The following is a 221,744-nucleotide window of genomic DNA, read 5'->3' as shown; positions in this document are numbered from 1 at the left end:
CAATAGTCTACCCATGATGGGGTCACTATCCCTGGAGGTGCTCAGAGCCATGGAGATGTGGCACGGAGGGACGTGTTTAGTGGGCATGATGGGGTGGGCTGGGATCTCAGGGGTCTTTTCTTACCTCATTGAGTCTATGACTCCTCATATATCTTGCTAGTATGATTTGCTGGCTAAAGTAATAAAAGTAAGTAATAAAAGGAAGATACTTTGGAGGCAAAGCACCTGAGGAGGTGATCTGGGAGGCACTGGAAGGGCAGAGGACATGCAGTCCCAGCAGCCCTGTTGCTGGACTGAAACCCATCCTCATGCAGCAGGTGCAAACACCTCTAGAGATGGTCCTCACATAAATAGGCAAACTTTGAAGATCTATGACGTTAACGCAGGGGCAGTTTGTTCTGACCCAAAGTCCTCTTACTTCTAGGAAAGAAGGTGCTCCCAAGTATTCCAGTTGTTCTCCTTTCTGGCTAAGAACATTTGCAATGAAGAGCCAAAGCTCAAGCTATGAGCGTGGTCAGACATTGTGCAAAAGATGGCACCAAGTAATGAGATTGGGTAAGGGCCAACTCCAACCTGAGCTACACCAGTACACAAGGAGCAGGAGCACACATCATGCAAGATTCCCTGAGGCACAAGAACTCCCTACAAAAACACAACATGATTGTACGTCAGAGCCAGTCTTGTTTTCTCCAAATACTGAGTGGAGCTGGAACTCATAGCTTCTTCCCAGAACTCACATTCTCTGCTACATCCCAACACGGACACTGCCAAAACAAAGCCTTCACAGATAGGGCTGAGACACGAGACATCCCAACTTAAAATAACATGGGAAGAGAAGAGAAGGTGACTGACCTGAAGTGGCCTTTGGTTTAACTTAATCCTACAGTGAGGGCTGCCTGACAGTGACCATGTTTGGACCTTAAACATCCCATTCCTGCCAGTAATCGCTCTTCGCACGCTTATTTCCCCTACGCTATTACCAACTGGCTGGCAATACTGCAACACAGGCAGCAGCTTGTCCATCAGCTGCACTCTGTTCTTACTCAAAATCCTCCTCTTCAAAGCAAAACAGCTTTAAACACAAGCAGGAGCAGAACTGACTCTACTGAACCTACCCAATACCTTTTCTCTGGCCCTACAAAGCAGGTGGCACCAGTCTGCGCACGATGAAGAGCACAAAGCACATTTTGCAAGAGTTGGGCAGACAGATGGGCTGCTGCACAGTTGCAGCACAGTTTGGTCACTGGTACAAAGCAGCTATTCAGCTTACAAATTGCTCTTCAGCAATTTTATGCCTGGCCCTACGCACTGCTCAAGATGAGCAGAACTGTTTTTCTGTCCTTGTGCAGGATCCTGCTGAGCTGTTTCATGGAAACAGCTGCTTACGCATTAAAAAAAAAAACAACTCTGGACAGTGTCATGCCACGACATTCGCCCAATATAGAAGATCGAAGTCTCCTGTCAGGTCAACATTCCCATCACCACCTGCTATTTGCCCATCTCACTGCTTCTGTTGCATTTATCTTCCTTCTCATACACCCATCAAATCAATATTCACATTTACACTCAGGTTTCTGCCTCCCCTCCTCCGAGACTTCTAACATTTGTGCAAGGACAAGTTTAGTCAGTCCACTTCCCTGTTTTTTCAAGCCCTGTCTCAGTCAAACAATATTATTCAGTTGCTTTACAGCATTTCCAAGGAAGGTGTTGCCAGCTTCTGTGCCATCTGCATCACTGAGGACAGAAAGTTTGTTTGTTTTCCTTCTAGAGCATGAATCATCCCCAGCTTTGCTTTCTTATATCTGTGTGTTTCTCTTAGCTCAAAATCAAGAGCTGGAGGACAGCTTTACTCAGCTCCCTTTTGGTTTAGGGGAAAGGTATCTCTGGAACCAATCTGCTACCTGGAAGGCAGAGGTATGGGTAGGGGGTTCAGACAATCACAAAGTGCTCGCAGCAGTGACAGCAGCACAAGACTAAGGGTGTATGGACAGGGGTGTGAGGTGGAGATGGACAGTGCAGCAGGACAGGGCAGCCCCAAAATCAAGTAAACTCAAAGACAGCTATTAGACAATACATCTGCACAGGGGATTGCATGTCAAGCATACGCAGAAGAAATTCCTATTTGCTTTCACCCAAACCTCACTGCAAAAAATAGTCAGTACCCAGACCTCCAGCTTCCAGCCTTCCCTGAGCTTATTTCAGAGGAAGAAGCAGGACAAATGTACTGCAATCATTGCCTCATCTTTAATCCCTACCCATCATCCTTAGTAATCAACTTCTGTTGAGCAAGCAAGCCCAGGATCTGCACAAAAAAGCCACCCACCACCACTGCCAACAAAAACACACCTCTTCAAATCCACTCCAGAATAAAAACGTTGAAAATACCCTTTTTTTTTGGTCAGTTGCTGGACAGCTCCCCAAGGGCAGCCCATGCAGATGACCCAGGCCTCTCCACCACTCAATGTTCCTCCTGTTCTTTTGGAGAACAGCACACCCCTGTCCCAAGGGGCTGCCAAAATCTACAGCTTTCACTGCACCCCAAAGAAGGGATCTGAGGTGCTAGGGGAATTGAGATAAACAGCACTGATGGTCTCCCCCCACTTGCTAACCAGACAGGATGGACCCCACAACAGCTCAGCTGAAATGCAGCCTGTAGAAGAAGCAGAGGTGTGCCCCTTTTGGTCCAAGTCAATTTAATTGCCACCTGCAACGTTGTGTTCTTGTTTGACCATGAGGAAAACGTGGAGGCTGAGACTACAGATGAACCTTCTGAGCTGAAAAGGAGGCTGGGGGGCAGGAGAGGAGAGGACAGAGTTATTTGATGCACCCAGCTTCTCCTACTCCAGGAATGCATGAAAGCAAGATAGCTGAATCAGAAATACACTTGGGGTAGTCATGAGGTTTAACTTCACATTTTTCTTGAGTTTCTTGGAAAACGTTTTGGAGCTTTTATAACCCTGACCAATTGCTTCGGCAGCCATGCAGCCCTAAAAAGGGTATTTGTTATCTGGAGCAGACTTGGAAAGAGAGCTTAGAGTTAACGAGTTCAAGCTCATTTACTTATGCAACTGGGGACAGTTTCTTTGCCATTAAAGGAAGAAGACAGAATTAACATTACTGCCATTTCCAGCTCAGATGGCTGAAACAAGAGCAAGCAAAAGAGCATCCGACTGGTGCAGCCCTGGTGGGACTGAATGCCACCAGCAGAAGCCAGCATGTAAGAACACATACTGAGCTCTGCTAGGTCCTAAGCCTTGTATACTCAACATCAATCAGGCAAAAACTGACCAAAAAACCCACTGTATCTTACAATTAAACCTTGCCTTCTACTTTAGGGCTGCTGCATGGTAATAAAAGCCTCTTCATTCTAACAGGCAATATTTAGTAAATGCTTAGCAGTGCTGGACACAAGATATTGCTTAATGGCAGGATACAGTTACAGGGCATGATAAGCAAGGTCCACTCCCTACAGGAACAAAGCTACAATATAGAAGACAGATGACCCATCAGAAGTGAAGTACATTCCCTCCACCCCCAGAACATACTCTCCCTGCGAGGCCATTTCATTCTGCTATTTGCATGGAGGCACGGCAGAGAAAAGGCTTGTTCTCCACATCCTTACCAGGGAGGAGGCAGAAATTACCAAGAGCATCACCACATGAAAAACACAAATGGCTGGAGAAATGTCCTTATCTGGTTCTAACTACCTGGACATGCAAGCGTATAGAAGTCTCACTCCCTTAACAGCCACACTGCAGATTTTTGTTGCCAGATCACTCCTTATCAGATACTCTGTGGTTCATTGGAACTATTTGTACTAAACCTCAATCGCATCAGTTCTCACGTCAAGTGAGAGTTCTAATGTCAGCACTGGTATTTCTGTGTGGCATGACTTGCCTGCTTTAGTATTCCAGCACACAGATTTACCTGCAGGGAGCACTGGTACAGATTGCTGCACTCATGCCACTCTTTTTGTGGAGCTTTTCCAACTCCCCCTTTATAATCCTGCTTTTTTCCAGAATGATTCGTATTTGTCTTCTGCTGCAAAAAAATCCACAAAACTCAGTGCCCTTACATAGATTCCATAGTCCCAGCAGTTTTTCTACTTTCTTCTGGAAAGCACAAGCTGACTCAAGCCCTTTCCCATGCATGCAAGATTAGAGTACACCATGTACATCTTTTCCAGCAGAAGAGTTGAAAACCTATTCACAAATCCTAGGACAAAGACTGACAGACAAACACTTTGGGGTGGAGTGCTGATGCCCAGTGCCAAATTCAAGAAGAAAATTAAATAAATTTCAATAAAACAAGGTCATATCTAGTAGAAACAAGTGGCAACACCTTCACACTGCTCTGTTTGCCATGTCAGCCTCACCCTTCCCTGAAAACCTAGAAACAGTTGTGGTGGGACCAGAGGACAATGTGAACATGAAGGCTGGCCAAGACAGGTAAGAAGAATGCTTTGATCCTGAGGTCTCCCTTGGTTGAGTTGCATGAAAAAACTGTTCATGGAGCAGCCATTCCCTTGGCATTGCTTTCCATGTCTCTTTCATATCCCTTATGTATCATCTCCATAGCTCTCAACCCATCACTGCTGATGAATTGAATTCTCCTAAGCCTCTCCTTTGGCTCTTTTCAAGACAGGAACACTACAGCTTCCAAAACCAATTCATCCCACTTTGTTTACTCCATACCCTGAGGAGCCTCCCCAGCCTTCTGCGAAACACCTCCTATACAGTTTCAACACTAGTACTTCATCTGAAATGGCTTGCAGAGGTCTCCAGTGATGTTATTTCACAGAAAATCCACATCAAGCAGTTGCCATGCTCCAGAGAGGTGAGCAGAGAGAAAATTTCACAGCCCATCCTGCCTTTCTCCAGAAATCCGATTAGTGTTTTCTCAGCTATTTCCTTCAGCTCTCATCTCCTAGCCCTCCCACAAAACATCTTTACACTTCATGTCTAAAGAAGCAGCAGCTATTAACAATATTCTCCATCCAAAACGCCTGTATTTTCAGTCTTTCATCTAAATGACCCCCTCAGTTTTCCTAAAGCACCACAGAGCTAAGATTTAACACACGCAGCAGTTAAGAAAAATGTCACCATGAAAGCTATCTGGAATCTTAGCTACAATAAGTGCCCGCACAGCATCTACTCAAGTACTTCTGCTGTCAGTAAAATGCATACCTTAGCTTCAACTCCTGTAGGTGAAGCACGTTTGGATGAAAGTTGAGGTTGTTTTGGCAACTCTACATAATACTAAACACTTCCTTGTCTCTACTGATGTTCACACTCACTTGAGAGCAGATAAGAAATTGCCTGCTGATGTAGTTTACCATACCCCCGGCGAGCACTGAGCAAATGGAGCAGCTTGAATTGCAGCTCATCCATAACCTATCTTAAGACCACAGCAGTTAACTGTCACTTCAGGTACCTATCAGAGGTGAATTCATCTTGCAAGATACTCATCTCGCTTGTGACCACTACGTGCTGTTCTGCATAATGCATACCATCTTCACTTTGAGCTGTTTTCTAATCTCAGGTAATCTTTAGATCCCATCATACCAAAGACCTGGATCCAAACAACTGATAGCTTTAACAACACAGTCATCATAAGCAAGTACTGACATTGTGACGCTGGGTAGTTTTCCAGGGTCAGAAAGGAGAATGACCACAGAAGTCCACAAAAACAAACCCTTACTGCTACCCTCAAAGGCAATGATTCCAAAGCCAACCAAATAAAAGCAGTTACAGTTCACTCAAGTAAACATAGCCACTCACAACACGCCCAAACTTGAGCTACATTAGAGCCAGCAGGATAATTTCCTTCCAGGACAAAGCAAGACTTGGATCAGTAGTCACAGACAAGTTGCACCAGATAGGAAAGCTCCTGCATTTTGAAGGACACCCCGTTTTAGTTCAACAAGGCAAAGCCTGTCAGAATGAGAACAGTGTACAGTACAGAACTGTACTAATTAGAAAGGACTAATTGCCTTCAACTAGGTTCAGCTTTCAGAAACCCTGGAAAGAAGAAAAGCTGCACACATGCACAACTCAGCCAAATCCAGCTGCTCTACTTGCAGACTAGAGTCTCCCAAAATGCCACAATCACTATGGAGCCTGTCAGGGCAGTGCTCCCAAAACAGGCAATTGCATAAACACCCCAGGTTATGGGTGCTTTACTCAGAAGATGGCACAAAAGGCAATTTTTTCACATTTCACATTGCACTAACGTGCAACCTGTCTCCTGGCACAGCCTAAAATAGATTTGGAGAATGATGGAGAACCGAAGGTTATCCCACATGTAATTTTGTGTTATAGAAAATGAAAGTCATTGACAGTCAGTGCATCACTACACATTTTCCTGGGACATCTTGTTTAGTCCTCTTTATATTCAATCAAGATAACATGGGATAGAATGGATATTTGAGTTAATGAAGGCAGCAGGATGATATATAAAGTCTCAGGAAGTGGTTCTGCAGGGAGACAGGCAACCCACCTTGCCTTCATACCAACTTTACCCCAGCACCAACCACCAACCTGCATGCTCAACACACAGGGCAATGCGAGGGACCAAGCTTTCACATTAGATGTAATAGAAAAACATTCTTTACTCTGCAAGTGTCTTTACAAATATATATTTATATATTTAAGCCCGTTTCAGGCTATAAAAGCCCATAAAAAACAACCAGTACCTTTTCAACAAGAGAAACTGTGATCCAGAAGTCTGAGGTGAAAGACTCCCAACACAAGGGCTGCTTTGGCACTTCTCTGAAGGCCTCTATTTAGCACATAAAACCATCTTAAAAATGACATCAGCCTTTTATCTGCAAAGGAGGGGCACCATTTTTAACCCCTATCCCCTCCCCTTTACTACTCTCTGAATGAGGTAAACTGGAATCACTTTTACATCATCACTTACTGCTTTAAAAAGGGAATATTGCATCCTGAAGACCAGCTTTTCCAAAAAACATTCATGAATGGGTTTAAAAAAAAAAAAAAAGATGCCGCTTGTGGATCCAACCACAATGTGCTGTTGTCTCAAAATAGAAGTAGTTGATACTAAAAAGCTATTCCAGATACATACAAAGTACAAACACTAGAGCTGGTCAGAAAGATTCAGTTTCAACATTTTTTAGAAGCAGGGAATTTTTTCTGTAGTGTTTTTTTTTTTTTTTTTTTTTGCATTAATTCCCCCACCCTCATTTTTCTACCAGTTCCATATACCCTTCCAAAAAATCACGTGTCTGTTGTAAGAGTGCAAAGTTCATCCAAACCTTGTGTTCAAGTTCACTATCACTACACTTTAAAAATCCTGCTGGCAAATAAAAAGGTCTCAATTTAACTTAGCAAAAGTGATATCTAGAAAATATTCAACATCAAGAGGTCTTACAAAAAAACTTCAGACTACTAAAGCATTCTAAGGCACGGTGTTTTGGAAGAAGTGCTTTCTCCCTTTAGTGTTGCTTTATACACATCACGTGTGTGAGTCCGAGTGATGCATGGAGCTGCAAATGTATGCCATGCCTTCTTCCCAATTGGTGAACTGAATCTTTTCCTGCAGTTTCAGACATAGGCTCCCAATGCTGCGTGAAATTCAGTTAGACATTGCACCAGCTGCTGAAACTTGGGTCTTTCTTCAGGATCTAGGGCCCAACAGCAGGCCATCACAGCAAATCTGAAAGACAAAGACAAGTGGAAGAGATGAGAACCTACTCCTAGCAAACAATCCCAGGCCTGAAAACAAAAAATGATTTTTGGCACTAGAAAGTGAAACAGAATTCTGCCTCTTCTGATCCACTGCACTGACTCACTCCTGCAGAAGACTGACACCCTGAATGATCAATAAATGTACTATGACCGGAGGTGTTGGTTTGATTTAGGATAGAAGTCAGAGGCAATTCAGGAGGAAGCAATACATAATTCATTGGAAATTGCTAAAGCATTGTAAAAATATAGCTGAAAGCATTTCTGTGATAGGTTTACAGGAAGGGGATTTGGAAGAAAATGAGAGGCAAGAGGTGATGCCTGTGTTCTTGCCTTCTTCCATTCCATTAAGATCACGATTATACATTGCAAGTGCTGCTGTTTGAGCTCCACTACACAGAGCATTTCTATCTTCAGTCTTGCCAAGAGAACTGAAACTTCCTCTGCCTATAAAACCAGTGGCTTCTTACTGCAGCCCAAAAAAAGCTAAGCAGAAAGTCTCTAGTCTCTTTACCTCCCTCCTCTCATCTTGCTGATTAACACCATCTCATCAGTGTGTCAGAATAAGGAAGAGAGCTGGGTGGGGATTAAGTGAAACTCAACAACAAAAAATTTTAGTTTGCATTCCTCAAGACAGGTCATTGTAAAGCTACACAAATACACAAGAATCAGCATAGAGGCAGATACACAGACAAGGAGGAGGAAAACCTGATTGCTTCATTGATATGGTTGGCTTAAAATGCTGGTTCCAACAGAGCCATTTTACCCTGTCTCCAAAGATGTGCACTTACAGTTCATCAGGACAGTTGATTGGCTGAGCTATTCTATAGCCATCCTTTAAATATGCAGCCATCTCAAAGGGGTCGATATCGACATAGGGAGTCTGTCCCAAAGTCATCAGTTCCCACAGTGTTACTCCAAAGGCCCACTGAAAAGAAAGCACGCAGAACACTTAACAAACCTAAGGAACATTATCAGTATATTTTGAGCATAGGGTCAGAAGTACAACTCCTGAGAAAACAAAGATTTTATTTAAGTAAGCCGGGCACCTGGATCAGCATTCAACACAGCATTCAGCCTCTCCTACTAAGAGGAGCTTATGAGATAACTAAATACGACAAAAATAATTGAACAATCAAACACAAGCATAGTACAAGTAAAATGGTTTACAACTTGGTATCAAGAGACCAAAGAAAAACAGAATATTCTGATACTGCACACTGAAGATTCATAGCTGATGTTACAAGTGCCAAGAGCATAATGATTTATTTTAAAAGAGGCAGAACTGCCTTGTCTTCCAGCCTTAAAATCTTCTTCGCTTTAGTGAAAAGAAGGCTTTGGTCAGGGGATTTCTAAATTGAGGGATGATGCCAGTGGACACTGATGAGAAGCACTGAGCTAGAGAATGGCAAGTGCACAGATCTGGCCTGGCTCTGAACTATTAGCAGTGGAGGAAGGCATGGGAGAAGATGCCTTTATTTGCAGTTAAGAAAACTGACAAGGAACAAGTAACGCTGCACCTACAATAAAAAGCAATTCAAGCAAAACTATTTTGAGAATATAGCTACTTCTAAATCTATAAAGGAAGCACATGTGAATGACAAAAAAAAAAAATAGTCTCACGCTCACTACAGAGAGGAAATTAAAGTTCAGCAGGAATTATATTTTGATTTTATGTGCTTTGGCTGACTATACAACTGCTGGCAGAGGAAGAATGCATTAGAAAAGTTTCAAGACAGGAAAACTATTTTAAAGAAGCGCATCCAAAAAAGCAAGCCCAGAACACACACTAACTGCATCTTGACAGACAACACCTAAAATTGTTTGCAACAGATTTCATCACCAATAAAGTTGCATGAAGTTGATATTTAGAACTGATCCAAGTGAGAGGACAAAAGCATGTTGCTGTTTTTGAATTTACCTGGATACCTCTCAGAGTATCTAGGGCACATATTTTCTACATTCAGAAAAAAAAAGTCTAACTTCACATGCTGTAAAATTCACTAGCCATGTATGTAAAGTATAGAACCACATATTAGAAGCCAATTTGTATTACACAGAGATAAAGGTAAATGGGAGTTTTGTGTTAAAATACTGCAGAACACAAGCTGAACTGCACTAATTTTTCTGAAACAGTTATGAGACTGAGATGCCTTCTTCCTAGCAAAATTGTACTGGCAGTGCTATACAAACTTATTTCCAAGCCCATTCTTCACGAACAGCAAATGCTTTCACATTCCAGATTTTAAGAAGTGAGTAAGAAGAAATCAATGTTTTTACTGATCTCATTTAGTATTATAAAAACATGCACTTATGGGCAGTTTCCATTTCCTGATTTATTTGGTGTAACAAAACTCCATATGAGTACAAGAAGTACACAAGTATTTCTGGAGCACAGCCAACTCCTTTTTCTTTAGTGTGTGGTTGTTGTTTTTTTTTTTTGTTTGTTTGTAAGGCTTGAGGACAGAAAGAATGGCAAAGAGGAAGAACACAACTAGAGCTTTTCAGAAGTTTCCTAACCTAGCCACTTTTAAGTAGATGACAATGTTTGGATGTAGCCTCTCTAAGGAGAGCATCCTTATCAAAGGAAACATCCCCTTAGAGGTGGGAAGTGGTTCAGATAATTACTACTCAAATCAAAGGCTGATAATCTTCAGTGACAGCAGAACTGTCTGTTCTGATGTGCAGAATGCTGAGCAAGTACAGTACAAGGCCCCCATGGATACAGTGGCAAAGTTCAGGCACTAAGGAAGAAAAGAGAAGGTGGATGCAAGACAAAGCTGCCTGAGAAATACCGTGAGAATGCCTGGGTATGCAGGGATAGAGTCTGGAAAACCAAAGCTCATAAAGTGCATCAGCGTGAGGCCACTGATTCAGATGGTCTCAATGTTGCTGAAAGGCCACAGGAGCTGGGAAAGATTGCTGATCACTGGACAAAAGGCATCTTCTTCAGGAGGTAAGGCACAGGGAACTACAGGACCATTGCACATGAAGCTTAAAGATGACTGGGAACAGTCAGTATGGATTTACCAAGGGTAAACTGCTAGGTTAAGCTGACTGCTACTCAGCTAAGAACAGTGAACAGAGGGAGTAAATGCATGTTCACCTTAACTTCAGCAAGGCCTCCAAAACCATCTTCCATAGCATCTTAAAGATAAATTAAGGAGATGTTCTCTTTAATGCGACTGGACTTCTGGACACATTTTGCTGTGATTAGCAGTACCAGGCCAACTAGCAGCTGGTTAGATGCATCACTGCTCGGGAATCAATTCTGTTTCGTCTCCATTAACAAGCTGTACCCTCAGGATGTTTGTAGATGATATCAAATTGGGCAGAGTCGCTGGGAGGCTGGAGGTCAAACCTTCTGCAAAGGAACCTCAAGGAACTGGAGAAATTGACTGAATCACAAAGTTCAAGAAAAACAAATGCAAAATCTGACTTCTGAGATGGAAAAACACATGCACCAGGACAGGCTGAGGCTGACTACAAGGAAAGTAGCTTTGTAGAAGAGGCCCAGGTGGTCCTAGTAAATAAGTCGAATGTATCAGCAGTGTGTTCCTGAAGCAAAAAGACAACTACATTCTAGGTTTTGTTAGCATGAGAGTAGTCAATGGGTCAAGGGAAATTATTTTCCCCATCTTTTCCCTGCCTGCCAAGTACTTTGTTCAACTTGGTGCTTGCCAGTACAAGAGAAAACACTGACAATTTCATTTGTTGATCATAATTTCAAAGCCAATCTCCCAGAGTGGAAAGCTTTCAAGAAACAGTTCCCTTCAATCTTTTGTGAATAGTAGCAGACATGAACCAATACAGGTTTCTTATTGGATTTAATTCTCTCTTCTGCTAATACTTCCAAATAGGACAGGGTGCAACAGACAATTTTGCCATGCAAAAAGCATCTGCTTGGCCTTTAACTGATCTATCCTGCACAACAAATGGAGGAAACAGGAGCAGAGCTGCTGTTCTGGATACATCACTGCTATCTTTTCTCATCCTCCAACTGCTGAAAAAAGTTTTACAGGGAAAAATTGTCAAACTAAATGTACACATGTAATTTACATGATTTTTTTTTTTCCCCAAGAAAAAAAAAAGAACAAAACCAACTAACCAAACTTACCACATCACTAGCACTGGAAAATTCATTGTTAACCAGGCTTTCAAGAGCCATCCATCGAACAGGTCTGTTCTCATTATCTCCCAGGCAATGGTAGTCCATAGGAAATAAATCTCGAGATAGCGCATTGTCCGTGATCTTCACCTGAAGTGCATCATCAATGCTAATTTAAAAGAACAGAAGTATTTAAGCAAACTTGGCACTACAGTTTCACAGAAAATACTTATGCTCTACCTTAATTTCACTGAGGAATACTGCTCACACTCTTAACGTTTCAGAGTTAGCACTGTTCTGGACTCAGGCACAATTACTTTGTGGTTATCAAATACTACTTAAGGAAGTGTTTATTCTGTGCCAGCATGTAAGCACTAGAAGTCTTAGATTAAATAAAATCAAACATTTACAAATGCGGAAAAGTACAGCTAAAGCAAACAAACAACCCCCTTAATTATTATTGCTCCCTTGGAGATCCACAATAGAATTAAATCATTTTAGCTATGATACCTCTGTAGCAACGATGAACTAAAGGCTCAGGCTAGACAAGGTCTAGCAGTATCTTGTTAAAGCAACCACAATCATTTGTGGACTAAAGTCTTGCCCCTAATCAAGTGATTATTTGCTTTAATAAAATATTTATTCCCACAAACACTGCCTTAGCAAAAGATACGACTGTTGTCAGAAGCTAACACTGACTAAGCAAGACTTGTTTGTAATTAACAAGAGATATCTTAATTAGCAAAGAGGAGCCTTTAGCAGGTTTTGAATGGAATAAAGTTGACTACTACCTTTCTGCCCCTCAGGGATGTTAAGAGCATGAATTAAGCTTTAAAAAAAAAAAAAAAAGAAAGTCAAAGCTCAGTGTTCTCAAATTGACTTCTCACTTGACTTCAGAATGCAGGCAAGACATTAATTCTGGCATCTTGTGACAAAAATATGAATGTTGCAGTTATTTTTTATTTTTAAACTAACGCTTGCTGTCCTTCCATTTTGGTCTAATATTTTTTTCATAAGAAAAAATTAAAAATAACGCTCATTGTGTGTGTTTGCTGCTTCAGTGTCCCATGTACCTTCCTATTTATCCCATATTTATGTATTTTCAGGTCTGTTCATTGGCCTCAAAATTTACAGACTAGGAAATTTCCGTATGTAATCACTCCTAAGAGGTGCAGATGAAGTTCAGAGAAATTCCTAGAAGATCTGCCAATAAACAACTACAAAGGATACCTTTCCAGTGACTACTGAGCTCTGACTTGTGTAATCTGTACGGCCATTCTAATTGGGCCCAAGACACTTGAGAAGGAAAGTATTTCACCCCTTCACAAACCTGCCAAGAACACTGCAGTCTTGGCTCCCTTCCCAATATTAGCACAGACACACAGATCTGATACACTTCATACCAACTCCTCCCAGCTTTTCCCCACATGGAGGTACTCTCAGGAATAAACCTTGGAAAGAGAGGAGTGGCAGATGACCAAAGCCCTTCGTGGAATCCTGGCTACTGGCAACCTCTTTTTTTTTTTTTCCCTATGTAAAAAGCTAAAGCTAGTCCAAATGTCCTTCTACTGAACAACAGGACAGCAGCTCAGCTCCTGCCTGCGTTTGCCATGGAGAAAGAGTGCCAGATGTACTATGAGTTGAGTTATGTTGACATCACTCAGGATCCCACATATGGCAACTAAAACAAAGCTGAACTTTGCCCTACGAGGGCAGGGAGTAAAGCTGTCAGAATGCTCAACCTTGCACAGGAAGGACACAAGTAAAATAATTTGCTGTACTGAAATAGAGGCTGTCACAAGGCAGCTTCGGTGGAGCACTGCTTACAATGTTTGCCTTCTGTGGTATCACTTCTTTAATACGTTCACCGGAGAGAAAAAGCAATAAGAACAGATGAAAAGAACCTTTAAGAAACTCTATCAAACTGAGCATCCTCACATACCACAGGAGCCACAAAGGATTTTACTAAATGGGCTCAGTGGCATCAGTTCAAAAGCACAAGGGATGGCTACAGGGTAAGGTGCTTCTGGTTCCTTTGTCCAACAACATCTGGTGCAAAATCTGTCCATTAGAAAACTGCCAAAGAAGCTCCAGGTTACTATTAAGGCTTAAAGGAAGTCATTTAGGCTAGGTGAGCATTTGCAAAAAACAAGGGAAACCAAAATCTAATACAAATCTTCCAGAAAAGGATGTTCTGCACTCTTAAAAACCAAGCATTCTGTTCTACCCTACACCAAGAAGAAAATTACACTGACAGAACTACTTGCACAAAACATAGGGGGGAAAAAAAAAAAGTGTTATGTTTTGAAGCAGAGATCAAGTTGGTTAAAGGAAATCCATCTTAGACCTAGTTATTGACATAACACTGTTTGCACAATGACTCTGTCTTGTTTGGTACTTACACACAGTTTCTAGCAGCCAGGTCTTTGTGAATGACCTCCCGTCTGGCCAAATAACTCATTCCACAGGCAATCTGGATAGCCATATGTACAAGATCCTGCTGGGAAATTGCCTGCAGGAGCACAGAACAACAATCAATACAGAACAGGCTAATTTTTAATTTGTAGTCTAATGGCCCTTCCTCTCTCTTAACCTTTAGAAGCCAATGATTTTCTAGCAGCTGATTATACACTACCATCTGCTGAACAGACACTACCATCTTCTGAAAACTTATGAAAGTTCTTTATTCTAACTTTTTAGCCTTTTTTCTTTTCCCCTAGTTGACACGTCGGGGCAAGCATTTCCAATTTGCAATTTTCTCACTGCTACATAGCTTTTCCTTGATTAGCAATGAATGCAGGCAAAAAATGGTCACTTGTACCTGCTCACCACACTTTCCCTTCCTTTTGTTTGGAAACCAGTGTTACAGTTACATAAAACTCTTTCATTACATCTGTATCTTGGTTTCTCTCTTTCATTTCTACAGTATTTCTGAAGCTGCAGTGTGTAGGTAGATACAGCAGTTGCAAGACTGGGGATAAAATAAAGCAAATACTAAGCTAAATTAAGAAGCCAGTACATTATTATTAACAGCTTTTTAATGAGAACTAGAAGAATACATTATTTCAGAGAACTCAAAAGTTTGTTTTTGTTACTTCCTTAGATGCTCATCTTCAAATAAGTACAGCACCAAACATTCCAGATTTTGGTACAGTAGGAAGCACTGTGATACCACTGAGAGGCAACTCCTATTTGACATAATGCAGATTACAAATGCCATTTCTGAATTCTTGGAAAGGGATGTTGCTGTGCTGAATAGAGATTTATAACCCAGATTAAGTAGCAAAGCAGATAAGTCAATGTTGGGAGATCCTAGCAGCTTATCACAATTTATTGACCTCGTAAATTAACAGAGGTAGGTAACTCTGAGTGTTTCAAATTTGGCACATACAGGGACAAACGCTGACTGCAGCAAACCAGAATTCATTTTGAATTTAATTTGAAGACAAGAGGCAAACCAAGCTGAAGAGAAGGAAAGGTAAGGCAATCCCAGCAAGAGGGACAGTCTTAAAATACAGACAAATTCATGGCTGAACATTTCTCAGATTTCCTTCCAACTTTCTCTTATTTGTTAACACCAACTCCACTTTGGCTGTAAGGACATTTTTAAAACTTTATGCTTATTTAAGAATTTTTTTCACTTCTTGTGAAACACATGCAGTAAATTCTGTGGAAAACACAGTAAAGAGTTATAAATGCTGAAGAGCGCCAACAGCAGGAAAACAAACCAATCCTCACGAACCACTTCCATTATCAAGGTAAACAAGTAGTCATTTTACTGTAAAGCAAATCTACAGCAGCACGTCATACATTTAACAGAACTGCTTTATGCTTATTATGAAACAATGAACTACCACGCATTAAGAGATCATCTATTCTGCAAAAAACATTTCACTTAATCTGATATTTTTTATGTACACAACTTTCCCCTGTGTATTGCAACTTGAACCCACTATCATATATCGTTTCCTCTACTTTTTTTGATGTGTTGATATACCAGCTGCTACCCTGACCGAGACTTTAACTCAGCTGTACAGCCTCTCGGTAACTATGATAAAGGCAGCCAAGAATGTTTTCCTTGTATGAATCAAAATTACTACATGCTAAGGACCTGTTTGTTAGTTCTTTCATTGTCACAGGACAGGATGAATACTGCAGCTACTCCTTTTAAGATACGTATACAGATAACAAACCAGGACTTCTGAGTAAAAGCTGAATGGGCAGGAAGTGACAGATTTCAGAGCTTACCTGAGGATTGTTGGCCTCTACCAGCTTGCACTGTCGCAAGAATAGTTTGAGGTTCCCCCAGTTCATGTATGGCAGCAGCACCATTGGTTTCTCTCCTTCTTCTATACAGACATGAGTGATAGGCAGCAGATTCCTGGAAGACAGGGACAGAAATCTCTTGTTTTACGAAGCTGTAACTTGACCTAAATCTTCTCAACACCTAAACATACTAACTTAAAGTAATTCAACATCAAGTAAAAGCATTAGCTTTGTGTTACAGATTGCAGAGCACAAAGACTCCAAGTAACTGAAGACAGTGGGGAGGATTTAAAAGGAAAAAAAGCAGAAGACATTATTGTGGGGGCAGTGGCAGGAGGTTTAAGGGTACCATTAATGCAGAAATAATTTAGGAGTTCTATCAGGGTGTTTCTCTCCTCCTTCCAGATTGCGTAACCTCCCCCTGCATTGTTTATAAACACCCTTCTGTAGTGTCAACATAAAAAAACACAGGCACTTGAAACAAACTTTATATGCTTTAAAATTTCCATGAAATATTTTTAAGAAACTATATTTTCTAGTGAAAAGATAGTAAGAAGTTCCCAGTGAGGTCTGTTGTTGTTTGGAACTTGGAAAATTCACATTTCCATAAGTCTGATAGTCAGGCATTACATCCATGAACTCTACACATTTAACTCCATCTTAACTAAGAGATGCTAACAGCTTTTCTTCTGCATGATGTTTACCAAGGTGGGACATTTGAGGAGTTTTACTTGTAAAAGGATAACAGTCAAAACAGGAGTTATTTCCCCTTGTTTTCATTTTAAAATATGTTTCCTCAAAACACTGCTACTCCTTTTGATACAATTCTGTCTTTTAGGCAAGGTCTTAACTATAAGAATTCTTAGAAAGGCAGCTTCTTAATCCAGTGTGGCATTAACAGTTCTCTTTTTTACTACTTTCACTTCCTTCACATGACCAGTGAAAAGGACAAACCACCACTAGCCATGGGACCTGATGGTGAGCGTGGGTTTCTTCTTTCCTGCATCCTTGCCGGCAATGAAGATCTTCAAGAACAACTTCAGCCTACTGTGTCATGTATAAAATGCAAGTAATACAAGACAGACTAGTAAATTAGCAAAATCAACCTCTGCATATACTTACTCTCCTCATTATCACAGAAACATCACATTTAACAACCAGCCCATGCAAAAAGAGCAGTGTAAGCCATTTTGTTTCTGCAGTAACTGAAAATGAAAGGAATATCTAAGCACATGTCACTGTTCAGTCTGGCACACCAAAACCAAGATACAAGTATTGTCAGCTCACACAGATGCTTCTGAACACAGCCTGGCTTACCTGTGATGAAGCCCTCTGAGTTTGCAACTTTCAGTCAGCATCATTGTCACCTGCACCTCTGAGGCTTGATCTAATGGGAAAAAAAAAAAAAAATAAGAACCACAGATGTAATTTTGAAAACAAACCAATCCATTATCTGAAATTCAGTCCAGATTTATAAGTCAGCTAAGGTCATTTGTGCACAAACAGATTTTGTTTACTTTTTTTTAGTGCAGTTTAAAAACCCACACAAGCAAGCCAAGTTCTAGGGCATATTTCTGCTTAAACAAATGGGGTGAAGCTGAAAAGGAAAAAAACACTCCAGGTGCTGACAGAATGTACTCTTGCTGCTTCCTGACAGCTTTTGGGCATGCATGAACTGCATGCATTGGCAGGATAGATGAAATCCTGCACTCAGGGCCTACACTGCTGAAAGGGGGAACTCACCAGGTGCTTCACAAAAGCACACAAGACACTGATTTGCTACTGAATCACAAGATGGGCTTCTGCAGTTTACTTTCACATCAATGGGAACCATTTATTTCTAGAGTCACTCCCTCAATGCTCTCTACTTGAAACACTTGACTCTTGGTAACCCTAGAAACGTTTGCAATTCTCTTCTTGACCTTTCAAAAGAAAGAAAAAAAAAAATCACTGCTGCCAATTGGAACCCAAATATTTCTGATAACTCCAACAACCAGAACATCAACTAGACAGCAGCGCTGGCTGCATTCCCCTTCCCCACTAACATTCTGGGGTCTATTTCTCTTTTTTGCTGGCAAGGAGCAACAGGGAAGCATAAAATAATGCAATTGAGGGCTCTCACAAACCCATCCCCTATATCTGGGTGCACTCTTCTGTCCTTCCTTCATGTTTCAACTAGCATTCGTGTGCCTAGGCAGCAAGTTAGCACAGGAAAGCCAAAGCTCTCAACCAGTGAAAGCCAATCAGCTCTCTTTGCCACATTAGGATGAATTTACATATCTCAGATGAGTCAAACCAACATTCTACTGCCCTGAGAAAGAGAGTAGAGAGGAAGAGAGGACTTATCTACTCTTTATGGTCTTGCCTTCTTCCTCATACCAGCTATAATGCCTCATTGGACCCTTTCCTAATTGAACTGTAACCCTGCAAAGAACAATGTGACTCTTGTCTGAATGACAATGAGTGGTGCAAGCAGGCAGTGTAAATGAGCATGAGGTAGGGTAAGAAAGCACAAGGTCCAAAGAGTGTGTGGCCTCCCTGTCAAGAGGATGGCAACCTACTGGATGGGCTCTAACTGTAATTAAAAAAAAAAAACAAAAAAACTTTCTAGATCTGCTGGAAATGCAGGCAGCTTTGGGGACAACACAGCCCTTTTGATGAACTTAAGAAGGGTTCATCAGAAGAGAAATCACGTAACATGTGAGTTGCAAAATATCAACAGGATTGAGATACTTTGCCTAAGTCAGGGAGAGAAAAGGTATCTTGAAAAGAACTACTATAGAGGCTCTTCCACTGTGCTAGCGTAGGAGAAAATAAAAAGAAGGCATGCCTTCCTAGAAGCATCCAGATGCTCAAAATGGAGGAGATTGGGAAACTGACATTACAAGTTTAGATACACGTCCTGGGCAGAAGCACTGAACTCTAGCAATGCTTTGAAACCTCTAAGAAGCATCAGCCTCAAAGGACCAAGACCACAAAATTCTGAAACATAAGGCTATAAGTGTCATTACATCAACGACAATTACAGCCTTGAGGTATTATGAGATGTACAAAAATAGTGATTTCCTTCCATTCGATCATAAATATGTACGAGGGGTAGGGAATTAATAGGTTCTTGTGATAAAGGGAGCCTCACACGAGCATTCCTTCAATATCTCTCGCCTGAAACCCATCAACTGCATGACAAAGAGAAGGTCCTACCACTGTGCAGCAACAGAACTCAACTGAAATCGGTGTTTTATATGTGACAAATTTCACATGAAGGAGACAGACTGCTGAGGTTTGTAAACAATTGAGAAAAAGCAAGATGCTACATGAAAATGAATTTATATAGCATCGAATGGCTGAACCTGAACCATAATCCAGGCATTATAAAGGGCAGGAACTAAAAAATAAAGGCATAAAAGCACATTACAAGAACCTGAAGGAACTGCCAGCAGACTGCTTGTATAAAGCTTCCATTTTAAATGCATGAACCACTCACTCAAAAAGAACATAGCTTCTTCATCCAAGCGTATAGTGAAGGGCTGAAAGAGATTAACAGGTGCGAGTTTAGGTTGATGAACATGCTCATATGCTCTTTGGCTCTGTGCTTGCTTAACTGGTTTGCTTTTAATTGCAAGATCCACCATGTAATAATTTGAAGAGCTAAATTGGAGATTACTTAAAACTGGCTTGGAAAAAATCTATAGAACAAGTTAATCTGGTTTGGACAACACACCTCTTCATGGTAATGCTGTTACAGGCAACACTGTCCTGCTGATGCCTTTCCCTTTCCATCACCAGGGTGTTTTTCAGCAGGTCATTGCTAGGCTTCACTGGTATTTTTCAGCTCAGAGGAACTACGCTAGAGCTGCTGAGCACCCAAAGGATGACTGACTCCAGTTCAAGTACATATGGAAACCTAAATCTTATCTCATGGAACAGTCCCAGAATCAGCATTGTGTTTTCTTATCAATACTATTTCCTTGTTTTCTGTATGGAAAAAAAACTTCCACAACACCAACCAAACCAACACACAAAGAACAAACAATAGCAGTAGAACACTAGTCCTTCTCTAACTTAGATCTGTGCCAATATAGAAGAACCACACAATTTTATTATTGTGGCTTCATTAGATATAATTCAAAACAGAACATAAATCATCACTTTGAACATGTGGTTCCAGTCAAAAGGGTCGAAAATAGAAAAAAAAGAAAAATCAAAGTAATGCTATTCCAACAGTTCCTATAGAAATGAAAATCAGTTTTACAGCCATTTTCTTGGGTTACATGACACAAAGTGCATTTAAACTCATTTATTAGATTATATGACTTCTGAACATCCAGCAGACAGGTCTTCATAAATTATGAAGGTGAACATGCTAAAAAAACATTTAGCTGTAGAGGAACTGATTGTCTGGGGAGTTTGACCATCCCACACTGAAAAGGCACACAAACAATTCAGACAACCCACAGCACTTCTGGCTCTGACATGGGAAACACGCAGTGCCAGGGCAGCACCAATGACAGCCCTGACCAAGCAATTCCAGCTAGATGAGGTGCAAAGAGGACTTGCTAAGGCAAATTCCACAGATCTCCTTTTCCTGCCTAGGCCAGATTCTACTGAAAGCATCCCTCAACTATATAAGCATTACATGTAAGTAGGTACGTTTTAGTATTTTACCGTTTGTGGAGCCACACAGAACAAGACCTGTGGAATGATCTCACTAAAAGCACAAGAATGCCCTCAGGCTTTTGTAGCTTTTTTCTTTCCATATGGGATCTGCAAGGTTACTTGATCTAAACATAGCCACACATAGAACCAAACAGGAGAAGAGCTGGAGAAAAGAAAGGGAAACTTCCCACAGGTCCAGAAACCTCCTAAATTAGAGCAGTAATTCAAAGCTGCAACAAGAGGCCACAGTCTCCCACGTACTAAATTCACCATCAGCAAACAGCACCGGGTTTAAGCTGAACACTCCTGTGTAAAACAACAAGGCTTGTTGCACAACTTCTTCAAAGCCTTAAAAAAGCTAACCTACCCTTCAAGATGTTGCTGCTACTTGGGATTAGGAATACCTCAGTACTCAGCAATTCATGCAGCTGCAGCCTGATGAACATAAACTGAACTTTAGTCAGGTCGCTGCTGCTCAACCCTGACAAATCATCCATTTTCCTCCAAGCTGTTCCACACCAATAGCTGAGTAATTGAAGAGCAGAACTATGAGATAACATGAATTAGGGCAAAGATTTAAGAGCCAGAGGCGATTCAGAACTTCAATTAGGACCAAGAGAGCTCAATTTTTGGAAGGTGCTTAACAGCAAGACTGCAAACTTCAAGACAGATGTAGGAAGATGCTTTTACCCTCACTGTTACAAGGCAATGACTCTGACAGTCTACCTTGGGGCACAGAGCAAGAACAGACTTGGATTTCTGGAAGCTTTGATAGGGCTGCAAGTTTATCTCATTGTATTATGTTATTTGTAGATAGCCAGGCACAATGGGGCTCTTAGCACAACCAGTGCTATCTATGAGGCTGATCTCTGGCAAGTGTTAGTTAGATCTGCTGAGGCCCTTCCTGGTTCAAGGCCAGAGAGCAGCTATTGGATTTTTACCTGTTTACAGAAGTTCATCTACGAAACTGTGTTTTAAATCCTCATTTACCAGCACTCTTCAGTCACGTGAATCATCACGATGCTCACAAAACACCTGACGTGTTCAAGAGTTCTGAGATGACACTAAATTGCACTGACTTGCTCATTACGAGACCAGGAGCTCTATCAATTGCTGAGCATCGTAGCCTACATTCACTGGGTGGTAGTACATCAGGAAAGAGTCGTTCCACACCTCAAATTACCTACCAGAGATGAAAAAGCAGCAATTACTTGAATACTGCAGTGGTTATCTGATCAGCTGGATGACTTAAAGAACAACATTATAGGTCAGATCTTCCAGAATCACAAATTAGCAAACGCTGTATTATGACTTCAGGCTTTAAATCGTAGCTTGGTCATTAGAATAGATTACTTTCAAGAGCAAGAAAGTAATGCAGAATTGTAAAGGCAACACAGCCAAAGGTTTCAAAATTCAAACAAGTTATTCCAGAGCATTTCTACAGCCTGCTATGGGCAGTTTTTGTCAGCACTGCTACAACAAGTAGCTGCACAAATCATTGCAGTCAGGAAATCTAGGCTTCTGATGAACAGATCTCTTGACAGCAATATCAAAACAGATGTTTTAAGCTACATAAAAGAGCAGAGAAGCATGATTTAGGAATGATGTTTTTTTCCTATGTAACAAGAGAGGAACCGAGAGTTGCAGCAACAAACAGCAAGAAATCAACAGCTCTTTGCTCAGCGATCTACTCAACTTCAAATAAGTGTGAAAGTAAAAATAAACGTGAAACAGAACAGGAGAAGGAAGATAACTGATTTAATGTTTCAGTGTCAATCAACTGCTAAGGGCAGCAGGTAACAAAACTAAAATACGAGTAGTAGTTTAACTCAATGTAAAGGAGAGCATACACTGGAATATGAGCTGTTTGGTTTTTTTTTTTCCTGTATTAATATAAAACAGCAGATATTTAAATTATGAAATTGAACTTCAGTCATCACCTACTACTAAACTTCTCTTTTTTAAGTGTAGATTGTACACAGATAAGGTCTCTCAGCATACTTTCTAATGAACTGGGTCTGAATGACACAGTGCATTTCTACATAAACTTACAGGAATTCACTATTTTTCTTTAAATTCAACATCCTTCCTTTGTGAATAAAAATAAGAAAACCCAGAGTAGAAGCAGAACTTTTCTTAACTTTTTGTTGTAACATTTTCTTCTAAAGAAATAGGATCCTGCACTCTAGTCTGGGAGGTTAAATACCTTCTAATACCATATAAGAGGTATTTGTGTGTGTTTAACATGTCTAAGTCATGACCTTGCAAATGTTAATGATAAATGGCTCATAAATGTAAAGTCAGTGCAGTTTAAAAATGGCACCTTGGGAACCACTGCGTGTGCTCAAGGTTATGGTATACAGTATGCATAACAGAAATAAGAAAATCCTTCAATTTATTAATGCAAAGCTTGTTAAACATACATCTCATCCAACTATACCTTTCATTTTCCCACTCTGTGCAATCTAAAAAAGTTCTCAGGAACTTTTTCAGTCTCCTAATTGTAATAAAGAAGCCCCAAAGACCACCAACTTGAACTCAGGTGACAAGTAGGCCAGAACAGACATCAAGTAAATAAGAGCAGAAAAGGATCTATAAGCTACGGACAGTTCAGTCAGAATGACTTCAACATACAGCTTAACATCTAGTGGGTTTCCTCGTGCCTACAACACAGCACAAGCATGCACTGACGTTCTGTTTTAACTCATACTACAGAAGTCTTGTGCAGTGCAAATGCTCTGAAGCCAGTTGTGGTCCTGAGATGTGCCAGGTGAATTCACTAAGCTCCTCCAAAGCTTCCACCATGATCTATGCTCAGCATGTGGGGTGTTCTTTGAGCAGCCACTCTGAGCTAGATTGACAAGATATAAAAATAAAAGCCAACCAACGGTGTAATGTTGTAATTAGTCAATGTTGCTGAAAAAGAGTCCTTTAGCGACCTACGAGGACGTGAATAAAACTAAAAGCTTTGTCAAAGTTAGTAAAAAGAGGAGTCCTAAGAGTTAATCTTCACCTACACTGTGTCTTTGTTTCCAGGGCTTTTTTCATGGGTGGATTGTTTTCAAAAATTCCTTTCTCGTACAGAAGAAAAATGTTAAGTGGTTAGAAAATGAAATAGAAGTAGCCAGGTTATCTCAAACAGCAAGATTGGTTGTTTTTATTAAAAATGTACCTTGGCCAGAATATGAGTCAGGTTCTGTATAGCTCAAATTCACCTCACGTATTCCTGGAATAATACAATTCCATTTGTTCTCCAAAGATTTTTCTTCTTTGCAGGAAAAGCATCATTAAACAATGTATTCCTTAAGTCAAAATACGTAACAGTGTTCCTTCTTTTTCTGAGGTACAAAGCTCTAAAAATTCCCAAAAAAGTCTATTTCACACCGCTGTAAAGGCAGGAGAGATCTGACAATTACAGGCAAGAAACGTAATTCCAGCTCTGACAAACAGCCCACCCAAGGCACTTCCTAAAGTTTAGAGTGGCTGGAAAACATCCATCAGAAAAGAAACTGAAGCATTACTATTACATAAAACACAGGGCAAGAAACAGCGTGAAGTCAGGTGGCAGTTATGTCTCTCACATTCCTCACAAAGAACCTCTTCAAGTTGATCCATGGGTTCTGACACCCCAAAAATAGTACATGTCATTGTTCTTACTGATAATGACGTACATCCTCCTTAATCTTCATGAAAGTGAATTATAGGAAAAAAAAAAAGGAAGCAAATTATCCAAAAATAAGTCTGAATGTGAAAAAAGCTGAAGCTTTCATAATGACGACCAGGAAATTAACACAGTGAAACTTTGAGCTGTAACTAGAAAAGTGCATGACCTAAATGAAGGATCTAGAGAAGGTATAAAAAAAGACGTCTTTTTCCCTGGGCGCGCAGCCTTCATACCCCTAAAGTTGTTAAAGCTTCCAGAAAGCTGCTAATTTTGCCAACCGATACCTCTTTTTTTTGTTGTTCCTTTTAAGCTTTTTTCTTTTTGGCACAGAGCACTCTACATAAGGAAAGATTCATGCATCCAGACATGCTCTCAAATGATAGATGATATACCATCAGAAAAAAAAAAAAGACGAATTATTGTATTTCATGAACATGCAGGTAGAAGGTCTGTCACTATCTAGGGCATGTTACAACTCTTCTTTGGAACATACTACAGTTAGATGAGAGAAAAAGTTTTCTGAGGGATCTGGAGTGAACTTCTAGCACTGGAGGATTAACTTGACCTTCACACTGTATCCTTACAGGAGATACAACAGAAAAAAAGGTTTCCAAATTGCAGTGCTACCACCTCACAAGCCATGTGCACAATAAGAAGTCACTGAATTGGTCAAAAAGCACTTTGGTGACTTCATTAATTGCTCAGCTAAAAGTTCCAAGACACTGAAGAGTTCAGTCTCAGTGACAAATTCTGTGATGTCTCTCAAAAGGAAGCAGAAGCAATAGTCCTAACATCAATTTAATGATTTCCTTAGTACAGTAAAGGTCTTCTAAAAGCCAACATAAGCTGCCCATGACTCAAAGAGGCCTTCCAAGCACCAGCACACTGTCTGCAGGACATTTTAGGACATATCCAAAAGATAATCACTTATCCACTATAGTTTCTCACTTTGCACTGTGCAATGTTGCTACGTTTAATATAGCTTCTATTAGAAACATCCATTCACAAAGCAACTTGTGTGGCAGCACACTGGTCTCCACTCTGGGGCTGACAGGAAACATCCAGTGACATAGTTAACAACGACATCAACTACGAATGCAACTAGCCAAAGCTTGAATAAAGTAAAGGTTTTCCTGTGAATTAGACAGTCTAGTTGTTTCTAACACTTCTGCACAGACATTAGATGCATCAGTAAGGCAAGTTTTAAGCCTTTTCTTGCTGACAGCATCAAATAGTTCAGTATAACAATGAGAAGACAAAGCTCCATTAGTCTCAGAAGGAAGTTGTTTCTCATGGTGAATATTGTAAGAATATTGTAGACAGCAGTCTAGCCCCATTAATAAAATCTTTTCTACTTTATTACTGGAAGCTTCTTCTCAGAGAAAATAAATGAGAGAAGTTCTAGTTTGGAAAGAAACGTATTGATTCTATTTGACCTATCCAGATACTATTCTTCCAAAGGGTTTCTTCTATTAACAATTCCAGATTTAAAGCTGCAGTAACCCTAGCTGCCCCAATTACACTAACAACGAGGTATCAGTGCAACGTCTTAAGCTCTGATCCTGATGAGAAAGAAGTCTTTCCTCTCAGGAAGGCTATTGGATTATTTACTCTTTCTTCCCCACAACACCTGTTGAAAGAGTTTCAGTTCCCATGTTTCAGAAAGTCTGAATGCCTTCACTTTTTTTTTTTTTTTTTTTTTGTAACTGAGAGTATCATTGTACCAACATCAGAGCACATTGCGGAAGAAAAAAATTAAGACACGGCATATGCTTTTCTGGGGTAACTTAGCTACAAAGACTTTTTTCCCTTGTTTCTTTTCCATGACCCTCAGGCTCCTTTTTTTTGCCTCCAGCAACAGAGATACTTCAGTCAGTGTTACAGTTCTTACATCCATTTTCTCTTCTGCAGTTCTACCCTACTCTGTATTTGTGCCAAAACAGAACAGTGTGTGTGGCCACAGGACAAAGTAGATCAAGGAAAATTCAGGTTAAGAGCATTTTCACACTCTCTTTTTTTCCAAGCTGATCAAATTCTTAACTTAATACATGACCCAGCTGCACATACAGCCATCACAGCCAAGGAACAAAGAGGAAACTGCTTAACATTGGCTCTACAAATACACTGCTGTAAGCAGAAGAGGGGATGTTTATTAGTTATTCTCCTAGCAACGTTCTGCTGCCCAGGCCCGTATTATTTCACAGACAAATATCAACAGAATCTATTATCTATGCAGACAATGAGTTTATACTTTTTAAAGCTAAGAAATTCTCTAGTAACAATAATTATGCAAATACCATTGCTCTGTTAACACTATTGTGCTGTATGGAGCTGCAGCTAGCAAACCTTTCAGTGCAAAGCAAAACATTAGGAGAAAGGACATGGACTGTATCAAAGACAGACTGTATCTAAGCAATATCAAGGGAGAAATGTTTCTTTAAGAGCAGACTGGAAGGCTCATGCTGGTAAAGAAACCAGAAAAGCAGTGCTGGGAAGCAGATCAACTAAGACATGTTTTTGCAGATGTTGTCTTACTTCCACACATACAGATGTCAAAGTGTCCAAGTTCACAATTTTAGTTGTGACAGGAGTAATAGTGTCTGTTGACTCAGCGTCAGCGAAGAGAACCAAACAACACAGCAAACAGGATCACATGTTAAGATAACAGTGGTAGATAAAGCAGCAACTTTGAGAGCTTTGTGGAACACAGAGGAGCACCAGGCTCACGTAACATGGGATAAAGCTTTCACCAGCTACTTGAAATAAAGAAAATGAAACCCCAAACTGTCTGGGTAGGGAAGGAAAGAGAAGAGCCAAAATTAGGAAAACTTGCCAAGATACTGGAATGAAGCAGAACTGTCTTCAATTGAGGATGCTTGTTTACTTCTTGCTACTAAAAATCCCTACAAGATAGGAGCATTTTACGAAGTGGACATTATTTTTTGCTATGTCAGAAACAAAGCCGAAGACAACTTCAGTATTCAGAGTTCCAGATACCACCATCCTGCCAAGCAGAAAGTTCCAAGATCCTCCCAAAGGGTGATAGATCCACTTTTACAGAAACCCTCTTTGGATTCAACAGGGAAGAAAAATGCTACAGAATGGAAGTGTACTACCACAGAAACACTCAAAAAAGAAAAAAAAAAAAAGAAGCATCTTGTTATTATGAGAGTAGCTGGCACCCTGAAAAAAAAAAAAAGTCCCAATATATTTTGGAGCAGCAGGTACAGTACCTGGCACTGGCCTATCTTCACTGGCAAAGCACACCACCCTGGCTAGGCCTACATCAAGAATTACATGCAGTTAAAGAATGCAACAACATCCATCTCAGACTGCCATGAGACATGTTCAAAGTAGGGATGCTTTTTAGCTACTTTTCTTCCAAAACAGGTTGATCTTAAATTCCTCCCCTTTAAGCAAGTGTTAATATTCTTCCAAGTAGCTTCCAAGCTGAACTCATATGTACATAAATGATATATACTTATGTGTACATACACATATATACACCACTGGTTGAGAAATAGCAAAAGGTATTATCATAACTTAAAGTAAGTGACAGAAACTGGTGAGCTGTGCCTTTTCAGTATTTCAGAGGTGGGGGAAGGCTGTATGTGTTCCATGCCAAGGGGAAAAAAGAAAGATTTTTTTTTTTTACAAGAAAAATGAATAAGCTGAAGTATCTGATGCTGCAGTAACTGCAGGCACTTGTGAACAAGTACCTTCTTCTTTCATACAACATTACTGTTTGCTGGCTGACAGCAGCACCCAAATTGTTTGCAATTTTTAAGTTTTATTATGTTTTTCGAGGCTTTTGCTTAACTGTCTTTAAAGACAGATTTGATGCACCCAGCATGCAACACAAGCCAAACAACTTGACAAGTTGTTTGGACAAAATGAAGTCCTTCGGGTAAACATACCTTTAACAGTTTTCACAAACACTTGTTTTTCTTTACTAGGATCTTTTTCCTCTATTAGTATTCCGTGGAAAATGCGCCCAAATGTGCCTAAGAAAAGAACATAAAATCAGTAAGCAATGTATGTTTAAAACACACTGACAATGCTGACAGAATTAAACATCCATTAAAAACCCACTACCTTAAAATGTATCTGCCACAGCAGAGTTAGGAGTAATGGAAGGTAAAGCTTAAGCCCTGAATGCCCTGGTGAATCAACAAGAGTACCGACAACAAATAACCACCTCTCCATCAGCAAGAGTTGGATTCAGAGCTATACACAACAAAGACTGAAAGCTTTAGTCAACTTCAGGGAAAAATATAAAAAAGAAAAGCAAAAATGAAACAATGACAGCAACAGAATCTGGTTAACTAATTTAAAGTATTGGCATTGATAGCTTGTTTATTTGTGGCAGTTCACAGCCTGTGCTAAAACTTCTAGCTCCATCTTTTCTGCATACAGTCAAGTCAGGAATTCCCCAGGCAAAACATTCCTCAGTTATACTTTTTTTTTTTTTTTTTTTTTAAACGTACACAGAAAAGTAGAGCATTCAACAAAACAGTACCTACATAGTACAGTTTGTGAATACAGTATTACATTATAAAAATGTGGTAGTCTTTCTTCAAGGATTTATTTTGGTTTTTACTTTTTTCTGGCTTTTTTTCCCCCCTCCAGTCTTCAAAATTTTTCCACTCGTGTATTTCAACAAAATTATTTCAAGAAAAAGAACTATACTGAACAGCTGTACATATCCCAGCATAAAGTTCAACTCTTATCTGATTCCTCAGTACTTAGTAGGCTGTGTGCAATATATATATATATATATATATATATATTTTTATCATCTACCATGAGACTGCATATAACTTTGTGAGACAGCTATGATCCCATTTGCAGGCAACAGATGGCTCTGAACATTACAGCTACAGGCAAGAGACAGTATAAAGCAGCACAGCCTTCACCACCTTTATCAATGACCTGGATAATGGCACTGAGTGCACTCTCACCAAGTTTGCTGATGACACCAAGCTGAGTGGTGCAGTTGATACAACCAAAGGACGGGATGCCATCCAAAGGGATCTGGACAGGCTTGAAAATTTGGCCCACAAGAACTTAATGAGGTTGAACAAGGCCAAGCACAAGGTGCTGCAATTAGTTTGGAGCAACCCTATTATATATAGCACCTATTTTTTAAGAAGGGTAGAAAGGATGACTCAGGGAACTGCAGACCCATTAGTCTCACCTCAGTGTCAGAGAAGGTCATGAAGCAGACTCTCCTGGAAGATATGCTAAGACATGGAAGAAGAGATGAAATGGAACAACCAGCATGGCTTCACCAAGGATAGGTCCCACCTGACCAACCTCGTCGCTTTTCATGATTGCATAGCTGTATCTGTGGACATGTGAAGATCCACTGACATCATCTATCTGGGCTTCTATAAGGCCTTTGACACAGTCCCCATAACATCCTTCTTCTGAACTGGAAAGATATGGATTGATGGGTGGACTGTTTGATGTACAAGAGACCGGTTACAAGATCACACCCAGAGAGTGGTGGTCAATGTTTGGATGGAGATGAGGGACAAGTGGTGTCCCTCAGGGGTCAACACTAGGAGTGGTGCTCTTTAACATCTTCATCAATGACATCAGCAGTGGGATCAAGTGCACTCTCAGCAGTATGTGGATGGTGCCAAGCAGAGTGATGTGGTCAGTCTGCCTGAAGGATGAGATGCCATTCAGAGAGACCTGGACAGGCTGAGCAGCTGGCCCAGGTGAACCTCATTAGTTTCAGCAAATCCAAGCGCAAGATCTGCATCTGCATTGTAGCAATTTCTGCTATTAGTACAGGTTGGGAGATGTAAGGATGGAGCACAGTCCTTCTGAAAAGCACTTGAAGTTAAAAGAGGGGAGGTTTAGATTGGACATAAGGAAGGACTTATTTTTTTATAATAAGGGTGATGAGGCACTGGAACAGGTTGCCTAGGGAGGTAGTGGATGTCCCATCATTTAAGACATTCAAGGTCAGGCTGAACGGGGCTCTGAGCAACCTGATATAGCTGTAGGTGTCCCTGTTCACTGAAGGGAAGTTGAGCTAGATGACCTCTAAAGGAAGGATGCAGACCATCGGAGCAGGTCCAAAGAAAAGCCAGGAGGATGATCAGAGGGCTGGATGCACCACTCCTATGAAGAAAGGTTGAGAAAGCTGGGGGCATTCAGCTTGGAGAAGAGAAGGCTCTGGGAAGATCTCATTGCAGCCACATCCCTGAATAAGTTCAAGGCCAGGTCGGTGGGGTCCTGGGCAACATAAGCTGGTGGGCAGCACCCCTGCCCATGGCAGGGGTTGGAACTGGGTGGGTTGTTGGGCTCCTTCCAACCAAATCCATTCTACAATTCTATGATCCAAAACACATCCTCCACATATAAGCACATTTTTGCACAACCACTGGACTTGAGAACAAAGCTATCAGCTTAAAGATTAAAGCCATACATCAAATCAGAACATTTGGCAACCTCACTTTGTTTTCCAGATAGGGATGTAAAGCACTTTGCAGTTCTGCCTCTAAAAGATGACTATCTTAAATGTGTAGCTTTGGAAAATTTGGTTTCTTATCAAGCTATGGAGATGCAGACCTAAAGTTGCAGTACTAACCATTAGTGACAAAAATCTAAACATTTACGTCTATTTTCTAAATTCAATATCAAGTAAAAACAATTATTGTTGCAAATGAACACTTCTGAAATGAAAATTAAGCTACAAAAGAAACTGTAGTCTAATTTTTTCATAGCAGAATTGTTAATTTTGCATTTGAGAAGATTTCCATATTAGCTATTAAATGGAGACTGACTGAGTTTAGATGACAGAGATGCTTTTCCCCCTTAAGTTCTCCTGCAATAACTTTGCAGTTGAGTTACTTAACCACTTACAGTCTCAGCTGATTACCTCACTCCCTAGCCATCTCACCCTTTCATTTATTTTTCTTTTTAAAGACCAGAGTATTAACACAGACAATTATTTACTCTCCATAATTAGTCGCTCCCACGCTCTAATGCATTTTAGAAGCCGCTTCCCCACACCCCCCGCACCCCAAATGCAAACATCATCCATCATTCTTTACCTCCACAAAAGTCATAAAGATCAGCAACATCACCAGTGATTAATTTCAGAAAAATCATGCAAAAAAGAATAACATACACATATATATAAACACCACATTGTAACCAACAAGCATCCCGAGGGCTGTAAATACCTTCTTGGAGCACGTCTTTTAGAGTTATCCTCTCCCTGGAGATGGCTATATCCTTCACTTTAGCTTTTGCTTCCATTAGAGTGACACTTTTAAGATCATTCTTCTCTATCCGTAACGTAGGATAACCTGAGGAGCCAGCAGAGCCAAACAAACCAATATAAATACCCTTATTATGAGACCACAAGCACATTGCTTCACCTCAGCACCACCTACAGGTACAAAGACATGCAAGCAGTGTGTACTTAGGAAGATTATGTATAGTATTAAATAACAAAGAAATGCACGAGAGAAGCCAAACGTAGCAATCACACAAACCTATGTGATGTTGTACAACTGAGACTCATTATTAACACCGAGTAAATAAAGCTCCTTCTTGCATACTGAAGCAGATTAACGTAACACTGCACTTCCCTCTCAACAGGGAAATAAAGACTGAGGTTAGAAACTGCTGAAGACTTGCTGGAGTCAGGAAAACGCCTTACCGGTACTGCATCAGGAGCACAACCAGAATCAGCAGTGCCCTCTTCTGGGCATGAGACACATCTAGCTAGATACACCAACATACTCAAAAAGGCCTGAGTGTTTTTGTAGCAAGACCTTGAATTACTAGAGAAAGTTTGAGAGTCACTTTTATGATAAATTTTAAGTGTCACTGAAAACAAAGTTAATACAACTGTGATAAGTGTTCTTCCTGTTTATTTTCTGCATCCAATTTTTTTTCTTCTTACGTTCAGTTTCACTGTTCCCCATGTTACTGGTGGTACCCAACCCTCGTCCCCCAAAAAGGCATTCTGAAACAATACATATTGAACACAGCAAGTCAGTGAGTGCCACTGAGGTACAGCTGCTTCCACGCTCATCTCAGTGAAGAGCTCAATTATCACTCTTTAACAGGTTTCCAGGGATCACACTAATTAGATGACATTGCTTAGAGAGCCAACCTAAAATCCTGAGGTTGACAGCACATCAACACCAGGCTGTGCTTCGGGATGAGAAGTGGAACACAAAAAGGCTAGTGGGTAAAAAGAGCGGCAAGTGGGACAGTAATTAGGAAAACCAGCTTAGAAATTATTTGCATGCTATGGTCTCTTCCAAACTCTGTGGAAAATAAGTTTTTAATAGATGCGTTTGTCTTAATGCTTCTACCATATAAAGTTCCCAGGCAGCTTTTTCCAAAACAGATGAACTCGGATGACAAAAATCTCTTCTGTTTAGGGAGATATTAATTCAATTTGGAAGAAAGCCAAGACTTTACCAAAGCTGCAGGAGTTCAACTCTTGTTAAACATTTACTCCCACACCTGGGGAGGAAACTGGGAAAAACACTAGCACTGAATTGTAGTTAAAATACTCATACAGTACTCCGTCATTGATTGGGATGGTTAGTATCAATACTAAGTGCAGCCAGAAAGAAACAAGAGACTTTTGGCTCTTACTGCTTGCTAAAAAAAAAAAAAAAAAAAAAAAAAGCCATTAATCATTATTTAGCTGGCTCTAAAGAATAAATATTGCACTGTATAAAGGACAGATGCTGATATTTCTACTTATTAGATTGCTGAAAGAAAGTCTCTTCAGGTTATTTATACAAAAAAACTTTCGTGCATTACAGATTGAAGAATCACTGGCAGCAGATAACAAAAGGAGACACTTTCTTGAAAAGCTTGGTAATTCCTACTCTATTCAGAAAATTTAGAAAAACAACTAATTGAGATTAACAAAGAGTGCTCATTCCCCTGCCAGGCTCCCCCTATTTTTCCCCTCACTTTATAACATATACCCTTACCTCACTTCAGATCTTTCAAAGCAGATTTTAGCAGTACTTTGAACCAATTCTGTCTGGGCTAAGTCCTGCTTTCTTTCAGTGTCCAGTCACGTAGATCCATACCCCACCTGAAGCACCAGAACTGGTGTTCATTTCGCTAGGCTGCACACCAATTCAGAGATCCCAGCCAACCAAAAAACAAACCACAACAGAAGAAAATCAGCATTTGGCTGGTTCTGCTCCCTGATCTGGTTAGCAGTCTAGCTGCCTAAGTGCTAGCACAAGGGAAAAGGCAAATCACAGTCAGTCCAGCCTTAAATGAGACTGAATTGCCAGAGAATCACACGTCTTATCTTCAAACCCTGAATGCAGGAAAGGTCCCTTCAATAGCATTATGCTGTACGAGATATCCTTCCACTAAGGCTGATGAACAGTAATTGCAGAAGTAAACACTCTCTGTAGATAACAAATACCTTCAGGAATCACAGAACTAACACAGAATGTAGCTAGTATCAGTTCCCACTTGTTATTTCACTGTCTCCCATCTCCTCCTTTAAAAAAAAAAAAAAAAATCAAGAAAAGCTACTTAAAAGAAAGCATGAACATGTCACCCTTGTTACACCATCACACTCATGAGATGACTCCAGCATCCCAGACCATATGTAGATTTCAATCTTGACTACGAATGACAAAGGTGGATAAAACCATACATCACGCGAACTCTGAAGAGAAACTGACAGCCAGGAGATTATTCCTGCTTCTCTGTCTTCCTTAATACAGAATCAGTGTGACCCATACTAACACTCCAGCTGCATCCAAGGCAGTCTGTGGCAAAGGTCTGTAATTAGATTAACACTTACTGGTTACTGGCGTTGCGTTGTTGGGTGTGTCAGCCCTCAAGTACTGTGTCGTCTGCGTGGAAGGCTGGGATAAACCTTGTGAGCTACTGCTGTCACTAATGCTGTTTTATAAAAACAAAATTGGATGTGAGCATGATTGTGTGCTACTGCATTAAATTCAAAATTAACGTATCAAAGTTGAAGATAGAAGATTTTACAGATTGAACTTTGAAAATACTGCATCTGTGAAGTCTCGCACGCACTGAACTGTATTTTGAGTAACTAAAAAAAAACCTTAGCACTTTTGTCCTTCAACAGCAAATGACTTTTTCCTTATTTTCATGTAGGCTGACTATTCTTTGGTTTGCTTTCCCCACCTCTGAAAAATGGAGATACATGAACTGACAAAGCATTTATTGCAAAAGACATTCTCCCGTGCCAGAAACAACAAAACCATTACATTCCAGAAAGGCTCATATGCCTTTAATTCTTGATGCCAACATCTCACTGAGAAGCAATGCTAGCTTACAAGAGTTTGCAAGGAGTACCCTGAGCCAGAAAGGCACAGATCATTCGCACGGCAGCAGATAGGCACTAGTGATCCCTAACAGGCTGCAAGAAAAAGTTAAGCACAATGGTGCTTCCTATCTCCTGTCTTAGAACAAACACCAAGACATTGTTCTGCAGTTCACCCTGCACCAATTTATCTGCCTCAGATCTCCTCTGCAGATCAAAACATCAAGCCTGCTTTGTCATTTTTCACTGATTGTCCTTCTTTCCTCTTCCCACAAGCCCTACAATGGATTTCCTTGGCAATGGAAAGCCCATACCCACACGCAGTGTTCAATTTAAAAATGTAGTAAGATGTTTCCTGGCTTATCCACAGGACAAAATATGTCAAAAGAAGTTACTGCAGCTGTAGTGGCCTCTCTTGCACAATCATTAACATTTGCATTTGGGACTGCTACTGAGCACTGAGCTAGCTATTCCTGCAGGATTTTCTGGACATATTTGCTGATGCCCTCAAGGATGTTATGTTTGCGAAGCAGGACTTCCTTTTTCTTTCTTCTAGGATAAAATGGGTAAGAAGTGGCTCTTCTTTTTTAAACCATAACCACAGATATACCTACTAATGTATTTTTTCCCCATTTCCTAACAGAAAGTAATACTCAATAGAAAATATCAGGCTTACTGTGATCAACAGAGACTTGTAGCTCACGTAGATTTTTTTTTCCCTTTATGCTACTCCAACACCTGCTGTCTTCCAGCTACAGAGTTCCAGCTTTTTTTTTTCTGCACAAAGTCAGAAACCAAAGCTCACAGTCTAGCTATTCCACCTTAACTTCCTTCAGAGTTTTTGAAAGAATTTTATCTGGTGCTAGCAAAAAAATGCGTGATAAGAAGTTGCCATTTGAACTGTCTTCACAGCTCCTCGTTGTGATTCACTCTCCAGTAAGTCCCCCAGGAAGCAGTGTTCTGACACAGCCATAGTCGACGCTGATACAGCTTTTTCTCCTATGACTTTACCTTCATCGAAAACTACTTTTGTAACCTGATCACCTACCAGCCAGACAGATTTCTCTGGCTGGCTTCTTGCTGCTGGCAAGTCTGAAAAAAGAACTGTTTGGTGCCTGTGGCAAGTTTGAGAAACATCTTTTTTTTGGTCGGCTTTATTGTATTTTTAGGTTCAACTTGTATTTGTTGTCTTTGTCTTCTCACTCGCATGCAATCTCAGATTTTTAAGGACTAATCCTTGCTTTTAACTACACCCATTATCCTGCTGTTAAGCCATGCCAACTTTCTCTGGCACTTTTTTAAGTGCCTTTGATAGAAGGTATGTAAGCATTTGCTCTGAACTTTCAACACAATGTTCTCAAATAGTCCAATGCAGCCCATAAACTCAGCTGCCCATTTTTAACTTTTATTTAACAATCTCATTTTTATTTAGCTCTGCTTTTTGAAATTAAGGGCAATAACAGCAGGATTTTTTTTATCTGTTGCTCCTGTGAGGTTATTAACTCTCACAATGAATCATCTTTGATTCAGATCTCCTCTGCAGAAACATTTTGAGCTTCTTATTCAAAACCAAAAGTTGTTTCTTCTCCCATGCATTCCTGGGCCCGTTGCTCCATCAGACAGTGATCAAATATATTACTGGTGTGTAACACTGAGGTTAAATTAAAACACTGAAGCAGTTTCTCAGCTAAGCATTTGTGGGCTCATATTCACACTGCAAAAATTAAGTCTAATACTGTGGAAGAAAAGGCAATTTGATCACACTGCTAGACTGAGGCACAGCCTCTCAAAACTTCTTAGAAGAACATTTAAATATACAAAATGTAATGCTTTTTTTTTTTTTTATGAAGCAAACAAAGCTGTGTGTCTTTCAATATTCTCTATTACTTAAAAATCTTCAGTAGACAATTTAGGAACAAGTAAATTGAGGAAAGCTGACAGGTCATTTGGTTAGATGATCTGGGACTGAGAAAAACTCTTCAGGTATGAATTCTATTTAGTAGAGCTAATCCTCCAAAATCCAAGTGATCTGGGAACACAGAAGAAGCAAAGGCTGAATGAAAAGCATCTGTCCAAGGCAGAGTACAGCTACCCTGAGAGGCTGCATACAAGAACCAAAACCATTCAAAAACCCTTTTGAAGATGGAAACCACCTACACACCCCACTGCTTTTCCAAAGTATTCAGTTTCAAAACTCCCAGGTTCCTGTACAGTTGCATCTGATGCAGCTTGTTCAAGTAGCCTCCAAGAGAGCTTTAGTATAATTCTTGGTGTTTATTCCCCACTCAGAAAAATCCCACTCAAAACATTAAAAAGGAGATGTGTATGTCAATTGCATTGTCCCTGAATTTGCATTACAAGGTTTTCTCTCCTATGTGCCCATTTGGTTTAATTGAATCGAAAAATACACCTGGGAAAGAGATTTTCAGCTTTGTAACCGAACACTTGTAATTCCCAGACTTTACACCATGATCAAAGTGAACCACAACCCTCCACACCATCACTGCAACTGGCAACTGCTGCCTTACTGCAGTACAGCACTCAGCACAACTACATACTAGTTGCTACTGCAGCTTAGCAGAAACTGCATGTTACTACAGCAAGCTTATATCTGAGGCCAGAAATCCCAGAAGCCTGCATAAATACATCCCCATAGAAGCCCCTGAATACATACCTGTCGTCCAATTCTATCCTTTTCATACTGTGGAGGTGCAAGACAGCTAGTATTATTGCCACCAGGAATATAACAGCACAGCACACGCCTACGCTGATGTAAAACACACGGGTTGAAGTGGTGGGAGCTGCATTTACAGGATCAACTGAAATACAAAGGTGAAAAGCTTCTGAATTGGTCTCAAAAAAAAAAAAAAAAAGCAACCACAGATATTCTGTTAGTTCCCAAAAAGCTGACACAGCAGGATGACAGAACTGCTCCGAGACTCATCCCAAGCATCCCCACTACCAGCAGGTGAAGGGGCTGGCACAGAGACAAACAAGGGTGTCCCCTCAACTTTGGGGCACTATGGTTCCCTCCCTGCTGAGCAGGGACACAAGCCCAAGGGATGGAAGCAGGAGAAGGCATATTTTATCAGTAGGGCTCCTGAGTAATTCTAGTTACTTCCAATTTACAATCAGGTATTGTAGATAACAACGGCCCTGGAAAAGACCATGAGTAGAGAAAGAAAAACTGAGCAATTATCCACTGCTTTCCAAAGCATTTTGGCAGAAGTGTTTGTGTTTCTGGTGCCACAGAATGAGCACAGTCAGTTGATTCCATGCAGAAGGGGCATGAGAGTAAAGGAAACTAATTAACAGAAATGAATGAATAGAAGTCAAAACTGCAAACCACACAGGTCCTGAAGTCGAGAGACTGATTAGAGTTAAGTGCAGAAAACAGATCCCCAAAGACGTGATTTAGAAAAAAGCTGCTGTAGGTGTAGTTTTCTTCCTCTTCACTAGAGCATATTCCCAGATAAACCCATCACCAAAAATCCCACTAAAATACTGGGTTTAGTAGAAACAACTTGGGGGGTTGTTTTCATTGGGAAAGCTGTGAAAACAAAGAATATCCCCAGTTTTTATTTTGTTTACACTTGGAGTAAGTGATACATTCAAGATTACTTACAGATAGCCTTGCTGCTATTTTTGTCAGATGTTGGAGATTTTACCTCTGGTTCAAGCTCTAAACAGATGAGAGAAAGTCATTAAGCTTAATAAACATGTATTACTGCAATCCTTCAAAGGAAATTAATTGCCTCATTTCATGAAAAACAAATCTGTTTTTCCAAACAGACAAGCTGACTTAATGACTACAGTTATCTCCAGATTTCCATTTTTAAAATGCCTAACCACTGTATAGTAGTAATTAACAAAAAAAAAGACACTGCTTCAAGACACATGGGTCAGGTATTTCACCACTAACATGTGTCCACTGAGGCTATGTTCGAACCCACTGGATCTACTTACCCTTCTGCTTGTCCAAGAAAGTGCAAAGCAGCAGAGAGTAGAAAAGACAGGAACAGAGTGACTGTATGTATGTACACTAAACAAAAACCCTACAGAATCAGATCCTACAGGATAACAATTACTTTATTAACTGAATGTTCAGTGAATATTACTCAGATTTTAACCCGACTTATCTATGAAGATGTTAAGAGGTGCAGCCCTGGGCACCTTGCCTTCTCAGCTGATGCTGCAATCATGAGTGTTTTAAAACTGAAGAATGACAAAGGAAATGTCTATTTAAATATCTATTGAAAAAAAAGAACAAAAGCTACATGGACATGCTTGGCTATTTGGGAAGGGGATAAGTCTTCATTAAGCTTATTACTGGCCACTCTAAAAATGGAAAGTGCAAATCAAGGGAAAGCAGACTGCAGAGATCACTTCAGATGAACTCACTGAGGTTCCACATAGACCTGAGGTAAAGTAATGGACTTCTGTGAGCGCAAAGACCCAGACCCACATCCTTAATCCTGCTCCCAGCTGCAAACAGCCACCTCCTCCCCAGTACTGCCCCTGCTGACTCCTCAGGGAGCTACTTCAGTCTGATCAACTTCACAAAACAGGAAAGCCAGAAAAAGAAAGATCTGAGAATTTTGCTCCTTTTTTTGAACCTTCCAAGCACTTATTAGGAATGCCTTGAGCAAAACCACTAGCAAGTTCCCACATAGTGCTACCTTATACACTAAATTAAATTAGAAATCCCCAGATGCTCTACACCACTCAACACACAACTTTCAAAAAAAAAAAAGCTACTGACATGATTATGAACCCACAGAAACGTGATCTTTTTAAGAATTACTTCTGAGTAACTTAGGAAATGGCTCTATTTCACACACCCTGATAACAATGTAGTGCTTATGGAAATCCCCTCAGCTCATTCAGCAGCTCAGAAAGGTAGGAATGTATAAGCAGACAAGACTTCCTCCACATAGAACACCTGAAAAAAGCAACTAAGAAATCACAAAGTGAAGAATCCCTATCCTTAAAATATGATCAGAAAGGCCTCCACATACACTAGAGATACATTCTGAATTAAGAATAATTTTCTCACAACATGAATGCCAAGGAGCATGAGTATCAGTGTGATGTGCTAAAAAAGCCACACCTTCACACACATTTTCCATAAGTGCATCCTTGGATATTTGGTGGACTCAATGCAACACAATACTTGAGGAATTCGTTCCTTCATCACCTTATGCTTCTTCCAACAGTCCACATTTTTTGTCTGGATGCCAAATTACTACTATTCCCTCTGTAATCCACTCTTGTGGATTGCTACTTATGTCCTTAGTCCTTCCCATTCCCTTTATCTAAAAACTGCTAAGTATTTGAAACAGTGCCTTACTTTTGTAGCACATTTTCCTTCGTTTGAAATTTAAAACTGTGATGTTTTTGGATGAGTTTATCGTCAAGTTGAGCTGCATTAATATTGTGACCTCAGAGTCGAGTCTGCCAGTGCAGGAGAGTTCAACACGAAACACTGCAAACAGACAACAGACAGACAGTACAATCACATTTGAGCACATCTCAGACATCATGTGACAATCACAGAAGCCTAAAGGATGTATTTTTCAATAAATTTAATTACGTGTCATATTACAGTTCAGTTTTCACTGTGACCACTAGCTATCCACTAACTCCAGAGCTGAAGCCCCCTCACAACAGAAAACTCATCACCCAAAACCAGAAAATTCCACTTTCCTCATTGTTTTTTCAGGCACTATGAAAGTTAGCTTCTTCCCCACAATAGTTAAGTTTGAATACTTCAGTCTGTGCAAATCTGACTGCAATCAGAGCTTGAACTAATCTGACCGTATTTATTTTCTAGCTTACATACCAGAATTATTGATGCCAGCAGAGCAGACACAACAAGTCTGATTCCCTGGTCTCTGCCTCCACAAAGAAGTGGTACAAAGCCAACATCAAAATAAATACTTTATTCCCACAGAGCACAAGGCAGTGAGGAACTGTCACTGAGTCAGCAAGGAACCGTGATCACCTGCACACCTCCTGAAACATTTTCTACTAAAACCTCTACAGAAGACCTACTACATACTCAAACAGTTTTCTCAGTTTTAAACTTACCATAAAAACTTCCACATATTAATGTCACATCTTGACATTAGGTATCTGTAGGCTAGCAAAATTCAAAGGCATGGACTTTAAGTCCATGCAACTGCTAATTACTATTGTTGAAAGGGAATAGGAAGCTTGTGTGTGTCTATAAACACACACGATGTCATGTTTCCTATCAAAGCAGATCTCTATCATCCACTAAACAAAGGGAAAGACATTACTCTCACACCAGCAGTCACAGTGCATTATGCTCTTTCAGCAATGTTGTAACTGTTGCAGAAGACTTGTAAGCATATAATGTTTAACAGAAAAGGGTTAGAAAGCTAATGCTATCAGTACTAGCTCTACAGGAGGTGTGGGGTTAAGGGTTTACCTGAGAGGGTGCGAGGAACTTCTCCTTGTAAGGAAATGTTGGCCTGGGGCATAGCCATAGCCATGGGATTATCTACCTGAAATCCCAGTTTATACTCAACCTGTAACAACAGTTGGGAGATTGGAGACATGTAAGAAATCTTCAAAGCAGTAAGAAGAAATGCTATATACCGTTTGATACTTTTTCCTCAAAATAAGAATAAATAAAATCCCATATCTTATTTTTGGAGAGGGGGAAGGAAGAGAAATTCAACAACCCCAAGTACCAGGGCATTCTGGGGACACCCAGCTGGGAAGCAGCCTGGAATTAAAGGGCCTAAGAGTCCTGGCAGACACCAAGATGCACACTGTTGATTGATGTTCTAGCAAGGTTGATGGTATTCTTGGCTGCGTTAGGCAAAGTATTACCAGTAGGTCAAAAAAAAGGTGATCTTTCCACACTGCCCAGCACTGGTGAGACTGCACCTGGAGTACCACGGCTTGTTCTGAGCCTCCCAGTACAAGATAGACCTGGGCATACTGGAAAAAGCCCAATGCAGGGCCACTAAGGTGCTGAAGGGCCTGGAGTACCTCTCCTGTGAGCAGAGAGTGAGGAGCTGAGGTTCCTCAGCCTAGAGAAGAAGAGGCTCAGGGGGATCTCATCTATGTCCATAAATACCTGCAGATAGGGTACAATGAGAACAGAGCTAGGCTCCCCTCAGCAGTGCCCAGTGACAGCACAAAAGGCACAGAGCACAAACTGGAACACCAGGAAACACTTCTGTGCTACATGGTGATACAGCACTGGCACAGGTTGCCCAGAGTGGTTGGGAGGGGTCTCCTCCTCAGTGTTCAAAAGCTTCTGAACATGGTCCTGGGCATCCTGTTCTGGGTGGCCCTGACTGAGCAGAGGTGGAACCAAAGGACTTCCAGAGTCCCTCCAACATCAACTAGAATGCGATTCTGTGAAAAAAAATCCTATTCCAAATTCACAGGCAGTGAGGAGGAGGCTCAGGGCAGGGACAGCAATGCATGTAGCTCCCAGCTGAAGTTGTAATGTCGAGGAAACTCCCTCAAAGGTCCTGTTTAAACAGCAAGTGACTGAACTGCCCGTGAAAATGGAACGTGGTATGAAGCAGAAGGGCTTATTATATGCAATAGCTTTTGTGGGTCAAAATTCATATCCCGTGAGAAGCTACAGCTCAGCAAGAAGAACACTGGCAGATGGAATCATTAGAAATTGCACTGGTGAAGTTATTAAACATTACTGTTTTTATTTCAGTCATTCCTGTTTAAGAACAGAAGAATAATCATTGCTCAGGTTTAAAAAAAAAAAAAGTCTGGCAGAGACTAAACAGATCATTTCACCTACAAAAATAAATTAAGTAACTGGAAAGCCTTCACAACGTAAAAGCAAATGCAATCTTTATGACAGCTCTTGCTGTATGCTCCAACTACAGTAATTAACTGAAATAAAAAGCCCCTTCCATTTAATTGAGGCTCAATAACAACATACTAGGTGCTAATTTTATAGATTCTCCTCATCTCCAGGTATATGTTTCTAGGAAACTCTAAAATACAATTGTTCTACATTTGATTTCCAAAGGCTGAAGCCTTGGATTATGGCTGCTGCTTCTGTGTGTTCAGTTCAGCACCAGAAGAGGTTACACAGGCAATAGCTTTATTTATTCTTGCAAAAGAAACAGAGTGCTTCAGAAGAAGCTTTTAACCTTTCTGAAACAAGAAAGGGACAGTTCCAATTTATAACAATTTATTTTCTGCAATCAAATAAACAAGAAAGTAGCTAGAACAATACATAATATCTTTTGCACCTAACATGTATTATTTCCCATAAAAAAAAAACAAACAATTATAACAGCAGGAGATCACTAAGCAACACAGATCATGCACTAAGTACTGCAAGGCAGAAGCTTTGCCTGCTTACCTTAGATTTAGCATGCCAACTGAAGTGAAGATTGTTGGTTTCACTGGGAATTAAGAGATTGAAGGACAATGCATAATGATTGACAACATCATTCCTCACGTAAGATAACTCTGCATCTAGTCCTGTAATAAGAACAGGAGGAGAACAAGTAAGACAGAGGAGAGAACCAGCAGTAACATGCCAGAACAGAACAACTCTCAGCACCACCAGCTCTACTTCTTATTTGAATCTTAAAACAAATACTTCCTCAAGTCCATAAATTCAATTGCAGGTTTGGAAATCAGTGCTCATACATCAGCATTAACAAGAGTGCTCCAAGCTCCTGGGAAAGTAACAGTTTTACACCCTAATAAACAGGTTGGAATGTGATGGAAGAAAACAAGACTCTTCATGGAGTTCATTACTTCCAAAAGAGGCACTACAGACTCTTACAAACAAACCTGTCTATCACTGGGAATCACGCATCCAACTTTCTCTTATTTACAGCCATGTACCCTCAAAGTAAACTGCTATGGATTACCAGCTCTATAATTGCAGTCAGTTCCTCCTGGTATAACTCATTTCTTGATAGCTCTTCAAACAACTCAGGCCAAGACACATGCACTATAGAATCAACTTCAAGGTAATTAGGTCAGAACACAAAGCACATAATGAGAGAAACTGCATTTGTACACAAATTAATACTAATATTTAGTATTTACAATTTGCTTTCTGAACTTTTCAGTACACCTACAAAACTGAAAGACCCACAGAACTATTTACTGAAGAGTAACGAGGTATTTTCTTTAAGATGCACACTCTGATATTACCATTACTTAAGCTGTCATTACTGTTTGCTGCACAAGGATGCAGTGAATACAAGCCAGGACTCAAAAGCTTGCCCTGGGTATTACCAGAGATTTGTAGTAAAACAGTCACTACATATTAGCCCCACTCCCTGCCACTGTAAAATTACTTTAGGCTCTATATACTCAGGATGAAACTATACTGTATTTGTAATCAATGCCATTTTGTCTCATTTCATACACTGCTTTCACTAAACACTAACCAGCACAGGTTACGTGATACAGCAGGAGTGCTGGGCAAACCAGACACAGGTGCAGGCTTCAGCCATCAGCCACACAGCAGGAAGAGTTCAGCTGAAATATCAGTGGTGCAATTGAGAACATCAATAATGGAGCTGTTTTTACTATGGCTGGGTAGTCAAGAAAACTGGAAAAGCCTTCATAGATATGCTGCATTTGAAAAGTAAGCCAGCCTGAGAGAGTTTGGCTTTGTGCAATGACTAGATGCGTGTCAGTGCAAAGTGCTGAGTGCTCTCTTATTCCAACACTTGGTTTAATCCACCTCGCTTTCACAAGGCATAGAGCTGCGGCCAAGATATTCTTCTTCCTTTTATTCCCTGCTGGCTCATTAATGTCCTGAAACATAAGCAACCCAAGAGTGTACAATCACAAATATGGGGGGGGGAGGGGGGAGGGTTGAGAACTCTAAAGACTGGATGTACAAAATGCATCAACAAAGCAGGGCAAGCCCAGGGACACGTGCACTGAAATAAGATCCTGAACAGGAAAAGATGCATGTGGTGCCCTAAGTGCTGACTAGTCAGACTGAGCTGATATGAAAAATATATCTAAATCAAGGTTACACTTCTCCAATTTGCCCAGTTTTCCACTGAAGAATGAATGGGAAGAAATCAGAGCAGGGGAAACATACACACACACACACTGAACCAACATCTCAAAAGACAGCTTCCAAAACAACTTGCCCAGGTAATTATGTGGGCAATTACTACTATATGCTAATTATTACCGTGCACTAAATCTGCATCAGATGTGGACACATGGAAGGGTGTATGCAGAAGAGCTTGCAGGTACCAGACACTTGCCATTGGATCTGGACAAGATGGGGAAACGTACAGGCATCAACAAAACTAAGCCTGTAAGAAGCTCAGTGTGCACACGTTACTGGAATAACTTACAGGACAGAAGGATGGGCAGGTGAAACAGTGCAAGTGGAACAATGAAATTGCTCTGGAAATAAAACCACGTTCTCCTGCTTGATGAAGGGCCTCATCAACGCCAACAATCAGAGGTTCAAACTTCCAACGCTGTGAGATTTTCAAGGGGACAGACCTGGATTCAATACAACTTTTATAGAGGAAACCATTCAGAGAAGACGAGCAGTGCGCAGCAATAAAATCGCCATTAGGACAAAAGGCTGAAGGTATTCATGCTTGGCAGCTTCATGTGCAGCAGTATCTGAAGGCGTACGGAAACAAATTACCCTAGAGAAGATCAATCAAATCATTAAGCTTTAACAGAAGCAGCATGCTACAATATTGAGTAATTTGATTTACGCAGACCACCAGTATTTTAATGCCTGTACTTCCATAAAAAGCTAGATACTAACAAGGGATGTTAATTACGTGATTTTGAACAGCATTATGTAAGGGCAGCATGAAAACGTCAGGTTTTATTGCTTCAAAAAATTATGCTTCAATTAAAATACTGGCACATAAAAATAATTTAAGAGATTTTCCAGCACAGCTCTTAACTCTTAAAAAAAGAAAACCAACACAAATCTACTCGGCTCAGCACCCTGCCTTCATCAGGAGCTAAATGAAGATGCCTAGGAAAGAATTTAAGACCAAAGCAAACTCGTTGTGGCATTTTACTGTAGATCCTCCTAGCTTCTGGAGTTTGCAGATCATGAACTTCCCCAGCTAAGATAACAGACAGCATCTTTCAACAGCTCTCACAGGACTTTGTCTACGAACACAGACAAATGCACTCCCAAACCCTGAAACCCATAGGTAGAAATTTTGGAAACGTCAGTGCTTCTGTGGTGCTTTTTCCCCTCACTGTACCAGCAACTGAAACATCGCCTGGTAGCACACTTCTCTCGTCACCCAACCAGCACCTCTCTTGGAACAAGTTGCCCAAGGAGGCTGTGGATGCCCCAACCCTGGAGGCATTCAAGGCCAGGCTGGATGTGGCTCTGGGCAGCCTGGGCTGCTGGTTGGCGACCCTGCACACAGCAGGGGGTTGGAACTGGATGATCACTATGGCCCTTTTCAACCCAGGCCATTCTGTGATTCTCTTCCTATAGATTCCAATTAGAAGGACGATGATCAGCCTCAGAGAGTCAAACAGGTTCGTGTGTATTGAGTACAGGCTGGGAACTGCTCCCCATCAGGAGTTTTGTTCCTGTTAGCTACATACCCTTTTCCACAGAAAGGAACTGCACTGGCCTCACTACTTACATTTCCAGACTGATTAACTCTGTCCAGAGCCAACACTAAATTGATTCAGAGTCTGCAGGAAACACTCCAGGCTCCATTACCGTGACAGTTAAAGTCTAATTACAGAATGAAGGCAGTTCTGAACTATTTTACTTTTTCTTCAGACACTCATATTCACTTCTGCTTTGCAAAGTTACTTATTCAAACCTTCAGCAAGCCAAGTGGAGGGAGTAAAGCTGGCAGAATAATGCAGAATAAATAAATAAATGAATAAAAGGAATGTGGAGGAATACTTTAGTCTATTTAACCCCTTGAATTAGTGAAGATACTCAGGAGAATCCCAAATGGAAGGCAAGACTGCTCATGTCTTGTGCTTCTTAACTTAGTGCTTATGTCAAAACGCTACTGAGACCTTACCCAGATAGCACAGGGTTTGGTTTTGACCCTCTAAGAGCACGCTTTAGGCAGAGACAACTTCAACTGACAGCATCAAATTCAGCAAGTCAGAATCAATACAGAGCCTAAGCCTGTTCGTACTAAAAAAAAAAAAAAAAAAAAAAAAAAAGTTGCATCTCTTTCAAATACAACAGCAGTCTAAGACAGAAGCAGCCTAGGGAGCAGGCTGCTGGGGAACAGCAGGAAGATCAGTTTTGCAAGCATCTCAGAGTTCGTGAATGTATAATACTCCCTGCAATCACACTGACTGATAACATTTAGAAAAAATAAGTGTTATTCTGCAAGGTGTCTGGTTCTTCATAAGACGTTAAACACTTTCTCCACCTGGCAATCTAAGTAGGATAAATATACCAGGAACTCCTGGAACAAATTCAAATGGGTATGTAATACTTTATGTTGTATACAGAGTGATAAATGGAGAAAACAGGCAGCTGCAGAAGGAGTAAACAGATGCATTACAAAGAAATGAAGAAACTGGGAAGTTCTTCACTAATGATTTTCCAGTCCAAGTAGTAAAACAAAGGAGATGAATTTTAAAGAAATAGCAAAAATTGTTATGTTACAAACGGCAGAGCAAGTGTTTCTATTGGTTTAAGCAGAATATTGGCAATCAATGAGCAATTGTAAAACATCAGCTACAGTGTGCTTCGCCAAGCATCCTTAAATAAGCCCATCTGCAGAGTGCACAACACCAACGGATCCAGTTTCTCATTACTCAGACTTGCTGAACTCACACCAGCTCCTATGAGCTGCAAAGCCAATGCTTTGCTTTCAAGGCAAAACAGATTCCCTTTTAGCCAGGCAACCCATACATCTCATTAATAACTTCCTCATCTTCCACAAGCTTGAAAGAACAAATTAAAATTGAGAATGAGCTAAAAGAGGCTTGCCAACAAGGTGTCCTTGCAGACAAGTTGTGCAGAGCCTTGCAAAATCCTCTCCACTCGTACTTACTTCATAAAGTCCCACCACATCAGGCTTCAGCTACAAAAGCTGATGGACAACTTGAACTTATGAACTTTGGACTCACTGAGCAGGCTTAATAGGCTAATTAATATTAGGCCCGGGTGGCATAAAGTTGGAGTTAATTACACATGTGATGCACGATGTGAAGAGGGGTTGCACATGTGTTAGGTGGATTGGGATGCCGGTAACCTCCGGGTGCTTCAACCAGTGAGGAAAGGGAAGGGACAACACAGTCAGGAGATAGGGATAAACTGAGAGACCCTACAGGGAAATGCCCCCGTAGGTTCCTTTTATTCGAATAAAGCAAGCTGAAGACTCTCCTCTGTCTCTTTTTGGAATCCAGCAAGCCTATTTGAGAAAAAATTTTCCCAACAAGCACAAACAAAAAGGTGAATTTAAGCAGCGCCACAGAGAAAGTGTCATTCTTTGCACTGCTTAACATAACAAAACATCTGAAGAAGCTCAGAAAGGAAGGGGAGAGGCCGATTTTCCTTCCCAAATGGAAAAGATGCTGGGCAGCCCTTGTGTTCTGACAAAATTGGATCATGTCAGTCTAGCAGCCTAACAAAACACTTCTTTTCAAGTGCCCTTGTGCAAAAGCAGTCTAGCTTCAAGTCCTCCCCCCCCCTCTTTTTTTTAAAGCACAACATACAAAAGAAGTTTGCCTCGTTCAGCATGGGAAAAAGCAGAGTTTATTCTTACAAAGCAAAGCTGTCCCACAACACGCACTAGTAGAAGCATGCTTTTCTCAAAGACGACCACAGCTTTTAGGATAAAACCCCAAACAACAGACTTCAAATCGTCACAGTGCAATTCTGAGAGATCCTGCCATAAACATCAGGGCTTTCAAGTAAGCGTGCAATGCAAAAGTTAGGTGAGACTGCAATGAGATCAGCAATATGATATTGCAATAAGTAGTATTTCATTAAAAGCAATCTGGGTAAGAGCAGCTGACATCATCGGCCCTCCCACCTGTCTGCCTCTGGTAGATTGCTGTCTGTGTACACAAGTGACTGAAATGAATGCCAGCTGTCCTACACGCTAGTCTGTAATTTTTAAAGAGTATATAAACAGCTGAGAAATCTCTGCAGTGTGTGATGTCAAACCTCCACAGCCATCACGAAGCGAGCCGCCCCTGCTACTGACTCACAGCCACTGAAATAAATTAATTGAAAAGGGATACATGCTTAAACAGCTTACTAGTTTTGTATAAACACTGCGTTTCTTCTGAGCTTTACGGGTTTCAGAGGACGACGTCGCTGTTCTTGAGCATCTCACTGGGTTACACCTCCGGTCAGAGCAGAGGCTGACGCTGTGGGACTCACATGCACACAGCCATCAGGCTTTGACATCCCTTCATCACCATCCACTACCCTGGGCTGTGCAACAAATCCCTTAAAAACAAAGGCTTTTCCCAACAGTGAACAATTTCTCTAACTGAGGAAAGAATGTGTGCTTTCATCCTCGCTCCCCATTTCCTCCTTATGAAAAATGTATCAGAAATCTGAAATATCAACATTATGACCAAAGGGACTTCCTTCCTTTGCAAGGGGTTCAACAAGTAGGTGCTCAAAGACTTGGTGATACTTCAAGACATCAGCATAAGCACAAGAAAACACAGCTGAAGAATTGAAATCAGCTTTTGGATACAGAAGCCTCTTTAGAAGGGAAAGAATATGTTTTCCCAGAGCAGCTATTCCTAATTTGAATGTATTTAATTAGATCCATTCAGCAATCAGCATAAACAAGACTGAAAACACAACTGGGAGATTTAAAAAAAGAGAAAATCAAATACAAACTCCACATGAGTAATTTCATTTAGAAAACACAAAATTACTTTAAATTTAACACTGAGGATCTGAAAATACAGTCGTTTCTCACATCCTATTTGTACACATCCAATATACCCAACAAAAAACCAGGCTTTCCTTTACTAAAGCAAGCAATAGATGAAGATATCCTATTGCATTTGTATTTCTCCACAGTGTTACAGCCTGCCAGATATGGATGTCCATTGGGAATTCAGGCCAAAATATTTATTTTTAAGCATCTTGCAAGTTGTGAGTCTCTGGAAAAAACGAACAAAAAATGAACAACAGAAAGGAAAAAAAAAAAGAGTAAAATCTTACGTGATGTGGAAATGAGGTAGAAGTGGCCTTTCATATTCCTCACCCAGATGCTAAAGAAAATCAAGAGACCCTGAGCAGTAGCAAGCTTGGAAGACAAATCACCAGGCAGAATCCATCAGTACTCATTAATACACTTTCTACCTCTACTTAAAAACTTTCCTTCCCCTTCTCCTAAGACACAGCACTTGGGGGTTGCTCCTCTCCCCCTGGAGCTGTACACCTCCCTGCCAATAGCATGATTAATTCACCCCACTCTGGCAGCCACAGAGCACACAGACTCTGCTTATTCACACTGAGGGCTGCTACACCTATGCAGAGTTCACTTTTTGCCAGCAGGAGATGGAACACAATATGCAAGGCTTTCAATCTGAGGAAATACTCAACATAACTTCAAGGCAATGACTGCATTCTTGCAAACCAACCAAGATTCCATAGCAGGCAATCTTAGTGGGAAGCAGCTAGCAAACAGAAAGAGAAGCTCCCAGCTGAGAGCTCTCATTAAATCCTCACAACTCCTCACTGACTATCACCCATGGTGCACCTTACTTATGCCAGTTTCACCCCACTGATGCAATTCACTTTAATGATGCTGAATTTGCAAGTTCAACATTGCTGGCATATGAGGTTTTTCTCACTGCAAGGCATCTGTGGAAGTCACAGGGCAGGCACCTGGCAGGAAGCAAATATCACCTCCTTGAGGAGGCTGAGGTGAGAACAAGCAGGATTACATGATCTGCAAAGGTCCCTTCCAACTCCAACCATTCTATGATTCACAACAAAGTTGGCAATTTTTAACTCTGTCCACTCCAAAAGGCATTAATTGCCAGTGCCGTAATGAGCAGGCAAGGGCAAATGGAATGGCTGGGCATAGAGATGTGCAGACACAGGGCTGGAGGTGACAGAAGGGGAACTCTGATCTGTTCACTTCAGTTTGCATTAAGCTTTTAAACAATACACTGCTTCATTTTCAGCACATGGTAGAGTCTGGTATATTTATCTAATAAAATAACTTGTGAGCAATGCTAAATGTCCCAGATATCATTTTGTGACATCAAGCTGCTCGTGTTTAAATTGCTCTTTTTGAATTAGAAGTAAAAACTCAGACTAGAGCACAACAAGGAAAGCCTCATCCACACAAACTGCTATTGCACACCCTGAAACGACCAATTCAAATAAAACGTTCCCTAGTATTGCACATCTCTTTGGACTGAATTGCTGTAATGCTCCCAGCCAAAGCATAATTACCTGGCCAAGGTATGCCAGAAGTCATTGGGACTCACTCAGAGCGTATACCTGCAATATTTCAGCATCCTCTACCCACAGAAGTTGTGCCACTTGCAACTTCTATTTTCAGTTACAGCAATCAACCCGTGCACTGACCCAGTTACCTCTGCGGGAAAAGCAGGGCAGCGTAGCAGTGTGAGCCACCTGCTGAGCAGCGGCCCTGCCAGCAGCCACAGGCACGATAACTTCAGGAACAATTACCCATTAATGCTGCTTTCATTCTATCAGGAGTTACTCTACCAAGCCATCAATTAACTTCATAAAGGCCAAATCAGATTCCAGAGGACTTTTTTTTGCTTATCAGTCTGCTCAGCCTCACCATCCCTCCTGCTGGCATTATGTGTGCTGCGTGGCTGCAGCTTTCCAAGCCAGTTAACAGCAGCTCCAGCACTTGCATTGCTGCCCTGATCTTTCCCAAGCAGCGCAGTGAAATCAATATACTGGTTAATTTAATTACAGCTATTCAACACCCAGTTAAGAGGCAGTGAAATTCTAAAGCATCACATTAGTTTCATGCTGTTGCTTCTGCTCCCAGATCGCCAAAGCAGTCAGTGCAAATATGTGAGTTATCCGCTTGAAAGAAGGACAAAGGCAGAGATGGAAGAGAAATAATGCGTTTGAAGCCTCTACCATTGCACCCTTTGTACTGCCACAAGGCGTTTGCAGAGAGTGTCAGCATTCATTCTTACATGGGATCTGCTGGTACTGCAGCCATTCAAGAAAGCATGGAGGAAAAAAAAAAAAAAAAAAAAACACAATTCATGAGGCACATCTGATTAAAAGCACTTCAGCCTCTGCAGCTGGGACCTGAAGAACAACTTCAGCAGTGCATGCTAAGTCACTAAAGGAACAGTCTCTAACTAAAGGCACTCCACTGCAGGAATGGTGGCAATCCCCATGATGTTTCACTAGGATGTTCAGGTAGGAACCAGTCATCAAGAAATCCTCTCCTGCTAGAACTCTGAATATATGAAATTCAACCACTAATTCAGTTTCTCCAGTATCAAAACAACTCCAAGCAGCAGAAAGGGGAAGAAAATAAATAAAATAGCAAATCCCACTCCCCACTTTTCTAAATATCCGATCTTTTACAGCACCCACATGCCAGTGGCACAGCATAGCCACCTCTGCAGCTCTCAGTCACAGCACAGTGCCATCCAGGGACTTTTCCCATCTGTGAAAATGATCCTTACCTCCTCTATTCCCCCCCCTTCCCAGCTGGTGTTTAACAGCAGCTTCAGTCCTTGCCTTGCTCCCACCACTGTGAGCCCTTTTAGCTGGCTTTTCTCATGCATGCAGGGAGCTCTCTGCCTTCAATTCCTCCTCCTTGTTCCCGATTTTGCCAACAAACCAGAGGGAGAACACGCGCTCAAGGAGGCCAAACAATCCCTGATGATAAATAAGATGCTGCCAAACAGAACGTGTGCATAAAGCCACATCAGTGAGAAACACAGCTCTGGGATTTTGTTCTCCTGCGAGGCCAGCCTTCAGTCTCAGAGGTCAGACTGCTTCCAAGTGCCTGACGTGAAAGTTAGAGGAACCACACTCATTTATCACTAGGCAGACCTTGGCCTTGCAGGAGCCAAAATGGCTGCTTCCTCTCAGGGCTGCGCACAGGTAGCAGCGCGAGGAAGCCAAGCCCCAGCTGCCAGTAGCATCCCTCCACACGGGGCAGCCATCAGAAGCAAATGCCTCCTCTGTAGGGAAGGATCTGGGCCGAGCCCCCAGCATTTTTACATTCCATCACGCAAGTTGGTGTGATACAATCGACCTCGGAAATCCACTCTCCACCTCAGCACTGCTGCACAGATCAACTGCAAGAACTCCAGGATTTCCTGGTCCTCCTTCATCACAGCAGCCCCGTGGAAAAGAAAGGATTTCAAAGCAATCCTCACCCAGGCCAGAGGCTGCCTCTACAGGCTACTGGAAGCTCCTGGAAGCAGATTCGTCTGCTGGTTTGTAAACATTACAAATAGGGGTTTATATGACTGCGCACATCTCTGAAGCTCTCCATACACGATTTGAATTGTGTAAATTACAAGCGAGGTAACAAAACGGAAAAAGGCAGAGGAACTCCAAAATGCAGCTTGTTCTCATAAGCCTCAAAACAATATTGACATGAACTGTGGTACTCAGTAAATCAGATGGACAAGGAACCAGGCACACTGAAAGGCTCCAAACCGAAAACAGATTGCTCAGCTTCGCAATGCAAGCAACCTGTCACAACCTGCTGCAGCCTGCAAGAGACCAGATGGAGCTGCCTGCATCCTCATAAAGCCTTGCCTGCCTCAACCCCTCTCTACAGCACTAAAAAACCATCCCAGAAGTCACAGACTGTCATTAGATTGAGAGGCTTCACATCCAGTATATCGTAGCACATTGACTTCCAGGTCCCTTTCATGACAACTAACCAGGCAAAGGACAGAGCCAAGAGGTTCTCCAGTCACTACAAGTGCAGTGCAAACGCCACAAAGCACTTTGGCAATGAATTCTGCAAAACAGTAACACTAAGTAAGCTGTCTGCATCAAAAAAATGAAGCTACCTGAGAAAGTTCAGCAAAGGGAAGATGCTGAAGGGCCTCCAGCAACTCTCCTGTGAGGACGAGAGAACTGGTGCTGCTCAGCCTGGAGAGAGGCTTAGCGGGAGCACACCCATGGCCATCAGTCCTTGCAACGAGGACAGAGCCAGGCCCTGCCCAGCAGTGCCCAACACAGAACAAGGCAGTAGGCACAAACCCAAATGCAGGAGGTTCCCTCCGGGCTTCAGGAAGCAATTCTGGATCGTGCAGGTGGCACAGCACTGGCACAGGTCACCCAGAAGCTGTGGAGTCTTCTCCTTGGAGATGGTCAGAAGCTTCTGGACATGATGTTGGGCACCAGCTCTGTCTGAGCAATGGGCAGGATCAGGAAATATCTAGAGGTCTCTTTCAATCTCAGTCACTGAGTTCGTGAAAAACAAAGCTAAATGGCTGGAACACAGCAGCATGACTAAGAAATGAGCAAACAACCCTCTGCTACAACAAGCTCTTGCATCAGTTTTGCACTTCATTTAGCTAGACAACTCACTTCAGCAAGCTGCACGCTGGTTTCAAATGAACTTTTAGAGCATAAGAGAAGGCCAACACTAATTTAACTCTGTTATTAAGCAAGAGCAAATATAAAAATCAAACAGAACACTACACTCAGTATGAGTAACCAGAAGAAATTAGGCCAAAGAACACTAAACACTTTGAAAGCTCAATGCAAGTGTTGTAGGACTTGGGACTCCGAGATTCTCCTACATTCTCAAGTTAGCTTTACGTGATGACATGGTATTTTCCCCCACAGGACTTCAATCTCATTCATGCTAAGGAGCTGTGTGATGAGGAATACCACCCACAAGAACAATGCTGAAAAGAGTGCAGTCAATAAAACAAAAATAATGATGACAATTTACAGGGACAGAAAGGAGTGTCCTCACAGCTGAAGCACCCCCAAGGTCCTCTGCAAGCCTGAGCTGCAGAACTGCCAGGCCTCACAGCCAAAACTCAAGCTCAAGAGAGCTGCACCCATGAAATGCTAAATAATGCTGTCTGTGTACTTTAAAAGATCAGATCGATTTCATAACAAAGCTGGATTGTTATTATTAATGGATATTTTTGAGCCCATTCTCTACATTTTAGTTCGCTACTTGCAAAACGGAGGATCCAAGTGCCTTTAGATCACAGGATCCTGCAAACTGCAGATGGTGGAACGTTGCAATAGATGAACACACTTGGTTTTCACAGGAAAATCTGAATGAAAGCCACTAAATAAAACACAGACCCTCTACTTGAATAACTCATCACTGACTTAACGCCATCTGTCCTGAGTGTTTAACATCACAGATAGAGGCTGGAGAAAAGTGATCATCACAGTGTTATCATGCACATGGAGCTGTACGTCAGCTGGATGGAGATCTGTGACAAGTGGTGTCCTTCAGGGGTTGGAACTGGGAGCTGTGCTCTATAACATCTTCATCAGTACATCAACAGGCTGACGGTTTGGATGGCTGAGAACATTTTCCATGGGAATGGCAAGAGATGCTTGTGACAGAGAGACCATCTGTCTGCCATACAGCCAGCATTGCTTTTGGGTCCTGTGAATGCTGCAGCTCTTCAAAATAAAAATGTATCTCACACAAAAAGGCAAGCTAGTTTTCTCCAGTTTTCCTCTGTGTAAAGTTTTAAAGATTTCAAAACAGCTAATCCTAAGGCAGACATATGGCTGGAATCACGCAGATTACCAGTGGAAATCATAAGCATAAACACAGAGGGAAGTAGCAGGCAGTTTTCACTACAAACCATACTATCTGCCCTGCCTCTACTCCACAGAAAAGAGCAGCCACAAATAACGTGAAGCCAATATTTCTTCACTTCGCATGCAGAGGAGCTACAACCTAAACACAAAAAACACAAACCATGTTTCAGTGGGACACAGAACTCTACTTCTGAGCAGAGCAGAAGCACTGCAGTGCTTTCCTGAACTGCTACAACCAGGCTGTCAGTGGGGCCACACACGGGTACATCCCAGCAGACCTTACACCAGGCCCCAAGGATGCTCCATATCACTGGCTATGGTCGATTCAGCACACACACGGCTGCATGCTTACATTTGTTCCAAATCAACTTGGGAACTAAGGATGCACGGGAGCAATCTTAAGAAACTGGAAAACACACGATATCTGTACCAAGTGTCACTCGGGTTTATTAACACTTCAGAGAGTTTTCCCTTTAACCACAGCAATACAGTAGCAGAGACTGAGTCTGTTTACAAACAAAAGGTAAAACAGTGCAGTTTGTATGTTTATATTGCAGCTCCATTGAAGCTAACAGTTCACTTACACAAGCAGTGCAATTTTCCTGTCTACTGTGAACGATTGTCCTGCTGTCCAGTACTTTCCTAAAAGAAGCTGCAGAAACCAGAAACTTCTCTTCAGAAGTCCACAAATTGATGCAACTTTTTAACAACAAACTTGCTTTTATGTAAGCACCTTTCAGAAGCTACAAAGTTGAACCTTTAAAAAGAACAATTGTGCAAAGAGTTGAATCAAATGTCCCTTCAGACTATTCTGAGAGAGGCACCTACCAGCTGTGTCTAGATGCCTCGTTAGACTACACCTTATCCACAACAGCCAGCTGGTAGAATGGAATACACCTAAGATGAAATCTTTCTATGCCAACAACGCGAGATAAACTGAACTTCAAGGAGTTATAAGCTTCTTTCAGATGATTAGAAATCTGTCGTTTCCATACTAGTTTGCAATGTACCTAAGACACTGGGGTCACAGAAGAGATCCTTATGCGTCAGATACTTTAAACAACATTAAACAGGTACAGACAACCTGAGGAGCGAGTGGCTTCAGCCACATAAGCAATGCATGCCCACAAGGAAGATTATGGGCTGCAATTTAGCTTAAAAAAACAACAGGAAGTCTTCCTCACATTATACTTAATAATGAATAATTACATTGGTGGACCAGCGGAAGCCTGAGCAAGCCCAACTAACACACATTTCAGACTCTAGAAATGGATAGCTCAGATCTTAGAGTTTCAAGATTAATTACTTGTTTGGAGACTCAGCTAAACAGCACGGCTGACTTCTTTATCCTCTGCCTGCAACAGAGCATCTGGTAGCAAGCACTTGTGATGTAAAAACGATGACAGCAGAAACAAAATGTTTACAACACTATTCACTCCAACTCCCCAGCTCCATCGGTGACGTGCAAATTGGAGATGTTTTGCCTATTTGATGCAATGGAGCCTTACGCTGATAGGAGATTTTGCCTTTGAGCTTACAGAGCCATAGGCCACCTCCTGAAAAGCTGATTGCTGGGGATTTGTTTAGGGTTTAGGATGTTTCGGGTTTACGGATGGAGTCTCAAAACAAGAGTCTCCACGAGCCAAAGCCCGCAGAAAACAAACCCTTGTTTAAATCTCTCCAAGCACAGAACTGCTCCGAAAGCCTTCTGCAATGGGCCAGATGGGGGACCTCACCAACTGACTCCGAGAACCGGGGCAACAGTGGAAATTAAGATTCCTTACACACACGCACCCGATTATCGCCAGGTCTCCTCCGCGCGCTCAGAACGCCGCTCACCTCGCTCATTAAACCCCAGCCTCAGCTCATCCCTCCCACGGCCCTCCATCCCAGCAGCCGTGGCTGAGGGCACACAGCGAAGGGCCCCGGGCCTTTTCATCCCTTAAACCCCCACGACTGGGGCACGAGGCGACACCGACGCTCCTTTCGGGTCCTCGGCTCGCTCCTCCACCTCAGCCCCCGCTCTCACAGCTCCCCACCGCCCATCCATCCATCCACCCCACCGCCCATCCATCCCACCGCCCTCAGCCCCATCCTGACCCCAAACTCACACCTCCCCCCCGGTCCGCCCCCCGCCGGGCCTAGCGCTCACCGATCAGCCGCCGCACCTCCTCCTCGCTCAGGTACAAACTCAGACTGGGCCCGGGGCCGGCTGGAGGCCAGTCCGGAGGCCCGGAGCCGAACGCGGAGCCGGCCCGAGCGGCGGCGGGCGGCAGCAGCAGCAGCAGGAGCGGCGGCAGGAGGCGGAGGAGATGGCGGCGCGGGCCCCGCCGGCACGGCTCCGCACTCGCCTCCCTCGGAGCCGAGAGGGGCCGGCCTCCCTTCCGCCGCCGCCCCCCGCCGCGCTCCGGGCCCCGGCGCCCCGGCACCATCTCCGCGGGGAGGGAGGCGGCCCCGCCGACCCCTCCTCACACGCCGCGGCCGCCACCCCCCGCCCCGCCGCTCATGGCTGCGCCTCCCGCCCCGCGCACGCGCGCCACGCCCCCCCGCGGCCGTTGGGAGCCCCGCCGCCGCCTCAGGGCCGCCCCGGTCCCGCCCCTCAGACCTCAGCGCTCGGCGGCGTCGAGACGAGCGCTAACGCAAAGTTAAAGCGTCGTCCCGTGCCCGTGAACAGCGAGGCGTCCGCCCCCGCGCTGTCGGAGAAAGCTCATAGAATCACTGAGTTAGAAAAGAGCCCGCAGATCCCCAAGTCCAACCCCACCGTGCCCACTGCCCACGTCCCTCGGTGCCACATCCCCACAGCTCTGAATACCTCCAGAAATGGTGATTCCCCACCTCCCTGTGCAGCTGTGCAGTGCCTCACTGCTCTTCCTGAGATTAAATTCTTCCTAATATCCAACCTGTTTCCTGTGGTCACCCCCGAGCAGCTGGCTGGGCTTTGGTCGGAGGGTCTCACCCCATAGCTATGAGACCGGGAAGGCAGAGGAAGTTTTGGAAAGCTGAAAATGAAATTGAAAATGACATGCAAGTCCTCAGCTGGGTGACTGGACAACACTAGTGATTGCCAGAGACCCTCCGTGCCACAGCTTCCCACAGGCAACGTCCTCAGCCTCTAAACCCAGAATAGCCCCTCTAAACCCAGTGTTTATTTGCAGTTCAGATGTGGTGCAGATTTCAGGTTCCAGGAATTTCTTAACGCACCTCACTTAGGGACTCGGACAGACAGGCGACTCGTGGGTCTGCAGTGACCACCCGCAAGACTCAGCTGTGTCTTTCAACTTAGGATTCCCAAGTGGCGTTGTGAGAATCGTCACAAAAGCAGAGCACTAAATGAGTGTGCACTGGGCTCTTTTTGAGGCTGTTTCAGCAGCAATCCTTATTTACTCTCTCAAAATAAGACGTCTGTTGGCAGCAGCCATAACGACCCACGGTTCATGGCTCAGCAGGCTGTTACATCCCTACTGCTCATAGTGCAGTGCTATCTCCTGCAGCTGTGTTTCCCCAGCCGTGGGTTTCAGCAGTGAACACCTGGAGATGTACCCAACCACCAAGCAAAATGCTGACAGCCTTCCCTGTGGAGGTAAGCAGGTAGCTTACATGAGACTCTGCTGCTATAAAACAGCCCCTGGTGGTGACCAGACCCACGAGTGACCTACATGTGTCCCCATCTACCTGTTGAGGTAGAAAGCACGGTCTTCAAAAAGTCCTCTGAAGACCTCAAAGGGAAAAATATTCTACCTCAGCCTACAGCTGAAATCATGCGGGGTGGTCTTAGTGAGGGGCAGACACCTCTGTGCCCTCTTTCTCCCTGGAGCTCTGCAGATTGTACCCTACTACCCAAACTTTATATCTGATAGGATAACTGCTGGCCTTCCTCGAGAATGTGGGGCAATGTCCACGCAACCATCCGTCTGCAAACAGCATGACTTTAACCTGAGCCTCAGCCATCCCTGCCTCAAAGGCAGGGATGTCACATACAGAAGAAATGTAATATCCAGCAGCAGGACCCCTGCTAGATTATTTTACTGCATTTCTTTTCAGTGAGTGTGCAGCTCATTGCCTGCAAATCACTGGCTGATTTTAACGAAAGGTCACCAAAACCACATAAACCAAATGCAAATAAACACATTCTTAGGATACATCTGCCAGCTTGCATACAAGCACTATTAGGGCTCAAGTTGCTGCTGGCATGACTTTTCTGCTATGCCCTTGAAGCTGATTGCTTACTGAGCCCTGACTGTATAATTAAAATGCTGTCTGCTACACTTAGAAGAACACTTAGGGTTATTAGAAGTCAAATGAAGGTTTCATGGATGTCAAGCAACGTCTCATTTGAAAAAGGTGAAAAATGTAACTCACGAGCCAGCCCAAATGTTAAAGATCTTCTGTTGATTTGTTTTGGCTGCACAGACTATTTTTGGCAGGATCAAGTTCACGGTCTTTCAAAACCATTCTGGGTAAGATTATATATTGCAAGAGGATACAGCCTCTCCATGTAAAGCTGCTAGCAATAGCTGTGAATTCGCAGCACTCTTATGGAAAAGTTTTGCTTGGCCAGGCTGCGGGAGGCAGCACTGCTTGTGCTCGGAGCGTGATGCTATCAGCACTCACTCCATTGTGTTCCGAGGCGTGGAGGAGCTGGTATTCATTTTTGGAATTAAAACAAATCCGGGAAAAAAAATAGCTGTCAAGTTATGGCACTGATGAAAGCTTGACAGATTTGGACATGGAAAGCGTATAAAATATAGCGGTGTATACATGGGTGCTGGAAGAAGGGGAGGACTTCAGCAGTGATTGCATCAAATCATAATGGTAAGAAACCATGCAGCAGTCCCTGTGGAACAGAACCGATCCCTCCATGTTGATACAGACATCTTTGCCTCTTCCATCATTTCTCATAGAATCACAGAATGGCCTGGGTTGAAAAGGGCCACAGTGATCATCTGGTTTCAACCCCCTGCTATGTGCAGGGTCGCCAACCACCAGACCAGGCTGCCCAGAGCCACATTCAGCCTGGCCTTGAATGCCTCCATGGCATCCATTTTTGTCTTTAAATGGTTTCTCCTCTTCACAAGAACCAGGTAACTGTGATGGTGTCCAACAAAGCTGCACTTTGGTTGCTCAGCCCAAGGAGCAGAGCAGTGACCCCACACGTGACCCAATCCAGATTTGCCTTTAAAATCTAACATTTTATTAAAAGAAGATGACCCTTGTTGGGTCCAAGTTTGGGACAGGCTTGGAAGGAAGCATACAGCATAGCAAAACAGCTGCACTACGGAGGTTGTGGTCTTCATCTCAGTCCTGAACAAAGCCACAGTTCTGCACTGAAACACCTTGGCGCTTTGGTTTTGTCCATGGGCAGCCATTAGAAATGGGCAGACAGGATTTCAGAGTTGGAAGAGCTGGGGGAAGATGTCAGAGCTGAGCCTGTGTAGGCATGAGACAACCTCAGCTAATTGGTATTTATTTTCCCAAACAACTTCAAAAGGGCTCTGCAATGGCAGCAGGAACCCCTTCCCGTGGCTGAGGACGCTTGTGGCCTTGTGGGTAGGGGTAATAGGTGTTCCTTTGCCTGCTGCCTTTCCCTGAGAGGTGTGCTGCTATCTTCCACAGAGCCAAGTGTCCCAGGGTTTCCAGTTCTCCTTTTCTTCCTGCCTTAATCACTTTTTTTTTTTTTTTTTCCCACCGTTCAGGCTGTTGCATTTATAGAGAGAGGGAAATGTAGCTCACATGGCTGCTGAGTGAAACATCACGTACAAGTTCCTGGAAATGTAGCATTTAATAGGAAAAGAAAAAAAAAAAGAACACATCCTGGAAATACCAAGCTAAGAGCTGCTATGGTGCTGAACAAGCAGAGGCTGGAGGAGAGCAGAGCATCTGAATATGATTTCAGATTGCGGTTGGTATGAGACGTGCCTTCCTTTGTTTGCCTTTTAAGGGGAGCATTGTGTGCTGTGAAATCTCTAAATACAAAATAAACTGTTCATGTTTGGTGGCCGGCCATCCCACCTCTTCCATCACTGGGATGCTTGTGAGGTGCTGGCACGCGTGTCATCAGATTGCCAACAGATAGCAGCTGTACTGGAGGGCTCCAGGGATGTGTTGTTGCACTCTGTTCCATGTGCAGCTCTTCACGCTCAGCTGAGAGTTGGCATCAGGAGCAAATGCAATGATGATGACACAAAAATGACAAGTGATAACATCTTGATGATAAAATAGAGGAGGCATTCATGTGATGGGGAGTCTCACCATATCGCCCTGCTGCTGTTGTCTTACTGTTGTTCCCAAAGTTCAACCATGCTCACGTCGTTTACAGACTGAGCAGAGCAGCCTTGGATTTCTACCCCTTGTTTGGTCTTTTGGATGCTCACCAGCACCAATAAACCTTCAGAATGTGTCTTCAGGGGCTGTCCTGTGTCTCTGTGGAAAAGATGGACCTTGCACAGGACTCCAAATGCACATAGGGTGATCATCGGAGAGCTCATTCCCCCCTGTGCCTTCCCCTTTTCCAGTGGGAAGTCAGCTGAGCAGCAGTTATAAAATCCTGCAGTCACATCTTTCAGGTCACTTCAGTAAGTCTTTCCCTCTGTTCTGGCAGCTTGAACTGTTTTATGGCTTAGCAGGATTTGTCAGAGCCCACACACGAGATAGGAATGGAGGCAATTAGTCGTAGGAGTTATTGTAGCCCATCCCTCTTTCATAAAAGGCAGCAATTGGAGCATTTACCAAGGAAGTGGGAAACACTGCTTTGACTTCCTTTCTGAAATAGCATTCAGAGCCCCATTTTTACAAGGACAAAGTTAACCAGGAGCACTGGCTGACTCAGCCACTTTCACTGACTCCCAGTCCTGGATCCATCACAGCAGGGCATGCAAGAGAGATGACTCTCAGACTCCTCTCAGTGCTCATTTGACTGGAGAAACCAAACCTCCCCAAGCGCGGTGAGTGCTGGATAACACCATTATGGGCAGCAGGAACCTTTCTGTAGTTTCTGGTGGCCTTTGGAGCAGACCAGAAGGTGCCATGGGATGAAGGGGAGCAGTGGTACCCATTCCCTTGGCTGGACTTGGTACTGTAATGTGGCCAAACGTTATCTGCCTCTTTTCCCAGCACTGGGCAATAAGCTGCACCATAAGATCAGCTGGATGTCTTTTACTGAAAGCACTGATTTTACCTTTAAAAACAAATTCCTGTCAATGAGAAGCTTTCTAGGTAAAACTAGACCTGGATTGGTTTTAATTGTGCTTACACTGCATGTCCCGTAAGCCAACTATTTTAATAGCTTCGTTCTGAGTCCTTCTCTTAGGGCTTGGAACATGCTCAACACCAATAAACCAAAAGACTTAGCGGGATGTTTCCCCTCGTTAAAATGCTTTGTGCTTTTGACAATCCCATACTTTGAATGGTGTGTTTTCAGAAATCCTCATCTTGAAAATGAGGGAAGGGTCAGGAAAATGCTGGGGACAGACAGCCTTCCTCCTCCCATACCACTGTTCTGGGTGTTTTTGGAGTCCCTGCTGGACCATTCGCTCTGCAGTGACTCACACCACGGGCAGTGATGGATACCATCGTTTGAATGGCCCAACAGTAACTTAATGCTTTGAAGAAATGAAAATGACTATAGCAAGCTCTGGGGATTTGCTGTTCCATTTACATGTGCTCTCTTTCTGTGCTCCCAGCTCTGCCTGCTGTCCCAGATGTCCCGGAGCAGCATCCTTCACTCCTCCCTATGTTGCATTTTCCTTACATGGAACCAAGAAGCACAGAAGCGGGTGATGGCAGCGTCCCACCGTGCTGTCCTTGCCCACAGGGATCCCACCTGCAGAGCTGCACAAGCTGGTGGCAGTGCGTATCATCTCCAGCTCAGTCCTCCTCTGGTTAAAGCTTCTTTACTGCCTCAGAGCTCCCCTGGTTCCCAGGCCAGGCGTTACCCAGGCCGGCTGACCCAGCAGCGAGTCACCTAATGGCAGTGGAAGAGCAGGGCGTTCCTGTGCCGGATGCCAGCACCCTCCCTGCTCCTGACCTGAGGGGCTTCAGCAGCTTCTTATCTTGGCATTTCCCATCTCTTGAGCTCAGTCCTCGTTCCGGTCACACCCATGGGCTCTGTGTCCCGTGGGTTGTGCCCCAGTGTGTCCCTCCGTGGGTCGGGGTGGCAGCGGGCACCGTGCAGCAGGTGTGCTGTCACCCTTCTCTCCAGCACCCCTGAATCCCGACTTGGGCTCGGTGTTGCAAATACCAAACATTGCAAAGAACCTACAGGCAGTTGTGCTCAACAAACGTACAGCCATGCCTTTTGCTTTCGGTAATACGGGCATCTCACAGCTCGCCTTACGCACAACGAAACCAGACAGCGTCTCCCACTCCGTATTGCATCAGGCAAAACCCCATCGTGGAAACCCTCGCTGCCGCGGTGAGACATCGCTGAGACATCATCGCTCCTCGACATCCCCGCTCCGCAGCGCAGCGATGTCACGGAGCCGGCCGCTAGGTGGCGCTGCCCGCCCGGCGTGGGACGGAGCGGCGCTGGGGACGCGGCGGGGACACGCGTGGGTGCGCCGGGGGTGTCCGGCATACAAACGGCCTCCCGGGGCTGAGAACCGCAGAGCAGAGTCTGGCTGCGTCCTCCTTGCACCTCCCTGCAGGGATTGATGGATGGCTGGGATCCCCCCGAGCCTCCTCCAGCACCCGGCTCACTGCTGAAGGAGGACTTTGCCCAGCGCTGAGCCCCGAGCCTCGCGCCCCGGGTGGGTTGGTGCTGGGAGCTCTGCCCCTGCCCTCATAGAACCCCTAAGGAGGCTGCTCCTGTGGTCACCTGGCTGCAGGAGAGAAGCATAAAATCACAGAATCACTGAGATTGGAGAAGAGCCCGCAGATCCCCAGGTCCAACTCCAGCCCACCCCACCGTGCCCACTGCCCACGTCCCTCAGTGCCACATCCCCACAACTCTGAGCAGCTCCAGGCACGGTGACCCCCAGCTCCCTGTGCAGCTGTGCAGTGCCTCACTGCTCTTTCTGAGCACAATTTTTTCCCAATACCCAACCTGATCCTCTCCTGGTGCAAGTTCACACCATTACCTCTCATCCCATGCATTTGCTGCGGGACTCCCTGGGGACATCCCATGAAGGACTGACCCCTCCACCGCTTCTCTCTTCTCCCCAGGTCCCCCCCCTACCCCTCCTGGCTGCTCCCCCAGCCCAGTGTGCACTCTGGAGCAGCACACAGCACCGCGGGGCCCAGCTGCTGCCAGGAGCCATGGTTTAAATAACACACGATAAATATTAGAGTAGCCTGAGCTACAGAGAACTCCTCAGACACCAGTTTCTAAGGATGACCTCATGCATTTCTTGGCCTCGCTAGGTCTTCTCATCACTCTTCTGCATTTTTTCGCCCCGCTATTTTTCTTCCCTCCCAATAAAATGTTTTGGTTTTCTTCTTCTTTTTTTTTTTTTTTTTTTTCCCTTTGCTTGCTTCTCTGAAATATGCAGCCATGGCAACCGGCTGCAAGAGCGAATTCCCCGCGTCCTCCCTCCTGTCCCTGGGGTCTGAATTCCTGCTGAACCCCCCCCCCCCCCCAGAGCAGTCACACATGGGCTGAGCCCTGCCTGGCCCTGCCATGCATGCACAAACACCCAAGCAGACCCAGCAGGCACCCCCTAGCCTCCTCCCGGACCAAACAGCACCGTTTGGTGCTGGCATTTTTGGGAGCAGCATCGGGATGGAATGCAGCCCTTGGCGTAGGGACAGGAGTTGACATTCCCAGCTCGGGCTGAAGAATGTGGACACGGTGTTCGCTCCAAGCTCCAGCCCTGGAGTTCATTCACCCACGTGAGGGGAACACCAGGACCTCGGTGGCCGGGAGCTTCCCTTCCCAATGCAGCAAACACGGGCACTGCGATTCCCCCCCCACCCCTCCAGCACACCTAACAGAGGGCTGCAGCTGCTATTGACACAATTTATAGTGTCACACACTGCTGGGATTACCGCCTGGCATCCCGTTTGTTTGGAGCAGGGTCTCACCAACCAGAATAGTTTTGCATTCCTGCTGTTCTCTCCGGTTCGTGGGGCTGAAATCAGACACGGAACTGTTACTCACCATTTACGAAGACTGGGTTGCACACGTAAAATAGCAAAGCTTCATCAATGGCGGTGATATGACACGGGTAAGGCGGAAAGATCCCCACTGATTCACCACCCCATTACATCAGTGCTACGATGTCGGGGAAACGCTGCTCATCCCACAGCTTGGAAAGGCTGCTGGAGCCCCGAGACTGCAGGGAAAGCTGGGGAGTTTCGAAAGGATGTGCGGAATTCTCTGTTTGAATCACAGAATCATTACGTTTTGAAAGACCTCTAAGATCCCCAGCTCCAACCCCAGCCCACCCCAGCATGTCCCACAGTGCCACACCTCCACGGCTCTGGAACACCTCTAGGGACGGTGACCCCCCTGGCACAACTTAAGGCCATCAGCTCTCATCCCATCGCTGTTAACCTGGGAGCAGAGGCCGACCCCCACCTCACCACCGCCTCCTCTCAGTGAGTTGCAGAGCAGAGAAGTTTCCCCTGAGCCTCTTCTTCTCCAGACCGACCCATCCCAGTTCCCTCAGCTGCTCCCATCACACTGTGTGCCGCAGACCCCTCACAGCTCCGCTGCCCTCTGTGCACACACCAGAGCACCGATGTCTTTCAATATCTTGAGACGCAATTTGATAAACTTCCCCCTGGGAAACTGTGGTTCAGGAGGAGGTGAGGAGGATGGCAGTGGGCACCACCACAAGGCTGTGTGCCAGGGGAAATGGTGACACTGTCCCTCCGCATTGCTCCACAGCCCAGCCTCGCTCCTGGCAAACCTCTGGGTGTTGCGCAAGGAGTGGGCAGCTGTGCAGGACCTGGAGCAGGCAGCAGGGCTGCTTGCCTTGACACGTTGCAGCGAGCCAGCACTTTCTAGTCAAACTCTTACAGCACAGCGTTACCCAGGCTCAAAACATTGAAAGACACCATTGCTCCCTGCAGCTCCCTGCAAGGAGAGCGCAGTGAGTCCCCAGCGCTCAGTGCACGCAGCAGTCCTTCAGGCACCAGAGCCTGCTCAGAGAAATCAAGGAGATGGCCGTGGGGTTCTTTGAGAACCTCAAATTATTGCTGTCCCAAAATCGTGCCTGCAAGGAAAAGAGGAGCCCGGAGAGCAGCCCAGCCCTCCTGCTGATGAAGGAACCAAGCACATTTCAGGGAAGGGTCATGCTGGATGAGGATGCCTGGGGATGTAAAAGTGGCTGCAGTCCATGCTCCGGTCCTCCCCTAAAAATGCAGACGGGCGTCTCAGCCATGGGGCCGTCACCTGAAATAGCACCAGGACAGCAGCTCGGTGCCACTCTATTTGGGGATGGTGTGACTGCTGAGCCCGGCCACGGTCTCCTGCCCTGCTCTGAGCTGTGTGTGCTGGGAGAAACCCTCCCGGAGGAGGGAGCTGGGCCAGTTTTCCAGATTATTTCATTTTCTTAGAATTTCCTCCATCGGTTCCGTTTTTATTATTATTATTATTATTATCCTTATTCCACTTTCTTTCTTTTTTTTTTTTTTTTTTTTGGACAGCTGGAAAAACAACATTTGGGTCACCACGGCAACGTGCTCCAAAACTTCTGGTGGCGTTGGGATGCGCCAGGAGCTGCCGGGCTCTGTGTGGGGCTCTGCAATGCTCCCCACTGCCTGAACCCCACGGCCCCCTCGCACACACCATAGCATCCCAAGGGCAGCTCTGCATTGCTTCACACTGGACCCGATGCAAAACAAACAAACAAACAAAAATCATTGGGCTTTCAGGGTGTCAAAATGTGGGTGGGAATATTTTCCAGCGCGCGTCATTTTCTGCCGAGGCCAAACGCTGCGTTCTGCCATTCGCTCTCGGCGTTTGAGTGCCTGAAAGCTGCTTTCTCACTGCAGTGCCACAGCTCCATTATGTTGCATCCCTCCCTGTTGCTGCCCAGCAGCCGTGGCCCCGCTCTGAGGACAGGCCCTGCACCCTGCCCACCCATTTTGGTGTAAAGTTGATGGAGAGCCAACAGAGCTCCTCCAAGCTGGGGAAACCCAGCTTGCTTGTGCCAAAAAAAATCCCCCACAACCACAGCCCTTCAGCCACTGACATCCTTCGGTGTGCCTCAGAAGGGTGGGGAGAGCGGGTCCTGCACCCCCAAGCTCTGCCATGAGGCTGTGGGTGCCCCATCCTGGAGGTGCTCGAGGCCAGGTTGGATGGGGCTCTGAGCAGCCTGAGGTGGTGGAGGTGTCCACGGACATCTGGGTGTCCTTAGGGTCCCTTCCAACCCAAACCGTTCTGTCGCGCCGTAATTCCAGCTGGCGCTTGCCTATGGGCTCACCTGACCCGGCTCTTCGCTCGATAACGTGAGTGTGCCAAAATCCAGCTGGGTTTTGGGGTTTTGGAGCCCCTGCTGCACAGCTGGAAGTGCTGGGGGTGATGTGGGACTCCAGGCTGGCTTGCCAAGAAATGGACTGCACCTTCACCACAGAATTGGAAAATTCAAGGGCAGCAGTCTCCCCCACCATGGAGAGTTTCAAGGAGACTTCATCCACTCATGGCTGTGCTGTTTCAGGCATCAGCAGCTGAAACTTCCCACCCCTTCGCTCTGCCTGAATCCAATTGTTTTCCCTAAATTTGATGAAAATATCTCTGTAAATTCCTGAAGCATGAGAACAGTGAAAAATACGTACTTTCTCTTGGATTAGCAAACAAAAATCCTTACACATTTGTGGTTTTGGGGAGTTTCAGCTCTGAAGTGGAAAGGAAAGTGACATTGTATAGGGGCAAGGCAACAGTGCATGGGGACAAAGCACTCCCCAGAGCAAAGCCCATGGGAAGTGCAGCCCCACTACGGGGCAGAAGGGCCTCACTGACTCCCAGCCTGAGCTCTGCAGCCCCTGAAGGATGGGTGATGGAGCAGAGTCTTCCATGGCATCATACACCTGGCTTTGGGTTGCTTTGCGTTGTTTTCTATCCTGGAAGATGCAACCAGGCAGAAAAACTGGAATTTCCCAATTTCTCTCCAATTTCTCCCAAGGTTTCTAGATAGGGCACATGGGTCTGCTGAGCTCCCCAAACCTCTCAACCCTTCCTGCTGCAGCAAAACCCGTGAGCAAGCATACAGCCCTGCAGTGAGCTGTGTCACTTCTCTGCCTTTCAATTTCCACATGAGTATTTCCAAAGGCATGTTGGAAAACGGAGAGCTTCAAAAAGCAACCCGACCTCTACAACCCAACATTCACCTAAAAGAGCATCCATTGACCTCAAAACCTTTCTCTCACCTCTCCCCATCACTCTGTGCTGAGCGTGAGGCCTGCAGGTGGGAGAGGTGCCCCAAGGCCATCGCATCCCACTGACTCCATCCCAACATCTGCCCTCAGATCTGAGCACAAGGCCTGGGATGGTTGGAATAGAGAAGTGCACTTGGCCATGCCTGGAAGGTTGGGAGCTCTCTAGAGATGGAAAGCCCATGGACTGCCCAGGTTCACTGAGCCCTGGAGCAGAGCAGGGAGCTCTTCATTAGTTTGTCATGGAGATGGTGGGAAGGAAAGGGAAGGGAGAGAGAGGGAAGGAGGGAAAAAAAAAAAAACCTTGACTCAGAAACCGCAGGGAATTTTTTGCCTTTTTAGAATACTGGGAAGAGAGAAAATAGCCACAGTTATTCAAAGCATCCCAGATAATAACAGCCTGTTTACTGTTTGCATGCAAAGATGGCAGGCAGGCAGCGCGGCGCGGGGAACAGGAATGAGGAATTCGCCCAGCGTGTTCCAGCTGAGGAGGAGGAGGAGGAGGAGGAGGAGGAGGGCTGGGGCTGAGGAAGGAGCAGCCTGCAGTGGGGAGAGCCGGCACAGCGGGCAGAGCCTCATTCCTGCACCCAGAGCAAGCTGGGGCGTGAGGCTGCATGCTCTGCCCAACTGGTTTGCTGTGCCCCACACTTCGCCCCTGCACGGGTCCTCCTCTATCAGACGAAGACTGGGGGAAATCCCCCTTTCTGCCAAATCCTGATGGAAGGTGGGGACTTGGGGGATTTTTAAAGTGGTGTTTTCCATCTCAAGGAGATTGTGATAGGCTCCCCTTTCCCTTTCCAGACATAGCAACGTGGCTGTGGAAACGGAGAGAACGGAGGCAGGAGGATGAAGAGGCCCAGCCCCAGGGATGCTCTGAGGACCAAGATCCATTCTCAGTTGGGATGCGGGGATGATGGATACAAAGATACAGGGATGCAGAGACCCAGGGATTGAAGCTGCAGGAGTGCAGGGATGAAAGACTGAGGACATGGAGACCCAGGGATACAAAGACACAGAGATACAGGGATACTGGGACACAAGGATCAGGAGCACGAGGATGGGAGCAGCTCTGACTCCCTCTCAGTATTTTAGTTGAGAAAGCAAATGGATCCTTGGTGACCTTGTGGCAGGGACAGGGACGTGCCCTCACCTGAGCAGGACCTGGTGTGGGACGAAGGACAGCGGGTGCAAGTGATGCTGTTGATGGCACAACACTGAGGAGACAGCGTGGGTGCAGACCAGACCACGAAGACAGAAACATCAGTTTTTGGAGCCCATCTGCACACCGCCTCCTCCCCTCTCGGCGGGATTTGGGAAGCATTTCTTACTGGTGGATGCTGCTGCAGCAGTGTGGGCACCTGGGCAGGATTTTGGTGGGTCTCAGCTCCTCCTGCCTTCCCGGGCACACACACTGAGCTGCATCAGGCTACTCCTCGAGTTCAGAAACAACCCTAGGAAACAAACAGCTCACCCGTGCTGGTGCATCCTCAGGAGAAGCCAGGGCCTCCTGCCCCATCTTGCTCCATTTACAGGTGGGCTTCGGGATTTTCCTTCCCTTTCCTCATTTGTTTTGTTTTGGTTTTTCTTTGCAGCTCTTGAAAAGCCGCCTGCAAGCAGTCAGACCTGCATCCGGATTTGGGTAAATAAAGCAGCGGGTGTGAGCACTGCGGAATGCCAGGAATGCTGCAGCCCTTCCCAGGCAGCCTCTGCAGCTGTGGGGAACAGGAGAGGGGAGGCAGCACAGGTACAGCCCTGGGAGGCTGCAGGAGTCCCATTGAAGGCTGCAGTGCAGAGCGCTGGCCCACAAGCAAAGCAGGATTGCAGCTCAAGCCTTCCCATTGCTTTGGACCTCTGCAATCCACCCCCACAGCAATAGAGACCTGTCCCACAGCCATGGGAACCCCTACATGCTCAGCCTCGGGCACGTGTGCTAAAAGAGCACCAAAGGTCGAGCTCTGTGGGTTTTTTTTATTGATTTTTTTATTAAAATATTGTTATACCAAGTGGAATGCTACAGCAATCTCAGTATAGGGCGGCATAACGAAACAGCCAGGTTTATGTTTAAATACTTCAGATAACTTAAAATGCACAAACAAGAACTCGTCGTCTTTGGCAGGAAAATAAAAAAGTTCACAGCACAAAAAAAAAAATACTTAAAAAGAAATAACAATATTAATATAAAATATATTAACTTGTGGGGTTTTTTTTCCTCTTTTTTTTTTGTTTGTTTTGTTTTCTACTTTGTAAACAATGCATGAGAACAGAACGCATTTTTTACGTGTCTGAGAGAGAAAATAAAAAATGCAGTTGTCCAGCAAATGCACACATTTGAAGGAGAAAGAAAAAAAAAATAGAGAGATGTATGAAGGGCAGGGCTGGGAAGTGTCTGAGTTCTGAGGACTGAGCAGTTGGTGTTGGCTACGGGCAGAAGCCAGCTGCCAGTAGAGGGGCACAGGGCAGCACGTCCCACCCGGCCACGGGACACGCTTGCTCCACTCTGAGCATCTCACCTCCTGCAGGTTTATCCTCAGACTTTCTTTCTTTCTATTATTCATTTTTCCTTTTTTGTTTCATTATTCTCCATTCTCTCCCTTTGTGAGGAAGCACGGGATGTGCTCAGGGCTCTCCCAGCAGCTCCTGAGATGGGGATGGAGATGGAAAGGAGCTGATGAGGGAGAGACGGGAAGAAAGCCCAGGAGAGGAGGGGAAGGAGGCTGAAGTGATAAATACGTTTGCTCCTGTCCTACAAAACAGGGGTGTATTTACAGGGAGTCGCATCTTCTGGGTGACCAGGGGCCAGGCACTCCAGTGTCCCTGGGGCCGTGCGTAGGGCACACGGTGGGGACGGTGGCAGAGATGGGACGTGGAGGACCGTGCTGTCACCGCTCCTCTTTGGCCAGTTCCATCGTCATGACGGTGGGTCTCCCTGGCCTGGAAGCTGGAAAGTTGAAGCCAAGAGGCCAGTAGAGACTTAAATCAAGATCTCCACCATGTCAGACAGGTCTGGGGCTCTGGGGATGGTTGAGCTCTCTGCAGAGAAATGAAGTGAGAATGTGAGATCTGGAGAAGGGAGTACGATTGTCCTCCTGGAGCTGGACTGCTTCAGTGCCCAGATTTACAGTTGCAACACAAACCCCAGCCCAGTTCCCTGTGCCCCCCACAATCCTTGGAGCATCCATGGGGACCGCAGGACTCACCTGTTGAGCTGGCTGGGCACTCCGCACCCTCACCCCGGCTCTGTGCCATCCCATCTGTCTGTGTGCTGCCATCCTTGCTGCCATGCTTGGCATGAGAGGGCAGGGGCACAGCGGCGGGCACCGATGCTGCCTCATCTGCAGCAGTTTTGCCTGCTGGAGGAGACAGCGTTAGGAATTTGTCAGCATGGAAGAAATCCCACCCAAAACACTCCCAAATTCCCCAGTTACTGAGAGACACCTCCAAAGTGGCAAGGAGAAATTTTAGGCTGCTCCCTGCTGGAGACAAAGAGGGCTGGGATCCCCATTTACCTGTGCTGCCACGGGATGAGCCCTCTGCAGCAGAGGCAGCGAAGACAGATGGTACAGACTTGGCCGGCCTCAGGGAGCCTTGCAGGGCTTTGCTGGGGTCCCTCCGTGAGCGCTGCTGCAGGACTTTGATGACGGCATCTTTCTCCAGGATTTGGGCATGAAGGGCTTTTAACCTGGAGAGATGAAAAGGGAGAAGTTGAGATGGGAAGGAGGAACCTTGCGATGGAGCCAAAACCTTGGGTAAAAACTTCACAGGGGTCACTTGGCCCATTGAGGATGCACACAGCTGGCAATACCCAACAAGTAGCTCACTGGGAAGGTGGAGTACCTGTTCTCCATCTCCTGGTGCTTGTGGTTGGCCAGCAAGAGGTCCTCATTGAAGCTGCTGTTGGGTGAGTGCCGTGGCGAGTGGCTGATGAGGGTGGTGTCCCGCTGGGCGGCGGCAGTGGCAGCAGCATCCATGGCGAACTGCCTCATGGTGCACTCTTCCAGGTACTTCTGCTCCCACTTGGTCATGTCAGCCTCCAGGGCCAAGATCTTCTCCTCCTTCTCCCTCAGCTGCTCGGACAGCCTGTGGGCGCTCAGCTCGGGCGTCCCTCCACCTGCGGTTCCCGCTTGCCTCTGCAACAGCCAAGAAATGACCCAGAGAGAAGGTGAGGAGATGCTGGGACGCAGATCGCCTGCACCTCACAGTCCCCGGGACGTCCTTACCTGCTGAGCCCGCAGCATCTTCAGCTCCTGCTCCAGGCGGGTGCGCAGCCGCAGCTCGAGCTGCTCCCGCTTCTCGCAGGCGGCCTGGAGCTGACCCAGGGCTGCCTGCAGCCGCTCCACCTTCTCCACGTACGCCCGCTTCTTCCGCAGCTCGGCCTCCGCCTTGGCTGCCCGTGCCTGGGCACTGCCCAGCGCCTGTTCCAGCAGCTCTGCCCGCCGGCGCTGGTCCTCGTTGGCGCTGCGCAGCAATGAGGCTTCCCGCTCCAGCTTCTCCTTCTCCTGCTGGTGCTCATAGCCTGCAAAAGAAAACCCGGCTAAGTCTTGGAGACGCAATGCTGGAGGATGAAAAGGCCCACAGAAGCCACCCAAAAGAGGCTGTGCCCATGGGTATCCACTCGGCTGTGTGGTGTCAGCAGCCCTCACCCAGCACACGAGGTGCGCTGGGGCCAGGTGGCAACCCTGAAGTACATATTTCAGAACGTGGACATGCCCTGATGGACCGAGACACCAGCATGGACACTTGCTGCATCAGAAAGCCTCCTTTTGGCAAATTCCAGCCAAAAATTTGGCCTGCGATGAGAAAATCTGCCCTAGGTTACACCTAGTTGTTGCAAGGAAGGTGGCACAATTCCTCTCCCACAACACCAACACCAGCTCTCTGATGAAATAATATTTAGGAGAAATAGAAATATGGACTTTGCTGCATTTTTCCCCCCAGATAAGAAATTCCAGCTTGCATAGAAGAGAAGCATGGGAAGGGCTGGGCAAGCATGGGGAGGGAGTGCGGACTTTGTGCTGGAAGAGCCGGCGCATGGCAGCAGGAATGTGGAGAATGCAGGTCACCCCGCCGGCCGGCCGGGATTAATGGCTCGCATCCAGCGCCTGGAGCAGCACAGCTCTCCCTGGGGAAGGGCAAAAAGCTCCCACCCCCCCACCCCACCTCTTCCTCCAGCATAAAGGCTTCTGCACTGAGTCCCTGCTGTGGCAAGTCAGGCAAAGCCGAGCGCCTGGGGACTTACTCTGCGCCAGGAGCTTCGCCACCGTGCCCTGGTTGCTCTCTTGGTTCTCCTGGGTCTTGCTGGCCAGCTGCTTGTTGGCTGATTCCAAGCGTTCTGTGTAAAAAAAAAAAAACAAATTAAGAAAAATAGATTTAAAAGACTGTTTTGGTCAGATGAAGCAGAATCCCAACCACCTACCCCCTCCCACTTGTGAAAACACTTAGACTAATAAAACTGCTAAGAAGAAGCATATTGGGGAAAGGCTGATGGACAGAGAGGGCCTGCAGAAATAAGGGCGAGGAAAGGTCTGGAATTGGGAACAGGGGCACAGGAGCCACTGGGCCAGCCCAATGGACCTGTGGACCGCAGCCGCTCTTCACCTTTCAGGTCTCGGTTGAAGTCCTGCAGCCGGCGCATCTCCCCATCTCTCTTGGTCCTCATGGCTTTCTCCAGTGCTTCCCGCTTGGAGGATGCCTTCATGAGGTTTTCGTAATCCTCCGAGATGCGCTGGATCTCCGTTTCCAGCTGGGGAGGAGGAAGTGACGGGCGGGGGTGAGATATTTGTGGAATGAGGAAAAGAAAGGCAGATGCTGGCGAAACACTGTCCAGGCTCAGGACCCATCCTGCACTGCCAACAGGGCTCAGCAAACCCACAGAGGACGGGCAGGAGCCGCAGGGTGAGAAACCCCCACTATAACACAGGTCTGGGGGCAAAACCCCTTTTTGTTTTGCTTTCAGCCTTGCGGGTGCAGAGAGAGTTCTCTTGCCTTAGCATGGATTTGGCTGAGTGCGGTCCCCTCGGGGCTGGCCCAGCTTCTCCCTGTGCCTCCCAGTGTCCGTCTGTCCGGCAGGGAACAGCCCTGCCCTTGTGCAAAGCTGCACAAAGGGCTTTCTGTGGTGGCCGGGCACGCTCCTGGGGCGGGTGGAGACAGCCTGAGTTCTACTGGAAGCTCAGAATGGGCTCTTTTTCCCCTCGCTTCCACACTTGGCCAAGGAGCTGCGCTGCCACTGAAGCACAGCTGCTTGCTGTGGGGGGCAGCCAGTGGAGAGAGGGGGCAGAGATTAAACCACAAAAGGGGGTGAATTTTTACAGCAGCTGCTTGATCCTGCCCCAGGCGGCAAGGAAGCAAATGCACGAGCTCTCTCAAAAACAAGGGACAAAGCCACGCTGTGCAGATGAGGCCATTCCTGGGTGTACCTGCTCTCAGCCCAAATCTGCTGCCTGTGACATGGCAGGGCAGGAGGTCCCTGAGCCATTCCCTCCTCCCCAAAGGATGGACGCTGGTGAGTGAGGCACTGTGTGGGAGCAGAAGCGAGCCGAGCATCTGCGCTCATTGCCCACATCCCAAATAAACAGTGGGGCTGGGGTCCTGCATCTCCAGCATGCTGACAGGGAGCAGAGGCCAGCTCACCTTCTGGATTCGGCTGGCTTTCTCCGTGCAGCTCTCCAGCTCCCTTCGTAGCCTCTCATTGTCCAGCAGCAGCCTCTCATTCTCCCTCAGCACCGCATCCACCTGGGCCAGCCGGCTTCCAGCTGAGGCCGCCTGTGCACTCACCAGGGCCTCCACACCAGCAGGGCTGAGTGAGCCCAGCGTGCTCGGTGGGGGCAGGAATGCTGCGGGGACGGGCGCTGGCATCAGCCTGCTGTGGGGGAAAGAGAGAGATGCTCAGCCACTTGGTGGGGATGAACACATCGACCACCTCAAGCTCCCATGTTCTCATCCTCCAACCGACCCGTGTGGATACGCAGAGCTCCTGCAGCACCCAGGGGTGCTCTTTGGACAAAAGAGGTGCTGGGTGCCCCCTGGTCATTCTCAAAAGGATAAGACAGGCTCTGCGAGCACCCAACCTGCCCCGCACAGCTGGGAAGCGTTGGCTTTGGGCACTCACCCGTGAGTACACAAAATACGAAGGAAACCCTATCTGATGGTGCTGTCTGCAGCTTGAGCACCTCCCCATCCAGGATTTAAGCACCTGAGAACAACAGGACTTGACTGCTAGGTCAAGGGGGCTCGGTCCCACCTTGCTGCTGGGTGATGCAGTCAGGAAAAACCTCAGTGAAGGATGAGTGTAGGAAGTCTGCAGCACTAGCTTCTCGTTTTTTCTGGGCAAAGAGTGTGTTCCTGGCAGGGCTCCTGGCTCGAAGCCTTGCCACCACACTGTTAATACATCCTCATTCTATCACCCAGAGTTCCTCGACATCCCATGGCTGCCTCAGCCATCCTGAGCCATGCAGCCGCCCTGCTGGAGCCCGCATTCCTATGGGGTGATCCAGGAGCGAGGAAGAACAAATGCATCTTCCTCACAGCTCCCCTTCCCCTCTTTGTTCCCTGGAAGGAGAGCGTTTCCTGCCAGAGATGCTATCACTCCCTGCCTTGGTAAGTCAGCTTGGAGCTCCTGCCCATAGCGATTCCATGCCAGAACACCACACTCCCAGCCTTCCCTGAGCACCAGGAGATGTCCAGATCTCCACACCCACAGATCTCAAAGCAAAGCCAGGCTTTGCTGGAGGTGTCAATCGGCTGGAAGGAAGGAGCACTGCTCAACGCTCCCATCCACACTGCTGGAAGACACGGGGCTGGGGGCACCATCAGCCGGGGACCGCCAGGCAGCTTTTTCCACTTCGAGCAGCACATTTTCTTTCCACGCTGGCCCATGCCTATTCCGAATTTAGCCATTTCCTGACCTGCCTCCAGCTCCTGAATTAACCCCGGATCCCTCCCAGAGCAGTGGAGATTTGGCTGTCGGTTGGAAATTCTGAACCAGCTGGGGCAAACCGGGACCAACCCGCACCCAAGAAGCGGCGAGGGCTGCGGGTTACCTGACTTCGGGGTGCTGGAAGCCGGCCCCGTCCCGGGAGCAGGGCCGAGACAGGTAAGCGACGGCCGTCTCCTGGCCGGGGAGGATGTAGGGATACTCCGGTGGAGGCCCGCGCGGCTCCGTCCCCTCGGGGCGCTGCCCTCGCAGGGTGTATTGCCGGGAGAGCTGCGGGTAGCTGTGGGACGAGCTGATGGGGCCGTGCGCTTTGGCCCCGTTCCTTTCCAGCGACATCTGCATCAGCCGCTCGCTCAGCGACCGCACGTGGCCGTGCTTCAGGTCCTTGAGGGCGTCGTCGGGGCGCCGGGTGCCGCCGTGCTGCTGCCCGCCCCGCTGCCCCGCGTAGTACTGAGAGTGCGCCTTGGCCTCCTCGTAGCTGGGCAGCTCCTCGCCCTTGTGCTGGGGCTGGGCCGGCCGGTAACCGCCGTGCTCGGAATACAGGTGGTCGGCGTGGTGCTCCTGGCCCTGCGGCTCCTGCCGGGCAGACTGCGGCACCATCTGGCTCTCCTCCTGGGTCAGGCTCTCCAGCGACGAGCGGGGGCTGCCGGCCGTGCCGCCGCGCAGTGCCTGTTGCTGGATGGCCAGCAGCGTGCGGTTCTCCGTCAGGTTCCCGTAGCGCAGCTGCTCCTGGATCAGGCGGTGCAGGACCGTCCCGCTCGAATCCTCCGCCGTCCTCATCTCCGCCGCGTTCCGTCCGTCCGTCCGGGGGCTCTACGAGCGGTGCGGGCACCTGCGGGGGGACAGGGGAACTCAGCGGGAGGGGGGCTGGAGAAGCGCGGCTCTCCCCGCGGCTGTGCGGCTCCGGTGGGACGGGGCCGGGGGGGAGGGCGGCACTTACCGGGGCATGGCGGAGCGGCGCGGCCGTGCTGCCGCCCGGAGAACGAGGCCGCTGCCGACTGCGGGCCCCGCCGGTAGCGGGGGCCGGGCTCGGGCGCTGCTATGCCCGGAATGCGGGGCCGGACCCGCCCCGCCCCGCCGCCGCCTCCTCCCCGTCCTCTCTCCGCCGCCAGGGGGAGCAGCGCCCGCCCCGCCGCCATTTCGGGCCGGGACGGTCGGTGTCAGCGCCGGGCTGGGGGCTGGCGAGGGGTTGGGGCCGCAGCTGCCGTCCGGGGGGGGCCGCGAGGCTCTGCCCGCCAGCTGCCCGTCCGCATAAATCTTCGTGCCTGATCCCGGCCCCGAGAGACGCGCCATTGTCTCTCGGCCCTACAAAAAGCCGCGGCCCCATCTGCTCTGCCCTCTGCCAGCGCTGCTCCCCTTCCCCAGCGCAGCGCACCCCCCCCATTCCGCCCCCACCTCTCGTGCGGGCTGCACGTGTGCTTTGCGCGGTCCTTTCGTGGGGTGCGGCGGGTCGGAGCCCCGGGCAGCAGCAGAGCCGCCTCCCCGTCGTGCAGCCGCTGCGGAGGAGCCGCGGAACCCCCAGCGCCCAGCGCCAGGCACGTCCGACCGCGGGGCCCCGAGACGGCAGATGGCCCGAGGGGCGGCGGAGGGGCAGGTGCAGGGAAAATTGCTAATTAGATACGGGACATTAAGCTCTCATTCTTGAGAGAGGGAATTTGGCACCTTCCAAAGGCCGAACAAAGCCCGGAGCGGGCCGTCGGGCTCTTCCTTTTGCCATCCTTGAGGGGCTTTGTCTGGGGGAAGGAAGGGGGACAGGATGCGGGGAATGCTGTCTGCTCGGCCAAACCCCGCTGCAGGCCTGCAGCATACTTCAGAGAGGCACAGACGCACGCTGCAGAGCTGAAAACCGGCCAGCTTCCCCTGCCAGCCCCCAGTGATGGAGGCACGGGGCTTACGTTCAGCACCCGGCCGCTCATTGACTGATAACGGGGCTGAGAAACAAGAGCCCTGGGCACAGTGCAGGTGTGGGTGAGATTCCGAACCCCAGCGGGGGTCTCTCAGTGGGATGGGGGCACCCAGCTGCCCCCCCGGCTCATCCAGCAGCCTTATCTATGCCTGCGTCATCCCGCTTCCCTTCCTATCTCAACACTGCTCTATTTTTGGCAGCAGGAAACCCCTCCTGGGCTGATAACAGCGCTTTGGAAAGTGATCTGAAGAGGAAAAGCCCTCTGCTCCTCTTTTTCTTTCTAACGCAGCAGATATGGGAAGCTTCCACCTTTCCATGTTCCCTAACCAGCTGCTGGCTACTTCACACAGACCTTTCCCATCCACAGACCCACGCAGATCCTCTGCCTCTCATCAGAGGATGAAGCACGTGGAAAGGTCGAAGCAGCCCCCAGAGCCCAGAGTTGGCAGTTTTGCAGGGAAGAGATGCAGGGCTGATGTTGGAGACGGAGATGCATGGTGGTGTGCCACGTCCTTGGTCGAAAGCAAGATGCTTGGGATGCTTGTGATTGCCAATTGCCGTCCCAGAGCTTCAGATCCTCTTAGCTGTGAGATTAGATATCAGATGTGTTGGTATCTCTACTTTTCGTAATGGGCCAGCAGAAGCGGTGGTATTTTTAGAGGAAGGATGAACAAACAGGCTTATGGACCAGAAGACACACAAGTGGTTTCCCCGTGGGGAGAAGCAGCTCCCTGCAGCCCCAACCCCAAAACGCAGGGGTAAGTGCAGGTGTTGGAGCTCTGGGCTCCTCGGTGACACACAGCTCGGCGATGCCAAACCCTGCTGCTGACCTCATCGTCCAGCCTTATCGGTGAGGCGTTGAAGCAAGCTGAATGAGCCAAGAAAATACTTGTGGGATGAGATCACCTTGGCTTTCTTCTTCGTGGCTCCCAACTGCCACTCCCGAGCCCCGAAGCTGGGGAGGATGCATGTGATGGAGAGGTTTGTGGCCAGCGAGATGGTTGTGGAGGGATGCTGACAGCACATGGGCAGCCTGGTGCCCTGTCCACCGAGCCCTGGGATGCCAAAAGCTTCCTCCTGTTCCTCTCACAAATCCCTGCTTCAAAGCAAGAATTAAAAACAGGGCTCAAGTCGCCACGCAAGCACCTGCTCCCCATTCCCGCACTGTTTACTCATGCCAGGATCCATGTGGGCTCAAACCACTGGGGCTGTCAACCCCACAGCTCTGTGAACAGCCCAACAGTGAGACCTCAAGAATGTCCCTGGGGACATGTCCAGCCCATGTCACCTTGGCTGGCACCCTGTGTCCGGGGACACGCTGGGTGATGCCATGTCCTGCTGGGGTGCAGGACGGGCGCTGCAGCCTTGGCTGTGACACCCAGCACTGCTGCCCCGTTATCCATTCTTTCTTCTCAGCCATCATCTTCCCAAAATCTTTCTACCCCTCCATCTGTTAGGGCTCGACTGGAGCAACGCAGGACCAGGGCCGGTGATGGTGGCAATGGGTTGTTGGGGTGGTCCCCATGAGCAGCCATCCCCCAAGACACAGCTCCTACCACACTGAAGCACAAATAGGCATCTTCTGTCCCAACATCAAAGACAAAGTGTGAAGTGCAGATTTCTGACTACATTATGTGGCTGTCAGAAACGCGCTGGTGTCTCTGCATTTTAACCCCACCCCTCATGTATCCCCCCCCATTCTTGAAATGAGTAATTTCCACTCCTGGATGTTAACTTGTCCTTTTCTGCTCCTGCCAGCAATAATTTGGCCACATTCTCACCTTTGTGGCATTTTCGCTCTTTCCTGAGAAATGCAGATCTCTGGGTGTGATTTCCTGCCCGCAGGAGGGCTGGCAGGGGGGGGTTCCAGGACAGAGGAGGGCTGTGGGGTCACACAAAAGCAACTCATGTCACATTTGCAGCCCTGTGGGCTATGGGATGCCTCCTGTGGGAAGGCTGGCTTCACAGCCTTTTCATGGAGGGCTGGAGGTGGGAGAGGACTGAAAAGGCTGAGCCTTTTTTCTGGGGGGGGGGAGGGAGAATTGTTTTATTCTGGGGAACCAGAACACCCCAAATGTTCTTTGGTTACAGTTCTCTGAAAGCTGAAAATGATCCTTTTGCCTAGGAGAAAATTGTGAGAAGCCAACACAACTCCTAAATAAAAGCCACTTCCAGTATCAGAGCATCCCTGGGATGGTGTGGTCCCTCCGTTACCTCTCAACCACAGGGTGGTCTGTGCAACCACAGGCAGTTCTGTGCAAGAACCCCAATCTGCAGCCACCACCTGCAAAAGGAGTGGGGGTTGCACGGGGAGGGGCAGCAGGATGCTGGCCACCCTCTTTCTTATTGCTCTTCTGTGATGGAAATCACTGCACACATCCAGACTGCTAAGGAAGCTTTGCATCTTCCCTGCCACGAGGATAACCTGCCATGGCAAAATCCTCTTGGTGTTATGCTCCCGGATGTTTAGGTGAGAACTAATCAGTATGGAAGATCAGGGCTGGCCAAGGGGCAGTTAGCAGGGAAAGAAAAGGGATGTTGACTCTCATGCCTAATGGCAACACTTGAAGGAGACTCAAACAGCCATCTCCAATGCGTGCACTGGCTTGGTGAAATAAGAAACATGGGGGAGAGCATTGGGCAGGGCTTGTTCTTCACTGCAGGATCCCAAATACAGCAAGAACTCTTCACCTTGACAGGGAGGGTGACACCAGGCTTGTCAAAAGCAGTGGATTGCCAGCAGGCTCGTTACTGAGATGCACCTCCAGGCAAACCTTGCATGGGCACAAAGAGCGTGAAATGTCCCTCGATGCCCTTGTCACAAATTTTTGACCTCCTGTGGCGTGTGCTGATGGTTGTGAGAGCAACCATCTGGGCAGGTGTGCAGAGGGGAAGGTGAAGAGCATCTGCCTCCACACAGTTTCCTCTGGTCCAGCAAATGTCTGGAGGAAACACCCAAGGCAAAGCAGGGAGGGGAACAGGAGCTACTATAAGCCTGGGACTAACAGGGAGAGATGCAACAGTGAGAAACCCGCAGGAGAAACACAGTGATACTTGAGTCTGGAGGCAGTGCACTGGGATATGAGTAGGTGTTGAAGGTAGGCTCTAAAAATGCTTTTTCTTTCCGTATATTCCATAATGGCACTGAAACGGAAGCCCTGTGACTGGCTGCTGGGAGAAGGGCGGGCAGAAGAGGATCCAAGAAGAGAAGTGGGGAAATAAGAAGAAAAACAGTGCGAGAAATACTGAGCTCAACTCCAGTTGACCTCAAGCAGACCAGGCCCCAGAAGAAACTCAGCACCTTGAGTTTTGAGCGGTCCTATAACCAGCTCCAGGCAAGAGCAGTGCCGACACCGAGTTCCAATGCTGGCAGAACAACCTTCCAGCAGAGCCGTATGTTTTAGCTGCTCGATGATACAATAGAAAACGCCTCCCAAGCCCTGGCCCACTGGTGCATTTCCTTAGCTAGCTGGAATTTCCGTTTCGTTCTTCCTCTCTCAGGCTCTTACCGAAAAATGGTGTCACCATGCGCGTCCCTTGGGCGGGCTCTGGAAGGAGGCCAGCCTCGAGGTCCCTTTGTTGAGCTCCCCGCGGGTGCTGGGTTCAGCTTGCCCATTTATTAATCACCCAAGGCGACTGTGCTGGTCAAGGGAAGATTTACAAGGCGGCCAGGAAGTTCTTATTTTTACAGGAGTGCCTCAAACACACGCACGCAGTAGGAAAAGCAAACATTCCAGGCATACCGAAGGATCCGCGGGATAAAAATTCCCCAAGCAGCCCAGATTAAGACACTTTAGGCACATGGAAACACTAAAACCCGGACTCAGGGACTTAATGGTGTGATTTAGCAGGCAGCCCCTAAGCTCTGCGTGGAACAACCAGAATTGCATGGGAGAAGCCCATGCAGAAGGGCAGGGAAGGGGGCAGCTGCAGTGAAGGTCTGGGCTGACCCCACCCCATGCCCAGCTCCATGTGGACACCAGAGCCTTGCAGCAGGAGTTTACCCGAGTTTGCCTTTGGAAACTTTCAGCTTCTCTCCTTCACAATCCAAGCAAGGGTTACTGAACCAGTGCAACATCTGGTCCCAGCCAATGGAACAGAGGTGGATGCTGCTCTGGCTCTGCCTGCCCGGATCACAAGCTGGAGTGCAGCAGTTGTTGCTCCAGGTCGACACATATTACCTCCTCCAAAGTCCTGGTGGGGTGATCTCATCTTAAGGACATTCCTCAAGCACTGTCCAAGTTGGATGACAGCAGAATTTGGTCTCACCAGTGGCTTCCAGGACAATCTGTCTCCTAGGTTGCTTGCCCAGACTCACTGTCAACTGGTTCCCAAGTGCTGCCACATGATGAAGTGAACAACAGCAACATTTTTGCCTGCATGGGTTTGGGTTTGCAAAGAAACATAAGAGAAGCAAAAGGTAAGGAGCTCTTGAAGTTGCTAAGTTTGCTTACAGAAAAAAAAGTCAGCGTGAATTATGTGCTTCCCCTTTCTCTTTTGTACTTCCCTGTCAAAAGATTTGTGCAGCATATTCACAATGATGCCCTTAGTCCTGATGACATATTGGGCAATAGCCTGCACTTCCTGATGGACTCTGCATCTCTCTGAGTGAAGAAGAGGAAGAAGCACTGAAGAACAGTAAGGTGAAAAGGGTCAGAAATCTTCATGAGCTGGAAATATCCTGGAAGCTTCTGGAAGAGCTGTGGAGGGTGCTGAGAAGGAAATAAGTCATCTGCTGAAAGGGAGGGTTAAAGACAAGCACGTGCTTAAGAACATCCTAGAGAAAAATGCTTGTTTACCCAGTGAACAAGGCACCCTCCATGCACAAAGCAGATATGAATTGCCCTCTGTGCTTATCCCAAATCACAACCCACCCATAGGCACAAGCTGGGCCACCTGTCCCAACAGCTGGCCACAGCTCCCCTCCTGCAGCCACAGCAAGGATGCTCTCCAAGATCTGGGTGAATTATCAAGAGCTTGCATCTCAGTGTATTGTCTGAACACTTATATTCTTTGTCTCCTGTCTTTCCTGCCTCTGTTCATCACCAGCCAAGGAGTTCAGGAGACCTTTTGGTTCTGATGCACTGTTTGAATACAAAGCCATCCTCACAGAATGGGTTTTGTTCCAGTAACTGCGATTGGCTTCAATGTGTCTGCACCCCTCTCCTTGCTTGGTTTTAACTGTGCTTCTTGATGGTTTTCCCAGCAGAGTTCTCTCCTAACAGTGAGTGTAAGCTTGGTAATTCACATCCACACAGTGCAGCACACGCTTCAATTCACTGCAGGCTCTGCGCAGTGCAGGACTGAGTTCTGTGTCTACAGGCATGAAAAATTACCATAAAATCTGCACTTTCCACAAATGGCTCCCAGTGTAGATTTGATCACCCCTGCAGATCTTACTGAGATCAACTGTGATTTTTGATTCTGTAAATTCTTGCTGCCAGCTGAGACCAGGCCACCACAGCAGGGCTGGGGCGGAGCCTTTCCCGTGCTACACCACGAGCCAGCTGCCTTTAGCAAATCTAACGTGGCATTGCAGAGATGTGAGTCATCATCACCAGCCTTGTTTTCACAGATATTCTCAGCGCAGATCCGCGCCGCAGTATTTTTGTTTGTCCCTGACCGTCACAATATGACACATCCAGCTCACCCCATGATAACAAGACTTGGCTTATTAGGAACGGTAAACAAAATCACTCCTTGCAGCCCGACAGCCACGATTCACACTGCTCAGAAGGTGGTGGTGGGTTGACAGAAGCCCCACAGAGCCTCTTCCTCAGGATCATCACACTGCCTGGCCATCTTGGTGCCGCTGCTCCCAAGGGCCTGCATCCTTGCTGGGGATGTGGGGAGTGCAGGTGGTGGTGGTGGGGGATATTAAGGATGATGAGACTTCCTAAAGAAAGAGCTGACTGGGATGCTCTGGGCACTTTTTGCCTTGCCTTGCCTCGCCCTGCCCTTAGACACCCTTCCCTGAAGGCAAATTGGAATGGATGGGCAGAGAAGGTCCTAAGGCCACTCCACCACTGGCTGCATTCAGAACAGGCATCGACGACTTTCCAATGCATGGCCCAGGGGCTGCTGCCTGGGGTCTGGCTCTCTGGCCTTGGCCAGGAGCATGGCACTTGCAGCACAAGCCTTGCCCTTCAGAGGAGCTGCTTTGCCAAGACTGGATTTGGGCCAGACACCTTACTGGCACACAGCTAGGCAAGACAACATACCACCGCCACACAAGCCCTTGTGCACAGTCTTTCTTGGTCCGTGAGGCTGTGGAGACAGTGCTGTCCCTTCTGAGCTGAGTGATAAAGGACACAGAGCCCACGGGGAAAGAGGAATGTCTGGGAGATGTTAGTGGGCAGCCTGAAAGACTGGTCTGAATTCACTTGCCCTGCTTACCCGAGCTAGGAGTTGAGTCAATGTCCCACAACTCTATATCCTGAGGAACAGAAATAGGTGCTTTAAAAGCATTTATTATTCAGGAATGGCTTCTTTGTACTCTGCCCAGTTTGACACTTGGGTACAAGACACAAGACTGTTCCTGCCTGCCAAATTGTCTCTTTCAGGGGCGGACACAGGGCCAAACTATGAGGTCCTCAAAGGAAAGCCACCTCTGCCCCAACAACATGCTGCCACACACGGTGTCCATATGCACATGAGACTGATTACCCAGCCAGACATGCTGGAGATGGGGACACTTGGTGAAATATGCCCAGCTTGCTACAATGAACTATAAATGAACGCTCTGCTAAACAGAAATGGGCTTAGATTTATTCCTGTCCCAAGCAGGAAACTAGAAGGGATAATACAGAATTAAGCTGTGAAGTTAACCTTCAGCTATGTAAATTATAGGGAATGAAAAATGCAGTCAATGTGAAACAGTATTATAAATGCACCTTAACTACAGGCACTGTATTGTACAGTGTAATCTTGCAAGCTGGGGCAGTGGAAAACAGCAAGTAAGTTTCAGCCTCTGAGCTATCTGGGGTGAAAAATATTTTTCCAACCACTTCTGCTGTCGCACACTATTCCACTTGATAGGGAATGTACAAAATGGGCTGACCAGCTAAACACACACTAGTCATAAGGTAGCTATGTTGACAAATTGAATCATATTTTGTGGGATTATACCCAAGGCAAAGAATTTGGAAGATTAGCAACTGAGCAATGTGAAAGCGCTGCCAAGCTCGTGTTGCTGAGACTCGTACTGCTGGTTTGGGAGCACTGTGCTCCAAGCCCACGTGCCAAGCCCCTCCTCTTTGTGATTTGGAACCAATATTTGCACAAAGTGAAGTGAAAGCACGGGCACCGGCAGCTAGATAGCTGGGGTTTTATCGAGGTTGTTTTTGTAGGGCACAAGGTCCAGAGCCAAAGGACAGCGACGACGTAGATTGTGGCTGTTGAGCTCAGTGGAGCCCTGTTGGCTTTAGACCAGGGGTGTGGTAGGGGGTATGAGGTGCTATGCCACCTGGACATCCCCAACACATGTGAAATAAAGAGATTTTAATGACAGACTATGTGTATTATTCTTTATATACCTAAAATTACTCATCATTCTTTAGCATCCAGATCAGTGAATTACATCGTTTCCACACTGACACATATTCAAAGGCAGGGACTTTGGGTAACACACTATCAGTGACCCTAGATTAGACCTAGACCCTAGAATCACTGCATTCACTACCAGTATCAGAGATGGGACACGAGTAACCCCTGTGTATTTAAATGCCCAGTAACAGGATTCTGGATGTACGTGCACCAAATGCCATCATTTTGAGTCACTACACATCAGCGTTCTGAGGAAGAAGCTCAGAGACATAGTAAAGATCTAAGTCATGAAGTTAACCATCAGATTAAATTACAGGGATTGAGAAATGCAACTGTTGTAAAACTGACCTGTAAAGACACTGGATGCGTTACGATACATAACCTTCTGCAGGTATGACTATTATTATGTTTTCCTTGTATTAAACTTTGCAAGAGGGCACCTTGCTTCAATCAAACACACAGAATAACAGCCTGCCTGGTCCTGGTGAGGGCAGGGACTGCACTCTATGGCTCAGGACAGTCTCAGCTATACATGGCACGAATCTGTGCAGGTTTATTTGGAGGCTGGATGAGTCTCACAGTCACACTAACCCCATTGTTACAGACAGACACTTTTCCAGCATCTCAAAGCCTTTAATGCCAACATTTCATGAAGGATTAAAATTATTATCCTTGTACTATTCTGGTGAGAATAAGGAAGCTGTGATATCAGGAGGGACAGAGAAACTTGCTTAAAATAGCAAACAGAATTCCACAGATTTCCCATGTTTTTTTGCAATGGGAAGAGGAAATGGCAGCAGGGATAACCGTGCCTGCTGGAGGAATCTTCCAGCCCTAAGGTGGACCCAGCTCCCTGCTGATGCTCCCCTGTGACAGGACCTCACACCTACATGGTGGGGTCCCAAAGCAGAAGAGAAACCTTGATGCCATCCTTGCTCCCCATCCAGTACCTGCAAGGGGTGCAGGACAGCCGTGTGAGCCTTATGTCTGCTGGGGGCAGGGAAGGGCCCACTCCATCCTTCCCCCTTCTCTCAATTCCTACTTCACAGTACACTGTCTCGTGGCCTCTGAGCCCTTGCCTTCTACCTGCAAATCTGACAGCACACAGAAGCAGCAGGAGTATTACAGATGAGTCCTGGCTCTGCAGGACTAAGCTGACAAAAACCTCAAGGTATGCAAACAAACTCCCTGCGCCCCCTCCAGCTCTCTACTGCAGAATTTGGCTAAACTGTGAGCACTGGGAGGAAAGGAAAGCAATCACAGCAGCACTTCTCAGCTGCAGGCTCTGCGCAGTGCTGTCGTGCCCTCTGCTGGGCTGGTCTGCCTGTCAGACCACCCTTCCCATGCACGCCTGCACACTGCCTGTGCCCTCACCGCCCTGCTCGCACACCTGCCTGCATCCTCACAGCTTGGCTGCCGCATCCAGCCTGGTCTGAGGTCCCTGCCATCTCCACTGGCCAAACCTCTGAAACAGAAAAGGAGCAGCAATTAAGAAATGAGGAAGGTCGCTTAATTAAATCACAACACCCTAAAGGCACAGAAAGTCAGTGGGACCTCCTGTGACAAATGCATCCCATGAAAATGCCAGCTCTGCTCTGGGCTCTTGAATTGAGCCAGTTTGCTCTGCAGCTTCCTTGCTCGCCTTACAGAAATACTGACCCCTGGACAACCACTAGGTGTTTTGGGAAAAGATGTTTGATAATAAACAGGCAGCTGTGCACCAGCCCTTGGGGTGAAACTCTCTGTAACTAGCTGATGTCTGCAAAGACCAAGCACAGCTTCCCTGAACTAGAGGAACAAGAGGGCTGTTTCTGCATATATAATCTGGCAAAACCTGGAAGTAAACCCAACGGCCCCATGAGTGGGCTGAATATTAGGTAAGACTTGCATTAACCTGAAACTGGGTTGCTCTGAGGCACTGAGCAATGTTTCAACAAACTGAAGCCCTGCTGCACTCCCACCGCAGGCTGAGCACACAAGGAACAGACCCCAGAGCAGCCACTGCCTCCACACAGGTAACAGCCACCACGCTGTGTGTGGGGTTGGATCTAACAGCAAAAACCCACGTCAGGAGCTCTTTGGCCAGCTGCAGAGCTAGCCACAAAGCACCAACGTGAGGTGGGTGATGTGGGTTTCCTGGCACACAGATAACCCAGCAGGACAGGCTGCCTGCACACAGCCCTGCAGTGCGGCCGAGCACAGCCCAACGCACCCACACGGAGCAGCACCGGGCCCGGGGTGCCTCAGCAGGGCAGGCCTCGGTGAGCTGAGGGCTCGCTTGTTCCAAACACAGCTTTGGGATGGTGTGAGGGTCCCGGCGGGCCCAGCATCACCCCCAGACCGCTGCTTCCCGCCCACAGCGCTGTGAAGTGCACCAGAGGCCGCGCTTCCCGCCCAAACTGAGGTAACCGCGCGGGGCGATGCCCCGTCCGGACAACCCAGCGACGAAAAGACATAAAGAGCAGCACTAGAAGAAGCAGATAGGCGCTAACCGGGTGGGAGGCACGCCAGAAGAAAAGAAGGCACTGAGCCACGCACGAAGCACCACTCTTCCCAGTTCCCTCCCTCACGACGCCCAAAAGCAGCACTGCGCGTGCGCACCGCCAATGGCGGCCTGTCCATCCTGCGCATGCGCGCAGCCAATGGACGCCTATCCACCCTGCGCATGCGCACCGCCAATGGCGGCATATCCACCTTGCGCACGCGTACAGCTCCTCCCAGCCGGGAGCGCGCACGGAGGCACCTCCTCCCGTGTTTCTGCGCCTGCGCGCCGGCGGCGCTTCGTCTCGGTAGTCGCGCGAGATGTACGCACTTCCGCCGGCGGCGGCCGGGGCCTATGTACCAATGGCTGCTGGCGGCCGTCGGCAGCCTCTTCGCCGCCGCGCGCCGCTCCGCGCCACTCCCGGCCCCGCGCAAGCGGCCCTTCCGCAGGTCAGCGCTCCGCCGCGTGTCCCTCCGCGCTGCGTCCGGCCCTCGGGTGTGACGGGTGCCGGTCTGCCCGAGGGTTCCGCTCCTCGGCCCCCAGATAACCTCCCTCAGCCCGCTGGGCGCGCTCTGTGCTGTGCGGCCCGGCGTCCCGTAGGCATTCTTGGCCACCAGGACGCACACGGGTCCTTCTCCAAAGAGCCCCTTTCCAGCACGTCTGCACTGATGTGTGCAGCTGTTCCTTCCCCAGGCGCGGGGCTGTGTGCGTGACAGAGCAAGACGTAATGGACGTGAACTGGGATGTGGGGAGTTTCATGCAAAAATGAGGAATAAAGGCTCCTGTGAGGGTGTCAGAGCCGTGGAGTGGGCTGCACACGGAGGCGGTGCGGTTTCCTGTGCAGATACTCAAACCCTGGGTACTTTTCTGCCATAGGGAACTTGCTTTACAGGGGATTGGACTGGATGATCTCCAGAAAGGCCTCCCAACCTCCCAGCTCCGTGATTCTGTGTGCAAAGTGAAAGCAAGGGCGGTGCTTTCGCAGGCAGGAGCTGATGGCGTGCAGCAGAGCCATCCCTGCCACATCCCTCTTCCCAAAGGGAGACCAACACGGGCTGCCTGCCACGCTTTGGGCGCTCAGCTTTGCTAGGAGATCACTGCAAATGAGGGAAGCAAGTAGGGTGGAACTGCTATGTACCAAGGGCAGAGGTGTTTTCAGCAGCTGTGCTGTTGGAAATAAGGTCTGAAATGCTGCTTGTCTCTAAAATGACAAAGGTATTCTCAGCTCCCTGTGTGAGGCAAGAAAATCACAGGATGGCCTGGATTGAAAAGGACCACAATGCTCATCTCATTCCAACCCCCTGCTATGTGCAGGGTCACCAACCAGCAGATCAGGCTGCCCAGAGCCACATCCAGCCTGGCCTTGAATGCCTGCAGGGATGGGGCATCCACAACCTCAGTTCTCCATAAGTGCTGTTTTTCAAAATGTACATGAATGGGACAGGCAGGTGAATGGTTTGGCTGAGATTTTGGATGCAGAGATGTCCTGAGGAAGCACCATTCCAATCAAAGTGTGGAGCACGCGGTGAAGTTACACAGAAGTTGCCTTTTTTGTTATGTCTGCCACTTGACAGACATAGGGTTTTATGGCTGCCACTTGACAGTAGGGTTTTCCCACAGCAAAAAAAGATGAAAAATTATGGATATCATTGGTGAAAGTAATGGAGAAAGTGGGTAAAAATGAGCTGCTCTTAAATGCTGCATTGCAGCATCATGTGAATTTCAGAGGAAAAGTCAAACTTTTTACAGCTTTACATGGTCAACAGTCACAAAGTGCCCGCAGCAGTGATGCAGGAGAGGCCCACACGTGGGTTTGTGCATGCAGAAATAAGAGGGTTCTGTGACACCTTGCTTTCACCCCCCCCCCCTCACTGGGGGTGAATAGAATGTTAGGCTGTTGCCACGGCGTCGCAGGGGGAGTTGAGCCCATCTTGGTGTGGAGGACAGACGCACGTCTGCCTCCTGCAGCGCTTTTTTCCACCTTGTTTGCGACCACTGCTCAACACTTGTGCTTTTACTTCACCGAGAGCCTTAGAGCAGCCCCTGCTCCAGGGGCGCAGCTTGAACTCTTCGCCAGTTGTGCGTTCTGCTACAAACGCATAGCTGAGCTTTTTTTTCCACTCGCTCTTACCTGGAGTGAGAAAACTTGGAGAACATCAGAGGTTTTTCAGTCTTTTTCTGAGTCATTGAGAGAAAACTAATCCTGCTATGTCCTCAAAACAACCGAAAGAGCCCAAGCGTCCGACTAAGTGTAAACGGAAAAAACGACATTGTAACAGGTACCGGGTGCAGTGCTGAAGCTGGGGGAGGAGACACTTCTCATTAAAAACTGCTGGTGGTAACGTAGCTGGGTGTTAAACCTGTGTTTATCTCTGTGTGCAGCCTTGGGGAGGGCTTGTGGTGCTGTGTCTCTGCACAAGGTCCGAGCTGGGAGCCTTCTGCTGTAGGCCTGGGAGTGAAAGTTAGCTGTTGGATGGATGGAAAGACACACGTGGTGTTGTTTTCTTCTTAATTTAGCCTGCTGAAATATTAAATATGCTGAGGAGGAACGTGGTTTTTTAGGGATAATTTGCGTTTATCACCAATTCCTTGGTATTTTGTGCCTGAAGTTAGTAGTGTAGTAGTGACAAGCATCCTCCGTTTTATATGAAACGTAGAGTTGTTTTTTGTGTTTCTGATGCGAAAGGATGACAGTCCAGAGGGGATGAGATGAGCAGGGCTTGGATGTGTAACAGTCGGAATTGTTTTGATCAAAGAAGGACCAAAGAGTCCTCGCCATGTAGGGCTGGGGGGGGGGGGGGAAGAGAAAGGGCAGAAACACCACTTTGTGTTTTTGGAAGCAAATAGGAAAAAAATAATGTATATAAATGAGCTGTGTATTCCCACCATTAATAAATAGATTTCTAGGCTTTATCTTTGTGACAACTGATGCAGTACTTCAGATACTGCTTAGTAAGGAGGGGTGCAGCTGAGAGTGATTGCAATGAGTGGTTGGCAAGCACTGATTTAGCAGTGAGTTATTTATGTGGGTGTAATGCAAATGCATTGCTTTCCCATCTTATATTTCCTGTCCTACTTAGGGTTTTTTTTTTCTCTGCAGCTCATTGTAGTGAACTCAGATGGCTTAGTAATCATCGGTGTATTTCTTTCCTCGAGGAAAGAGGCAAACCTGTATATTAATTAAGAATTTTTGGTTGCTTGTAACAGACAGAAAGTATATATTGAATGTTGGAGAAAGGAGCCTAACGTGTTTTTAGTGGGTGAATTAAGTTTGCGTGTGCTCTGCTGGGCAGGAGACAGCAATGGGAGATGCTGCCACATGTTTCTGTCTGGTCTGATCCTAGAGGTGCTTGGAGGGGAGACCTCTGGGATAGGAGGATTAATTTGGGAAGTCTGGGTCCTGTGAAGGGAAATGAGTCTCTTAGAAGCTCATCTGCAGTTCCCAAATGCTGATCTGCACGTGTTTTCCACAGTGTTCAGCCGCCTCTGGAAGAAGATCCTGACCAGGCTCAACCGAAAAGGAAAAGATCAGGTACTGCACATTACAGAAGTAATTAATACACCTGATTTTTTATTTTTTATTTTTAGGTCTTATGTTCTTTAGTAAACTGGCTTCTGTTCTTCAGCATAAAGACTGAAGTTTTGAACCATTCTCTAAATTGTGCTCATACGTGTAGTCAATGGCCTGAGGCAGAACTGTGTCATATGTACTGGCTGTGGCAGGAAGGTGTACTTTTACTGCCAGCAGGAGATGTCCCACATCTCCCTGGCCACGAGCCCATCCACATCAGCAGAGTGAGCACTGTGCATCAAAGTTGTGTTCTCCCTCCTGTTTTCATGGTCTGTATTCGTAGTATTTCACATCTGCCAGCTGAAAATAGCTGTGTTTCTTCTGAGAAACCTCCTGAGATCTATAGTACAAAGGAAAGCACCTTTAAAGTGATAGCAGGCAGAGAAAAAAATGGGATTTAGGAGTGATGCAGCTATGCATGGTATTCACTGCACAGATCATGGTTTGTGATCAAAGTTTCCCTTATTCAGTCAGATGAAGAGGGAGAAATTGATGCTTTTTATGCTGTAGGATATTTCCTAGCACAAATTTTATGGGGAAACATGGAGCTTGGTAGTTACTGCTTGGCCACCCGTGCTTCCCTTAATTTAATGCTGATCTGTTATAGTGTGCTGTTTTGGTATCACTTAATCCCCGTTTCCCTTTTCAGTCATGTTCTTATATGACCTGTCATTTTTTTTTCTTTTTTTGTAGGCTCTGAGCCTCCAGGAGAAGCAAGCACTTCTGCTGAGGTGAACTTGCCACCCAGGGCAGCATATGAACACTGGACAATTTCAGATGACAATGTAACTTCAACCACAACCTTGGGAGAAGAGGTTAGCACAGATTTTGAAAGTAGGCAATGGTAATTGGTGAATTTGTGAGAGAGAAGAGGAAGGAGCTTCTCTGCATAACAAAGCCTGTACAGCAGTAGGTTCTTCTTTGCTATTTGTAGCAGGCAGCTCTGTTGGCTGGGTTTGCCTTATTCAGGTTTGCACACTGTGCTCTAGCTCTTGTAACTAAGGAGCTCAGCGTTTGCTGTCTTCCAGATACTTTATAGCCCTTCATATCTGTAGTCTTACTATGTTTACAAGTTGTTTCTAAAGCTGGTAGTTAAGGGATGAATATGCACCACCGTGCAAGAAAAACTGCATAATTGCTGTGGATAAAGGTCTGTTTGCTATGTTATCCACCAGACCACGAGAGGATGCCTTTGAGACTTCAATTTTGTGAAAATAACCAGTGAACTGTTGCTCATCTCTGTAGTTTGGTTCAAAGCTGCAGTGTTATTTTTCTTATTGCCCCACTGGTATAAGAGAAGAATAAGAAACTGTCATGATCTATTTGTTCTTGAGAGAGTTACTCTCTTTCACAGGATTTATTTTTCAGGGACCAAACTCATGTTTTGGTGTATTTAGGAGCTGAATAAGAAGAACTCAGGGTTAAACTCATGTAGTTTTAATCACTGCATAGATGAGCTCCTGTATTGAGAAAACTTAAAAAGTGTACTTGTCAGAGATCCTGCAAATATTTGCATTTGCTGCAATCTAAACCAGCATATCATGATCCCTGAGTCATAATAGAGCTGCTTACATTTCAGGAACATTGTGTTTGTTTGTATTTGCATTCAAGTTATACTCACAGTGATACTTTTGTTTTTATTCTAGCCTCCATCTGCTCCATATGACCCTTCACGTGAAATACCATCGAGCCCTGTGCTGGAAAGGCTGCAGATTGGTAAGGCTGACACCAGGTCACCAACTCATTTCTTTTTCACCCATCCTTGTGCACCACACGACCCGACTTCAGATTTACACACAGATTATTGCAGCACAGCACTTAACATCTAGTAATATTGCATATGAGCTGTTTCTTTTCATTGGTGAAGCTCTTTACTGTGAACTCAAAACTTGGGTTTCCTCTTGTAGTTACTGATGTAACTTGTGTTCTTGTTACAGATAATATGCCTTTTGAAAGCGATGCTTACTTCGATAGGGTTACACTCGCCCTTTCTCCTATGACAGTTCCACATCTGAGGTAAAAATCCTTTAATTTCTTTCTGTAAAGACTTACCACATTTCACTTTCATTCTTGAACTTCTTGAGTATTGTCAAACACCTGGATCATTGCCCACATAGTAATAGTTATCCAAATTATTTTGGGACTTGATCCAGTTGCTGTACTGCAGTGAAATATCCAGCTGCCTTCCCCCCCCCCCCCCCCCCCCCCCCCCAAGCAATCTTTTTTTCCCCCCCCCTTTGAATCCAGATACTTCATAGACATGGGAGATTGGTTAGAAGAAGAGGCTTTGTTAGGTAGAAGCTTCTGTTTTGACTCAGGGCCTGGGCTGGCTTGGAAACGGCCCTGAGAGTACCTGCATCACTTGTGCAGATCAAACAGCAGTGTGTATTCGAGGCAGTTGTTCTGCTTTTAGTTTTACCTGTGCATACTTTCTCATTAATTGGTTGAAGACAGCAGGTCTTCATCTGAAAGTAATCAACATCTCATGTCAAAACAGTTGTCAGTGCAGGCTGAATTGTAGGTGCTTATTTGAATGTTTTCTTGATGCCGTTTCTTTTGCCTTTGTTAGTTTTAGCAACTACGACATTCAACCTACTGGAGATGACACTTCAACACCTATTGAGGATGAAGAGCCAAAACCTTCTACTTCAGGATTAGGCAAAACAGGGAAGCCTTGGCGCACCGTTGAGGAGGTATGTGGCTGAGAAAGGCTTTTTGAAATTAAACCATTCAATAATTACAGCTACAAAAAACACTGAGTTCCTTCCCTGTCCTTCCAAAGTCTGAAACAGCTATTGGAGAACACGTAATAAACCTAGATTTCATGGGAAAAAGTCTCAGGCTGAAGTAGTGGAGAAGCAGGCTGTGGCAAGCAGTGAAGTATGATTAAGATATCCTGGGGACTCATAGCAAACAGTCATCATGTGTACTGACAGGAATACATATTAGCCTGAATTATTATGCAAGAGGTGCAGACCGCAGCTGCAGATAAGAGGCCCACATTTGAGGAAATGGTTGTAAAAGGAATTTTGAGAATTACAGTGGGCACAAATCCTTCCCACAGGGCTAACACAAAACAAACGTGTGGGAATTGCTGGTAAAATGAGCTGCAGTATTTAGAGAGCAACCTGTGCAGGCTGCACTAAATACAGATGACAAGTATTTGCTTCATATGCAGTGATTCTAATCTGTTTGTTTGTTTGTTTGTCCCTCCGTTCTGCTAGGATGTTCAGAGAGAAGAAAAAGAGAAATACAAGCAACTCTTGAAACTACTGAAGGACAAATATGCTAAATACTGCCATACTCCAAACCCGACAAACTCCAAGTAATTAATTATATATAGTATAAAAAATACAGTAATTATAGGAAGAAATTAACATAAACTTTGTTGTACATGGGGAAGTGGAGGGAAAAATGCAGTTTTTGCACTCTCAGGGCTGCTGGTACTGTCCCAGGGCAGGTCTTTGCATAAACTTAAGTTTTAAAAGCTCAAGAGATGCTCCCCCTCCCCACATTCACTTCCTCCAGGTGTAGCATGAATGTTTTGTGAAGGTGTGTTCTGCAGATGAAAGTTTGTTACTTTGTAGGGATACATTTCTCTCCCAGTAGATTAAAAGGAAGAAATCTCAGTCTTGTGTACAGAACTCCTGTTCTGAAAGCAACCTACAAGAGGGAACTTGTGTGTAAATCTGATTCACGAGTAGCAGTGATGTGGGTTTGATATCTCTGTTGCTGTGTAAGAGATTGCATAAAGTTAACCACACCAGGAAAAACACAAAAATAATAGAAGCTGTTACCTCAGTGGGATAGCTACACGTCAAAGCTTTGTACAGAGGGCCTAATTAGAAAATACTGATGCCAAAATGGTGAAATAGCAACATGCCTTTCTGCACAGTAAGATAGGAGGAAATGCCATGTGAATGCTGTGAAACATGGATTGATTTAGCAAAGCTAAAATCCCAGTCTCTGCTTTGTCTCACAGCTAGAAGACACGGAAACACAGGGCTTCAGATCAGAATAGCACATCACATTTAAACATTCCAGTGTGTGAGAACAATACAGAAAGTGACATTTTGTGTAATTTTAGGTGCACCAGCATTAGCATTTTAGGTTGGATCAATATGCTGCTTTTGGTAGCTGATCTTCCAATCACTGGTTATTGTGGTTCAGCTCATATCTCAGAGCAGTCCTGAAGGATGAACTACAATATCCCAGAAGTGTGTGTGGACAATGTATTCACAGTGACAGCATTATCTTCAATAAATAGGCTGAAAAGGGTTGGTCAGGGATTGTGACAAAGAATGCTGCCTTGTCCTATAAAACACAGATTGCATACAGATAACAAATACTGTATCTATAGAAATTCTGATTTAATTTTTTTTTTCTTTTTTTCCTGCTGCACCAAAGTGTTGAGATTTACTACAAAGAATCACTGTCTGCTGTAACTTTCCTGGAAGAACAAAGATGCGGAGGGGATGCCTCCAAGCTTTTGGCACCAAAATCTAGTGAGTGACCCCTGTTTTATAGCTAGGCTTATAAAATAGAGCATTTAAGTCTTGAAGGTATATTTTGTGCTATGCTAAATCTGGTATAGCTTACATTGGCTCTTAGAACAAAATGAGCTGTCTCTGGAAAGGAGAATAGGAATAAAACCAGATGGAGTTATTAGTTGAGATGGCTTTGTAAGTGAAAAGCTTTGTTGAAAGTTGTCCCTCCACACTGGTACTGTACCAGAGGTGTTCTTAGCTGCAGAAATAACTGCATACTGTGCAGGTGAAGTCTAACATCTGGTCCTTTGTGCTGGTGGAGGAGGCACATTGGTGTGTGTGTGCCCTTTAGGTTACCTCACTCAGTTGTGATAATGCATTACTGTTTAATCCTTTTTTTTAACATGACTATATCCATGATATCAGAGCTTCAACACTAAGCCAGCTGTTACAATCTGAAATATTAATCCAGTGGAAAGGCAATAAGGAGTGAAGTAGCAAAAGGAACAAGCATGAAACGGGATGGTGTTATAAAAGAAAAAAGTGCTTACCTGTCTCTGAAGATCTAGGCTCACAAGGGAGCAATCTCCAACCAGAGCTCCTTCCCTACTGCCAGCCAGCCCTTAAATGGGGTCTAAGAGAGGTGCAGCCAGGCTCCCCTCCAATTGCCTTCACCTGTGCTCCTAGGGCTGACTGGGTCCTTTCCCCAGGTGCTCAATCTGTGGTTCAGGCTGGGACTCAACAGTTCCCATACATCAGCAAATTGCTACTTTCCTGGATTAGCACAGCACCTCTCTTTATAACAAGTTAGCTTCTTTGGTAGATCATCTTTTCTGGTAAGCTGAAGAATGTGACTACTGAAAGTGACTTTAGATCCTGGGCTTCAGAGCTTGAACGCTTTCACATAATATCCAAGAGGCCTGTTTGCCAGAGTTACAACTTCATAACCTTGTAGTCATTACTAGTAAGGTTGTTGGGATTTTTTTTTTGTCTTTTCCTTCATATTCTGAGAGTCATGTTTGCCTGATCCTCATTAAATGCTGACTTCTTGTATGCTTTTTTTGTGCAGATGGCAGCAGCCCACGCCACTCTCCAGAACGCGAGGAGGCCAGGTAGAATTTTGGTTCCTCTTTGGTTTTGTTCTGTGTATTCCAGCAGTGTGCAGAAAGAGAATTGTACTCATCTCAACGTTCTGGCACGAGAGCAGCTAGCTTGTGGCTCTGGAATTGCTTGCAATCCAGTTGTGTCTCTCATTTCTTCTTTGTGAACCAGCTGAGCAGCAGCAGTATGAGTGCAGATGGCTGTGTGTTGTTGAAGGAAGCTCGGGTTTGCAGTAAGCAAAGCCAGTTAGAGAGACTTTTGTATGGCAGTCTGATCTGTGATAGTGCATTCCTTAACCAGAAGGTGGATGTGTAAGAGTTACATGGGACAGTATTGCTACAGCCTGCTTCTCTCTGTTTCCAGTTGCAGTTACTGTACACCAGCAGAAAAGGAAGGCAAGAAAGGACAAGAGAGACAACCCAGCTCAGGGGTAAGCTTGTTATTCGGATGTATGTGGATATATGGGTGTATGGATGCATATTGAAAATACACTTCCAGTTTTATACATGAGCAAGACTTTGTGTTATCCCTTAGCAAATTTGCTTGCTAGCTTGACTTCTTTTTGTCTAACAGAGACAGCATGGAGATGAAGTCCAAGAGGGTGCCTCCCCTGGATTGCATCCGGCACCTGTTCTGTCTGGAAGACCATCTGTCCCTGATGAGAAAGAAGAGAAATTCCCAAAATCCCAAGAACGCTTTCCTCCACTCACAGAGGTACCATAGTTGTCAGTCTCTTGTTCAAATTAGAAAGCTGTGAAACATCCACATAACTCCTTTTTTTTTTTGGCAGATGATTCTTGAGCCTATTTTGCAGTGTTAGGAGCTTGCATTCACCACTCGTAGAATGTCTGCAGAGCACTGGTCAGCAGTAAAGCTGATTTTAAAGGGTTTAATACAGTCCACACAGTCCTTTGGTTGTGCTCATGTAAGGGTTTGTGGGAGTTGTGTGAGCAGGACCAAAACTGGTCCACGTTTAAGAGCTGCTTTTCCAGGGCAGTATTTGGCTGCTCTGATTCCTTGGAGTTGAAGTCCTGCTGATGTAACTGAGCACCTTCTTTTTGGCCTGGTGACAATTGATTTGGGAAGAGCAAGCAAATTGAGGGTTTACAAACTCTGGACAGTGATGCTCCATACAGGACAAAAAAGTTGTTTTTCTCACTTCACTGGCCCAGATTGAACCAAGAAGGAAGTGTGCTTTATATCCCTTAAGCAGGCTTAGATGGAAATATCCATACAAGAACAGTTACACACACAACTGAGACTCCTGAATGCATGACTCCAGTGTAGATACCTCAGTTCCCTTTGGAGGTCTCCACTTTTAAGTTCTTTTAGGTCCCTGACTTACACGCCTTGGTGGTGCTAGTCTTATCACTCGAGCCTTCACTTAGCAGACCTTGTTACAGCTTGAAAGCTGCCCACAGGTTGGTGTGCTCACAGGTCCTTTCCCATACAATTGCTTGCTTCAGGCCATGGAGAGAGAGATCAAGGCTGCGTTGGGCGAGGGTAAACCGGACGAGATCATGAGCAGTGCCTTCAAACTCAGACTCACCCGTGAGGACATCCAGACACTGGACAACTTTCAGTGGCTAAATGATGAGGTAAAACTTGCTGCAGCACAGCGATGTTTCTGTTCTGTATGTCTTTTAAAATGTCCTCACTGTGTACAGATGTCTGATTTCAGTTATTTGAGGACCCTCACTGCAGAACTTATAAACACCTGTGGAGTCTTACTTTAGGTATATATAGGTCTAGAGTTTCTAGAAATTCCTGTATTTCTTGGATCACACAATTTCTAGAAGTTAGTCTTCTGGAAGTATTGCTTCTCTGTTTGTTTTTACTTTTTTAATTTGGTGAGCAATGTCATATTTTATATCTTATATTTGCTTTTTACCATACAGGTCATTAATTTCTACATGAATCTTCTGATGGAAAGAGGCAAAAAAGAGAACTATCCGTCAGTCTACGCGTTTAATACTTTCTTCTATCCCAAACTTCTTTCCGAAGGCTACAGAGCAGTAAAAAGATGGACTAGAAATGTGAATCTGTTCAAACAGCACATCATTTTAGTTCCTATTCACTTGAGATCACACTGGACACTGGTGGTGAGTCATGCTGGATTTCTTTTTTTTTTTAATTGAAGAATTAAGTGGGTAGAAAGCAAGCAAGCAAGAAATGTTGATCAGTTTTTGCTCTGTTTGCTGCATAGGTTTGTGCAGTGTCTAATGGTTACCTTTCAATAACAGGTTGTAGATATCAGAAAGAAGACCATCACCTACTTTGACTCATTTGGAAAAAAAGGAGACAAGATTTGTGAAGCTGTATTGTAAGTAACTGCTCGGTCAATGCTTTTTGTTGTGAACGCTGAGAAGGTTTTTGTATCTGTGACACAAGTGGAAGCGTTTGCTTTTTTTGTAGCTAGGGAATAGAAAGCATTCTCACATCATCCCTTCCATCCAGGGAAGTGATACATGTCTGGGTTTCCAGTATGTACATGTGCAAAGCATCACCATGAAGTGTATGCAAAGTTAACATTGGAATTGTTCCTTCAAATGCCTTATGGCAGTAAAGATCCACTGACATCTTATTGTCCTGCCTGTGGTCTTTCAGCATCTCTTTTTTGTTGGCCTAAAATACAGAGATGAAGAGTTGTTTTGTTTTGTTTTAAACAGCCAATACCTGCAAGAGGAAAGCTGGGAGAAACGAAAAGTGAAGCTGTCACTTTCGGAGTGGACCCTTCACAGCATGAAGCCCCATGTATGTGAGCACTACTGAAACCCATAATTCCTCATCACAAAGGCCTTAACACTTTCTTAATAAGTCTAAGCTTTAAAGAGCATCCAAAAACATTTTTGTCAGGTACCATCTGAGGCTGCAAGTGGATTAGGAAGCTGTGCTGGGATGCGAGGCAGTGCCTTTCCTTGCTGGCCAAATACTTTATTTTTCTATTAGTCTGCCTTGTTAGGGTGAATCTGGCTTTGCACCTTTTTCACAAGCTGAATTTAAGAATCTGTTTAGCTGTTGTCTGAGAGAGGAGGCTTCCAAAAGCAGGCAGGGCTTTGAGATGATTCTTCCGAGTGTGAATTCTGGCAGGTGATGAAGAAAAGGGTTGAGCTGATGTCTTTCAACAAAGTAATAGCAATAAGCAGCATCTGCAAACTCAGGAGACATGACACTGTTGTGCTGCTCACAATGCAAACTTCAAGACACCTTGCAGGGTGGATTGCTGCTACCTCTGCAAGAATTTGGATTATAAGATCCAAGCAAAGGAAACAGAGGGCTGTGAAGATGTGGTTCACTGGGTGTACTCCTTGTGTGTGGGATGGGTTGTGCATGTAGGTTTGCAAGTCAGAGTATTGGTGTGGTGGGTGGTGCTGCCTCCAAGTTGCTTTTCTTTTAAGATAGAAAAAATTCTCCATCTTCTTTCCATTCATTAGGAAATTCCTCAGCAATCAAATGGAAGTGACTGCGGAGTTTTTATGTGCAAATATGCAGATTATGTCTGCAGAGACAAACCCATTACCTTCACTGAGGTGAGCCAAAGTTACGAGTAGTTTCAGAGGAATGCACACGTGAAGGGGCTGGGGAAGTTACGCAGCTCTTTGTTCTGCCTGGGGTGGAAGTTTTGTACTTCCATTTGTGGTGTGTAGTGCAAGGGCTGGAACTCAATGTGGCTTCAGCAGGGTAGAGCTGTATTCACCATCCTTAGGTCTCAGGCAAACCTTGAACTTCCCCTTGGGCAAGGTATGGTTTTTGTATCTTTTGGAGAAATAGGTTTAACCCTTAGATGGTTAAAATATGAGTTATCTTCTGATGTAGTGGCCTTTAATTAGAGCTTGTTTTAAGCTGTTGTTAATAGTCAAATAAATCTGGCTTTGTTGGGTTTCATCCATGCAGCACCACAGTGGGTGTGAGACACAGCAGACCATGCTGTACTCACAGTGGCTGCGTTGACAGTGCTTCAAATGAACTTGATGTGACAGATACGTGTCTTCTGTCTCTTCCTGCTATGTACTGAATGGGTTTTTCTTTTCTTTTCTTTGCAGAGAGACATGCCTTACTTCCGCAAGAGAATGGTGTGGGAAATAATCCATCAGCAGCTGCTGTGAGACATGAACCGTTAGAGTAACACTGTGGATCACCTCGCAGTCACTAACTCCTATTTTATTATTTACTTTGGCAGTGCCTTATTGAACAGGAAGCAGGCACTTAAATGTTTCTCCTTTAGGCTATAAAGTAATGGTTAATTTTTTTCCTCAATTTCGGAGACAGTGCCTCTCTTTGAAATAAGCTGATGCGCCTTGAGTGAAAGTCTGAAAGTTTGCTGTGACCTCACCAGGGGAGTGGTTGAGAAGAAATGGTGTGAACTTCTGTCGTTGGGATGGAGGGCTCCCACCTCACAGCACACGTGGCCACATTTATGGACAAATGGGACTCTCGAGTCTGGTGGTAACAGTCGTGGTAGCCAAACTGATCTCCCCAAGGACGATGTGCTTAGCTGCTGTTTTCTCAAGGAGAGTTTTCTTCTGTTTCTGGAATATCTATGATCTACTTGATTCCTAAAACTGGATTTGTGATGACCATAGAAAGAGGGGAAAAAAAGTATTTACGGTCTTTTTGATTTGTAACAAATCTGTAGTGAAGCCCCTTTAGTTGGGGTGGTTTTGTTTTTGTTTTGTCTGCAGGGAATTACCTAATGTGAAAAGAGAAGTATTTATTTTGTTTCTTTTTTAAAGTAAATATGTAATTTATACAAAGAGCTTTACTGGAAAGAAATTCTACCTGGTGATGAAATAGAGTGTTTTTTCTAAATGAAAAAAAAAAAAAAAAAAAAAAAAGAGGTATCAGAGTGGTTTTTGCTTGCTTATGTGAGGAAGAAGACTCTAGCTAGGGTGAGTATCAGAGCACAGAAGCCTCTCAGCAATGTCTTGAAATCCTGAGGGGGCAATGAGAATGTTTTATTGAGTCCAGTTGTATTTGGTCTGTTGTTTGTATCCTTGTATTTGGTCTGTTGTTTGTATCCTGCTGAGCTCATGCTCTTTAACTGGAGTAAGTTTGGGGTCTTTGAGCTCCCTGTGTACTATTGTACCGTTGCATACTTGGCATGTAGGCTGCCTGGTGGAATGGTGGTATTAAGAACCACATCGGATTGTTTCTGTGAGGTGGTTCCTGACCAGTGACAAGGCGTTCCCTCAGCTCCGAGGTAAAGATGCTGATTTTTGGAGATGTCCCCTCTGTGCTCACGTGAATGATGTGCTTTCGGGCTGCTGCTTGCCAGAGGGGCTGCTTTCCTAGGGGAGCTGCTGAGTGGGTTTATCTGTGCTGTGGCCAGGAGCTGGATCAGTCTTTGCTTGCAGACTGATTAGCTTAATCCATCACAAATCAGAGGAGGTTCCCCAAAGAGGTAACTGTTACAGGGGCAATCTGCTGCGGTTTGTCCTTACATGAGATAGTTAATCTTCTGTGGGTTCCCTGAGGGATGTTAGCTGTTGATTAGTTAGGACCTGGTAGCTGACTGCTTGAAGTATCCTTTTCCAGTTTGCCTGGGGATTGTTACCCTTAGGTCCCTGTAAGATGCTCTAAGAACATCCTCTGGTGGGGAATCATCTCTTCTATCTTCTGTGATGCCTTGAGAGAGTGCCTGGGGCCTGTGATGCAGTGTGAGTCACACGAGTGCTCCCTGGGTGGGGAGGGAGAGGGGGCTGCTCTCATCCTGCCATGAGCTCTGCTGATGCCGTCAGCTGTGTGGTGACGCAGTCATTACTGGCAGGGAGGACCTTGGGGGGGCTCAGCCCTTGTGTCAGGATCAAATCCATCACCGAGGTTAGTGTGGGTCATCCATTGGGGTGGGAGAAGTCATTGCTGACTGCAGGCTGGCTGGAGGTCAGGGGACAGACCTGGGAATTGCTGCTGCAACATGAGGCTGGAGGCTGCTTCTACAAAGAACGTGGCCACAAGCACCCTGCTTTGCTGTTTGGAGCTGCTGGCGATGGGTGCACCAGAGGGAAGGAGCCCGGCCCAAGGCTGTGAGTTGGGTTTTGTCTCTTTGGCACCAGCCTTGCAGCCCAGGCACACATCTCCTAGTAGCAGTAAATCACAGGTGCAGGGAGCTCCACCGCTGTGTTTGCAGCCCATTTTCGTACGGGGGCAGTCTGAGCCCCATTTAGGCCATTCCCCATCAGCTGCATACCAGTGCCCAGCCCAGAGCTGGTCTGCTCCCTGCTCTTGGGAGCTGATGCTTTTGCTTAGTAAGAGACATGGCCATGGGAGCCAGCAGGGACGCTTGAGCTCTAGGGCTGCATGAGCACAACTGGTGGTCCATCAGAAAACATAACGTGGCCTTGTTTTGGCTTTGCCAACTGGAGAGGCACAGTGGTGATTTCAGTGCAGAGAGGTGGCTTTAATGATGGCGACATCTCTGGAAGTTCATACAACTGCTGCCAATGCCTGCAACCCCTCCTCAAAAAACCTAGAGAGCCCATGTGGGAGGTGAAATTTGGCTGTGGTGAGGCTGCTGCAGCCTGAGGGGGAGGGATGTGGGAGGTTGGGCTTCAACCCGAGTCCATTGGGTCAACCTCCAGCCCCAAGGTCAGCAGCGAAGACACGGCACACTGGAAGCTGACAGGGACAGCACACCTCTTCCTTTGGCCATCAGGACCTCCATGTTGCCGGATTTACAACAAAACCCCCAAATCCCCAACCTCAGCCCTGCTGTCCACCCACCCTTTTCCCACCCAGGGCTGCGTGCCCACCCTATGCTCAGCCTGGCCACGGCCACAACAGGGCACAGGAAAGAAAGCAACGCAGAGCAAGCTCAGGCTCTTGTTAGCTGGATATATTTTGTTTGGTTTTTTTTTGTTGTTGTCGTTGGCTTTTTTCACAGAACACTTTGCAGCAGACAAAAACTGGCATTGCAGTCTGTCGGTACATCGCTGGCACGGGCTCAGCCTTCAGCACCTCGCCGGGCGGTCAGCCCTGGTCCTTTCTTTTGCCGGTTGGCTTTCATCACCTTTTGCTGTTTTTTTTGGTTTTTTTTTTCCTTTTTACCTTTTTTTTGTGTGTGTGCTTTTTTTTTTTTCTTTTTTTTTTTTTTTCCTCTCATCTTTTTAAGGTTTCTCCAAAGGAACGGCCACTGGCTCTGGGCTAGCTGGAGATTACAGAAGAGCTCTCGGACACGTGGGCTGGTTTCCTCCTCCCGCCTCGCAGCTGACTTGGTCGAGATAGTTTTCCAACTTTTGTTTTTATTACAAAAATAAAAAAACGCTCCAACTATCAGTTTTACAAGGCATACAAAAAAATCTCTAAAAGGGAAACACAAGCGCAAGGTGCTGAGGTACGAAAACCTGAGGTAGTTCTTGTGTGTGTGTGTGTGTGTGTGTATGTGTGTTGTGTTCTTGTAAAAACTTTTGCAAGGTCTTTTCTTTCTTCAAGCCCTGGGCCAACAATGTTTTGAAAATATTTTTTCCTCTTATTTCTCCCTTCAATACGAAAAAAAAGCTCCCAAAAAGCAATTTATCCTCCAAAAGAGCCCTGGGAGGAGGGGGAGGGGAGGGGTTGTTCTCTGCGGGCTGACCACGGGGCAGGCTGGTTTTGGGGTGCTAACGTTGAGCACAGCTTTGTCTGGCAGTGATGGAGACAAAGAGATGGACAGATGGACAGGGCACGGGGCAGAAGAGATGCAAAACTCAGTTTTGGACTCTGTGAAGCAAAGAGGAAAGGGCATGTGAAAGGGAGAGTTTTCTCTGGTAGGAGACGGTATCCCTTCTGTTGGCTCATACAGGCAACCCCCTCGGCACTGCTTTCACAGCCCTTAGGAAACTGCTCGTTAACACTTCTTTAATTGTTGTTCCTGCTGGCAATCCTACAACTCTGTGCTACTGTGCATTAGAGAACCACTGGACTAGCTCCTTTCCTTAAGCCTACAAAAGCCTGCTTTGACTAAAAACAAACATCCCACCCTTGTGACATTAAAAAAAAAAAAAAAAAAAAACAGAAAAAGAAAAAAAAAATTATAAAAAAATTATAAAAATTAAAAACCAGCATTAGTTTTGTTATTGATATATTAATTCTAAAATATATGACCGGCACGGACACCAGGTGCCGGATGGGATCCTCCAGCCACACCTGGCCAGGGAATGGTTGCAAAACGGGGCATTTGGGGAAAATAATAGAAACGATTAGAAAAACAAACAAACAAAACAACAAAATCCCAAAGCCCTCTGCCTATGTTAGTCCAACTAAAGGGATAGCGTCAGGAATCGAGTCAGGCGGAGGCTGTGGGATGGAGAGGCCGGGTGCTGCGGGGTGCAGGGGGCCGTCCCCACGCCATCCCTGTGCCCCGGGGTGCTCTTTGGTTGCTCCCTGCCCACGCTGGCAGGGGTACATTCATCGGCGCGCTGGGAGGGAGCCTCACTTGCTGTGCTGCGAGGCAGGGGCTCCCTGAGCGTGTTTCTGCTCCTGCTGCTTCACCTGCTGGACGATTTCCCTGATCTTGCGCTGTGCAGTCTAGAGAGAAAGCGAGAGGCGGCGGTCAGGGGAGCCCAGGGTGCCCAAACGTGTGCTTTACCCAGACGGAGCCTGTCTTTAATTTCAGCACTATCACCACTGGGGAGAGCTGCTGAGACACCAATAGTGCCTCCCAGAGCCACCAGGAAAAGGATGCTCGTGTAGAGCGGGCATCTGGAAGGCTGAACCTGGAGAGGTGAGAGAAGACGCAGCAAAAGCCTCACCTGGCTGGCAAAGAAATGCCCAATGATCTTAACGATGACCTCCTCATTCTCATCTGGGGTTTGGTCTCGGGGCACGATGACCTCTGCGCTCGTTAAGTTTTGCAGCTCGTTCACCTGCAGCAGAAGGCAGAGCCTGTGTTGCCGGGGTAGCCGTACCCAGGAGGACCCAGCCCTGCTGCTGTGCCTGCCGTACCGTTTTGCCACCTTTGCCTATCACACGGCCAGCTGCAAAGGAAGGCACCTTGATGTGGGCTTCAAGCTTCACCTCTTCTTTCGGGTTGAAGAAGTTCTCTTCTTTCAGCTTCCCAAATATTCGCCCCTGGGCCTGCGGGGGGGTGATGTGAAATGTAGGAAAACAGCAGCCTGCATCCCAGCACCAACAAGCAGTGTCCCCCAGCCCCAGCATACCAGGGACCCAAGGGATACCCGAGTTGTGCTCCCATTCCCAGCACTGAGCCCACCTTGAACTGCGCCTCGGGTGGCCCCGTGATGATGACCATCCGCTCAGTGGCATCAGGACCTTCTGCTGGGGCAATCTGCAAAATAGGAGGGGGGGGGGGACAAGAGTGTGTGAGCAGGCTCTGCTTTGGCAAGACCCACGTGGGAGGTGCTGTCCCCCGTGCTCCATGGGGATGCCTGGGCTTGTAGACACTACCTAAACCCCCCTTCCCCTCCAAGGAGAGAGTGATCCAGCTCCTTGGCACTTCTGGTGCTCAGCCATCGCCACCCACGTGCCCGGAGAACATCAGGGTGTTGCGGCAGGGATCCACACACAGAGCTGCAGGGATAGGACCACCACTCCACGGTGGGCACTACCTCTCTGGGGGAGCCCCTTCCCACCCCCTAGGAGGAGAAAGCCAGATGTGAGGCTGCTGCTCACCTTGATGGAGGCCCCTGCGAAGCGTGCCAGCTGCTTGATGTGCTGCCCCTTCTTCCCAATGATGGCTCCCACTGCCTGCGTCGGGATGAACAAGTTCACAACCTCCTGCTCAGGGAGCTGCCAGGGAGAGCAAAGGTTTATCCTTAACTCCTGCGTTTTTCCATTTCTCGCTCCTGATTTTGAAGGTGGTTGGCACATGACCTCCAAAACATTCCCAGCCAGAGCCTGCCAAGCAGGAGCATGGCACTCTGTGGGGACAAGTGCTGCCCCAAGCTGCATCCCTGCCCTGGGGACAGCAGAGGGGGATCCATGGGGATACAGGGGCACTTACGGGGTGCTGATGTGGGAAGGCACCAACTGGGGAGGCTCCATACAGCCCTGAGAGGTACGCCGAGGAGCTCTGCAGGGGGACAGGGAGCAGAGTCAGGGATGTCCCCAAAAACCTGTGACAGGGACATGGGGATGTCCCTCAGTCTGCAAACCAACACCAAAACAATGCTGTGACCAACAGTGGTACTCAGTGAAGATTGGCTTACAACTGAATCCGTGACTATTTTATGTCGTGGATTCATGACATGATTCTCAGTGCCAGAGGAGATAAAGCAAAGGTTGCACCAAGCTTGTGCTCCAGCCACAGGCATCATCTCCTGCACCACAGCACCCTGCCCAGCCCCAGGGGCACGGGGAGCTCAGTACTTCCCTATTCCTCCTCACACCATGAGCATCCTTCCTCACGCCCCACACACTTCTCCAAAGCTCAGGATTTGAGCTCCAGCCACCACGATCACCACTCTGACAGTGACATGGATGTAATATTAGGAACAATTTCTTCTTAGAAAGAGTGGTGAGGCACCAGCACAGCTGCCCAGGGTGGTGGGGGAACTCACCATCCCTGGAGGTGTTCCAGAGCTGTGGAGATGTGGCACTGAGGGATGCGGTCAGTAGGCACGGTGGGGCAAGCTGGGGTTGGATCTAGGGATCTTGGATGTCTTTTCCAACTGTAAAGACTTCTAAGATTTCATGTGAAACACAAGCCCCAGTTCCTTGGGGGCAAGGAACTGCCTGGGAGCCAATTCCCTGTTTAACATCGGCTTGCTCCTTGTTTTGCTCTGGGAAACACACGGTTTTGGGTAAAGGAGCCCAGGAGCCTGCCTGGAAGAACTGAAAGCTGCTCCAGTCCATGAAGCAAGAAATGCTGCTGCCAAATTAGATGTTCCAACCTGCATTTCCCAAAGGCACCAACCTGTACTTCCCATCCTCTCTCAGGGACATACGGACAGACAGACTGACCAAGCACCCCACAGACATGAAGTATGCTGAGACACTCCCCTGCTGCTCCACAGGCTGAAAGCAGGAAAGGAATGAAGGGGCTCCTTTTGCTTTCAACCTGCTCCAATGCTCTTTTGCCCTGAAGTTAGCAATGCCCAGGGGATAGGGACTCATCTGGGTATCACCATACATGGCCACAAGCCCCAGGGTCACACTCAGCCGCCTCTCTGCACCACAAGCCCAGCATGGGCTCAGCACTCACCGTTCTCCTCCTGCCACTCTGCTGTTGGCGTTGCCAGAAAAAGAAAACAGTACAAAAGTAAATTAACACGCAGTGAGGCATCCTCCCTGCATTTAAAGCATCTGAGCAAACACACAGAGAGATACGGACGGGGAGCTGGACTGGCTTCGCAGGTTTGCACACTATCTCTTGGTCACCCTAGGGGTGCCCTACAGATGCTGGGGGACAAGAGGATGTTCATCACCACTACAGGCCCCTAGTGTCCTCCCTGCCCACCGTCCTCATGGGTTTTTGGCTTCCATGTGTCCTGGTGTGTGTCTGTGCAGCTCAACATGGACACATGTAGGCATAACGCTATAATGTGATGGAAAGCACAGTGATAATAGCAGGGTGGCAAAATCTTTGGCTGCAGCAGATGAGGACAAGCCCAAACGCAGCAGCGATGGATGCAGAAGTGAAAGGAAGAAGCTGCTTACCTTTGGAATTCCTCAGGTAGGCAGGGATCTCCAGTGAGATACCCTTGCCTCCACTGCCAACCCTTAAACGAGGTCTGGGAAGTGGTAGATCCTGGCTCCACCCTTCCATTCACTCAGGTACAATGCATGCACCTGAACTCCCCTGGGTTGGTCCTGCCTTCCTACCAGGTGCTCAATCACTGCTTCAGGCCATGACTTAGCATTTCTGCTAGAGTAGGCAACACAGCCCATACCCAAACACATCTACGTACATCTCCTTCCTAAGGCTGTACCTGCATTTACCGGTTACAAGACTTCTGGAAAAATCAGAAGGACCTGTGTCATGTCAACAAGAAGAGTTTCTAGAGGTGTTTCTCTCTGAAGATACACCCTCAGTAATCACAACCCTCTGAGTGTCAGTGAGTGGGGGGAGCTGCTGCTGCTCCTCCCCATCCCAGCCATGCTCAGCATGCTGGCAGCAATGCCCGCAGGTCCTGCCACAGTTCAGCCCCTCTGAGATGGTGTGCCCACATCAGCAGGGCACCACCTGGCCATGACGCACGGGATGCAGATAGTGTGGGTAAAAAGCAAAGAAACCACCTTCAAGACATGGCAAGTCCTAGGCAGAAGTGAGACTGAGCACAGCGCAACACCAGCATGCCTACCCAGGGAGCGAAACCCAAAGTGGGACAAGCCAAAGGCATTCACCTCCTCCCAGCCTAGGAGTGAGCATCTTCCCAAACCAGCCAAGAGCTGGAGCTCTTGCTCAAGGCTCCCTGTGCCATTCCGCCCACAGCTACAGCGTCAACCCAACTCCAAGAGCTACGAAGGCTCTCACAAATTAACACCCGCACCCCAGATTCTCATGCACTTACTGCAAAAGGGTGGTAAGGGGCAGCTGCGGCAGCGCCTCGAGCCCCCACTGAGGATGGGAGCATGGACAGCCCTGTCGAGAAGATCCCCAAAGCGCTAAGGTTCAGTCCTGGGATCAGGTTGGCCTGTTGCTAGAAATGTAAAGACACACAGAGATGGTTGAGTGGGCTTTTGAGGCTTTTTGCCAAATAGCACGGCCCTGTCCACAACAGATTGTCCCCCACAGCTCCATTTTTTTCTGGTTGCCTCAGCAGTGGCTCTGAAGCAGTGGTATGTCAGAGGGGTGGGCTGGGAACTTACATTGACAGCCACAATGTCGTTCTCATAAGCCTCTCGCAGCTTCTTCATGATCTCCACTTCAGCATTGGAGCATGCCTCTGTGCTGCCCTTCACCGTGATGGTCCTCTCAGGGTTATAAATAGTTAAATCCTGCAAACTAGCCCACATTCAGACAGAACAGGAGATGCTGTTACATTTCGTGCCAAAAAGAAAGGAGAGTTATCAAAGCAGAGAATAAGGATCGCCCTCTGGACAGCACAGAGCCAGATGTGATGCTCTTCCCCAGGACCACCACCCATCCTCGATGAGGAACATACAAAGGAGGACGTGGCTGCATGGTTCAGTGGTGTGCTGGATGGTGGGGAACTGCCAGCATCACCCAGCACTTACGGCGAAATGGTGATCTTCGTGCCGGTGTCCTGCTCGATCTTCTTCAGGTTGCGGCCCTCCTTGCCTATCAGCCTCCCCACCAGGCTGTTATGTGCTAGGATTTTCAAGGGGATCTCTTCTGCTCTGAAATATGAAAAAAAAAAACAAAGTCTCAAGGACCAGTTGACCCAGAGACTGTTCTCCAGCAAATGGCAGCAGCAATTCACGGAAGGAACAGAACACCACTGTATCCCACTGCTTTCCCAGCTTCTGGGGAAGAGGAGCTTGGGGACGTCTCAAACCTGATGGCATTCCTGTGTTTCACGTGGTTTAGAATCGTAGAATAGTTTCAGCTAGAAGGGAACTCCCCGAGTTCACACCCTCTAGAGCAACCTGAGCTTCTGGACCCCATGGCACCACCCAGCAAACCCGCTGACATGACATGCCTCAGCCGGGGGCACTTACGATTTGGTTTCATCGGCTTCCTTCTGCATGATATCGAGAATCATGCGGCACGCCTCGGAGCAGCCTTCTGGTGTGGCATGGATGGTGATGGGCTTCTCGGCAGCGCCAGCATTCTCCTTCCGATGGATGTCAACCCTACGGCGAAACAACCAGCAGAGAGAAGGCCCTGAGACGAGGCTGGTGTTGCAAGAAGGTATCTGAGTGTACAGCATTCAGCTTGCTAAACACAAACAGGCTCATTTCAACATCTGATCCGTCTTTGGGCAAAGCTGATGTAACATCTACTGCCCCTTGGAAGCAGTGTTTTGCTTCCGCTGATTAGATCGCATCTGGCCTGCATGTGCCTCTGCCATCTGCCTGGGAACAGCGGGATGTCAACCCCTATCCAACACCACGCCGAGATGGGGTTGAACAGATCTCTGCTGGACAGAACCCTCAGCAGCCAGCTCTGTCCCTGTGGCTCATCCTGCTGGAGCAGGGATCGGCTCAGAGCCTTCTGGCCAACTTCAATCTCTCTGCACAATACCTGAGGCTGTGCAGTACCGCCACGTCCTCCAGGACAGAGGGACGACTTACCCGTGGTTTCCACAGCCTGGAGTCACACGTGCACGTTAACAACAGCTCTTGTACTCACGCCCTTCCATGTGAGACCAGAAAGCTTTCCCCTGCGCACTGGCCGAGCCCGTGCTCTATCTCCTCGCTCCTCCCTCGGCAGGTGGCAGGAAGGAGGCACGGGCCTCACCGTGCCTGGCAAGGGCCCTGAGAGAGAGGAGAGAGGAAAGCAGGGTAGGAGATTCCCGGGCACGAACCACACGTCTTGAAGAACAGCTTTCCTCCTTTTCCACCGCATCGTTGTCCCCCCAGAGGGCAACTCGGTGCAGCCATCTTGTTGGCTGTGTGGCCACCATCTTGCAGCCAGCCTCGACCTCCTTGGAAGATGCCATAGTCGCTGTTAAGCAAACGTCACCAGCGTCACAGGTTCAGCTCCATCGTGGCACTGGCGGGCAACAGCCAAGTTCTTGCTTTTCTATGAGGTCCACGTCCCAACCAGGACTCTTTGTGGGTGCTGCATAGCAAGCAAGGCCAAGTGTTGTAGTGTGAAGAGTGTCCCTCGGAACAATGCCTGGGTGATGGGGGGGTCACGGCAGGCTCACGTGGGTCATCTCCTCCAGGACACAGGACCACGAAGGCTTCATCTACAGGGAGGGGGAGCAGCTGGGCAAGCCTTCCCTTAGCTAAAGGTCTGAACTACAGCAGCTTTGAAACGAACCTGGGGGTGGTCTGAGCCAAGCACTGAAGAGGAAAAGCAGAGTCTGGTGGCTTGGAGGGCTGCGTCGCTCCAGCAGATCTACAGCTCTGGCTAGAACTGCTCAGGTAGGACACGGGTTCTGCTTGGACCTTACAAAGAAGCACTGGTTGATTTCATCTCTGCTTCAGTTGTGTCTATGGCACACAGTGACCAAGCTGCTTGCTGTCACTCACACGTGACACCTTCCAAGCTGCCCCAGGCTGCGGAGCTCCATCAGGTTGACTTGGAAGACTTGTTCCTTCAGAGGCCCGAGGCAATGCTCAGCAAGCACGGGGACATCCCCTGCCACCCTGTGATACAGATGGGTTGGGAAAAGGATCACAAAGTTCCAGCAGAGGAGACAACAGGTCCGTGCTTCAGCATGGCGGTGCCATGTTACATCAGCTTGGTGTGACTGTTGGGAGGTATAAGGAGGAACCTGTGGCCACTGCAAAGAGAATGGAGCTGGGCACCTTCTTGACTCCACAGGCAGCTGAGATTTGTGGAAATGGGGCACGTGGCTGTGCCCTGGTATCAAAGTGGAGCTGAGAACCATGAATGAGCTGGATGGAGACTCCAAAACAATGAGAATCCAAGAGAAAGACAGGCCACGTTTCCTGCTGGCCTACAATCCACCCCAAATGTGGATGTGCAAGGATGAGTTCAGTCTGCTGAGAGGAGATGGGACACCAGGAACAGGCTGCTGTATCCAGGTACATCCTCCCCACAAAACCAGAGGGCTCCAGGCATCCCAGCACATCCCAGTGCTGATAGTGCACAGGTCCAGTTCAGTGGGAGGATGGAGAAGGGGATGGCCATGGAATAGGATGGCTCAGCCTAGGGTTGGTTTTGTCCCCAGAGCTCAGGAAGCATCTCTGGCCACTGCTGAACATGGTAGCAGGCATGGGAAGCCTACACCTCTGCAGCAGAAACTGCCCACACAGCAGCAAACGTTTTGGGGCAGAAATCAGAGCTTGCAGAGGAAAACTTTCCAGTCTCAGGTGGCAAGGGTGAGGGCGCACCCACTGCCAAACACACTCAGGGACTCACCTGGAGAAGAAGGGCTGCCATGAACGCAGCACACGTTGCAGCTGGGAGGGCAGCAGGTGCCTTCACAGCTACGAGGTGGCCACGCTCCCCTCCTTACAGTGCTGTCCCCTCTCCATACAAACCTCTTTTTGTCAACCAGGACACCTCTAAAACCCAGCGCCCATGAGCTCTGGGAGCAGGGGATGGTGGCAAAGAAGATGAGCAGAGCTCGAGCTCCAAGTTCAGCCCAAGGGACGCATGCACGTAAATCTTCAAACATTTCTCTTACCCAGGCTGGAGGTTAACTTTTCATATAAGAACAGGCAGGATGGGCACCAGTCTTTGCTAACTGCTGGCAGGAGCAAGCATCAGCAAAGAGAGCATCCTCCTGAGCTATGCCAAGCACTATTCCACTCTGCTCTGCAGACCAGGGGGCATAAACACTGGAGACCATAATACAGAGATCTGCAGTGGTCAGCATGCTTCAGAGACAGCTGAGCACCAGCTGGGGCCGGAAGGAATTCGGCTCAAGCGGATGCACTATTAAGGTTCAAATAATTTCCTCAAAAAGCTTCTCTGAGAAATAGGACGCCCTGGAGGATGTTCTGGTACAGGAGGCTCATGTCCTGTGGGATCAGCGGGTTCAGGATGATGAACATGGGAGAAGACAGCTTTGGGTTAAACACAAACAAATCTGGACAGAAACAAAGCGTGCAGGAAAACCATGCAATCAATGTAAACACTGACATGAGAAACATGGGAAACTTCAACAAGACAGTCCTTCTCTTGCTTTTCCTTTTTCTCAAAAATAAAAACATCAGATTGTGGGAAAAAAAAAAAAAAAGGCTTCAAATTGCTACAAAAAGCCCAACCTTCTTGCAACACTTGCACGGCACCCCATTTACCAATATCTGACATCTCTAATCATTATAGAGCACCAATAAGGAGCAAATCCCATGGGCAAAGACAGTCACCATCTCTCGGATTCCCATTTTATCCCCAAATTTGCCTATTTTCTCCCAGTGCTCAGCCAAAGCCGTGTTCTCAGGGTGAGAGTTCTGTGACCCAAGTGATGCTGGCTGGCTGACTGCAGTGAGCGCATCCATATTGGGGCTGCACTGGAGCTGGCAGTGCTCTCCTGCTTTGTAAAGCACCAAGCTTTGAAATCTCCATTTCTGTCTATTTATAGTACAAGTTTCCCTCTGAGAGCCCTGCTGGAAGCAGACTCCCCCCAGGTCAGCAAGGATGTATCTGGGATGTGGGGTTGATCCGGCCGACCCCATGGGACTCCGTGACAACGGGTCAGGCTCACTCCCTCTGAGGAAGCTACACCCCAAAAATACGACGTTTGCCAACAGTCAAAAGCAAGGGAACCTACAGAGTCCTGCGGAAGGAAAGAAAACCATTCGAGGTACTTACTTGGACTGGGTTTGCTTAGTTAGGTTCTTTATGGTCAAGCCCTCCTTTCCTATGATCGCACCAACAAACTGCGTGGGCACCAGCATCCGCAGTGGGAAATCGAGCTGTTTGGGCTGTGAGCCCCCCGGGGAGGAGCCCTGCTCCCTGGAAGCGTGGCCCCCGCGGCGGGATCGCTGGGGGGGTGGAGGGGAGCTCACCTCTTCGTCCGGGATGTAGGAAACCTTGAAGGAATAGCTCTCAAGCTGATGGCCGCTGAGCTTCTCAATTGCTCTGTAAGGCAGGGAGAGAAGGAGATGGTGAAGGGATGCCTTCTGGAAGTCAGTCAGATGCTTCTCATGGCTCCAGGGAGCAGAAGTGGAGTTTTTGCCAATCTGGGTCTCCAACTTGGCTTGTCCCCAGATGCCAAGAGGTACACGTAGGACTCCCACCACCGCCGTGGTTCTTCAGCACCTCTCCCACCTTCTTCTCTGTATTCCTCCTTCCCAGCAGCTGAGGCTGGTTGTACCGGTGGTAACACAGCACATTCCCAGTGCAAGTCTAGAAAACAATTCCTTGATGGGCCGCTCATATGACCTGATACCCACGGGGATTGCAGGTTTGTAGGAAAGATGGGGTGTGGAGGACACTGGAAGTGGACACAGCTGAGTGCTGCCTTGGGACAGGAGAAGGCACAAAGGGAACAAGCACAAGGCCATGGGACAGACCTGAAGGTATTTGAAGATCTATAGGTTAAAGATCTATAGATTAAAAACAACCCAAGGAGGCTGAGGGCTTGGGAAATGCAACTGGGGTTTGCTGTGGGAATTCATGTGGTTGGCTGGAGATCTGTCTTGCCTGGAAGGTCCACAGGGAGGGCGATGGGGCTGGTACTATCTCAGGTCTCCTCTCCCTTAGATGCTGCAGGGCTACAGCTCTCCATGGAAAGTCCCATAGCAATGTGGACAAAACCTATCCTCATCACATGGAGATGCACCAGCCTCCACCAGCTCTTTGGCTCATGGAAAGAAGCAAATGTGGCTGATGGTGCAAACCCCTGCCCATGCACGGTGCTTCACCAAGTTCCCAGAACAAAAAGAAAACACAGACAAAAGGAAAAAAAAAAAAGAAAAAAAAAGAAGCCACTTACACTTTTGCTTCTTCTTTCGTTGCGTATGTAACGTTGACAACTGCAGTTTCTGTGTCTGTGTTAACTGGGGGAAAGGCAAGACAGTGAGTGTGAGTGCACAGCAGGAGATGGCCAGCACTACCACTCCATCCTGTGGTACCCCATGTTTGCACAAGAAGGCAAACCATTTCCTAATCACTGTGAAAACCACATTTACATTTGCTAGGATTGGCCCTTCCAGCATAGGCTGTGCCTGGGATCAGCAATGGGGCTTTTGCATAGACGGGGACCACGCTGAGAAGAAAACCAGGGAATCATGGAGTACCCTGAATGGGAAGGGACCCAAGGGGTCAATGAGCCCAACTCCTGGCTCCACACAGGACCACCCAAAATCCAAACCCTAAGCCCGACGACAGAAACAGTGAACCACCTTACCTTGCTCTACATTCTCCACTGTCCCATACTGAGCCAAGAGACCATCCAGCACCTGGGGAGAGAGCAGCAAGTGGGAAGAGCAGGGCAGGAACCATCCGGGCTCAGAACCTGCTCCACCCCCGACCTCCTTCCAAAGTCAGTTTTGGGATGAGCCATTTCCAGGAGGACTCCTCTGCTCCTCAGGGCCATTTCCAAGCCACCTCTACCCAAAAGTTCTATCACCTTCACCCACCCACACCCCATCACTCCAGAGAGACCAGAGGAGAGCAACAGGAAGGAGCCCAGCCCTCCCCACCTCCCAGCTGGGATTTCTGGAAGGTAAACAGAGGACCACATGGGTGCTTTGAGGGGGCACAGAGCAAGCGTGGTGCTTCTCACCTCCCACTGCAGGTGCGGGGGGATGTTTCGGATCTGGATCTTTCTGCTCCTGCAAAGAGAAAGCCCCGAGTTGTGGTGGTGGGCAGGCAGCCATACCAGGGGCTTTCTGGGAAGGAGACAGCAAGACCCCACCAAAGCACCCCGCTGCCCAGAGAGCCCCAGGGGACAGCCCCGAGTCCAGCCCCGGCCACCTCCTGCCGAGCCTGAAGCCATCTCACGAAAGCTCCATCCCCATAGTGCTGATGTGTTTCCAAGGAAACCTCTCGGCACAGCCTCCACGCACCACAGCAGTGCAAGATGCAGGCACACACCTGCCCTGCAGCCCAGGTGCCGCTGCCACACAGCTCTGCATCCCTGCACTTCTCCCTCTGGGTCGCCTGCACCTCACCGCTGCGTTTTAACAGATGTTATTTTTCCCATTTTTGCTGCCGTTTTCAGCCCAGAGCATCTCACAAAGCCTCCTTTCCCTACGGCTGCATGAGCGCTCAGCCTGGTGCAGGAAATCTGCAGCCTGTTCTGGGGACCCACCAGTGGCCAGAGGTTTTGCAAAGCCTTGCCCTTGCTTGGGACAAGCTCCAGGTGGAGGTATGCTGAGGATGTGATGCTTTGGGTCACTGTTCCCAAAATACTTTTGCAAAACACCACTAATACACAGCCCCTCTTTGTGACCCTCTCTGTGCTGCAGGTCTCTCCAAAGGGGGCTCTGCCAATAAGAGAAATGGAGCACTAAAAGACAGGGGGAAGCCAGAGACAAAGAACACACCGTCTGCTGCGGCATTACCAAACCCTGATCCCTCCAGTGGCCATACACTCCTGTCCCAGCTGTCACCAGGGGGATTTCAGGGTTGTGTGCACAGCTGCAAGGTCCTTGCATGGCAAGGAAAAGGATTCATTCCATCCCATCCTCTTCATCCCATCCCACATCCCATCCTATCAGCTTTACTGCATCCCACCCTTCCTATCCTTCACAATCCACCCATCCCTACCTCCCATCCCGCTTCATCGTACTCTACCTCATCTCATCACACTCACCTTGTCCCACAGCATCCCACCCATCCCATTTTACCCCACATTCCATCTCACCCCACCCGTCCTGTCTCAATCCACCCATCCTTCTGCATCCCATCCCACTGCACTCATCCTGTCCCACAGCATCCCACCCTCCCCATCACACCTCAACACACCTCATCTTCATTCATCCCACCCACAGAATCACAGACTTGTAGAGGTTGGAAGGGACCTCTGGAGAACATAGAGTGCAACCCCCTGCTAAAACAGGATCCCTACAGTAAGTTACACCCCATCCCATCCCACCGTTACTTCCACTGAGAGTTTGTACATCAGACCCCTGCTTGAAGCAGTGCTGGATCACGATACAGACCTGAGGGTTAATTAATTAATGGTCATCATTATTTTTATTAATTCCCATCTCTGGGAGCACCTCAGGCTAATTTAAGCCCCCTCAAACTTCAACAGCAGACCCCACGATGAGTACACCTGCACCCCTCCTGCTCTGCAGCAGGCTGGGAGGAATCAATTAGAGTAATACCCATCATCACTAACGATGGTTTTCGGACAAGTACCTGACAAGCACTGCCAGCCCCACAGCTGCGAGCTACTACCCTTGGGGGAATGGATAAATCCTTTGCATGGGCACATGAGCAAAGCCTGCTTGTTTCCCACAGCTTTGCCCAAACAAATCACAAACACATGAGGAGAAATAAAAAAACAACCAACCAAGTGCAGGCATCAAGAGCTAAAGCCACAGGCAGTCAGGGAGACACCCACCTGCACTGCCCCCAAATACCGAGCTCTGCTGGTTCCCCCCCTCCTGCTCGGGGTTTTCCATTCGGATGTGGGGTTTGCATGGGGAGGGGCATCACTGCACTGCCCCACATCTACCAGCACAGTGCTCAGGGCTGCTCCTGACGCTCTGAAGGCATTAAGGTCCCCCCACACACGTGACAGCACGCATAAGCACGGGGCTGAGCGCTGCGGTGTCCATCTGCCACGGTTTTTCCAGATTAAGGGGGGGGTTGGAGGGGGGAGAAGGAAAAAGAAAACAAACACACACCCTCCATGTTATCCCTTTCCTCCACGGTGTTTTTTCCCAGCCCCAACCCAGAGGTGGACGTGGCCACACGCTGTGCCCTGGGGAGGGACAGTGGCAGCGGGAGCAGAACCCACCGGCACAACACGGGGCTCTGCAGCCTAAGTCAGTCCTGCACCACCAAAAACACAGAACATCACATGAGAGCAACACACCAGGATCAGTATGCGAGACCCCACTGCAACATCACCTCCCTCTGATTTGCTCTGAATTCCATTTTGAACCCGGAGCAAAGCTATTCGTGCCCAAATGAACTGAAAATCCAGTTTTTTCTGCCCTGGTTTTATGGCTGGTAGCACACTGGCCGCTCTCAGCACGTGTGTAGTGCTGCTCGAGGCTCTGCCCGCAAAGCTCTGCCCCAAAGGAGCACGGCAGCCACTGCCAAGCTGTGACAGTGGCAATACGGGGCCGGGGGCATGAAGCCCGAGCTGTGCCCTGCACCAGTGGGAAAAATAATCCACCCTCCAGAAGGTGCTGCAGCGCAGAAAGGATGGAAAAATAAAGCAAAATAAAATGGAATAAAATGGAATGAAAGATCAAGGGTATTCAGGGGTTCCCAGAGACTCCCAGCATGGAGCCCCCCCCATCCCTACAGCCTCTGGGGTTTAACACCCCGAGTAATTCCTGCTGGAAGCCACAAACTCGTTTTGGAATCGATTCTTTCCTGAAAGAACCCTTTGAAAACGATTCTGTGTTGGTGGGGGCAGAAAAGGCTCCCCCAGCTCCCCCCCAAGAAGTGGGAGCTGCAGTGGGGCTGTTCCCCCACCCGGAGCACTGGGACACGGGCTGTGCTGCGGTGCCCAGCCTGGGCTTCGGGTGTTCCACTACTGCCAACGTTATCATCATTGCTATTATTACTATTAATATCACGATTCTTATGGCTGTCGCTATATTACTGTTATTTCCCATCTGCCCCCACCAGTGGGATGCTCAGCCCATCCTTAGGAGCACACAACAGCACACCCCCCGGGTGCCCCCAAGCAGAGCTCCCTTTCCCTGCTGCCTCCAAACGGCAACCCGCGTTCCCAAATACTCCCCCAGAATGAAAAAAAAAAAAAACAAAAAACTTTCGTAACACATTATTTAACCCACCGACACTCAGCACAGACGCACACAAACCCATCCCGACGGCGCAATCACCGGTTTTCAACTCGCAAAGCACGAATTGAGGTATAACGAGGTGCGGATGCGGCAGCGAGCACCCATCGCTGCGGCTCGCCCCCGGAGCGTCGCTGCCCCCGAACCCAAGGCATAAACCACGCAGGCACACGCGAGGCTCAGCCCGCAGCCGTCTCTTCACACGTCGGGTGGGGAAAACGTGGGTCGGAGCCGCGATGTCGCGCTGCCCCCGGCCGCGCCGCGCTCCGGGACACACGGCGCTCGCTCCGGGCTCGTCGGGAAACGGAGCGCCGCGGCCCACCCGGGGCAGGAGAGGTGTTCATCGAGGGTAGAACGTGGGGAGAGTGACGGGGACACCCCCTCCCCGCGCCCGTGCTGCTGCTGCCCGACCCCCCCCCACCGCTCCCTCCTCCCCGCGCGGCGCTTCGCGGAGCGAAAGTAAAAGCGGGCGCCGCTCCCGCGCCCCCCCCCCCCCACGCGTGTGCGCGTGTGTGCATATGCACGGCCTCGTGCCCCCTCTCCCCGCAGCTCCCCGCTCACCTGAGCTTTTTGGGCACGGAGTAATCCACCTCCAGCACTTTGCCGTGCAGCTCCGCTTTACCTGCGGGGAAAACGCGCTCAGCACCACGCCACCCGCCCCCCCCACACTCCCCGGGCCGCCCCCAGGCGAAGCCTTTCCATGGGCACCCCCCGCTGCATATCCCCCATCCCCTGTTCATCATCCCCACTCTGAAGAACGCGGCCCCACGGCGCTGCTCCCCCCCCTCCTCCGCCCGCGGCCGCCGCGCCGCGCCGCCCCCCCCTGCCGCCCCTTCGGCCGCCTCCCGCTCCGCGCCCCCGGCGAGTTGGGGCAGCGCACCTCGTAAAATGGTGCCCGGGGCCGGGGGGGTGCCGGGGGGGCGGCCGGCTCCGGGCTCCGCCGTTCGGTCGCCCCTCAATAAAATCGGAGAAAAAAATCAGCGAAAAATTCGTAGGGGCCGGAGAAACCGGGAGGGGGGAGCGGGAAGGAGAGGGGCGGCCCGGGGGGGGACCCGGAGCTCTAACGGGGAACGGGGGGCGCGGGGGGGGCCGCGCGGGGCCGCTCACCCGAGAGGGTCTCGATGGCGCGGATGGCCCAGTTCTGGTCCGGGTAATCCACGAAGGCGTAGCCGGACTTGAGCAGGACCTGGCCGGCCAGGGGCAGCTTCCTGTCGCCGAAGAGCTGCCGGAGGTCGTCGGCGGTGGCGGCGGGGCTGAGGTTACCGATGTAGAGCTTGTTCATCCTCCGGCGCTTCATGGGGAGCCCCGCGGCTCCTCCCGCCCCGGCGGCCGGAGATGAGCGTCGGGCACGGCACGGCGCTGCGCCACCCGCCCGGCCGAGCCCGCGGCAGCCCTGCAACAGCGCCCCGCCGCCGGGCAGCGGGCGGAGCCGCGCCGAGCCGAGCCGAGCCCGGCCCGAGCCGCCTCCCCAGCAGCGCGCCGAAGCCCCGGCGCTGCCCCGCCGCCCCCCGGCCCACCGCCGCACGTGGAGCCGCGGCCCCCCCGGCGGGGATGGGCTGTGCCGTCCCCGCCTCGGGGAGGGAGCGGGCAGGGGGTGAGTGCGGGGATGGGAGCGGGGGGAGATGGAGGGAAAGTGGGGAGGTGGGAGAGAGGGAAGAAAGTGGAAGGAAAGGGAGGGGGAAGAAAGGTGAGAGAGGGGGGAAAAAAGGAAGGAAAGGGGAAAAATAGGAAAAGAAAAATCAGAAAGAAAGAAAGGGAAAGGGACGACGAAAAGGAAAAGGGAAGGAGAAGGAAAAAAGGGAAAGAAAAAGCTGAAGAGGGAAAGATAAAGAGGGAAGGAAAATAAATTGAAAAGGGAAAGAAAAAAGGAAGAGGGACAGAAAAATGGGAAATGAGAAGAAAAGGGAAAAAGAGTGGAAGAAAAAAAGAAGAGGAAAGGGAAAGGCGGAAAAAAGAACAGAACGAAAAATGAAAAGGTAAAAAGAAAGAAGGGAAAGATGCATTGAAAAGGGGAAAAGAAAGAAGGAAAGAGGGAAAGAGGAAAAGGGAAAAAAGTATAAGAAATGAAAAGAGGGAAAGGAAAGGGAGAAGGGATGGAAGAAGGAAAAGGGAAATTAAAAGTTGAAGGAAATAAAAGGGAGATTAAGCAAGGGAAAAGGAAGGAAAAGAAGAAAAGGTTAAAAAAAAAAAAGATGGAAAAGGAAAGGAAAAAGGAAAAAGCCAAATTGAAAAGGGAAGGGAACAGAAAGAAAGGAAAAGGGAAGGAAGAGGAAAAGGAAAAATAAAAAGGAAGGGGAAGGAAGGAAGGAAGGGAGGGAGGGAGGAAGGGAGAGAGATTGAAAAGGGAAAGAAAAAAGGAACGGGGACAGAAATTGGGATGGAAAAAATGAATCTAAAAGGAAAAAGAAAATGAAAGCAAGGAAGAGAAAAAAGGTAAATAACAAGGAAAAGTGAAGGTAAAGGTAAAAAACATAGAAGAAAAGGAAAAAAAGAATGATAAAAACGGAAAAAATGAAAAGAATGGGAAAAAAAGAAAAATGGAACAAATGAAAAGGGGTAAAAGAGAAAGAATAGAAAACTTAAGAAATAAACGAAAGGGAGGAAATAAATAAAGGAAGGACACCCAAGGAGGCCCGCAGTCAGTGCGCTGCTGCGGATACTGCTGCCAATGCACATCTCTGGCCGAGGGGCTCCAGGAGCCCAGCACATCCCTGCTGGCTGCTGGCAAAGCCCCCAGGCCGGCCACCCTTGCAACAAGCAGTGCCTGTCCACTGCCTGATGCCGTGGGCACCCCGAGGAACCAGGAGGTACTGCTGCCTTGTGTTCAGTGAGCTCCCACTGCTCCTGCGACCACAAGGCCGAATCTCTATGAAAGCGGCTGCGAGCGGAGCCTAAATTAAGGCGGTTGAGCCCAGGCTGGCGGGAGGGAACAAGTGTCCTTGGAGGGCAGCGCCGTGCCTGCTGCCAGCTGTCCTCTGCCAGTGGCCGGCGAGCGGATTCCCTGGGCGTGCAGCAGGGCCAGGAGAGCAAAGCCCCTTCCCTGCTCGTGGCCGTGTCATGCGGCGGTGCGATGGTAGGAATAGCGGTGACGGGTGCTTGATGCCATGCGTACAGCAAAAATAGATGTGGTCAGACTGCGATGATGCAAAGCCAGAAGAATCCTTTCTCCTCCGATTTCTTCTTCTTTGCTCCCGGCGCAGCTCCTGCCGGGCTCAGCATCGGGAGCAGCGTTTTGGGGGTGCTCACAGGGCTAGGAGGAGCCTCGTGGGGAGGGAGGGTGGTAGGAGCTGGTGCTTCCCATCCCGTGGGCACGTGGCAGCGGCCGGCTTCGTGCCTCCATTGAACTGAAAAATGATGATGCTGTATGCCTATATTCAGCTCATCCTGCCCAAATGCTTCACGCAGAGCTCCCACACGAGCTCGCCCCCCTGCCCACGATTTTGGGCTCGCTGCCTTTCTTCTGATGCCTTCCCAATGTTGTGATGGACCTTACGAGGAGGTGCAGGGCCCAGGTTTTGTTCTAAGAGCAGTGCAGGTGGGGATGCAATAAGATCGTGCCTCTCTAAGAAGACGTAGGTTGCGTAACATGTCTGGGAGGCAGCAGAGAGGTAAAAAGGAGGAAAAAAAAAAAAGGTGAGAGCAAGGGAAGGTCGAAGGAGGGATTGTTTAGTCTGGAGGAGGAGAAGATAGCAGGCTCATGTTGTGTGTGAAGGGCTGCTTTGAAAAACCAGGGAAAATTTGGGGGAGAAGGGAGCTCGTGGTTGATCGGATACAGGAGCTGGGGACAGTCCTTGGCTGGAGATGCTGGGAGCAGGCAGACAAACACCTTCCAGAGGAGCAGGACCAAACAAAAGGCTTCAAATAGCCCCCAAATAACCCTTGCATCCCCCAAACCAACTCTGTTCCTTTGCACACTGACTTATTTTCTCTTTCTGGTCAAGCAGCAGCAGTGACTGTGGGTGCCACAATATGCTGCAGGGAGCTGCAGCCTGCTCAAGAAGCCACAAAAGTACATCAGGTCTGGACGTGGTTCATTACAGGTATTTATCCCCAGGAAGAGTTCGAGACACATGTCAAGGACCCCCAGGCTCAAGGTAGAGCAAATCCAGTACAGCCACAGAGAGTCTGAGAAATACAGCATCAGTTTCACAGAATAAGCTGTTGCTGATCCTGCCAGAGCTCCTAACAAGGGATGGATTTTCAGGAACCATGATACAAACACCTCCTTTTCCCAAATCTCTGTGTATCCACTCCTAGTCGAGTTACACAGTGTCAAGGATCAGGATGGATGGTGATGGTAATGTTGGCACTCTGCTGCAAAGGGAGCAGCCTGCAAACTCTCAGATCGCATCAGTGAACTTCCCTGAAACCACCTTTTGGTCTTTTAGAAATCTCCTAGCAAGAAAATGAGCAGCTACTGTGGAAAGGGGGAATGGGAAGAGCTGCAGTCACCGGCACCAAGCACTGCAGCATCAAGAGAGTGTTATTAGTCCTGTTTTGAGAACATAGCGAACAATTTGGTTGGAAAATACATGTAATAATTTTACCCACAGTTTGCAAGGACATGAGTGAAGATTTACCAAATTGCTTTCCTGGCTGTAACAAAACAGCATAGAGAAATCCTAGAGGTGGACAATGAGGGTCTCCAGGAATTACATCTTCTCCAGGGCTGAGCATGACCAAGAAATAGCAGAGATTCGGTAGGGATGCACTAACAGTTCTTTCACAACAGGCCAAAGGGTCTCAGTGGCTGTCCTAACATGACCTTAAAGGTATGAGCATCTGGGACCAAGCCTCTGAAGCAAAAGCCACGTCCCAAAGATGCAGACCCACCACAGCCACACAGACCTCTAGTTTTAATGCTGGAGTTACTGGCACCAAATGACAGAATTACCCAAAGTCAAATTAGGGAGCTGTGATGTAACACCCCACGTGTGGAGGTGTGGCTTGAACAGCCAAGCCAGCACAGGGATTCCAGCCCCTCTTCACACCCAAGGGAGAGCAGATATGTTGCAACTCCCCTTAGCACTGATATCCCTGCTCACAGCAGAGGGATGAATCTCTAAATGTTCCTTCCAACCGGAACCATACTGTGATTCTGCCTCATCTTCACAGGGTTACAAACATTACCTGGTTTCCTTAGAACTCAAAATCCTGACAGCTTCTCACTCAGCTGAGCTCACCTTGGCTCTGCAGCTCTTCCATCCACCCCCAGCACAGACCTTGATCCACATAATCACAGCTACCTATCAGCTTTTCCTGTAACCTTCCCATTATTTTGTTTTCCATGCACTTAAGACTTTGTTTGCTGCAGTGTACGCAGGAAAGAAGGTCAATGCAGGGCGCTTTGCATCCACCCAACAGATGTTGCTTTGATTGTGTTACAGCGGTGCGACTCAATGTCACTAGCAGCATCTCCTGAGCAGGGCTTGAAGGCCTCTTCTCAGACTGCACAGTCTGCATTTTGCAGCCCCCACTATGGTGGAGGTCAGGGCTATTCGTGCAGCCTTTCCGTGCTGCATTTCCATCTTTTCCTGCAGTCTCTGGTGCACAAATGCACTGCCACAATCTAGCTTCTCCAGAAGTTCAGGGTAGGCTTCTCCCTGCTCGGTGAATTTCTGTGCCCAATGCTGGCAGAGCACGGGGACATCCCGCAGTGATTCAGGCGTGTTTCAGAAGTGCATCGCATACCACAGCAATCCGTCACTCCTGCACAACAAGGCAGCGTTGCACACGCTGGGGAGCATCTCACCAGGGGCTGTTTCTGGGCTTGACAAGCAGCTCAAGTGATTCAGCAGCGGGAAACACCCAGATAAGAGGCTCTTCTGATAGCAGTGCAGATGTATCTTGACCAGCTCTGGATGCAGTTAATCCTACTAGCATGGATTTAGGATATATGAGAACTACCAGGTGTAAGAGTGTGGGGTAGGCATGGGAAGATGCCCTTCTGGCAGCAACAGGCCAGAGAAATTCAGCTGCCAAGAAGTGCACTGCAGATAGTGAAATCCTCATTTTACTAAAATATGAAAAAGCTTACCAGAGGACAGATATTCCTGACTCTGCGTTCGTCAATCCCACTTCCATGAGTCAAAGGATGTACAAGAAGTGACTAATAAAACGTGGTCCAAAGAACAAACAGCTTCCCTGCTCTGCAAAGCAGAAAGGTCACACCACGCAGCAACTCCAGCTTGAGGTGGAAAGCCCATTCTTGTGTCCATAACCACAGCCCTAGAGTGTGCACTGATCAGGAACAGTGCACAGGGATTCAAGCTGCAATGGATAAATGGCTGCACAGAATGCTGCTACAGGTTTGAATAGAGATGCAGGCTGGGTTGGGGAGATCATTACTAACTTCCATTAAAAATAATCAGTGCTGAAAACTTGTTGACAATTCTTATAGATGTAATAAAAACTGAAATAATAGAATACCTCATAGCTGTAGAAACTTCCTTTTGTGAGATGTTTGGCACATTGATGTCAGCATTCCTGGCCTCTGAAAAGATGTCACAAGTAGGGCTCATTTCTTCAGGCCCTAGAATACCATCTCTCCCTTCACGCAGTGGCACAAAATGTGCTGAAATTTGCTTCAGAGAGCAAAAGGGAAAAGCAAGTAAGATGGTATGTGCTCAGTCTTTTAAAAATCTAACAGATTCAGGGACAAATGACTGTCCCTGAAAAGAACTGGGGTGTAGCTCAGACACTACATAAGTATGTAAGCACTTGCTAAATTAAAGCGTTTGGAGAGGGGATGGAAACAAGCTCACACCAATGTCTTACCACTTAAATTCCAACTTGTGATGGCCTTGGTGGCACTCTCTATTGCTGACAGTCAGCACAGCAGATCATACAACCATGATTGGTATTCACAAAGCAAGAATGCTCTAACAAGTTCCCAATCATTGATCATTCCCCTCTGGTGCAACCTCGTGGAAGAAACTCTACAGAAACCTCTGACTTACTAGCACTAAATTGCACTTAATCCAGGCCTACTGCAAGATACAGGTCACCTATGCTACCAGGCTGGGGCTGCTCTAGTTAGACATAGTTCCACACTGTTCCCAAATCTTGCAAGTAATTTCCCTCTAAGTGTATGATATTCATGAATCCAACTAGGCAAAAATGGCACTTCTGACCGTTTTGAGTAGAAAATGGAAAGGAAAGCATTATTTGAGTCATACTGCCTCCATCATTTTACCCACATATGCAGGTAAAGATGTACTTTCAAAAAGAAAAAAGTGAAATCAAGACAGTCTGTGTGTTACTACATTGCCTTTTGTAAGCGTGTGGATATTTACTTCCCAGGAAACCCTCTCCCCCTTTTGAGCTCTCCTTAAAGGATTACATCTTACGTGGGATAAAGCATCTGCTAACAGCTCACCCCCCCTCAACCAAAGCTCAGCAGCATTACCGTAAGTTTCTAAGACGTGCTGCTCCATGTGTTCACCATCACTGAGTTCCTTCCTCCTGCTACTGTGCACGTTACGTATGGACTCTCTACACACTGGATTTATATACCTGAAGGTATTGCAATTAGAAAACAATTACCCAACAACACAATCTTAGTGTGAACTTTACTTATGAACTTTGTGTCATAGGCTGTGGAATATTGTGTACATGTGGGAGTCCCTTTTCAACCCATAATTTATACTTGTCAAAAGCACGGGAAAAAAAAATCAAACTTTTTAAATTTATTTTTCACTTTTTGAAAGCACTTTACACAGGTTTTGATCTTTAGAATACCTTTGAATCAGTAGAAAAAAACTAACTGAATAGTTTGTTTTTACAATAGAAACCTTTCAGGAGTCAAAATTGAGACTAAAAAAATACATGCAAAACATACTCCTTTCAAAACACAACTTGGAACAAAGCACCAAACTACACAAATATGCAGAATGAAACAGCATCACAGAAGTATTCTTCATAAAAGGTGTAAAAGTCACCTATTCACTAGGCACTGTTCACTTGTTTAAACAGAAGAGACAATAAAAATATTGTCCACAAACTCGCAATTTCAACTCAAAGGCTGTAGCTAGAAATTCCTCTACATGTCATGCTTTAATAGCGACCTGAAAGAAAAAAATACACAGAATTAGACTTCCAAGCACTAGCAGACCTTCAAAGTTCTGATTTCATTTGCACACCTCAAGTCTGCATCAAATTTCTTAAGTGCCCAATGATCTGTCTGTCAAAGCTTAACCTCAGCACTATTCTGTAAGTTCCAGTCACGTCAGACACACACAGGACTGACATCTCAGCACACAGCAGGTATGTGCACTGTAACTGGGCTGAAGCCAGTGTCCCTACCTATCAGTAAAAGCACAGTTCCACCTGTCTTCCTTTGGACACAAATGGTAAATATGAGAAGGCTGAGAACACAGCACATTCATGCTAAGTGTATCCATTATGAGGGGAATATGCAAGGAATGCCATTGCATCTTATTAGCTTTCTGCCAAAATACGGCTTTATCTGTCATGCAAATAAGCTGCTTTGACAAAAGCACCATTTAGATCCTGGATTAAGTTAGCCTCCTCTTTTCCATGCTGCATCAGGAAATTTAGTCCCAATATCAGAACCTGTGAGTTCAGCTTTGCTGTTCTACATTTAACCAAACTCCCAACATGCTACATACCGCTGAGTTCCCAAGAAAGAAGTGCTACCAAGAAAGAAAAAAAAAAAAAAAGCAGTATTACCTAGTTTATTTTGTTGCAAACTAAATATTTGCTCTACCCTCAAGGTTGCCACTTGCTCAATGTAACTTTAAAGGGAACTGTGATTCATAACAACACAAATACAATCACACTGAAGTCATGAGAGATGGGAAAGCTCAAAGGAAGTTCAGGCAAAGTGGAAATCAGCTTTTGATACGAGAACTCTAAGATTACTTACGAGGTGAATAGGATCGAGATCTGGATCGAGATCTGTAGCCCCCTCGGCTGTAATATGGGGACGGTGATCTCCGCCTGCAAAACAAGGCAACAGAAACAATCTCTCTGTTAAACCCCGTGGGTGATGAGTGGCAGCAGCTCCATGTAGATACTGTTATCTCAATCAATAGAGTACTCAGGAAAGCTAACCAGAGTACGAAGACCTGATCAATGTTTCTACTGGAGAACAAAGCAAACCTTTAATAAAACTCAAATAGTCTTTTTATGAATCAAAGGCCAGATTGATACTACAAAGGACTAATAAAGGAAATAAGCTCTCCTACATGCACATTTCACGTGTATGAATTTTCTGTTTCAAGCCAAAAGCATCCCAAACACCCAAATCAAAAGCCCGATCACACTTTAACTCTGAATCTGAAATTCTCATCTGGATGAAGAATCAATCTGAACAGCAGTCACTGCTGCCAATTAATCCCACCCTCAAAATTCTGGGACAACTTCTCAATCCGATCACAAGTTTCTCAGTTCCTTACCTAGTTTCTCTAATCCCTTTAATAGTCATTCACAAAAACTATTCAGGACATTAACTTCTTGGCACAGATCACAAGTTTTTCTTGTGTAAAGCTGCACTAACCTGCCTCCATATTAACCTCACCCCTTCACATAATGAGGAAGCCTTTGAAATAAATTCCACTGCTCATCCAAGATTCTCAAGCATTCAACAGCTGCCCAGTTGCTCTTACTGCATTTGAAGATATCCTCAAACTTGATTCAAACATCCCAAAGATGCCACAGAGAAGAACGTTTCCATTTTTTACCAGACACCAAAAGCTTTCCTGGCATACCTGTAAAACTGATCTCTGTCTTGAACAGCTCTCCATCCTCCTCCTCCTCCTCCGCCACCTCCTCTGTGAAGACAGAAACAGACCAGTTTTGAAAATTTAACAAAGAAGCTCACCATAGAAGTAAAAAACATGTTCAATCATATGATAAAGTGAAGTCAAAAAAACATTTGGTAGCTTAACTAGATAAACACTGTTACTTCCCTACTACCTTCATTTTTGACTCCTAGGTGTTAGCTGAATACAGTGGCAAGGTGCAGCTGCAGAGGTCTTGCACTCAGCTGGCCAATATTGTGATTTACATCACATTCTTCAACAAGCAGTGATTTCAGAGCAGTAAGAAGCCTCTGGTTTTAAGAGCATTTCTATTCTCAGATGCTTATCTATTCAAAGCATGCAATTTTATTTATTTGTTAAGTAGTGAGATCAGATTGCTGTCCTAAAGAAAGATGACTAAGGTGATACCAGGGCTGAGGTAGACACCCTTAACACTTCATCATGCTTAAACAAAGGCATCTTCAGAACAGTGGTACAACTTCTTATACAGAAGTCACCTAGAACTGAAGCAACAGATTGTAACACTTAAACAATATTCAGTGGCTGATCTGCTACTTCCACAGATTTAGATATAGCAGAGCACTACTGAATCAAGTTTGGATTATGGAACAGGTGTGACTATTACAGATCTCTCACAGCTCAAAAAGGCAGTAATCATATGACAGTCAAGAAAATACACTACATTTCTAACCTCTAACCAACAGGTTTCCTATTTTACTTTTTTTCCCCCCCAAAGAAGTTTCTCCGTTTGGTAGATTAGGCAGTGTGCATATTTTGCATCCCTATTTTGCAGGCTGAGTATTCCACAGCAACATGAGAAAAATTTTAGTACGACAACTGCATCCTGCATTGTATTTCCCTTCAGGTTTCACTGCACAGAAAGCAAATAAGGAAGAAAATGTACAGTAATTATTACTCATTGACTTTCTAGGGTCAAGTACTAGTGTGTAACATTTGCAGCTCAGGATTTAGAATTTATATATTCCATTTCCCTTATTCAAGGAAGAACCCACAGCATATGCAACACTACTCTGTTCTCTCCTTCAAACAAGCAATACCTGCAGGATAATTACCAAGTATTTAACTAGTAAAGACCATGGTACTTGTAAAGCAGACACGTGCAGACATCTGTGGCTTGCTTTCAATATCTTTTTTGTATCTGCTTCACCTGCTATTTTTCCATATCTGCTATATCAGTATCTGAGAAGACATTAGAAAGGTTCTGCAGCGAGCTTTACAAAGATTTGTTATTTTAGGGAATGGAAATCATTCTTGCTGGAACTGTCAATACTCCGAGTATTTCCACCCCAAAGCCCTAAATATCACATGACAGACACAGAATGGGAGAGCACACAGGAAGGTCAGAACATCGCCAGCAGCACAACTGCCTGCAAGAGCTGAACCGAAGCGTGGCTATGAATTCTGCTAACACTAAAACCAGCACACTAACTGAGGCAGTTCACTTCTTGCTGGCCTGCTTTTCCTCCTCTAATTCACGTACTCTTCTTTGTACACAGTCAATATCAGTCTCTGCATCTATTCTCAGCAGTATGCACTCAGAAGTGAAAAAAATTCAAACTTCTGATAATTCTTTACAAAAAGATCTGAGCCACAGTTCACCATCAAGAACCAGAAAAAGGTAAAGACATGACATACCATCTAAAATGAGGAGCAAGTTACAACTTAAAAACAAAAAAGTACAGCCAGAAAACCTTGATAAACCCTTTGCAAAAGGAGATCTGTACCATGAGCAAGTTCAAGAAGAAAAATTGACAATATAAAACTGTTATCAAACATTCTATAGCCCTATGTTTTTTTGCTGGTCTCTGTACGCTTTTGCCATTTATAAGTTTATCACAATCCCTCCCAGGAGGAAGAATAAAGAAAATGGGAGAAACAGATTTCTCTGCTCCCCCAACATTTCTGGGAGCTGCTTCAGTTGTTTTGCCTGCTAGCTTTCATTTCATTATCTTTAGGACATTAAGCAAGACGAGGATAATTGTCAATACTCTGAGCAAGCTTTTTTACCTTGTGCAGAAAGCTTGGTCAAAGAGCTACTTTTGGGTCTCATCTACTTCATGTGGATGTTTATGTATAATTGCTGGCAAGATGAAAACCAATACATCTCGTCCTTGTAGCAGCTTAACCCTGATAACAGACATGCATTTCTCCAAGATGTTCAAAGCCACTGACGTAGCACGGAAATGGATTGTTAAAGGCAGAAAATACTCTTTCCCAGAACTATGAGCAAAGCACTTGTGTCTCCAGCATTCATTGTCATGATTGCAGAGGCACCTTGATCCTCCTCCTGGCCCCTGCAGTGCTGAAGCACAGCTACGCAAGAAAGAGAGAAACAGACCAAATCCACAATGACAGGCTGGGAAAAACAAGCGTTTGCGAGCAGGAGAGGAAAGAGGAGACAGTTGTCCTCAGTGACATACAAAATGTCCTCAGGACTATACAAATGTAAACACAGAACATTTTCTTCTACATCCAGAAGAGTACACTGCAAGCTCAGATCGCAGGATTTAGATTGTTCATTGTCTGTGAGCTATAAGAGAATATAATTCAAACTCATGCTTCTCCAAACATTGTCATCAAGCAATCGTCATAGATGTACCCAGTGCTGATGCATTAAAGCACAGCAAATAACTCAGAACGGCTCTATGATTCTGCAACCAAAGGTACATTGGGCAATTAGATAAAAAAAATGAAGTGTGTCATCTTTGTGTCCAATTTAACGTGTTTGAGTCAAATTCTGGGAATTTCACATGACACAACTCCTCCTGTGTTCCATAATAGAGAATGCAGAATATAAAGCTAGCTGTGTCACCAAAACCAATTAAGTGCCAATTAAGTTTTCAACAAATTTTCTATCAACTTTACTAGCCCTCCCAGCAATCTACGCTGCCACCTGGATATTCAGCACTTTCAGGGAAGTTAACCACTGTACTACTGAAAACCTAAGACTGCAGACAGCAATAAGAAGCACAAGTGCCAGCAGTAGAACATCTTCATCCGAGCTGATAAGAGTATGCAAAAAAAAGCCTTGCCATACAAACTTCCAGTGCAGAACAAGTAATAGATCTGATTCTTTGCTTTGGCAACATTTGAGATGTCATAATTGTTGACAGGGGATTATGGTGACCACTGAAGCATCCTACCTGTTGTCTATTACATTCAAAAACTAATTTAATTTGCCATTAAAATGCAAACTCAAATATCAGATCAGCACCTGTATTCCCATCATTTTAATGCTGGGAGAGGAACAAAACAGCATTTTTAAAAAAAAATGTGAGTACAGAGAATGGTACTTTGTTTTTCATAAATAAAAAAGCAATATGGAATAAATCATGCTCAAGTTAAAGAGCATGAAGTATTTCTCATATCTGAACAACCTCATTTGTACTGACCAGCCCTCTTTGTACAGAGAATGGTACTTTGTTTTTCATAAATAAAAAAAACAATATGGAATAAATCATGCTCAAGTTAAAGAGCACGAAGTATTTCTCATATCTGAACAACCTCATCTGTAGTGACCAGCCCTCTTTGTAGAGGTATACCGAGATTCCACAATTACAAGCACAGAAATACTGTGGCACACACTTGCAGAACGAAGTCGAAGTAGTTCAGCACTACAAACGTTGCCTCACCTGTATGATCTGCTGTAATAGTCACGATCGTCGTACCCTCTATCATATCCTCTGTCATAGTAATCCCGTCGCCGTGAGCTGCCGCTGCAAGTAACAAAAGAGAATTTCATTTAATAATGAATCAATCAATCCTGTTTGCAGTGCAGTCAGTCAAGCATATGCCATTTTAACTGACTTAAGTTACTGGTCCCCATTCTCACAGTTAAAGTGATGGTACGAGTGCTTCCCAGTGATGCAGATGGAAACGGAACTACTTAACACTGCTGTTTAAAATACTTGATCTTTAAAGCAGCTACTTTCCTCTTTGTTCTGAAACCTCTTAACGTTTTAAGGCAGGCACACAAGGAATTCTATGTGCCTGTACCAACTCCTCATTCACTTCTAACTCCCAGAAAGCTTTTGGAAGAATTTCTCTATTAAAAAAATAAACTTAGAGCCTCAATACAACACCAATACACAGCCAACAGCACTGTAAGCAGAAAATCTTGGGAAAACAACTGAAAAATTACTTGGGAAAACAACTCACATTCTTGGTAACTTCGTCAAATGTTTACACTATGGATAGGGCAAATTGCAGCAAAGCTGCACAGTAGTATTTGTTGAGGGACACTTGAAAACTAGAGCTTGCAAAGCCACTGGTGTTTGAGAGCACATAGGGGAACATCCACTAATCAGAAACAACTTGAAATAATTTAGAATTTCTCCAAAATTCTTACTTAAGTGTGTAGACAGCTAATGTTTGGACTGCTTAACTAATGGACACAAGTTCCTGCTTACTGTAATCTAAACTGACCTCAGATCAGCCACTGACGAATTGTTTTGTTGCTGTTATTTTGTTTTTTAAAATACAGGACACAATGTATCCTGACCCTTACACTTCCAGGGGAAAAAAAGCCACAGTAGTAACTTACTAAGTGGGTCTTCCCATGTAGATTCCAGGGGTGGGTGTGTGAGGTCTTTTTGTTATGGAAAAGTCTACCCGGATTCTTCTTCCATCCAACTCCATTCCATTGGCACGTTCCTTAGCCTAAGCACAGAAAAAATACAGTTAGCTGGAGGTATGAACTTTACTACCTACACAAATTCCTAACCACTGTTTGGAATATTAAGAAAAGCCCTGAAAGATCTCAGTTAAAGCAGTTATAAATTTCACTTATGCCTCACATTTAATCTCTGAACCTAAAATCCAAGGCAATCTAGGCTATCTGGGTATAAGCTTCAGTAATTATTTAAACATGACTTATATTGTGCAAAATGTCTGTGAGGAACATGATTTACCAGTTGTTTCACTGATTCTGATATGATTAAGAAGAGCCTTTGAAAATGCTTCTACGAGGAATCCTAGCTGCTCCAACATGGAACTTCAAACATAGCATAGAAGCCCCCCCACTGCTCCAAAAAAATATTCTCAAACCCTACCCCAACCTTGAATATAGTAATAATTGAGTCATAAGCAAATACTAAGCAAAACATCCAAAATAGTTTTTGTTTTTCCTGCCAATAGGACAGCTTACATTCAAAGCTTCAGTTTACCATGGAAGTCTTACGCCAAATTTAAGGGGGGGAAAAAAGCCACTCAGATGGTACAAAGCAGGATTTATGCAGAAGATGAGCCTATTCCCAGCACCAGCCATGGCAGGCCTGAGTGCAGAATTACGCACTTGCAAGCTCCTTTCCCTAGTCATTCTGTAGCAATTGTAAGCATATATTCAGTAGTTTGATGTTCAGCAGAGACATCATTTCAATACAATGCCTGTCTGGCCTTTTACTGTTAGATGAAATTTTTTCCCTTTATAACTGAAGCACTAGAAGCAAGCAGAATGCATGTTAATACTTCCATAGGGCACCTGAGCATTTGAGAACACTGAAATACCAGTCTGGGATACTCTTAACATTAATATTAAACAGAAGAGCACATGTGGTGTTTGGAAAGAACACGCCTAATTAAGAGAAAACAGAACACATGTGTTTCTATTTTCCTTTTCTCGTTGGCACAATTCACACTACAATAGGTTGATGTTTGCTTTTGTGAATTATACAAGCCAATCCACACAGACCAGAATCATACCCTTCCACTATTTCCTCTAATACAAAGGATGTCTCTTTTGAACAAAGACTGACATTTTATCATGAGGTCTGAAGTACATTTTAGGCTCTGAGAATGCAGGGAAGATATCGTTGCATTAGCTTGCGTTATGCTTACTTCAGCTAGTGAAAGAATTAACACAAGAGGTTCCTGTGTCACATTTAAAGGTCAAGCAGTGAGTTTCCCAGGCTACGTCCTGGTATAAAACATACATTCCAGCAACCAAAAACACAGCAAACATCCCACACAGTCCATGCCACAGTAACTTACTTCCTTAGCATCCTCAACATTTTCGAAGTACACAAATGCAAATCCTCTTGAACGTCGAGACTGCTGATCATACACAATGGAAACATCAGCAATTGGACCATACTTGGAGAAAACCTCCCTCAGATCTCGTTCTGTGGTGTACAAGCTCAACCCAAACACACCAAGACAACAATTTGGATCAGGATTTGCCTAAAGGAAGAGAGAGGTATCACAATAAACACCCGTGCAATACCTGGTATAGTAAACACAAGTTTGAATTTGTCAAAGCTTCAACAAAAACACACTGCTGAGACCAAGCTGGGTTAATTTGAAGTAGACACTTCTATTCTAATCAATCCTACAGACATAAACCCTTCTCTCATAGAGATACTTTGTATTTCCAGAAGCCCTGTACCAACCATAGAGGCAGCACAGGAAAAAAAAAAAAAATACTGTCTTCGCTCCAAAGTCATGCTGGTAACTGCTGAATGTGGTTACAGAGAGGCCTGGATCACATCACACATTTTAGCTATTGCTTCCTCCCCAGCTTTAGCATGAATCCCACTGCTCTCAGGCACCCGAGACTCAACAGCTAGAAGAAAGTTGCTTTACAAGCTCTTACTTAATGAAACACTAAGACAGCTTTAAATCAAATGTTTTAGTTTCCCAGAAGATCTAGGGAAGACAAATGCCTCTCCTTCCTAATCCTACCTCTGCCCTCACTGCATACATCTACTTGTTTACTACAGCAGGCATACCAACATCAGCCTGCACTGGTAGCACTTATCTTTCAAACACACCTAAGCAGGATCCATTTTCGTGGAAAAGAAAGATGAACAAATGTACTGATTTGAAGAATCACTGAAGACTACACAGTAGTGATCTACTTGTAGAGCACACGTACCCTGTTCCCAATGTGGCGCCTGCGAGTAGACATGGGGGAATGGCTGTGACTGTGCCGCCGCCGGTAATCCCGACTGTACGACCTGCTTCTGGATCTCCTGTGAGAGCGGGAACGAGAGCGTGACCTGGTGTAGTGCCTGCGGGAACTCCTCCGTGATCTAGATCTGAGGAAAAAAGAAGAGGGACAGTGTTTTTTCTTCCAGAACCCTTTTCAAAAGTACCTCAGATATTCATAAGCAGAAGTCTAAACAAATATGTTTTAAGAACCTGTGGTGGCACGTGATTAAGCTATAATCAATTCAGTCGCTAATCTCAAGGACCGACCTCTCAGTCTTAACATATTACTGCAAAAGAAGGACTTCAACATTTTGGTTGGCTTTCAATTCCTCAAAAAGCTTCAAACTTGCTTTGCCCAGAACATTCACAGCACTTAAAGCAGTATTTAAGTAAAAATAAAATAGCTGAAAATTCTCCCCGAAAGACTTAGTAGAAAGAGGGAACAGGAATTAAGAGCAAACATGACTGTCACACACACAATTGGAGAGGTGCACACTTCTGTTCATACTCAGAATAGCATTGCCTTCAATGACAGAGATAGATAGATAGATATTTCTTTTACAGAGTTCACAATGACAGACAGGAATCTGCAACATGCCTCCAAAACAGAGCTTAACAGGATTGAAGTAGTTAAGTGGCAGTACACTTATTTACCTTTTACTGTTTGAATAGTTATTTAACATTAGCTGTTCATACATGTTTACATGTTCACCTTTCAAGTGTATCTAGGCAGAAGTGCAACTGCTCACTAATTTCAGCCTGCTTCTACTTGGAAGTGTTTACTGACAGCACCAGCTCCGTGAGGCCAATAAACACTCCAATTCCTTCAACTAAGCCCTCAGTTCTCAGTGCAGACAGCCCTGCCTGAAAAGTTAGGCATGTGCTGGACCAGCTACACCCAAGCATGGTGTGCTGTTTGCAGTTACTGAATGATCTGCATTCCATGCAGCTACAAAGAAAATGGCTGCAAGACTAAGAAGTGCACTGAACAGTTTAATATCCAAAGGCCCTTAGCCATAAGTTACTCATCTTCATGCTCTTATTTGGGCCCTGAACGCCCTTCCCCTTTTGTGGAAGCTGACTGAGCCCAGAAGCCACTGCTGTAGGACTAGGTTTCACACAGTAGCCCAACCACCACCCTGGGACAAATAACGCTCTTGATCCAAGCCAGTTTTTACTCCCTCCTGAGCATTTAACAGCTTCATCCACTATCAGGTTTTGTCACTAGTTAAGCATCTCTGTTCAGAAGTGAGCCCAGCAAGTCTTGCCTTCCCCAGCTTGAAGAATACGTACACGTCCAGAAGAAATGACTTCAGCATGTCCCATTACAACACTTAGGTATGCACAAAGAACAAGTAATTGGGAAGGTGGGTGGGGTATAAGAATAAAATACTGAAAGAAACAGAAGAGGGAACTTCCCGGAGGCAGGGAAGATTGTATAAAAAGACAATGAAATAATAAAATGAGAAACTCAGCATGTGCACACAGCTACATCTCAGCCTCTGGTACAGGAAGCCTGAAGACAAACACAGAATCGATGTTCCACATTCCAGAATGCACCCACTACAATGAACAAAAGCTAGACCCTTTTAAGCCAGATAAACCACTGAGAGAACAAGGCTTATTTTAAATAGGCACCAGTCATATTGCTATCTTAAATGCTAAACACTACTGTCATTTTTCTCTTCTGCTGCAAAACCATCACAGCTGAAAGCCATATTCCTTCATCGAGGATTGCTCAGACATTACAAAGAACTAGTCAAAGACAACAAGCCTGGGCAGAGTATTTGTTGTTTCGCTGATGAAAACTTCAAGAAAAACAGCTTCGGATTTTTCACATCAAAAGCGTCCACAGCACAAATGACAAATATGCAAAGACACACATTTGATCCTAAGAGAAGTTCACATTCATAAAGCCAGCAGCTCAAAAATATATTTGCAACAGAAACAACCACACACTATGAAAGACTTCACAATGCTATCTCTGGTGAGAGCCAGAGCTCATGACTGTGATGACACTTCAAATCAAGATTTGAGGATACTGGTTCTACATGCAATTCACAATTCTGCTAATGAACCACCTCTTAAGCTCGCAAGATCCTTTTGTTATTTCCAGCTGTAGATATTTTGAGGACAGCTGTTAAATGCTCAGGAAGCTGTGGGAGTCATAAGCATCTACTGCTGTTCATCAAAAAGATGTCAGATGCCATGGTACAATTTGAAAGGTTCCTTGCAAATGGAAATATTTGCATCGTTACTTTAAAAACTGTATCATAGCGGCAAGACTTGGAAGGCCTAGTTCTTGTGTTTGCCTCTAGCAGCATTTCAAACTATGTGAGGCTGCATTCCTACATGGCATTGAGGTTATTCTGCAAGCAAAAGCAATGCTTCAAAGACTATGGAAGCCCAAGGGGTTACTATGGTGCAAAAGAACATGCTGGGCTGGGTCTTGACTTGCTTGCCACTCTAAAAGGTTCCTCAAGGAGCATGTGTGGTCTCTACCCACAAAGCCTTTAAAATCCCAACTGTATGAAGTTCCAAGAACACCATCTGAACCCAGAATAGTCTGTCTTGAATAGAAGTTTGGACAGGACCTCTCCTGAACCGTCCTATAATCCCAATCACTACTAGCAACACTAATTATTTATTCCTTCAACTTCTCATTTCTGTTCTTGCACTACATGTTAAGTGTATGATTTGTCAATTGTATCTGACTGAAATATACAGCAAAAACAATCTCATTCCTCTGCTGTCAAAATTCTTGAGAAGGTATTTACCTTGCCACTAAAGTCTTTCAGACTGCTCATTCTAACCTTACAATAAGCCTAAGCAAAGTATACAACATCATTTTCCATTGGGGGTGACTGCATGATGTCTTCCAGAAATGTTATCCCTCCCACACCCTGACCCTGAGGCTCTCCTAAACCTAATTCAGAGCTTACACACAAAAACATATTGTGAACAGCTCAGCTGGAAATGCTACCACTGAAACCCAAGCTTTTGTTTGTTTTTCTCCTCTGAATGCTTACAAATGACTAAAGGTACCATCAATACATTCATCCCGCACTCGGCACCGAATTCTCTAGACTCTTCACAAAATCATGTTATTCACTCTTCTGCAGGCTTTGTTGCCTCTTCATCCTTGCTTTTAAATTATGTACCCTTTGCACAACACCCATAGTAAGTCCAATGCCAAGTGGATAGTCCTGACGTTTACTGCCTTATTTTTAGACTATGGGCATATTTTGTGTCTCAGTAAGAAGTCTGTTAGTGGTTTCAAGGGGAACGCTGTCACTGCCTGCAGCCTGTTTAGCAGATAAGTCAAAGGACTGGTAATGCAGCCCTAGAAGCATTTTCATGTGTTCAATTGTGGAACAAATAATAAAGTTGCTTTCTCCACAACTTTTCTGGAAGCTTAGGAAGCTGCCCAATCTTTAGAGCTCTTCAGAAAATTAATTTCAACTTCAATTAATACACGTTTAAATGCTAAGACAGGTGTCAGTTCTGTTTTTTATTATACTTATCTGTTCCTTTCTCACAGAATGCATCAGCAATTATTCTAAAACATCAGTGCTTGCAGTGAAGAAAAGGACAGTGTCACCTAACACATAAGATGTGGTGACATGTCCATTTCTTCCAGTGCAGAGGAAAATAAAACAACCCAGAGCTCCTAGAGTGCCAGGCTCAGAAGCTAGCTGTTATTCCAAGAGAAACTTCAGAGGCAGGCCAACTACAAACCAGATCAGCAGAGATACAGGCCTACAAAGCAGAATGCCTCTCAAAAAGGGCTGCAACAAGATCTAACTTGATCATTCAGCTTTCAAATTCTGTAACCATACATGCCCCTTTATGTATGCACAATCACCAATGACCCCTGGCAACAGAACTGGGCTGTAGTGCACTTCAGTTCACCTCTGACATAGCAATCCATAATAATCCAAAGACATCTGACTTGCCAAGAGGAGGAAGAGGTAAAAAAGGAACTCACCTGGATTCAGACCTGGATCTAGATTTTGACCTGGAACGCCTTGAATCCTCCTTAGATCGAGATCTTGCAGGGGTGTGCCTCCCCGACTTGCCAGACCCATGAGCACTTCCGCTTCTGGAAGCAGAACGGGATTCCTGCACGCAGATATTGAAAGCCTAATTTGTATACAATTTCTGGTGTACCTACGGTCTGTAAACAAGCTCCAGTGAAATAAATGGTAAAAATTCATTCAATGTGTCCGGGCAGTTGGCATTAGAACTGCCTAGATTTTTAAGAAGTTCTTCCCTGGTAGACACTTCTTTACCCTGCATATACTTTTGCTATTAAACAGATAATGCATGCATGTTTAGCAAAATATACAGGGACACATAAACAGACTAGTAATTACTTAGCGTAGTGCTTTCAGATTCCAGATTACTTCTTATCTTAACTTCATTTTTATTCCTTTTCTTCATTCTTCCGTTTCAAATTCTGACTTCTTTCATCTTCCCCACTTCACACAAATTGCTCAATATTCTACAAGTGGGACTTCTGGTCTGATAATTAGCATGCATTCACTTTCTTTTTTTTCAAATTTCAGCTTCACTTATTCCTGAGCTTCAAATAATTCTCATTTATAAAACTTGTCAAATGGCGACTTCCGCATTTTCCTTCTTCAACATTAACCTTAATAGAAAAAGAACAGGATGAAGAATATTTAAAAACTCCAGGATAAAATCTAGTGCCAAAACTGAAACTAGAAAAAAAAATGTTCTGGACTTTTACTACATATGCAGAATCGTATCTACCACTTCCCTACTATTTTATAGACAGATTCAGTTTAAGCTTAGCGCTACGTAACTAAATTTGCTATTTATGCCTATATTTAACAGCAAATGCACAACAGATCAGCTAACAACCTACTGATCAATGCCAGCATGAAGAAACTCGTGTACTCGGTACTTTATGAACCACATAGTTAAAGAAGTGCCTGAAGTCAAGTCAAGTCCCTGCTGCAGCCAGAGATGCCTCAAAGTAGAAGAATACAGAAAGCAGCGCGGTTCCTCTTTCAGCCACTTCCTTCCACAACCTCGCTGCTCTCTGGGATGTGCTTACAGGCCAGCAAGCCTGCTGGGAGTGCTCCCCAGCACGCTGTGCCTGCTCTGCCTGCACCAGCCCGGTTACACGTGCAGGCTTCACGCCTCCAAATGGGAGTTTTCCAGAGTGAAAACAGACTTCTGTGCAAAATACTCACATGCTGCCCTGGAACAATATCCCATCTGCTCTATTATTTACATGCACTCTGCTTTGGTAAAGGCCTAACCTAATTAGGGCTTTCAAACATGATATTTCTTTCTAATTCATCAGACAGGATTTGCTCCAAAACATTTGATCTATCTCTAATATCTCTTAAATCTCAGCACTCAACTTAGAGGGCATTCTGTATCATTCAGAAAATCATTCGCTAAACCAACGTTTAATTGCACTTAAGCTGCTTCCACGTGACTTACAACAGACATTTGCTATTTACAATTGCCTACTGTAAAATAACAACAGTTGAGAGAAGAGGAACTTGCAACGTGAAGATTTTTAATTAATACTAAGAGCAATAGAAAGAAAGCAAAGTTAGTCAAAGCCACATTCTTCTTTGCCAAAACAGTCAAGGTGTTTTAAGCCATTGCCACCATACTTAGCAACTCTGTGAAGGGCAGTGGAAATACTGAGATCTGAATTACAAATAAGTTTACCCTAAGCCTGCTATTTCCTTCAAAAGAAAAAGCCCACACAGACGAGTTCTGAGCAAATGTAAAAGAAAAGAGTTGGAAAAAGATTTTAAGAAGGGGTTACACGCAAAAAAACAACAACTAAGGCTGTTCTTCCTTTGAGGGAACCTACTTCTACTCACTGAACGTAACCCTCTCGACAGACTTCAGCTAGGCAGAAGGAGCAATGCACAAAGACAGAAGGGCTCAGAGTGACAGGACAAGAAATGCACACTGCTGTGGGAGGAAGGCAACAAGAAGCACCACACACAGCAGTGCTCCCCACACCCTTCTGAGGATGTTTGGAAGTTGTTAAGCTTTGAAGAAATACAGTAGGAAAGTGCTATTAGCATAAGCAAACGGCTGATGTCTTCATCTGCAAGCCCCAAACTTTATGCCCCATTATGTGACCCCTGAAAATCCACATAAGCTTGTCTCATTGTTCACTGATATTGGGACGTCCACTACTTTGTTTTAGTCTTAACACAGTGCCTTCTTTTCCTTTCTGCTCCTTTGTGAATTTCAAGCTTAAAAAAAAAAAAGAAAGATGCATCAGGCTCACATCATGGGGAAAGAGAAAAACTGTTGTTCCTGCTATATTCAAGTATTTTGGTAAGCAAATCAAAGCTGGTGCTCCCTACTGAAAAGCTACTGTTTCTAATCATGAAAAGCTGAAGCACAGACAAAATACCACAGACAGAAGCAGCTGCAAGATATGCACCAGAACTGTGTTATATCTCTATTTCCCAATCCAGTTTTTCCTCACACAGAACTGTAGATTTGTTTCACAACTTAAATAGTCAGTACTACTGGCACTATTTATACTAAAGCCTTACCAACACAGCTGTTTCTACTCGCTTTCCTGAAGGAAGGTATACAACCTACCACTGTGCATTACCAAATCTGACTGCAGACTGATCCAAGGTGTCAGGGTGCCAGTTTTACATACGCTCAGTCATGCTATTCCCAAATTTACCAATGGATCCAACAGAAAAAAAAAAAACAAAAAAGCTTCTGCTCGTCCTTCTGGATCACCTGATCACTCAGTACTGTGAGCTGCCAGAGAACAGCCCCTCAGCAAAAAAGCCAAATTACTTTCTGACAGCTCAGGGTACTGCACTGCCTACCAGGAGGTGTGGCCTGAAGCTGGGGGAGGAGGCACAAAGAACGACCTACCTTGGTGGCATCGTGTTACCACATTGCTTCTCATCTTCCCGGAATATCAATTAATTCACAGGGTAAATAGCTATCTGCAGGCTGCAAACATGCAGAGGACAGAAGAAGCAAGATTTTCTGGCAACCAGCCTTCTCTCCAGCCCTACTTAGCTACACACACTCCACTGAGCACAGTGAATGAAAACAAAAGTGTCTTCAGAAACAGCCACAGTTGGTTATGGTGTGCTGCCAATATTCCGGTGCTTGAAGCCATGTATCACTGAATAAGTTATCATTTCTTCAGCTTCAAAGTTTCTAGAGTTTAATTTCATCATGAAGCATAAGCTGAGAAAGAATTTGACTGGAAACATTCAGAAAACAAACAATAACTATGGCATAAGACAGTTTAAGTTCCTGTTGCCTCCAAAACAGCAAGTGCCATTACTTGTGGAAGCACCCAGTACTGCTCCTTCATCACCAGAACTGACAGAGTATTCATGGCTACCTCACACAGCTGGAAATGGAATCAGACAAATTCAGCTGATCCGGTTCCCAGATTTGACTGTACAAACACTGCTACAAGGGATAAAGCAGGAACACACCTCTTGTTGGCAGCATGGACTTGGAACAGCTTAACAGACAGCTGTAAAGTCATACCCTCGATTATTTATCCAAGCAGAGTTCCTACTCTGCAAGTAAATTTCGGTGCTTGAAGCATAAGGAAATAGAAGGCCACTGACTAAAACAGAAGCTTTGGTTATTCAAACAAACACACAAGCCAACATTGGTAGTAACACTCAAAAAGCCACTCCTTCATCTACTCTAGATAGCAAGCTTGTAACTAAATGGTTGCATCTTTTAGCTTTGTATCTCTTAGTTTTACAAACAACTGCATACAACTTACCTATGAGTCAAAGTTCAGTTACAGAGGAATAACATTCTTCTTCTAAACATGCTCTAGTCAGATGTAACTTACTTTATACCTTGTTCACGATGAAGATGGTCTGTCCATTACTTTCTTTTTTTAATAAAAGTACACAGATACAGAAATAGACATATTCTACAAAATTACGTTTCAAGACTCTACAATAAGGTCTTAATGTTTCCTACCGTTCTAACAACAACAAAAAAAGCTCTATGCAAGTTAGCCTGATAAGTTTCACTACAGTTAAGCTACTATCTTAAACTGTTTCTGAGCCTGACTTGCACAACTGCAATTAAATCTGCTGAAATTAACATGCAGAAATCCCTATCCTGGGTACATGAGATGCAATGCTTCCTAATGGGAAACACACCTGGGATAAGAATGGCATGAACTGCAATGAAAAGAGCACTGAGGGCAGAACAAGTCTACTCCTTAACACCAGTTTTCAGTATCCAGTTCCATCTAGCGTTTTTCAGCGTCCAAGGATGACAGTTTTCTGACCTATCCTACCCAGAAATAGTAACGCTCACATCCTACCAAGCTTTGCTGTAGTAAAAAGGCCATTTTCAAAGATGCAACAAGACATTGCAATTTCCCTCCCCCCTCAGTTTTATTACGTCTCAATTCTTTTGACCCCTGCAGTGAAGGTTTAAACTCCGAGCTCCCTACTAGCCCCACAGTTCCTCGCTCTGCAAGTTAAAAACCTACAGCCTGACGCTGAGACAAGCAAAACACACCAATAAGGGCTACAGGCCTCGGAGATTAAGGGAGAAACAACTGCAGCAGAAAACCACCCCCCAGAAGCGGATGGCGATACGGCTTTGAGGGAGGATAACAAAGGACAAAGAGGCGGCGGGGTTCCTTCCCAGCTCCGCCGCTCCCCTTCTCCCTTCCCCTCCCCGAGCCCCACAGCCGCCCCGTACCCCGAGGGACCACCTTCCACCGGAGCGGCAGCCCGCGGACGGCCGCAGCACGGGGAAGGCCGCCCCGCAGCGCCGGGCCCGGCCCGCGCCGCCCGCCCTCGGCCATTTTGTCCCTCTCGGCGCTCCCGGTCACCAGCCCAAGATGGCGCCGGGCCGCCTCACCGCCCCGCCGCGCGCCCCCACCTCCTTCCCCGCCGCCATCTTCTCGCGTCGAGCCCGGCCCCGGCCCTCCTCCGCGGCCTCCTCACCGCCGCCGCCCCTCCCGCTCCGCCCCGAAGGCGACGCGGGGGCGGCCGCTCCGCCCGCCCGGAGCCGGAGGAAGCGTGCGTGTGAGGGGAGGGGCGGCCGGGCCGCGCGCTCAGGCTCCGTGTATTACCCGCTCGCCGTAGTTCTGCTCCCCGCTGTCGCTCATCGTCCCGCCGCGCCACTCCCCGCCACCGCCGCGCCGACCCGACCCGACCGTCCCCGGCGCCAGCGCTCTCCGCAGAGGAAGTGACGTGTGCCGCACGCTGCGGACCCCGTCCGTCCCGCCGCCCGCCTTCAGCGCAAGCCCCGCCCGAGGGCCGCGAAAAGGCCCGCTCGAGCCGAGGCCGTGAGGAGAAGCCCCGCCCTCACTCCTCCCGCCTGAGGAGAAGCCCCGCCCCTCACCATTCCCGCCGGATGATAAACCCCGCCCACCGAGGGAAGCACCGCCCCTCACTCTTCCCGCCGCGCGGAGAAGTCCCGCTCCTCACTCCTCCCGCCTGAGGAGAAGCCCCGCCCTCGAGTCATGGCGGCCGTCTCATCCTTTCCCAAACCAGCCATGGTTAGGGCATGGTGCCCCCGCAGCCTCCAGCGCTGCTCCTCTGTTTCCGCACCAGGACAAGCGCTGCTCGCCACCCGCAGTGCTGCCAGGGCCCTGAGATGGCACTGCCTGAGGGCTCCCCAGCTCACCTCAGCCGCTTTAAGTGAACGTTTCCAAGCGGTGTGGAAACAGCTGTAAAAATCCTGTGCTCACCAGGGCTTTTCTTTGAGGGAATAATCAGCCTAAGAGCACTGCTTCAGTGGTGAAAATGGGTCTATTTCAAAAATAGCCACGCGAGGGCAGCACAGCACCGCCGGACGGTTCCCTCACAACAGCGCTGTTTCTCATGGGCTCTGCCTCAGCGCTTTGTAACGGCACAGCGCAGTCAGTGGCACTGTGGTCAAAGCAATGATTTTCCTCGCCCTGCATTACTCGAGGGAGTGGATTTTTCCACAGATTCGGTGGTTTTTACATTTCCCAAGCACTGCGGCCTGCACTGCTCCGCCCCGGCCGGGAGGAGCCAAGGCTGGCGGCCGCCCCGCCCTTAGCGACCGCCGGGCCCGGCCATGAGGCTGAGCCGGGCGGCCGTGCTGGCCCGGGCCAAGGCCGTCGCGCTCGATGGGGTCCGACGGCTGAACTGCTGGTGGGGGCCTGGGATGGGGGGTGTGCGGATAGGGACAGGGCTGGGGATAGGGACAGGCGGGGCCTTGCCGTGGGATGGGTATACGTGGGGATGGGGACAGGCCTTGAAGTGGGAGGGACGGTGCCAGGGCTGGAGGCAGGCAGGGCGTCGCGGAGGGGTAGGCAGGGCTAGGGCAGGGGACAGGCAAGGCCTTGCAATGGAAGGGACATCCTAGGGATGGAGACAGGCAGGGCATTGGGGAGGGGTAGGCAGGGCTAGGGGTTGAGGACTGGCAGGGTATTGGGGACAGGGCTAGGGTTTGTGGACAGTCAGAGGCTTGCAGCGGAAAGGACAGGCCTAGAGATGGGGACAAGCTGGGAGTTGGGGAGGGGTAGGCGGGACTAGGGCAAGAGACAGGCAGGGCCTTGCAATGGAAGGGACAGGCTTGGGGATGAGGACAGGCAGGGCATTGGGGAGGGGTAGGCAGAGCTAGGGCAGGGATCAGGCAGAGCCTTGCAATGGAAGGGATAGGCTAGGGATGGGGACAGGCAGGGCATTGGGGAGGGGTAGGTAGGGGTAGAGGTTGAGGACAGAGGGTTTGGGGATGGAGCTAGGGTTTGCAGTGGCAGGGACAGGCCTAGGGATAGGGACAAGCGGGGCATTGGGAAGGGATAAGCAGGCCTAGGGTTTGGGGACAGGCAGGGCTAGTGAGTGCTGAGCAGCCTTGAGGTCCCAGGCAGGCCTGTGCACAGCAGCCCTGGAGAGGACAGTGGGGACGTGGCAGAGGTGTGTGGGATAGGCCCAGGCCTGCTGCTGGGGTGAGGGCACAGCAGATGGGAGGTTGTCGCCAAGGCCAATGCAGTGATAGCCCTTTTCTCCCACAGGGGCAGCCACCTCACCGATGTAAGTACCGTGCTGCCATCTGCTCATCTCATCGATCCCCTGCCTGTACCTGGAGAGAACTGGTACTGGGAGGGTACTGGGGCCCTGTGCTCACCTGGTGGTGCAGGATTTGGGCCCATAGGCACATCCGCATTGCAGGAAAGGGATGCCCGGGTGAGAGGGATGGATCCTTCCTGGAAAGCAGCGTAAGGACAGCAGAGCTGCTGGAAAGAAGAGCAGCGAGATGCTGGCAGGGTGCAAAGGGTGGAGGCTCTGCTGATTCTGTGCTGGCTCTGGCAGCAAATCCCTCAGGCAGTGCTAAGCTTGGGTTATATTGGAGCAACCTGGATTCCTGCTCTTGCTTTTATCTTATTTGTGTGTGGCTTAAACTGCTTTGTTTTTTGTTGTTGTTGTTGTTGTTTTTTTGTTTTTTTCTCTGGGAGTGCAGTTTAATGTTTCTATCTCTTCCTGCATAGATATCGATATGCCGGGATCTGCCCAACGTTGAGGTGATCACATTCAGGTGAATCCCAAGCTGCTGGCCTTGGAAAGAACGGAGATCACGTGTTTCATGCGGCTGTGTCCTGGCGTTTGGTTTGGTGCTACCTCTTAGAGTGTGTCTCCAAGCTGCCAGCCTCTCCTCGCCTCTTTTCTCAAGCAGCAGAGATGTGGAAATGCTTATCCTTCAGCACGCTCCTCTGCACCTGTCCCCTTGCTATTTGTTTTGAGAGGAGTTAAAATGTCTTAGGATTTTTGCTCCTTATGTCAAATTCCATGATTAAACGGGATTTCTGGGCCTCCACATGAAGCCAGTTTGCAGAAGGCTGGTTGAAATGCTTGGATCTCTCCAAGCTCCACATTTCTGCCATCTCATGTGGAGCTTCTGCTATCTTTGAAATTGAGCTTTTCAGCTTGGGAATCTTCTGTGGGTTCTCCTTCAGCTTGAGCTGCTAGAGAAAAGGGCGTCAGTGTGATGGATGGTTGGGGGAAGCAAAAGCTGTTTGTCATCTTCAGCAGAGAGCAGCGCCTGCTTTTTTAATTCCTCCCTCTGTTTACAAAGATGAAATGCCACCTTTTTTGTTCTGTGCAAAGCCGTAGGCTCCTGAACACCGCCCTCACTGTGTCGGTGTGAGGCTTCTCAGTGAAGCTGATGCAGAAAAAGGGGCTGAAAAGCTGCGTGCTGCAGGGGCCCTACTCACCACTTAGGGCACGATGAGGAGGGGTGGGCTGAGCCTGTGCTCTCTCTGCAGCCTGAATGGCATCTCAGACCTCGAGCCGCTGAACCAGTGCCAGAATCTGAGTGAGCTCTACTTGAGGAAGAACAACATAGCAAGCCTGAATGAGCTCTTCTACCTCAAAAACCTGCCCCGGCTGAGGGTCCTGTGGCTGTCTGAAAACCCCTGCTGTGGGTCGGACCCCCACCGCTACAGGATGACGGTGCTCCGCAACCTCCCCAGCCTGCAGAAGCTCGATAATCAAGGTGGGTGTTGGCAGGGAAATGAGCAGCCCCGAGCCCTGGGCAAGGTGCACTGGAAACCAGGGATGTGCTGGTCCCCCTTGTTCAAGTGTCCTTGGTTCTTTGTGATGGGGAGACGTGGTACAGGTGTGCAGGCAGGCAGGATCTGTTGGAGGTCGAGAGTCCCCTCTGTAGAATCATTGCTCCCAAGCTGGTTTCTCTCTTTTGTGCCCTACAGTGCCAGGGTTAGTGCTAGCAGGGCTCATTAGAGCTGAGACTGTACCGTTCATTAGCGGTTTTTCAGAGCTTTCTCCTTTGCTCTGGCAAAACAAGGATTCTGTAATTGGATCTGCGGTTATAGAAAGAGCTTTTCTACCTGCTAGCAGTAATTTGGTGGCTTTTGGAGCCTGCAGAGCATCTTTGCATCCCCGCCTGATATCTTTCTCCTTTTAAGAGACAGCCACTGTTCTCTTGTGCAGGAGAATGAAAGCAAAAGGCCTCTACAAAGCAGGATTGTTTGGTGAAATTCTGCCAGTGTAGCTCTGCAGCAGCAGCACATTCCTGATCACAGGCAATGTCTTTCTGGGCTGCTGGAGTTCGTTGCAAACAAATGGCTCCAGGCTGTTTTTGCTTTCACAGCCGTGACAGAGGAAGAGCTGTCCCAGGCCATGGTTGATGGGGAGGAAATCACAGCCCCACCAGCCAGGAGGAGCATGGAGAATGGCTGCCCCGCATCCACAGAGTCCAGTGCTGCCGAATCCACAATGGAGACTGAGAGCGAGCTGCTGAGCTTCGGTTTGGAGGAGACCAAGTGAGATGTTAGGGCTCCTGAGCTGGACTTGTGGGTAGCATGATAGGACCCTGCCAGCCAAGCCCCATCCTCTGTGGGCCAGCCCTGCAGTGGGTGCAGATTTCTGTTGTTCACATTAGCTGTGCTGGGTCAACAGTACTCGTGGGTCTGATTCTCTATCTGCCAAACAGGCTCTGCCGTAGCGGGGTGCTTGCTATCAGCTGCATGTGCAGACAGAGGTGGGTGAGCTCTGGCCCGCTCCTCCCTAGCTCCCCTGCAGCATGCTTTGGTGCTCATCAGCACCATGCACGTGTTGGAGTGCAGTGTGATGCAGTCAGTTCTCAGTCCCACTGCTGGGAGCAGCCTCCTCGTGGTGCATTGCCTGCTTACATCCTGTAGCTGTGAGGCTCTTACTATGGTTCTGCTCAGGCTTCTGTATTTTGTAGGCAGCTGAAGTGTGTGTGGAGATGTGCTTTGAATCCCTTGGCTAGATACTTGTTGGGTGGCTGCTGGTGACTAGAAGTTTGGCCTGGCAGAGTAAGGTTTTGCCATCTGGTTATTGTAACATTTGCTCTTCCTCCCTTTTTTCAGCAAAATCCGAGAGCAGCTTGGTATGAAGCCTGTTCCTAGGGATAAATTTTCCTCCTTCTCACCTCAAGAGACGGACTGTAGCCAAAATACAAGAGTGAGTATCTTTCGAGACCAAATTGCTTTTCATCTTCAAGATGCCGTGCAGTGTTTTTATTTTCCTCTGCGTGCAGAGAAAGCCTGATGAGGTTTGTGCTCTCCATCTGTCTGCCCACGGGCACGTGTGTTCCTGCACTAAGGCTGTGCTTAGAGCACGTCAGAGGTGGGCAGCAGCTGAAATGCAGCTGGTGAGCGGGAGGATGCTGAATTGAGTGCTTAGGTGCTTCTTCAGCCCCCTCGGTGATGTAGCCCCAGATGAACCTCATGGATCTTGGCTGTGCAGCTGGGAGCTGCTGTATTCTGGGCTCAGTGCCATCACTGCAATTGGCATAGGAAGGCCAGAGTGAGGATCTAGACCATGTTCTGCCTCATTCCAAAATTTGTTGTCTGCATTCTCTTGTTCATTCATGCTTTAAGCTTCCTTTGCAGTACCAATAATATTACCACAGGCCCTAGCTTTTTTCCTCTTTTTATTTTTTTTCTGGCAAAATAAAAATTAAGGGGATGTGGCCACAGACTGCAGCTGTGGAGCTTCAAGTTGGACATTAGGAAAAAAGATTTCCCCTAAAAGGTGTCCAGAGAGGTTGTGGAATCTCCCTCTGGAGTTTTTCACGACATGGTTTGACAGAGCCATGTTCTGGTGTTGGCAGCAGTCCTACTTTGGTGGGAGGCTGAGCTGGGGACCTTCAAAGCTTCTGTCCAGCTCCTGTTTTCGCTATTATCTTGCTGTTGCTCAGATCAGAGTGGGGGCAGGTCCTTTCTCACCCTTCATGCAGTCACACTAGAGAAGGGACAGGTGCTCAGTTGAGCGCCCTTTTCCCTACGGGAGCCAGAGGTGTGCGGGCAGTCTATGCAGGACTGGGTGGACGAGTTTGTCCTGCATTCCAGTTAGTCTCCTCCAAGGCAGCCTCTGCCCCTCAGGGCCTCAGGGGGGTTGGTTTGTCCCTGCAGGTGCAGGTGATGAAGTCCCTAGAAGGAGCAGCAACTCGAAAACAGAGTGCTCCCCTTCTCTGGGCCGGTGTTAACATGCTTGTATAAAGCAGTGTCTGTCTCATCCTGGCAGAACAACGTGCTGAATGCCATCCTGCTTCTCACGAAGGAACTGGATGCAGAGGGTCTGGAGGTCGTCCAGGAGACAGTGGGGAGGAGACTGCAGGCCTTTCGGAAGAGGGAGCTGCAGGAGGAGTGACGGTGTGTGCTGTGTCCTCCCTGGGGCATTCCATGAGCAGGGAGCTTGCCCCAGCCCAGCAGCACCACTCTGCCCATACATGCCTGGCTCAGCACGTTCCGCTGCACTTCCCCTGTGGACGGGGTGATGCTGGCTGAGAGAAACTGCCCCTTTAGCTCTCCTGACATTGCCCCTGGCTGTGTGCATCACGTTGGCGGGATCTGCCTCTCGGGAGCTTTCCTGCTGGCGTGGCAGGCTGCTAATGTGTGCATGTCGTGTCACTGGGGTCATTCGATGGGAGCCACAGCGGGATCAACAAGAAAAGCAGGGCTGCGGGCAGAGGTGCTGCTGTGCTCTACAAATGAGGGGGTTGGCAAAGCCTGACAGCAGCCAGAAGTACCAGTGCTCCCTGTTGGCCGAGCACTTGGCCAGTTGTCATTCTGGGTCTGCGTAGAGCAGGCTCTGAAGGCAGCTTCTCTCACAAAGGTTTGTTTGAATCTTAGAAAGACGCTGCCTAAAGGATTTTCAAGAACTCTCTGGTACGGATGGTGAAGGTCAATGTCAAATTCTTAATTTATCTTAAACTCCTGATTTCTTTTGGCCTTGTTAGTACAAGCAGCATCTGACTTGGTGGTCAGGTGGCCCAAAGAAGACCTTGGTTCAGCCTGGGTGAAACAGCAAATACTGAACGCTCAGCTGTAGTTTCGCCCCTGCATGCCCTCACAGGCATTAGAGCAGCCTAAGGAAATTTAACCTTGGAGCAAAATATCCCTGTGCATTTTGGGAAAAAATGAGCCAAGCATTACTCTTCGAATGCACAGGTATCAAGGGTGGTGCTTAACTGAAAAAGCTGAATTCAGAACAATTTTACGAAGCTGTTAAATACCACTTGAAACGTTGTGACATAGCAAATAAAAGCCATTTTCCCTCTAGGACCTATGAGTTGTGCCTGGGGCTCAGCAACCATGGTGAGAACAACTGACTCTGGGCATTGCTGTGTTACTTCTGGGTCACAGCTCCCACTGTGAGTCCTGTGAAGCCGGAGGGCAGCTGTTGGCCCCTGCTCCATACCGCTTCACTGACCATGAAATGTTTCATCTCACTGCAGTGCTGCTCATGACCAGAACTGCTGCACCTCCCTTCTTTGCAAAGGTACTTTGCTACTGGGGCAGCTCTCTGCAGCAGCCAGTCTGCAGCTGAGCTGCAGGGAGCAAAGGGACTGTGAACAAGGCTTGGTGCAGAGGGGCAAAGCCTGCAAGGGGGACATGGCCCTTGGTGATTCTCTGCAGGGCCTGGGGTGGTTGTGGCTCTGCTCCCTGTGTGTGTGTAGGCACCCAAGCCCCTGCACTGGGTTGTGCTGATGGGAATGCTCCTTGGGGATGTGGACAGTCCCGTGCACAGAAGCACAACTATGTGTCCTTGGATGAGGGGGCACAGTGTGTCCCTCTGGGTGAGGATTGCTGATGCCTTTAACTCTTCAGATGACCTAGTTCTTGCCTCCTGTGTTAAGCCCAGCTGCACTGAACTGGTCAGTATGATTTATAATATACTAGTCTTGCTGAGACAGTCAAGGCCCCAGAGACTTACCCGGCATCTTGTTTGCATCCTGCCCTTGTGCAGAGGTTAAGTCTTCTCCTGGGCTGCCTCAACAGCTGCTTGGTGGCAGAATTTGCACCTTTCTGCACTGGGGATCGTGGGAACAGCTGCTGGAGTGTGTTGGCAGACACCCCATGGCCTCGAGCCCCCCATTTTGCTGGGAGGGGAGTGTCTGGAGCAAGCACTGTGGCTTGTCACAGGGCTGGCGGTGGCTGCCGGAGTGCTGAGTGTGGCCTGGGGCCGCTCTGGCGCAGCTCCTTTTTTCTCAGCTCACAGCAGTCAGGCTGTTAATCCCAGCCAGAGCTCTCCGCCTACGTGCCGTGCTTGTCATTCTTGGCTGGTGCTGCTGCTGCAGCTGCCGAGTGCCCCCTCTGCCACCTCGCAGCATCTTTGTCAGTGGCTTTCCTTCCCCTGTGCGATGCTCTGTGTCCATGTGGACTCGGTGTCTGAAGCTGGGCTGGTCACCAGGTTTCTGGAGCCCTGTTGAGGAGTGGGATGGGCTCCCCAAAATCACCCCACGAAGGCAGCAGAGGAACCCACTTCCCACCTCCCCAGTGCCAGGAGGAGTGGTGTGATCTGTGCCTGGAGTCCCCATGGCAGGTATCACCAGGGAAAAGCTGCTATGTTTCCTTTATCAAGTTCTGCTGTTTCTCTGCACTCAGCTCTGGCAGGGATTATGTGGTCGCTATCTTTGTCCAGAGCCTAAAATAAGTGCTGTAGCCAGCTAGGGGAATAGCACTGGTGCCCTTAAAATCAAAGGGGCCTCCACACTGGGGACAACTCAATGGAAAAAAAGCCAGCTCTGTCCAAACCCTACAACTGTGATTCGTCCCCATGATGGTGATATTCGTCAGTCTGGCTCTGGGAGGAAGGAGTCCTGGGAAATGAGTTGTCTGACATCAACTGAGCACAGCCAAGTCCCAGAACTGTGAACCAGGGCCATGGAGCTTGGCAGCTACCCTGAGAAACTGCGTGAAAACCACGCGCATCACCCTGATCCATCCGCTTTGAACTTCCCTTGAAGGTGGGAACCAAACCCTGGGAGATGCAGTTTTCCTCCGGGGTTGAGAGGTCTCCTCGCAGAGGGACACGGACTTTGTGCATTCTGGAGGGAGTCATGCATGGGAGGCTGCCTGGGGTCCTTTTCTCCCAGGACCCCAGCTTAGGGCTGCACAGAGCAGAGAAACATCCCAGCTATTATTTGGGCTCTGGCGAGCAGTCTGCAGCTCAGCTTTCTCACACCCCCTCCCTAGAACAGCACAGGATGGTCCCCCCATCCCAGTGCACACCCCAGGGGACACGGCCTCCAGTCCTCCTCCCCATGGCACCGCAATGACCACGCCGGTGACGCAGCGTTGGCTCCAGCAGGTTTTATCTCTAAGACACAAGCAACGCCGCGATGGTGAGACACGGTGGGGTCATGGAGCGGTGGTGAGATGATGGGCACGGCCCTGCTGGTGGCACCAAGGGCCACGTGGTGGTGGTTGTGACAGCCAAGCATCATGCAGGGTGGCCGGGGACACGGGACTGCCAGGACTGGTGGCCTGTGCCTATTCTGGCACTGCACCGCATCCTCCTCCACTCCCCTCCCGCGCGGGGTCGTCGGCTAAAAGCAGCGATTGGTTTGGGCTATCAAGCCATGAAATAAGGAATCAGGAGTACCCCATCATTAAATAATAAACTAGAAGAGGATGATTTCGGGGCCGGGCTGCGCAGCCAAGCACAGGGAAGCCCCCCATTCCCACATCTGCACAGTGACTGGCCCCAAGGAGCAGCAATTTCAGGCAGGGTCTGGGGAGGACGCATCAGGGATGGCCACTAGAAGCCCTTCTCGATGCTGAGCGTGCGCCGGGTGACGTGCTCCATCTTCCCCGAGATGTACTCGGTCAGGCTGATCTGGTAGTTGGCCAGCATCTTCAGCATCAGCCGCAGGTTCAGCCACCACTGCTCCTGGGGCAGCCGGTGCCTGCAAAGTGGGACAACAGCTCTCCAGCAGCCCTGGGCACAGCGGCCCTCACCCCCGAGTTTCGGAAAGCCTGGGGGAGCCACGGACAGCAGATGGGCACTTACTCAAAATCAGTGACTTTCTTGAGCTCCGTCACAGGGCTGAAGGCCACCACCTTCTTCCTCAGCCCAATGACACAGGCGGAATCAGCCGAGTTGGCAAACACACGTCCTGTAGGGGACACACTGTCATCAGCTGGCAGCAGGCACAGCGGCCATGCTGTGACCAGCATCCCCCAGCCCTGGGCTCACCCTTGCGGTACGCCTCCTGCAGCTTCTCTGACATCCACAGCACGGCCTTCACGCCCAGCTTGGTCCCGTAGTTGCGATCGAAGGGGGTCGGGGCTCCCCCCTAGGGACAGAGAAAAGCTGAGGTCAAGTCCCCGTGGGATAAGACCCGGTGCTGGTGGCCCTCCCATCCCTGTACCTGCTGGAGGTGGCCCAGGACATTGATCCTGCAGTCGAAGATGCCCTTGCCCTCAGAGGAGTAGAGGTTGTAGAGGAACTCGGTGGTGTAGTGCTCATGGCATTTCTCGTTGCTGGGGGAGCAGAGAGAAGGGATAGGGTTACTCCTTCGTGGGGTGAGCAGTGAGGCACTGCCCAGCTGCACAGGGAGGTGGGGTCGCTGTCCCTGGAGGCGTTCCAGAGCCATGGAGATGTGGCACTGAAGGACGTGGTCAGTGGGCACGATGGGCTGGGGTTGGCCCTGGGGATCTCGGAGGTCTTTTCCAACCTCAATGATTCTATGACTTAGGACTCACCGCAGCACCAGCCCTCTCTGGATGTCTGTCTTCATTTTGTCCGTCAGGTGCTCCACATTGGCCTGCAGGACAAACCCCAGCATGTCCCCTGCCTTCCGCATCCACCCCATGTTCCCCCAACCCCACCAGATCTCATTCGCAGCTCTTCCCAATTCCATTTCCCACCTTTTTTTTCCACCAAAACGGTATTGCCGGGATACTGAGGGCCGCTCACCTTCAGGTCATGGATGGTGAAGGGGTCTTCATACACATAGGCAGCATCGGCACCCACGGCGATGCCGGTGACGGTGGACAGATACCCACAATAGCCTCCCATGGTCTCCACGATGAAGACGCGGCGCTTGGTTCCCGACGCCGACTGCTTGATGCGGTCACAGCTCTGTACGGGGACAACGCTGGTCACAGGGCCACATTCATACAGCGTGGCGCTCCCACCTCACCGCTGCCCCTCACCTCCATGGCTGCGTTGACAGCTGTGTCCGAGCCCAGGCTGAAGTCGGTGCCGGGCACGTTGTTGCTGATGGTGGCTGGGATGACACACATGATGATGCAGAGCTCCTCATACTGCCCACGGGCTTCAACCAGCTGCAGCACCCCCTCGTATGCCTGCCGTGGGCATGGCCGTCAGCAGGGTCCCACCTCACCCCACCACCCGGGGCCAGGATGGGCCCATCAGGTGTGGGAGATGCAGTGACACCAAAGGGCACTTCTACATTCAGTGTTTCCCGGTACCTCAAAACCACCAATGACCAGCAGAGCTTGGATGTTGAATTTCCGCACGTTCTCCACGATCTTTTCCATGCAAGTCTTGGGCAGAGTCCTGGAAGGGAAAAAGACCCTGCACTGAGGCCCCTGAGAAGCCCACGTACTACAGCAGTGTCCCTTCTGGCACAGCCATGGGCCACTCACCGCTTGGTGCCTAGCATGGACCCACCACGTCCCAGCCAGCCTGCCACATCGTGCCAGCCCACCTCACGGATCTGCAGGAAGCAGTGCTCAATTCTGGAGCTGGGGATAACCTGCCCACCCCAATCAGAGCCCTGTGGGGCTTTTGGTGCCCACACGCTCACCTGTCCCTTGGCCAAGCCCTCAAAGCCATCGCTCACCGCATAGACGGTGTGGCCACGGCAGATGCTGATGCGCACAGCTGAGCGCACGGCCGCGTTCATGCCGGCAGCAGGGGCCCCCACGTTCAGGATGGCCAGGCTGAAGGGGCTCTGCGGGGACAGCAGCCGTGTGGTGGGGACGGTGGCACAGCCACCAGGAGGGGAACGGCACTGTCCTCCCTAGAATTGAGGGGATGATGGAAAGGACAGCTTGGTACCCTGTCTTACCTTCTCCTGCGCTGGCTTCTGGTGTGCCAACAGTTTGTAGATGTTCCAGTTGTTCTCAAAGCTCCTGCAAGGACAGCAGCAGTTCTAGTGGAGAACCTCTGTTCCAGCAGGCCTCCCCAGTCACCTTAATGATGCGGTGACATCTGGTCCCCCCACAGTGGCTCACCTCCCACGGAGCTGGATTGCCTCATCAAACCTCTTCTCATCCATGGCCTTCTGCACGTCCTTCGTCTTGGGGGAGAGATGCAGCACTGCGACACCCGCACGTGGGGTGACAGCAGTGGGATGCCCTAATGCCCGCTCAACAGAGGTGCCACCAGCCCCATGGAGGAGCCACCAGCCCCACGGAGATGCCACCACCGGCTCTGCACCCCCCCGTGCCACCGTGCACTCACCACCTGGACGCACTCCATCAGCGGCAGCCGCACCGACTGGTTCCCTGACAGGCTGACCACGCAGGCGGGGGTGTCCGGGGTGGCCTCCAGCAGCGCCATCACCGCCTCCATCCCCATCTTGCTGCTCTGTAGCGAGTCAGAGGCACCCCTTGGGTGATGACAAAGTCCTTCTCCCACCTTCTGTTCCCATCCCGCAGCCCTGGGCACCCACCAGCACACGGTCAAAGGCGGAAGGCGTCCCGCCGCGCTGCACGTGGCCCAGCACGGTGACACGCGTGTCAAAGCCCAGGCGTTGCACCACCAGCTGCAGGGCGGAGAGGCTGTCAGAGCAGGCAGAGCCTGGCTATGGGAGCTGGCAGTGGGGTGAGCCTTACGTCTTTGACGTAGTTGGAGGAGATGGGCTTGCCGTTGCGGTCGATGGCCCCCTCTGCGATGATGATGATGTTGAGCCGTGACCCTCGGCTGCGGGTCTGGGGGAGCAAAGGGCACGGCAGCTTAGCCAAAATTTGTGCCAGCTGAGCGCATCCTGGCCACAAGCATCCTCCTGTGTCCCCATGGTAAGGACGGGCCCCTCACCTCCCCGAGCCGCTCGCACATCAGGTCCTCCCAGCCGTCCTCTGGGGGGGATTCGGGGATAAAGAGCCAGTCGGCCCCGGAGGCCAGCCCAGACACCAGCGCCAGGTACCTGGAGGGAGTGGTGGTGACACCCGGGTGTCCCCAAGGGCCTGAAATACCCCAGAAAGCACCCACTCCACCTGGTGTCCTCACCCGCAGTGGCGGCCCATCACCTCCAGCACGAACGTCCTCTGGTGGCTGCAAGAACACGGTTTAGGGACACGGTGAGTGGGCGTGGTGGGGACAGGTCAACGGTTGGATGATCTTAGAGGTCATTTACAACCTTAATGGTTCTATGAGTGGGCACGGTGGGGTGGGTGGGACAGAAGTTGGACTTGATGAACTTATAGGCCGTTTCCAACCTTAATGATTCTATGATAACCAAGGGATGAAGGTGAGGAGCATGAGGAGGAGGATGAGGACGGCGGGCAGGCAGAGGGTGGGAGCTGTGCTGAGGCCAATGTTCTCACCTCTGCGCTGTGGTGGTGATGGCGTCAATCACCTCCATGATGCGATGCAGCGCCGAGTCAGTGCCGATGGTCATGTCGGTGCCACAGAAGTCATTGTCGATGGAGCCCACCAAGCCCACCACGTTGAGCCGCCCGTTGGCCTTGGCCACCTCCTCGCTGATCAGCCCTGCGCCCGACGCCCAACGCTTTGGGTTGAGCTCCGGGTTTGGCTCATTGCTACCCATCGCATCCCACATCCCACATCACTCACCGTCCCGCAGCAGCTCATCCAGCAGCCCGGCCCACTCGGCGCGGAAGATGTCGGCACCCGTCAGGCTGCCATCGCCGCCGATGACGCAGAGGTTGGTGATGCCGTGCTCCACCAGGTTGTGGGCGGCGCGCAGGCGGCCCTGCCTCGTGGTGAAGGCTTTGCAGCGGGCGCTGCCGATGACCGTACCGCCCTGCAGAGGGGACAATCGGGGGGACGTGGCACGGCGCTTTGGCACGCGGGGCGTCCCCGGCGGAGCCTGGCGATGCTCACCAGCTGGATGATGTTGGAGACGCTCAGCCAGGTGGCCTGCTTGATGTTGTCACCGCCTTCCACCAGCCCCTCGTAGCCCTGCGGGGACACGGAGGTGACATCCCTGCGCGCCACGCGCGGGGGCAGGGCGGCTGGCGGGGGCGCGGGGCGGGCAGACCTCGTAGATGAGGAAGACCTTGGCTCCCACGTAGATGCCCATGCGGGTGACGGCGCGCACAGCGGCGTTCATGCCTGCGGAGGGGACACGTGGCACCGCGGGGACATCGCTGCACCAGGAGGGGACCCGCCGCTCTCACCGGGCGGCCGTGCCGGTGCCCCACGTCCCCACACTCCCATTAATTCCCCGCGCCCTACGCCCCGCGTCCAGACGTCCTCGCAGCGCGTCCCACAGGGCCCCGCGGCAGCGAGGACTCCGGACCCGCCGCACCCTCGCGGCCCGGCAAGAGAGCCGGGTGGCGACACCCGCCGCCTTCTGCCGCTCTGCGAGCCTCACCTTGCGCGTCGCCGCCGCTGGTGAGCACGGCGATGGCCATGCCGGCCCCCGCCATCCGCAGCCGCTCCAGCTCCGCCGCCGCCATCGCTGCGCTGCCCGGCACCGGCGTCCCGCCCCGCGCCCCGCTGGCCGCGCCCCCACCCTTAGGCCACGCCCCCTCCATTTTGGCCACGCCCACCAGGTGGTGCCGCGCCCAGCGGAGGCTCCGCCCCCCCGCGCTGTGCCGCGCCGCTCTGCCTGGCGGGGACGGACAGACGGACCCGCGTGCGATGCTCACACACAGTAATTCCCTCTAAAATAATTAAAGAAGCGCTATCCCATCCGCGGGGCCGTCACACTGCTGCGTGCCACGAGGCCCACCGTGTCCCCATTACTCTGATACGGCCACGTCCGGCAGCGAAAGGGTGCGGGCGTCGTGGGTGAAGGAAATGGGAGAGATCTGGCCGGACTCCCGACATCCTCCTCCTCCTCCTCCTCCTCCTCCCCGGCCCCACCTCCCCGGCACCGCTTAACTGCGGCCGCGGGGCCACCGCATCCCGTCCGTCCCCGTCCCGCCATGCTGAGGCTGCTGCTGCTCTGCGGGGCTCTCGGCTGCGGGGCCGGGAGCGACGGTAAGGGCTGCGGGGGTGCACGGGAACACGCGTGGCGGCGTGGGATGCTCGGGGCGCCGCGGGGCTGGAGGGCGAGGGTCAGGTTTGACGTGACATCGGTGTCTCCCAGCAGCCCCGCTCGCCTTCATCATGCTGCAGTGGACGCAGGTTTCCAAGGGCAGCTCCGTCTTTTGGGGCAACGCGACGCTGGGCGGGCGGCTCAGCCACATCCTGGAGGATCACAACGTCACTCAGGTGCTGCCCCTGGAGCCGCCCGCAGTCTGGGCGCAGCAGCGGGACATGGTGGCCAACTACCTGAGCTACTTCAGCGGCATAGTGCAGGTCTTCAGCAAGGAGAGGCCCCTCAACTGTGAGTGCTGCTGGGGCGAGGGGGCACGTGGTGCTGTGCTGCTGGGGATGGCTGCTCGGGGACGGCTCGGCAAGGGGACGGGGACGCAGCTCCAGGGCAGCCTTGGGCACAGGGCTTACCCTGAGGTCACTGCTTGGAAGTGGGATGCTGAGGATGAGGAGGTCGTATCCATGCACAGGGACGCTGCTGTGGCTGTGCTTTGACATCTCTCTCCCTGCAGCCTCTGTACCTGTGTTCCTTCCTAGAGCCCATTTTGCCCCCATTCATTCCTGCACCTGGGTCTCCAGTGCTATCCACGTCCCCGTGCCCCATACCATATCCCATGTGAGAGCCACGAGGAGCTCACTGTGCACAGGGCGATTTCCAAATGAGAAGCTGCAGGGAGCTCCTGAGGGGTCCACATGGCGCAAGCCCACAAGCCAGGGCTGCGCACACACTATAGCTTTATAACAGCAAGGGGCAGCTGGAACCTGATGCCCTCCGTTCCACAGACACCCAAATCCTGCACTGCCGCCTGGGTTGCTGCCTCTTCCCCAACGGCACGGCCCACAGCTTCTACGAGGTATCCCTCAATGGGACAGCCTTCCTCACCTTCCACGTCCCCACCGCCACCTGGGAGCTCCGCTGGCCACGCAGGGACCCGGTGGCCACTTTTGCCCGGCGGGAGCTGATGAAGTACTCTGAGACCACGCGTAACCTCCAGCACTTCCTCAACACCACCTGCGTGGACATCTTGCGGGCTCAGAGCCCTCAGACAGGTGTGTGCCAGGCACGGCGGGGTGCTGGGGGTCCCCCTGCTCCTGGCTTTCATCCCTTGGGAATTGGGGTGACTTACCATTGTCGCTTCTTGCAGGGAAGCAGAGAGGCCGCTCGCACGCCCCGCTGGTGCTGGGTCTGATCCTGGGGGTCTCTGCAGTAGTGGGTATGGCTGTGGGCATCTTCTTGTGCACAGGAGGGAGCTGCTAGCAAAACCATGGCTGTCCTGGGCCACTCCGTGGGCACAGGGGACCAACCCTGCCTCACCCCATGGGGACCCCAGCTGGGATGGTCCCCCTGCCCCAGGGACGGTGCTTACAGGGCACCGAGGCGTGGAACCACGCTTGGCCTCGATGCACAAAATGCAGAGAGGGGTGAAAGTCAGAAGAAAGCCAAAAAGGGTGAAGAGGTTGGTATTCAGACTGTGATTCATCGCCACTCTGGGGTGAAAGGGGATGGATGCCTGGAGGACAGATGTCACATCTGGGAAAGGACCCGTTGGTGACCGTCCATCTCTGTGCTGAACAGCCCTGCTTCAGGGCCTGGTGCAATAAAGCCCTTCTGCCCCCAGACTTGCGTCACACTTTCTTGCATGGAGGGGGGGGTTACACAGCACGCACTGAGTTTGCACGGCCTTGGGAGAGGCTGCAGGGCTTGTGCTGCCTGATCTCACCCCAACTGTATGCTGCTTTGCTTGTGCTCAGTTTGGCTGCAGCAGCAATTTTCTCCCAATTGGTCAATCGGTGTCATTTATTTTTCCTTTACCTCCCTATGGCACATTGAGGCTGACTATAGGCAGTTTCTCCTGGGCAGATTAAAGGGCTCATCGCTGTCACGTGTCAGGTTGGGCTCCCCAAAAGCTGGGTGAAGGAATGGGAAAAAAGAGCAGGTGCTGACACCAGTGCAAAGCAGGCCTGCAGAAAGCACAGACATGGTCACAAACACAAAATTCCTACCCTTTGGCAGCAAGGAGGGGAAAGCAGGAACAGAAGTGGGATGGGAGATGACATAGCAATGTCCACAACGGGGGACAAAGGTCTCTCAAGAGACTACAGCTCATCTGCTGGAGCTGCCAGGGAGCCCTGGCCGCCCTCCATCACGCAGCCCCCCACCCTTCAGGGGGCTGCTCCAGCAGAGTGAAGCAGCAGCCAAGCGTCCTGGGATCCAGAGCACCAATTGAGGCAAACATCAGCACTCAGCTGGGTGGGAGGCCAGCTGTGCTGTGTGTATGGGGGGGGTGGGAGGGGGGAAAGCAGAGGGGTTTGTTTGTGGCACAGGGCAGTACAACTGCATCTCCAACACGCGCACACAAAGTTACAGGGCAGATTTTGCATCATGGTTCCAAGAAGTTTTGCAACTTGCAGGACATCAGAAAGCGATCTGGTGGCTCTGGTGGGTGGCAGCCTAAGGACTGGGGAAACCGTAGGGGGCTGGAAGGAGAGGGCTTGTTTTGCTTCTGCAATGCATTAGCTTTTAGACAGCTGGGGCTGTCTTTGCTCATAACAGCTCTAGAAAAGCCTTTTTCCCTGTCTGGAGGCTCTGGCAGTGCTCCAGGATGTGGCTGCTCTGCCAGCTCAGAGAAAAGGGCAACAGCTGGTGCCCTCGAGTCCCCAGGCCCTACAGCCTTCCCTGGGCACCGCACCCAAAGCCACCCTGGGTCATTTCCCTGATGGTGACCAACATCAACCAACGCATGACACAAAGGGAAGGGCTACGGCACTCATCTGCACCCCTCCCAGCCCCAAATTCTTCTGCCCACCCTCAAACTGCTTCATCATAGGGTCACCATCACCAGCAGCACGCAGAGCCCAGCCAACAGCCCAGCTCACATATAGGGAAGGGTTGGCCCCAGTTGTTGCTTAAGTGTTTACCATCATCCAGCAGCTGGTAGCCACTGCCAGGGCCAGTCCTCCAAGCCCTGTGCTCCCCCTCAGGACAAGTGCCAACCCTCAGCTGTAACCTATCTGTGGTTACAGGGCCCTTTCCCTTTCTTCCTGACTTTATCCACCCTGCAGTCCCCTGGAGGCTTTCACCAACCCCCACACAGCATCTCCTTAAGAGCAAACCAGGCTTTTCTCTCCGCATGCCAAATACTTTCCATCACTCATACTGCTATTGCTGCCAGCTGAGATAAGAAGCCCAGCCTCTTAACACTGTGTGTTGTTGCAGTGAATAAGGTGATGCCCACGGGCTAGGACTGGTTTTCCCCTTCACCTACACATGCATCCCATGGGTGTGCACACACAGCCTAGCAAAGACACACTCAGCCTTTGGGGAGGAACTGCATTTTGGCATCAGCTCCACGTCCCAGCTGGTGGCTCTGTGTCCTGCCTGTCCTCATCCCTTGGACAAGGGGCTGCCTGGCACCAGGAGCTGCTCCAGGAACTGGGGATCTGAGTATCAGCACTCATCCTGAAGGTGGAGGTGCTGGGTGGGAGTGAGAGCTGTACAGTACCTCTGGGGGGGTCACACCACAGCATCGCTCCTGCTCCCCACACACAGGGTGTTCCTCCATCCTTCTGGCACCAGATTTAGGTCTCCCCCAGCTCAAACTGCCGCATTTTTTGCTCATCACCAAGACAAGAAGAGTTTATCCTTATAATAAACACACTCTATGCACTCAGTGCCTGTGGTGCTCTCATCAGTGCTGCTCAGGACTAAACAAGCCCTGTTCCTCTGAACTGCCCTCAAAGGCCACGTTGTGACAGCCCCAGATGCTTTCATCCGTGGAATTTCCAGTTTCCAGACATCCATTTTAACCCTGCTGCTGCAGTGGGCTGAGCACGCTTGCTGCATTCAGGGCAGTGCTGCACAACCCTCTTAGAGACAGGATTTATTTTTTTGGTTGTGTTTTTGACTCCTGGTAAGTTTGGGATCTTTGGAAGCACTGAGACCTTCATCCACCACACTGCCATAATTATGCCTTTTACTTCTGCCTTCTCCTGTAGCAGGAGGCTCCTCTGCCTGTCTGTCAGCCTCCCGCTGCCAGTGGTGAGCAGGCGGATCCTTGGAAATACTTAGGCAGAAGAGGCAGAGCTGACACATCCCTCCCACAGAGAGGATGCCCAGCTCCTGTCACTGCCCTCTTCCCTTTCCTAACACCTCCCAGGTCAGTGTGCCTGGCACAGCTGGAGGAAATAGGAGGCAAAAGCTGGGCTCTGGCCACAGTCAACACGGAGCAGAGTGATGTGGCAGCTGGGCAAACAGAAGCTGTTGGGCAGTTACTGCACCTCCCTGCCACCTACAGCTGGGTTGTCCCCTGGGTGGGATGAGCTTCAGTCTGAGTAAGCCTTGCAAGACTGAGTGAGCAGCTCAGCTCTATGGCATTGGAGCAGAGCAGCTGCTATCCAAACATCATCTAAAAGTTACTTAAAACATCAGCAAGGAACTGCCACTTCACTTTCCTTTCCTGTCCAGCCCCACACCAGAAGTCCCCAGACAAGTTCAAACAGCTGGATTCTGGGAACACTGCAAACCTGGGCGTCTTCAGGACAGCAGATCCCTCTTTCAGCAGTCAACTCTCCCCTCCTATCTCTACTGCCTATCTCTCAAAAATAAATACGTTTAGCTACAGATAAGTATTTTGGAATAACAAACTCTTTGTGGGGAAAAAAAAAAAAAAAAAAAAAAGCCAGCCCACACAACCTTTCCAGAAAAGTTTCCATGGAGGAGAAGTGTTTGGGAACACTTTCACCCCTGCCTGTACTTGGTGAGGAGGGGACACTGTGCAAGCAGTTTAACTGGCTGTAGTGAGAAATAAGGCAGCAGCTGGCCAAGAGCATCAGGAACAAATGCCCTTTGGGGCCACGTGATTGCTAAGGACCCACGTACCAAACACAAAAGCTCCTGCGTATGGTCACAAAAGCGTAGCATCTGGTCTAGGGTGGGCAGCAAGGCTTTGCAAGCACCAAACCTGTCTCAGGGAGACAAGAGAACTGGGCAAGGCTATTGGGTCAGTAGCTGTTGCTTCCCTCTCCTCAGAACACGTAGGTTGTCACAATGCCTTCTGAAAAGCCATCCTATACCATGATTTCACCATCATCTACTTTTGATGAGCACTGCAGGACAGAGAAGCCGCCCAGACAACCAGCAGTAATACCTAGGCTGGCTGAGCAAGAAAGAACAGGTATCAGTCTCTGATCAGTTGAGGTTGCACGTCTCCAAGCAGACCACATTCCCACTGTGCTGCTTAGTACTTCCTTAGACTTAACTGGGTAACTATTTACAGTGAAAAGTCCTTTCCCTCCCTACACAAATGCTTTACAAGAGATATTTCTCCCACAAGAACTGAAGGGACTATTTGCCCAGTTACCTCTTCAAAAACAGTAAGCCAGAGGAGCCTACACACTTGCCTGGCAAGAAGAGCTGCAGTTACCCACTCCTGGCCTCCCTGCTGGAACAGGGAGCAGGACAGCTGAGATTGATGTGGTTGAGAAGTCCTCGGCCTATCCAGGATGCAGCCAGGGGGTAGTAACAAAGCACTGATAGTAGCAATGGGATCTTCATCTAGAGCTGAGGGAGCCTGCGGTTAGATCCTGGAAGAATATACAACATGGAGGTGATCAGAAGTGTTCACTTTGTATATCAGAATCCTGTTTTTGGCAGGCAATTTGCTTTTTAAAATATGCCCTTCTCAAAGTGGCAAGAGCTTCTCTAAAAACACATTTTGAGGACAAGTGTCTTGATAAAAAGAATTGAACATCCCTGCACCTGAACTACTAATCCTTGCCTTGCACAAGGCTGTGTGAGATAAAGCAGTCTATGTGTGCTATGACTCACTCATGCTGGTTAAGCTTTTACTGAGAGAGAGGACGCAATATCTCACAGCCACCAATTGCCACAGAACCTGGGGATCACAGGCGGCAGATACAACTTCTGTGATCCTTGAAGGTGCTGGACTTTCCTGCTGCCAGAGCAAAACTCAAAGTGGAACATTTGAACAATAACCTAGCACACACTAAAGCACACTGCTTCCTGGAAAGACAGCACAGAAACCTTGGGAGCTCGTCTGAAGGCAGGGACGGCAGCAAATCCCAACTGCACATGTACACTAGGCAGCAGGAAGCCTGGTAGGATTTGAGTTTTTTTCTCTTTTTCTTCTTGGATCACGTCTCAGTGAATTACCTGCACCACAAACACTACAGCTGTTCTCTGCTGACTTGTGCTTTGCTCTCACATTGGCAAATATTGTGGCTTGGCAGCTATTGTTGCTGCTTGGCATAGCACCAGCCTCTCAAAGCAACACTGATCCACGATGGAAAGGGAAAAACATCCTACAGGAAGGAAAAGAATTAGCATGAAAAGGAAAAACAGCGGCGGGAAGAAGTAGCTGTGCTCAGAATAAATGCACTGCCTGCTGCTGGGGGTGGGGGTAGGAAGGGTTACACCACAGCCAAAAATCTCACGCCCAGAAGTTGAGACCTGGCTATAGTTTTCAGCTTTATCTGTGTACCAGCAGCACAGGCCGTGTTGGTTGGGGTAGGAAGAAAGGCAGGCCATGCAGCTGTCAGAAATAGACCTTTGTAGCACACACTGACACAAGAACCAGTGCAGCCCTAACAGCTGTGTCTGTCTTTGAGATCTAAGGTTTCTTAATCAGAGCCAAGGGGAGAGGCGGGGTGCAGAGCTGCCTACAGAGACCTGGAAACAGCAAGTCAAACAGGCTGATGCTCTAGGTAGCAGTCTCAGCCAGGATTAACACCTCGAGCTTTAATGAGGACTTAGAGGAAGACTAGCACTGAGACTGAGAGTTTTGCACCCTGGGTTCCCTAATCTCCCACTTTGTTCTGCCAAAGCAAATATACAAAGGATCCAGCAGGAAACTTCCCAGTGCTGCTGCTTTCACTGCATTAGCTCCTGCTGCTGCTGGGTGGGACATGGCTGGACCATTGCAGCACAATGCCACAGCTCTCCACCTCTCCCAATTCAGATCCGTGCTGCTTTAAGTTGAAAACAAAGGAAAATCCTTAACAACAAAAGCCAAAAAGCGACTTCCAGTCTCCTGCTGCTGCTCCCCAGAAAGCATTCCCTTGTTCAAAAGCGGATCTCATCTGTTTCCCAGCTCAGGGAACGAGGAGGCAGCAGCAGCCGCCGTCCCATTTTGCAGCCCTCAGGAGCACGGGATGAAGATGCAGAGCAGCATCCTACACCAACAACTGACTCATCTCTCTCGCTGCCTGCATCCCTGTCACAGCAAAGCAGCACGAGGCTGACTGACGCAGGCACCTCTGGGAACTTTCTTAGCTACCACTCCCAAAGTTCTTGCAAATAACATGCAGAGACGAGTATTTCTGACAAGGATGCTTAAAGGAGCAGCGCCTTCATGACAGACACCAGAGCAGCACAGGTTCCTCCCTGATGAGTTGCCGGGCCCTCGGGTCAACTAAAGCAACTACGGAGCTTTTGCTGGTGTTAGCAGGAGTAGTTTCACCCTTTGTAGCAGCTTGCAGCAAGCTGATCACGAGTCCAACGACTTGCAGCTGTACCAGAGTAAGGGCTGCTGAAATACATAAGCAGGGAGTTTTTGCCATTCCAACTCAAACACCTTTATTTCTGCACTGTTACCTTCCCTGTCCTCACGGAGGACAGAGTGCAGGAGGGAAGTAAACTCCGGCAGACAAGCTGTTAGTTACACTCAGGGGTTAGAAGGAACGAAGACCACGCACTCCCATTATTTTCCCCAAAATTTCATGCTGAAAGTCCAAGGAGACTTTGCTAAGCTGCTGCAACTCTGAATTTAAAACTGAGCATTGACTTCTGGGACAAAAGACTTATTTTGTAGTTAGGAGAGCACAAGGAGCTTTCAGAAACTCCTTCCCCTGCTTTCCCAGCCACACATGGGCCTAACATGTTCTGCAAAGGCCCTCCTGCCAGCCCACCCCCAACAGCACCTGCATGCCTGCTCAAGAAGCTCTCACTCCGAAGCCACACCACACTCTGGACTCAGAGGGGAAGGGGAAGAAGATCTGGGATTTAAATCAAACTAAAACAAACAAAAAACAAAAAAAAACCAACCCCAGAGACCAAGTGGAGGACAAAAGAGGAGAAACTATGAAAATATGCTGAGATGGTCGAGAAAAGTCACATCAAAATATATTTAAAAAACAGGAATTCCAATCTGCATGGAATTTAAAACTTTTTCCCACCTTTGTCTGCACGAGGACTTTTTGTTGTTCCAGGACATGGAACATGATAAGCAGCACCCATTGTGTCCTGAAAGAGTAGTCTTCCCCCCCCCCCTCCCCCACCTCATCTCAACTATTCCACCATTTACAAAAAAAAAAAAAAAAAAAATTATATATACCTTAACAATCACCCCACCCTCCCTGCTTTCCGTTCTACAGTGGACAGGAGGAAGAACTGCAAACAGAGCTGACTTTTGATTAAAGTCCTTTTTCACCCCCACCAACATCAATATCCCTGCAATCCGTTGTACACCTTCTGCACAGATCCTTGTTTCAGCAGCTGTTTGAGACCTGCAAAAGAAACAAAAGCATTACCATACAACACAAACAGAAGGAGGACTCTGCAGGTGCCGTTTATTACTTTCACAGATGGGACATACAGGCCCTATGGCACAAGCCTCAAGCTCGAGCACACATTTCTGAATAAGAGAAAAACACTGACATCACAAACATCATTTAAACAACAACAAAGAAAATCTCCCTCAGACTCAGAGGCACAGCAGCTTTACTCCTGCTTCTTCAGCATTCCCACCAGCAGAAATAAGACCATATAGGACCAAACAATAAGCCAATTCCTCCAGGGAGAAAAAGGGAGAAAATCTCTTTCACTACAAACTCGAAGAGCAGCACACCACCTCGAGATCCTCACAGCTCTGCAGATGGTTAAAGCTGACTCCCAGAGCTGCTTTGCTATTGGAGTCGAGAACACATTTGTCATCTTAAGTACAACTGCATCAAGAAACAGCTTTATGAGCATTTCCAGAGTTGAATTCCAGTAGCACAGCTCACCTACTCAGCTCCCTTTAAAGCCCTACAAAAATCCTCTAGCACTGAGTTTGGGAAGGCTATGTTTGGTTCCTCCTGAACTTGTCAGCTACAGAAACCTCACATGAGTAACTACAGAAGAGAGGTTTTCACAATCATAAGTAGTGCCTGAGAATACTACTGACTGCTAGAAGTAGCCCCTAGAGAGTAAGCTTGTTTCTCTTACTTGCATCTACAGACTTGACAGCACCCTACTAAAAGCCTGCATTTATAGGTTTGAAAGCCACTGTGTTACAGAGGGGTTTGAAGGAGCATCACTAGGTTGGATTCAGCCTTTAATGAAGTGCCATCCTCCCCACTCCTGAAAAGCCACTCATAAAACATTTTAAAGAATTGATGACCTGATGTCCTGTCAGCACTCAAGTTTTACTGGAGCCGGATAAGAGAAGAGGAAGGTGAGTCAGCACTGTAACCATAATAGCTAATCTATTGGGCTTAGCATGGCCAGAGGAAGACTAGCAGGTCTTTACTGCTTCTTAAGGGTCAAGTCTGCACAGAGGAAGCAGCTTGCCAAGAATGTATGCCGCCAAGGATGTATGCCATGCACTTTTTCCAGAGGTAAAATCAGAGGGAACTCCCTCTTCAACATTAGCCAGGACTCCCAGCCCTGCTCTGATCAGCACCAGAAAGGATCATGCTGGGCAGGGACTTGCTGGCAGGATCTGAGATTGTGAGGTTAAACTCCCAACATCATGGGTAACTTCCAAATTAAAAGAACAGCAAAAAAACCCCAGCAACAATAGAGCCCCACTAAGTTGCTTTAAACCCAACTAAATTCTGCTAGTGGGTATCCCCAAAACATCATCAGCTTCACAACAAGAACTGGCAGCTGGCCTGCAGCTCAACGTGACAGAAGACAGGATTTATCCTGCCTCAGATCAGCTTGCTGCACTGAGGCCAGAATCCTGGTGAAAAGTCCTGGGCTGGATGCTGACATTTGTAGAACAGATCAGATTAGGCTGCCTAGAAAAATACCTCAGTGGTTATCAGCTTTAAGCAAGGCACGTACGCAGGGAGAAGCACAACCAGTTATTAAAATAAACTGACTTACTCACATAGAAGAAAAGCCCTAACATACAAGTCATTCACAAAAACTAGCTTAAGAGACGATGCGTCTCCCTGCTACCTTTGCCCTGCTTGTCTACTCTTATACACAGTTCTGACTACAGGAACTACTGTACCTTTAGCCCCATCAAAATACTGGAAAACAGTCCTGGAAAGAACTGGAAGTAGGAGGCTCACAGCCACTTCCTGGCTGATGTGTCAGATGTGTCTTTTGGCAATGCAGCCTTTCAAAAGAAAGGACGTAACTGAAGAAAGGTGAGCTCCAATAACCCTGAAAAGCATGGCATTACTACCACTTTTGTAACTTGTTTCCTCCTGGCTAGTACTTAAGCAGCTGCATACTGGCCTGAAGGATAACCTCATTAGCTCACAGGAAATTTTAGCATTTATCCCCAGTGGTGGGGGCTTGCTTTTCACAGCCAGGAATCCTGGTATTTGGTTCTAACGTGCTCTCAGACATTTACTGGAGCCAGCTTAAAGTTCCTCCTGACATCACTAGCTGGTGACAGGTCACAACACAACTTGGGCACTTGACTGCCTGCTTCTGCTTGCTAAGCACCGAGGCTAAAACGACACCACCCAGACAGAGAAGAGCTTACTGCTTCTCTGACTCTAGAGCATCAGGGTTGTGTTCTCAGTGTTTTCCAACTGTACCAGGAGCCATCCATATGGCTATGAGATAAGAAATTAGGAACAGTGCCAACAATAAGAGAAAGGGATGTTTTGAATGCCAAGGCCTGCAGTCTTCCTCTGAGTGTACGCACTGTGCTGCCACACAACATGAACAGACCTATTCCCTCATAAAACTCCTTCAATCCCTACATGTTTGGAGATACTCTAGCACACAAGAATGCATCTGACTGCTTACCCAGTCACCTTTTCCTAGGAAGGATGGGATTGCTTCAGCAGAGTATAAAAACACCCAAAGCTTGAACATGCTCAGTGTGTACCACCACCTCCTGGGCATGCTAGCTAGCAGTTCTGACAATCACACAGGATTCTGTCATTGCTTCTAGCCCACAGTCTTTTCTCAAACTGCTGAGAGCAGCAGACTGAAAAAAAAAAAAAAAATATATATCTCAGTTTCATCTGAGAGGTGCTGCTGCCATATGCAGCTTTGAGAAGAGCAGCACAGTGTGGAAGGAAAAGGCCTTGAACTGATACAGACACAGACATTCCAGCCTGGATAGCTGTAGAAAGGCTGCAAGAGAATAAGCTGCAGATGACTGGTCACCCCAGAGCTGCATTTCCAATTAGTAGCTCACACAACAATGTCAACACAGCAGAAAGTGCTGAGAAGAGACCACACAGGGCTTGGCTGCCCTCTACACACTTGAGGAGCGCAGGAAAGCCTCACATTTGCTTCCCTCTAGCAGGACAGCTGCCAGAATCAACTAAAACAGCACACTCAGGGTGATCGTACCTTCTTCTGACCAGCAGAAAGAAGCTGGGAAGCAGGATTTTCTGCAGGAGAGCTGCACTGGTATGTGCAGGAACTTCTTTGCCCCACAGCAGAGGATGGGGCTCCTTGACACCTATTCTGATGCCTTGAGCAGAGCAGCAGAACCCACTGCAAAAGCTGACAAAGCAGAGATCAATTTCCAGCTAGGAGCATAGTACTTAGCCTCCTGTCAGTGTTAGGATTTCTACACATTTCACTCAAGAGCTTCCATTTTGGCACTGATGCTGATCTCTACTACCAAGCAGGTGAATGTACACTGCACACTTCTTTCCTACACGTGCACAAAGCATGTATGGTAGAGGGAGATGCAGGGATGCACAAACCCTACCCAGTGCTGTGCAACACTGTTCACCGTTGACTGTAGAAGAATTTTCACAGATCTTGACTTCAAGAAAGTAGGAAACAGCCTGTGATCTTATTCCAGGAAAGGCCAATCAGACAGGGGCTAAGCCAGCTACAAAACACAGCACTGCTAGTTGTGTCAAGTGCAAAATCCCAGTAGTGGTACATCCTAACCTAATCCTGTTCCCTACAAATGCAGCAGCCAAGCTTGCAGGCTTCAAAAGAAAATGGAAGTTATTCACAGGGCACTTGGCCAACATCTTATGCTGTTAAAGGGGTAAATGGTAACGAAAGTCTTTCCTGATCACTCCAGGCCAGTGGTGCAGTTACACCAACTTCTTACCAGCTTCTGTGAGATATCTGTGCAGCCCCAAACCATAACAGAGCTTTAAAACACCCACCTTCTCGCTGTTCGCTTGTCAACTGCTCTTTGGGGAACTCCACATCAAATGTTATTATTAGTGAGCCTTTGATATTATTGTTATCAAAGTTTGGAAGACCTTCTCCTTTCTTCCACAGTTTGGCCCCAGGCTTAGTAATTTTATCCCGAGCAACATGAACCTAGAGACAAAAGAAATTTGAGAACATTGCTTTTGTTCTGTGCTTGCATCTCAGTCCCTCGGATGTCCTCTGCACCCCACTGGAAAGCTTCAGCTGATATTGATTCCTTGCCAAAGCCAATGATATTGGGAACCAGGCAGCATTACTGCCAGGATACTGAAGACAACACATGCCGTAGCTACTCTGAAAGGCTGGAAGCTTGATCCTCACCATGCACCCCTTGTGCCAGGCCTGTTTTGACTCTGGATAAATTGGTCTGGAGGCCTCTAACAAAGGCAGTCACAAAAGGCCAGCAGCTAAATTTTATTTACATAGAGCAGGAAAGCAAATCTTTTCCTCACCTTGTGCCCATCCAAGTGGGTTACATCCATTTCAAAGCCTGTAAGTGCCTCGACCAGCGAGATTGTCACGTTTGTATACAAGTCATCTCCTCTTCTTTCAAAGACTGGGTGCCTGCAGAAATGAGAGACTGTAATTTTCCTCCTTTTCCCATGGAAAAGGAGATCCTCCAGCTTCCTCCCATCCTTTTGTGAAAAGAGTTGGGAGACTTCACAGAAATCAGAGAGGAAGTCAAGAATGAATGAAATTTAGCTTTGTTTTCCTGTGTGCAAAGAGTGCTACTAATAGCCTTTCTATTTCTAGAGCAGTGAGTGGTAAGGAGTGTCAAGTTGTGACTCAGTCTTTCTTACCACTATATTTTCTTACAATAGGGAAATAGTATGTTTATGGAAAAGGGAGACATCCCATGTGATTCAGGCAGGAGCTAACCCATGCCAGAATTCAAGGGAAACAGAAGTGGAGTATCATTGCATCATCCTAACAGCAGTGAATTCTCTAGCACCCTCAGGGCTGAGCATCCTGAACTGCCCTGAATACCTGAGCCCTGGCTGTACCAGCACTGAAGAATAAACTAGACACAAGCCAAGCAACACTAGCCAGAAAACTGTTTACAAGCTTCCTTGATAATAACCAGAAAGAGTGGTCTAACAAGGGCAGGCACTTACTTGAGAACTTTTATTCGGAAACGCAAATCACCTGGCTCCCCATCCACGTGGGGTTCCCCTGGGGAGGAAGAAGAGCTGTTTATCCAGTCAGAAACAGCTAAAGAAGCAAGCAGCATATTAAACACAATAGAGATTTGCAGCTCATGTGTCAAAGGGAGAAAAACAACTAGTTGATTCTCATGTGACTAAAACCCTGCTTACATGTATTTCTTTTTCTAAACAGTTTCGGATTTTCAGTGTTACCTCAAAGTCACCCCTCTCTGCTGCTCTGAAGACCTGCCCACACAGCAATGATAACCATCCGTTATTTATTAAAGGACATAATCTCCTTCTACAGGAAGGATTCTTTCACATACTGAAGTCTGAAACAAATGTTCTTTTTCACGTTATCATCTGAAACATAAGACTTAGGGCTTTTTCATATTTTTCTTTTGTGTATTCTGTAGCAAGAATGGGAGAGGATCTCAGGAGTGTTATCCAGACTTGCAAAGACTATGCTACTACTGGATTTGAGCAGCACACTCTGGAAAAAGACACTTCACATAACATGTCCTGATCATTTACCTAGAGCAGAGCAGAGCCACTATCACACTGCCATGAAGACCAGCCTTATATTAAAGAAAAGAAGCAAGTCACAAGCTGGGCACTGCCCATATACGTACCCTCACCAATGAAGGGATATTCCATACCATCCCTCACACCTGGTTCTATCTCCACTTCTAGTGTTCGCTCTTCATTCACAAGCCTGCAAAGGGGAATATGCAAACACAGTTTTCAACACCTGCTTTGTTACTGGAAGAGGAGAACACCCCCACAAATCACACACTCCTGCTTACCCTTAAGAGCTGGAGGCCAAGTGCTGCCTTTCTCACTCATTTACAAATTGAGTAAGTTCCTCATCTAATAGATCTATCCATTTCTACTTAATAATTAAAGACTGTCTCCTTGGAAATGAGAAGCCTGCGTTAAGCGCTCTGAAATTCCCCAGATCGTCCTGGTTGCACAGCCACTCTTCTCCCTCTAGTGGCAGGTTTTTGAGTGAACAGCATATAGCACTGAAGAGCACAACTCACTTGACGTTGGGACATTCATCACAAACAACTTCTTGAGTCATCTGGAAACGCCCAGGGCCCAGCTGTGTGGTCCTCATCTCCTGCCGGCAATTGCATTTCCGTTTGCCAGGTGCCTGTCTTGCCACTGGCTTGTTCCTGACAACCTGCAGCAAAGAGGAAGAAGCTGACACCAGCACACAGGCCAGCACCCCAGCTCTTGATCACTCAATCTGAATGCAATTTGTTTTTTTGTGCACATGATCTTGAAAGAAAAAACAGAAAAACCACACTCTGCAATGTTTTCACCTTACACCTCTTGCTAATCACACAAGAAACACCCAACAACCAAAAAATCCCTTTTGCCACTTTTCTTACCCATCTTTAACTAGGAATGGTAGCACTGAAACCTTTTATGATAACTGCTTTGTACTACATACATACTGACAAAATTGAGTTCCTCATTTATCCAGACGTGTGTAACACAAACTCGAGCAACATAACAAAGCAAAGATTGTCAGCACCAGAAACACAGCTTGCTTTAAGAAAATTAAAAGGCCACCCTATGTTTAAGCATGTAATCCAGAGATTCAGTGACACATTTGGCCACAAAGCAGCAGTGAAAAATGCACAGCGTGGTCTTGCAAGAATGGCTGAAAACAGGAAAACTAAGCTGTGTGCTTCAGTCCATGGATGGGCCTCAAATACCACCAAGAACTAAATGAAACAGAATTTTCTTAGCTAGGCACTGACAGTCAGTAAGTTACTATCACAAAAAACATTGTTAAGGCAAGTTGCCAGGTAGCAAAGAAATAAACACATTGTTCCTTCAGTTAACTACTAACAAATAGCTTAATGACATCCTCTGCTGCCAGATACTATGTAAACAAACATCTATTCTAGTTCTATTCTTTTGAAGATTCAAACCAAGCAGCCTCAAGGCCAGTCATCTGAAACTCATCTGAAACTTGGTAGCACTGGAGAGACCAACAGGCCAGCAAACTTACTTCTACAAAGTTTCCTGAATACACCTCCTCCAGTGTAACCTCCAGGTCCACAATGATGTCGCTGCCCCGAGGGATGTTCCTGTCCTGTTGGCGAGGGTTACCTCCAAACATGAATCCAAAGTCCCCAAAAAAGCTGGAGAGAAGCACACCAGTTAGTTCAGGAAGGGAATTCTGACCAACCTAAGGTAGGAGCAATGGGTGCCTGGAAGAGATTTCTTTGCTTAAGAAAACCAAGCCATCTGTGTGGGAAGACAACGCTGGTTTCCATTTGCTACTCTTGGAGAAAGGACCAACACCAGACCAATGAGAACAACACGTGGAATATTTGTGTATTTCTTCATATCCTTAACTGTCACTTCACATCGCTGCCTCCTGACTAGGTGACAAGCTTTAATACTGAAGTGACCCACATCAAATGCATGCACAAGGATCACAGAATTAAAGCTCTGTGGAATAATTTGAAGTGGCAAAACGTCCTTACTGTGAGAAGATGTCTCCATGGGAACTCTGGTGCCCATCCTTCAACCCCTCCTCACCATACGCATCATACTGTTTCCTCTTCTCCTCATCTGACAGCACCTGGCAAAGGGACACAAAAGAACAGGGTGTTCACCCACAGGGCACCTGGATGCTTACACAAAGCTCAAAGAGAAGCTTTGCCAGAGCTCTTAGCTGGGGGACAAGTAGCAGTGCTTTACAGTACAAAAGCATTGGCTAGAACTCACCTGCTGTGCTGGGAAGTTAAACATGTATTGGGTAAGTTCATAAAAGTTAGAATTAATTAAAACAACAGACGCAACACGGAGGATATAAAAAAAGACTGAGTTTACTCTGAATGAGTTTAGAGAGACTTGGAAGGGAATAATAACTCAAAATCATTTCTTACAAAGCAGGAACTGCTCCTCCACAAAAAGAAAAAAAGCACATAACAGGGCCCTGGTTTCTCTGTTCTTGAAGCGTGTGCATTTATCTGACAAATACTTCATAACTATTAGCAATGATGGCAAGTTTGCCTCCCAAGATGAACCTGCTGGGTACAATAATTCCACACCAACTTCAACACTGACTCAGTTCCTAAGGGCAGCAAAATTCAGGAGCAATCTCAGTAGTGAGGCAGAGCAACACACCCCACTAGACAGCACTCAAGATCGTAAAGCTTCAGTTTTAATTTCTAAGTATTATTCTTTGCTTTTATTCACCACTCCACAGAGATTTTGCCTTCCTTCCCTTTCCTGGCCTGTTGGTTATTTTTTGGAAGGCTCAAGATGCCATGTTAGCTTTCAGAAGAGTGGAAAGAGCTGGAGAAGCTGGCTTAATGATGAAAGCCAGCCTCAAATTGTAGGTAATGATAAATGGCAGCAGCAAGAAAGGTTAGAAGAAAAACAAAACAGTGACTTTAACTACTAGCTTCACCTTCCCAGGACTGAATGTAAGAGCTCAGTTCTCCCTTTGCCATCTGGGATATGCAATATAACACTCATTTGAGAAAAGTGGGTTGTGGAAGTTCCACAACCCATTAGTAGACTACTAACAATATTACAAGAAAGAAAGGAATAAAGAGTACAAAATATTTGCTTTTCCATTCACTTTGCTTCCTTAGCAGGCTTCTGGAGGTTTAAGAACATAGCACTCCAAATACTGAAAAGAGAGTTCTTGTTCATGCTAGGTTGCTTCAAAAGCAATGCAATTCAGCAGATAAGCTGAAAACCAAAAACAAGATAATTCCAGCCCCTGGAAGATGAAAATCACCCTGAGACTAACAGCTGCTATATGAAGGAGCCTCTGAAACTGAACCATCTGTGCTTGCACCACACAGCTGAGGGGTTAAAATCAGGCTGTTTAAGTGAAGGACACCGAGTAGTTTAATTAACCTACTTTAACCAACTTTTCTCTAGGCAGTCAGAAAGACTAATCTTGAGCAGCAGCATGGAGCCTGATGCTTTATGGTAAAAACAACACTAGTTTAGGGGAGAGCATTTTGCATTTGTTTTGTCTGTGTTAGCAACGGAACTCTACATTTTATGCTGAATAAGTTGGGCTCTGTATTTCAGTAGGACTTGGGCAAGGGAAAGGAAGGTAGACTGTCACCACTCAAAAGAGTTTTTGCTGCCTGTGCCACTACGTCCTCTACTGCTTTGTGGTTTTACAGCTGTTTCTCTCCCGACATTTTTCTGTAGGAAAGACCCTTTCAACTGCTACTGTGGCTAAGACATAAACTGGGACTCTGGGCACATAGAGAAATGCTCCCCATGCATTAAGCACTGTCAAGTGTGACTACTCCAAGCCCACAGCTTTGAAGCATGCAGAATTCATCAGCCTTCAAATCAGAGATGGTAAATGCTAGATCTCCCACCAAAGAATTCTTTATACTCACCAGCTTTGCTGTGAGAGCTAAGCCAACTTTTTAAGAATAGAAGGCTGAACTAAAAGGAGTTCTAGCTATAACACACACACACACACACACACACACAAAATGTGATTTTTTTTCTGAGCAAGGAGGAATACATTCAAGCTGCTTCTCACCTCACTTCCCCATTCATTTTAGATTTACATATCAGAAGAAGGAAACAGCAGCAGGAGCCCTGCTATGACCACAGATTCAACCACAGCATCAGCCTGGGCAGGAAGATAGTCTCTTTCCTCCTGAAGATAACACTGGGATCCAGATTGTCCTATGGCCTGGCTCCTCAAAACCAGCACAAACCTCCTACCTAAAGGTGCCAGCCTGGGCAGGGTCCTGGTGGAACTGCTTCCATGCATTTCTGTTGGATCAAAACTCTCTTCCTGGAGCCTTCCTCTGCTCCATGGGGAGAAGCAGGAAGAAGGCAGCAGCAACAGAAAGGGCCAGGCTCTTTTCAGTGGTGTGCAGTGACAGGACAAGGGGCATCGAGAAAAGACTGGAACATATGAAGTTCCATACAATCACAAGGAATAATCCCTTTACTCTTGAGGGTGACAGAGCACTGGAACAAGCTGCTCACATTGGTTGCGGAGTCTCCTTCCTTCACTGGAGATGTACAAAACCCACTTGGATGCCTTCCTGTGCAACCTACCGTAGGGAACCTGCTTTAGCAGGTGTGTTGGACTAGATGGCACCCAGAGGTCCCTTCCAACCCCTTTGATTCTGAGACGGGAGGCAAAAGAACAGAGAACATGAAGGAAACACAGCCCACCATCCACAGAAGAGGAAAAACAGACTTTGACTTAAGCATTGGGTAATAAAATATGTGATTTACGTAGCATGCGATGCTAGAAGTATAAGCTATTACTTAGATGCTATGCCTCAGCATAGATATAACAGAATTCACAGAATGGCCAGGGTTGGAAGGGACCTCAAGGATCTTCAACCCCCTGCCACATGCAGGGCCACCAACCTCCCCATTTAATACTAGACTAGGCTGCCCAGGGCCCCATCCAATCTGGCCTTGAACACTTCCAGGGATGGGGCATCCACAACCTTTTTGGGCAGCGGTTCCAGCACCTCATTCCTTGTGCATATGGGACTCCAGCAATGATTTTTCACCCCTTACCACATTTACTAGAAGGCAAGCCAACAGCCTTTCACTTCCTACCAGCCAAAACTTACAGCTACTCTTTACACATACACACAAACAGGTTCCTGTGCCAACACTCCAGCTGATGCATGCCCATTTCACACTCAAAGAGCTATAAATAAGATCAAACGGCTCAAGCTCCACGCTCCTCCAGCTAGGTGAACTGCTGCCCTTTATTGCCCTCAAACAAGCAGATATCCCAGGTCAGCCTGGCAGCCTCTCTTTGCTTTGTTAGTAGCTGCCACGCCTGAAATTCAATATAGATTTAACAGGCGAGGAGGGATGACCCTATATGCCCTATAGAGAGCCGTTTCCGTTTGCTAGAACTCATCCCAGCCGTTCTGGAGCTCAGCATTGCCCTGACAGCCACAGGCTGGGTGCCTCCCAGCCGGGCCCAGCCTCACGCACAGCGCTGTACCACACCGCCCTCAGTGCCACCCCCAGCCCCGCTCCCCCACCTCATAGGCGGCCCCCAGGTCCTGGAACTTCTCCTGGGCCCGCGGGTCGTCGGGGTTCCTGTCGGGATGCAGCTGCAGCGCCAGTTTGCGGTACGCCTTCTTGATGTCCTTCACGGAGGCGCCGCGGGACACCCCCAGGATCTTATAGAAATCCCTCCTGAAGGGGGAGAGAAAGAGGGGGAAGGCCTCGTCAGCGGGCCGGGCGTCGGAGAACCGCAGGCCTACGGGATGAAGGGAGGGGATGAGGGAAGAGCAGCCCCCGGGGAGCACTCACCCGGCGGCGGCCTCCCCGCAGAGGCAGAGCAGGAGGAGACAGGCGCGGCCGAGCCAGCCGAGGGCCATGGCCGGGCCGAGAGGAGGCCGCCGCCCGCGCCCCGTCCCTCACACACGAAGCCGGCGCCCGGCCGCGGCCGCCAGCCAATGAGAGAGCGACCCAGCCGTAGCCGCCGGCCATTGAGGAGCGGCCCGGCCCCGCGCGGCTCGAGCTGACGGCCAATCGCCCGCTCACACTTCACCACCGCCTCGCGGCCGCGGCCCAATCGCATCGCAGAGAGTCGGAAGGAGAGGACGCCGACCAATCGCGAGGCGCGTCGCTTCTTCCCGCCTCCGCGCCGGCTCCTGTAGCCAATGGCGAGCGGCTCCCGAGGGGCGGGCGGGAAGCGCCCTCTCGTTGGTTCGCGCGGCCGTTATGGCGGCGGCCGCGTCGCTGTGGCCGCGGACGGAGCCGCTGCTGCTGGGCGCGTTGCCCGCGCCGCCGCCCGCCCGCTTGGGCCCCCACTACCTGCGCAAGATGGCGGCGTACGCGCGGGCGCGGGCGGCCGAGGGCTGTTACCCGCGGCTGAGCTGGCCGCGCTGGCGGCACATCGCCTGCGGCAAGCTGCAGCTGGGCCGTGGCCTGGCCTGGCTCTACTTCGAGCGCTTCCACGACCTGCTCGCGCCGCCCGATCCGCCCCGCCGCCTGCAGCGCGCCGAGGCCGAGGCGGCGTGTGGCAGCGCCGAGGAGCTGGAGCGGGAGCGCGGCAAGGCAGGGCGCGGGGCCGGGGCGGGCGCGGGGCGGCCGGCGACACCTAACGGCCTCTCCCCTCTCGGCAGCTCTCCGTGGACACGCTGCGCTTCCTGCTCTTCCTCTACCTGCAGCAGCTGAACAAGGCCTCCCTGCGGACGTCCCTCATCGGCGAGGAGTGGCCCAGCCCCAGGGCCAGGGCTGCCGGGCTGCCGGGCAGGGCCGCGGGACACAGCAAGGTAATGGGGCTGTGGGGAGGGGAGGCCCTGTTGAGCCTTCCTGAGCAGGGCGAGCTGCCCTTTATAGCAGGCAGATTTGATGCGTTCCTTGTAACTGTGCTAATAAAATGTCAGTGGTTGTATCCATGTAGCTGTACCTGTGTGTAGCCTGGAGAAGGAAGCTCAGGGAGAGGCCTCGTTGCTCTCTGTAACTCACAGAAAGGAGAGCATACCAACTTTTGTTTTATTCTCACGGGTAACAGCGATAGGATGAGAGGTGATGGCCTCAAGTTTCATTAGGGAGGGTTAGATGTGGCTATTTCTTCTCAGAAAGAGCAGTGAGGCCATCTGCACAGGGAGGTGGGGCAGTCACCGTGCCTGGAGGTATTCAGAGCTGTGGAGATGTGGCACTCAGGGATGTGGGCATGGTAGGGCGGGCTTGGTTGTTGTGAAGCTTCTTTCTTAGTCTTTGTGGTTCTCCTTTTAAGAAGCCGCAGCCTTTTCACTTCCTTATAGCCAAACGGGAAGCTTATCCTGCACTGGAAACTGCTGCCCTATGCTTTGTTGTAGAATAAGGGGATTCTAGGGTGCTCCCTAGCAAAGCTGCACAAAGTCATATTTCAGAGGGGCTGGAATACATCTGGCCACCTATGGATCAGGAGCATGAAATTGTGAATGTCTCCTGGAAAGCATTCTGAAAAAAACGAAGTAAGGTGGATGTATTGGGTGTAGGTTATGGGAAGGTCTGTATTTGTCAGTGAAATTAACAGCATAAAGGCTGTCTGCATGCCTCAGCAGATTTCTGTTGGGGCTGTGCTGTTACGAGCTGCACAGGCCTGGAAATGTAGTCTGGAACAAGCTGAAACCATTAAAAATGAGCTGGGTGATCTTATAACAAAAGATTTAAAAAACAAAGAGAAAAATGAGAGAAACTGATAAATGGCTGTGGGTGAGATAGCACTGGAGCGTCCAATGGAATTGAAAGGTCAATGTTTTCTTCCAGCTGTGCTTCAGGTGCAGCTATAGAATGTAATTCTGAACAGGAACAAGAGCTGTTCCTGTGTTCCAGAGGATCTTTGTCACAGTGCTACGATCTCCAGCTGCTGTTGTAGGTGTGTTATTCCTGCACCCAGCATAGTGAGGACAATGTGTGATCGTAGCTGAGTGTTAATTCTGCACCTTGGCGGCCAGCAAAGCTTGTCTTGGTGCCAGCCACAGCTCCAATCTCACACTTTTCTTCGAATGGAGCCCTTTAAAATTTGAACTAATGCTTCTTTCAGAGGCTGGTTGGTTTATTGGTCTGCTTGCTTGTGAAGGAATGACCCTCTGCTTTTTTTTATTATCTCTGGCTCCACATCAGAAGCACTCAATCACAGCTGAAGGTCTGAAGCAGATGCAGCGATCTTTCCAACAGACACGTAGCAAGACCTTGGCTGTCAGTTACTGATTTGTTTCCTCCCTTCAATACTAGGCAGCAGCTGGCTGAATTTGTGCGGGAAGGATTGTAGGAGAATCTGCTTCTGCTTTTTAAAATGAAATATTTGATACTTGGAGTTAGAATGACACCATGTTTCTTTTTTTGGTGTGCCTTGGTGGTGAATCCAGTTTCCTTTCTATGTGTGGAAAGAGTAGAGCAGCAGGACCGAGTTTGACTTGCTTTCCTTCTTCTAGAAGTATAAGCAAAGATGTGTTGTACAGAGTTGATGGAGCTTGTCAGCTATGTGAGAATTCACCTTGTTCTTATTTTTCTGCCCCTAAGAACTGGAATGACCAGGATCACCTTGCCTTCGTGCTCACACACCTCTCAGACATGCTGGAGCTGCTGCTGGAGCCAGAGCAGCTCAGTGCCTCCTCGCACGCCACTCACAACAGCTTGGTGTCCTACGAAGCCGTCTGTGCCCTCAGCTTCCTCATCGAAGGGACTGTGAACAATTCGAGGACCATCCACCCTCTGCATGAGCTTGCCCTCTGGCAGCCCTGCCATGGGCAGAACGGCTACTCTAAGATCTCCAAAACCTTCTCCTTCCCCAAACTAGAGAACTGGCTGCGCTCCTGCCTGATAATAAATCCTTTTGGAATGACTGCCTGCTTACGGTCTGGGAAGAAGCTTGCGTGGGCACAGCAAGGTATCTGCAGGTTTTACCTTAGAGACAAATTTCCAGTCTCAGTTCTTGGTGACCAGGCATCTGGCAGTGGCATTGTGACTGCCTGTTTCCTTCTGCTGTTAGTAAATAAGGGGAAAGTGATAACTTAGGTGTGAGTCTGGGAGAGTAGAGGGTGCTGTGTGATGCCTGCATGTAGTTTCTGGTCCTCGGGTTGCTTTGTGAGCAAACATGAATGACTTTGCTTTCAAAGGCCCCTCTGAGTGAGATCATTTATCACTACCATCATCGGTCATTGTTTAGGTACAGCCAGACATGGAAAAGAGATAATGCAATGTGTTTGTGGCAAAGTTGAGAACTGATCAAGGTTCTCAAGCCTTGAATCACAGCTCTTCACCTGCAAGGGCATTGCAGAGGAGCAAAGGCACCCTAGCCCTTAAAAGGATGGATAGTAGGACTTGTGTGTGGTGACACAGTGTCACTGTACTGCTGTGAAGTTTGGGGCTGATTATTTCCTTGAGGGATTGCTGAGTGATGTGGACAATGAATCATCATGTCTGTTTCTCTCTGGGAGACATGTATATCCTTTTTTTTTTTTTTTTTTTAAATTTAAATGTATTGATTAATTTTATTTTGCAGTTGAAGGAACAACCAGGAGAGCAAAGATTGCCTGTAACACTCGTGTGGTGCCTGAGGTGTCTCCTATGGTGATAATGAGCCAGGTTTACAAACAGACACTGGCCAAGAGCTCGGACACCTTGGTGGGTGCTCATGTCAGAATTCATCGCTGCAATGAGTCCTTCATTTATCTCCTCTCTCCTCTTTGGTGAGGTTTTGTTCTCTTGAGGCACAGCCAAATGTCCTTTCAGCATTTGTTCAAGTGCTAAGCTCTTGTTAAGCTCTGGTTGCAGTCTTCCCTGCTCACTGTATCTTTGTTGTTTTGCAGTTCTGTGACCATTGAGAAGTGCCAGAATAGCACGTTTGTGCTCGGCCCTGTGGAGGCATCTGTTCACGTCCACAGCTGTGACAATATCAAAGTCATCACCGTTTGCCGTTGCTTGTCTCTTTCCTCCACCACTGGCTGCACTTTTCACATTCTGACTCCTACCCAGCCTCTTATCCTTGCGGGAAACCAAGCAATCAGCTTTGCCCCTTTCCACACCCATTACCCCATGCTGGAAGACCACATGGCTCAGGTGGGACTGGCCACTGTGCCCAACTACTGGGACAGCCCCATGTTGGTGTGCAAGGAGGGCAGTGATGCCAGCGTCTTCCGCCTCCTGCCGCCCTTGGACTTCTACACCTTTGTGATTCCTTTTGAGATGGAAGGAGACACCACAGAAACACCAGGGGGGCTTCCCCGTGCCTACCAGAAGGCACTGAATCAGCGAGAGCAGAAGGTACAGAGCTGGCAGAAAATGGTGAAGGAGGCGTGCCTGACCAAGTGAGTGCCGTATCCTGAAAGGCATCTGAACTGTGCTGAAGCTCAGCACGGTTGTACATCGTTCAGTGTGGTTCAGAAAAATGCTTTAGTACTGGGTTGGTTTGTGTGGGCTACATCTTGCCACTTCTAAAGCATTAGTAGTCGGCAATCTTGAGATCCTCATCTTTGGCACTATAGTGAGGGGAATCGTGTTTACAACTGTAAATCTGAAAAAATGCTTTGTTGTGACTGCATTTTCCTAACCTGCAAAGTTGAAGGAAAACATGCCTAGATGCTGCTGAGGGCCAAAGTGAGGTGTCCTGGTGGCATGAGTTTATGGCTTCCCTCGTGCTGGGTATTGTCTCCTTGCTGTCTCTGTTCTGCTTCCAGTGCTGCATGCTGACATGGGTGAGATCTGGGCCCATACCCTGAACAACAGCTCCACTAATTGTTGGCCTGCAGCTGATTGGTGATCATTCTTAAACCCAACCTTTACAGTGAAGCTTTAAATTACTGTCCCACCTGTTGTGAGGTGAGCTAAGCATGTGCATGTGGACTGTTAAAATACATCACCTCATGGACAGTAGCTTTTAAAGTTCCCTTTAAAATCCTCTGCCCAGCTTCTACTATACTAGTTGGGCCTCTCTTCGCTGATCTTGTGTGCTGATGTGCATCTGTTTGCTCTCTCAGCACCTGTTGCTGAGCTCTGAAAGAGTCCACCTTGTTTTCTTTGTCAGCGTGCTTTGTTGAGCACTCAGGTGTAAAAATCTGTCAGCTTCAGTTTTGCTGCTTTATCTTTTGTGAACCATTTTGATGCAGCAATATGAGGGTCTTCCTTTGCAAATACAGAATGCAGATAGAAACCCAGATACTTGGTTTTAAAGTCTTGAGAAGGTGAAAACAACTTTTGATCTCTCAAAAAGCCTTATTTGAGCTCTCCACGTGCTCTTCCTTTTCTGTGTGCTCAATCCATGAGTTACAGTGGACATGTAACTGGGTGCAGAGAAGCAGTGATCTTAGAGAAGTTTAGTTTGTGGGACGCACAGAACATGAAAACCTGTTGAGTCAAACAGTCAGCACTTCCCATCACACCAAGCTGCAGAGCTGTAGTCCATTTGGTTGTTTTTAGAGCAGCCTCCTGAGCTTTCCCTGCCCCTTTCTGAACACCAGCTGCCTTTGTGCTGAGAGCAGAGGAACCTGCCATTTGAAAGAGCTCCAGAGTGGGAAGGAGAAAGGATCCTTAGGGAGGATTTTGCTTCAAGCAGCGGATGGCTGAGCAGTAGTGATCCAGTAGTGGTGACAGAGATGTAAAAACCATCAAACCTCAGCAGCGTATCTTGAAGAGCAGCAGAAAGTTTTAACTTCAGCTTTTGTGCTGGAGTCATCCATTGTGTCTTTCGGTCTCATCTCCAGTGCTCCTTCTACTTCAGCCATTGAAACATGCAATAGAAGCCAAGGCTGCTGCTTCTCACCCTGTTTTTATGAACATGTTTTACCTACCAAAATCTAACAATTAAAGAAATATTAAGTGATGTAGATGATGCACTAAGATTTAGCAGCCTCTGCAGCAGTCAGAGGAGGTGACAGCTTGGTAATGGAGTGGCTTATTTCATGAAAGGGGGAAAAACGTGTCAGAATTAGAACCTTGCTGGAAAGAAGCTGGGCAGCTGGCAGCGTAAGGTGTCTCTGTGCCCTGTGGGCAAGGAGACAGCTAGAGAGACAACCCAGAGCAAGCAGATTGTCAGACTTGTAGAAAGAAGAAAAGCTGCTGGTGTTTGAACAGGAAGGTGAAAGAGTAAGAAGATGTCTTTCAAGAAGTTGAAGCTGTCTGAAGGAGGAAAATGGAGTAAAAAAGAATGTAAATCCTGCCAGGCTAAAGGTAAAAGCCCCGTAAGACAGGACCAGAAAGAGAGCTTGAAGAACAACTTGTAAAAGCGTAAAATCCTGCTTGCTCATTTTCTGAGCACATCAGAGGAAAGCCTTTAAGGGTCTGTAGCAGATGGAGGTATATAATAATAAGCACTTGGAGAAGATAAACTCTAAGAGAAGAAAGAAGTGACTGCCTTTGTGTTCATATTCACTGGGGAGGAATTTAGGTTAGTTTCCAGCTTAGAAACCTGCTTTCTGGGGGATCTGTCAGTGAACGTTTCCAATGGAAGTGACAGTGCAAAGAAGAGTCTTTAACTTGAAAAAAGGGTATACCAGGCCCCTCTGAAGCTGAGTGACACAGAAAAAATGGATGGGGATGGTTTGCTGCTTTTTTCCAGTACATGATAGGAGCATCGAAACAAATTAGGAACGGGGTCAAAACAAAACCACGCAATCTCCACAGGATATTGGAAACATTTGTGTTTTATGTAGGTTCAGAAATGAATTGTGTAAGCTCATAGGGGAAAAAGAAAAAAAGAATATCTGTCAGGAGCTATTCAAGAATAGAAATTCAGGAGCTGAGCTGATCTCAGATGGCTGGGATGCTACTCTGGAGGAATACTGCCATGAGCCTGCGCTGCTCTTGGACATGTGACTGCTGATAGAGCGCCTGAGCTAAGTGATGCACCCTGTTGTTGCTGCTCTTAGCGAAAACAGAACAGTTATTTCCCTGCAAAGGGAATTATTTGAGGAGTTCTGTTTATATACGTGTTGTTTTCCTGATCTCCATCCTCTCTCTTCAAATGCTGTCAGTACAGAATTTTATGTCTTCGGTGCTTGAGCACTCGCTGCTGATCTGTGCTCTGAGAGTAAAGCAGAGGAGGCCTTCTGGAACAGAGAGCCTGCTAGTGAAGTGGGGAAGCTTGCATGCCTAACTGAGTTCTGCCTTTGGGGTTAATTTTAGTTATATTTACTTGGTAGAAGCTTTTCTGGGCATGGTTCTTAAACCAAGCCCAGCTCTTAGCTGGGATTTGTAGAGGCTTGTTTTGGAAGTGAAGTTCATAAGCACAGGAAACTGTTACTTCCGCATGCTTCTTTTCTGATCATCTTTTTTGCTGCAGGGATCAAAGGAAGCAGTTCCAGATGCTGGTGGAAAGCAAGTTCTACGAATGGCTGATTCAGACAGGGAACCGTCAGCAGCTGGATAGCCTTGTCCCTCCTGCTGTGGGCTCCAAGCAGGCTGCAGGATAGCATCGTGTTCCTCTGCACCAGAAGGAAAGGAAGGGTGAGTAGAAGGCATCTCTTTTGATTCTTCTATTCCTAGAGGAATTGTCCCACGTTGGTGTGCACAGCCTAGGTGGAGATGGAAGAGGCTGAGAGCTGTTCAGTGGAGATTCTCCCAAGAGCCTTGTGTTTGGTTTTATTTATTTTGCAGTCAGAACCTCTTTTTAGTCGAGTCTGTTAGGTGTGTATTTGGCACCTCCTTTGTTCTCTGCAGGTGGTTTGTTGGGAACACCTTGTGTGTCTGTAAAGGCAAATAGGCACGTTCTATGTGACTTGAAGTAAAAACTTGAGCAGCCATCTTTTGAAAGATGTGTATTAATATCTGTGCTTACCTGTCTCACTTTTTGTTTAAGAGAATTGGGTGAGGCTTCAAATAATTGTTACTCCGCAGTCTCTTTCTCTTCCTAAGCAGAAGTGGTTTAGGAGCTGGAGGCAAGCTCTCATTATTCTCTTCTATTGCATGTTTCAAACCATAAGAAATGTTTTTATTTCCTTTTATTTTTCCCATTTTGCTTTGTCTTTAAGTGTTGGGCATAAAATCTGCACCTCTGCTTTGTTGTAGAGTTGTGGGAACAGACAGCGCTGTCCTGAAAACATTTCCCATAAAGACTTTGCGGCTGTTCTGACTGCACGCGCTCGATGTGGATCTGATGCCCAGCCTGTGTGTGGATTTGGACATCTCTCTGGTTTAGGATTTGGACATCTCTCTGGTTTAGGATTTGTAATAGCTGCTGCTTTCCCAGGAATGTACTGTGACTGTTCTGTTGGTAAATGAGAAGGAAGGTGCATGCTGCTGGAGGATGATGAGGAAGTACATGCGCTCCTTGCTGCAAGGAGGCTGGTGTCATGGTTACCATCTGTGCTGTGTGTGTGTGTGTGTGTGTGTGTCCAAACGAGCCTTTCCTGATGTACAGCTGGATGCAGGGCCTTGGCTGTCACACGTGTCTTTATTGTACAGGCCAGCTGCACTGTTTTTATAAATGTGAAAAACAAATGTTTGATCGTTTATGAATGAAATGCTATAGATTTTTTTTTAATATGAAGATAGCACTTAAGCAATGTGATTTGGGTGGAATTACCTTTCTTGTATATTTGTCTTGTTTGACAGATATCAATAAAACTTAAGGTAAGCCTGACACAAGCTCTAGGGAATGAGTTTTACCCATACAATTATCGTTAGGGGAGCACAGCATCTTCACTGCTTCAATGAACTGTGTACTGGTCGGCTGAGAGAAAAGCACTGATTTCTTAATAGCAGTGAAGCTGAAGTCTTTGCAGGCTGTCTTAGTGCAGTATTTTGACACAAACACAGTCTCCTACATTTGTTATTTCTTAGTAGACTATCAACTTGAATGAGTCCCACTCTCATGTTGTGTTGGCGGACCCTCTCTTGGGGGGGAGGTGTGCTCAAAGCTGAGCTCCTGAGTGAGCTAGGCAGAGTATGCAGAGGCACTGATTGCATGGATGGCTGAATGCAGCAGCTGTGTGATTTGTTAGGAGTTATCCACTCTGACGGTGGATGGAGGCAATGGAATTCAGTGCCCTGGGGCTCTTTTCAGAAGGTCTCTCTAGACTCCTGGGGAGGCAGTCCATTTGAATCAGGAAGAGAAGTTGGGATCAGGTACTGATTTGGAGTCTGATAAATGCGTGCTCATCGTTACCAGCTGAAGATTTGGTATCTTCAGAAGTTGTGCCTTAGGAAAACATTTGTAAGGCTGAGCTTTTCAGTATCTGAGGGTGGGTCTTCCTCCAAACTTTCAACATCTGTCCTCTGTCATCTTGGCTGCTCAGTGTCACTTGAGGACCAGACCTTGCTTTCTGTCGACACATGAGCTCTGGGTCAGTTCTTAATGAAAGCAAAATTATATTCATCTGCAGCTTTCATTCTTTGGAACTGATGGCAGTTCTAGTTCCCCCTCTGTTTTTAATACTATGTAAAGCTGTAAGATTTAATTCTAAGGCATTAGGCAATACGAGGGGAGTTTTTCATATTTAGTCAGAGTCAGTGCAGTGGAGCTCGGAGATGTCCTGCTGAATCTGCTGGATTGCCTTTTAGTAGGAACTCAATTCTGGTTGGACTCTGAAACATCTGTGGATGTCTCCACTGCTTGCTAGCACTGAGAGCTGTGAGCAGCAGTGCTAGATGAATCAGGACACCTAAAACGGGGAGAGGATGAGGTACTGCTGTGCCTCTGTCACTGACAGTTACATGTGAGTGTAACTTCCTACAGGGTGCAGCAAAGCTGCGGCAGTGTGTGTGGGACAGCAGAGAAATAAGGTCTGTGTGTTTCAGGCACGGCTGTGCCAGCTTCATGTCCCTTTGTCTTGCTAAGCCTTTGGGATGCTGCAGTGAATAGCTGCAGAGGTGTTTGTTATAATGCAGCGGCTTGGGGAGAGGTGTGGATGGACAGAAGCCAGCATTCCTTTCCCTCCCTGCTCAGTGGGCCAGAGGAGGGCAGAAGAAACAATCCTTGCTTGAATTGCAAGCAGTGGGGTAAGATTTTTTGACTGGAATTTATCACTGGTAAATTTCCTCAGCTCAGCTGAGGATATGCTATAGAAATACACAGCATCTCTGCTGCGCAGATGTTTCCACTGTGGGCTTTTGAAGTAGACCTCTTAAGCAGAATCTGTTCCTTGCAACCCTGTGCTTTACCCTGTGCATTTGTCCACCCTTTCCTGGCTGCACCCTTCTTTGTGTGGGAACCTTCTCCAAATAAGTACTTGAGTTTCTTCCTGACAGATGGGTATAGGCCTCTTTAGAGCTGACTGGAAACAATTCTTGTTTGACACACTTAAAAGGAAGAGAGCAGCCAAAATAGCCCCCAACATCCCATCTTCCAGGACTTGGCAGGGGGCTGCGTGTTTTGAGTGCGTTTGGCAGAGTTTTGGTGTTCTGACTCAGCAGATGATAACAAAGGGAGGACGGCGAAGCGTTCCTTTATTCCATAATCCTGTTTGCTTTTCTGGAAACGGGCTATAGCCTCAGAATCACTGACTCAATTTTTGGATCCTATTCTCATGACAAAGCGGCTGTCTGGTTTCAAACAAGCCCATTATAAAAAGGGTGCCTGGGTCCTGCCTGTTTTATAACAGGTCCTGACTTGCCTCCAGCACTGGGAAGTTTGGCTGGAACAGAAAATGTCCAGGGCTGGACCAAAGGTAAGCTTGTTTGCAGCCTATACACAATATATACACGAGCCTGCTTCATTATGTGCAGCAAAATGTCTGGGGTGAGTTAAGTCAGTGAATGAGGACAAATCTCATCTTTTCTCTGTGCCACATTCATGTTGCAGAGAGGGAAAGAAAAGGCAAAGGAGACCATGAAACTGTATTTCCCACAACCTAAGCAAGTGATCTGCCCTAGAGAGAGGTCACTGCCCCTATGCTGCTTTATTAGAACGCAGTGGGTACTGCTAAGTGTTGCTTACAGTTGCTGCTTATGGGTTTCCTTCTAACACAGCAGCTGTTGGGAAGAAATGTGATAACTGCTGTTAGGTGGCCGATACAGTTTGAGTTTTGCAGTCATGTAAGGAAGATCTGCTGGGGCAAATCTGTTATCTGCCAGGTAAGCCCCAAAGAAAAGTTTGGACAGTGAGCAGTTAAGGGGATATCACTGTGAGCAGAGCAACTCAATGGCTTTACTGACGGGAGGCGATTTGCATCGGAGTAACGTGTGACTGAAATGAACTGACGGATCTGGAATTGAAATCTGCAGTTCACCTGTCATTGTGCTGTGGGTGGAAACCATCTGCCTCCTCTGAAAATGCCTGGAGCATCACAGGGAAGCTGAGAAGCGCTGAGTCTGAGGGACTGGAGTGAACTGAGGGTGTGTGAAGGGCAACACAGGTGGGCAGGAGCCGTCTCCTTCAGTCTCTCTGTATGTGCTCTAGGAAGAAAGCAGCAAACCACACCTCCAGTTGGTCACTGCTTAGTGGCTATAACGTACTGTCCCATTTCTGTGGCTTTATAAATACAGGGAGAATATCCCCCGAGGAATGGAGAGTAGTGTTGAATTGAAAGTCACTTGTGCTCCTCAGGGTGAGAAGGGGACATCAGATGAGCTCTCTGTTACAAAACAGAAGGCCACCTTGGCCAACTTAATAGGCAAATCAGATTGCTGTGATAGGGCACACGAACCCTCAGATGCCTGGTTAGGCTGGTAGGGCACACTGACCGACCAGCAGTAATTGGGGCTAACTTATTTTTTACAGAAGGTGAATGTATAAAAAAAAAAAGTGAGGTTTTTCTAGACTTGAGTCTAGTTCCAAGGCTGAGAGGGCAGCCTTGGACTCTATCTTTCACAGCGATATTAAATCAATACAAGAAGCCAAGGCGCTGTAGGTGAAGTACAGCTAGCTGGGATCACGAGGTGATTGTGTATCTTAATGCACAATGGAATAACCACAGAATCAGCTGGTTGATGTTTGCTATGACTGGGAAAGCTATGACCAGGGGATACTGAGACTGCTGGTGTTTCTGCTTTGCCCTAGCACTTGCTAAGTCTCCTCTGGGGACAGAGGGTGAAGAAGTCAGGCTGGTGTGCATGGAAAAGTGGATTACAGACCTGTGTGTTAGATGTTTAAATCACTGGGGCAGGGAAAATTCTGTCCAGAGTAGCTGTGGGAATTGGCTGAGGCAATTTCCAATGTTGCCAAACAGCCCAGGCAGCATGCACGGGGCTGATGCCCTTCTAAGGAAGCTTGAAAAGAGCAAATGCTGCCTGAGTCTCCACGGCATCAAATCAACTGACTTGCACATCAGTTGTTCTTTCCCTAGAACAGTTGAGTTTGGGAATTCATTTTTTTGCCTTTTTTCCCCCCTATTTCTCTCCATGTTGGAGGCAGCAGGGGTTACAGATGGGCTCAGATTATGGCTTGTGTGCTTTGAAGCGATGCCCTTCCAGTGGCAACACCAATGCTGCCCCTAGAGGGATGCGGAACCCCCTGCTTCCCTCCCCTGCTGGTCTTTCAGGTCACCTTCTATGAAGACAAGAATTTCCTGGGTCGTCGCTACGAGTGCGACGCCGACTGCCCTGATTTCCACACCTTCCTGAACCGCTGCAACTCCATCCGGGTGGAGGGAGGCACCTGGGTGGCCTACGAGAGGCCCAACTATTCGGGGAACATGTACGTGCTGAGGCGGGGGGAGTACCCTGACTACCACCACTGGATGGGCCTCAATGACCGCCTCGGCTCCTGCAAAGCTGTCCACATAGTAAGTGTGCTGCTTCCCTAGGGGTATCTTAGTTCACCAACCTGCCACTTCAGCTTGCTTCATAGCGTCATAGAACGGTTTGGGTTGGAAGGAACCTCAAAGACCATCGATTTTCAGCCCCCATCACGTGTGGGGATACCTCCCCTCAGATTAAGTTGCCCCATCCATCCTGGCTTTGAGCACCTCTAGGGATGGTGCTTGCTGGTAGCCCCCATCTTCCTGGCTCCCTATGAAGAGGACAGCAATAGGTGGGTGACACCAAGTCCCACCGCTGGGATAATAACTCTGGGGGGAGGCAGCCTCCAACCTGGCAGGGTGGGAGTATGGTGTTAGAGCTGAGTGCTGCTGCCCTGGTGTCAGTACCAGCAGCATAGCTGATGGCTGGTGGGCACAGTGTTGATGAGTCAATAATTGGAATAGATGATCTTAATGGTCTTTTCCAACCTTAATGATTCTATAATCTGTGCGTCACTGACATGGGTAGCGCTACCATGATTTGCCATTGAATGGAGCAGGTCTTAAAGCTGCAAGAGGCTTTTGCTTTCGTCTGTTGTGGGTTTGAGGTGTGTGTAAACCCCTTAGCCTAGTGATAGTTTTCAGCCACTTCAGAGCTCTGAACTGCTACAAGGGATGGAGCAGGAGCACGTGGGAGATGTAAGAGCAGCACAGCATTCTCTGCCAGCATGAAGAGCAGAGGTGATGCTGCATGTCCACTGTGCTTGGCTTCCCCTCCCAAACATGTGGAGGTGGCATGGGGACCGACTGATCATAGATGTTGGTTCAGAGCTCCTGGAGCAGTGACACAGAGCTGTGAGACCCTGCAGAGTTTGGCTGGGGCTGGTAGTGAGAACAGGCAGAGGGGAGGCGGGGGGAGACCATGTCCAGACAGCCACAGATTAAAACCACCACGGTGCCTTCAGGCAACACAGCACTTGAAATCACAGTGGAAAATACCCGTGCTGCGTTCGCCTGTAATACAACCCAGCTGGGGTCAGCAGCTCATTAAACTCCTCATTGCCCAGAGGAGCGGGGAGCAGAGGGGTGCATCCCTCCTGATGCTTGCACTGAGTGGCTACAGGCTTTGAGCAGGCTGCCTGTGTGGAATAGAGCCCAGCACGTGCTCATCTCTTTCCCACACCCATTTGAAACTGGGGCTGTGGTGGGGGTTTAGGCTGAAAGTGCTCTTTGCATGTGATGCTTGGTCAAGAATTACCCCATACTGTGTTTAGGGCCTGATGTGAGCTATTCAGAACCGTGCTGGTGTGTTGGGGTGTTGGCTCTTGACCTGAGCTTGGCTGTGCCTTGCCTCTGCTTCTACCCCAGACGCATCCCAAGCCCCCTGCAATTCTCTCCCTTCTTCCTTCCAGCCAAGCGGAGCCCAGGGCCACATCCAGGTGTTTGAGAAGGGGGATTTCGGTGGGCGGATGTTTGAAGCCACTGAAGACTGTCCTTCTATCCTGGAGGAGTGCCACTTTCGTGAGGTCCACGCCTGCCGGGTGCTGGAGGGCACCTGGGTGTTTTACGAGCACCCCAACTACCGGGGCAGGCAATACCTGCTGCCCAAGGGCGAGTACCGGCAGCCAGTGGAATGGGGAGCAGTGACCCCTGCCGTCCAGTCCTTCCGCAGCATCGCTGAGTGAATGGTGGGGAGCTGGGCCCCCAATAAAGCACTTGAGTCACTCAGAAGCTCTGTCCCGCTTTTTCCCCATCTGTGAACCCGTTGGCCAGGTGCTTTCTTTGGGCAGAACAGTCTCCACCAGCTCCCACTGCCTCCAGCTCTGGCGGTGGGACTGCAGAGGGCAGAGACTCTGGAGAATAGGGGTTGCTGGGCATCCTGCCTGTATTAGGATGCCACTGGGTGGGGGAAAAGGAGGGGCAGCCACCAAAAATGGGGAAGTTAGAAGAAGATAAAGAGGTTGAACGTGGGCAGAGATAGTGAACACCTCTCAAAACTGAGCGCTGAGATTGCTGCTTGATGTTCCCAAAGAACAGCAGAGGATAGGAAGGAGTGAGTCCCCGGGCCCTGCAGACATGCACTGAGCAGAAGGGGCCACCAGGCTCCCAGTCATCCCAGTTTGGAATGTCGGCTTTGCCCTGTGCCACTAGATGTCAGGCTGGTTGTGCCCATGCAGGAAGCAGTGATGCAAGACACTCGTGGGGACTCCAGCCTGTTTGCATGTGGAGCAGAGGGACCCCAGGCTAATGATGGCAGTGGAAGCAAAGCCCTTGCAGCCATGCTCCCCAGTCTCCTTGGTTGATGTATGAGGTTATTACAGAGCAGGGAGGCAGGCGAAGTGATGTTTGTCAACCTGCAGTCCCCAGGAGCACAGCTCCCTGCAAAGGGCAATGTGTGTCCCCATCCTCCCCCAGTCCCCCCTTTGCTCTCTGTCACGTCTGTCCTTTCCTCTGAGGTTTAATTCTGCCTCTCAGACACTCCAGCATTACCCAGCAATTGGGGTCGGTGCACAAGCAATCCCCCAGCACCTTGATCAGCTTCCAGCAAAGCTCTCTGGGACCCTCCCTGGGAGACCTAAAGGGCACCAGCTTGAGCATGGCATGCATGTTGGGTTTTGTTGCCTTTCCCATTTCTACATGGAAGATTCCTGCAGGTGGGATAGCAGCTGGTGAGTTTGGACACTGCAATTCCTGCACCCCCATTTTGGGGCACCAAGCTCTGCTTCACCCCTGCACTCACATTACCTCCCTGCATCCTTCCTGTGCATCACCTGAACACAATTATCCCAGCTCTTCCCCTCCCCACCCTCCTGCCCTCTGGTAAATTCCACATTGTACCCCGAATGCTGGCAAGCAAGGTGAACAACAGTAAAATATGCTGTTGTGTGGGTTTTATTTTATTTTATTATTATTCCTGATTACTTTTTCCACTGGGGGCTCCCTCGTTGCGGGTGTCTCCGAGCAGCGGGAGCGCAGGCCATCCGGCCCAGCCCGCTTGATGGCTAATTTCCATTTTTCAGTATCAGGGGGTCTGCTCCGGTAATTGGCATGCAGATTGAGTCTGATGGGCCTGTTCCATATGAGAAAAGGCTCCGCTCGTTAGAATAAGCCAACCCCAGGCTGATGGATGGGGCAGAAGGAGGTCACTGCGAAAGAGAATGCAGCGATATGCGTGTACAAGATGGGAAATTTCTCCCCCCCCCCCCTCCTCACTTTCTTTATCCAGCCAACTCTAATCTATCATATTTCATTGAGACAAATCCTGCTCCGTTTCTTTCTCCTTTTTCCCTCGAAGGGAAATGTGCTGGAACCTTCTCCTGGATTTAATAAGAAGACGGTGTGGTGGCGCTGGAATTAAAGCGGTGCCATGGTTCATTAGCAGCTGGGGAGCGCGCCGAGCTGGCCCAGATGTTAATTACACTTTGGGAATTAATTTCTATAAGGCGCTCCTCTCCTCTATCATCCCTAATCCAGCAGGCACGCCAGGACTTCTCACAGTGGAAGCTGCAGGGTGGGCATCTGTCCCCTCCTCTGTCCTATCTGTCTGTCTGTCCCTTGTCTGTCTGTCCAGCTGCTACGTATCCCCCCCCCCATTACTGCCATTGGACCATAGCTAGGCAGGCTTGACAGCGTGCTTTCAAGCCGTGCAAAGTAGATTCAGAGGCAGAGCCAAGCTGCTCCATGCCCTGTGTTAAACACCCCAGCTTGGAGTTCCCCTACGATCGCGGAGGGAGATGGAGACGGAAAGGCAGCGCTCGAGGGATCAGCTGTCCCTTTGACAGTCCCCAGCAGAGGGCAATAGAAGCAAATGGAAGAGACAAGACTTTGCAAGTGATGTGCATGAGGAGTAGTTTGCAAGCCAGTGACATGCGGGCAGGATGATGTGCAAGCAGAATAATGTGCAAGCAGTGTGATGTGCAAGCCCAACCACGTGCAAGTGAAATGATGTGCAGGTAGGGGTAGGTGCAAGCTCAGGCTTATGCAAACAGAGCCATGTGCAAACGAGGCAAATGAGTTATAGAATCATAGAATGACCAAGGCTGGAAAGGACCCACAGGATCAGCCAGTCCAACCATCCACTAATCACCAATAGTTCTCAATGCAATGGAAGCAGTGTACGAGTGAGGGCAAGGTGCAAATAGAGCAGTGCACAGGGGGAACGATGCAAACAGGAGATGTGCAAGTAAAGCAATGCTTGGGGAGGTGGGGCTTGAGAAAGCAGTCAAAGCAAAACAGAGCAATTGAGGAGTATTTTCATAGAATCATAGAATCATTAAGGTTGGAAAAGACTTCTAAGATCATCAGGTCCTACCACAAACCCATTCTCACCATGCCCACTAACTATTTCCCTTGGTTCTCTGTTGGTAGGACTTAAATCAATTCTCTGAGTGCAAAAGATTGCTTTAGGTTTGGAGGAAGAAGGAGATCTTTGAGATGAAGATAATGAGGGCAGTGTTCCTGCCTGGGTTTCCAGACCTGGCATTTTTGGGGTTAGGAAATCATCTCATTAGAATGACACCAATGTGCCCATCTCACACGTATCCCCATTCATTCTACAACATGATCATTGGGATTATTACTTGTTCCAGCCTAAGCAAGTGGCAGACAGCTATTTCCTGATGGGGAAGTGTTATTAACGAACAGTGCATCATTAAGAGGGGAGAGCTTCAAAGATCCTAACTGCATTTCAAAGGACGCAGTGCAAGCGGAGCCCACCATTGCATACCTGGGGAACATGGGCAAAATTTCTAACAAGGAATATACCGGGCCCAATGTAATTAACTAATTCTCAATCAAAAGGGTTTTAGAACTGAATGGTCAGGGAATTCAATTATGGGTTTCCTAATGAAGCGCTGTGTGCCAAGGCAGGGATATTTTCCCTTGGAAGATCGGGGCTGAGATCAGGGTGCAGTTCCTTCTGTGGGTCCACTGCACACATCCCCAGGGCAGCTGGAGATGTTCCACGTTGTGTGACCCCATAGCTGATTTTCGTCACCCCATACCTGACATTTCTCATCCCATACCTGATTTTTGCCATACCAATGGCTCCTCTAAGCCAAAACTGATGGATGGGGCTGGGGGATGTGGGTCCATGCAGCCCATCTCTTAGCACCTCCCAATCCCCCTCCGAAGACGCCAGCAGGGGAGGTTTCCTCCTCCACCCCCCAAATCCAGCCTCCAGTTAAAAGCAGCATTGTTCTCCATCTATGAAAGGAGCCTCTTCCAATCCTCCAGTAGTTTCTCTTATTATAGAAAGTTGGTTTGCTCACTTTACAAAGGGAAATGTATTATGAATCTTCCCTTCATTCCCCTCCTTTTTTTTCTCCACGTTTAACAACCGATTTGTGTGTTGCATGAAAGTTACACAGTTCTTTAGATGCATTTGCTATTTTATTTTCTTTCATTCAAAAATATGTCAGTAATCTTTTTGTTAACATGAAAGATAAAGGATTAGTAATGCAAGATGCAGTTTTCTTGTAACCTTCTTGAAAGCAGACTATAGTTTCTTATCTGGCTCTAACATTCATTTTCCTGAAATGAAAAAAAAAAAAAAAAAAGGACTTTTAAAATGAAATAAACTATATTCGATTCAGAGGAGAAGCACTAGCGAAGAAATTTATTGCAGCTGACAGAAGGGAGAGCTGCACAGAAGTCCTTCTGCTGCAGCAGCCGGCACCTCTTGAACAGAACCATGCACGCATGCACACCCACGTGCACAGGGAATGCAGCTTCAGGGGGCAAAGCAGCACAGCCAGGCCTTGTGCCATCACTGACACATCACAGCTTGGGTCTGGCAGCCATGGCAAGCTGCTGCTTGTGAGGCATTGGGCTCTAGAGCTGGTGGTGATAATTGCATTGAGGACAGTCAGTTGGGACATCCCAAAGTGGAGCTGGGCTTGGTTTGTGTTGGTGTTCATACTCATTGCATCCCTTTTGGGTTTGGTTTTGTCTTTAAGTTCGGCTTGTGAATCTGGTGGCTTTGGGGGTAATCATGGTGCAGGGTGTCCTGCACACCCTGGAGAGTGCAGGGAGCAAGAAGAGGTGGTATTCCTAGCACTGATGTCTCTTGAGAACCATATGTTCAAGGGAAGGTTGCTGTGGTGGTCATGAGTGCAGCCCAAACTCTCTGATGGCTGTGAAGCATCACAGTGCATGCTTTGCCCATGGCATCAAGCTCTCAAGTGCCTACAAGCAAAGCTCAGGTAGAGAATCAGGTAGAATCTAAAAAGAGATGGATGAAATGCAAACCTGACCATTGGAGCAGGAATTATAGTCTGGGACAGGAGGGATGGAGGCAAGAGCTATGGTGTGGGTTAGGAACCAGCAGTGGTTGGAGGAACCATCACAGCCGGGCATGCAGAGTGCCCAGAGGTGCTGCTGGTGGCTGCAGCTCCTGGGCTGTGTGCTGTATCTTCTGCTGATGGCTCACAGCACCTTGCTCTGTGTAGTCCTTGGATGGACCAGATGGACCTGCTGTCATTTCTGACCCCAACCATTCTGGGATTGTCTGCCAAGGGAAAACCTTACATCCCACTGCTTCGTAGACATGGAGAATGGAAGGTTTCAGTTTGCACCAGTCTCCTTGGATGGACAAACCACGGGTGTGATAGCAGAGGAAATGCAGAGAGCCCAGGTGGAGCAATGACCCTGGGACCTGAGGGTTAAATCATGATATAAAATGTCGGATTTCTACGGCAATTAGCTGATGGGCCCTGAGCACGTGCAAGGTGCTTTCCCCCATCTTGTGCATTTGGTTAATACTGAATTGGCAATATAGGGAGCTGTGCTTTCAAGTTTGTTTATAACCTCATTTTTGTTTTGCTCTGGAGAAACTTGAGATTTTCTATTGCTGATGGAAATGCTGATGTCTTTTGTGCATGACACAGCTTGCATCCTGCTCCTTGTGCAGGGCTTCACAATCACAAAATAAAACAAAGGGGCGTCGTCTTTGGGCTGAAATCTTTGTCTTTGGAGTCCTGTGCCAGCACATCCGTGCTTTCATTTGAGGGAAAGTGGGTTTTCATATCAAAGGGGCCCCCCCATGACCAAGCCTTCCCTCTCCCCCTCTCTGCCCCGGCACACACACTCTTTTAATATTTCATATATTTCCTAAGCTTTTATGCCTCTAAAAGAGAAGTGAATTTGTGGAGAGTTGAGCTCTCCAGAGCTGTACTTCAGAGCTGGGAAGTAATTCAGGGTGAAGCCTGTATTAATCTCAGGTGAGAGAGATATTTAAATTCAGGCTACCAGTGTGAATATAAAATGGGGATCTCTTTACAAAAATTTCAAATTGTAATATGCAAAGCTTAAAGAAAAGAAACCCCAAGGGAACAGCTTTCTTCCGGAACATTTTGTTCCAACCATCATCTCTTTACCTTTATTTTTTTATTTCAGAAACCCTCCCTTTGCCATTTTGTGTATATATGTATTTTTTTTAAATTAAATCTCATAGAGTTTTGAAAAATGAAATTCTCCATCACGGTGAGACGACGGTGGGGTGAAGGAGGAAGAAGTGGAAAACGATGTGCAGACCCAGATTTGAGCTGCAGCAGAAGGAAGGGACCCGCAGCCCCTGCTCTGTTTTTCCTCTCCCCAGCCCTATTTTCAAAGCAGATGCATGGGGTGAAGAGCTCAAAGGCACTGCAGGAAACCCTTCTGCTGCTCTGGGTGCAACAGTGGGAATTGGAGCTGAAATCCTAACCCTAAACCCCACCGGGAGGGAGGTTGAGGCAGAGCACGGTGCCCTTGCTGTTGCTGTCAGCTCATGGCACGCACCCACCCGCTTTCTCCTTCTGCACAGATAACATGTTAGTATCGATCTCTGATCCCAGGCAGCCTATCTCGGTGTGTTTCAGTGGGGAGGTGAATTGGTTTGGCAGTGGATTGAGCCCGGTGTTGTGCTCCTGCCTCTGCCGCACGCCCCTCTGGCTCCCAGGTCAGGAGGAATATGTGACAGATGACACGCCATTATCAGCGCCGTCAATTAATTAAATTACGAGAGTGATACACTGAGCCACTCTAGATTAAGTGTCTCAATTAAGTCTTTAATTTAGATTTAATAAGTAAGTTATTATATGCTAATAAAAGATCAATTAGTTGTTAAAAGAGCATTGATCCAGGTACAGTAAGTGTGTCAGCGCGACAGCTAACCGGTGTCAAGGAGATCGCGTGAACAGCGTGGGTACAGTTGGGTATCTGATGTTGTTGGGGCACACTGAGCTGATGCTGTGCCCTACAACCCCTTCTGCAGAACCCAGCTCTCCCCACGCTGGGGGACAGCTGGATTTAGTGAGTCTTGGCATGGTGAATCCTTGGGGCTCAGTGTGAGTCATCACTTCTCCATGGGATAACCCATGGGAAGGAGCCAGTCCCTTCTTCCAAACTCATCTTGATGTGTGGTTGGCGATGCAAGTGATGCTCCCCATACAAACCCCATGCTGTCATCCTGATGCCTGTCCACCCGTTTATCCATCAGCCTCGGCTGCTCTTCCTGGAAGGAGATTTTGGGTGAGCAGGGACCACTTGGGAGCCTGAGGCTGGGCTGGGGATGGCAATAGGGGTGAGGATGGGGCTGGGGATGCGGGGGAAGCGCTGGGCTCCAGTGGAGCCGAGATTTCAACTGAATATGGATGACATCATTATACGGGTGATCCTTTCAGTGACAGCGAGCCGGGTTTTAAAGTAGCGACCTACAGCATACAAATGATGGGTTTAAAGGAAATAAAAAAAGAGATGATTTGAATAGCATACATTTATAGAAGAAAAGCCTTCTTCCCCCCACCCCCCTCCATTTCTAATATCTTTCTACGGGGCAGGCGCTGTGCTTTGGAAAAGAAATTAAAACACTCCTCCTAAATACACTCCAGGCAGTAACAATGGCAAAGTTAAGAAGGTTACGAGACTTAGTTGTCCCAGCAACATGTCATCAAGTTGAAATGAGCAGGAAACACAGATAATGTAAGAAAGAGGAGGAGGGAGGAGAAGAATAAAACCACAGGAGGAAAAAATGCCAAGAGATTGAGAAAGAAAAGGGAAAACCCTTTTTATTTGCTGTTTCATTAGGATGAATCTGATTTTATAGTCTCTAAAAGAGGCTAAAATATAATCTCCTTTTGTGTAATGCGCGCGTTAGGAAAATGTGTCATCAGCAATTCTTCTGTACACTACAGCAATATTCAAAAAATTAGCAGGGATATTCAAGCCGAGCGACAAAGAAACACAAACAGAAGACTCACATTTCCAGCTCGAGCTGTCATTTAAGAACGTGTTCAACTTTTTATTAACCTCTCTGATTGTCCCTTATGGTTTCTCTCTGTCACGGCAGAGGAGCTCTGAGTTCCAGAGGGAAGACAAAGCTGCCGGAGGGAGAGGCTGGGGATGTGGCTCCGGCTGCCTTCCAAGCCAAGGGCTCTCCCTCCTCCTTCAGCACGGTGGGTTCTGTGCCAGGTGCTGGATGTGGGCATACAGAGGGAGCACGCATGTCTCATGTGGCAGAGAAGTGGTGAATGAAGGAAATTTGGGCCATAAATGCAAATCTGCTTGGTCAAACATTGGGTGTAGATCCTTATTCAAGGCACCAGCCCAGTGCGAAAAGCTCTACAGCAAGTTGTCATCGAGTTGCTTCCATCTCACAGTGTCAAAACTGAGTGTCACGGGGACCTACAGCTTCTGGGGGATGCATCTCCATGGCCTTGTATGGTGCTTATGGAGCTGTGCCCTTCCTGCGCACCGTGGTTTTGGGGTGCACCAGTGGGACCTGTGTCTTCACATGGGCATCGTTCCCATCTATTGGGGATCCTGCCATGGGAGGAGGTTGCCGACCCTGTGTGGGGTGCCATGGGGTTCACGGGGGCAATTCTGGAATTCAAGCCCTGATCTCTGTGTTGCTGGAGAGTTTGGGACAGTGTGGGCAGTGGGGGCTTAGGGCAGGGGACCGGGATCACTAAAGCTACGTGTGATGGTGAGGTTTGATCCCAGCCTGCAGTCACTGGGTATTGCTTTAATTTAAATAGTAATACATCCATCAAGCACTCAGCCTCCTCTGCGGTTGCTGCAGGAGACTCAGGGCTCCAAGAAGCAAACTGCTTGCTCTGCTCTCAAAACAGAGCAGTAACAGCTAGTTCAGTCAGTAGGGGACATTGCTACAGGAAGAAATTGGGCTGAGAGGAGAGAAACCGACCATCTTCCCGTGGCAGAGCAAGGAGCCAGCACCCTGCCCGGAGTGCTGGTGGCATGCTGATGTCGGTGAGTGATGACACCAGCACTGTCTGTGCTGGGAAGGATGGGCTTTCAGTCCCGCAGAGCTCTTCTAGTTGCATGTCTCTAAATGTAGGCATAGGAACACAATTTTATGTAGTGCTTTACAAAATGTCAACCCAGGCATTTGGTGTGTACTCCAAATCATGACATCCCTGGAGTCCCTCAGCCACATTCAGCAGTACGACCTTAGTGTGCTGAGATATTCAGGCAACTGCCTGAAATAATTCTGCTTTCTGATAAAAATCTCTCTCTTCCCCACCCTTCTCTTCCACAAACATATTTATTTGTTGTTCTTGTGCTTGTTTTTGTTTTTTTTTTTAATTGTCTCTTGCTGTGGCTTCTTGTTGTGGATTATATTTTGAAGCAAGGACTGATTTAGCTAATTGATGGAGAGCTTTGCCTGTGAGGATTTCATAATCCTTGCTATTTTATCTTTGCAATAATTGCTATGATTGTGATTATTTCAAAGGGCTGAAAAAAAGGAGACAACAGGAAAACAGGCTCGCCCACTCCTATTTTGCAGCTTTTACAGGCACCTGGGTGGGCTTCTCCTCCACAGAGTGTTCTCTGGGGAACAACAGCTCATGGAAGGCATGCAGGAAATGCACGGGATGAAGCATCCACCAAGGACACCTCGAGGTCCCACAGCCCTAACTAGAGCCACGCTGGCTACAGGCCCACTGTGACACCCCATCTGATAGAGAAGGTGGTTTTGCCATGCCATGTTAGGATGCCGGGTGCAAAGTCATACTTGTGTTTGCTATGAAACTTGGACATAAAGCCAGGCTGGTGTTCGCTGTGTGATACCAGAGCTGAGTCCACACTTTTGTTCACTGTGTGATGCTTGGCATGAGGTCACACTGATCTTCATTGTGTGACACTGAACGTGAGACCAGACTGGTCTTCAGTGTGTCATGTTGGATGTGAAGCCACGCCAATGGACACTGGAGTTCACCATGAGATGTTGGATGTGAGACCATGCTGGTCTTCACCATGGGATGTCGGATGTGTGGCCACACCGTTGTTCACCATGGCACACAAGTGCATGACTACACTGCTGTCGTTTGTCAGCTGGCCGCTGGAGGCTGCTGCTGTCTTTGCAGTCACTGGAAGCTGCCTGCAGGCCCTGAGCACCTACCTTGAGTTCTGTCTGGTGCAGACACGAGGGCAACGGAGGCTGCTTGGGCCTCTTCCAGCAGCTCATGGGGCAGGAAGCATCCTCCTTTCTGGATAAAAGATCATACAAAACCACCTGGTCATAGGATTAGAGACATCCCTGATGTGATGTCAGAGCCAGAGCACTACCAGGCTCAGAGCAGGTTCACTGGGGGCTCCCATCCACCCACTGGCTTCTCATAGGTCCAGGAACTACATTTAAGCCCTTAGGCTTGGATCAGGCTATATGCATGCTTGTCTTTGGTCTTTCTTCTGGTCTCTCTCGGGTGGTTTTTGGATTTTGTAGCTTATTTCTGGCCCCATTTCCTGATGGGATTTCATAGATGGATTTTGGATTTGGTTCATCCCCACTATTTGGTGGGCACTGCTGGGTGCTGTGTTCAGGAGCTGTGGGATCACGCCTTGACGGGTGAAAGCACTGCCTTGGCTCACCCTGCCTTGCAAAGCATCTTGCTGCTCGATGTGCAGTACTAAACACAGCCTGGCTGCAGCAACACAAGTTGCTGAGGATCTTGGTGATGAGCCAACATCCGTCTTCCCTCATCCTCAACTCCCTCTACTTGTTCTTCTCATCACTTCGATGTTCCTTGGCAAGGAACATAATCTAGATAAGGTACACTCTGAATACCACACTTGATTTAAAACTTAGGTGTGAAGTCAGTTCCAAGTTTGAGGTCCAACAAAGAGAGTGCTGGTTACCCTGCAGCAAAGGAAATAAGTTCATTCATGCTTCTGTGTTCCAGCTGCTTTCTGTGCAAGCATCATGCAAGAGCTGATGGTTCTGGTGGCACCTCCCTGGCCTCCTGCCTTAAACCTGCTTTGTTTGGGAGATCAGACTGCTCTGTAAAGTGTTTTCCTAAAAGTTTGACAATGACCAAAGATGTAGTGAGGCTTGGTGGCTGTCATTCCACTGTAATTGGAAAAATGTGCCCATGGGAAATGCAAGTCATCTCAGTTTCCTACTGCTGTCTGGAGAAGTAAGAAGGGAATGATGTGTGGGTTTTCAAGAGTTTCAATGGATGCAGTGATTGCAGAGCAGGAAAATCATAAATACCAGCTAACAACTGTTTCAGACACAGGGACACAAAAGAGCATGGAAAGAATATATAGCTTGTAAGGGTGCTGATAACTTGCCTTTCTCTGTTTGACTGTTGAGCTAATGCTTTTCTGAATGGGCCAGAACGGACAATCCCACTGAAAGATACCAGTGCATGCTAAGTCTAAGGAAAGCACTTCTGTAATTCTCCGAGAGTTATAACTTGGGTTCCCTGGGCTTTTGTCTGTTATAATATGATCAAGCCCTGGAGATACATGGGAAAACCCCTTAAATTAAATGCCGTGTCTGGCATCTAAATGTCTTCACGGGATGGGATCTGAGAAGGTTTCAACAGCTGCAGACAATATTTCTTACCTTCTCTGAAGTGTTCAGGTAGACTCATAGAATCATTAAAGTTGGAAAAGACCTCTAAGATCCCCAAGTCCAACCCCAACCCATCCCACCATGCCCACTGACCGTGTCCCTCAGTGCCACAACTCTACTGTTCTTGACCAACAGCAGCAGGGAAGAAGGAGGGAGGCAGTGTGATCTTTGGGGCTCCCCCAGCCCCTCTGCAAGGCAGCACCACGCAGGGATTGAGGGCTCAGGACACAGGAGGGGGCCTTCATCAGCCTGAGGAGAATGGATTAGCTCCTGGCAGTGCTTACTGGGTCATCCCCTCCTGCTGCTGCTTCATGCACACTTTCCTGGTGCTAAATCCAGGGAAGGGAAGGCTGGTGATGTGACTGCAGGAGCAGAGCTCAGCTTGATCGGCTCCTAAGCTGAAGTACTGTGTTTTTCCTCAACCTGCAAGGGCTGGAATTGCTCAAGGTGGTCCTGAATTTAAGATGCATCACCTGGGCAGTTGTATGTTAAAACTTGTACTGAAAGACAGCATCAGGCTTAGCTTTGGGCTGTAATTATTAGGTTTGCCCCTGCACTGAAGTAATGTTAGTACTCAAGAAAGTGGTTGAGACAACAGTCAGGCAGATCCTACAGCTTTGCATGAGATGGGGCTAGCAAACATGTCTCCAGCAAACAAAACGGGGCTTTGATACGATGTTTGGATGTGTTATGCCACAGTTTGATAACATGCTTCAGGAAAAACCTCCAAAAAAGCGATTTTTTAGGGTATGGAAGAGAAGAGTTGAAATGCTGCCTGACTTGGAGGCAACCAGAGAGAGACTGAGAAAGAATGGTCAGAATGTGGGAAGGGAGCAGAGACTCCTGCAGGAGCTTTGCCAAGGTCATGAGGCACTCACTCCTTCCAGCATCTCAGGCAGTATCCCATGACAGAACAGAACCACTCCCAGTAAGAAAAAACTGGCTTTTGTGGCAACTTTGGTTTCTTTTCCTGGCTACAAAGCAGAGCTCTTTTCCCCATCAGTAGGAAAAATTTGAATACAGAATGATGAGTATACAATTGTTACCCTGCTGACATAATAGCTGAAAGAGATGGAGAATACCAAGGAGGGCAAACGTGGAGATCTGTTGTTGGCTAGAGTGAGACACATCACTGATTTACAACAACTTTGCATTCCCAGACGTCTTGTGTCTCCTCCTGTATGAGAACTAGGGACATGAGATGACATCAGTAAGGAGATATTCAAAATGGAGAAAGGGATGTGTTTCTTTGCACAGTGTGTATTTCAGTGCTGGGTGACTGTCCTGGATATGCTATTGCTGTGTCTGTCCTGGTGACTTCTTACCAGCCCTGAGGACTGTCATTCTCTGTGGCATTTGTGGCTTCCTTCCCTTCCTCAATGAACGATCACAGCGGGGCTGCCACAGGAAGCTCTTGTCCTATTCAACCCAAGTGATAAACAGCCTTGGCATGGGTTGATGGTGCTGTGCCTAACCACGTCTCTGCTCTAGATATTTTATCTTAAAGTAAAGAGGGAAAAATGTGGTGCATTGCCTGGAAATGCCTTGCTATCCTAACTCTGTCTCAGAGCTCCTATTTGTATGCAGAACTTGCTGTTGGGAATCATAGAATCATTCAGGTTGGAAAAGGCCCCTCAGATCCCCAGGTCCAACCCCAGCCCACCCCACCGTGCCCACTGCCCACGTCCCTCAGTGCCACATCTCCACAGCTCTGAGCACCTCCAGGGATGGTGATTCCCCACTTCCCTGTGCAGCTGTGCAGTGCCTCGCTGCTCTTTCTGAGAAGAAATGTTTCCTAATATCCAACCTGAGTCCTTCACATCTGTGCTCCTTCATCTTCCCAGTATTTGCATCTGGCACACATGGCACGTTTTGGGCAGCTCATCAGCACACAACTGCCAGCATATTCCTCCTTTATGGGTAGGTGGTAGGAGCAATCTACACGTGATGGAGATGGGAATGTGACAGCTTGGAGGTGGCATCTCTGAGGGGAAGAAACAGCCCTTCCTCAATCCAGCTGCTGTTCTTCAACACACAGAGCTTCTGATCACCAGGCAGCAGGGAGGGAATCTTGTGAAAGACCTCGCTGTCATGGTTGGGTGTCACCTTAGAGAAGGCAAAATGTCTTTTCCCAAGAACTCTGTGGAGGAAAAGAGTTCATTTATAAGCTAATGTACACGCCTCTGAGCCTAGGGAGCACAGGGCTCCTAGCCCAGCACCTATATGGGAAACATTTGTTTGGATTTGGCTGTTGCTTCATTTGCCCAATCTCACATCACATGCTGGGACATCCAACGTGATGCCCATCTCCCATCGGGGACAGCTGGGTGTGCTCCACTGCAAATCACACCCTATGGAAAGAGGGGAGGAAGAGCAGCAGTGGGGGCTGCTGAAGGTCCCTTCCCACCACCCCACCTGCACACACGTGTGCACACACAGCCACTGCAATAGCACTGTGCTCCTGCCAGCAGAAACTTGGAGAGAGGGGGGAGAAGGGAGACAGCAAGCATACTTATCAAGTGGCTTGGACCGTAGCCGATTTGAAATATTACTAACCTTGCATTTTCAAATTTGATGCACAACAACCAAGATGCTAATACTTTCCTTAGTTTAGAAAAAAAAATCCTTTCACCCATCTCTTCTAGCCGAAGATTAGGAGAGAAGCTTTAAGAAGATTTAAAAAAAAAAAAAATCAACTTCTGAGCAGCGGAAAAAATGGTTTGTGATTCAGGGGCTCCGGGCAATTCATCATGGAAATTGGGTTTCTTAGCCGACATCATGTGAATCCTTTCGGCCCTGTCAACTTTTTAATACATTACATTGAGAATGTAAATCGTGTTGGTGAGGGGGAAAGAAGAGGGGAAAAAAAAAAAGAGAAAAAAAGAGAGCTGCTTCATTTTGGGTTTAGAGGGGAGGCAGCTTGAGGCCTGTAATTCATATTAACTAAATAATGCTAAAAAAAAACCCACTCTCCAAATATACAGATATGTATATACACCTCGGGAAGGGAGGGGGGAAGGAAGAGAATGAGACAGACCAAAATTGAAATCATTTTATCCTTTTGAAGGGTGAGTATTTGAAAGGGGTTTGTTATGGATTTATTTTTATTTTCTCTTATTATTATTTTTTTATTTGAGTTTATTTTATCCCTTTCTCTGCTTGAGCTGGTTGTTCCGTCAATGAGGAAAAAAAATGAATGTTTTGGAGGTGGAGGAAGATGGAGGCAACAGAAACAGAGGGAGAAAAAAAAGGAGAAGATCCCACACTGTCCTTGCAGTGAGTTTTTGTGTGTGTTTGCATGCATGCTGTATCCCGGTGATCTCAATTAACTCCTTCGTGGGGAGTGAAAACTGGTAATGCAGTGAGAACCCAGCCCAGCCTGGGTGTGCTCTGAGCGTTTGCTCTGAAGACCTCTGGAGGCTCAGAGCAGGCTGTATGCAGCACAAAGGCTCTGCATAAACCCCTGGACAGGGCTAAGCTGTGGTGCTGGCTCGCAGCTAGCTCGGATGTGGGGAATCCTTGCCAAGTGTATTTTCATTAGGGGATGCTTTCCCTGTGCCTTCAGTGCTTCCAGCGTGCAGCTGGAACAATCTGGAAGAGACATCCAGCTTCACAGAAAGGCCTTCTCTAGTTTTTCCTCATTGGATGGTGCAACCTGGTGATTGAGATGTTTTATAACAGCCATCTGTAGATGTCCCTGTTCATTGCATGAGATTTGCACTAGATGACCTTTAAAAGTCCCTTCCAACTCAAACGATTCTATGATTCTGTAATTCATGTCTGAAGGATCTTCTGGAGGTTTCTACACTGTTGCCCTGCTCAGAGCTCGGCAGGCCTCCATTCCAAAACCCTTCCATATGGAAGAGGACAGTGAAAGAAATTGGGAAGGAGTTGCATCAAGAAGGGTAATGGCAAATAGAGCAAAGAATCAGTTGGCTTCAGCATGAAGAGAGTCTGTAAGGCTCTGGTGTCCTCAGAGAGGGGAAAAGTGAGGATTGCGGCAAGCGTATCTAGAAAGGTACTGAAAACAAGCTTGTTTTCTCAGAGGCAGACTTCCAGGAAAGCCTCTGAGAAATTAGACCACTCCTAGAACTGCCATGCTGATGCTGTTACTCAAAGCGCACTTGTCAGCTTGGGCTCCTTCCCAAAATATGAGATGGGGCAGATAGAGAGCACCTGGAGTGCAGGGGTCAAAGGCATGGCTGGTGCATCTTATAGCCATGAGCTATGTGGTTTTGTCAGCAGTGTTTGCTTTGCAAAACGATGCAAGCAAATTATTTGATGGGACAACTGAGTACTGGTGTGACACGGGGCCATATTGGCAAAATTAGGCATGGATGCATGCTGTCACTTCTCCAGGCAGATCCAACCTCCAAGCAGTGCATATCCAACCTGCTTTGAACCTCTTCAGAAAGGGCTGTTAGGAGCAGGTAGGACAGCAGTGTGTTTTACCAGTGACATTCAGCTCACTCCTGCTTCATCTCACCGAATGGTTCACCTCTCACATTGTGTTTTGGCTGTAACAGGGAAGAGCTGGTTGAAAGAACAGGCTGCCCAGGGAGGTGGTGGAGTCACCGTGTTGGGAAGTGTGGAGATGTGGCACTGAGGGACAAGGTCACTGGGCATTATGGGGTGGGCTGGGGTTGGACATGATGACCTTAGTGATCTTTTCCAACCCCGATGATTCTACAATTCTGTAATCATCTCCCTTGCTCCAAGTTTGCAGCTCACATCTGCGATGTAAAAGCCAACAGCAAACAGTGATCCCTCAGTTTTCTTCCTCCTGCTGAGCCTGGCTGCCTGTCTCCAGTCTCTGTGCAGTGATCTTACATGGCTCTCTTGTTAAGCCATCTTCCAGACCTTCCTCATCCTTACCAAAGGAAATGCTGGCTCCCGGGTCACCTCTTGGGAAGCTTTGTGCTTATTCCTCCATCCTCAGTCACCACCTTCCTGGAAATGAGTTGTTGAGGCTGTCAGTACTAATTACTTTTGCATTTGAATGACCACCTGTATACCTGGGTTTCTTGTACACATCGTGTTCTATAGGTGGTGAAAGGACACAGCCAGCAAACGACAGATTCTCAGTTGACAACAACAATATTAAAACCAAAGTAATCCTTTGTGGTGGGATCCAAGGAACACCGTACACACTCATTTGCAAAACACTTGCAAAACCCCAACCTTTGTTGCAGAATGTAACTTCAAGGCTTGGCTGACTTTTATACATGATCTAATTAAGCATGCCTGAAAGTGTGTTTAAGAAAAAAAAAAAAAAAAGACAGAAGTAGAAGTGCTTATAATCCAGTGTTATCAAGTCTCTTCAACATTCCTTGAATAGCTGCATTCTTGCCTTGGTTCAGGAGCAGCACATGCTCCTAATGCGTAATCCCCAAATGACTCTTCACTTGCAATATTACTCAATTCCTACAGCTGTTTGGCTCCTGTTTAAGTATCTGGAATGCATTGATCCATGTGTGCTTCCTGCATGTTCGGGTGTGTTATCCCACTGATTTTAAGACAAATTCTCATTCTATGTCTGCATATCCTAAACATATTTGGCAGCATTTTGCTTTCTGTCTGTATTGTCTTATTGTTGCACTGACTGAAAAGAAAATAACATTTTTGGACGGTCTTTTAAACTTTGTTGGACAAGTTAGAGAGTCCACGTTTGTTTTCAGTGATGGCCAAAGGAAATCAGAGCAGACGGACATTTTTGAGAAATAAAGTATTCCAGCTGTACCACGAACATCCCAATTGGGAGTAGTGGTAAGTCTTGAATAAGAGTTCCCATAGTCTTGCAGACTAGAAAATGAGAAAGCTAAGCTGGAGGGCTTTGAGGTTTGTGCTTCAGACTGAGAAGAAATGACAGGTGAAGAAGAGAACTCCAGGAGAGTTATGAGAGGCACCAAATCCTAATAGCGTTTGGGCAGAAGTAGGGGGTTTGTGGAAGACCAAAGCATCTCCTGAGTTGAGATATTCTTGGAGGCATCCCCAAGTATAAGCCATTTGTGACTTTTTTAAAGGTTTAAGGTTCAGAAAATTCAGGAAAATAGTCATAAGAATTAGAAGCATGACGGCTGCTTTCAGCAGAAATTGAAAAGAAAGGAAAAGTCTGGCAGACCAGTAGTGTCCTGCTGCTTTTATTTATTTCTACTGAAACTTGCTGCACGCCAGCCCTCCCGATAATAACGTTAGCTCTGAGGGTAGCAAGGATTTGCATTTTGGCAGGATTTATTACAGTTGGGTGGGATTTGTTATCATTTTCAGGAAACATCTGGACACTGCTTTCAGACACAGGGTCTGATTTTTGGGTGGTGCTGTGTGGAGCCAGGAGATGGACTCAACAATCCTTACACGTCTGCTCCGACTCAATGTGTTTTATGATTCTATGATCATTGCTTAATATTTATACTCTAGATATGTACCAGAAGCTGCATTTGGTCTTGGCTTGTGATGGCTTGAGTATGAGGTAAATGGCAGCCCAATGGTGGCAAAAAAGAACTCTCTCCAGTTCTTCCTCCCTCCACACGGGAGGGAGCTCCCCAAGTGCTTCCCTCATCTCCCCAGTGCCCGTCTGTAGTGGTGGTGGTGACCCCCATGTCCTGCCAGGAGGCCTGATGGAGGATGGTGGGCACTGTGTCACTGCCCAGTGGTCCTCCAAGCACCCGGGAAGGGCAACGAATGAGTACAAAGCCTGCCTAAATCTTTGAACAAATGTAAATACTTGTTCAGGCTGGGACATTGATGGGGAAATGGGCACCTCCAGGTGCTTAGCCCAATGAGTTCAGACCAGCATGTGGTGTGTTCTTTCATTTTCTTATTGTAGGCACTGTGACTATAAGTGCTGAATATCACATCAGGAATTATCACATCAAGAAAGCTCTGGATTTGGAATTTTAATATTTTATCTTACGACCGATGAAATGATCACAACAGAGAATGATGTAATATGGGATGGGGGTTATTCTTTTGGGAAAATGGCTCTTTTCATAACCTTGGTTTCTGAATTCTTTCTTTCTGAATGAGCAAAACGTGTGAGCTGGCCCATTGTGTGTCAAGGAGATGAACTCCTAGACTAAAATGCATGATGACCCTTGAAATGAAGAGTCTTTGGCAAGCGGGCATGATTGCATGGGCTGCTCTGGAGCTGTGAGCTAATTCAAGAAGGAAGACCACTGAGATTTCTGGTGATGGAAAAATTGTTACTGTGTTAGCACTTTTCAATTAAATTGCATGAAAACCATGAGCGGAGTTTCAAGGCTTAAGGGCAAAATGAAACATCGGTTTTAATACCTGAGGAAAAACATTTAGAACTTTTTTTCTGTGTAAGATTTACAAACGCGGAGTTGGTTCAGAGGCAGAATTAAAGTAAAATTTAAAATTGTGAAAATTTCACTGAAAACGTTTTCCAGCTTTCAGCAGAACTTGAACGGAGCTAAAAGGACAGAAGTTTTATCTGAAGGCCTGTGAGATGGAAATAAACTTACTGCTCACTATAGAGGTGTAATACACTGACGGTGGCTTTATACTTACGATAGTGAGGTTGGTAGGTGAAAACAGAATATCTGTTGGTCTAATAGGACTCTTACCTCAAAGTTTTTGTTAAAATAGTAGGAATTTTAAATAAAAACAAAGCTTTGAAGAACATTGAAGAGTGGTGGAGATGTGGCACAGAGGGACATGTTTTGTGGGCATGTTGGGATGGGTTGGGATTGGACTTTTCCAACCTCAGTGATTCTACGATATTTCCAAACTGGTAAGTAGCAATGTGCTGTAACCCAGGGCTCAGGATTGTGTTATTGTATTGTGTTTGAGTCTTGGTCATTGAAATATATATATTGTTTAAATTCACAGCAAGGTAGAAATCAAATAGACATTGTAGGCAATGAGGATTGATGATATGTCAAGTAACAGAGCAAGCAGATTGCTTGGGCTACTGTGTTGAGCTACGGTAAGCTGGATATAAGTCAAACAACATATGTTTTGGAGCACGTGGATGCACGACCCACCAAAGTGAAGACGGCAAGTCCACCATTGGAAGAGGGCATTCGGTTTGGTCTTCGCCCTCCAAGAGGGAGGCCATGAGTGTGTGAAAGCCAGGGGTTCAGCTTGCACACCTGCATGCAGCATTCAGTGGGTTCAGGCTGCCAAAAGAAAGCTCTGGAGGATGATTTGACTGCGGTATCTCAGTGTCACTGCAGGCATGCTGTGCTATGGGGATTGTTGCTCTAACAGACCCAGCACTTCTTGCTGAACTCGTATAACAGAGAGCCCAGAAGATGAGCACTTGATTGGACTAAAGCATGATAAATTCCAGAGGAAAATAAGATGCTGGCAGTGAGAGCAATTAACTGCTGGAACAGCCTCTCGTGAAGAGCATGAATCTGCCATGGCTGTATGCCTCTTCCTTCTCAACTAAACGGCTCTCTGAAAGGTTTGCTCAGGTTCAAACACTGCTCTGGAATGGGTACTGAGTGTGTCCTCCCCAAATGCCTTTGTCACTTAGAGCTGCTTCCCTGGACCCAGTCAGATTAATCTCATGAATACACTGATTAATGCAGAATCATTGGCGGCGATTGGTCAGACCTGCCAAGAGTCCTTTCTTCCTGCTGGAAAGATGTTGTGTTATAAATGTACGTGACACAAGGGCTGTGATCCCCGGCTGTTCCCAAGGCTGAGCACCAGCACTCCAGGTTCTTTATCTGGGGTTAAAACCTGGTACCCAGGAGGAGATGTTACAAGGGACATAAGGGACTGCTGGCGGTGACACCATAAACGTGGTGCAGCAGTGCACAGAGGATGTGGAGACCAAAGATGTGCATACGAAAACGACTTGCTGGCGCTTTCTCTCCATTTCTTTCATTCCCACTCCCCACCAACTTGTCTCCTTCACACTTGTTTCCCTTTTTTTCTTCCCTTCTTGTCTTCCCTGCTATCTCTCTGGATGTGTGTGTCGGCCTTTCTTGCCACAAATCAAACCTATTAGGAGCTCCAAAGGGACTCCTGCCAATGGCCTCTCTTTGTGAACCCTCTGGCTTTTTTTTTAATCTGCAGTGTTCCACATTATATTGCCATTGATTTAATAGTCTGCCATGAATTTTACTACCTGTCAAGCGGCACAATTATTTTGAGTTCTATTGTGGGAGAGCTTAACACCCAGCTCCGGATCACTTTACACTTTTCACCTGAGGGACCCCCTCGTTAAAGGGCACTTGCCAATTCAGGATAGCCTTTTGTGTGGTTGTAGGGTGGCATTTTGTGCCATTGTTTTAATTTGGCGTTTGGGGGGGGGGGACTAAATGGATTGGCAGTTGATGGATTAAAAACTCCCACCAACTTGAACCAGGAAACAACACGTGAGATGTGGCAGCTGTTGCAGGGTGGTACAAACCCAAACTGATGACTTTCTTCCCTCTTGCTGTTTTTTTAAAATAAATAAATAAATAAAAATAAATGGGAAAAACAAGCATCTTTGCTGTGGCTCATTCTTCATGGGCTGATCCTGACGGCTTCCCAAGCAGGGTGCTGAGAGCCCTGCTCTGATGGGAGGGCTCAGCACCCAGCAGCAGTGAGGCTGCATGCCCGTGCCTGGGGGTGCCGTTCCCTGTGGGTGGGTGAATAGGAACTGAGAGATACTTTCTGAGAGCTCAGGTTGGCACTTGCTGCTGTGCAGCAGATTTCTCACTTGGAACAATGAGTGGATTACATCTGCTTAAAATAAAGAAAAGATTGGCTAATTCGGGATGAATCAGCCTTTTGTATCCTTTCTTTTTAAAAACCTCTCTTTCTATTATCTTGCATGACCAGGATAATTTTTTTTTTTTTTCAGATGACAGGAATAACAGATTGAGTCCACACTATTCTTGAGGCTTTATGCATGGAGAAGAACAGTAACAACACACATGTACCCCATGAATGTATTTCAAAATTGCAATGGGTTCCTCAGTGGACGTTTTCCTTGAGCATTTTCCTTGAGATGTGTTTCTTCCCCTGCTGAGTGTGTGAGCCTTCTCTTAATGCAATGTTCCCACCAGGTTCTGAAGTAGATGAGTTTGGAGTATGATGACCTCAGGGTACAGTTTTGGTAACCATGACTGATTATGGGAATAGTAATAAGGTGTTTTTTTCCTATTAGAACAGCTTGTTTTTTTCATGAGAGCCTCTGGTTGAGTTACAGTTGTGGTGGCAGTGTGTGAGGGTGTTAACCCTTCTCTGTCAGATTGGATATGATGAAAATCTTCCCAGAAAGAGTGGTGATGCATTGGCACAGCTGCACAGGGAGGTGGGGTCACCATCCCTGGGGTGTTCAGAGCTGTGGGGATGTGGCTCTGAGGGACGTGGGCACTGGGCATGGTGGGGTGGACTGGGGTTGGACTTGGGGGTCTGAGGGGTCTTTTCCAATCTTAATGATTCTATGATTCTATCTTTAGTCAAGGCTTTGGGAGAAATTGCTCCATATGTCCTTTGCAGTGTGAGACCCACTATGCACAGATGTAATTGACCATGAAGGAGCTGCTGGCCCCTGGGCAGGAGCTGACAGCTGCCTTGAATCCACCATAGCAAGTGGCCATGCTGAGCAAGTCAAGCCTTGAGTTCAAGCCAACCTTCCCTTCCTTTGACCTGAGAGAGAAGGTGAAATCACTGTGACAAGCATAGTTAATGATCTATATAGATTAGAGAGAATAGAGAATAATGCTTCTGGGTGTCCTTGGCTTTGCAGTAGGGAAGGCTTGTTTTTCCCTTTCAGGAAACTGCTGGGATGGCACAGACACCTCGTAGAGTTCCATCACACTTGGGTTTCGTGTTGGACCCACCGGGGGCTTTCTGGTTTGAGGTGAGAAATTCACAAATTGCACAAAGCTCCTGGGGAAGTCGGAGGCAGGACGAGATGGCTCTGCTGATTGTATGCTAAGGCTCTGCAGACTGATGTGTGGGACTGTGCTCATTTTCCCCTGCCTCCCTCACAAACACAGCGATGATAAAGTTCAGAATGCCCAGTTTAAATTCCTCCTCCCCCAGCATTGTGACAAATACGCATCGTGTTCTCTTTTGGAGATCGCAGTCAGACAGAATAATTAGGTGGCAACACAATTTATTGCCTGCGGCCCTATAAAGCTTAGGAAGCACTCTTTCAGCTTTCAGCTGGTATTTAATCAACAAATCATAACTTTTATTAAGCCTAAATGCAATGCTTCTGAGATACTAAATTTAAAGTATGCCTGGAAACCAGGGTCATTTTTTGTTTGATTTACATATTGCAGCATCATGCAAACTGGGAATAGGATAACAAGTGGCCCAGATTACAGTCATCTCCCAGGGGTTGCTTTGCAGGATTTTTTTCCTGGTTTGAGACTTTCAGTACATCCCCAGGTATTCCTGCGAGTGGTTTGGAGCTGTTGAGTCCTCAGCTGCTCTTACAGACTGAATGAGCCATGTTGCACGAGATTGCTTTATGATATACCTGTGGCTTCAGCTGCATGTAAAGGCATCCTGGCAGAAATATCTTCTGCCACAGAAGTCCATGGGTGGGGAAAAATGGTCACAGCCCTCCCAGCATGTAAATTCCTGATACTGAAGTGCTGTATTGATGGCATTGAGCTTTCCTGGGCAAACTATAGCATGGTTCTTGGAGCATTTTTTACCTCCTTTGAGCTCTCCCCTACTGGCCCAGCCTTCCAGAAAGAACAATGAGGCACTGCACAGCTGCACAGGGAGGTGGTGGGGTCACCATGGCTGGAGGCATTCCAGAGCTGTGGGGATGTGGCACTGAGGGACGTGGGCATGGTGGGGTGGGCTGGGCTTGGACTTGGGGATCTCAGGGGTCTCTTCCAACCTCAACAATTCTGTAATTCTATGTCTACCTGCCACAGGCTTCCCCAGGCTGAATGGTGGGTCCTGTTTCCAGTTGTGATGGTTGGGGAGGGTGGAGGCTGCTGGGTCTGCAACAGCACTCCCAGGCCCCACAGCCAGCAGCTGCTTTGGATTTGACAGAAACTCCAACTTTGCCAAATACTGGAGACTGACTTAAAATGCTAACGACAATATGTAAAACCCATGAAAATTCTAAAACAAGGATGTTATTAAAGTGGAATTAAGGACAAAGGAGTTGCTAATATCTTCAAGAAAAGGGAGAATAAGAACATTTGGGGTTTAAATGGTATTAGAATATTAGCTGAAATCTAGAAATAAGATTTATCTGTGAAACATTGCATCTGAGAAGGTTTCAGTTCACCAACTGTCAAGAGTCAGCATCTCTTGTGCTGGGTGATTTTCCTGCTTATGAATCTCAGAGTTTGGGAGAATGTTGCTCTCTGGACGTGTGATGGTTTCAATGGGAAACATTGACGTGTTTGCTTTGATACTGCCTTCCCTCTCCTCTGGAAAGTTCCTGGGTTGATGATTTTAGAGATGGTTAAAAGTTTGCAGCCAATAATATGTTCCAAGAAAGAAGTGGTTTTACCAACAGTGGCTGCTCTTTTCTCATGGATATTACTGTCTGTAGGGATGTCTGGGTTTGTGTCACTGCACTAAGCTATGCTGGAAGCATGGAGGGGTGGAAAGTGGAAGGAAAGATGAAGAAAAGGACTTAAAGTTCAATTTAAGCTATCTAAGATAATTCCAAGTGAAGACATGAAATCTGAAAAGGCAAAATGCTCCATTTCAAATGCTGAATTGCCTAAAATTGCTGAACATTTTTATTGCCTGGCTGGTTTCTAAACTGTAGGTGTGGAAGGTGTGAAGAAAAACATTCTTTCCTCTCAAATTATAAGAATTAAAAAGAAGTGTTTTTCCTACTTCTCACTACTTTCTGGGTGGTTCTACAATGAATGAATCTTTCCACAATTAATGGAAGTTTGCTTTCTTTTTCACCCTATTTTAATGCTTATATTAGGAACTTCAGCAAGTTGAAGTTGTCCTCTAGGCAACTTACATAGGGGTTGATCTTCTGACATAGAGGTGTGATCTGTGATCATCATTGTGTCCTGATATGGGGAGAGACTGAGGGTGCAGGGACAGAGATCAGAGTCCTGGCAAGATTTGCTGGCTGATCTTTGGAGCTATTCACCACTCAACATTTTCCTCCAAGGTTCTTACAGATGGCTGGAGCTCCAGCATGTTTTCACTGCTTTACATGCTGCCCTCAATCCTTTCTCGCTTCTTTTCCTAATTTCTCAGTAATTAAAATTTCAGCACTGCTGTAAATGCCTGCTCTGGGCTGTCGTTGTTGAGCAGTGTGGGTAGCAGAGACCCAGCAAAGCCATGGAGCAGGGCCATGGAGCTCCACGAAGCGGGCTTCCAACGCATGCTTTCCAGACCCTTCCTAAACCTCCTGTCATTCTATATATTCGTTAGCACATGGATGATGCTGAAACTGAGCTATAATTATTGGTGGAGCTGGCAGTGGTGCCTATAATTAAGGTTGCCAGACATTTCCCATTAAAAGATTCTGTTTTCCAATGCTATGTCCTTGCCAATGTGTAACTGTTCAGGCTGAAATTTTCAGTTGCAGGCCACTGGCTCGGGCTGGTCTTTGTGTGTATGAATGTGTGTGTGAGTAAAGTAGAGCTCAGCCAGATCCAGGAGTGTGATACAGGGAAAAAGCATTGTTTTATAGTTACTTAAGGGAAAAAAAATTAAAAAAAAAAATGACAGCCACATTGTTGAGAAAGTCATGGCATGTTGAGAAGTTCTGGCACTCCCATGCTTTGTTTTTGCAGGGACTTGATGTTTGGCTTTGTGATAGGTCTGGGCTTTCTGTCATTCTCAGACTCCTCTTTCTGGTTCTGACCGAGTCACAGAGCTCTGCAGACCTGCTGCCAATGTGAGCAGGTTGCCTGGTGATCTGGCTGGCTCTCACGTGGCCTGGAGCTTGGGGAAGGAAGCAGGGCTTCCTCCATTGCCATGCGGGCCAGCAGCCTGTTCTGTGGTTTGGCCAGTGAACAGTGAGCAGGCAGCCCAGGTTTCCCATAGCCAGGGGGTTTCTCCAGCTGGTTCACGCAGCAAGGAGGAATCATCATGTATTTAAGTTGTACAGTCCCCTCTGATTCTTTAGAGCACTACTTCATCTCAAGTTTGTGTTGTTTATGTGTGTGATCCTACCTACACCGCTATCTATCCATATGGAGATACAAGCAGGTAGGTAGTTACAAGATGTTCCAAAACCTCCTGGCCGCTGGAATAGAATCATAGACTCATTTGAGTTGGAAGGGACCTTAAAGGCCATCTGGTCCAACTCCCTTGCAGAGAACGGGGACAGCCACAGCTCCATCAGGTGCTCAGAGCCCCATCCAGCCTGACCTTGGGTGGCATCCACCACTAATCTGGGCAACCTGTGCCAGTGCCTCTCCACCCTTATTGTAAACAACTTGTTCTTCATGTCCGATCTAACTCTCCCCTATTCTAGTTCAAAACCATTCCTCCTTGAATAATAGGGTATGGGGAAAGCTTTCGATGCATACAGGCCTGTAGCTCGCTTGACTTCAGTGAAGTTACTTTGACTTCACCAGCAAAATATCCGCTGTTTGCTTGCCTTTTTAAAAATATAATTATACAGAGGCTCTCAGAAGACATTGGAAGAGGCAGTATTTTTTTTTAGTTTGTTTCTTATTCATTTACCTGGTCCGTTGTCTTTCTTCAGCGAGTTTAAATCATCAGTAAAGACAATACTGGCAGTACATCTGAAATAGCACTGCTTACAGGTTCCCGTCCTTGGTTCCTATGTGAGATATTTCAGAGATAACTCATGAATGAGGATGGAAGCGTGCACTCATTTACGACAGGCTGCCCATTCCAAACACAGGGGAAAAAAACACATTCAAATTTTGAAAAAGGCAGTCTTTGCCAGGCTTAACCTGCAAAAGTACAGCATTTCTTAGAAAGATGCTGAGAAAAATCAATTTACCTTTAACGAGTCAGTCAGGGTACCAATCTCAGCCAAGATATAGTAAAACAGGCAATTTGAGGCTGGCTAAAGAAAAAAATTGCAACGTGACTGTGTAAGTGAATTTGCTAGTCATGCTGCCATAATTATTTGCAACTATAACATCTGATGTTGCACTGCATTGGTGTCTGCCGCTGTCTTAATTGCACTGAGGTCAGCAAATCCTCCCATCTGCAGGGTCTGTCCTGGATCTTCTCCCATCCTTCTCCACTGGAAGCACCTTCCCTCCTCCATCTTTCTTACATGAACTTTTAGAAGCGTGCCAAATACTGTGCAGCTTAAACTGCTGCCTGGTCAAACCAGCATTTCTTAAAGCAGAAAGGCAATCAGCTTGCTGAGGTGGTGGGGAAGGAATGGTAGAAACCAGATGTTATGTCTTGATGAACCTCAGTTATTTAA

The 221,744-nt window shown here is 47.6% G+C and overlaps 11 protein-coding genes and 3 long non-coding RNA genes across 28 annotated transcripts in view; 7 read left to right on the top strand and 7 right to left on the bottom strand.

Annotated features, from left to right (window-relative positions):
- Positions 1-6,590: 6,590 nt before the first annotated feature.
- RYK (receptor like tyrosine kinase) lies at positions 6,591-58,016 on the bottom strand. Of its 3 annotated transcripts, none has more exons than XM_085232760.1 (15): positions 57,605-58,016; positions 43,096-43,217; positions 41,173-41,272; positions 40,069-40,203; positions 38,344-38,400; positions 37,393-37,537; positions 34,224-34,324; positions 31,603-31,737; positions 28,318-28,404; positions 17,398-17,467; positions 16,063-16,195; positions 14,217-14,326; positions 11,824-11,983; positions 8,498-8,634; positions 6,591-7,677 (listed from the first exon to the last, which is right to left on the bottom strand). In XM_085232760.1, the coding sequence occupies exons 1-15, from the start codon at positions 57,882-57,884 to the stop codon at positions 7,566-7,568; spliced, it is 1,884 nt and encodes a 627-aa protein (XP_085088886.1). In that variant the 5' UTR covers positions 57,885-58,016; the 3' UTR covers positions 6,591-7,565. The 3 variants fall into 3 exon arrangements, with proteins under 3 accessions (XP_085088886.1, XP_085088887.1, XP_085088888.1); XM_085232761.1 differs by having other exon boundaries at positions 31,603-31,728; XM_085232762.1 differs by lacking the exons at positions 40,069-40,203; positions 41,173-41,272; positions 43,096-43,217.
- A 4,034-nt stretch (positions 58,017-62,050) lies between these two features.
- On the top strand, positions 62,051-64,882 carry LOC146543607 (uncharacterized). Its single transcript, XR_014885435.1, has 2 exons — positions 62,051-62,393; positions 63,132-64,882. It is a non-coding gene; the product is annotated as an uncharacterized LOC146543607 (long non-coding RNA).
- Positions 64,883-69,356: 4,474 nt separating this feature from the next.
- On the top strand, positions 69,357-70,916 carry LOC146543606 (uncharacterized). Its single transcript, XR_014885434.1, has 2 exons — positions 69,357-69,490; positions 69,568-70,916. It is a non-coding gene; the product is annotated as an uncharacterized LOC146543606 (long non-coding RNA).
- On the bottom strand, positions 70,792-77,789 carry AMOTL2 (angiomotin like 2). 2 transcript variants are annotated; one of them, XM_085232701.1, is made up of 10 exons: positions 77,637-77,789; positions 76,803-77,528; positions 75,394-75,625; positions 74,362-74,506; positions 74,003-74,095; positions 72,984-73,279; positions 72,601-72,893; positions 72,273-72,445; positions 71,964-72,116; positions 70,792-71,796 (listed from the first exon to the last, which is right to left on the bottom strand). In XM_085232701.1, the coding sequence occupies exons 2-10, from the start codon at positions 77,474-77,476 to the stop codon at positions 71,738-71,740; spliced, it is 2,118 nt and encodes a 705-aa protein (XP_085088827.1). In that variant the 5' UTR covers positions 77,477-77,528; positions 77,637-77,789; the 3' UTR covers positions 70,792-71,737. The 2 variants fall into 2 exon arrangements, with proteins under 2 accessions (XP_085088827.1, XP_085088828.1); XM_085232702.1 differs by having other exon boundaries at positions 71,964-72,113.
- A 5,195-nt stretch (positions 77,790-82,984) lies between these two features.
- LOC104912601 (uncharacterized) lies at positions 82,985-88,774 on the bottom strand. The gene is made up of 3 exons (XR_794775.4): positions 88,640-88,774; positions 87,538-87,612; positions 82,985-87,097 (listed from the first exon to the last, which is right to left on the bottom strand). It is a non-coding gene; the product is annotated as an uncharacterized LOC104912601 (long non-coding RNA).
- Positions 88,775-88,927: 153 nt separating this feature from the next.
- On the top strand, positions 88,928-102,579 carry SENP2 (SUMO specific peptidase 2). Its single transcript, XM_010716699.4, has 17 exons — positions 88,928-89,078; positions 92,103-92,161; positions 92,894-93,015; positions 93,847-93,916; positions 94,138-94,216; positions 94,770-94,893; positions 95,425-95,525; positions 96,608-96,705; positions 97,757-97,799; positions 98,152-98,218; positions 98,362-98,502; positions 99,255-99,386; positions 99,687-99,890; positions 100,032-100,111; positions 100,458-100,542; positions 101,223-101,318; positions 101,832-102,579. The coding sequence occupies exons 1-17, from the start codon at positions 88,984-88,986 to the stop codon at positions 101,892-101,894; spliced, it is 1,659 nt and encodes a 552-aa protein (XP_010715001.3). The 5' UTR covers positions 88,928-88,983; the 3' UTR covers positions 101,895-102,579.
- A 2,427-nt stretch (positions 102,580-105,006) lies between these two features.
- On the bottom strand, positions 105,007-121,777 carry IGF2BP2 (insulin like growth factor 2 mRNA binding protein 2). 4 transcript variants are annotated; one of them, XM_085232921.1, is made up of 17 exons: positions 121,315-121,777; positions 120,769-120,829; positions 117,000-117,048; positions 116,622-116,673; positions 116,208-116,271; positions 115,082-115,351; positions 111,346-111,480; positions 110,902-111,024; positions 110,533-110,668; positions 110,235-110,363; positions 108,926-108,943; positions 107,726-107,794; positions 107,395-107,511; positions 106,976-107,050; positions 106,708-106,839; positions 106,515-106,628; positions 105,007-106,290 (listed from the first exon to the last, which is right to left on the bottom strand). In XM_085232921.1, exons 1-17 carry the CDS (start codon positions 121,502-121,504, stop codon positions 106,195-106,197), a joined length of 1,830 nt encoding a protein of 609 aa, XP_085089047.1. In that variant the 5' UTR covers positions 121,505-121,777; the 3' UTR covers positions 105,007-106,194. The 4 variants fall into 4 exon arrangements, with proteins under 4 accessions (XP_085089047.1, XP_085089046.1, XP_085089048.1 ...); XM_085232920.1 differs by having other exon boundaries at positions 108,926-108,946; positions 121,315-121,776; XM_085232922.1 differs by lacking the exon at positions 108,926-108,943 and having other exon boundaries at positions 121,315-121,776.
- A 6,103-nt stretch (positions 121,778-127,880) lies between these two features.
- Positions 127,881-146,260, bottom strand: TRA2B (transformer 2 beta homolog). Of its 2 annotated transcripts, none has more exons than XM_085232930.1 (9): positions 146,050-146,260; positions 140,929-141,062; positions 136,885-137,047; positions 136,002-136,190; positions 134,557-134,672; positions 133,646-133,729; positions 129,939-130,001; positions 129,095-129,168; positions 127,881-128,273 (listed from the first exon to the last, which is right to left on the bottom strand). In XM_085232930.1, the coding sequence occupies exons 1-9, from the start codon at positions 146,083-146,085 to the stop codon at positions 128,263-128,265; spliced, it is 870 nt and encodes a 289-aa protein (XP_085089056.1). In that variant the 5' UTR covers positions 146,086-146,260; the 3' UTR covers positions 127,881-128,262. The 2 variants fall into 2 exon arrangements, with proteins under 2 accessions (XP_085089056.1, XP_085089057.1); XM_085232931.1 differs by lacking the exon at positions 146,050-146,260 and adding an exon at positions 145,857-146,015.
- A 701-nt stretch (positions 146,261-146,961) lies between these two features.
- Positions 146,962-152,994, top strand: CFAP410 (cilia and flagella associated protein 410). 4 transcript variants are annotated; one of them, XM_085232928.1, is made up of 7 exons: positions 146,962-147,100; positions 147,964-147,982; positions 148,438-148,484; positions 149,212-149,441; positions 150,057-150,228; positions 150,799-150,892; positions 151,958-152,994. In XM_085232928.1, exons 1-7 carry the CDS (start codon positions 147,024-147,026, stop codon positions 152,081-152,083), a joined length of 765 nt encoding a protein of 254 aa, XP_085089054.1. In that variant the 5' UTR covers positions 146,962-147,023; the 3' UTR covers positions 152,084-152,994. The 4 variants fall into 4 exon arrangements, with proteins under 4 accessions (XP_085089054.1, XP_085089053.1, XP_085089052.1 ...); XM_085232927.1 differs by having other exon boundaries at positions 147,009-147,080; positions 147,964-148,044; XM_085232926.1 differs by having other exon boundaries at positions 147,009-147,080; positions 147,964-148,167.
- A 2,019-nt stretch (positions 152,995-155,013) lies between these two features.
- PFKL (phosphofructokinase, liver type) lies at positions 155,014-160,410 on the bottom strand. The gene is made up of 22 exons (XM_085232919.1): positions 160,251-160,410; positions 159,915-159,988; positions 159,758-159,835; positions 159,488-159,677; positions 159,238-159,403; positions 158,921-158,965; positions 158,729-158,837; positions 158,527-158,622; positions 158,364-158,456; positions 158,153-158,278; positions 157,924-157,988; positions 157,758-157,821; positions 157,494-157,640; positions 157,333-157,403; positions 157,156-157,243; positions 156,877-157,029; positions 156,638-156,802; positions 156,424-156,485; positions 156,090-156,201; positions 155,915-156,014; positions 155,729-155,834; positions 155,014-155,624 (listed from the first exon to the last, which is right to left on the bottom strand). The coding sequence occupies exons 1-22, from the start codon at positions 160,333-160,335 to the stop codon at positions 155,477-155,479; spliced, it is 2,343 nt and encodes a 780-aa protein (XP_085089045.1). The 5' UTR covers positions 160,336-160,410; the 3' UTR covers positions 155,014-155,476.
- Positions 160,411-160,463: 53 nt separating this feature from the next.
- Positions 160,464-162,536, top strand: PROCR (protein C receptor). Of its 2 annotated transcripts, none has more exons than XM_010716528.4 (4): positions 160,464-160,861; positions 160,971-161,210; positions 161,702-161,968; positions 162,064-162,536. In XM_010716528.4, exons 1-4 carry the CDS (start codon positions 160,807-160,809, stop codon positions 162,174-162,176), a joined length of 675 nt encoding a protein of 224 aa, XP_010714830.1. In that variant the 5' UTR covers positions 160,464-160,806; the 3' UTR covers positions 162,177-162,536. The 2 variants fall into 2 exon arrangements, with proteins under 2 accessions (XP_010714830.1, XP_010714831.1); XM_010716529.4 differs by having other exon boundaries at positions 160,465-160,861; positions 160,974-161,210.
- A 6,492-nt stretch (positions 162,537-169,028) lies between these two features.
- Positions 169,029-180,909, bottom strand: DNAJB11 (DnaJ heat shock protein family (Hsp40) member B11). Its single transcript, XM_003208991.4, has 10 exons — positions 180,752-180,909; positions 180,478-180,634; positions 176,947-177,044; positions 176,466-176,598; positions 175,483-175,625; positions 175,072-175,154; positions 174,410-174,467; positions 173,747-173,858; positions 173,246-173,405; positions 169,029-169,441 (listed from the first exon to the last, which is right to left on the bottom strand). Exons 1-10 carry the CDS (start codon positions 180,817-180,819, stop codon positions 169,377-169,379), a joined length of 1,077 nt encoding a protein of 358 aa, XP_003209039.1. The 5' UTR covers positions 180,820-180,909; the 3' UTR covers positions 169,029-169,376.
- Positions 180,910-181,109: 200 nt separating this feature from the next.
- Positions 181,110-221,744, top strand: part of TBCCD1 (TBCC domain containing 1) — a 93,905-nt gene continuing 53,270 nt past the window's right edge. Inside the window, exons 1-7 of one of the 3 annotated variants that reach the window (XM_085232924.1) lie at positions 181,111-181,501; positions 181,570-181,719; positions 183,458-183,824; positions 184,440-184,626; positions 184,747-185,244; positions 188,214-188,377; positions 188,939-189,517. In XM_085232924.1, the coding sequence (XP_085089050.1) occupies positions 181,166-181,501; positions 181,570-181,719; positions 183,458-183,824; positions 184,440-184,626; positions 184,747-185,244; positions 188,214-188,343 (1,668 nt within the window). In that variant the 5' untranslated portion in view covers positions 181,111-181,165 and the 3' untranslated portion in view covers positions 188,344-188,377; positions 188,939-189,517. The other 2 variants (XM_085232925.1, XR_014885470.1) reach the window with 2 other exon arrangements.
- CRYGS (crystallin gamma S) lies at positions 189,672-217,415 on the top strand. Of its 2 annotated transcripts, XM_003208989.4 has the most exons (3): positions 189,672-191,538; positions 193,351-193,593; positions 194,961-217,415. In XM_003208989.4, exons 1-3 carry the CDS (start codon positions 191,518-191,520, stop codon positions 195,231-195,233), a joined length of 537 nt encoding a protein of 178 aa, XP_003209037.1. In that variant the 5' UTR covers positions 189,672-191,517; the 3' UTR covers positions 195,234-217,415. The 2 variants fall into 2 exon arrangements, with proteins under 2 accessions (XP_003209037.1, XP_085089059.1); XM_085232933.1 differs by having other exon boundaries at positions 189,672-193,593.

Source organism: Meleagris gallopavo, chromosome 11 (genome assembly GCF_905368555.1).
Source record: "Meleagris gallopavo chromosome 11, MGAL_WU_HG_1.1, whole genome shotgun sequence".
Classification (NCBI taxonomy): domain Eukaryota; kingdom Metazoa; phylum Chordata; class Aves; order Galliformes; family Phasianidae; genus Meleagris; species Meleagris gallopavo.
Note: the sequence above shows the minus strand (reverse complement) of the source record. Positions and strands in the feature narration are given on the sequence as shown.

Bases quoted from the DNA above. Each gene is read 5' to 3' on its own strand.
- RYK (XM_085232760.1), bottom strand. From the start codon at position 57,884: ATGGTGCCGGGGCGCCGGGGCCCGGAGCGCGGCGGGGGGCGGCGGCGG. The intron at 41,273-43,095 runs GTAAGCAGGCAA...CTGTTGTTACAG, and splicing joins GTTGGCATGCTAAATCTAAG to GTTGAGTATAAACTGGGATT. The intron at 7,678-8,497 runs GTAAGTGCACAT...TTTGTCTTTCAG, and splicing joins ATCAACTGTCCTGATGAACT to ATTTGCTGTGATGGCCTGCT.
- AMOTL2 (XM_085232701.1), bottom strand. From the start codon at position 77,476: ATGAGGACGGCGGAGGATTCGAGCGGGACGGTCCTGCACCGCCTGATC. The intron at 72,894-72,983 runs GTAAGGACGTCC...TGGCTGTTGCAG, and splicing joins AGATGCTGCGGGCTCAGCAG to AGGCAAGCGGGAACCGCAGG. The intron at 72,446-72,600 runs GTACTCCACCTT...TCATCTCTCCAG, and splicing joins CACCAGGAGATGGAGAACAG to GTTAAAAGCCCTTCATGCCC.
- SENP2 (XM_010716699.4), top strand. From the start codon at position 88,984: ATGTACCAATGGCTGCTGGCGGCCGTCGGCAGCCTCTTCGCCGCCGCG. The intron at 89,079-92,102 runs GTCAGCGCTCCG...TGTTTTCCACAG, and splicing joins CGCAAGCGGCCCTTCCGCAG to TGTTCAGCCGCCTCTGGAAG. The intron at 92,162-92,893 runs GTACTGCACATT...CTTTTTTTGTAG, and splicing joins ACCGAAAAGGAAAAGATCAG to GCTCTGAGCCTCCAGGAGAA.
- IGF2BP2 (XM_085232920.1), bottom strand. From the start codon at position 121,504: ATGAAGCGCCGGAGGATGAACAAGCTCTACATCGGTAACCTCAGCCCC. The intron at 116,674-116,999 runs GTGAGAAGCACC...CTCTCTCCCCAG, and splicing joins CCCCGCACCTGCAGTGGGAG to GTGCTGGATGGTCTCTTGGC. The intron at 116,272-116,621 runs GTAAGGTGGTTC...CCTTTCCCCCAG, and splicing joins AGTGGAGAATGTAGAGCAAG to TTAACACAGACACAGAAACT.
- TRA2B (XM_085232930.1), bottom strand. From the start codon at position 146,085: ATGAGCGACAGCGGGGAGCAGAACTACGGCGAGCGG. The intron at 137,048-140,928 runs GTGAGTTCCTTT...TTTTTTCCTCAG, and splicing joins AGATCCAGGTCTGAATCCAG to ATCTAGATCACGGAGGAGTT. The intron at 130,002-133,645 runs GTGAGGCAACGT...CTGTCTTCACAG, and splicing joins TATTACAGCAGATCATACAG to AGGAGGTGGCGGAGGAGGAG.
- CFAP410 (XM_085232926.1), top strand. From the start codon at position 147,024: ATGAGGCTGAGCCGGGCGGCCGTGCTGGCCCGGGCCAAGGCCGTCGCG. The intron at 148,168-148,437 runs GTAAGGACAGCA...CTTCCTGCATAG, and splicing joins GATCCTTCCTGGAAAGCAGC to ATATCGATATGCCGGGATCT. The intron at 150,893-151,957 runs GTGAGTATCTTT...TCATCCTGGCAG, and splicing joins ACTGTAGCCAAAATACAAGA to AACAACGTGCTGAATGCCAT.
- PFKL (XM_085232919.1), bottom strand. From the start codon at position 160,335: ATGGCGGCGGCGGAGCTGGAGCGGCTGCGGATGGCGGGGGCCGGCATG. The intron at 157,404-157,493 runs GTGAGCGTGTGG...TGCTTCCTGCAG, and splicing joins AGGGCTTGGCCAAGGGACAG to ATCCGTGAGGTGGGCTGGCA. The intron at 155,835-155,914 runs GTGAGCCCAGGG...TGTCCCCTACAG, and splicing joins GCAGGAGGCGTACCGCAAGG to GACGTGTGTTTGCCAACTCG.
- PROCR (XM_010716528.4), top strand. From the start codon at position 160,807: ATGCTGAGGCTGCTGCTGCTCTGCGGGGCTCTCGGCTGCGGGGCCGGG. The intron at 160,862-160,970 runs GTAAGGGCTGCG...GGTGTCTCCCAG, and splicing joins CTGCGGGGCCGGGAGCGACG to CAGCCCCGCTCGCCTTCATC. The intron at 161,211-161,701 runs GTGAGTGCTGCT...TCCGTTCCACAG, and splicing joins CAAGGAGAGGCCCCTCAACT to ACACCCAAATCCTGCACTGC.
- DNAJB11 (XM_003208991.4), bottom strand. From the start codon at position 180,819: ATGGCCCTCGGCTGGCTCGGCCGCGCCTGTCTCCTCCTGCTCTGCCTC. The intron at 175,626-176,465 runs GTAAGTTTGCTG...TCTTTGCTGCAG, and splicing joins ATTCAGGAAACTTTGTAGAA to GTTGTCAGGAACAAGCCAGT. The intron at 175,155-175,482 runs GTGAGTTGTGCT...TCCCCTTTGCAG, and splicing joins GATGAATGTCCCAACGTCAA to GCTTGTGAATGAAGAGCGAA.
- CRYGS (XM_085232933.1), top strand. From the start codon at position 193,294: ATGCTGCCCCTAGAGGGATGCGGAACCCCCTGCTTCCCTCCCCTGCTG. The intron at 193,594-194,960 runs GTAAGTGTGCTG...TCTTCCTTCCAG, and splicing joins CCTGCAAAGCTGTCCACATA to CCAAGCGGAGCCCAGGGCCA.